General features: G+C 40.2%; 3 protein-coding genes across 14 annotated transcripts; 1 reads left to right on the top strand and 2 right to left on the bottom strand.

Moving 5' to 3' along the window:
* Positions 1 to 20,050: 20,050 nt before the first annotated feature.
* On the bottom strand, positions 20,051 to 78,392 carry cip2a (cellular inhibitor of PP2A). Of its 7 annotated transcripts, none has more exons than XM_052013907.1 (22): positions 77,583 to 77,617; positions 73,371 to 73,474; positions 71,281 to 71,428; positions 68,714 to 68,823; positions 64,858 to 64,952; positions 62,442 to 62,538; positions 59,773 to 59,895; positions 55,013 to 55,158; positions 53,206 to 53,281; positions 49,021 to 49,245; positions 47,882 to 48,041; positions 46,930 to 47,071; positions 45,195 to 45,294; positions 43,531 to 43,649; positions 41,307 to 41,487; positions 39,564 to 39,638; positions 37,190 to 37,300; positions 27,036 to 27,232; positions 26,459 to 26,572; positions 26,243 to 26,330; positions 23,674 to 23,808; positions 20,051 to 22,192 (listed from the first exon to the last, which is right to left on the bottom strand). In XM_052013907.1, the coding sequence occupies exons 1-22, from the start codon at positions 77,587 to 77,589 to the stop codon at positions 22,022 to 22,024; spliced, it is 2,724 nt and encodes a 907-aa protein (XP_051869867.1). In that variant the 5' UTR covers positions 77,590 to 77,617; the 3' UTR covers positions 20,051 to 22,021. The 7 variants fall into 7 exon arrangements, 1 of the variants encoding a protein (XP_051869867.1); XR_007956182.1 differs by lacking the exon at positions 77,583 to 77,617 and adding an exon at positions 78,311 to 78,392 and having other exon boundaries at positions 22,061 to 22,192; positions 23,674 to 23,814; positions 26,248 to 26,330; XR_007956183.1 differs by lacking the exon at positions 77,583 to 77,617 and adding an exon at positions 78,340 to 78,382 and having other exon boundaries at positions 22,061 to 22,192; positions 23,674 to 23,814; positions 26,248 to 26,330.
* Positions 78,393 to 81,435: 3,043 nt separating this feature from the next.
* On the bottom strand, positions 81,436 to 119,842 carry si:ch73-264p11.1 (uncharacterized protein LOC100000923 homolog). 3 transcript variants are annotated; one of them, XM_052013353.1, is made up of 8 exons: positions 116,007 to 116,040; positions 108,505 to 108,547; positions 101,457 to 101,601; positions 99,624 to 99,756; positions 95,328 to 95,556; positions 92,620 to 92,683; positions 83,713 to 83,872; positions 81,436 to 82,774 (listed from the first exon to the last, which is right to left on the bottom strand). In XM_052013353.1, exons 5-8 carry the CDS (start codon positions 95,471 to 95,473, stop codon positions 82,737 to 82,739), a joined length of 408 nt encoding a protein of 135 aa, XP_051869313.1. In that variant the 5' UTR covers positions 95,474 to 95,556; positions 99,624 to 99,756; positions 101,457 to 101,601; positions 108,505 to 108,547; positions 116,007 to 116,040; the 3' UTR covers positions 81,436 to 82,736. The 3 variants fall into 3 exon arrangements, with proteins under 3 accessions (XP_051869313.1, XP_051869314.1, XP_051869315.1); XM_052013354.1 differs by lacking the exon at positions 99,624 to 99,756; XM_052013355.1 differs by lacking the exons at positions 99,624 to 99,756; positions 101,457 to 101,601; positions 116,007 to 116,040 and adding an exon at positions 119,824 to 119,842.
* On the top strand, positions 119,535 to 210,702 carry LOC127569058 (E3 ubiquitin-protein ligase DZIP3-like). Of its 4 annotated transcripts, none has more exons than XM_052013346.1 (32): positions 119,535 to 120,503; positions 150,694 to 150,791; positions 154,259 to 154,399; positions 156,437 to 156,517; positions 162,910 to 163,034; positions 165,104 to 165,224; positions 166,181 to 166,303; positions 167,212 to 167,313; positions 167,560 to 167,652; positions 170,173 to 170,216; positions 171,426 to 171,532; positions 172,826 to 173,101; positions 173,717 to 174,028; positions 175,866 to 176,522; positions 177,398 to 177,442; positions 177,937 to 178,022; positions 180,618 to 180,674; positions 182,363 to 182,415; positions 183,792 to 184,065; positions 186,570 to 186,692; positions 186,891 to 187,009; positions 188,597 to 188,665; positions 190,944 to 191,040; positions 194,265 to 194,368; positions 198,276 to 198,363; positions 199,859 to 199,960; positions 200,744 to 200,881; positions 202,037 to 202,188; positions 202,355 to 202,475; positions 202,582 to 202,677; positions 204,530 to 204,619; positions 208,022 to 210,702. In XM_052013346.1, the coding sequence occupies exons 1-32, from the start codon at positions 120,491 to 120,493 to the stop codon at positions 208,130 to 208,132; spliced, it is 4,218 nt and encodes a 1,405-aa protein (XP_051869306.1). In that variant the 5' UTR covers positions 119,535 to 120,490; the 3' UTR covers positions 208,133 to 210,702. The 4 variants fall into 4 exon arrangements, with proteins under 4 accessions (XP_051869306.1, XP_051869308.1, XP_051869307.1 ...); XM_052013347.1 differs by lacking the exon at positions 119,535 to 120,503 and adding an exon at positions 151,009 to 151,046 and having other exon boundaries at positions 150,702 to 150,791; XM_052013348.1 differs by lacking the exon at positions 150,694 to 150,791.
* Positions 210,703 to 227,119: the final 16,417 nt, after the last annotated feature.

Raw genomic sequence — 227,119 nt, 5'->3', positions numbered from 1 at the left:
ATTGTTATGTCAGTACATCAGGAGGAAAGATGGAAAGAAATATCTTCTTACAAGTGGCTGGTCAGAAATATGTTATATTCCATTGTTTAATTTTTTATGAATTGTGTTTTTGAGTCAAATAGAATGTGAAGGAATTTAATCGCAAGTACTTACAAAAATGTCAAAAAATCAAGTCTACAACAGAACCTCAAAGAAAAAATATTAAAAATACATAAGAAGATAGGAACAGAAATCTGTTCAACATTCAATCAGTCCATGGCAGATCTGTTACTCAAATTCACTAAGGTGCCTTCAATTCAAGTCCCATTGACACCTTTATGTAAGCAGCAGCACAACCAGTGGAGATGTGCAATTATGGAGCTGAGCTCAGCAGTGACTGGCTTGAAAATATCTCAAGTCATTACATTTCGTTCATGCAATTTGAATACAAACACTGTCCAAGGTTTGTTGATAGATGGAGTAGTTTTCAAAATGTAAACTCTGAAAGGCAGAAGCAGAGAGAACCACAGAGGAGATTAAATTCATTATTGAATCTGAAAGGCTGCAACGTGCCCAGATGGGAGAGGAGGTGCTGTTCCCCAAGCTGATAATGGGTTTTGTTGCTGTAGGAGGCCACAAACAGGGACGGTCAGAATTGGAGTGTGATGGAGAAGTAAAGTGACAGATAGCTGGGAGCTCAGGGTTGTCCGGTGGACTGAATGCAGGTGCTGCACAAAGTGATCATTCAAACTGCAGTTTGGTTTCTCCAAAGCAGAGGAAGCCATATTACACACACCGAGTACAGTACACTAGATTTCAAGAAGTGCAAGTGAATTTCTACTTGACCTGGAAGAATTGTTTGGGTTCCTGGATGGTGGGAAGGGAAGAAGTGAAAGGACAGGTGTTGCATTACCTGCGGTTGCATGGGAAAGTGCTGTAAGATAGGGAATGGTTGGTGGGGAGGGAAGAGGAGATGAATGTATTGAAAAGGGAAACATTGTTTTGGAATGCTGAAAGGGGAGGGAAGGGAAAGATGCGTCTGGTGGTGGAATGTCATTGGGATGGAGGAACTGCAAAGAATGATCTGTTCGATGCGAAGTCAGTGTACGGAAAGGTGAGGGCTGGGGAGGGGTCTTGCTTTGGCCAGGAGGGCAGGAGACAAAGAGGAACTTGCGTGTTCTAGTTCATAATTCACAAAGGCTAGTATGTGGGTACAACAAGTAATTAGGAAAGCTAATAGAATATTATCATTTATTGCTAGGGGAAAATGATTACAAAAGTAAGGAGATTATCTTCAGTTATATAGGGCACTGGTGAAGTACATCTGGTGTATTGTGCGCAATATTGGTCTCCTTACTTATAAAAGATGATAATGGATTGGAATCCATTCAGAGAAGATTTACTAGACTGATACCTGGAATGAGCAGGTTGTCTTATGAGGAAAGGTCAGACAAGATAGGTGCTGCACATGAGGCTGCTAAACAAGGAAGGAGTCCATGATATTACAGGAAAGGTACTAGCCTGGATAGAAGATTGGCTGACTGGCAGAAAGCAAAAAGTGGGAATAAAAGGGGCCTTTTCTGGTTGGCTGCCAGTGACTAGTGGTTTTCCGCAGGGGTCAGTGTTGGAACTGCTACTTTTCACGTTATATGTTAATGATCTGGATGACGGAATTGATGGCTTTGTGGCCAAGTTTGCGGATGATACAAAGATAGGTGGAGGGCAGGTAGTGTTGAGGAAGCAGGGAGTCTGCAAAGGGACTTGGACAGGTTGGGGGAATGGGCAAAAAAGTGGCAGATGAAATAAAGCATGGGAAGTGTACGGTCATGCACTTTGGTAGAAGGAATAAAGGTGTAGACTATTCTGTAAAAGTTAACTTACAGGTTGAGTCGGTAGTAAGAAAGGCAAATGCAATGTTAGCATTTATTTAGAGAGGACTGGAATATAAAAGCAGGGATGTAGTGCTGAGGCTTTATAAGGCATCGGTCCGACCACATTTGGAGTATTGTGAGCAGTTTTGAGCCCCATATCTAAGGAAGGATGTGCTGCATTAGAGAGGGTCCAGAGGAGGTTTACAAGAATGATCCCAGGAATGAAAGGGTTAACGTAAGAGGAGCGTTTGATGGCTCTAGGCCTGTACTCACTGGAGTTTAGAAGGATGAGGGGGGATCTCATTGAAGCCTACTGAATATTGAAAGGCCTGGATAGAGTGGAGGTGGAGAGGATGTTTCCAGTAGTGGGAGAGTCTAGGACCAGAGGCATACCTCAGACTAGAGGGACGTCCCTTTAGAACAGAGATGAGGAGGAATTTCTTTAGCCAGAGGGTGATGGATCTGTGGAATTTATTGCCATAGATGGCAGAGCAGACACGATGGGCCGAATGGCCCAATTTGCTCAATGCCTTATGGTTTAAGGTAGGCTTGTATCTGCTGGTTTAGAAGAGTGAGAGGAGACTTGGACTTGTTTGAAACATATAAGATCCTGAGGGATCTTTACAGAATGGGAGGGGGGAGGATGTTTCCTCTTGTGGGAGGATTCAGAACAAGAGGTCACTGCTTAAAATAGGGAGTCATCCATTTAAGACTGAAATGAGGCAGAGATTTTTTTTATGTCAGAGGATTGTGAGCCTTTGGAATTCTCTTCCTCAAAGGGAGTGTGGAAGCAGAGTGTCTGAATATGTTTAAGACAATGGAAGCTAGATTCTTGATAAACAAGGAGGTGGAAGTTGGGTAAGTGGGGATCAATTGGCATGATCAGCCATGATATTCTGGAATGACAGAGCTGGCTCTGGGACTGAGTGGCCTACTCCTATTCCCAATTTGTATGTGCGTATTAGTTTACCACTCTCAGTTCCAACAGAATTTTTGGCCAGAGAAAAAAGTGCCATGAACCTTGCATAGCAAAATCCCGTCCCAAATATTATCTCCGCATGCTCCTAATATTCAAGTATTTTATAAAGACAGACCAAAGAACCATTTATCTGATCTTTACGAAATTATTTCCTTTGTTTTGTTTCTCAAGGTAAGTATCATTTGTATATATTTTAGGCAAACTATTGTGTTTCACTAAAAAGATTGAGTCTAATCTATTGAGTCCCACATAAAAAGTAGGCAAGCTATAAAGCTCAAATGCCATTCAAACTATTGTGTTTCACTAAAAAGATTGAGTCTAATCTATTGAGTCCCACATAAAAAGTAGGCAAGCTATAAAGCTCAAAAGCCATTCAGCTCATAAATCACATTTTAAAGAACGATTTACATATATATTAACATTTCACTAATGTTGGGTTGAAGGCTGCAATCACTTTCCTATGTCAATCATAAACTCATAAGTTATTACAAAATGGTACAGTACTTTCCAAAACTTTCCAGGAAGTAACAAGATAGTACTTATAATAATTCCATGAATTCCTAGATTAGATTACATTAATTGAATGCTAAGAACATTATTTATGCTTAGAGCATAACATATTAACTCTTTAATGAAAAATTTTACAGAAGGTGGTTCATTTTTCACCTTAGCTTTCTCCTTTAAAGCAACAGCATAGAAATTGTAAATATAAAATTAATACACAATAACATTTAAATACGCTTCACAATTTGGAACCAGAACCAAGCAGGAGTAAACAGCAATAGGAGCCTGGTAGTCTCAGAGATATGCTGGGGATTTGTTAAAGGACTGGGCTGATTGGATGTCATAATGTGGGCAGGAGAGCAGCAAAAACACCATTGGGGCTTTCCATACATTTACCTGATCTTGACAAAGAGAACCACAGTCAAAAGTCTTAGCAAGAGATTTTAAGAAGGGTTTTGAAGTTTGTCATGGATGAGGCAAAGTGGAGGGCTTTGGATCACAATAACAAAGTGGTGTAACAAAGAGGGTGAATAAAAAGACAAACAGTAGTATGGGACAGATTAGATGATCTCCTTCAGTCCAACATGGTCACTTCCATGTATTTTTCTGCAATTGCATTCATGTCTTGTAGAGCTGCAGGGTGATTGAACTGGAGGTCTGGTTGCCACAATGGTGCTAGTCCATTAGCAGTGACGTAGCCTCCTGAGGCTTCAACCTTTTTGGTATCCTGCTGATTAACACATATATTTAGAAACAGTTCAAATAGATTATTAAAAATACTTTAAAAGAATACATATAAACATTGAAAAGTAATAGAAATTACAGGAAAAGTAAAGGTAAAATGAAGAAAAATAAGCAAACTAGTTACCTGCAATAAAATAAAAAATAGAAAAGGCTGGAAACACTCAGCAGATCAGGCAGCATCTGTGGAAAGGGATACAGAGTTAATGTTTCCATTCAAAGATTCCTCCACAGATGCTCTCAGATCTGCTGAGTGTTTCCAGCACTTTCTGTTGTTACTTCAGATTTCTAACTTCAGCAGTTTTTTGGGTTTTCATTTAGAGTCATATAGTAATAGAGCACAAAAAAAGGCCCTTCAACCCAACACATCCATGCTGACCAAGATGCCCATCTAAGCTAATACCATTTGCCCACATTTGACCTATATCCCTCTAAACCTTTCCTTTCCATGTATCTGTCCAAATGTCTCTAAGTGCTGTTATTGTATCTGCCTCAACCACTTATTCTGGTAGCTCATTCCATACACGCACCACCCTCTACATGAAGACATTGCCCCTCAGGTCCCTTTTAAATCTTTCTCCTCTCACCCTAAACCTATACCGTCTAGTTTTTCATTCCCTTTCCCTGGGAAAAAGCATTCACGCCATCTATGCCCCTCATGATTACCTGCACTTATCTGTGCTATCAAGATCAGTGACCCCATTCAAGTGAATGCAATGTGCATCTGACTTGTCTGTTCAGGATGACTGTTCTCCGCTCCAGGAATCAGTGCCGTCCAGCAGCAGAGAGAGAGGCCAGGTTCAGCAGCATCCAACCTTCCAGCTTGTTTCTGACTCCCATGCTGCAACTCACAGACATAGGGGGCAGAGACAAACTGACGTGCAGAGGACTTTGCAGAACCATTGGCAAAAGGTTAATATATTTAGGGCCAAAAGAAAATACAAGCAGGAAAGGAGAGTTGGAGAAGGTTGCAGCAGTGGGATGAAGACTGTTTGAGGAAAATCTTAGTCTCATGATGGCAGTATCTTCCATCGTGAAGTTCACAATATATCAGTATTTTACTAAGCAACTCACTTTTTGAAGTTGAGAAATGTGACTAAGGTTATGAAACTGTGCTGTCTTGCAGCAGTGATATAATTAGTCACTTACAAAGCAAGGTAGAGGAGTAAACAGCAAACTGTAGGCTTTTGTGCTGAAAGCTTTAAGGGTCCGTGACAGTATAATGCCAGCTGTCAGTGGCAGTATAATGTCAATGTTATCTTGCACAGAAAATAACTTTCTGATCAACGTCAAATGAACCAGACTTTCACTTTCCATTTGGTTAATTTTCTAACAAATCTTGGACATACTGCACATATGAGTAACAATTTATCTTAACTAATTCACCCCAGCACACCATTCTTGGTAAATTAAATTGGTAAATTGGTCTATTATTGTCACGTACTGAGGTACAGTGAAAAACTTTGACTTGCACATCATCCGTACATATCATTTCATTACAACAGTGCATTGAAGTAGTATAAGGGAAAACAATAAAGTGTTACAGTTACAGAGAAAGTGCAGTTCAGGTAGACAATAAGGTGCAAGGTCATAATGAGGTAGATTGTGAGGTTAGGAGTCCATTTTATCGTACTAGGGGACCATTCAATAGTCTTAGAACAGTGGGATAGAAGCTGTCTTTGAGCCTGGTAGTATGTGTTTTCAGGCTTTCTTCTGCCTGATTGGAGGAAGGAGAGGAAAGAATGTCCGGGGTGGGTAGGTCTTTGATTATGTTGGCTGCTTTACTGAGGCAGCGAGAAGTCTGGACAGAGTCCATGGAGGGGAGGCTGGTTTTCGTGATGTGCTGAGCTGTGTCCACAACTCTCTGCAGTTTCTTGTGGTCATGGATAGAGCAGTTGTCATACCAAGCCATGATGCATCTGGATAGGACGCTTTCTATGGTGCATCAATAAAAATTGATGAAGGTCCAAGAGGACATACCAAATTTCTATAGCCTCCTGAGGAAGTAGCTTTCTTGACCATGGGATCTACGTGGTTGGACCAGGACAAGCTATTGGTCAACTCTCTCGACCTCAGCACCGTTGATGTAAACAGGAGCACATGCACTGCCCCCCTTCCTGACATCAATGATGAGCTCTCTTGTTTTGCTGACATTGAGGGAAAGGTTGTTGTCATGACACTATGTCACTAAGTTCTCTATCTCCTTCCTGTACTCCAACTCATCGATATTTGAGATTTGGCCCACTATGGTGGTGTCTTCTGCAAACATGTTGATGGAGTTAGAGTAGAATCTGGCCACACAGTCGTGAGTATATTCTTACTCATTCATCTTATCTCAATCATTACCAATTTATTCAATATGTTGCCTGAGAAAATAACATACTATTATGTTTGTGCTAATTTCTTGGTAACAGGAAATTTCCCAACAATTTTGAGAGATATATTGTTTTGAATATATGGTTACACAGGGTTTCCTGCATGGGACGAACCCACATAATGATGCAAAGGATCATCCTAAATCCTAAAGTCAGGAGGGGGAAGGGGAAGAGTCAGGTACCAGAGAGTACCCCTGTGGCTGTACCCCTTGACAATAAGTACTTCTGCTTGGGTACTGTTGGGGGAGACAGCCTACCTGGGGGAAGCAACAGTGGCAGTGTCTCTGGCACAGAGTTCGGCCCTGTAGCTCAGAAGGGTAGGGAAGGAGAGAGGAGGGCACTAGTGAAAGGGGACTCTATAGCTAGGTGGGCAGACAAGCGATTCTGTGGACGCAGGAAAGAAACTCGGAAGGTAGTTTGCCTCCCAGGTGCCAGGGTCCGCGATGTTTCAGATCACGTCCAAGATATCCTGAAGGGGGAGGGAGAACAGCCAGAGGTTATGGTACATATTGGTACCAACGACATAGGTAAGGAAAGGAACGAGGTCCTGAAAAAAGACTATAGAGAATTAGGAAGGAAGTTGAGAAGCAGGACCTCAAAGGTAGTAGTTTCCGGATTACTGCCTGTGCTAAGTGACAGTGGGTATAGGAACAAAATGAGGAGGAGGTTAAATGGTGGCTGAGGGATTGGAGTAAGGAGCAGGGATTCAGATTTCTGGATCATTGGGGCCTCTTTTGGGGCAGGTATGGCCTGTTCAAAGAGGACAGGTTGCACTTGAATCCTAGGAGGACCAATATCCTATTGGGGAGGTTTGCTAAGGCTACTGGGGAGAGTTTAAACTAGAATTGTTGGGGGGTGGGATCCGAACTGGAGAGACTGGGGAAGAGGAGTTTGGCTCTCAAATATAGAAAGCTAGCAGTAGGTACGATAGGCAGGTGATAGAGAAGGGACGTGCTCAGACAGCTTTGAGATGTGTCTATTTTAACGCAAGGAGTATTGTGAACAAGGCAGATGAGCTTAGAGCTTGGATCAATACTTGGAGCTATGATGTGGTGGCCATTACAGAGACTTGGATGGCTGAGGGACTGGAATGGTTGCTTCAAGTGCTGGGTTTTAGATGTTTCAGAAAGGACAGGGAGGGAGGGAAAAGAGGTGGGGGAGTGGCACTGTTGATCAGAGATAGTGTCACGGCTGCGGAAAAGGTGGACGTCATGGAGGGACTCTCTACGGAGTCTCTGTGGGTGGAGGTTAGGAACAGGAAGTGGTCAATAACTTTACTGGGTGTTTTTTATAGGCTGCCCAATAGTAACAGGGATATTGAGGAGCAGATAGGGAAGCAGATCCTAGAAAGGTGTGAGAATAACAGAGTTGTTGTGATGGGGGATTTTAATTTCTCAAACATCGATTGGCATCTCCAGATAGTGAGGGGTTTAGATGGGGTGGAGTTTGTTACATGTGTTCAGGAAGGATTCTTGACACAGTATGTAGATAGGCCTACAAGAGAAGAGGCTGTGCTTGATTTGATATTGGGAAATGAACCTGGTCAGGTGTCAGATCTCTCAGTGGGTGAACATTTTGGTGATAGTGATCATAATTCTATCTCCTTTACGATAGCACTGGAGAGAGATAGGAACAGGCAGACTAGAAAGGCGTTTACTTGGAGTAAAGGGAATTATGAGGCTCTCAGGCAAGAAATTGGAAGATTAAATTGGGAACAGATGTTCTCAGGGAAAGGTACGGAAGAAATGTGGCAAATATTCAGGGGATATTTGTGTGGGGTTCTGCATAGGCATGTTCCAATGAGACAGGGGAGTCACGAGAGGATACAGGAACTGTGGTGTACGAAGGCTATAATAAATCTAGTCAAAAGGAAAAGAAAAGCTTACAGAAGGTACAGAGAGCTAGGGAATGTTAGAGATCTGGAAGAGTATAAGGCTAATAGAAAGGAGCTTGAGAAGGAGATAGGAGAGCCAGAAGGGGGCATGAGAAGGCCTTGGCGGGCAGGATTAAGGAAAACCCCAAGGCATTCTACAAGAATGTGAAGAGCAAGAAGATAAGATATGAAAGGGCCTATCAAGTGCAGCAGTGGGAAAGTGCGTATGGATCCGGAAGAAATAGCGGAGGTACTTAATGAATATTTTACGTCAGTATTCACCACGGAAAAAGATCTGGGGGATTGTAGTGGGGACTTGCAGTGAGCTGAAAAGCTTGAGCATGTAGATATTAGGAAAGAGGAGGTGCTGGAACTTTTGGAAAGCATCAAGTTGGATAAGTCGCTGGGACCGGATGAGATGTACCCCAGGCTGCTGTGGGAGGCGAGGGAAGAGATTGCGGAGCCTCTGACGATGATCTTTGCATCGTTGATGGAGATGGGAAAGGTTCTGGAAGATTGGAGGGTTGCGGATGTTGTTCCCTTATTCAAGAAAGGGAGTAGGGATAGCCCAGGGAATTATAGACCAGTGAGTCTTACCTCAGTGGTTGGTAAGCTAATGGACAAGATCCTGAGAGGCAGGATTTATGAACATTTGGAGAGGTATAATATGATTAGGAATAGTCAGCCTGGCTTTGTCAAGGGCAGGTCCTGCCTTACGAGCCTGATTGAATTTTTTGAGGATGTGACTAAACACATCGATGAAGGGAGAGCAGTAGATGTAGTGTATATGGACTTCAGCAAGGCATTTGATAAGGTACCCCATGCAAGGCTTATTGAGAAAGTAAGGAGGCATGGGATCCAAGGGGACATTGGATCTGGCTGGCCCACAGAAGGCAAAGAGTGGTTGTTGAAGGGTCGTATTCTGCATGGAGGTCGATGACCAGTGGTGTACCTCAGGGATCCGTACTGGCACCCTTTCTCTTTGTGATTTTTATAAATGACCTGGATGAGGAAGTGGAGGAGTGGGTTAGTAAGTTTGCGGATGACATGAAGGTTGGGGGTGTTGTGGATAGTTTGGAGGGCTGTCAGAGGTTACAGAGGGACAGAGATAGGATGCAAAGTTGGGCTGAGAAGTGGCAGATGCAGTTCAACCCAGATAAGTGTGAAGTGGTTCATTTCGGTAGGTCAAGTATGATGGCAGAATATAGTCTTAACGGTAGGACTCTTGGCAGTGTGGAGGATCAGAGGGATCTTGGGGTCCGAGTCCATAGGACGCTCAAAGCGGCTGCGCAGGTTGACTCTGTGGTTAAGAAGGGATATGGTGTATTGTCCTTCATCAATCGGAGAACTGAATTTAGGAGCCGAGGGGTATTGTCGCAGCTATATAGGTCCCTGTTCAGATCCCGCTTGGAGTACTGTGCTCATTTCTGGTCGCCTCAGTACAGGAAGGATGTGGAAGCCATAGAAAGGGTGCAGAGGAGATTTACAAGGATGCTGCCTGGAATGCGGAGCATGCCTTATGAAAGCAATTTGAGGGAACTTGGCTTTTTCTCCTTGGAGTGACGGAGGATGAGGGGGGACCTGATAGAGGTATATAAGATGATGAGAGGTATTGATCGGGTAGGTAGTCAGAGGCTTTTCCCCAGGGCTGAATTGGTGGCCACAAGAGGACATAGGTTTAAGGTGCTGGGGAGTAGGTATAGAGGAGATGTCAGGGGTAAGTTTTTGACTCAGAGAGTGGTGAGTGCATGGAATGGGCTGCCAGCAACGGTAGTGGAAGCAGATACGATAGTGTCTTTTAAGAGACTGTTGGATAGATACATGGAGCTGAGAAAAACAGAGGGCTATGAATAAGCCTAGTAATTTCTAGGGTAGGGACATGTTCTGCACAGCTTTGGGCCTGAATTGTGCTGTAGTTTTTCTATGTTTCTATGTTTCAACATCCACTCTGCTTCTCGTTCATAGAACTTGTAGATACTTCAGACAAACACCTCACCTGCAATCGTGTCTCAAAATATGTAATTTAGTTTTTTTACTTAGTTATCATACCCCATCTTCTTTGACTATGTATATTGGCAAACTTTAAAGTAGAAATTAAGCAACATTTACTCTCTCCCCCACCCAATCTCTCTACCTCACCAACTCATGTTTTGCATTTAAAAATATCCTTGAAATGTATCATTCTGTCTAAATTTTGGGTTATCTCTCCTAATCTCTTCTCTTAACTCAGTTTACTGTATCCAATACATATACCTGTGAAGTAAGTGAGTTATTTTTTTTGACAAGTCTGGGTTAATTCTGATTTTGAGAGATAAGGTAAAGGAGGCGAAAGCAAGTCGGAAGCTTGTTCTATATCTCTCTAGATTTTTATTGCCTTCTGTATATTTAAAGATGAATAGCTTTTATTTTGCACTGCTAAATTGTCTAAGGATTCAATGTGTTATTGTATCCTTCCAGGTGACAGTAAGAATTTGACACTCTATCCTCCAAACATGTTGGATGCTGTGACCAACATTACCTGTGCTGTAAATGGTGCTTATCCAAAGCCTTTAATTAAATGGCAAGATGAGAATGGGACTGATCTAACCGGCGATGCAAGATTAAAAACTTCTGAAAGTATTGACCAAAAACGTCTTTACAATATTAAAAGCATTTTGAAGATTGATCGTAAGTCAAAAGCAACCTACAAGTGTAACATAACGAATGAACGATTGCAGAAGTCTTGGACTGCATCCTGGAAAATGCAAGGTAACGATCAAGTAATAAACTACAGAACACCTTGTGAATTTTTCTTCATAAGAACGTGAAATATTTCTGGATCATGGTTAACTTAATTGGATATCAGTTGATGATTAAACAATGCTTGGATTTACAGCAGTTTCTGTAATTCAAACTTCTGACTTGTGCTTCTAGATGGTAGAAAGGCTTTGAGGTGTCAGGAGATATGTCACTCACCATAGGATACCCAGCCTATACCCTCTTATAGCAACAGATTAGGCAAATTAGGTATGGCCTATCCCACACTGTAGGAGGTGATTTAATTGTAACTCACTTGCCAGGAAACTGACAGGGTCCAGTATACCAACTGATATATTGAAGGCACTTGATGTTGCTGGCTTTACCTTGCTCACCATGAGGGTAATAATCAATCTTTTCAGTAATTGCAGCTGGATCATCTGGCCAGTGTTACCACATTAGCATTGTTCCTTGAAAGTTCTCCAATTTAGTTTGTAGGGAAAAAGTATAGCCTTCCTTGAATTCACTTCCTGCAGCAATGGTGTCATTGTCAAAGCATGGGATGTTCATGCTATCTGCACTGTTGTCAGAAATATTGACGATTATCAAAGGAATAACGTACCTTTAAAACTCTAGTAACTTCTAAGGCTGACATCATTAAATTCACCATCCCTTCTTAGATTCCAATCTCAGCTTAAGAACAAACCTGTTGGAAAGCCACAAGTTTAAATGACATTGATTCCAAATGTAGACACTATAGACTGCAGATGCTGGAAGCTGGAGCGACAAACAAGATGCTGGAGGAACTCAGCGGACCAGACTACATCTGTGGAGGGAAATAGAGTTGACATTTCTGGTTGAGACTCTTCATCTAGACTGGCCCAGATGGAGGGTCTCGACCTGAGACGTCGACTGTCCATTCCCTTCCACAGATGCAGTCTGATCTGCTGAGTTCATCCAGCATCTTGCTTGATTCTGATTTACTGGAAAACAACATATCTCATCAAAAATCAGGCAAGCAAACCAGCTACATTTTTACCGAATAGTGTATTTTTCCCTCCTTGGGAATATAGACCTTTTCCACGTGCTTTTCACAAGCTCAATCTTTGCTGGAGTGCTGACACCCAGCACCCGAAATGGGATTAGTCCTTTCCTTGATGTAATGAAACAAAGAAATCGAAAGACGAATGGTGTTCTGTGTTTTAATGCCAAACCTTAAATACTTTTGTTCTGTTTTATTTTTAAGGCATATTGAAAGAAAATGAGACTCATACTGTTGCAATTGCCTGCGACTATTCCTCTAATAGAGATCAAAATTTGACAATTATGTGGAAATTTAGGAACTCGTCAATCTCTCCTTCAGCACTAATCTGTAAGTCAGTGTCCCAGTATGGCGACAAGAACTCGGGTTGTAAGAACATCCAAACAAAAATACAGAACGACCAGAACTCATCGTCACTTATACTACACCATGTATCAAAGGAAGATGCAGGCGAATATACCTGTGAAATCATAACAGAAGATACGCTGCAAATATTCACCTATGTACTACAAGTAGGTAAGTCACCACAAATCTGTGTGGTTACTTACTAAAATTTGATGGACTGCTTGAAATTTTGATTGAACTAAACTAGCTATATGTTATGAAATGAGAGATACAGAGGGGTAGGACCACTTCCTTGGCAATAGTGCTAAATGGATAGTAATGGATTTGTTGTCTGTTATTCATCATCCAGAATATCAACCAGGGAACATAACAGACCATTGATTTGGTCTCACTTGTGATCTGCCATGGTTCAATCAAATTTCCATCTTGTCATTTCCCATAGCTGCATTTTTCCTTTTATTCACGAGATGTGAGGATTCCAAGCAAGACCTCATTTATTGCTCATGTACAACTGACCTCGCGAGGAGGATGATGACTGGCCTTTTTTGAACCACTTCTGTGTTTTTGATGAAAGTGTTCCCACATTCGGTAGCAATTTTGCTATAACTGAATGGCTTGCTAAGCCATTAAGCCATTCAGAGAATCCTCATATTTCTTTGTGACATAGAAGGAAGCCATTTCAGCCCAACAAGTCTATAACGGTTCACAATCTTTCTCATCCTCCCCCCCCCAAGTTTTGCCATGTTCCCATCAATTCCCCCCAGATTCTGCCGTTCACCTACACACTAGGGATAATTTGCAGTGGCCAGTTAATCCACTAACCAGCATGTTCCTGGGATTTGAGAGTCAACTGGAGCACCCAGTTGAAACCCACACAGGGAAAATGTGGAAATTCCACAAAAGCAGCATTGGAGGTCTGGATCGAACCCAAATCACTGGAGCTGAGGTAGCAGCTCAACTAGTTGCTACACTGTGTCACTCAAATTAAGCTAAATTGTCTGTAGCTCTGGATTCATATATGGACCAGACCAAGAAGGTACAGCAGATTTCCTTCCTGTAAAGGAACCAGAAGGATTTTTACCAACCAGTTGTTTCATGATCACCATTAATGATTTAAGTGTGTTGTTCCAGATGAATATAATTAGCTGACTAAATTTAAATTTTCGAGACACCATTTGACTCATGCCTTCACATCATGGATTTCTTATCCAGTACATAATCATTACACATCTGTACCCCAAATCTGGCAGGATAAGGTTACCAATTTGTGCGGAGTTTGGGGCTACAAAGCCACATCAGTCAGGAACTCAATGGATATGACCTAAATTTATTTTGGGTAGGAGCAGCCAGCTTCTGAATTGAAAGTGTAGTAAACCAGTTTCCTTGCCTTCCAGATTGCCACTGTACTAATCCACAGTGTTGGAAAGTGATGTGGAGAGAGAGAAAGTAAATCGTACAATTTCTATCATCAATGTAAAATATATGTTAGACTTTGAACTGTTCTTCTTTCAATTGAATATAGGATGTCATTGTTTAAATTTATTTTGGTAATGTTTCAAACCTCATTAGCATTTGCCTCCATCAAAATAAGGTTCTGATTTTATAACATATGCATTTGAGACCTGTCACCAACCTGGATCACTAAAGTGATATCTTAGGCTAATTCTTCCCCTCCCCAAGTCTTTCATTATTCCAAAGCCATCATTCCCTCTGGAATTCTTGGTTTATTCCTCCCTCTCCACCAAACACCATGGTCTTTCTCATGGCACCTTCCCATGCAACCGCAGCAAGTGCAACATTTGTCCTTTTGCCTCCTCCTTTCCGGTTATACAAGGATCCAAACATTACTTCAAGGTGAAGCAGTAATCTACTTCTACAGCTCTTTCCTGGTTAGTGAAGATTTACTTAATGAATTTTCAATACAACTAAGTATTTATTTAATTTATCACAACAAATTATGTGCAAAAGCAATGGGGTAGTTGGTCTAGGGGAATGATTCTTGCTTAGGGTGCGAGAGGTCCCAGGTCCAAATCCTGGATGAGCCCAGTTTTTGAGTTCGAGAGTTGGAACATCATGTTACAACTGTACATGCCATTGGCGACACTGCACTTGGAGTATTGTGTGCACTTCTGGTCACCCAGCTATAGGAAGGTTGCCATTAAGCTGGAAAGGGGGCAGAAAAGATTCACAAGGATGTTGTTGGGACTGGAGTCTTGAGTTATAAGGAGAGACTGGATAGGGTGGCGTTTCTTTCCCTGGAGCACAGGAGGCTGAGCGGTGACCTCCCATTTCGAGCTTTCATTATATTTTCTCCTCTCCCCCTGGTAATTTCAGATTTCATTCTCTTATTTTTACCTCCCTTGGAAATACATGTTGTTCTGCACTAGGCTTTCCTTTCCTTTTTCAGCTACAGTACCGCCATCATTGTAGTCTTTGCCAGGATTTGCTGATAATAATTGTATCATTGTCCTTGCATGGTGTACTGTAAACAATTTGTTAATCTTTTTATACTATAGGACTGAATTTATTCAATCTTTAAGGTTGTGCCATGTCATTATTGACATGGTTTGATGAGAATTGCAGATTTGTTTATCCCTCAAAGGGGGTTGCAGAGAAATCGCACTTTTTAACCAGTGACTATATGGGTGAAATTGCACATTGTGATAACATTACAAAAGTTAATGCATCTGCTTGAACTTTTCCTGAAATGTGTTTAATAAAGATATCTGCCATTTAAAATTAAGTCTATTTATACTTATTTTAATATTAATGAATTGACTTGTTAATGTTATACAACAAAATTTCAAACTATTTGCTTTACACTTTAATTTCTTGGCTCATACATAACATCACCAAGATGAAAGATTGCAACACAACTACCAATGGACACATGTTTTAAGTACTGTTACAGTGAATGAAAGAGGTCAACCATCTCAATTAGAATGTTTGGCAACCTGAAATTCCCCATAATACAACTTTCTTCTTTTTATAAAATAGACCATTTTACCATAAACTTGTAGTAGTTGGTTCAGAAACCTCTTTGTGTTGATGATAAAGTTGAGTCTGCATGGATTACTCTCATCACAGTAGGTTGAATGCCTATTAGCCTCTCCATAATTATATAAAAGAAACATATTTAGAAATCACTTGGTCTATTTAAGTTTATCTCAGTATTTCCATGAAATGATTTCTGACATTGGTCCTACATTCCCAAGGATGTTAGCGGGACTGGAAGGCATGAATTATAAGGAGAGACTGGATAGGCTGGGGCTTTTTCCCCTAGAGTGTAGGAAGCCGAAGCATTTATTACATATTTATTTATTATTATTGTTTTTATTATTAAGTATTTATTATATACAATTTATAGATTTATCATGAGGGGCACAGATAAAGTGAATGGTCACAGTCTTTTTCCCAGGGTAGGGGAGTCGAAGATTAGAGGCCATAGGTTTAAGGTAAAAGGAGAAAGATTTAAAGGGGACACGAGAAGAAACTTTTTCGTACAGAGGGTGATGGGTATGTGGAAAAGCCGCCAGAGGAAGTGGTAGAGGCAGTTACAATTACAATGTTTAAAAGACATTTAGACAGCTACATGGACAGGAAAGGTATAGGGGGAAATGGGCCAAGTGCAGTCAAATGGGACTAGTTTAGGCAACTTGGTCGAGTTGGGCTGAAGGGGCTATTTCCATGCTGTATAACTCTACATTCATTTTATCCTTGCTTTAGTTCCACTAATTAATTTGAAGTAATTTCCTAGATTTACTATTTTAATACCATTTACGATCTTATCTCTCAACCATATGCACTCCAGACAATGATTGTCTTGACTATATTCCACCTGACCCTCTATGAACTCAGTTGTCAAACAGGAATCAGTCTCATGACTAAAACAGAAAATGCTGGAAATACTCAGCAGGTCAGGCTGCATCCAATGGTTTTTGATTTTCAGTCTCATGACTCTCCTCTGCACTGCCTCCAGTGTTTGAATTTGTTCTGCTGGCCACAACAGTAGTCTAAATATTTAATCACAGCATTATCCAGTTTGAGTAATAACTTCCTGTGATTTGGGGTCAGGACTTTTAAGATGGAATTGGATGGGGACCTCGGAGAAAACAATTTGCAGAAGAATGGGGAAAGTAAATTGACCAGATTGTTCTATCAGGAGTGGACACACATGATGGGCCAAATGGCCTTTTCCTCTGCCACATCATTCTAATGATACCAATATTGTTTTGATTATGTAGCTGAGCATTCTACTTATTTGCATAGCTATGATTTACTGTACAGTAAGTCTACTGAGAATCCAAGGTATATTTTTATGTCATTCTTGGGTATTTCAAAAGCATTTATAGAATAACTGCCTAACTATTTTCTTTAGCTTATAGAAATGAAAATGAATTTATATATATGTGACAAAATTCTAAATAGTGGGAACAAAAATAGCTTAATTGTTTTTTCTGAGGGAATGCCCAGTCACTTAAGTAGTCTTGCTGTTTCTATTCGACTTCTGGAATTTTGTTTTTGAATTTTAATTTAAATTCTCTATTCATTATAGTTATTTAAATTTGGATTTTTTTGCATTATTTCTCTAATATTTGCTAAAAACATCCTTTGTTCAAATTTCAGACTCAAGGCCTCCGGAAAAAAGCCCAAAACGCACTCATTGTGGAATAATTCCTGCCATGTTATTACCAGTGATTTTTCTGATAATTTGTGTTATGATCAATAAAATTCAGAATAAATGTCAGACTTTTCATAAATGAATCCATAACAGCGGGATAAATGCAGTTACAACTACAATGCCACCAGGGTTGGAACAAAAGTGTTTTGGACTGAATCTGCTGTATGTATTTATGTCTGAGGTAGACTCTTGCACCCAATTTGTCTCCTGAATTTGCCTCTGAACTCCATTCCCAGCAAACATGGATTAGTTCAACCCGAATAACTTCCCGATCTACTGGAAAAGTGGCCATCACTTTAAATGAGTGTAAGTTTATCGAAGCCATCTAAACAGATTTATCAGAATTTACAAATTCTGAAATTCATTTCGGGAGGATCCAATTTCAAAATAGATGAAAGGCTTCATGATTGGATAGGAGGAACACTGAAATTACTGATGTAAAAGGTGCAGGTACATAGACTTGGTCCCAATTGTTAAATAATTGCACTCACATAGAAATAATGATCACTCAGGTAAGGTGCTTGTAGAATATAACTCCAATAAAATGTCAATGTTTGCAAAAAGATATTAGAAGGGAGATTCAACATGAAATATTTATAGCTATCTGTTTCAGATGGTGGAGAGACATCATGAAAACCCTACCATAAAAGCAAATCACAATTTTTCAGCTTGTTCTGTTTACATTTGTATTTTATACCGCAATATGAGTTGTTTTACATGGTTGTCGTAAGACTGGTCATCAACAGAAATTACCTGTGCTCCTACCATAAACGTCATTGAGACACAAACAATCTACTGGAAGAACTCAGCAGATCAAACAGCATCTCTGGAAGGAAAGGAATTGTTGGTGTTTCAGGTTGAAACCCTTCATCAGGGCCCTGATGCAGGTTTTTGACCCAAAACATTGACAATTATAGAGTCATAGAGCAATACAGGAATTCCTTTCCTCCCACAGGTGCTGCTTGACCCACTGAATTCTTCCAGCAGATTCTTTGTTGCTCCAGATTCCAGCATCTGCAGTCTCTTGTGTCTCCATATTTGAGACACAATTGCTGAAGAACAACATTCCAGGTATTCTATTGTTTTCCTAACAACTTGCAGTGTTGGTGCTTAAGGCTGATGAATATAGATTTTACCAAACTCTAGAAAACATTATACTTCTGTCACACAAATGGTCATTGAGTTAATATTGAGACTGATTAAAATTAAGATATGCTGGATGCAAGAAGTCCAAATTGAAAACAAAATATGCCACAAGCACTCAGGTCAGGGGAAGTGTATTGAAAGCAGAAGTGTTCAAGGTTTGAAGAATTACCAGAATTTGAAATAGAGAGGTAACTAGCTTTAAGCATTAAGGTCTAAACAGAATTAAAATATGAATGATGTAAATAAAGTACAGATTTATGTCTCCAAAACTCACAAATTATTTTCAAAAGTGAGCTTTAATTCTTTTATTACAGATTTTATGTAAATTTTATCAAAAATTGTATAACATTAAATATTTGCTTTTTTAAAAAATTGACTATTTTTGTATTCTTTTTCCACAAGTTGTAAACAATATACAGATATGGTTTGGTTTACTAAAAACACTCGTGTGCATGGCTTGAATTATTCTGTAGGACAAAGAGTAGTTAAACATAATTCCCATTAAGGGAAAAAAATAATTTGTCCACCTATCTGGGAAAGCATTAATTCCCACAATTACAATTTGATCAATTGGTTGTGTTCAAAATCATGAACTTTGCAATGGAGTCAAGCCAACAAATGTGAGTATGCCACAGAATTGACAAAATTAATGTACCTTATGGTCATAGATTTCATTTAGTACATCTGAGGTAAACTTGTTTCATATCTGTTGGGTCCTGATGTGCAATAGATTTTATACATCATGCTCAAAAGGCAAGAGGTGGGAAAAGTACCATTTGTGCTGCTCTTTAAGCTGCCAATCAATGTATGTTAATCACACAAAAACACTCACAGTTACATGGAGTTTTATTTATTGTTGAGTCTATGTGTTACCTGAAACTTGCCTATGAAAACCAGATAAAACCAAAGGCAATTGAATAGTTTGGGGTGTAGACATTGCTAAATTAGCTCCTGGAACCATGATAATACTCTGAGCTCAAAGCTCCCCTGCACCAGGTGAGGCAGGTTGAAGTGTTGTTGCAGGGTGAGGGCAGGCAGGAGTATGCAGTACCAGTTTTGTGCACAGCTACTCAAGCCGAAGGCATTGCAAAGGATATACATAAGTGGCCTTTGCAGATTTTCCTAGAAAAATCCTTCCTGCACTAACTCTGCCTGAGTAATTCAGTCAAGTGGTAGATCATGGGAAGCAGAGAACTAGTCAGGGGTGCAGAGGTAGTATACATCTGGAAAACTACTTAAAAGCTTATCAGCAAGACAACAGGTAAATTGGACTGCTTTTTTGGATATACATTAATATGAGTATTGGATATGAGTATATGGGGCAAAATTTCAACATTTGCAGGTGATACTAAGCTTGGTAAGTAAGGTAAACATCAAGGACACTAGCAGACTGTAAAACGAGAAACAGGATAGCCAAATGGAAGATAGAACTTAACATGGAGAAGTGTGAGCTGAAATAAAATAAGAATAGACAGTATAGTTTCATGAACTCTATAGGAACAGAGGCACCCGAGACGTATATATGCACAAATCTTTGAAAGTGGTAGGACATACATGTTGAGGGTATGATTAATAAAGCATACAAAGAAACAATACAAAATCAGGGAGGTTAGTTGTATCTTTAAAAAAAGATATCTTTATTAGTCACATGTACATCAAAACACAGTGAAATGCATCTTTGCATAGAATGTTCTGGGGCCCAACCCACAAGTGTCACCATGCTTCCGGCGCCAACATAGCATGCCCACAACTTCCTAACCCCACACATCTTGGAATGCGGGAGAAAACCCACGCAGACACGGGGAGAACGTACAAACTCCTTACAGATAGTGGCAGGTATTGAACCCGGGTCACTGGTGCTGTAATAGCATTACGCTAACAGCTACACTGCCTGCCCTTAGGCCACAACTGGAATATTTTATCAAATTCTAGCCACCACACTTTAGGAAGGATATGAAGCTTCAGAGAGGATGCATACAAGAAGAGGGATGACAAGTTTCAGATACAAGGTTCAGCTAGAGATGTTGGTGTTGGTATCCTTGGAACAAAGACAATTGAGAGGGAGTTTGATAAGGATATACTTAAGGATATGGGGAGAATAGATTAATCTACAGGAAGCTGGCACAGACTCCGCAAGCTTAATGGCCTCCTGAGCTGTATTGATCTTATAATACACACAGAATTTAGATAGATGTGCATCATGACTCAAATTTTTGTGACTTGGCTAAATTAGTAAAATTGCTTCCTGCACCACATCCAGGAGTATGGCACTACGCTTCTGCTTGGCATCTCTTGGGCCATACCTGGGTAGGTAGTCTTTGTTCCTGCTACAGGCTTCCTCCATCCCACAGAAATACTTATGCAGCTCCTCACTGCACCCAGCAACACATTAGGGAGTATCAAAGAATTAAGGCATGGTCTTGAAATTTGTCAAATACATCCTCCCCTCCCTTTTTCTTTCACATAAGCTTTTTGAAGTTGTTTAAATTAGCCCTTTAAATACTAGAGTTGAAATTGCTTCAGGGAAAACTTCATTGCACTTACTTCCACCAAAAGTGAAACAAAAATTAATTGATACCCACTGATGCACCTGCCTTCGATTTCCCAACTGATGATATAATCCATCACTCATCCAAGCACATCTCCCAGTTATGATTGGATCATGGGGTCTCTGGTCAATGCTTTAAGAGAACCATCAAGAGCAGAAACTTGAACAATTCATTTGCAATTTATTCTGGATCAGTAGTAATTTTATCACAAGTTTGAAATATTGATAGTTTGTGCAAAAACAAAATGTTTCTGTATTTATATATTGTATAAATCATATTTGCACTCAGCTTAAACATATTAATATTTTAAAGTTTATTTTGTCAATAGGGAGAAGGGAAGAAAGATGTACAATTAATGTTGGTGTGCATGCTAATTGAAAATGAGAGTATGCATAAAGTAAGCACCACTGTTTCAGAAGAGTATCAAAACTCTACAAATGTGAACAAGAATTGAACAAGTGACAGGTTCCATGTATTTAGTAGAATGGTTAGCTTAAATTTAAAATCAGTAGGCTGGTTTCTTTTTTTTATTTTTTGAGCAATGCTTTTTCAAGTTGGTCAGACATCTTTATAAAAAGTTTGTAAAACAGCTTTTCAAATACTTCCATTGTGTATAAGCTGATGAACAGCATGATTAAGATAATTTTACTCAACCCAAGTTCTGCAATAAAATATAGAATTGGTTACAGAATAATTGTAACTGATTTTGAATATTGGAATTCAGGACTATAATGAAAGACAGAATTATATCTAGTATTAATATAATGGTAGAATTCTACTGCTTTATCACTAGGTCCAGAATTAAGTTTGAAATAACTATTGCCTAAATTCTAAGTCACACCCCCTCAATATACACACTGCTAAAAGTTTTGGTTATTCACAGTATTGTACTACATACTGAGACTGGTAATACAGTCAAACAAAAATATGGTTTTGAATCAGCACACCAAATCTATGAACTGCAAAGCCAATATTCTTGCATGTAATGGTACCCAAAGCAGTGTAATTTCAAGCAACATCAAATGCTTGCACCCAGAGCAATATACTTTAAATGCTGTTTATATTTAATGGTTGTGAATTCCAGTTAAAATAATTTGTAGCTTTAATCCCATGTGATGAACATCTAATCTTCCAGCTGCAGGGACTTGAAACTACCAACTGAGCCATTTCCCATTTCTCTCCATATTAAATTACAAAAGGCTACAGACTGAGATTAACAGTGTTTGATTGTAATTTACTGCTACTCAGACTATGAATCATTGCTATCATCTGAGAATGTTTGCTGAGTTCCTCCTGTTGAGCTTGAACAAGAGCTTCTTTTTGCTGTAATCGTGCCTCTAGCTGGGATTTCTGTACTTCAAAGGATGACAACTATGAAGCAACAGGTAAAATATATACATTAGGCAGAATAAAATCACAGCGTACATTTATCCAAAGCTACTATTCATTCTACTTTGGGCACAATCAGGAAACTGGACACAAATTACAAGCCTTCAGTTTTTTTTTTTGCTTGGTTCTGTTCATCATTTGCACATCAATTAACATAAATTCTGCTAGGAACAAATGAAATTATTGCCTTTTTAGAACTAACATGGCATAGTTTTATTAACACTGTTAAAAGTGTTTACTTATAAAATTGAATATTTTGAGTATCAATCCATAACCTGATTTTAAATAACTTAAATGATAATGAAAAATTATACTGAAGTCTTTATCTAATTCCATTGGTGTATACAAGTCAGTTTTTAAATTTTTTTTTTAAATTTGCTTTCTTTGGACCAAAAATTTTAAAAACATCCTTGAAATCCCACCAGAAGTAACCACTTCATTCATTAATAAATAATTATTGACAAAATCAAAGCAAGTTACTTGTATTTAATGGTTGTGAATTCTACTTAAAATAATTTGCAGCTTTAATCCCATGTGATGAACATCTAATCTTCAGCTGCAGGGACTTAAAACTAACAACTGAGCCATTACTTTTGGGTCTAACCCCAAAAAGTTCCTTACTTAGATAAGGTATCTTTTATATCTTTATAGTCACATGTATATCGAAACACCCATCTTTTGCGTAGAGTGTTCTAGGGGCAGCCCACAAGTATTGCCACACTTCCGGCGCCAACATAATATGCCCACAACTTCGTAACCTGTACATCTTTGGAATGTGGGAGGAAACCAGAGCACCCGGAGGAAACCCACACAGACATAGGGAGAGCGTACAAACTCCTTACAGACAGTGGCCGAAATTGAACCCAGGTCGCTGGCGCTGTAATAGCATTACGCTAACCGCTACACTACTGTGCCAGATCCGTACTTTCGGGTCTAACCCCAAACTTAGCAGACCATTTCTTATTGCATTAGCAATAAATTTCTCTATTTCCTCAGATCATTAAAGCATCTAAGTGTGAACGCCAATTTATGCAAAATTATGGTCAGCTTCCATCAATGTACATGCTCCAACTTAAAAAAATATTCTCCCATCTCATACAACAGAAAAAGGCTGTGCAACAACAGTGCTAGCTTCAATGTACAGGATGTTTCCTTTATCTTCTGCTAAATCCCTACCTATATGGGGTAAGCAATTTTTGAACTCTTGTTTACGAAGTCACTATTTCTCCAATTAGATGTCTATTCCAAGCATTAAGATTGCCCTAGATATTCTCTCAAGCTGATCTCTCTTGTAATTTGAACTGCAGCTCTCATAATGTTTACTTTCTACCTAATATGTAGCTATTTAACAGAATATTCTGGAGAGGGGAACAATAAATTGCATATCATAGTTTTTACAGATGCCTACCCATACTTCTACAGTATTAAGATCAAGAATATTGTTAAATAATAAGATCATTTACTTTAATGCTGAGTTCTTTCCTTGCTAACTCAGTCTTGCTAAGATCCTTTTGGAGAATACCAACAGCTTCTTCTAACTCTTCCTTCACCTTTTCCATTGTTTTTGTTTTTTCATGTTGTTGACTGGAGCCTTTGTTGTAAATCTGCAAATCATTATAAAAAATAGTTTAAAACCAGCATAGAAAGAAGGATTAGCACATTATAACCAAGCATGTTCTTTTGCATTTGATACTTTGTGTGCTCCAACCACTTTTCAAAGTTTCAGAAATATTAAATTTCACAAGGTCAGAAAATGACCACAGTCCTTACAATTTCCCAGTCCATCAGGATGGTTTGATGAAACGACAGAAATGGCTGAAATAGCAACCTCTCATTTAAACTGCAGCAATTATATCTGTAATTTTGCATTTGTTTCTTTGGTTCCTCATTTTCTGAGCACCTTGTTAACCTGCCCCTTAAATTAAAAGGCACCATTAATCCAGACCCAGGTTCTTTGATTCAGTTTTTTCTCCTCAGTCAATTTCTCCAATTATCATTCCAATTACCATCAGCTGGTAGTCAAAACATCTTAAAAACAGTGACTACATAGCTTTGATGACTATTGCTGACCATTTATAAGTAGGATGCCAATGTATTACATTGTGTGTCCAGTAATTCATCTTGTTGGGAAGAATAAAAGATGAGGAACAGATGCATAGGAATGATCTAAAGGGACCATTCCAGAACAAAAGTTGCTCCTAACAAGGAATCAAACTATTTACTGAAGCTATTAAAAAAAACTAAAAGCTGCCTTTGTCTCTCATATTTCATCAGGAAAATCTTCTCCAGAATAGGAATTTGTCCTTGATGTACCATTTTTTGTATAAAGAGATAATATTATTGAGATGCCACAAGATCTAGGGGTACATGCACTACAATTAACCTACAGATGACATTGTACCACATGTATGAGTACGACCATGTACTATACATCTAAGTTCTTTGTACAATAAATTGAACTGGGTGATTCTTGAGGATGCATATATTGTTTCAAATATTTTTATGCATGAGATGTAAGGAAAACTGTAATTTCACATTGGGCCCAAGGCTTGGTAGGACAAGCAGTAAATGTGGAACTGGGTGAGAAACAACATTTCTGGCTTACAATCTTGGTGGTTATCTTCCCACGACATGACTGACTTTGATTACTCTGCATCTGCAAATATGGAATCTTGAACTTCTATTTGTAACGGCATGATTTGTACAGTTGACAAGAACTATGTGAACATAAGAAAGAAGCGGGAAAAGGATTTACAGCACTTTGTGCCTACTCCAGTATTCAAAGAGATCAAGGTTGATTTTTTTTAATGATGGCATCACTTTCCTGCATTAACCCTATACCTCAATTTCCTAAGTATTCAAAAATCTATTGATCTGCGTCCTGAATGTGTTCGGCGACTGAGCTTTCAAAGTCTGCTAGTGGAGAATTCCTAACTTTCACTAATAACTAGGTAAAGAAGTTTCTTGTCATTTCTGTCCTGAAGAGTTGATTTTTTATCTTGAGGCTGTGGCCTCTGGTTTTAATGAAAGATCTCTGTGCAAGACCTACAGCCAAATGTGGCACGACCTATAACAATGTATATTACTCATTTTCAGTCATTTCAGCTAAGTCTAGTCAAGAAAAGTCACATAGGAACTAGCAAGCATGCCACGTGGCATCTGATGATAAAGGCTTCCACCAACAATTCTCTTTCTGTACGATAAGCTTTCTCAAAAGGCCACCCAGAAATGCCAAACAGCACATCAAAAAAGTGGATTGATTAACTAAAGCAAAAAAAAATCCTTTTTTAATATCTTAAAGTGCTATTCCATTGCTCTATGCCACCCAAAAAATAAAGCTTGTAACTGTTGCCCATGTACCCTGATGCACTTGCTATAATTTATTTCATTTAAAAAATGAAAACCCACACCAAAAAAGTTGTACAATTCCAAAAATTCAGTAAGTTTAGTTTTGATAAATTTTTCCTACAGTCCCCTGCATGTTCTTAAGAGCACTGCACAGATTTCAGTGTGAAGATCATAAAAGTAGATCAATAGCTGTAGACTTTTTGGCAAAGAATTGCCATTTAGAACCCTACCCTGCTGATAACTCTTTCAAATTCCACGTGAAGTCATCATTTGATCAATGAGAATGATGCACATCTAAAGTCTCCTTGGCATAGTACAAGGAAGAGCATTTTGTTCGAATCATAACACTTTCAAGCCGTATGGAGAATTTGAAGACATAAAACATACCTAATAATTCTACCTATATGCTATATGGCTGGAGACCTCACACCAGCCCACAATAGGAAGGATTTCTCAAAAGTAGTCAAATCAGGATGGGGATACAAGAGGTGGAAGAGGAAAGATGTAGGGCACATTTCAGCAAAATAAAACCCTAAGCATCAATGCAATGTCTGGCATTCTATGCCATATTACATTTTCAATATCTAAAATGAAAAAAAAATCATTTTAAGACCAGCTTTCATGCTAATTGTCAAAGTTCTTTTGAATAAATTTTAAACCAAAGGTAGATAATGAAATACAAATCAAACCCAATAATTTATTGTCCTTGTCTTGTAACTGAATGCACAAATCATTTTTCTGTCCTTCCAATTCTGCCAACTGAGCAAGGCACCTATGATTCAAAACAGAAGAGGCAAGATATATCACTGTTTTCTCCCCCCAATAGTCACTTGACAAACATATAACTACATTAGAATTTATGAAAAACATATCTAAACACATATGATAAGATGGGCTTACCTATCATTCTGTTGCTTAAGGGAGTCAATTTGCTTTCTGAATAATTCACATTGTTTGCTCAATGAGTTGTGTTCAATCTGAAGTTCTTTAAATTGCCTTTCAACATTATCGAGACTGGAAGAAAAAAGTTTATGGATTACGAATTTAAGTGGTTATTTGATCAAAAATATATGGACTATGAATAAAGTTATATAGATACAATTAATCTCCTCCAGAATGCTATACTTTTCTCAGATCACTTCATACGTTAAGTATATTCCAAAAGATACCTTTTGCCCTCTTGTTCTTTTCACTTCCTGAAGTCCCCTTCTGTTGCTTGGTATTCAGTGCATTTATTAATGCTATTTCGAAAAAGGATGCAAGGACACGGACAAAAGTTATCTGGGAGAAATCCCTCCCTATTCCTTTTTGTTACAGGTAACTGCTCGACTTCCACATGACAGAACAAAACTACTGTAACTATATCATACAGAAAAACCTTTAACTGTTGCATATATACTCAGGTGCCAAAAGTATGATTGTTTTAAAGGCAGTTGGAAAATATACCATAAATAAAGCAGAAATCTGCAAAACCTACTTTTGAGAAAGACTTTTTGAAGTAATTTTTAAGGATTCATGCTCTTCAGCAACAGCCTGTAGTTTACAATTGTGTTGATAAAGCTCTTCAATATCAGCCTTGGCACGGTCAGATTCCAGCAGCTGAGTCTTCAGTACTCCATCAAGTTCTTCATTTTTTCTCTCTGCATCCATCAGAAGTGAAGCCAATTGTCGTGCCTACAACTCAAAAACAAATACCTAATAATTCATAAAATGTAACAATTCAGAATAAATGTATAGACTAAGTCCTGCAGGTACATTATACACACATTTAAGTATTTATTCAAAAATCCGATATATGACACGGTTAAAAAAAAATTGCTTACTCGCCACTAGATGTCACTGGTGCACTCCATGGTCAAGTGAAAATTCACTACAACATTTTTGAGCAACAGAATTCAGGTCATACGGGAGAATATTTTAATTCATCTGCAAAACTCCCAGTTGATACCAGATTAAACTGGCTCAATAAAGACAACAGACTTAAAATTATAGGTCATGTTTTAAGTCGGGGGGATGGGGAAAGAGGAAATTTTATGCACAACCAGTGATAGATTTGGGAATGAGCAAAGTTAAAATGTGGTAAAAGAGGCAAACTGATGCCAATCCATTGATTACATGAGACCCTTATACTCTAAGCTGTGTATAGGAAACCCCTATCGAACAGGGAGGTTTGCAATTTCAACATAATTATTGCCCATCAAGAAGAATATGGTTTTAACTCGGAGCACAAAGGCCTTCCCAACTCCCCGGTAATAACAAGGCCACAGGCCACCAATGCAGTAATATTGAACAAAGCTGAAGAGACAGTTGTCTTCTTGAACAACTGGTTTTCTTCACAGTAGTTGTACTGAGAGGTTGTTAATTCATGTTCCACACTTTGAAGATGCCAGTTGTTAACACCTATCTCTGAAAACTATCAGGATATTGTATCATGTAATGAGTCTTATTTCCAATAATTTAGAAAATGACATTTTCCCTACACTTCCATGCTAGCCAAATACTTTTGCAGATAATGGTGACCAGCCTCGGTGAACAAAGCTATTCCTTTCACAAATTTATTTCACAGTTTCCATTTAACACAATTTATTCAAAAACAGCCATGTAATTAGTTTCTGTAGAATGAAAAAAAATGACTATAAAATACTCTGCTACACTGTTTTCCCTATACAGATCCTGATGATCTGCTGCATATTTTGAGTATTTTCTATTTTTATTTCAGATTTTGAACCTCTGCAGTTGTATGCTCTTAGTCTCATGTACTTGACATTTGACAATAACTAGTATACATAGAACATAGAACAGTAGATCACAGTACGGGCCCTTCGGCCCACAACATTGTGCTGACCTATATAAACCTTATTCCCCCCCTCTCTACTTCACCTCCCATAACCCTCTAGTTTTCTTTCATCCACGTGCCTATCTAATAGTCTCTTAAATGACCCTATCATATCGGTCACCTACCACCACTCCCAGCAGTGTATTCCAGGCACCCATCACTCTGTGTAAAAAACCTACTTCTGACCTCCCCACACCTCTAGTATTGGCCATTACCACCCTGAGGAAAAGGTGCTGCTGTCCACTCTGTCTATGCCTCTCATAATCTTATAACCTCTATCAAGTTGCTTTTCATCCTCTGTTGCTCCAAAAAGAAAAGCCCTAACTGGCTCAACCTCTCCTCATAAGATGTTCTCCAATCCTGGCAGTGTCGAATTCGGTTGGAGAGAAGACTCAAAAGACCACCGTTCTCATTCAATCTCTTTATTACTTGATCCGAGGAGAGAGCACCAAGCCAGGCACCTATGTCCCGGACCAGGTGGTCTCTAAGATACATCAGCTTACAAGCATTCTTATACTTTTTTTAAAGAGGTGCAAACAATTGCCATACAAGGAATGATCATGCATTAGCCAGACAACAGTTTGCTTACTCTTTGCATCATGATTGGTTACAGAAAAAGGAATTTGCTTAAAATAGTTAATACTCCGATTGAGACAATGGTTTCTTAATTTTTTCAGACCATCTGGATCCATCGGCTATCTTTGTATACACAAGGTTCCCCATTGTGACCTCAGGGTCAGTTTGGAGAAGCAAGAAACAATTCTGCAAACTTGCAGGGAGAGGAACTGTTTATCATCCCTCAAGGTTGCAGAAAACTAGCTGAAGCAAGCAGAAGGTCTGGGGCAAAGCCGTGCAAAGCAAAGTATAATCATTTTGAGCATTCTAATACAGCCATACCGATGTACCCTTTAATCCACGTCCCAGGGCTCACAATCTTTTACTCCCCTAACCTTCCCTTATACCTTATACACATTCTCGGCAGCATCCTTGTAAATCTCCTCCGCACCCTCTCCAAAGCTTCCACATCCTTCCTATAATGTGGCAACCAAGACTGAACACAATCATCCAAGTGTGGTCTAACCAGAGTCTCATAGAGCTGCAACATTACCTCTAGGCTCTTGAACTCAATCCCCCGTCTAAATAAGGCCAACACACCATATGCCTTCTTAACCACCCTGTCCACTTGTGAGGCAACTTTGAGGGATCTATGTACTTGGACCCCAAGATCCCTCTATTCCTCCACACTGCCAAGAATCCTGCCATTAACCTTGTACTCTGCCTTCAAGTTCGATCTTCCAAAGTGTATCACTTCACACTTCTCCGGATTGAACTCCATCTGCCACTTCTCCGCCCAGCTCTGCATCCTGTCTATATTCGTTGCAACCTATGGCAACCTTCTGCACTATCTACTACACCACCAACTGTCGTGTCAACTGCAAACTTATCAACCCACTTTTCCATTTCTTCATCCAAGATATTTATAAAAATCACAAAGAGCAGGGGTCCCAGAACAGATCCCTGCGGAATACCACTCAGTCACCAACCTCCAGGTTGAACACTCTGCTTCTACAACCACCCTCTGCCTTCTGTGGGCAAGCCAATTCCAAATCCACACAGCCAATTCTCCATGGATCCCATACATCATAACTTTCTGGATGAGCCTACCATGGGAAACCTTGTCGAACGCCTTGATAAAATCATATATACCACATCCAATGCACTACCTTCATCAATTTGTCTTGTCACTTCCTCAAAAAACTTTATTAGGCTCACGAGGTACAACCTGCCCTTCACAAAGCCATATTGACTATCCCTAATAAGACTATGCTTCTCCAAATGCCCATAAATCCTGTCCCTAATAATCCTCTCCAATAGTTTGCCCACCACTGACTTAAGACTCATTGGTCTATAATTCCCAGGATTATCCCATTTACCTTTCTTGAACAATGGAACAACATTTGCCATCCTCCAATACCACTCCTGTGGCCAGGGAGGGCGCAAAGATCATTCTTAATGCCCCAGCAATCTCTTCCCTTGCTTCCCATAGTAACCTTGGGGACTTATCTATCCTAATGGTTTTCAGTAGCTCCAACACTGCTTCTTCCTTAACCTCAACACACTCCAACACATTTGCCTGTTCTACACTGACATCACATTCATCTAAGTCCCTCTTCCTGGTGAGCACTGAAGTGAAGTATTCATTCAGGACCTCCCCTACCTCCAGACACATTTTCCCCCCATCCCTGAGTGGTCCTACCCTCACCTTAGTCATCCTCTTGTTCCTCACATGTAGAATGCCTTAGGGTTTCCTTAACCCTACTTGCCAAGGCCTTTTCTCATGTCCCCTTCTAGCTTGCCTAAGTCCCTTCTTATGGTCCTTCCTGGCTACCTTATAACTCTCAAGAGCCCTGTCAGATTTTTGCTTCCTGAACCTTAGATAGGTTTTCTTCCTCCTCATGACTAAACCTTCCACCTCTCTTGTTAACCATGGTTCCTTCATCCTACCATCCTTTCCTTGTCTCAGTGGGAAAAACCTATCTAGAACCCCATATAAGTGGTCCCTAAACAACTTCCACATTTCTGCAGTGCATTTAACAGAGAACATCTGTTCCCAATTTACACTCTGAAGTTCCTGCCTGATACCATCATAATTTTCCCTCCCCCATTAAATACTTACCCATAATGTCTGCTCCTATCCTTGTCCTTGTCTGTGGAGTTGTGGTCACTATCCCCAAAATACTCACCCACCAAATACTCACCTGACCTGGTTCATTGCCTAGTACTAGATCCAGCACGGTCTCTCCTTTAGTTGGCCTGTCCACATACTGTGTCAGGAATCCTTCCTGTACAGACCTAACAAGTTCTGCCCCATCTAAACCTTTTGCACTAAGGAGGTGCCAATCAATATTAGGGAATTTGAAGTCACCACGACAACAGCCCTGTTATTTTTGCACCTTTCCAAAATCTGCCTACTTATCTGCTCCTCGGTGTCCCAGTGGCTATTTGGGGGCCTATAGAATATTCCCAATAGAGTGATTGTTCCCTTCCTGTTTCTGACTTCCACCCACACAAACTCGATAGATGATCCCTCTATGATGTCCTCCCTGCCTACAGCTGTGATACTATCCCTGATTAGCAATGCCACCCCCCACCCCCCTCTACCACCCTCCCTATCCCTTTTGGAACATCTAAAGCTCGGAATCTCAAGCAACCAATCCTGCCCTTGCAACAGCCAAGTCTCTGTAATGGCCACAACATCGTAATTCCATGTACTGATCCATGCTCTAAGTTCATCACCCTTATTCTTAACACTTCTTACATTAAAGTAAACACATTTCAACCCATCTAACTGACTGCATTTATGCCCTATCTCCTGCCTATCCTTCCTCACATTCTCTCTACACATTGCACCTACTTCTAACCATCTGATCCATCATCTAGGTCAAATATGTTGGCGGAATATAGTATTAATGGTAGGACTCTTGGCAGTGTGGAGGATCAGAGGGATCTTGGGGTCCGAGTCCATAGGACGCTCAAAGCGGCTGTGCAGGTTGACTCTGTGGTTAAGAAGCTATATGGTGTATTGTCTTTCATCAATCGGGGAATTGAATTTAGGAGTCGAGAGGTATTGTTGCAGCTATATAGGTCCCTGGTTAGACCCCACTTCGAGTACTGTGCTCAGTTCTGGTCGCCTCACTACAGGAAAGATGTGGAAGCCACAGAGGGTGCAGAGGAGATTTACAAGGATGCTGCCTGGAATGCGGAGCATGCCTTATGAAAGCAGGTTGAGGGAACTCGGCCTTTTCTCCTCGGAGAGACGGAGGATGAGGGGGGACCTGATAGAGGTGTATAAGACGATGAGAGGTATTGATAGGGTAGATAGTCAGAGGCTTTTCCCCAGGGCTGAATTGGTGGCCACAAGAGGACATAGGTTTAAGGTGCTGGGGAGTAGATATAGAGGAGATGTCGGGGTAAGTTTTTTACTCAAAGAGTGGTGAGTGCATCGAATGGGCTGCCGGAAACGGTGGTGGAGGCGGATACGATAGGGTCTTTCAAGAGACTATTAGATAGGTACATGGAGCTGAGTAAAAAAGAGGGCTATGGGTAAACCTAGTAATTTCTAGGGTACGGACATGTTTGGCACAGCTTTGTGGGCCGAAGGGCCTGAATTGTGCTGTAGTTTTTCTATGTTCTATGTTCTAATCTAACACTCTGGTTCCCACCCCCTGCCAACCTAGTTTAAACCCTCCCCAACAGCTCTAGCAAACCTGCCCCAAAGACATTGATCCCCCTGAAGTTCAGGTGTAACCTGTCCCTTTTGTACAGGTCATACCTATCCCAGAAGAGATCCCAATGATCCACAAATCTGAACCGCAGCCCCCTGCACCAACTCTTCAGCTACTCATTAGTCTGCCATATCTTCCTATTCTTTCCCTCCCTGGCGTGTGTTACAGGCAGCAATCCAGAGATTACTACCCTCAAGGTCCTGCTTTTTAGCTTCCTTCCTAACTCCCAATACTTGATTTTAATGACCTCATCCCTTATCTTATCTATGTCGTTAGTGCCAATGTGTACCACGACTTCTGGCTGCTCACCCTCCCCCTTAAGAATGCTGTGCACTTGATCCGAGATGTCCCCAAGCCTGGCACCTGGGTGGCAACATACCTTGGTGCCATTTTCCTGTAAAAACTCCATGCCTCTTGAATCCCTTAGAATCCAAGAATCTCTCTCTCTCCTGCTCTTAAATAGACACAACAACTAAAACAGCTTGAAAGGAGGCTGTCCTGAAGGGAAGAGAAAACACTGGTATTGAGAAGTGAAATGCTAGGAGACGGAGTGTTTTCTCTGTAATGTTCAGAAGTTCTGCGAGTTGGAGACACACAGTGGCACGGTAGCGTAGCAGTTAGTGCGACGCTATTACAGCACCAGCAATCGAGGTTCGATTCCCGTCGCTGTCTGTAAGGAGTTTGTACGTTCTCCCGTGTCTGCATGGGTTTCCTCCGGGTGCTCCGGTTTCCTCCCACATTGCAAAGACGTACGGGTAGGTTAATTGGGTTTAAAATGGGCGGCGCGGACTCATTGGGCCGGAAGGGCCTGTTACCACGCTGTAAATGAAATATTAAAAATTTTTTTTTAAATTTAAAAATTTAAATTTACAGCTAGGTATGGCAGAGTGACTCTGATAATCCATTATCTGATTGTTCAGAAATCTCAATTATTCTGCATCTGGTTCACTGGGTGCTGATTCCTGTCCTCCCTTTAATACATGGAGCCCTGGTTCCCGCATGCCCTTTAATGTGCAGAGGTCCCAATATCTGTGCTCTCATTAACATGCCAAGGCCCTGGTTCCATGCTTCCATCAAACTTGCCAGGGAAGGTTCCCACCTTTCCTTTAAAATAACCAGACTCAGTTTGTAGAAAAGAAGTTAAAAAATATATATGTAGGAGTAGGCCATTTAGTGTGGTTGTTCTGCTATTCAATAGGTTTATGGCTGATCCTTCAGCACCACTTTCCTGCACTAACCCCACATCCCTTGATGCCTAAATACCTATCGATGTCTATCTTGAATATATTCAACAACTCAGCCTCTGCAGGCCTTTTAAGAATTCCAAAGATTTACTACCCTCAATTTCTTTTCATTGCTGACCTGAATGGCTACTACTTATTTTGAGACTATGACCCCAGGTTTTAGACACTAGCTAAGGAAACTTTATTCCTATTGTATGTTTCAATAAGATCATCATTGGCATAATCTTCAGCTATCCACACAGCAATCCTGTCATCAAATCAATCTGTTGAATCTTTGCTGCAGTCCCTTTTTCGCAAATATATCTTTCCTTGGGTAGAAGATTTGTTATAATTATATTAAGCTGCCTCTACTCTAGTACTCAAATCCTCTTGAAATAAAGCCCAACATACCTCTGGTTTTCTTCCAAGTTGCTCTCTATACCTGCATGTTAACTTCCAAGGATTTGTGCAAAATGACACCCAGGTAATTCTGAACAGTAACATCTTTTAATCTCTCATCATTTATGAAATACTCTATCTTCCTATTTTTTCTACCAAAGTGGATGACCTCACATTTTTGCACATGATATTCAACCTGCAATATCTTTGTTCATTCACTTAACCTGCCTATATCCCCCTTAAGCCTCCCTCTATTCTCTTCACACCCATTATGCCACCCAGCTTTGTACCATCAACAAATCCAGATGTACATTATTTTTAATCCTCTCATCCAAATCACTGATGTACATTGTGAATAGCTGGGGCTTCAGTACCAATCCCTATTGTACCTACAAGTTACAGCATTTCAACCCTGAGATTTGTTTCATGAACTTTTGATCATTAAACAAACCTCAATTTATGCAAATATAATACCCCAATATCACAGGCTCTCATTTTGTTCAATAATCTGTGTGCCGCTTTATCAAATATCTTCTGAAATACCAAATACGTATCAAATAGCTCACCCTTATCTATTCTGCTTGTTAAAACCCCAAAAACAGATTGTCAATCATGATTTCCCTTTCATAAATCCATCTCACTCTTCCCAGTCCTATTATTGTTATTTACTAAGTGCCTTGATACCCCTTCTCTAATGATAGATTAAAGGTGTTCCCCCCAACCCCCCCCGCCCCCCAATTCCGATGTCAGGCTTTTGGCCTATAATTTCCATTTCCTTTTTCCATCCTTTTAATGGGGTTACATTTGCCACCTTACAATCTATGGGAATTGTTCTAAAATATGGAATTTTGGATGATGGCAACATGTGCTTCTTCCATCCCCTTCAAAACACTAGGATGCAGTCACCGGGATATTTGGATTTATTACCTTTCAGTTCTATTAGCATTGCCAATTCTGTTTCTTTGAACCCAATTTCTGCAAGCTCCACATTCACTCTAGTTCCATGCTTCTCTCCTACTTCTGAGAGGTTTTGTCTTCACTATGAAGATAGATGCTAAATATTGGTTTAATTTTTCTGCCAGTTATTTATTGTCCTGTAACAGTCTGTAAGGGATCCACATTAACTTTTGCTAATCCCATCTTTTTTACATTACTTTAGAAGCTTTTACAATCTTTTCTTGTTTCTCCTATTCAAATTTCCCTTTCCTTATCAATGTCTGAGTACTTCTTTGCTGAATTCTGAAATAGCCCCAAACCTCAAGCTCATTGTTATTTTTGACAACATTACAAGCCAGTTCTTTAGGATCCACTGTTTTTAATTTCTCTTGACAGTCATGGCTAGAGCACTTTTCCTCTTGTTTATGTCTTAAAGATATATTTCTTGTAAACCATCTATTAATCCTTTAAATGTCAGCCATTACTTTATTTACTGTTGTACGCCTCAGTGTATTGGTGCTTCACAAGGATCAGTGCTGGGACTTCTGTTGTTTGCGATATTAAATATATGATTTGGAAGAAAATGTAGGTGGGGTGGTTAGTAAGTTTGCAGATGACACAAAAATTGGTGGAGTTGTGGGCAGTGAAGAAGGTTGTCAAAGGATTCAGCAGGATATAAGCCAGTTGGAAATGTGGGCGGAGAAGTGCCAGACAAGTGTGAGGTGCTATGCCTTTGGGAGGTCAAATGTAAGAGGAAAGTAGACAGTAAATGGCTAGACCCTTAGGAGCATTGTTGAACAGAGAGATCTTGGGTTGTAAGTCCACAGATCCCGGAAAGTGGCAACACAAATAGATAAAGTAGTAAAGAGGGCACATGGCATACTTGTCTTCATCAGCTGGAGTGCTGAGTATAAAAATTGGGAAGTCATGTGGCAACAGTATAAAACTTTGGTTAGGCCACATTTAGAGTATTGTATTCAGTTCTGGTTGCTGCATTACAGGAAGGATGTGGAGGCTTCAGAGAGGGTGCAGAAGAGGTTCACCAGGATGTTGCCTGGATTAGAGAGTATTAGCTATAAGGAGAGGTTTGACAAAATTGGACTTTTTATCTCTGGAGCATCATAGACTGAGGAGCATCATGATAGAAGCATGTCAAATGACTAGAGTTGTAGATGGGGTCAGAGCCTATTTCCCCCCCAGGGTGGAAATGTCAAATACTGGAGGGTTTAACTTTAAGATGAGAGGGCGAAAATTTAAAGGAGATTGACGAGGCAATTTTTTTTTACACCGAGTGTGGCAGGTGTCTGGAATGCATGGCCAGGGGAAATGGTGAAAACAGATATGAGGGCAACACTTAAAAGGCATTTAGACAGGGGTATGAACAGGCAGGGAATGTATGAATATAGACCATGTGCAGGCAGATGGGATTAGTTTGGATTGGCATCATAGTCAGTGTGGACCTTGTGGGCTGAAGGTTCTGTTCCTGTGCTGTATTGTTTTATGTTCTATTTACCTTTTGCATCTACCATAGCTAACTTGCACCTATTTGCCTTCATAGTTTTCTTTACTCAGACTTAAGGGTGTCATTTCAGAATTAAATAAATCACTTTCAATTTTATAAAGAAATGAAGGCCCCTTACTTTCTGATCATTAATTAAGCCTTTCTCGTTAATCAATACTATATCTAAATTAACCTGCTCATTCATTTGTTACTTAATATATTGATTTAGTGAACCATTTTATACAATCCATGGATTTGATCTGCACAAACCATAAAAACAGTACTTTGCTCTGCTAAGTTTTAAAAATCCATTTGTGGTTGAAACTTACAACATAGTTAGCCTATCCCTGACAGAGTCAAATTTTCTACTAAATTCATTATTTAAATTGCAATGTACATGACACAAACAATAACTGGAGGCAACTATGATGAGGCTATTTATCAACATACCTCTGCTTCTGCATGAGCTCTTTGACAACGATACTGGGCAATCAAACGATCAGCCTGTGCTAGGGCCAGTGCTTTAGCTTCTAATAAGTCCTGTAAACGATTTTCTTTGGACTAAACAAACAGGCAAGTTAAACATTAATGTCAAAATTGAAGCACGTTTTAAAACAATATAGCTTGTAGACTTGTAAATTCCAAAGTGCTAATTCTTAATATTGTGAAATAAGGGTAGGCTCCATAATGTTGCTTCAGTGAGGAAAGGTGTATAAATAAATAAACATAGAAGACAAATTTCCTATTTCATGGGAGGAATTTTACATGGAAATGCCACTCAGCTTGAGGATTTCCACACAAATGCAGAAGTTTCAAACTCACTGGCTGCTTCTCACAAGAGTAGTGCTTCCACTTATTTGAATGAAGAGGTACAATTGCAAAGGGGCAAGTGTTAGATGACTTGCATATGTTTTTGAATTAATTACATTTTAGTAAATGATTTAGTTTGTTACTTTTAAAAATAACTATTAATATCCTTAATTTTTAATAATGTAATGTCTTTGATCTTTACTTCTGAATTTCAGAGATTTTGAAACATTGAATGATTTGACAGTTTAAAATTGGTCAGAAACATTATCCCATTCATTTTAACAGACGCAAATCATGGCAAAAAAAGGGCAAGTACATTAATATTCACATTTTAAATGTTTCTATTAACTAATGATAATTTAACTTTTTCTAATAATTTAACTGTTTATTTTGCTTTTGATTTCTAAAAGCTTTTGATAATATTTAGAAGCACTCAAAAGTCTTTACAGATGTACCTGTTGACAAAGCTACTTTTCACTTGTTTCACTACAGTGCCACATTCTGGCCCATTCAATGTGACCATATCACATCACTCAAGGCCTATTATTTTGATGCCAAGCTTATCTTTCAGCAAGTTTTCTTGTGGAGATCAACAACAGGCAAATTTTTTTCTCATGTCAGCAGGATGCATATGCAGCAGAATCAGAAGTAGGCTGTTCAGGTCATTGTGCCAGCTTTGCCATTTAGTAATGCATCTGATCTTTTACCTCAGTGCTACTTTCCTACTGTAACCTCACATCTCAATATCCAAAATCCCACCATTCACCTTCAAATATACTCAGTAACTGACCCACTGCAGCCCACTTAAATAAATGATTACTGCTGGCAATAAGTTTCATCCCTGTAACATTAATTACAGGCTTTTAAAAATGTGCCCCAAAAAATTCACCCATACCACAATGATAAGGGATAATATCACACTAAAAATACAATAATCAATATTAAATTTAAACAATCAGATTATATAAAATATTTGTCTAGAAGTATCAAAAGTTGACATTCACTATCTGCACCAAAGGAGAGCACTGCTGACCTTACTATGTTGTCTGCCACCTTTATGATCTTAGCTCTCACATTATGCGTATAAAGACAAATTTGTAGTTGCAGAAATACATCTGCTTTAAGTGATAGGGACTGTAATTAAAACAAATAAGGGATTAAATTGCATTTATACTGCAAAGATATTTTCTCTTAAAGTTAAAGCTATTTGTAACTGAAAGCTAAAAGCACTGTTTTACTCAAGAACAATGGAAAGAATAGAATTATCTCCTCAAAAGATTGCAGCTGCATGATCAATTGCCATTTTCAAGATAGAGATTGATGGATTTTTGTTTGGGTGCAGGTATCAAGGGATATGGTACAAAGGTGGGTAAAGGGAAATGAGATAAAAATCAGGAAGGTTGTAATAGAAAGGTAGAACATGTTTGAGTTGACTTTCCTTGGTCCTCTTCCCTTTCTTTGAGTATGTTTTTCCTGAAGCAGTTTTATATTTTGTACATATTGCATTTGATTGCATATGTCCTTCACTACATTTTTTGACTGCAGAAACTTGTGCATACCATCTGGCCTTTGCGTTGCAATGAACCAATACCACAATGAAACTTTCTAAGGCATTTTTGAAAATGCAGTAATTTTAAATCAATGTAATGAAAAAAAGCTTTTCAATTACTTGTCTATTTTGTTCATGTTGAGAACACATGAAAACAATTAAACAAATGTATATCTATTTTCCTTTCAATTAAGAAATATGAAAATATTTTCAATATTTTTGTGCTTCTGAATTTTAAAAATCAATTTCATTAATACAACAGTATATGATAACAAATTATTAATTTCTGGTACATTAGCTTTTATTTGTATTTACTGTCACCATATATACTGTTTACTCTGTGAGCTTCACACAAACAAGGAATTTCATTGCACTCTGGTATATATGACAATAAACTAATCGGAATCTGAATTTAATCATTATCTCTAGCTTAAAGTCTATTTATCATTTTTGAGTAGCACTTACTGCAAGGGAGGAAAGCTTCTGTTCATAGACATCCATTACATCTGAAAGCCTAACGTCCTTCACTTGGTCCTTCAGCTGTGGAAAAATACAATTATGTTGTTCAATGTAATTTTAAGCAGATTTACAAAAACAGTCCAATTGATGCTAATCTGTAGAAAACAAAGGGGAAAAAATTACAGGTGTTCAGGATTTACATGACAGAGCAATACAAGGTCAAAAAATTACTATGAAATAGTAGCAGGATATTTAGAAAATTATAATATGATCAAGCAGAGTCAACATGATCCTATGAAAGGGGAATGAAATTTGACAATTGTATTAAAGTTCTTTGAAACATAACAAGCAGAATGGATATAGGAGAACTAACGGATGTATAGTTGAAATCCTAAAAATGCATTCGATAAGATGCCACATGAAAGGTTGCAAGAGGCTACAGTATAAAAGTAGCAAAGTCTTGCTACAAATGTTCACAACATCAGTGAGAACACATTTGAAATTTTGTCTTCTTATTTGCGGAAGGTGATAGTTGCTTTGGTGGAAGGTTCACCAGGTTGTTTCCTGGATTATGAAAGGGTTGAGCATGTTGGAACACTGAGAGGTAATCACATTGAAAAATACAAGACTCTGAAGAAATTTGACAGAGTAGATGCTGACAGGGTTGTGGGGTAATCTAAAATAAGGAGGCATAGTTTCAGAATAAGGGGTCATCAGAAGGCCTAGATTACACTCACCTGCTTTCATTCATATTTATCTAGCCAAAGACTCTCTCACAATTGCTAATCTTTCCTCTTTCACTATTACCTGTAGTGTTAACCAATGAATATCAACAGGCTCACTCTCTTTTCTCATGTGTATCAACATAGTGCCACTCAATAGCATTACCTTCAAACGCAGTTTCTGCATGAACTCTAGCAATTCTTTATTTCAGCACCTTTCTTTCTTGGCCTTTCCAGTATCTATAAACCATCAGATGTTCAGCAAACATCTAGTATTGGAAAAGTAGAATTTTCCTCTAATTATTGTGAATCAGATGCCACAATGATTGGTTTCCACTACAAACTTTGTTCCCTAGCCACTTACTCCGCCTTTCTCCCCAAGAACTACCAGAGGATGAACCTAACTGTGCACAACCTTGGTTTATATTTAACCCCTTTGTGCGCTTGGCGCAAGGTTAACATGCATCTCCATTTTAATATATTTTATCCTTGTTTTAAAATACCCAACAGCCTTGCCCTCCCCATTCTATACAGCCTTCTACAACTGTAAACCCTCTGGTTGCTATGCTTCCCCAAATGAAGACTTGTGAGCAATCCAGAATTTAATTGTTCTATCAGTGTTGGCTGTACCTTCAATGACAAAGAGCTAAGCTTTGAAACTAATGGGCAAAAAGGTCAGCATAGATGTGCTTAACGCATTCAGCTTTCACCTCTTTAAAACATTTCTCTTTGACCAAACTTTTGGTGATCTGCCACAATATGGAGACAAATTTTCTTTAATGATGTTCCCAAGAAGTACCTTGAGTTTTTTTAAAAAAAGATCACAATCTAAAAATGTTGCAGTTTTATCTTGATTTCAAATTATCAGTTGAACAGATTAAGGCCATGTGTCATGGGCAATTAATATCTGTTGTGAATGCAGTAAACTTATGAATATCAATCAGAAATAAGTACAATATCAAATACATGTTATCAAATGTAATCATAATTAGGTATCTTGTAAACCTAATCAACATGCAGTACAAACCTCTGTTCCCAACTGCAATTTATCAATCAGTTCATGAATATTTGATCTGGTAGCATCGGCTGTACTTGAACATTTTGATGTTACAAAGTTTGTTGAATGCTGCTGGACAGGAATTCTTTTAATTACGTGATCAGCATTCTGTTGCTTACAAGCATTATTGGCAGCAATGCTTTCTCCAAGCCTAAAAAAAAAGTAGCATTAATGTAAAACCTATTTCACTCAGCTCTTTATTGAGAGCATACAAAGCCAATCAGAATGAGAATACGTTAAAAATTGATACAACATAATTTTTGTAGATTTGTGATATTACACCAAATTTACCATGTTAAAATGTAAGAAAATATTATTGCAATATATTTAAAGCAAATTACAGCAGAAAATTAATTTAATTCAATTTGCAATTGTGCTTTTGTATTCTACTTTAATAAAAATTCTATTCATCAATATGGCCCAAGCACCTCCTCACCCCAAATCATTCTTTTCAACTAATTAAACTCCTAAGCAATAAATCAAGGATCTCCTCCTCGTATCTCTTCCCCAAACCCAATAGGTGTTACAATAAAACTGATAATCTGCTCTCTGACGATTCAGAGATCCTGTTGGTTCGACACCTGGGTACCCAAGTGATTTTTGCCAAGCTCCCTGCTCACTCACTGCGGCCCTGGTTCCTGTGCTCCCTTCTCACTTACAGGGGCCCCAGTTCCAACATTCCCTTCTCACTCACTGGGGTCCCAGTTCCTGCGCTCCCTTCCCACTAATCAGGGACCAGTTTCTGGGCTTCCTTTAAACTAAACTGGTTCACAGGAAATTTACGTTACTGTGTTGCATTGAAAAAAAAATCAATTAAAAATGTGTTGGTGTATTGATAGAAATAACATTGAATAGTCCAGAAAATCTACTAGTTTGGAACCACCAAAGTCCTGAGCCCACCAGGTTATCAGCTTTACTGTATTTTTAAATGATGATTCTTGGTAATTGTGGTGCATTTCAGTCGGGGATCAATTTCAAGACAATTTAACTACAAAACGTACACTGTTTTTAATCTTTGCTTTCAAAGAGGAACCAAAATTTTGTTGTGTACTGCAACAGCAAAAATTAAGCTTGATAGTTGCAAAACACCATCAACAGCAAAAATTGACCCGGGTTCAATTCCGGTCACTGTCTGTAAGGAGTTTGTACGTTCTCCCCGTGTCTGTGTGGGTTTCCTCTGGGTCCCCCGGTTTCCTCCCACATTCTAAATACACACAGGTTAGGAAGTTATGGGCATGCTATGTTGGCGCCGGAAGCGTGGCGACACTTGCGGGCTGCCCCCCAAAATCACTACGCAAAAGATGTATTTCACTGTGCGTGTTTCTATGTACATGTGACTAATAAAGATCTTATCTTATCAATTAAAGATTTTCAAAATAGACTCTCTCTCTCTGCTTCTGATCCTCCTCCAGTCCTCCCATTTCTGTCCCCTTTCCCACCCCCATCTTCATCCCCTCCCACATTAGTTCATCTACAGCATTCCCCCTCTCCCATCTAGTTGTGGTTCCATCTGCCATTCACCTTTCTTCTTATGGTTCCCATTATCATCTCCTTTACTTTTCAGATTCCAGCACCAGTAGCCTTTATGTTTCAGCTTTTTGCCCACCAGAACCTGTCTCCACTTTCACCACCAACTCCCACTCCCCTCCATCTGCCTCAGTCTTTTTTTCCTGCCTCCATCTATTATCCACCTGCCTGTCTCCCAACTCCACCCTTCCCTTCTCTCACCCAGCTTGACCAGCCTGTCATCCTTCTCCTCTCCTCAATCCACCAAACACCTTGGGCTCCTGTCTCACCACTCCCCCTCTCCTCTTTATACTGGCTATCTCCCCTCTTTATCCTCAGTCCTGATGCAGGGTTTCAACCCGAAACACTGACAGTCCCTTTCCCCCCACAGATGCTGCTTGACCTACTGAGTTCCTCCAACAGACTTTGTTGTTCAGAATACAGATCTGTTTTTCCACTGCAGGCAATATCAGAGAAATGTTTGATTTGTTATGTATCATTCCTTGATCTACTACCTTAAGTGAGGCACTATCTTTATAATGACCCCCAACAACTAACGTAATATATTTATTGATCCACAGGAGCTACAATATTAATGCTCTGTAGTTGTGTATAAAATTGTTGTAGTCAGTCAGTAATCATTCTAAACAACCAACAGCAAAAGCAAACGAGGCATCTCAGCACTTACATTATAGCAGGAAAATCAGGCAAAGGTGCTGCCTCAAACAGAATCTTTAACGCAAACTGTACATACTCCCTGTGCTCACACGTCAATGCAAATGACAAAGCTGAAGTAAGCCGCTGGTCCTGGGGGAAATATTTTAAGAAAAACTATAAAAAGCAATAAAGCCAATTCTTTGTATCATATTTTGTTGTACAATTCATAATTTTTTTTTATTCTTCCCAAAAGATACAGAGAAGCTGGGAGGAATTCAAGATAATAACAGTTAAACGTAACTTACAATTTAAAAGTACTTCCTTACTAAAATGATTACCATATACAACAACTACAATAGGAGCTGAGGAAAATGAAAAAAGAATACATACATGGATATTACCTTTTCTATTGAACAAAGAAACCACAGCGGAAAAAAAAAAACAGGCATTACATGAGCTGTTTGAGAGACCTTCGACTTCTGCTGCATTAAACGTGTTATTACAAGATACAGAACAGAAATCATTTTGACTATCATGTTTCTTTACAAAAAAATACAAGGAATATTCCAAATGAAATGCTTTCTCTGAAAAAGTATAATACAAAGACAAGTTTTATCCCTGAATGAATCTCTGCCGCATTAAAATTGAAGTGCCAAGTTTATTGTTTTATCAATTAACAATAGGTATAAATGTGGCCACCCTAAAACAAGGCCTGTGGCCAGCATGAATTACTCCATTGTAGGTGTGTGGACATATTCCATTCCTGGAAGCACACCGGCTCATGGCTTAACACTCTCCAGGTACGTATTTCAGCTTAAGCCTCAAAGCATGTTTCTAAGATACACCATCCATTTTATTATTAATGCAGATGCTTTGAAACATATTAGCTGCTTCTAGTCAGGCATGCAGTTAGACCTGAGCTGTGGAGCTCAAAATTGAAGTGCACTTGACGGCAACTCTATTAAGTGTTCAGTCAGCGACAAATGCTAGAAAGTCTCAAAAGATATTGAAACACTTGAGCTGAAGCATCGATCAACGGTTGATCTCAAAGGCATGCACTGCCATAAGGAAAACTAAAGATCTCTTGACCAGGGAGATTGGATATCGAGCATCCTTCACTGTTAATCCTCTACGTATCCAAAGATGTGTGGAAACATCTTAAAAGGCAACTGTGGCAAGGGCCTTTTGGAGACCAAAACAAGTCTCATTCCTTCAGCTTTTTAATTATTGTTGGAGATCAATAGAGAAAAATGTTAAATTCAAGTTTGTTTTTAAACTTTGTCTCCTTTGTCTCTGACAATCCATTTGTTGTTGTTTACTTCTCCATTTTTCTCTGCATATACTGTGAATTAAATAGTCTAACTTGCACTTTTTCATTTAGACTGATGATTCTTCACACAAACAGTCAATTTGACAGGTTGTTTTCTCCCCCCACTTAAACAGGTCACAGATCATCCAAGGCACAATTATTAGATTCCTGATGACTCTTAGCTGCCATAATAAAAGCAGCATTCATTCACAGAAGATCAGATAATCTGGGCCAATATTCTGCCCCTTGCTAGCAAATCACAACATTTTTCAAAATAGTTCATGAATTAACACATTAAACGCAATACATTATTTTTAATTTGGTTAATAAAGTAGTAAGAAAGACATCTCAAAAATACAACTTTTAAGTGCAGTATTAATTTTTACCTGCAAAATCTTATAAAAGCTTGCTTCCATGTTTGGCACCAACTCTTTGACTCTACTCATAAGGGTAAGAGTCTTTAAGACAACATCTGTACCTATTTTGCTGTTAACATGTTGGAGAATGAGAAAAGAAATAAAAGTTTATAATGATCATAAAGATGTCAAATATAAGATAATTTTGGGTTACAAGTGCTTATCTTAATTTGCCTTAAATTATGATGTGTATAAACAAATGGGCATTACATGAAGCAATTTAAAAATTTAGAAAACTGAACCAAACAAATGAAATTTCTTTACTAAGTAATCATATCCTTCAGCAAGCTCAATCTCTGCTGACATAATAAATGTATAATGAACAACATTCTTCTAACAGAAACATTGGTTGTATGATAACAAAAATTTTTATAACAGCTTCTGGCTATTTATTTTTTAAGTATACAGCTATCTAAATAGTTTCCTTTCACAGAATCATAAAATGATGCAAGGGACCTTCTGCCAAGCAGTACAAATAAAAAAAAACTTTTCTATTGCCTTTTTGTTTTAAACTTCAAATATTTATCCTTTTTTGGGAAAATTACTACCAAGACTGCTTCTCCCATCTTTTCAGGCAGTACGTTAAACTCACTGTTTTAAAAAAAAATTATGGTTCTGGTTCAGTTGTCAGCGACATGAAATTGGTATTCTCTGATAAACTCCATGCCACTGGAAACATTTTTTTTACTTTATCAGAACCAATTAGGATTTGTGAACATTTATAAAGAACTAACATATACATCCTTCCCAAAGGTGCTCACAGAATAAGCTCAAGGAAAATGTATGGTAACACAAAAGAACTTCGGGTTCAGAGAGCATACCAAAATTTTGTCTGAAGTAATTTTGAAGAGGTTCCAAGGAAGTCAGGAAGGGAGAGGCTTTGATGGGATTTCCAAACATGAAACCAAATAGGCGAGTCAAACAGAGTATGAAGGAAATACAGCACTGGAAAAGTTTGTAGTAATAGGACACACAGAAGAGGCAAGGCCACATGGATTAAGATTTTAAATTCAACGCATTTAACTAAAACATTCCATTCCAGTTAATGCTGTGATCAAAAAAATAATGTGAACCTCCTTCGACTGTACATCATATGGAGTGCCCAAAACAATTCTTTAAAGCAATGAACAAACATACCAGCATAAGGCTATTGGAGAAGGTGCAGAGGAGATTTACCAGGATGCTGCCTGGATTACAGCGTATGGAATATGAGGAGAGGCTTAAGGTGCTAGGGCTTTATTCACTGGAAAGGAGGAGGATGAGAGGAGACATGATAGAGGTATATAAAATATTGAGAGGAATAGATAGACAGTCAGCGCCTCCTTCCCAGGGCACCAATGCTCAAGACAAGAGGGCATGGCTTTAAGGTTATGGGTGGGAGGTTCAGGGGAGACGTCAGGGGGAGGTTTTTCACCCAGAGAGTGGTTGGTACATGGAATGCACTGCCTGGGGTGGTGGTGGAGGCAGATACATTGGACAGGTTCAAGAGTTTGTTGGATAGGCATATGGAGGAATGTGAGATAGAGGGATATGCGGGAGGAAAGGGTTAGATAGTGTGAGGGTGGTTTGATGGACGGCACAACATGGTGGGCCGAAGGGCCTGTTTTGTGCTGTATAGTTCTATGGTTATTGAATAAATACTTGAAAAGGTTCAAAAAGAGAGTATTTTCTTGTTTTTTTTAAGAAAAGGTAATCCGATGCTTACCATAACTCCACATCTGCTATATTGCTCCGGTAGCCAACTTCCATCCTATTGTATGTGAACTGATACTCCAGAATTGAAATACAATTTCTGGCAGTGAGAACCTTAGCAATCTGCAATTTCACTGTATCATCTCCACAAAGCAGTAAATATAGTTAAGAAAAAATACAAAGCACTTTTTGCTTCCTCCATCATTGAATATAATTCAGCATTACATTATTTAATCTAAGATTAGTCCTCATTTGATTAGATCACCTTCAGTCAGGTCGAAATGTAATGCACCAAAAGATTATCCCATTCCCTGGTATTTGCTAAATTACGCTATACTTTTATCACAACCTCCAGTGACACACAAGGTGGTTCACTAGCTCTGGCAAAATTTAATGACGTTGACATTAGGTTTGACTGCTCCACAAGGCAATGAAGTTACAATGGCACATGCTAATTGTTATATCAAAGATAAAAAAATAAATTTCCAGAAAACCCTCTTCATTTCCAAAACAGTCAAGCCTGTTTTGTGACACAACAAGTCACAAATAGAAAACTAGTAAAATATAAAAACAAACTTTTTATTTTTATCTCTGTATACACAGACACTCAATTGATTAACTAATTTTTAGAATTAACAAAATTCTTACATTTAACATTTAAAAATCAATATTTTCAGCTCTCAATTACAGGATGGAAATACTAATTTGTACACTTGGACTGAAAAGATGAGAGGGACTATCACTCATCAGGAAGTGAGTTAAGTTTTATTTGTTGACAGTTTCCAGATTGTAAATTATTTAATTCAGTTAGTGTGTTTTGTAGAAATTTCCCCACTTTCAAACACAATATTAATACAATTAACAAAGATAAACTTCAAGTACCTGAAAAAAATAAATTGATAGAAGCTGTTCAGAATTTTCAACATCCTCACTACTTGATTACCATATCTAACAAAAAAGGATATCCAAAAGGACATCAAGTGCCTTTGCAATTCGGTCATATTTCTTTTTTAACAGAGTGTCCTCTAAAGTCTGGTCTGGAATCTGCAACTGCTCCAAGATAACAGGAAAAAGCAACTCCATAAATGGCTCAACTGTGGTCCAAAGGGTACAGTCAATTATTTCCTGGTCAATGCAATGGAAAATAACATTTAGTAACAGAATAAAATTAAGGTCAAAATATTATTTTGTTACATGGCATTCACTACAGGACCATTCTGAAATCCATTTATTTAATCCCATTTATTTTCTCCACTGCCACCTGTCCTCCAAAATTCCTCACTTACGTTTCTTCAACATCAGCATCACCTATGCTTCTTCACCATGCCTCCATCAGCATGGTGAAAGAAGTCACAGATCATTTGATCACCAAGAAGACTGGAGTGAGAGTAGCCATCACCCTATTTCTTTTCACTCCTCCATCTTCCCATCACCCATGCACTCCTCCCACTGGCTCCCCTCCCCCTGTTCCCATCTGCCCACCCCACCTCCCTCACATGATTCCATGCTCCACCTTCCTCTCCTATCAGATTTCATCATCTTCAGCTTTTTGTACCTTCACCTATCACCTCCCAGCTTCTGTTGCTATTTCCACTCTTCCCTCCTCCATCTGCCTATCACCCCTCCTCACCTGGATCCACCTATCGCTCACTAGCTCTTGTTCCACCCCTTCATCTTTTTTATACTAGCTATCTCCCCACTATCTTTCAGTCCAGATGAAGGGTCTCAACCCAAAACATCGAATGTCTATTTCCCTCCATAGGTGCTGCCTGACCCGCTGAATTCTTCCAGTATCTTGTGTGATGTTGAAGTCCTGCTGTCAAAGTATAGCTGGATGTTCATTCTTGCTTTCCTCTCCACCCACACATAAACATTAAAAGAAAAAGTTTGCTGAAATAGCTTAGTCTAATTTAACTGGTTCAGTCCTGAAATGAAGCATTATAAGATGTGGTTGCTAAATTTTATTCTACAAAATTCCAGGCAGAGTTTATATATAGAGTTTATGAAGTTACAGGTGTGGTAAAATGCTAGCCATCTTAAATACAAATAGCTTTTAGCTTTTCATTCCCTATCTAATTAATTTAGGTGTATAAAGACCATGTACCTCAAATAACTCTTTTAGAAGAACGAGAGCAAGTACTGAAGACCTCTCAGGGTTCTCTAGTGGTTGACTTGACCAGTGAATAAGAGTAATGATTGGCTCTGAACGTTTAAGTTGTGATTTGAGTTTAGTTGCTGTGATTCGTTCTTCAGAAGTTCCAAATACTGCATGACATAATATTCTCCTGAGACTGCTCACTGAGCAAAATGCAACTAGTAATTCAAGGATCTGTGGGAGAGAAAAGCTGTATTAGCATTTATGTAACTTAAAATGGGCTTTAATCATACTAAATCAATGCAATGCCCATCAGATTTTACCTTCTATTCTATAGTATCCACCATGCCCTGTTAGCTATAACTCATCTAGGAACAATAGAGACAAAAAGTGCCTGGGACACCCAGCAAGATAAGCATTTTCTATGTCGTTACAAATGGATAAATCACGAAAACTTGGTAAAGCATTTCTCAAATTCTAAATAAAAGCAAAAGATGAAACAGCAAATTCTATCATTTTTCAAAACTCTTTTGCTACACACAGTATTGATGTTAAAATGGGAGAAAGCGATAAACCAAATATCTACAGTCCAGTTAGCTTTCAAGGACAGTGGGAAATTTTTTGGAAAAGATTCTAATGGATAACACAAGTCACCATTTGGAAAGACACAGTTTAAGGATTTGTTAAGAGAATATTACATCCGACTTACTTCATTTAATTTTGTTGAGCAGGTGACAAGCATCAATGAGGGTCAGTGATTTGATGCAGTTTACAGTACATGGATTTCAATAAGGCATTTTACGAAGCACACAAGCAGGTTTAACAAGGAAGTAAAACTTCATGGTATCCAAGGGAAAGTGAAAATTCAGATCATAAACCATCTCAGTGGGAGAAAGCCAATGGAAATTTGAGAGACTTGTGAGCTGTTTACAGTGGGCTCCCATGGGTATTAATAGTGGTCTCTTGCTTCTTACAATGTATTTAAATGACTTGGATTTAAATGTAGGGGCAACAATTAAAATGTTTGCCAGTGACACTAGGATTGGCAATAGGGTTCTCAACACTGGTGCCCCACAAGGCTGTGTCCTCAGCCCTCAACACTCATGACTGTGTGGCCAGATTTTGCTATAACTCTATCTACAAGTTTGCAGATGATACCACCATTGTAGGCCGTATCTCAAACAACGATGAGTCAGAGTACAGGAAGGAGACAGCGAGCTTAGTGGAATGGTGTCATGACAACAACCTTTCCCTCAATGTCAACAAAACAAAAGAGCTGGTCATTGACTTCAGGAAAGGGAGCGGTGTACATGCACCTGTCTACATCAATGGTGCTGAGGTTGAGAGGGTTGAGAGCTTCAAGTTCCTAGGAGTGAACATCACCAACAGCCTGTCCTGGTCAAATCACGTAGATGCCACGGCAAAGAAAGCTCATCAGCCCCTCTACTTCCTCAGGAGGCTAAAGAAATTTGGTTGTCCCCTTTGACTCTCACCAACTTTTACCGATGCACCATAGAGAGCATCCTATCTGGATGTATCATGTCTTGGTACGGCAACAGCTCTGCCCAGGACCACAAGAAACTGCAGAGAGTTGTGGACACAACCCAGCGCATCATAGACTCCAGCCTCCCCTCCTTGGACTGTCTTTACCTCTCGTTGTCTTGGTGAAGCAGCCAGCATAATCAAAGACCCCAGCCACCCGGGACATTCCCTCTTCTCTCCCCTTCCATCAGGTAGAAGATACAAGTGCCTGAGGGCACATACCACCAGACTTAAGGACAGCTTCTACCCCACTGTGATAAGACTATTGAACAGTTCTTTTATACAATGAGATGGACTATGACCTCACGATCTACCTTGTTGTGACCTTGCACCTTATTGCACTGCACTTTCTCTGTAGCTGTGACACTTTACTCTGTATTGTTACTGTTTTTACCTGTACTACATCAATGCACTCTGTACTAACTCAATGTAACTGCACTGTGCAATGAATTGACCTGTACAATTGGTTTGTAAGACAAGCTTTTCACTGTACCTCGGTACAAGTGACAATAATAAACCAATACCAATAACAATACCAAAGGGTTGTGAATAATAAGGAAGAACATTCAAGGCTGCAGGAAGATGCATTGAATACATGAAGACTGATCAGGTGGACACAAAAGTAGCAAATGGAATTTAATCCAGACAAGTCTGAGTAGAGAGCATACATGGCAAGGGAATATCCAATAAATAGTCTGATACCAAGAAGAATAAAGAAACAGAAGGGTCTTGGAGTACATGTCATAATGTTCCTGAGGCAGCAGGACAAGTAGAAGTTATAGATGACATATGGAATATGTGGCCTTACTGGCTAAGGGATAGGATACAAAAGAGCAGGGTGGTTGAACTTAAATTGCATAAATTGGGTCACATCTAGAGTACTATATACAGTTCTGGACACCACACTGTGAAAGAATACTGGAGGTAGAGAACTCTAGAGATAGAGAACATTAAGTTTGAGTTGATTCTGGCTAAGCTGTGTTTGTTTTCTTTGGAATAAAGGAGACTGAGGGGAGATTTGATTGGAGTGTATACAATTATAAGCCTACGGAGAGTATACAAAAATGATCTATTTCCCTTAGCCAGGATGACAAGAACTTGGAGGCACTGACTGAAAATAATCGAAGTAGAAGGGAGTTGAGAAAGAATTTTTTCAATCAACAAGTAGTGGGGTTCGGAACTTACACCACAAAGTTGCAATGGAGACAGAACCCCTCACGACATTTAAAAGTGCCTAGATGACCATTCTAACAGCCATTTCCTACAACATTTATGAACCATAATCTGGGAAAATGGATAAACTTAAAAGTACATTTTTTGGCCACATGGACACAATGAGCCAAATGGCTACTTCTTGTGCTGTAAATTTCCACATATTGGTAATTATTTTCATTTGTTAGAAGTTTAGAACATGAGGGGTAAAAGATTCATCTTAACCTTTGAAATATCAGGTCCGGGAAAATAGACCTTGTGTTCTTGTTCAATAAGTGTACAGACTCTGAACATTACATTTTGGTAGATAACCTGTGAAGAGCTTTGGGCATATCTGATATGAAGAACGCTTTGATTTTGAGCACCAAATCTCAGGAAGAACTTATTTTCTTTGGAATTTTCATTGGTATCACAGCTTGGTACGGCAACTGCTCTGCCCAGGACCACAAGAAACTGCAGAGAGTTGTGGACACAGCCCAGTGCATCACGGACACCAGCCTCCCCTCCTTGGACTCTGTCTTTACCTCTCGCTGTCTTGGTGAAGCAGCCAGCATAATCAAAGACTCCACCCACCTGGGTCATTCTCTCTTCTCTCCTCTTCTGTCGGGTAGAAGATACAGGAGCCTGAGGGCACGTACCACCAGACTTAAGGACACCTTCTACCCCACTGTGTTAAGACTATTGAACGGTTCCCTTATATGATGAGATGGACTCTGACCTCACAATCTACCTTGTTGTGACCTTGTACCTTATTGCACTGCACTTTCTCCGTAGCTGTGACTGACACTTTGTACTGTTATTGTTTTTACCTGTACTACATCAATGCACTTGTACTACCTCAATGCACTCTGTACTAACCCAATGTAACTGCACTGTGTAATGAATTGATCTGTATGATCTGTACGCAAGACAAGTTTTTCACTGTACCTCGGTACAAGTGACAATAAACCAATATCAATATATACTATGCAAATTCATCAGAAGGACTGATGAATTACAGCCCCTTCAGTCAGAGAAGGGCGTTAAAAATGATTTACCCAAAGGGTTGTGGAAACCTGGAACTGGGTCATTTAAAGCAAGCAGCACAAATGGAGTTGAGGTACAGATCAACCATGACCTAACAGAAAGACAGAACAAACTTGAAGAGCTACTTCAGTTCTTGTTCAGAGTAACAATATATTTGAAATAAAGAAACAAGGTAAAAGTGAGGTTCAAGAATAAAAGCATGTTCATGTACTAGCTTTTATGTACTGGCAGAACACTGTTTTAGAGCCACTATTCATCAGATCCAAGTCAAAAATCATTGTACTACTTTGAACCTTTTCTTTGTTCAGTGTTTTTTTTTCTTAGATGAAGAAGACAATGTATATCCAAATTAAATAAAAATGAAATATGTATGTTTATATTTGTGATACATCTAGAAAATGAAATATTACATACCTTGGCTGCTGAATCTGAATCCTTACCACGAAGAAGACCTAACACTTGACACAAGCATGATTTGAAATGTTCATACCTAAGATGAGAGAAAATAACTTGTTCTATGTGTTTATAGAATATTCTCAGGTCTTAAATTGCTGTTATAAACTCAATTTACACTTTTGCATTCGGAACGAGGCTATATCAATATCATTGTAACATCTCTTTCTTTTCAAGTTTTAAATTACAGCAATGCGATCTCTGGAACTATGCACTCTCACGGCTCAACAGATGAATAAAATAACAAAGCAGAAATTGCAGATACGTATTAATATGCAATTGGCTTCACTTCATTGTAGATTTAAATAAGAAACATGATCATTTATTTTAATCTGAATATAGGCCAGTAGCAAGAGAAAACAAATGAGGTAGGGAAGGAGCTTACCTTGTGCAAGTAATCCCCCAACTACATAATGAAAGAATGGATGTAATTTAGTGATGTAGAGTTTCCCAGGCTTTCCTTAATTGCAAGGATTAAAGAAGGTTGGAAGGAAAGAATGCAACAAATATCGATCGAATTTAAGGAAAACCCAACAGAGCCAGAATTAAGTCTTTATTCGAAGTTTCATGGGATAATGCAAGTTTCCATTGTACAGGTCCTCCCCAGGTTACAGCAAGGTTCTGATCCCGAGAACTGTTCGTAACCTTAAGATGACTGCAGCCGGCAAATCCATCCTGCCAGCATGTACATAATAGATCCCTCGAGGTTGCCGTGCAGGTTGATAGGGTTGTTAAGAAGGTGTATGGAGTGTTGGTCTTCATTAGTTGGGGCATCGAGTTCAAGAGCCGCGAGGTGATGTTGCAGCACTATAGAACTCTGGTCAGACCACACTTGGAGTATTGTGTTCAGTTCTAGTCGCCTCATTATAGGAAGGATGTGGAAGCTTTAGAGAGGGTGCAGAGGAGATTTACCAGGATGTTGTCTGGATTGGAGAGCATGTCTTATGAGGACAGGTTGAGTGAGCTTGGGCTTTTCTCTTTGGAGAGAAGGAGGATGAGAGGCGAATTGATAGAGGTGTCCAAGATGATAAGAGGCATAGATCGAGTGGACAGTCAGAGACTTTTTCCCCAAGGCAACAATGGCTAAAATGAGGACACATAAATTTAAGGTATAAGGGGGATGTCAGGGGTAAGTTTTTTGTTTTACACAGAGAGTGGTGGGTGCATGGAACGACTGTCTGCAGAGGTTGTGGGGGCAGATACATTAGGGACATTTAAGATACTCTTAGATAGACACATGAATGATAGAGAAATGAGGAGCTATGTGGGAGGGAAGGGTTAGATAGATCTTAGAGCAGGATAAAATGTCGGTACAACATTGTGGGCTGAAGGGCCTGTACTGTGCTGTAGTGTTCTATGTTCTATGTATAAGTCAAAGGTTCGTAAGCTGGGAAGGATACGCATGTTTCATACTGGAATAAATTACATCTTACTAGTGCAGAATATACATCATAATTACCATTATCAATATAGATCAACTTTGAATCATTCTAGTCACTGGACGATCAATCAGAGCCCAGTGTTAATCAGCCTTGATCATATTGAATGATGGGGCAGGTTTGAGGAACCAGTTGCCTACTCCTGTTCTTATTTTCTTTTATTCTTGTCTTTATTATACATAATTAGCTACCAATAGTATGAATAGGTGGATCTAGTGTCAATAGTTCAAAAATATTTTGGAGCTGTAGCCTAGAGAATATGACAATTTGTTTCCTATCCAAGGTTTATAGATGCAATGTTCATATAACACTGCCAAAGAATACCTTACCTTTGAAGGAAATCTGCAATCTTGGGATTCTTGAGGAGATCCACCAGAAGATCTACAGCATATTTCCTGGTCAGTGTTCCATCTCCATTGACCAGAATATTAAATATAAGCTGGAAGGTCTGGTGGATATTCTTGGCATGAAACAGCTGCATTTAAAACAAAATGAAGCTTTGAGAGACTTGACTGAGTTTTTTGAAGAGTTGACAAAGGTGCTTGATGTCCAATATTGTGGATGTTATCTACATGGACTTTAGTAAGGGCCCTCATGGTAGGTTGATTCAGAAAATAAAGATGCATGGAATCCAGGGTGAATTACAAGTTTGGATTCAGAACTGGTTTTGCTTATAGAAGACAGAGAGCAGGGGTGGAAGGCTGTTATTCTGGCTGGAGGACCGTGACCATGGTGTTCCACGAGGATCAGTGCTGGGACCTTGGTTGTTTGTAATATACATTAAATATTTGAATTAAAATGTAGATGGGTGAATTAGCAAGTTTGCGGATGACACCAAGATTGGTTGAGTGTGGACAGTGTAAAGGACTACAAAGGATACAGCATGATATAGATCAGTTACAAATATGGGCAGAGAAGTGGCAGATGGAGTTTAATCTGGGAAGTGTGAGGTGTTGCACTTCGGGAGGTCAAATGAAGGGAGAAAGTATACAGTTAATGGGAGACCCCTTAATAGCACTGACTTCTAGTTCTAGTTTCGCCCAACCTGAAGGGAAAAAGGCTGCATGCATTCACCCCATCTATACCCCTTATAATTTTGTATACAAGATCTCCCCTCATTCTCCTGTGCTCCAGGCAATAAAATCCTAACCTATTCAACCTTTCCCTGTAACTCAGGTCCTCAAGTCCCGGCAACATCCGTGTAAATTTTCTCTGCACTCTTTCAACAGCTATACTGTTCTATGCTCTCAATCTCATTAAGATTTTTCATTCTGTTCACTATGAATTCCAAGTCCATAGTTCACTGAAAGTGTCCGCACAAGTGGATAAGGCAGTAAAGGTGTAAGGCATGTTTGCCTTCATTGGTAGGGGTGTTGAGTATAAGAGTAAGAAAGTCATGCTGCAGCTATATAAAACTTCAGTCAGACCGCACTTGGAGTAGCATGTGCAGTTCTGGTAACCCCACTATTGGAATGACGTGGAGATTGTGGAAAGGGTGCAGAAGAGGTTTACCAGGATGCTGCCTGGATTAGAGTGTATGAGCTATAAGGCTATAAGGAAAGGTTGGACATACTTGGGTTGTTCTCTCTAGAGTGTCGGAGGCTAAGAGGAGACCTGATAAAGGTTTTTAAAATTATGAGAGACATAGATAGGGTAGACAATCAGAATCTTTTCCCCATGATAGAAATGTCAAACACCAGAGGACATGTTTTTAAGGTGGGGGGGGGGGGGGGGGTGGAGTTTAAAGGTAATATGAGGGGCAAGTTGTTTTTGTTTTTACACAGAGAGTGGTAGGTGCCTGGAATAGGTTATCAGGGGAAGTAGTGGAATCAGGCAGTTTGGTGGAGTTTAAAAGGCTTTTAGATAGACACATGAATATGAAGGGAACGGAGGGATATGGATGATACACAGGAGGAGGACATTTAGTGGGTTGAATGGCTTGTCCAGTGCTATCCTGTTCTATGTTCTCAATCTCATCAAGATTTTTCATTCTGTTCACAAATATCATACCAACAAAAATTTGGAATGGGCACATTGCTTGTAACTTGTAACATTTCTCTAAATGGACTCCAGAAGCTGGTGTACCATCAGGCCATTGAGTATTTTACCCTACTACATTGCTTCAATTTAACTACATAGCCTTTGGCCATCCATTCTCCACAATAAACCAGAGCTATCAATCTCCTCAGTCACCTCATCTCTCATCACCACATCTGCTGTTTTCATACCCGGTAAACATTCCTAATCCCTCTCAACCTGAGAATTCCCTAGCCACAAACTTGAAAATCTCTGACACAGTCAAGATCCGTCTGAGGCCAAGTCAGAGTACAGGAAGGAGCCTAGTGACATGGTGTCATGACAACAACCTTTCCTTCAACATCAGCAAAACAAAAGAGCTGGTCATTGACTTCAGGAAGGGGAAGTGCACGTGCTCCTGTCTACATCAACAGTGCCGAGGTCGAGAGGGTTGAGAGCTTCAAGTTCCTTGGAGTGAACATCACCAATAGCCTGTCCTGGTCCAACCACATAGACGCCATGGCCAAAAAAGCTCACCAGCGCCTCTACTGCCTCAGGAGGCTAAAGAAATTTGGCATGTCCCCTATGACCCTCACCAAGTTTAATCAATGCACCATAGGAAGCATCCTTTCCAGATGCATCGCGGCTTGGTGCAACAATTGCTCTGCCCATGACCGCAAGAAACTGCAGAGATTTGTGGACTCACCTCAGCACATCACAGAAACCAGCCTCCCCTCCATGCACTCTGTCTATACTTCTCGCTGTCTCAGTAAAGCAGCCAGCATAATCAAAGACCGGACCCAAATATTCTCTCTTCTCCCCTCTCCCATCAGGCAAAAGATACAAAAGCTTGAAAGCACATACCACCAGGCTCAAGGACAGCTTCTATCCTGCTGTTGTAAGACTATTGAATGGTTCTCTAGTACAATAAAATGGACTCTTGACCTCACAATCTACCTCGTTATGACCTTGAACCTTATTGTCTACCTGCACTGAACTTTCTCTGTGACTGTAACACTTCATTCTGCATTCTGTCATTGTTTTACCTTGTACTACCTCATTGCACTGTGTAATGAATTAATCTGTATGAATGGTATGCAAGACAAGTTTTTCACTGTTCCTCGGTACATGTGACAGTAATAAACCAATTTATTTATCCAATTTAAAACACTTTTAACATTATCGGGCCACATTTCTGCCAAAAATACATACTACTCTTGCAGTTTTATGGGCATCCTAATGAGTCCCAATGGGCATCCAGCTCATCACCACCTTTCTCAGCTCTCACTACTTAGATACCAATCAAATCGCTTATCTGATATCCAAATTATAAAATGCAAAACTCCTTCCCATTAAGCACTTGGAAAAGCAAAGCTATTGTTCCCCTCCCTCCCATGAGGCCCAGATCTCCACCATCACAAGGAATTCTTTCCTTTAGCCTATTTACACTCTCTTTTTTGATACTGTTAGATTATTTCCATTTTAGTGCCCTAAGTAATCCTCTTTCAAAAGAGCCCCCTTCCATGTCTATATTGTTTGGCTCAGCTGTTAAAAGAAAACCCAGCTCGAATATTCTAATCCTCTCTTGCCAGCATCTTCTACCTTCCATAAACCTGCACTCTGTTCGCATCTTAACTTGCACCAACTGACATTCACCTTTGTTGGGAATATATTGAACCATTGCCCCAATGCATTTTTTTTTCTATCCTTGAATCCTCATGTCCTCAGCCTTTCTGTATTATCCTCCAGCCTTTTATCCTCCCTGCAATTATTTATATAATTCTTGTATGCAACCCCATATTCTTACTTCAGTATTGGTGTTTCAGCCATCCAAGCCTTTAGTTGTGGAATTACCCTGTCAAAAATTCTCTGCCTCTCTTCCTTTATGCTGTTGATAGTGAGGGGTTACAATGGGTGGGTGCTTCGAGGAAGTGAGGAGGTGGTAGTGAACAAAGATAAGTGGAACTGAGCATACACTTGTGTATGATGTATAGACAGCTACTAACGTACATATCCATCTATGTAAGTGTTAATGTCCATGTAATAGAGGCCACCTCCAATCATCTTGGATCTCAGGCCACTCTGTCAAGCCTTTATAGTTAATAGTATGTAATAGATGGTTTAAAGACATCATACACAGGCCACTTTCCCTCCTCAGTATGAAGTTCAAAATCTGTAATGTCAGGATCCACGTGCAGAGTCCCAACGCCAACAAACCTTAACATTGATCCACTATAAAAGCCCAAGAACTGAGCTGTTTTAACACTGACATCACCACCCTGAGTGAGACACAACAGGCAGGAGACAAACAGCTCAAAAAATAAAGCTGACGGATACAGCCTTTTCTGGAAAGGTCAACCCCAACAAGGGATGGGCAATATCCATCTGACTTGTAGGAAACCCTAGTCCATGATTGTTCAAAACTGGAATACATGTGAGGATTTCAATCAATTTGTCATGTGAACAAAGCATAAATGAATACTACTTCCAAAGCATCCACTCTGTCAAGTTCCTCCTATCAGTATACAGCAGCCTCATCAGCCACCTCAGAATCCACAGGAGTGGAACTCTCAATCCCAAGGGACAAACTAAGAAGGCTATTTTTGACCAATCTTTCTCACATTTCAGTCAGTACACATTTTCTACAGATTGCATTCCTGTGCAAAGCCTTTCAAATTTTTACTGCTTTATAATGTGGTATATAAATACGTTCACATTTCCTCATGTTGTATGTGCAATTACACTTTCAATGTTTTAAAGGCACACTCATCTAAGTAGAATTGAGAAGCATCCTAGCCAATCAACAGAACAACTAAATTGCATGATGCATTATGTCTTTCAAGCCAAAAAATTTTAAGCAAAAGAGATTATGTAGGACCAAGGAAAGGAAATTGCTCAAATAAAATCACCAAAAAGAATAGGCCTACAGTTGATTACTAATCTTGATGTTTAGTATGATTATGAAATAATCCAGAAAAAGATTAAAACAAGTCAATGAAAATATATAAAAAAATAATAGTATTCATTGCTAAATAATGAGCAACAGATTATTAAAAGACATTTCAGCTCTTACCTTCTCTCCCACCTCTTCATTAAGAGTTAGACTTGATAGTATAGAAAGTGCAAAAACCACCACTGTTAAGCTGCTGTGAGCTAAGAATTTAATAAGGGATCGATAAAACCCCTTTATGTAATTCTGCAGAAATGAACAAAAACATGAGAAAGTTGAAATGGGTATTTATTCAGCTGCTGATCAAGCACTGCAAAAATCTTTTACTGTAATGGTACCTTTAAGTTGTATTTATTTGAATATTTAAAATCAAAATCTTGGAAAAAGAAATGTTATTACTTAATTCAAGATGGATCCCCTCCTCAACTGAATAATGAATATTTAACAGTGACTAAAAAAGTGCCTGAGAAACTGAGGGCACCAGGTATGGCAATGCTATTAAGCAAAATGAATCATTTTTATGAGACGGAAGTTTCAAGTGCAGATTAAGCATGTGGTAGAAAAACACTGCCATTCACAAAAAATAAAAGATGAAATTTATTAAGAACATTATAGGGAAATGAAAATTATACTACAAAATTTAACAATTTAGCTGCCAACTTAATGGGATATACCAAGAATCACTGCCAATTACCAACAGAATTTTGCACCAAAAAGAAATAAAGAATGAAGTAGTTTTGCAAAGCTAGTTCAAAGGGGCTATAAATACTAATCTCTCTAGGCTAACTATTCTGCTTTTCCTGAAAAGGTTAATAAAACTCACAGAATTTTGAACCATAGATTCAAAGGTTATGCAATTGATCAGCTGCTTTAAAAGTCACTGCTCAGCAAATTCTGGATTAAAATATGAGGAAATAATGTTGTAGAAATTATCAATACCTGCATATATCAAGGAATTTTAAGTCACGTCAATGCTTTTCTAAAATTAAGCTCAAAGCCAACAGTACATGAGCAATGAAAAAATTCAGGCAAAATACTAAGCCAAGAAGTGAATTACTGCCATAATTTACTATCACATGATTTGGAGGGTGGATGGGGGACAGAAAAAGTATTGCTGGTGATCATGAATTCCAACATCCACCACAGTTTTACGGCTCTGCTTTTCTCATGGCAGAAATAACAAAATTGCTTGAACAATTGATTCTGCTTTTGAAGAACAAGTAACAATGGAGTTAGCAATAAGTTCCCAACATCAAAATATGTTGATTTAGCCTTTCTTTTGCCAAACAGGTCAATTGTGACCTAGCCAGTGGATGCTAGTGGATTATGCAACAAATCAATACTAGAATGCTTGCTGCAAGCAGTGATTATCACGCATGAGGACAGTATGCTATTTAAATTGGTAACTACACACTGTGATTCTAAAAATGAAAATCATAAAATGTGCAGATAATGGAACTCTGAAATAGAAACAGAAAAGATTGTGGGGCATGCCCTGCAGGCCACATTATAAGAGTAGAATAAAAACTAAGCCAACATGATGTATTAAAAATATGGAAAATGCTGGAAAAACTCAGCAAATCAGGCAGCATCTGTGGAAAGAGATACAGTTAATGTTTCAGATGAGGAACCCTGCATCAGACCTGACAAAGAGAGAAGCTAGTCTAGGGGTAGTAGCAAAGGTGGAGGAGACGGAATGCTTTGAAAGAAGACATTCTTCCTCATCTCAGTCCTAAAGGGATGCTCCCTATTCTAAGACTATGCCCTCTGGTCCTGGACTCTTGAAGGGGAACACCTTCCTGATTTTATCTAACAAGGCCTCTATGAATCTTATGTTTCAATAAGGTCACCTCCTATTCTTCCTGAACTGTTCACCTTTTCCTCACAAGACAATGCCTCCATACCGAGGATCATCTTAACTGAATCTTAACTTAATCTTAACATACTCTCTGAACTGATTACAATAACATATTTTTCCTTAAATAAGGAGGACAAAACTACACTCAGTACTGTACATGTAATCTCACCAGTGACTTGTACAGTTGTAGTAAAACTTCCCTACTTTTATTATCTAATCTTTTTAAATAAAACCCTACATTCCATTAACCTTCCCAATTCTCTGCTGCATTTCTATTCCATGCTTGAGAACCCTTCCCCAAATTTATTTGTACTAAAGTTTTCTGAAAGCTTTCTCCATTCAGATACTAATTTGCTTTATGATTCTTCTTTCCGAAGTGAACAACTTCATATTTTCTCACGTTATATGCCATTTGCCAACTTTTTACACTCATTTAACCTCTCTTTGCGAACTGCTTATATCTTAAAAGTTTGCCTTCCCACCATCTTTATATCATTCGCAAATGTGGTTACATTCAATTACTTTCTCTAAATAACTAGTTCGTATTGTAAAAAGCTACTGTCCCAGTACTGATTTATATGGCAGTCGATTGGGTTACAAGTCTCTAATCTGAAAATTAACCCCTTATCCCCACTCACTGCCTCCTATCAGGCAATGTTGAACATTTTATAGGTTAAATAAAATGAACAATTCTTAGATGATGTAATCCACAATAAATAATTATGAAATGTTTCAACGCTACAATATTTGAAAAGTGTTCAATTATTGGGTTGCTGAAATGTGTTCTGGTACTGTGTCCTTAAAATTGCTCAATGCAAAGTACTAGCAAATACCATTTCTTTGAATCAAGAATATGAATAGACTTTACATTTAGATTTACCACAGTATAGATTTCAGTCCAGTATATTCAAACAGAAAAATAAAAATACCTTACCAATGATTTTATATAGGCTTGGACAGAGAGGTTGTGGCGACAAAGGTTTGCCATCAATCCTAGACATGGTAAAGTGAGGTCATCTTCTGGCGCTTGACTGTGTTAAAATAAAATTCACATTAATTAATTCACACAATATGAATTTACTGAAGGTAGTTTACATTAAAGTAACATGTGGCTGACTGTACTAAGAAGGTTACAGGAGAGATAGCAAATAAGTGTGAGCTTGCATTTGTATAGCGCCTTTCACAAAACCCAAGACATCTTCTATAGTGTTGCAATCAACTAATCATTTTGAGTTCTCTTTTGGTGTGGTCAATCATGCCGTATAAGAATCCACAACAGCCAATTTGCTCATAGTAGCAATAGGATGTCAACCAGATATTCTGCTTATACTGATGTTGACTGAAGGATACATATTGGCTAGGGATAATTTCCCTGTTCATCTTTGAAATAGTGTCATGCGATCTTTTATGCCCACCAGACAGCAGGCAGGTTCTCAATTTCATGCATCATCCAAAGACCACACTTCCAAAAGTGCAGCACTTCCACAGTACTGTACTAGATTGTCAGTCAAGATTTTTGTGTTCAAGACTCAAAAATGACACTGTAAAGTAAGAAGAAATTATGGATGGTGGTCACCAAGTCATGCATTTGGTTCCATTGGAGAAACAGGCATGATAATAAATATTAAATGAGCCATCCATGAGCTATGATTTCTAACTTGGTTACACTTTATGCAATTAACCAGCTGATGTTGCAATTAACCAGCTGATGTTCTTGTTATGGTACAGTTGTATACAGCCTGACATTGAACATATTTAAATTAGAGGCTTCCTTCACGTACATTGAATAAAGCAGAATATTATTTAGGTAGCACAAAATTAACATCTGCAATATGAAAGAAACACACAGTATGACCAGGACATGTATACAGTATGAACCAACAATACCTTTCAAGTATTGAACAGGAGTTAAGGAAGAAATCCATTAATAGTTAATATTATTAACTTTCCTTTAATGCACCATGTATTTAGGTAGCTTCACAGATGATTGAAAATAGCAAGCTGAACTTCTGTACATTTTTTATCTAGCTTGGATAATTATATCTTACAGAACTGTTAATAAAGTGTAAAGCCACACACCTTTTCTTGTCATTTTGACTATCTAGCATCCAAATTGGTAAATAACATTCTACTTTGTATGGGTTCCTCAATATATAATTTCCAAAGAATTACATAGAATATAAATCACGCAGAAAATGGTCTTTGGCCCAATAGGGTCCATGGTAGGGATTATGCTCCATTTGACTCCTGCCATCCTTCCTCACAAAGCTACCAAAAAAACATTTTGTTCCCTTGTCCCTGATGTACTTAAGTAAGCCCTTCATATTTACCTCAACTACTCACCATGGTTATGATTTTCACTCACCCCCCAACCCCCTCTAAAATGAGCATTTGACTTCTTGGTGATCTCTCATTTGCCCCATGTGGAAATAACACCCTAATAGATCACTCCTTGGTCTTTATTTTCAATCCTGATAATTCTGATATTTTCTGGAAATTCTTTTTTGCACACCTACATTCTTTATATCTTTCTGCAATATAGGGACCAGAAATGCATACAGAACAAATGTAGTTTGGCCAAGCTCTTATGCAAGTTTTTCAAAATTACTCTTCAATTCTAGAAATAAATCCAAATGCTTAATTTACTGTTATGGTCCATTAGCAGTGTACTTATACTGATTTGTATTTTTCTTTACTTTAAATAACATTGTAACAATATTTTCACATTCTATTCCAGCCATTCCAAATTTAGAGCTATTGACTTTAATAAAATGTGCCACTTAAGGTGCTCATTAATTAACCAGGAAAGGCAGCTCCATTTCTTTAGTCTGGATTGGAAAAAAGTGCACTCAAAAGGTTAATGAGGACAAGGCAACAAAAAAAACAAGAACGAATCAGACATGCAAGATACTTCCAACATCTTTGACCAGAGAAGATATAGCACTCTACATAGACCAAATATCAGATTGGATGAATTTGTAACAGTATTTATGATAGTGAACATGTAGTTGTGCAATTATATTTTCAAAAGATTTAGAAAGGCTCAATTGGAGATAAAAGAATTCATGTTTAAGGGATAATGATGATCTCATAAATATTGAAGACAATGAAGAAAAAAGGACGTTGATTTCACCAGCCAAGCATTAACCAAGGAGTAGTTGGATATTCAGCAATATTCAGCTGAAAGATGTTGGATATCAAGGAGGCATTAACATGGAATCGGAGATGGACTAATAATTAATTAAGAGATTTGAGACGGAGAGTAAGAATTTCAAAAGGATGGAAATATCAAAGCTTCATAATTTATCAGAGTTGTTCAGTTTAGGTTCATAAAGTTGTTACAAACTTACATATGTTTCACCAGAAATGCAATCAGTTCATCAACATTTGTACTACAATGAAAAACTCTGGTGTTGTAAGTTGCTTTCTGTAGAAGCTGCAGGCTCTGTTGAAAATGAAATAAAGAATAATTGATTAATGATCAGATCTGTGCAATCCACATAAACTTGAAAAGCAATGAAATATATTTTTCCTGGGCTGAAATTTGAACTTATTTTCAAGGGCAAGTTATGCTTGGCCACAAATCTTTGCTGGAAAAAGAATTATATTTATGGCATGCACTTTCAAAAAAATTCACATTTCTGAAATGCCTTTCATACAGTAGAAATGCTTTGGGAAGTCAGGAAGTGAATCACTCACTCTAGGATATTTAGCTTGTGACCTGCTTTTGCAGCCACAGTCTTTATATGTTGGTCCAGTTAAGTTTCTAATCAATGGTGATGGTAACGATAGTGAATGTTAGTTATTTTTCTTGTTAGAGGTTGTATTTACCTGGCACTCAACAAGAACAAATGTTATTCGCTATCTATGAGTTCTTGGATGTTACTTGCAAGCATGGACTGCTTCATCTAAAGATAAATAATAAAATAGAATGTCCCATGCATAACTCAGTAACAAGACAACCCATAAATCTGAAATTTTGCATGTTAGGTTTAGCATAAAGATGTGCTAAACTCTAAACCACACTCTTAGTTTTTTCTAAAACTCTCATAGGAGGCCCTCCAAAGCCCAAAGAGGGACTAATTTTAATTTTCCCCATTAAAAACTGATGAGATTCTTTTCAAGTCTATTTTTGAAGTACCAAATATTTGGGTGGACTTGACCAAAGTACTTTAAGTTGACGAGAACCATAAAGAGAAACTGAAAATTAGTGCACTGAGCTTCTGCAGGAGACCAGGTATGATTTAAACCAGTTAGACAAATATATCCAAGAGAAAGAACTGTTTAATGAGTAACAATGAAATGTTTTAGATACTATTAGAGGTTGTTTATGATGACCTAGGAGTCATTTTTTTTTGGATGCTCCTGGTGAAATGGGAAAAACTTTCCTTATTAATCTACTAATCAAAGAGAAAACATTATTGCCTCGGCCATGGCATCATCGGGCACTACTTCAACACTTTGGATAGTGGGAAAACTGCACATTCAGCTTTTAAACTCCCTTTAAATTTGACAGCTGTGGAGAGTCCAACATGTAACATTGGTCAGACAACTGTAAAGGAAAAAATTCTAAAAGATTGTAAACTTATTGGATGAACAAACAATGGCTCACAAAGCAGCCATTGAAGCACTAGATTGAAATTTGCAAGATCTTAGACACAATAATAAATTAAAGGGATGTGTTACTTTAGTGCTAGCTGGAGATTTTCGTCAATCGCTGCCAGTAATTCCGCAAAGTACTGAAGGAGACAAATTAAAAGCCTGTTTTAAAGCATCATATATTTGGGAAAATGTTAAACGATTACACTTGAAAACCAATTTGTGGATGCATTTGACAGGCGATCCATCTGCAAGAGAGTTAATTTCGAATTTATTCAAATTAAGAAATGGGGAAATCAAACATGAAGACTTTACAGGAAAGATTTTGATTAAAAAAATCCTGGGACAAATTGTTACATCACTTCATTATCAGCGGCAAGCTGTTTTCCCAAATGTCAATCAACACTATTTGAATTAACAATGGTTGCGTGAAAGAATGATTTTAGCACCAAAAAATAACACAGTGCAGGCCATGTGTAAAGAGCTTATTTCAAAGCTTTCCAGACAACCTGTACAGTATAGATCTATTAACAGTGTAACAAGACATTGAAGAAGTTGCACATTTTCTTGTTTAATTTTTAAACTCTCTGTCATCACTCGTTGTGCCATCACATAATCTTGACTAATAGGAGTTCCAATTATGCTACTCAGGAATTTTGATCCATCAATAGTATGCAACAGTGCACGGTTATCAGTTCAAAGATTACTACCACATGTAATTGAGGTTACAATGATGACAGGTGATGCTATTGGGGAAAATGGTTTCATCTCTCGGCTACCAATTATCACATCTAATCTACTCTCTCAATCCAAGCAACTTCAGTTCCCTGTTCAATTTAGTTTTGCTAGGTACCGAGATACAGTGAAAAGCTTTTGTTTGCTGGCCATCCAAACAGATCATTCCATACATTATCACATCAAGGTAATACAAAAGGAAATAAAAAAAACAATACAGAGTATAGTGATACAGTTACAGAGAAAGTGCAGTGCAGCTAGACAAATAAAGTGCAAGGGTCATCGACAAGGCAGAAGAGATCAAGTGATCATCTTTAGCATATAAGAGGTCCCTTCAAGAGTCTATAACAGTGGGACAGAAGCTGTCCTTAAGCCTATTAAAGGTTGTTATTATATTTGCTTCCACCACCTCCGCTGGCAGCATGTTCCAGGCACCCATGACCCTCTGCATAAAAAAAAATTGCCTCACAGATCTCCTTTAAGTCTTCTCTCTTTGCCCTCTAGTATTTGATATTTCTACCCTGGGAAGAAGACTCTATTTACCTCTCATAATTTTATATACTTCTATCAGGTCATCCCTTAGCCTTCAATGTTCTAGAGAGAAAACAATCCAAGTTTGTTCAACCTCCCCTATCCTGGTGATCCTCTTATGTACCCTCTCAAAAGCATCACCATCCTTCCTGTAACACAGCGACCAGAACTGCACCACACTCCAAATGTGGCCTATCTAAAGTTTTATATAGCTGCCATGACTTCCAAACATTTACATTTACTTATAAAAGCTGATCACAGTCCACTAGCAGTCTCCACCTTCACCCTTCCCAACCCCTCCTGGCTCCATCTTGCTCCTTTTTTTGTCTGCCTCCATCTATCATGTCTCCCAACTCCACCTTCCCCTTCCCTACCTGGCTTGATTTACCTGTCATCCTTCTACACCCCCTCTCCCTCATCAGTCCACCAATCATCTCTGGCCTCCATCTCACCACTCCCCCTCCCTTCTGCCCATTTCCCCTCTGCACTCTCAGTCCTGATGCTGGGTTTTGACCCGAAACGTTGACAATTTCCCTCCCCCGCCCCAAGATGCTGATTAACCCGCTGAGTTACTCCAGCAAATTGCTTGTTGCTCCACTCTCTAGCATCTGCAGTCTCGTGTCTCCAATTTTTATACTCATTGCCCTGATCAATAAAGGCGTGTATGCTGTACACCATCTTTCCCATCCTATCTACTTGTGTTGCTAATTTCAGGGAGCTATGGATTTGCACCCCAAGATTCCTCTGTACATCAATGTTCATAAGGATCCTGCCACTTACTATATACTTTCCTCTTACATTTGGCTTTCCAAGGTGTAACACCTCACACTTGTCTGGATTAAACTTCCATCTGTTATTTCTCCATCCATATTTCCAACTGATCTATATCTTGCCAAATCCTTTGACAACCTTCTTCACTATACATAACTCCACCAATTTCTGTGTCATCTGTAAACCTACGAACCAGCCCACTCATTTACCAGGAGTGCTATAAAACCTGATTGCATGGAAATAAATACAAACATCAACATTGCCAGCAACATAACCCAAGCAATGCCAGGTACAGCAGCTAGTTACTCAATAAGTTGTGAATCAAAAAGAACGCTGCACAAGCACAATCAGCAAATATTTTCACTCCTGACCTTATCATAAAGGGAATGTATTAACAGCTGAAGACCGAACAGCAATGCAGGTATACTTGCTGCCTAGATTGCAACAATTCAAGAAGGCATTCAATGACCACCTCCTTAATAGCAGTTAGGGGCAGGAAAAAAAGGTGGTCTTGCAGTAATGATCATATCCATGAATGTTTATAGAATGTCAATTATACTGGATTCTTACCTGCAATACCACTTGTTCTTTGGGAGTTGTACTGTTATGATGAACCACTGCTGCAAGTGCACTGATAAGATTGTATGTGTGCAATGTTTCTCTGGTCTCATTGCCTGACGCTAGAACAGAAAAAGGAAAATAATGAAAAATGGAAACTCACCTGAAGTATAATAGTGGGAAATAATCAAAAATGTCACTCCTACAATTATAGGTCGAAGCAATGACAATTTATACATTGAACAAATAAAATACCACATAAAAGTACAACTTCCATCATGAGGATGTGATATTAACTTTTATCATAGAGGGATTACAAAGTGCATCTAGATACTGGCACACATGGCTCATCCTCACACATCTCTCAGGGACTGCTTACAAAGTCATAGAAATTTAGAATTGTTACTTCTTTGAGGAGAATTGTTACTTCTTACTTCTTCTATAAGGCTTGGTAGAAGAAAAAAGTAATAACATTAAAATAGTAAAAAAAAATGCTATTTTCTAAAGAAACTAATATTGAAACTCCAAATCAAATATGTAAAAAGAAAAATTAATTTATAATTAAACAATTTAGAAGGGAAGTCTTATGTGATTTTTGCATTGCGATTTGTGTTATACTGAAAGTCACCTTTTTATTCAGAAAGTTTAAAACATACTCAAGAAAGTCAAAGAAGGATAAATTTTAATCTAATTCAATCCCCACCATAAACACACAAAACAGACCCTTGTATTTTTATATCTTTCTACACTTCTCTATATTATTCATCATTCCTAATTCAAATTATTCAGAGTCAGGTTACAGCACACTACAACTTCAAAAGTATCCTTATTCATCTCAATATCCAAGTAACTAAGTAATCTTTTTGGAATAAAACACACAGCTCAACCTTTTAATGCTTTACTAGCTACAAGCCTGCTCCTTGAAATTCTTCCATCTTTATTAAGGAGTAAAATACTAGATCATCAAACTTGCTTTACACACACCAAGAACAAGTAACTCCATGTTTTAATTCTCCAAGGAAAATTAATTAAACGTAATAATCAATAATGATTCCTTTATAATCAATGTACCATTCCTTTTTAGAATATTTAGTTTGTATTATACCTTAGCACTGTGGAGAAAGGAAGGAGAATTCAATGTTCAGGTCATCAGGTTGTAGACTCCCTCAGCCTCCTCCACTGCTAGGGTGAAGTCAGACACAAACTAGAGGAACAGCATCTCATATTCTGCCCGGGTAGTCTACAACCCGACAGCTTAAACAAAGAATTCTCCAATTTTAGGCAACCTGCTCCCCCTCTGTCTCGTTTCTCTTCTCTCCTGCTGATCTACCCAATTCTTCCTACACAGACCCCACCAACACCCCATTTTTTCCCCACTCCATCTGCCCATCACCCACATGCTCCTCCCACTGGGTACCCTGCCCACACTGTTCCAATCTGCTCACCCCACCTCCCTTATTTGGTTCAATGCTCGACCGTCCTTTCCTAGTAGATTCTATCATCTGCAGTCCTTTGTTGCCTCCACCTCTCATCACTGTCGCTATTACCATTCTTTCCTCCTCCATCTGCTTATCACCCTCCTCACCTGGATCCACCTATTGTTTGCCAGGTCTTGCTCCACCCCTTCCTCTCACCTCTTTATAATGGCTATCTCCTCTCTACTCTATCAGTCCAGATGAAGGGTCTCAACCTGAAACATCAACTGTTCATTTCCCACCACAGTTACTGCCTGACCCGCTGAAGTCCTTCGACAGATTGGTTTTTTTTAAATGCCAGATTCCATGCTCCTGTGTCTCCAATGCTTCTTCCTCCCTCCCTTGCTTTTATAATGCTAACATTTATCTCAAAAGCAATATTTGCCTTCAGTCTGCAAAGGATACACTGTGGTTCTCAATTTTTTTCCCCATAACTAGGCCGCAGGAAAATGAAAGTCTAATTTTGTGTTTCACAGAAGTTATTTTATATCTATTGTTTCCGTTTGATTTAATGTATTTTCTAGTTGCTCATCCCTTTCTGAACTTGCATCTGCTCCGTTTTACTACTTGCAATATTACTAAATCATTCTCCAAAATTCTCCTCCCCTCCCCTTTTAAATTTCACTAATCCCATGAATATGATTCTGATCGTGGTTTCACATCACTGCATTCAACACTAATACATATTTTGTACCCCATAGTGCATATTGCATAAATTTCGACATTAGGCACCAAGTGATTTAATCTTGTTATTTTTTTTTAAACACACTCGAGCCAGAAGTGCACACCTTTTCTCTGAAGAGATACTGTTTTTTTTTTACAGCAATTGTTTTGAAAATGATTTTTTGGAGAATGTTGAAATTATTAAGTATACTCCTTCTCTCTATATATTTACACAGGTCTGAACAAGTACATGGCTGCAATTTTACTTGCAAGCATGGAAGAGCTGTCAAAATAAGACTTAATTTGACTAACAAATCTTAATTTGGTAGTGTAAAGTCTACAATATCACCATATTACATTTCTGTGAAAATAAGTCATGAAAAGTAAATGAGTTATACTGCAAGACAATATTCAACTTAATCTAACAAAATAAAGTAATACCTAGTTGGGTGAGTAATCCTATAATTTTCAGAGTCAGTGTCGCTTTTATGTTAGGATCACCAACAAGCTCCACAAGACTATTCAGACATTCACTTGGCAAACTTTGATTTGTTGCAAATACATGTACTGCTTTCATTCCACAAATTACCTACAAAGAAAAAAAGATCAAAATTTGTTTAGCTTAACATTTCTAGACTAGAAATGTTTCATTTTGCAACAAGGACAGTGCACGTAGCAATATCCTGGAATCTTGCAATCTACTTATCCAAAAGATTCCAAGCAAAATCATAGAATAATAGAAATTTTAAGACACAGAAGGCCATTCAGAGCATCATTTCTGCACTACCCAGCCTAATCTGACATTCCACCAATAGGCCTATAAGCCTGCAAGTCATGGCTCTTCAAGATGCATTGAAATATTTTTAAGAACATAAGAAACAGGAGTCAGTCATTCAGCCCCTTTTGCCCGCTCTACATCCAAGACCATGACTGATATGCTACTTCAGCACTAGTTTCTGCACTAATCTCACTAACCTTTTGATTCCCTAATATCTAGTAACCCATCAATCTCTTTCTTGAACATATTCAGGGGCTCAGTCTCCAGAACCCTCTTAAGCAGAGTTCCAAAAGTTCACCGCCACCTGCATGATGAAATTTCTCCTCACTCATCCTGACTGGCTTTCCCATTGTTTTGTGACTGTGGATTCCTTGTCCTAGACACCCAACCATGGGAAATATCATCCTTAGATCTGTAATCAAGACTCTTCATGTAAAGATATCGAAGCACTTTTTTAAAACGTGGGATGGATTTTTGCCTCTATCATCCTTTCAGGCAGTAATTTCCCCCCACCTCCCCAATCTCGGTGAAAAACAAAACCCCTTCCTCATCTTCTCTCTAATCCTTCTATCATTCATCTTAAATTTATGCCCACTGCACCCCTGGTTTTGACAGCCTCTGCTAAGCGAAATAAATTCTTCCCATCTTTCCTCATAGCTGCAATTTTCCAGTCCAGACAATATTTTGTAAAACTCCTCTGTAGCCTCTCCAATGCTATCACATCATTCCTGTGATGTGAAATAAAGTCAAACTTCCATTTGATGTCAACTAGTACACTGAGATTTGTAATGTGCTGGTATCAAATTCCATGACTTCATTTCCTGTTTAGGAAAGATAAATCAGCTGTCTTTATATAAATTCTTCCTTTACTCTCATCTTAATTTTGTCCTTCACCAGTATTAAAAGAACACAGAACTTAAGATATTCTAGTGTTGGTTGGACAATTGAGACCCATAGTTAAAAGATTTGGAGAGGCCTGAGGTTCCATTTATACTAGGTGTGTAATCTGAGACTCAGACAAGAACTTGGATCTCCTGAGACCCTGGTCTCATTTGATGAGCAGTATAAATTCCTATTGGAACTATGGATACTGGACACAAAAGCTAATAGATCTGGAGGTTTCCAAGAAGTTTCTCCCATGAAAAGTCTTAGCAGAAATATCTGTCATGAGCTGGCATTTGCTCCTCAAATACTTGATGGCCCAAAACCTTCTCATAATTGATGGTGACCTTATTTACTTAAAATGGCTTCACTGGAAGCAAAAGAGTGGACAGAATATTTTTCTTTTCTTCCCAACCCACCTACAGCAATGGAAATTTAGCCTTAGAAGAGCAGATGGCTTGGCATAGTGCAAGAAGGTTGCTCATGAAATGCCGCCATAAACATCTGCAGTCACTGTGACTGTGTCATTGATTCCAGTCTTACACAGGGTTCTACTCTGTGATACTGGAGTGGGCACCGTGGAAATTTCAGATCCCAGTATTTAGTAGCATTGAATGTGGGAGTGGAGTTCAGCTAATAATAACTAAATTTTGTCAGATTCAAGGGTAACAGTAGGCAAATATGGAGTTTGATTCAATGAACAATTCCTGTCAGCTGTGAGAGGACTGGGAGGTTATGGGTCCAAGGGATGCAGGTTGGGAGAATAGCAGATAGGAGAAGGGTAGGACAGAGAGAGAGAAAAACAACCAGACAGAAAAGCGAAAAATCAAACTAATTAAATATTTTTTCATACAGTATGTGCTGTACTTACATCCAATTGCCTTTGGATTTGTAAAGCATTGTTTTCAGATTTGGCATTTTTATACTGTGTGATAGCCAGCAACAGGGATTTCATGGAAGAAGTTAGATCCATTTCTAGGCAAATAAAGAGAATTTAAAGCAGATTAATAGAATTCACAATTTTAACAGCATTACTATTAAAGGAGCACTAATTTTAGAAAAACTATTTTCTCACTACAATGTAAAATCTGCACATTCTTAACAAGGCTCCAGGCAATTAGCACAGAGGCCATAAATACATACAAACTGCAGTACAACCAAAAGCCAGACAAGAAGACTTCAGTCTGTTCTTTCCATATGGGATAGGTTTGATTAGACAAGTAATTAGCATTACTCAAGCACTAATTTAGTATTTGGGTACTCTAAAACAGGAAAATGAGGAGGGGGAATGGACTGAGGGCATTGCTCTGCTGGAAGCCAGCATGGACTTGATGGGCTGAACAGCCTCCTTCCTGATGATAAGTAAATTCCCATCTATGATTTCTATGCACATTGGAGAATGAAACATAGAACATAGAGTACAGCACAGGAACAGCCTATCAGCCCACCATGTCTGTGTCAACGATGAGGCCAAATTAAACTAATCCTACCTGCTGTACGTGGTCCATATCCTTCTATTCCCTGCCTATTCATTTGTCTGTCTAAATAGCTCTCATTTACTTCCACCACCCCTGGCAGCATGTTCCAGGCACCTACCACTTTCTGTGCAAAAAACTTGCCACACACATTTCCTTTAAACTCTCTCCCTCTCACCTTAAACCTATGCCCTCTAGTATTTGACTTTTCCACTCTGGGAGAAAGACTGACTATCTAAGCCTTTCATAATTTTATATACATCTATCAGGTCGCTCCTCAGCCTCCAACACTACAGAGAAAACAATCTAAGTTTGTCCAACTTCTCCATATAGCTCATACACTCCAACATCCTGGTGAACCTCTTCTGCACCCTCTCAAAAGCCTCTACATCCTTCCTATAATGTGGCGATCAAAACTGCACATAACAGTCCACATGTGGCCTTACTAAAGTTTTTATACAGCTGCAACATGATTTCCCAACTTTTATACTCAATGCCCCCACCAATGAAGGCAAATGTGCAGTGCACCTTCTTTACCACCCTATCCATTTGTGTTGCCACTTTCAGGGAGCTATGGATTTGCACCCTAAGATCCCTCTGTACATCAATGCTCCTGAGGGTCCTGCCATTTACTGTATACTTTGCTCTTGCATTTGACTTTCCAAGATGCACCCCTCCAGCTGCCATTTATCTGCCATATTTCCAACAGATCTACATCCTACTGTATCCTTTGACAATCTTCCTCACTATCCATAACTCCACAATTTTTGTGTTATCTGCAAAGATACTAATCAGACCACCTACATTTTTATCCAAATCATTTATATATATTACAAACAACAGAGGTCCCAGCACTGATCCTCACAAAACACCACTGGTCACAGACCTCCAGTCAGAAAAACAATGATCTGTCTGGATGGCATGCAAGAAAAAAGGCTTTTTACTGTATCTCAGTACATGTGACAATAATAAACCAATTCCAATTCCTCTACCAATACCATCTGTCTTCTATGGCCAAGCCAATTTTGGATTCAATTTACCAACTCACACTGGGTCCTAATCGACTTAATCTTCTCAACCAGCCTACCATGATGGACCTTGTCAAATGATCTGTTGAATTCCATGTGGACAACATCCACTGTCCTACCCTCATCAATCATCTTTGTCACTTCCTCAAAAAAACTTTATTAAATTTGAGACACAGGACCTCCCTGCACAAAGCCATGCTGACCATCCCTAATAATTCCATCCTTTCCCAAATGTAACTAAATGTGTCCACAAGAATCTTCTCCAATAATTTCCCTACCACTGATACAAGACTCACCAGCATTACAGTTTGTCCCTGTTGCCCTTCTTAAACAAAGGAGCAATGTTGCCTATTCTCCAGTCTCTTGGCACCTCACCAGTGGCTAAAGAGGATTTAAAGATCTCCGTTAAAGTCCCAGTAATTTCCTCCCTTGCTTCCCTCAGTATCCTAGGATAGATCCCATCAGGCCCCGTGGACTTATCCACCTTAATGCTTTTCAAGACACCCAGCCACTCCCAATTTACTTTCTCCAGTTCCTGTCTAATATTGTTCTAATTAGTGTTCCCTCAATTTAATATTTTCACCCAAGCACAAGTCCTATCCTTATCCATAACTATCTTAAAACTTACATAATTATTTTCACTGTTCCCAAAATGCTCCCTCATTGAAACTTCAATTACTTGGCCAGGGTCATTCCCCAATATGCAGTCTATAAAGGCCTTATGCCTAGATGGACTATCTACATATTGTTTCAAGAAACCTTCCTGGATGCACCAAACAAATTTTGCCCTATCTAAGGTTCTGGCATGAAGGGAGTCCCAGTCAATATGAGAATTTAAAATAACTCAGTTGTTTTTACATCTTTCCATGATCTACCTGCATATCTGTTCTTCCAGCTCCCACTGACAATTGGCAGGCCCCATAATAATGATTCCACCTATCTTATTCCTGAGTTCTATCCACATAGTCTCACCGAATGAGCCCTCCAAGATGTCTTTCTTAGTGCAAGCCGTGACATTCTCCCTAATCAGTAATGCAATTCCCCCACCTCTTTTACATCTGTACCATGGAACATTGAGCTGCCAGTCCTGCCTTCTCTCAACTAAGTTTCTGTAATGGCTACAATATTGTAGCTCCATATACTAATCCAGACTCTAAATCATCTGCCTTACCCACTACTCCTTGCATTAAAATAAACACACTTCAGACTATCATTCCTGCCATGTTCATTATCCTGGCCCTGTCTGTTTTTGCTATTAGAAAGTTTAAAAAAGGCTGTGAGTTCAAGTTTATTGTTGTCATAGGCACACATACACAGGGTATAAATGCCATGAAAATTAGCTTTTTGCAGCAGCATTTCCGAGGAGGAATAGGAGTAGTTTAAATAGGCAGTAAAATATAGTGTGGCAACAGTATTCTAGCTTGTGGTGTAACCAATGCTTTACAAAATATTCAGAGGTGCATCTCCTGAGATATGGAAGGGGATCCATATTTCCCATGATCTCCCAATGGATCCAGATTGCCTGGGGATGGAGTGAGGGCTGCGATGACAGGGACAGATTAGTAAAGGAACTTTATCTTCTGGATATTCAGTGCAAGACCCATCCTCTGGTATACTTCAGTGAAGGAATCAACAATGACTGAGAACTTGGGCCAGAAGTGTGTACTCCAGTGCTGTCTGTGTAATGCAATTCTACCTCTAAGGTTATGGTGATCTTGGTGCCTGAGTGGAGATGAAGAAGGCTAAACAGGTTCCTTCTCAATCAAGTGGACTAACTCCACTCTAGTTGAAAGCTTGCTGGAGGAGGGGTAAACTATTGTGGTAAAGAAGATTGAGAAATAAAGATTGGACCAAATGATAGTGGTCCTGTTTGATCCCAATCTACACCTGGATAGGATTAATGGCTGGTTAGGATTATTTTATGTCATGTCATTGTACAGCAGATATGGAATTGTAATTAATTTCTGAGGGCAGATTATTTGAGAAATAGTCTTCACAATTCCTCTAGGTTAATAGAATCTTAGACTTCTATGAAGTTGAAAAAGGTCACAGTGTTTCTGGGATTTGTCACATGATCTTGTATATTATGTCTTTATTGACAGAATCTAGATGGTAACTATATGCTTTTCGGAAATATATTTTTAAAGACTAGACAATGTGTTATTCTGAGAGTAAAAACATAAAATTGGCACTAATTGTGAATGTAGTATAATTACACTAGTATAACCTGAGGGACCTACTCTATTGTTGGCATCTGCAACCAACTCTTCACATTCACTGTGCCGAGGGTCCTCAAACATAACATCTACGTTCAGCAAAATTTTGCTGGTCAGATCCTCACCAACATGAAGTTTTATTCACCCAGCAATCAACAACCCAGTCTGAAATTTTCACCCTTGGTTTCAATCTTTCCATGGTCTCGACTCTCCCCTCAATAATCCTCTATAACCCTCAAGTGACAGTTAATATTGGCTTTGATATAATCACCAAATGTAAATGCTCCGATGCACCTACTGGAATCGCCTTTCTAAAACTTTCCACCTCTATTTCCTACTTTAAGACGCTCAATGAAACCCACACCTTTCATCAAGAGGGTAGCCGTGTATAATCTATCAGTTATCCGTTGTTTAACACGCTTCTCTTTTGTTTTGCAGCTTTAACGGCGCTGCGTGAGTGGAAGTAGTTGGTGCAGTGTAACTCACTGGTGGTCTCCGGAGGCGCGATTGCCCGGCCCGGGTGCGCGCTCCCACCTCCGCCCACGATCACCGGCCTGCAACCGTCACGCCGCCGCGCGCGCTCCCGATCACCGGTCCGCAACCGTCACGCCGCCACCGCGCGCGCTCCCGATCACCGGTCCGCAACCGTCACGCCGCCGCCGCGCGCTCCCGATCACCGATCCGCAACCGTCACGCCGCCGCGCGCTCCCGATTTAAACCGCCGTCACTTCCAACCGCGGCGAAGACGGGGGGGGGGGGGGGGAGGACGGATAGAAACAGCGTAATTAAACTCATCCAGCATCCCCACTGATCCCTGGAATACTGATCTACCACTGGCACTAACTCTTTGGGCAATACTAATCCCGTATCTTCCCTTGTTATAATCAAAATAATCGTAAACACGACAAGTGCGTACAGACCACCCCCCCTCTCCGACAAACACGATTTAAATCATCCAACGGTTTAAACTTCCCGGCACCCGGCTCGCAGCCTCATTCGTTTGCTAAGTTATTTGAAGCTCATCAGTTGGTGCTCAACCCTGAAGAGTATGGGTGAACATCCAACTCCCAAGCACACCTCGCTACCCAATACCTGTAAACTACGGCCAGAAATCTCCTCACAGATAAATCATCCGCTCCAGTTTACGCAACAACTCCAACCATCTGGAGGGACGCCGTAGAACGCATGCGCAGTAGGGAGGGCCGGTGCCGGGGTGTGTTCCCTAACGTCACAATGAGTGCCAAGGTTACTGTTCCCGGGTGTGAAGGAAGTTCTCGGACCTTTAGCCGATTCCCTCTCCACCGACGCTGCCTGACGTGCTGAGCCTTTCCAGCATTTTGTGGTCTTATTTTCGCGCTCCTGCTCTATTAGTTTTGGGAATTCTTCTCAGAGCTGCGTGTAGAGGCATGCACACAGGTCCTTCAGCACACCGAGCCGACAGCGATTATCAGACACCCATTTACGCTAATCATTTTACAATCCCGCCAACTCCCGTCCTGATTCTACCACTCAACTACACACTGGGGGCAATTTACAGTGGCTGATTAACCAATCGACCTGCGTATCTTTGGGGTGCGGGAGGATTGGGAGAAAGCCCCACGCAGTCAGAGGGAGAACATGCAAACTCCAAACAAACAACACAGAAGGTTAGGATTGAGCGCAGGTCACTAGAGTTGTGAGGCAGCAGCTTGGTAAACTGTGCAGCCCTGGGCATTTGGAGGAACAACTGGAAATGGATACATCCGCTGTCTTTTGCAGAGTCCTGGAAACAAACATTAATTTAAAGGCAAAAAGAAAGCCAGTAAATACTAAAAATGTATGACTGTTACAGCCACCAGCAGCACTTGTGAACGTGTATTTTCACTTAAGTAATAGCTAACCAGCATAGTAAGGCAAACCCCAGGCCATTGAAGAACTACTAGAGTGATTATTACTGAGTTATAGTGCAATGATCTCAAAGTTGCAATGACATTGTGTTGGTTCACTTGTGGTTTGGTTAGAAATTGATTATTGCAAACTCCACCCACTTTCACACAGGGGTGCCAGCTCAATATTCATTTGCTTTCTGCCATTCAAACCCTAAACTTCCCAACATTTCAATTCTATTACACTGGAAATAAACCTAGGTGCTTGGTTTATTTTAATATAACCTGACCAACATGCAGCACAACCTGTAATGATTGTACGTTTCTATTCAACCACCCCTTTGATCCATGCCACCTAGACTCACACCTTCCAAGTAATAAGTGACCTCCAGAAAAACAAAGGACTGCAGATGCTGGAATCCAGATGAAAAACACTATGATGCTGGAGGAACTCAGCAGGCCAGGCAGCATCCGTGGAGAAAAGCAGGCAGTCAACGTTTCAGATCGGGACCCTTCTTCAGGACTGAAGATAAGAAAAGGGGAAGCCCAATATATAGGATAGAAAAGCAGAGCAGTGATAGGTGGATAAAAGAGGGGATGTGGGGTGGGCACAAGGTGGTAATAGATAGATGCAGGTAAGAGATCGTGATAAGCAGGTGCGGGGGAGGAGGGGAGAGTCGAAATACTGGCGGATGAGTCAAAGGTAAGGAGAGAAAAAAAGCGCAAACTGGAGGAACAGCACCTCATTTTCTGTCTTGGAACCTTGCAGCCTAACAGCATGAACATTGAATTCTCCCACTTTAAGTAATCCCCACAACCCCCCACTCCTTTTCTTCCCTTTCCTAGCCTTTCTCTCATTTTCTACCCTCCCCTTTTTTCCTCCTTACCTTTGACCCATCCCCCAGTAGATCTGCTCTCCCCTCCTCCCCCGCACCTGCCTATCACTATCTCTTATCTGCATCTACCTATCACCACCTTGTGCCCACCCCACCTCCCCTCCTCCCCTCTTTTATCCACCTATCACTGCTCTGCTTTTCCCTCCTATATATTGGGCTTCCCCTTTTCCTATCTTCAGTCCTGAGGAAGGGCAGAAATGTTGACCCGATACGTTGACTGCCTGCTTTTCTCCATGGATGCTGCCTGGCCTGCTGAGTTCCTGCAGCATCATAGTGTTTTTCAATAAGTGACCTCCCTATTTTTCTTACCAAAATATACTGATCTGCATTTACCTGTGTTGAACTTCATATGCCAATTATTTGCCCATTCTGCAAATGTATTAATGTCATTCTGTAATTTATTGCAGCCCTCCTCAGTATTAACTCTCCCACTCCCACCAATTGGTATCAGATGCAGATATAGAAAATGGGTTGATGATTCTGCATTCCAAAGTATTCATGTAAGTTGTGAACAGCAGTGTGCCCAGCACTGATCCTTGTGGAACACCACTACTGATCTTGAGCTCCTGTTTGCAAGCCATTTCAACTCCCTTCCCCATTCTCACACTGACTTGTCTGTCCTCAGTCTCCTCCACTGCCACGCTGAGGCCAAATACAAACTAGAGGAACAGCACCTCGTATTCCGCCTGGGTAGTCTACAACCCAATGATATGAACATTGAATTCTCCAATTTCAGGAAATCTGGATCCCCCCTCTCTTTCCTTCTCTCTCCTTCTGATCCACCTAGGTCCTCTCACACACACACACACACACACTTTTTTTCCAACCAGCCCACCCCCCCCCCCCATTACCCAGTTTCTTTCCCCTCCTTCACCAAGTTCCATTTGCCCATCATCCACACACCCAACCCATTGGATCCCCTCCCCCAATTATTCCCATCTGCCCATCATCCCTGCCTTCTCTCGTTCCACTCACCACCTTCGCTTCTTATCAGATTCCATAATCTGCAGCCCTTTGTTGTCTCCATTTATCTGTCACTAACTCCCCCATTCCCACCCCACCTGACTCTATCTGCCCATCAACCCCTCCTCACCAGTCACTTGACAGCTCCTGTCTCAATTCTCCCCCCTCATCTTTTTATACTGGCTATTTCCCCCTACAGTCTCAGTCCTGATGCAACATTGTAGCTTAATGAATTTAATTTTTACTTCTAAATTGCAGGTTTTCATTGAGAAACAAATGGCAACAGGAGGACCACCTAATGTACAGTTTCTCTCAGTATCACCAGCAAGAACTACAGATTAATTTACATGCAGCTTGTCAACACAAAAGCCCAATACTTTGCCAGAGGTAAGATTGTTTTATTTAAGCATTTTTTATTCATTTAGACAAAATAAAACAATGATTGTTAAGAACATTAGAAGTTATTTACAACAAATGCAGATTATATGCTGGAGAAGGTGAAAAGCTAGAGGTAGTCATGTGTGTTGTGTGGCTCATTCATAGTCTATCCAAACTAAGAGCCAAAGCCCTCCAGATTCTGCATCATGTGCTTTGAAAAGTCATTGGATAAGGGGGCTTGCATCAATTTTGTTTGAAACCGCAGGATAGCATGTACTTCTGGGTATGATGACCAAAGCATTTGTATGCAATAGAAACACTCCCAAGTATGCTGAAAGTCCTTTCTTTCACTCTCCCCTACTATAGCAGAGGGTGAAAACCATAGCAGAGTGATGGGAACAGATTGTCTCCCTTCACCATCGACACAATGATGGTAAGGGAAGCTTTGGAGATGGGAAGAAAAGTGGGGAGCATGAGGATAATTTTTGCAGGAGTTGGGTGGTGTTGTTGGGATAAAAATAGTATTGGGAGATAAATTGGGTTTTGGGAGGGGATTGAAGGGGGTAGAAAGAAGTTCATGGAGGAGGTTGGGGATCAAGTAAGATAGAGGATGAGAGTGGTAGACAGGGAGAAGATTCATAAGGGTTTAGGGTGATATCTGAGGATACATGGAGGAAATCAGCACTGAGCGAAGGAAGATCAGTTTAGATGAGATAAATCATGAATATATCGAAGCAAGATTGATGTATTCTTGGAGAACCTTCACTTTCAGTTTCCCCAGCAGTGGAATGGATTTTTGCAATTGTACTTTAGATAAAATTTATTTGCATATTGTGTGAAAATGCAGAATTTCTAGGCCTTGCATGACATATTTTCTTCATCTTAAGTAGTGCCATGGGATTGAGATAAACTTGTTTCCACTCCAGTTCCGTGAGTTCTATGGAGACTGATGAGGCTGACATTGGTCCTACAGATTCTGCTACATTTGAAGCAGGAAATATTTGATGTGGCTGGGAAGTGGATCTACCTTTCACCTTTATGCAGGCCTTCTATGTGCTACAGACAAGTGGACTTCAGGCCACCCTGAATGCATCTCTCCATTTTGCACAGTCAAGGACCAGAGATTTGAGTTGGTGGGGATGTTGCCTTTTTACAAGGAGACTTCAAAATTATCCTTAAATCATTTCTTCCCTTCATCTGTGATGAAGCTCACAATAGAGTCATATTTCAGGAGTCTGATGTTGAGCATGCAGGTAACCTGGTCTGCCCATTGCAGCCAAATGAACATGAATAGAACTTAACTTTTGGGGATGTTGACTTTGGAAAGGACATCAGTGCCTTTATCCTGCAAGTGGATTTCGGGGATTTTGTGGAGACAAAGTCGGTAGTACCTCTTTTGTTATTTTGTTATTTTCATTAAGGAAGGACTTCTACATAATCTGCATCATCAACTTCTGCAAAATAAAAGAATTGAAGAGGAGTTTAGATCATCTGGCAAAATGGAGTTCTGTTCCTTTATTGTTCTGGTTTCATTTTCTTTCCTAAGTTTGTGCAATCCACGCTACACTCATTGGTTCCAACATCAGGCACACAGTATTGTCATTTATAGGGTGCTCCTTCAATACCTGAAGGAACACCCTATAATTTAAGTCTGAACTCCTTGTTTTGAAATAAAGTTACTTTGAAAATAAAACTACTGCTTCAAAAAAATTTTAATACTGTTAATTATATTTCTTTCAGAGCTCATTAAAATATATATTTCCTGAAAAAATAACAAATCTGAGACAAAACATTGAGCATAAAAACTTGAGAAGTCTGGCAGTGAATGCAGGAAAAGTTCCTAAAAATTGCTAGTGGACTGTTGTGCAGTCCTTCTCCATTTCTCCATCTGGCTTTGCAATCCCATTTCTCTCTTTTTCTGAAATTAATTCATTTAAGGAATTTATGACTACCCAGAGGTCATTATATAAACTGATAGCAAGCTTTGCATGTTAATGTTTACTATTTTTCACCTAGAACCATTGATGTTTGCTGTCTTTGAACAGCATGTACCCAGTTGAAAGTATATTGCCGTCACTAAACAGTTAACAGTCCAATTTTTTCTATGCGTTTTTCATGGAAAATAGGCAGATACTTTATGAAAGATTATTCAATCATTTTGGAATCTGCCTTTGACATAACATAAAACAGATTTTTATCATATCCAGCCCTGCAATAGATGCAGAAGTATTTGTTCATGGTGTGCAGAAATTATTAAATGTACTGCACAAGGTAATATTTGTTGCAGTTATAGATTTTTTTATTGATTTTGTTCATTTATTTTTCCCATAAGATTGATGGTATATATAGAAATTGAAATTATAAGAAGCAAAAAAGTAAAATCTTGTCATACCTTCATAAACATTGTTTGAGCATCCTTCGTCCTCTTTCTTAGCTTTATTTCTTTGCAGAGGATAACATAAATGTGTCACTAGACCTTTGCCAGGTTTTTCATAGTAATCAATTAAATCTGTCAGGCGTTTGAAGAACTTTTCTTTAGTTCCGTTTCCACTCTGTACAATGAAATTATTAATGCATCCATTTAAAAACCTGGTACAATTATTCATTTTCACCGTGTAGTCAACCTCAGATAGTTATTTGCAGACTGAAAACTACAGCCAACAGAGATTTGTATTTTATGAATATATTAGGTCCCCTTTACAAGTTATCAAATTTTTTTAATGCCTCTTTCCCAAATATCAAATTCACCGTGTGATACCTGCTACCTTTGTGAATAAAATCCTTAACTGTGTTCATTCTTCATAAAATATTTCCCTTGTACATAATATATTGCAATTTCAAGATTAATTTGCACTTATTAGTGAAAGCTTGTTCAAGTGAGGAATGTCAGTGATAGAGAACAATTTGTATTTTCTCTTTCTGCACAGCAGTGGTACCCACCTCTCCTCACTTAGTTCATTACAACACATCAATTTGCGAAAGGATTTCAGTTCATCTGCTTAATTTAATTTTTATTGTATTCTTGCAAAAATAGGAATATTGTATTCAACCAGTCTGTTACCTAGGGATTAAAGGGCAAATGTGAACTGCACTGTCCTACCTGTTCACATGTCCAACATCAGTCTCCCAAAACAAACATTCTAGTCTGAGCTCAGTCATGGGAAGAGATTATCAGGTAGACAGAGGGAATGATTCAATGATGTGCTCAAAGATCTTAAATATCCCCAGAGATGCCTAGGATTCTCTGCCTCATGACTGGAGTAGGAGGTTTTGAATGGTATTGAGAAACTGAAGACAATGCATCAGGGGTACAGAGAGGTTCTGCATAAGTGGTGGAAGGAGTGGATCTGCTCACAAATTATCTACCTGCTCACCTGTTGCCATCACCTGCACTATCTGTAGATGTGTGCAGTTTCCATACTGGCCTCATTAGCCACTTCAGAGCCTATAGAACTGCAGTAGAAGTAAGCTATCTATGATCTCAAGGATTGCCTATGAGGTACCACCCAATGTATCATCATTTAGATGCAAATATTAAATAATCTGATTGCCTGTGACTAATAGTTTACATTTTAAAAAATAGAAGTAATGTCTTTGTATTAAACCATTATTCAAACAATATAAATTGGGTAGGGTAAAGATCAAAACTATGAATGCTAGAAACCTGAAATAAACTGAAAATACTGGTAATAATGCACAGAAGATTGGTTAATTCCTGAAACAGAAAGTTAAGGTAAGACAAGGGATAAATTTGATCAGCCGTATTAATTTTGCAGACCTGCATTAGATGCATTGATGATGCAGAAAACAAATTCTAGTCCAAGCAGCAACTCTGATTATAAATAATACATGGCTGTCTTCTGAAGAACCTTTTTGCATTGACTTGCACAGAACCGCCTGCTTGCATGCAAAAGATAGCCAACCATATCAGTGTGATCAATTTAGATCTGCAACACTTCAATGGGTCTGTGGTTTTTCACAATGAAATTTAAATACACACTAGCTTGGCCATATTATCTTGCTTGAGTATTTTAAAAGGTTTCAATTTTAAGATGAAGTGTTGTCACAAAGAGACTTCCACCTCAAATGTTAACTGTTTCTCTTCCTACAGTTGTAGCCTGACCTGCTGAGTATTTCAAGAATTTTCTATTTTAATATTCACTTTTAAGATATTCCAATCATTTTAAAAGAACTATATCTAGATATAGTTCAAGATAATTATGGAGAAGGATAGGACTGGTCCTTGGGTTGAGATCTGAAATTGAAGTAAGGCCAATCTTGATGGCATTGGAAGGGATCTGGCAGGTGTGGATTGGGATAGGCTGTTTACTGGCTAAGAAATGCCTGGTAAGTGGGAGGCTTTCAAAAGTAAAATACTGAGAGTACAGGATCTCTATATTCCTGTTAGAATAAAAGGCAAGGCTAACAGGTTTAGGGAACCTTGGTTATCGAGGGATATTGAGGCCCTGGTAAAGAAAAAGAAGGAGGTGCATATCAGGTATAGGCAGTTAGGATCAAAGGAGGTACTTGAGAAGTATAAGAAATGCAAGAGAACTTTTAAGAGAGAAATCAGGCGAGCAAAAAGAGGACATGAGGTTGCTCTGGCAGACAGGGTGAAAGTGAATCCCAAGGATTTCTGTATCTATATTAAGAGCAAAAGAGTAGCAAGGGACAAAATTGGTCCTCTTGAAGATCAGTGTGATCATCTATGCATGGAGCCAAAAGAGATGGGGTAGATCTTAAATGAATTTTTTGCATCTGTTTTTACTCTGGGGACAGACACAGAAACTATAGAACTGAGGCAAAAGAGTAGTGAGGCCATGGACCATATCCGGATTACAGAAGAGGAGGTGCTGGTTGTCTTGAGGTGAATGAAGGTGGATAAATCCCCAGGGCCTGACAAGGTGTACCCTTGGACCTTGTGGGAGGCTAGTGCAGAAATTGCAGGGGCCCTGGCAAGATATTTAAAATGCCCTTAGCCAGGGGTGAGGTGGCGGCGGACTGGAGGATAGCTAATGTTGTTCCGTGGTTCAAGAAAGTCTCTAAAAATAAGACAGGAAATTGTAGGCTCGTGAGTCTGACATCAGTCTTGGGTAAATTATTGGAAGCTATTCTAAGGGACAGGATATATAAGTATTTGGATAGACAGGGCCTGATTAGGGATAGTCAACATGGCTTTGTACGTGGTAGGTCATGTTTAACCAATCTTATTGAGTTCTTTGAGGAGATTACCAAGAAGGTTGATGAGGGAAAGGTGGTGAACGTTGTCTACATGGACTTTAGCAACGCCTTTGACAAAGTCCCGCATGGGAGGCTGCTCCAGAAGGTTAAATTGTTTGGCATTCAGGATGAGGTAGCCAATTGGATTAAACATTGGCTTAGCAGGAGAAGCCAGAGAGTGGTGACTGGAGACATGTGACTAGTGGTGTGCTGCAGGGATTGGTGCTGGGTCTGTTGTTGTTTATCATCGATATTAATGATTTAGATGATAATGTGGGAAACTGGATCAGCAAATTTGCGGATGACGTCAAGTCTGGGGCATAGTGGACAGCAAGGAAGGCTATCAAAGTTTGCAGTGTGATCTTGACCAGCTAGGAAAATGGGGTGAAATATGGCAGATGGAATTTAATGCAGACAAGTGTGAGGTGCTGCACTTTAGGAGGACAAACCAGGATAAGACTTACACAGAGAATGGTCGGGCTCTGAGGTGTGCGGTAGAACAGAGAGACCTGGGAATACAGATCCATAGTTCCTTGCAAGTGGCGTCACAGGTAGATAGGGTCGTAAGGTGAGCTTTTGGCACTTTGGCCTTCATAAATCAGGGCATTGAGTACAGGGATGCTATGTTGAAGTTGTACAAGATGTTGGTGAGGCCGAATTTAGAGTATTGTGTGCAGTTCTGGTCACCTAGCTACAGGAAAAATATCAATAAGCTTGAAAGAGTGCAGAGAAAATTTACAAGGATGTTGCCAGGACTTGAGGAACTGAGTTATTGGGAAAGGTTGAAAAGGTTAGGACTTTATTCCCTGGAGCGCAGGAGAATGAGTGGAGATCTTATAGAGGTATACAGAATTATGAAGGGTATAGATAGGGTGAATGCATGCAGGCTTTTTCCCCTCAGGTTGGGTGAGATTAGAACTAGAGGACATAGGTGAAATACTATGATTACAGATAAGGAGAATCTGAGGTGAACTTCTTCACTTAGAGGGTGGTGTGAGTGTAGAATGAGCTGCCAGAGGAAGTGGTAGATGCAGGTTCATTTGTGACATTAAAGAGAGGTTTGGTTAGGTACATGGATGGTAGGGGTTTGGAGGGATATGGTCCGGGTGCAGGTAGATGGGACTAGACAGAAAATCAGGTTGGCATGGACTAGATGGGCCGAAGGGTCTGTTTCTGCGCTGTAGTACTCTGTCACTCTATGACTCTATATTTTTATCTACTGCTTAATAACATTTTGATGCAAAATTATCATTAGTACATTGTTCTTGAAACTGAAGAAGTGTGACTGATCCAATTCTTGTGAAGTGATCATGAAATTGCATCAGCTTTATACATAAAAAAAAGCAACAGGTTCAGAAACCAGATCCCATAGAATTCCATCACATTGGATAAAGAAAGCAAACTGTAGTTGTAGGTATTTCCTCTACAACCTCTTTAACACAAGAGAAAATGCTTCATTTAAGTGTCAGGACAGCTATTTGCAATATTGGTGAAATTTTCTGACCTGGGCCTTAGGAGTTATAAAATCACAAATATTTATAGCACAGATGGAGGCCATTCATCCTCATGTCCATGCCAGGCAAAACAGGACTACTTCAAATAACCTTCCAGATGTTCCTTTAAAAGTTTCACGGTTTCTGTAGATTTCCACCACACTTTGGGTGAAAAAAATCAATTACCTTAAATGTATGTTGCCTTGTTATTTGATTCTCTGCTAAGGGAATTAAATCCTTCCAGATCACCCTCTCTAGGCCTTCCCTGATTTTATGTGCATTGATTAAATCTTTCATCCTGTTTCAAAGAAAACAGCCTGTACCTTACCAGCCTTTTATGTCTAAACTCTACCATTGGTAACCTTATAAGTCTTTTCATAGAGTCATAGAGCAATACAGCACGGATACAGGCCCTACGGCTCAACCAGTCCATGCTGACCACGGTGTACACCCAGCCAGTCCCAACTTCCTGTGTTCAGCCTATATCCCCCAAACCCCGCCCTTCCATGTACCTAGCCAAGTGCTTCTTAAATGTTAAATTTGTACTTGCCTCAACCACTTCCTCTCTAGCAGCTCGTTCCATATACTCACCACCGTCTGCATGAAAAAGTTGCCCCTCAGGTCCCATTTAAATACTTCCCCTCTCACCCTAAACCTATGCCCCTTGGTTTTGGACTACCCTACCCTGGAGAAAAGACTGTTACCGTCCACCTTATCTATGCCTCTCATAATTTTAAACACTTCTATTAAGGTTGCTCCTCCTTCTCCTACATTGCATGGAATAAAGACCTAGCCTGCCCAACCTCTCCCTACAACTCAGGCCCAGTTTAACGACCAAAACTGCATACAGTACTCCAAATGCAGCCTCACCAACGACTTGTACAACTGCAACATAATGTCCCAACTCCTATACTCAATGCCCTGAAGGTGAGCATGCTAACCTCCTTTTTCACCACCCTGTCTACCTGTGACATTGCTTTCAACAAACTGTACACTTGTACTCCTAGGTCCCAGTTTGACTCCTAGGGTCAAATAGCTGAAATTCTCTTTTGAAGTATTCAGCTAACTGTGGTATAACATAGATTTCTGCTTGGATTTATTGTCATGTATTCTCAGTTTATGCCGAACTGTGTATTTAACACTTTTAATGGGCAAAATATATTTTCAGAGGATCAGGATTTTTCTGCAGAATATTGGACATGCCCACTTCTGCAGAACAGGAGGAATAGTTTACTGCTACATAAGAACATGAGAACTAGGAGCAGGAGTAGGCCATCTGACCCTTCTAAACTGCTCCATCATTAAGATCACATCTGCTCCTCGAACCCAACACCATTTTCCAGCATTACGGCAATTGAGGTTGATGGGAATAACATCCAGAAATATACTGATCTCTGTTTTGAATGAACAGAATGACTTGGCCTCCACAGACCTTTGGGGTAGAAAATTGCAAAGATTCACTTGCAAACAATACTCTGCGTGAAGATATTTGTCCTTATCTTTGTCCTAAGTGGCCTACCCTTATTCTGAAACTATGCCCCCTGGTCCTAGACTTTGAGTCAGGAAAGATCTAGCCTGTCCAGCCCATTAGGAAGGAAATCAAAATGATATACAATACTCCAGGTGCAGTCTCAGCAATCTGTGCACCATCTCTGATGATATCACTCTCTTTCTGTAGTACATCTTTAATCATCATATCCACACGTCCACTGTTTCTGAAATAAGTAGACATGCACCAAGATCTCTCTCAATTTTATTTATCATGTATTCCTTAGCCTTGCTTTCTCTTCCCGACTGCATAACCTCTGGACTGCAATCTATTTGCCACTTTTTTTTGCCCAGCAGACCAATTCACTGATAACCAGCAACCCACAACTTTCTAACTTATTATTAACCACAATGCTAATTTTTGTGTCATCTGCAAATTTCTTTATCATTTTGTGTCTCACAAATCAGAGTTTTTTGAAGCAGTAACCAAGAAGACTGATGAGAGCAGAGCAGTGGACATTGTCTATATGGACTTTAGCACGGCCTTTGACAAAGTCCCGCATGGAAGGCTAGTCTAGAAGGTGAGATTTCATGGGATACAGGGAGCCTACCATCAAGCTAATTGGATACACTGGTAGGAAGCAGAGGGTGATGGTGCATTTCACTGTGTATTTCGTTGTACATGTGACTAATAAAGATATCTTAGATTGTTCTTCGGATTGAGGCCAGTGACAAGTGGTGTACCACAAGGCCCATTGTTGTTCATTTATATAAACGATATAGATGAGAATGTACAAGGCATGGTTAGTAAGATGACACTAAAATAGATGGTATCGTAGACACTGAAGATGGTTATCAAAAATAACAGGGAGATCTTTATCAACTCACATTAGTTTGATTCAGAAGATAAAGATGCATGGAATCCAGGGTGAATTGCAAATTTGGATTTGGAACTGGCTTGCCCATAGAAGACAGAGAGGAGGGTGGAAGGCTGTTATTCTGGCTGGAGGTCCATGACCACTGGTGTTCCGCAAGGATTGGTGCCGGAACCTCTGTTGTTTGTGATATATATCGATGATTTGGATGAAAATGTAGATGGGTGGATTAGCAAGTTTGTAGATGACACTGAGATTGGAGGAATTGTGGATAGTGTAAAGGACTATCAAAGAATACAGCGGGATATAGATCAGTTCCAGAGAAGTGGCAGATGGAGTTTAATTCAGGCAAGTGTGAGGTGTTGTACTTTGGGAGGTCAAATGAAAAGAGAAAGTATACATTTAATGGTAGGCCTCTTAACAGCACTGAAGTACAGAGGGATCTTGGGGTCCAGGTCCATAATTCAGTGCAAGTGACTACACAAGTGGATAAGGTGGTAAAGAAGGCTATAGAATGCTTGCCTTCATTGGTAGGGGTGTTGAGAATAAGAGTAAGGAAGTCACACTGCAGCTATAGACACATGAATATGAAGGGATGTGGATGATACACAGGAGGAAGACATTTCGTATAAACTGGCAACAAGACTGGCACAACATTGTGGGCCCAATGGTCTGTCCAGTGCTGTCCTGTTCTATGTTAACTGGGTAAGTGGGCTAAGGAATGGCAAATGGCATTCAATTCAGATAAGTGTAAGGTGTTGCATTTTGGGTAGTCAAACCAGGGTAGGACTTTCACAGTGAACAGTAGGGCTGTGGGCAGTGTTGTAGAACAGAGGGACCTACGAGTACAAGTACATAGTTCCCTGAAAGTGGTGTCATGGCCTTCATCAGTCAGGGCATTGAGTACAGGAGTTGGAATGTTATGTTACTGCTGTACAAGATGTTGATGAGGCCGTACCTGGAGTACTGTGTACAGTTTTGGTTACCCTGTTAGAGGAAAAATGTACTTATGTTTGGAATGATCTGTCTGGATGGCATGTAAAACAAAGTTTTTCACTGTATCTCGGCTTATGTCACAATAATAAACCAATTTCAATTCCAGGAAAAGAGCCTTCGGCCTACCATGTGTCCACTGACTATGATGCCAATCTAACTAATCCCATCTACCTGTACATGGTCCATATCCCTCCATTCCCTGCCTGTTCATGTGTCTGTCTAACATTGCCATCGTATCTGCTTCTACCTCCTCCCCTGGCAACGCCTCCCAGGTACCTACCATTCTCTGTGTAAAAACTTGGCTCGCAAATCTCCTTTAAACTCTTCCCCCTTACATAAAATTTCTGTCCTTGAGTAGTTGACTTTTCCACCCTGGGAAAAAGACTCTTATTAACTACTCTATCCACACCTCTCATAATTTTATAAACTTCTATCAGGTCGCCCCACCCCACCCCACCCAGCCTCCAACACTCCAGAGGAAACGATCCTAGTTTGTCCAACCTCTCCTTATAGCTAATACACTCCAATCCAGGCAACATCCTGATGAACCTCTTCTGCACACTTTCCAAAGCCTCCACATCCTTCCTATAGTGTGGCAACCAAAACTGCACACAATACAGGTGACTCCTGCATTACAGGGTAGGAAGCGGGGTTGCGTTCCTAGAAAATGGTAAACGGTTCATATCATGATTTTCTGTAACACAAAGCATCAAGAAATGTGAGTTGGAAAAAATGTGTTATTTATTTAGGTTTTTTTTCCACATAAAGTTCATGGGAGCAAATTTTATACTGTATCTCAAATGTTTGAGTAATGAATTGTGATTTCTGTAAGGGTGAATTTCTATTGCCCTGAATAGCCATACTGCAGGGTTTGCCTGTACTCCAAATGTGGCCTAACCAAAGTCTTAAAAGGCCGCAACAATGACTTTTATACTCAATGCCCTGATCAATGAAAAATGCTGTATGTCTTCTTTACCACCTTATCCACTAGTGCTGCCATTTTCAGGGAGCTATTGACTTGCACCCCAAGATCCCTCTATACATCAAAGCTCCAAAGGGTACTGCCATTTACTGTGTACTTTTCTCTTGCATTTGTCCTCCCAAAAGGCACCACCTCTCACTTGTCTGGGTTAAGCTCCATCTGCCATTTCTCTGCCCAAATTTCCAACTGATCATTCTCAGTAATCAAATAACAGTCAGAAATGAAACAACTTTAACTTTTCTTACCTGAATCATAAAACGTCCACGACGATCTTTGAAAATTCTGTATGTATATACAGTTTTATCAAAGCTAAGAAAAGAATTTTTAAAAATTGTGATTTCAATTGTTTCATGTTGATTAGTTGTACCCAATCAAATTCTACCTCAGAATTGGTCGGGGTGAATTGTTCAGAAATACACTTTTGGACCTGAAAGCTGTAAGAAACCATTAACAACATAGGACAAAATTTATTGTCTTACACTTTGCTGGGTACAGGATCGCACTAGACCCAAACACAGATAGGAAATAGGTTGTGTAACCATTGTTCTTATTTCACACCCAACTCTTCTGTGGAGTAAATAGCTAAAAAGGCTCATTTTTCATCTCCAAATCTAGAGAAATGAGGCCCCATGTGATTGAAGAATGAATTTGAATTAAGAGTGTCAAGTCTTTGCTTTAGTATCAATGAAGATCTTGACTTCAAATTTAGCCAGCATTTGCTCTATAACTTGATTGAAACCAGTTTATCCCAACACTGCAATTACTGTTTAACTAGCCTTATACATCTACTGTAAATTCTCATCAGATACATAAAAATGTCTTAATTCATTCACAGCCTGATAAGGAGCAATGTAAATTCTTCACAGACAAACAGACTTCCCTGTCTTTTTGAGGAAGGGTCTCAGACCTGAAACATTAACATTGCCACAGATGCTCCTGACTTGCTGATTATTTCTAGCATTTTCTGTTTTTACTCCTTGTACTTAATATATTTAACAATCACCACTGATATCACACATAAATTTACATTTTCACACAGAAGAATTTCCATTAAAACATTAGTACCACAACAATAAATATTTTAAATTACATGTATTAAAAAGGAATAGTTGATCCAAGGGAGTATTATTTATTTAGTGTTTTTAAAGCAGTCCTGACCAATTGTCTTTCGATCCCCAACACTACTTAGTCACATTCCAGAGAAAACACAAAATCACAATTGTAGTCCATTTATTATTAAATAAATCTAATTTGTCAAATTATTATGCAACTAAGATACAAGTACTTGAAAAGGAACAGTAACATAATATAGATATAGAGAGTAGAACTGTCCCAGATTTAATTTCCAATACTGTACTGAATTAGCCAAGGTGTTGGAATGGGTGCCACAAATTGCCATTGTAGCCCCTGGTTAGAAAGGAAAAGTTGTTCAATATTCCCATTCCTGATTATTATCATTTATAATTTATGGCACAGATGAGTTCTTTTGATCCGTAATGTCCATGCCAGCCAAAAAAGAGCCACTGAGGCTTATCCTACTCTCAAGATCTTGGTCCATAACTTTGATCAAGGGCTCATCCAGATGCATATTAAATGTGGTGAGGGTTTCTGCTTCTATCACCCTTTATGGTGGTAGGTTCCAGGTCCCAATAACAAAACAAAAGTTTCCTCTGCTCCCTTCTAATCCTTCCCAATTATCTTAAATTTATGTTCCATATTCATTGACTCCACTGCTTAGGGAAATAATTCCTTTTTCATCCTGTTTTGGCTTCTCAGAATTTTTATACATTCAGTAAAATTTCCTCTTAGCCTCCTTTATACTAAAGAAAAGAATACAGTTTACCCAATTCTCTCCAACTAAACTTCTTCATTTCTGCCAACATCCTTATAAATTTCCTGAATGGCAAACTCCCAGAAATGGGAACTCCCAGAACTGGGCTGAGAAGTGGCAGATGGAGTTCAACCCGGATAAGTGTGAAGTGATACACTTCAGGAGATCGAATTCGAAGGCAAAATACAAGGTTAATGGCAGGACTCTTAGCAGTGTGGAGGAACAGAGGGATCTTGGTGTCCACGTCCATAGATCCCTCAAGGTTGCCATGCAGGTCGATAGGGTTGTTAAGAAGGCATATGGAGTGTTGGCCTTCATTAGTTGGGGTATCGAGTTCAAGAGCCACAAGGTGATGTTGCAGCTCTATAGAACTCTGGTCAGACCACACATGGAGTATTGTGTTCATTTCTGGTCACCTCATTATAGAAAGGATGTGGAAGCTTTAGAGAGGATGCAGAGGAGATTTACCAGGATGTTGCCTGGATTGGAGAGCATGTCTTATGAGGATAGGTTGAGTGAGCTAGGGCTTTTCTCTTTGGAGAGAAGGAGGTTGAGAGGTGACTTGATATAGGTGTACAAGATGATAAGAGGCATAGATCTAGTGGACAGTCAGAAACCTTTTCCCAGTGTGACAATGGCTAACACGAGGGGACATAATTTTAAAGTGACTGGAGGAAGGTATAAGGGGGATGTCAGGGGTAAGTTTTTTTACACAGAGAGTGGTGAGTGCGTGGAACGCACTGCCGGCAGAGGTTGTGGGGGCAGATACACTAGGGACATTTAAGAGACTCTTAGATAACCACATGAATGATAGAAAAATAGGGGGCTATGTGGGAGGGAAGGGTTAGATAGATCTTGGAGCAGGATAAAACGTCGGCACAACATTGTGGGCCGAAGGGCCTGTACTGTGCTGTAGTGTTCTATGTTCTAAATATGGCAGTCAGACATATTTGTAGTACTTCAATGCGTCTAAATGAGATTGAAAACAAGAGGTTGTCTGTCCTACTTTGAAGCCACAAAACACTTTCATGAAAGAAATCTTTTGACCATTTGTATTACTTTGATTTTCAATTAATATTCATTTTGTAAATTAAACTACATGTTTATCATACTGTTACTTACAAGATACTGAGGCATAAAGCATCAGGAATTGTTTCACTCTGCCGCACTAAGTAACTTCCATTTGTCCCATATGCTTCAAACAAAGTTTCACAATCTTTTTTGCTGATGTTTCCATGAAAATACGGAAGTGATGCTACAGCAGACATTTGGTCAGGCTTTTATCTCATGTCTTCTCTTTGATTCACACGTGAAATCTTATTTCTTTGTCTTGAGCTTTCAGTTTTAACTACTGAATAAAAAAAGACTGAGGATGTTACATTATTCAGTTATTGGTTACAAGCAAAGTGCAACATTATCAATTCAGTTGATTAAGTGCAAAACTTGAGTAATGATTAAAAAAAAGGTAAAATGTCAAAAATGAGAGTTAGGGTGGAAGAGTCAAGGAAGGGAGAAATACTGAGTTCTGAGAAATATAGCACAGAAACTGGCTCCTCAGCCCACCGAGTCCACACCAACCATCAAGCACCCATTTATGCTAGTCCTACACTAATACCATGTCCAATCCCATCAATTCCTTCCAGATTCTACCACTCATCTACACACCTGGGCAATTTACAGTGGCTAATTAATCTGTCAACCCATACATCCTTGGAGCATGGAAAGAAACAGAAGCACTTGAAGGAAACTCATGCAATCACAGGGAGAATGTTCAAACTCCAAAATCGACAGTACCTGAGGTCAGAACATAGAACAGTACAGCAATGAGCAGACCATTCAGCCCACAATGTTATGCCAATCTTGATGCCAATTTATACATAATGTCCTCTTTCTGTGTCTCATTCATATCCCCCCATTCCCTTCATATTCATGTGTCTATCTAAAAGCATCTAAAACTCCAACAAACTGCCTGCTTCCACTACTACCTCTGGTAACTCGTTCCAGGCACCTACCACTCTCTGCGCATAAAAACTTGCCCCTCACATCGTCTTTAAACTGCCCCCCCCAAACTTCCCCCTCCTAGACCAAGTTTGTCCAACCTTTCCTTATAGCTCATACCGTCTAATCCAGGCAGCATCCTGATAAACTTCTTCTGCACCCTCTCCACAGTCTCCACGTCCTTCCTATTATGGGACAACCAGACCTACATGCAATACTCTAAAGTTTTATATAGACTAAAGTTCTAAAGTTATATAGTTATAAAGTTTTATAAAGACTAAAGTTTTATATAGCTGCAGCATGACTGTCTTACTCTTATACTCAATACCCCTACCAATGAAGGCAAGCATGCCATACGCCTTCTTTACCACCTTATCCACTTGCGTAGCCACTTTAATTGAACTATGGATGTGGGCTTAAGATCCCTCTGTACGTCAGTGCTGTTAAGGGGCCTACCATTAACTATATACTTTCTCCTTTCATTTGACCTTCCAAAGTGCAACACCTCACACTTGCCCAGATTAAACTCCATCCTGCCACTTCTTTTCCCATATCTGTAACTGACCTACATCCCTTTATACTGTCCACAACTCCACTAACCTTGGTGTCATCCGCAAACTTGCTAATCCAGCCATGTATATTTTCATCCAAATCATTGAGAGATATATCACAAACAACAGAGGTTCCAGCACCGATCCTTGCGGAACACCAGTGCTTATGGACCTCCAGCCAGAATAATAGCCTTCCACCCCGACTCTATGCCTTCTATGGGCAAGCCAGTTCTGAATCCAAACTTGCAATTCATCTTGGATCCCATGCATCTTTACCTTCTGAATCACTTACTGTAAGGATTGAACTTGGGTCTCTGGTTCTGTGAAACAATGACTCTACATATGCCACCCAATTTGTGGATGATATCAATGTAGGTGCCACTATGTAATCAAAGGACACAAGTCCAGAAGATACAAACGTTTTAATGGTGACTCAAGATGCTGGAATCTGGAGCAAAAACTCAACCCAAAACATTGACTGTTCATTTCCCTCCACAGATGCTGACTGACATGCTGTATTCCTCCAGCAATTTGTGTTTTGTTACAAAATGTTTTAACCTGTGCGTAGATTAAGTAGTGGAAGATAGCAGTATTACTCAAAGAAACAAAATGAGCAGTGTAACCAATCTGTGAGAGGCTTTGAAATAGAATATTGAATAATGAAACGAAAACAATGGAATGCAAGTCAGAGGAAGGACTAACTAAATCCTTCAGATTTGTCATTTGCATCGGTAAAATTACTGGTCAGATTGTATATTGCATAATCTGTTCAATTCTTGTTACTGAGAACATTCAACCTCTGGAGATAGTGCAGAGAGAAGATATAAGGCTGATCCCTTAAGTCGGAAACTTAAGTTACAATGAAAGATTTAAGAAACAAGCTTTTCATCCTGAAATGGAGGTGCCCAGAGGGGATCTTGCTAATTTATATAGATAATATAGATAATATGAAAAAAGTTAATATGGAATACCACTTTAATTATATTGTTTAACAAAGAAGACAGTTTCAAACTAATAACAGATACTTTATGACTGATATTAGGAGTATCTTCAAAGAATGGACTTTGAAGCAGAGACAAAATCCCTGAATTACTTCAGAAAAAATTAGGACAACAATGGATTTCCAAAAATAATGGGGAAAAAGGCCTTTCTCGTCTGTGAATATCATATGATTGTGTGAAAAAAAGACATAACAATATGTCTGGATTATGACCACACCATCTGGGCAGTGTTACCCAAGCTGTCACAGATCTCAATTCCCCAGATGTCCAGAAGGAGGTATGAGGAGGTCTCAGAGAGCTGGTGTTTAGCCTTAGCACAACCTTTGTCAGCAGATTTGGTGAAAATGATGAGGTTGGTCCTCAGAGAAGAGTGCTGCGATTTCAGATGGAGATAGGTTAGAGTGAGTAAGTGGACTGGAAAAATTGAGACAGTCAATATCACACCAGGATTTTGGAAGAGAGTTTAAGGCCATTGACCTGAAATGTTAACTCTGTTTTATTCTCTCACAAATGAATATTTCCAGTATTTTCTGTTTCATAAGATAAGATATCTTTATTAGTTACATGTACATCAAAACACACAGTGAAATGCATCTTTTGCATAGTGTGTTCTGGGGGCAGCCCACAAGTGTCATCGCATTTCTGGCGCCAACATAGCATGCCCACAACTTCCTAACCCATACATTTTTGGAATGTGGGAGGAAACCAGAGCACACGGAGGAAACTCACGTAGACATGGGGAGAACATACAAATTTCTTACAGACAGTGGCCGGAATTAAACCCGGGTCGTTGGCACCATAATAGTGTTACACTAACTGCTACTCTACCATGCCTGCCCAACATAATCTAATGTTGTTTGATGTATGGATTGATGGCATTTAATTTTATCGCTAAGTATCTTGGAGTCCCCATATCTCTGCCTCTGATGTCATGGATTTTGAAAGGGAGCCATGGATCAATGTTCTTGTTGCATTCCCCATGCAAACATGGGATTTGAAATGTCAAATTCAATCTGTGGTTGCTGTAATGGGAAACAGAACAAGTCTAAGTGTTTACCAAATGGTTTAGCACATTTTGTGAGGGTGACCAGTTAGAAGAAATTTGGTAACTGAGTGTAGTGAAACTTTATATAGGAATGGGAGTAGGTGCACAGAAGGAGAATGACACATTGGCTTGCAAAATAAGTGGATGTGAAAAGTCATATGCTGGGGATCCAACAAGTCAGATGAGAGGTCGGTTTGGTGACATATACTGCATTGTACAATTGTACTCACTTTCCCTGTCCTGGAATTAGTTTGTTAAACTGCTTCCTTAACTGATTCCAGGAGCATGGCATAGTGTTCCTATTATTAATCTTTGGCCATCCAAAATGCTGAGAAAGAGCATCTTTTGCTGATTTTTCAGTGAAACTCAACAATGCATCGAGCAACTGATCATTTATATACAAGACCAGTCCTTCCTACATCCGGAAAGAAACTTCCCGCATTCATTTCTTATTCTCCAAATTGCATTGTTGGATTGCCTCTTTAAACATTTCAGTTGAGTTTCCTTGCTCAAGATCCACATCATGCGCACTGTAACATATTTCACGCCAAACTCAGAAAAAAATGCTGCAATTAATTGACTGAATTGGAAAGCCACAGACATCATGCTGAAAGTTCTTCTTGGTTTCCAAACTCGTGCAGTGCTACCACCTGACCTTCTGACCTCACCTGCCTTGCTTCCCACCCATCTTCCCTGCCCCACTCAACTGTGCCTGCTTAAAATTAAACTTGCAGTTATTGTCAGGCTTGTGAAGATTGGCAATCAGCATGCTTTGATTGGGCTTCAAGGGACAGGGTATTAACAAACCTTGGAGAAAGCCTACCTTCACCAAAGCTGCCACCTCACCCCAGACTCTTTCATTTGGAGGTGGTTCAGAGGCACATCACTGTAACCAGGGAGCCTTCTATTAAGATTGTGAAATACAATAGAACTAAATGTTCTTTCACTTGAAAGCCCTGAAAAAACACAAAACAAATTCTTTGATGCCCTTTCTGACCTTCGATTCCTGAGTGCTTCCCACATTTAAATGTCATGAAAAATTAATCCATTATGTGGGAGGCAGAAGTTGGACAGTCTTATTACTTTTGTTACCACCCTCTCTGAAGCAGAGAGAAAATTCAGGAGGAAAGGCTGAGGCATGACTTTTAAAAACAAGTTTTGTAATCATGGGGTTGCGGAACTCATACCACATGATGGGTCATTTGATCCACAGACGCTGGAGCTACATCTTCCAATAGAACTGCCTACGATAATCTACTTAAGACAATTTCTCAGCTTTTACCCCCAATTGCTTTTGAATTCATCTTTTTAAATACTTATCCATGTCTTGTTTAGAGAGATTCAGGACTCCAGGAGAGTGTCAAATGAGATTTTCATATGAAACTTAAATCATTTTTATAACTTCACCAACTAGCAGAGACAATTTTTCTATTATTTGGTGCTGTACTTGACACTGATGTGAGATTCGAAACACATCTGTTAGATCAATGAGGCCAACTATTTCCACCTCCTTAATGTTGTCTGGCTTCATTTTTGCTTCATTTCTGCTTCATTTCTTCTGTTGCTGAAGACCTTATCCATGCTTTTGTTATCTCTCCTGCAATACTAGGCTGTTTGACCTCCTCTATTCCCCCCTACATAAACTTGATCTCTACTAAAACTGTTCTAGTCTAAATTCCACCACCGCACTTACCTTTCCCTTGTGCTAATGTTTCATATCAGCTGTCAGTTCATTAAGGCCTCAGTTTTAAAATGATTATTCTTGTTTTCAAATCTATCTACAGCCTTACCCCTCCTGTCTCTGAAAGGTCTCCATCCTACAACCTCCCAAGATATTTGCATGCCTTCAATTCTAGACTCTTAATCCTTTTTAATTTTAATTACACTGCCATTGGTGGCAATGTCATATGTTGCTGAAACACAGCAACTTCCTGCCTAAACTCCAAATCCAACTGTCTCCTCCTTTTATAACATCTCTTAATAAGTCCCTGTCTTATGTTTTTGATTAACAGTCCTAATATCTCCTTATCTAACTCATTGTCAAATTTTCTTTGATAAAGCTCATGTGAAACTCTTTGTACATTTCAACATGTTTCTTTGTACATTAAGTCTCTAAATAAATGCAAGTTGCCACTGCTACTCTATTTGTACTATATTGTAATACAATCTCACGTATTGTTCAAGATTCAATATTTATTGTCGTAAGGAAAAGGAAAATTACACTGACCTTTGCAGAAGAACAAAAGAATATCTCACCAATGGTAAAAGTTGTTCTGTGACATCCTTATCTATTTTCCAATTTGTGGCCAGGACAAATGCTGATGCTCACACCACAGACAAAATACACCTGCTGAAGCACAGAACTATATATTTTGCATTCTAACTCCAAAATCAACCAGAGAAAATAAATTTCACACAGGTCTCTACTTTGAAGTCAGAATGTCACTATTTCACAAAAATATATTCTCTGCTTCTGTAGTTCTTCTTGATTCTTCTGTTTTTACATAGAAAAGTTCAGTAAATAAAACTTGGAAAATAAGATATTTACACAGGTGCATATTATAGTTGTAAATCTAGAACGCAGTAACCAGTCTAATCTGTGTGACTTGATTCTTTGATGACTACATTTTCAGGACTCTGGTGCATTTTGTCCTACCCTTCCTTGGCTCAGCCTTCTCTTGCTAGCAGCTTTCTTGATTTCTGTTCTGCTTATTAATCAGTGTCCATGATCTGTCATGGAAGAGAGATGGCTGAAGATTGGAACCTCATTTGGAATCTTGGAGGCATCAGTGGGTCAGAGCCTGGGATCAGAGAGGTCAAAGCATTGAAGCTGCAGCTCATGCAGTTGGGGCAAAGATCAGGTGTAATACTGAAATCCATAGGATAGAAAGGGTAGTAGTAACATAATTAATGGATAGAAGACCTAATTATGGTGAATGACTGTTTTCAGACCAAAGATACATATCCATTAGTTACTATGCCACCCCAACCTGCCCCTCCCCCCTTCATCATTATCTACCAACCCACCCAGACTTGGAAATATTTTCCTGTTCCTTTGTAATTGTTGGATCAGAAATCTTGCAACTCCTGGTGGTCTTTTTATTTGCCTGGTGCTCTTGTCCTACTTGTTGGTAGTGGTCACCAACCGGGGAGGTGCTGTCAGTTATTAGCCTTAGTGGATAACTGCAGCGCATTTTGTACATGGTGCATGAGGAACTGAATATTTACAATAGTGGATTGAGTGCCAGACAACTGGGCTGATTTGCCCTGGATGGTGTTGAGCTTTTTCAGTGTTGTTTGTGTTACACTGATCAAGGCACAAATTCCGTTACACTCCTGACTTGTGACTTTTAAAATGTGGGAGTCAGAAGGTGAATCATTCACCACAGGATACCCACTCTCTTGTAGCCTTGCTCTTGTAGCCACAGTATTTATGTAATGGATCCAGTTGTTTCTTTCAATGATGACTCCTGAGACATTGGTGAGTCTACTTAGTGATGATAAAGGTGCTGAATATCAAGGATAGGTGGTTAGACTCTCTCTTGTTGATGATGGTCACTGCCCGGTTTTTGCGTGGTCTGCTAATGTGCATCAGTGGTAGAGTGAGTGAGTGGTTGTGGAAGGGGTGCTGATCATGTGGGCTGCTATATCCTGCATGGTGTTGAGCTTCTTGAGTGTTGTTGAAGATGCACTTATCCAGGCAAGTGGAGAATATTCCTCACACATCTGACTTGGGCCTTGTGAATGGTGGACAGGCTTTGGGGAGTTAGGAAGTGAGTTACTCACTGCGGGATTCCTGGCCTCTGACTTGCTCACCGCCGCAACATGTGTATGGCTACTCCAGTTCAATTTCTGGTCAATGGTAACCCCCAGGATATTGATAGTTGGGGTTCAGTGATGGTAATGCCATTGAATGTCAGGTGGTAATAGCTGGAATTATTCTTGAGGGATATTGTCACTGCCTGGCACTTGTGTGGCACAAATGTTACTTGCCACCTATCAGCCCAGGCCTCAATAATGTCCAGGTCTTGCTGCATTTGCTTTGCGGACTGTTTCACAATCTGAGGAGTCACAATGCAGCAACAGAAGATAGTTGGACACTGCCCCAAGGGAATCCTGCTGCAGTGGGGTGAGATGACTGACCTCCAACAATTACAAACATGTTCCTTTGTGTGACAGCAGAGTTTCCACCTTGATTTCCAGACACCTTCAAATTCAGTTTTCATTTCCAGTTTAATCAGGATTACTTAATTAACTTGGCAAATGCTGTCTTAATGTCAAAGGCAGACACTACACTTCAGCTCTAGAATTTGGCTCTTGTGACCATGTTTGAATCGAGACTGTAATCAGCTCTGGAGGTGAGTGGTCATGACAAACCCAAATCAGTGAGCAGATTGCTGGCAGGCCGATGTCAACACCTTCTATAATTTTGTTGATATTGGAGAGGACACAGATGGGCCAATAATCCATTTGATTAGATTTGTTCTGCTTTCTGTGGACAGGACCTATCTAGGCAACGTTGCACATTGCCGGGTAGCTACTAGAATTGTAACTGAACTGAAAAAGCTTGGTAGAGTTGAAGTTAGCCCTGGAATGTAAGATTTCAACACTGCACCCAGGATGTTGTCTGATCCCACAGACTTTTCTGACCTATCTGGGATGTCACATGTTGGGAACCAAACAGTCAAAGATCGGCATGATGGTGAGAACCTCGGAAGGAAATAAGGGGAAGCAGACATGAATCACCAATTAGCATTTACGGCCAAATAATGTTGTAACTGCTTCAACTTTGTCTTTGACACTCATGCCCTGAGCCACATTGTCAGTGTTCTTGGAACTTCCTCCCATCAATTATACAATTGACTATGACATGACTGCAGAGCTTAGATATTATCACTTCCACCTTTTCTGCTACCTAACTCTAACTTATTTTCTCTCTTTCTCAGTTTTGATGGAGGGCCTCAGACCTGAAACGTTAACTGTTTCTCTTTCCGCAGATGCTGTTCTAGCAATACTCCTCTATGCACTTCATTGCATCAGGGTTAGTTTCCTGGCTGGAAAGTGACTGCAGATTAAGGGAAGTGCTGAACCATGAGATCACAGAGTGTGGTGGTATATAATTCTACTACTCCTGATGATCCACAACACCTCATGGATATCCAATTTTTGGCTGCCAGATTTGTTCTGAATCTATCCCAATTAGCTTGATGGTATGCCACAAAACACAATGACATTCCTAGCATAAAGAAGGTACATTCTCTCCACAAAGACTCTGCAGTTGCTTTTAACAGCAGTGCTGTTATAAGACTATTGAACGGTCCCCTAGTACAATAAGATGGACTTTTGACCTCACAATCTACCTCATTATGACTTTGCACCTTATTGTCTGCCTGCACTGCACTTTTTTTAATAACTGTAACACTTTATTCTGCATTCTGCTATTGTTTTCCCTTGTACTGTGTACTCAATGCACTGTGTAATGAAACGATCTGTACAGAAGGCATACAAAAGAAAGTTTTTCACTGTACCTGTGACAATAATAAACCAATTTGCCAGTACTCACTCATACAAATACTGTGATAGCAGTTGCATCTGAATAGATTGGCGATGTCAGGTAGGTTTATACTTCAAGCTGGTTTGCTCATCACCGGATGAATACTCAAGCTCTCAGCATTGAACACTTGAACACTTGAGATTTGCCGAGGAACACGATTGCATTACGCATTTGGCTGCTGGGAATTACAGGAATTCTTTGTGGATTGACCCTTCGAGCCGGAGGAGCTACTTCAGAATCTATTCCCAGTTGCAATTCCAGCTCTAATGTAAATTGTGCGGAATGTCTGACAAATGTTTCGTGTTTATGGTGCAATTCCAACAAGAAATGTTTTGACTACAGGACCCATTGGTGTTACTGAGGAGTGCTTGGTGGTGAACATTGAAGTCCCACACCCAGAGTATATATGGACCCAATATACTCACTATCAGTCCGGTATTAAATATGGCATCTACTGATCTCACAACTCCAATGAGGTACGTATGAATCAATGCACTGCTTCAAGATTGATGGATCTGATTGTATGTGCACAATAATATTAATGGTCTATAACCAAAGGCCCAACAATTGATCTGAGGAAGTGACTTCGAATCTAGCACTGCAACTGGGAAACTAAATTAAAAAATCTTGCATAAAAAGCTAGAATCAGAAAGTGGGACCATGAAATTACCAGAAAATCTATAAAATCCAATTCATTCAAATCCTCTTCCGTTCTCACCATCACACTTGGTTTTGCATCATCAGAAAATTGAAAAATATAACATTTGGTCCCCTCAGCCAAATTGTTGATATAAATTATAAATATCTGGGGCTGATCCCAATGGTACCCCTACGGTCAGACTGCCAAAATGAGAGGGATCCATTTAGTCCCATTCTTTACCTTCTCTGCAATTGTCGAGCCTCAATCCATTATGCCCAATTCAAGGTGCTCTAACATTCTATGTGGAACTTCATCAAAAGCTTTCTGCAAATCCAAATACAATACATCCACTAATTCCCCCTTATCTATTCCAGTCACATCCTCAAAGAGCTCCAGTAAATCAGACAAACCTGACTTAGCTTTCATAAATCCATGTTGATTCTGCTCAATAGTACTTTTTCATGGTGCTCTGTTATGACATCTTTCAGAGACACACTGTCTTTAAAGCAACCTCTTTCAAAATTCTGGCATGTAGATTATCAGCTCCTTGGGATTTATAAACTTTCACACTCAGTGACATCTTGTACTATGTTTTGAATAACACTTAGTTCCTTCAGTTCCGCTTTCACACTAGCACCTTGATTCTCTAATATATTCAAAAGGTTTTGTGTGTCTTCTTCTGTGCATTCAAATGCAAAGTAGCTGCATAATTGCCATGCTATTTCTTTATTCCCCATTATAAAGTGTACCATCTCTGTCCATGTGAGGCCCACATTTGCTCTTACTCTATTTTTTTTCTTTTTACATACCTCTAGAAGTTCCTGCAGAATGATTTTATGTCTACACTGATATTCTATCTTGCCTTGCTTTATCAATTTCATGGCCCTCCTCTGCTAAATTCCAAAATGCTCCCAATCCTCAGGCCTACCTTTATTTCTGTCAATTTTATAAGCCTCTTCCTTTGGTTTAATCTTATCTTTAATTTCTCGGGTCAGCTACCAATTAATCATGTTTCCTTTTCTTGGCATCTTCTGCACTATTTCTTTTATTGCTAAGCATTTCCTGTCCACCAACATGCCTTTCAAGGTTTTCTCACAATCAACGACACTAACTCTCTTCTTCATAGTATCCTTCATTTAGATTTAAGGCCTTATCTTTGCATTGAATCATTTCAAAACACAATGTAAACGAAAATCGAAAACACCGCAGGTGCTGGAAATCTAAAATAAAAACAGAAAATGACGGAAATATTCAGTAGGTCTGGCTTGCATTTGTGGGGAAAATAGAAATGTTAACTCCATTTCACTTTCCATGGATGGAGCCTGACCTGCTGAGTACTTCAACATTTTCTGTTTTTATCTATCATATTACGAACGCTCTTCTGAAATCCCCTTGACAACAAGCTCATCATTCAACGATTTCTCATTGCAAAAAAATTGAAAATTACTTTTAAAATGTTTGGTTCTTCCACATATTGAACCAGAAGAGCATCTCATACAAAGTCCATGAATTCAACTTCCTCCTTATCAGAGCAAATTTGATTCATCCAGTCTACATGTAGGTTAAAGTCTCCTGTGATTACTGGACTACCTCAGTTATATGCACCTCTATATTCCTGATCTATGCCACACTCAATATTACAACTATTTAGTGGTCTGTAAGTAATTCCTACCAATGTTTTCTGCCTCTTGCTATTTTTAAGCTCAACACAGATTGATTCTAAATCTACATGCTGATCTGTTGTGCCATGATCATTTCTCATCACTGCAATGATCTCTTTCTTTATTAATACTGCTACACCATCCCCTCTTCCTTGTCGCCTGCCCTTCCAAAATATGGCGGTGATAGGTAGATTCAGGTGATAGGCAGGTGTGGGAGAGGCACCTGTCTATCACTAACTCTTACTTGCACCTACCTATCACCACCTTGTGCCCACCCCACCTCCCCTCCTTTGTCTGCCTATCACTGCTCTGCTTTTCCCTCCTATATACTGGGCTTCCCCTTTTCCTATCTTCAGTCCTGAGGAAGGGGCCTGACCCGAAACGTTGACCGCCTGCTTTTCGCCACAGATGCTGCCTGGCCTGCTGAGTTCCTCCGGCATTATAGATTCCAGCATCTGCAGTCCTTCTCTTCAGATACAGTTGATGGGAATGTAAGAGAGAGGGGGCATCATGAGAATAAGACAAGGGACATCAAGACTGATGGGATTGGTCTGCTTGGAGCTGACATGGACCTGACAGTCCAAATGGCCTCTTTCTGCGCTGTGATATGTTCAAATCCCTTTGCAAGAACATTAGTCCTGACTCTTCTGAGGTGCAGCCTGTCTGTTTTGCAAAGATCCCACCTACCCTAGAAATTGTTCCAATACTTGAGAAATCTAAAGCCCTCCCTCCTGCACCTTCTCTCCAGCCACGCATTTATCTGCTCCATCCTCCTGTTTCTATACTTAATCACACATTGCACTGGGAGTAATCTTGAAATTACTACCTTTGAGGTCCTGCTTTTTAATCTCTTTCCTAGTTCTGCCTGCAGGACCTTATTCCTTTCTCTACGAATGTCATTGGTACATATATGAAGCTCTATCTCTTGGTTGTTTTTCCTCCCCTTCCAGGATATTTTGCAGCCATTCAGTATCAGGAAGCCAATGTACTCTCCTGGAGTCATGTCTGTGGCTAAACTTGTTTGTTCTTCTGACTACTGAATCACGCATCACTTTTGTTCTTTCCCTCTTCCCCCTCCCCTTCTGTGCACTTTGAGCCAGTTGCAGTGCCTTTCTCCCGACTCTGACTGCACTCCACCAAAGAACAATCACCACCAGCAGTATCCAAACAAGAAAATCGGTTAGAGAGTGAAACTGACTTAGAGTACTTCTGCATCACCTGCCTGCTCTCCTAGTCTGTCTGGTGGTTACCCCTGTCCTCTGTGCTTGTTCAGGCTTAAGTTGCAGTGTGACTACCTCTCTAAACGTGCTATCCATGAAGTTCTTGGATGCTCCACAGTGACTCCAGCTGCTGCTGGACTATTGATAGGACCAGAAATTATCCCGGCAATATTGCTGAACACTTGCACTCCAGGACTAGCTTTATTTCTTTACAGCTGGCATCTACCCAGCAATGTGGAAACTTGTCTCATTACATTTTGCCCTTAAAAATGCAGAACAAATCCAATTCAGCCAATTAATACCCCATCAGGACACTATCAATTATCAGCAAATCAAGGCAAGCTTTTGTCGACATTACTATCAAATGGTATTTACAAATAATCTGCTCACAAATACTAGCTTGGGTTTTGTCAAGACCACTTGGCTCCAGACCTGATCACATCATACATGTTACTTTTACAAATCTTACCAGATTTCCTTAAAATTCCTGAATTTCCTGAAAATGATTTGCAATTTGGTATTTATTATAAACGCCCTTTAAGTAAACATAGCACAGACTCTACAGCTTATTTTATAGCTTCTGTGGCTTTTCTTAACTTAACTACATATATTTAAAGAGCGAATCTTACCTTGTCTTCTGTTGGAACTGATTTTGTTATTCGATAAGTTCTACTACAAATCAGAAGAAAAATAATTAGCAAGTCCTTGAAACATAGATTAATATCTTTCAAGAAACTTTGCGGAAATGAAGCAATTGGTCAAACAGGAAGTGGAAAAATGGTTTCTAAGACCTAAATGGATTGAATCAGTAGACAATACTATAAGGGTAATTCAAAAGCTCTGAAATGGTTTCTATTTTGTCTGAATTTGAACATTAAATTACTACAATGCTGAAGCTGTAAAATTCAATATTGTATTGAAAACTGACAGGATTGCAAAATACATGTAGCCCAGGAATGAAAATATCAGTTTATCCATTTCTAATAACTGCAGGTAGCTGTAATTTTCTCTCCAAATATCAATTGCAGCCATTGAGTTAGAAGGTTGTCAGTTCACAGTTCAGTCCATAGACTTGACCACGAAATCGTGGTTTACATTTCAGTTGCTGCACCATCAGAGATAGAGGCATTTGAATAAGATGGTCATTTTTTATTGCAAGAAACGTCACTAAAACAGATGATTTGATCATTGTCATATCATTATTTCATCTCAAATCAGTTGCTGAATTTCCCACTCTACAAGAACATGAACACATTTTATTAGCACTTCAGAACATCCTGGGGTCATAAAAGGTGCTGTAGAAATGCATCTTCCTGTTTGCAAGATATAAAAAATATGAAAGTACTCTTCTCCATCAGCCACACACTCCTTTTGCTCATAGACTCATGAGCCAAAGCAATAATGCTGTTGAACATTTTTCAGGCTGTGAGCTTAAATCGGACGTGTGAACCATGTTGTCTTAGCACTTTTCTGACTTACTCTAGGAAATATCCAAGTACCACATATAGCATACTGTGTACAGTATCGATCTCCTTATTTAAGGAAGGTTTATTAGACTAATACCTGGAATGGGCAGGTTGTCTCATGAGGAGAGGTTGGACATATAAGGCTTATATCCACTGGAGTCTAGAAGAGTGAGAAGTGACTTGATTGAAACGTAAGATTCTGAAGTGTCTTGATGGAGTGGATTTGGAGATGATGTTTCCTCATGTGGGGGAACATGGGTTGGGGGGGGAGGGTAGCAGACAAGGGTGGTGATCACCAGTTGAGAGGAGATTAAGTGAATTTTTTTCTTTCAGATAATTATCAGTCTTTGGAACGCTCTCCTCAAAGGGCAGTGGAAGCTGAGTCTAAGGCAGAAATAGATAGATTCTTGATAGGCAAGGGGTGAAAAGATACTGGGGTTGGGCAAAAAAAAATTCAAAAACGTTACTCTTAAAAATATATATAGAAAAAATACAGTAAACAAAGTGCATGGGTTTCTTTACATTCACAGTGTTGTTCAGTCTAAATAGTCACAGCATTTGTTGGTTCTATACATTGGTAGTGTTAACACATTTTGTGTACAGCGCACCATTGTCACTCTTGTGCCCTCTTGGGACGAGTTGAGGCTACAGTCTGATCAGCTATGATCTTATTAAATAGTGAGAACAACGTGATGGGTCTAGTGGCCTGCTCTTTTTCCTAATTCATATATTTGACAGTCAGATATCTGGGAAACTCTACGTACTTGGCCCCTAACTTTAATAATTCTTTTTTTTTCTTTTCAATCTTTTTATTAGTTTCCAAATTAATACAGATTAATATATAACATCGATGATTGTACATGTAATACAAAGAGATCAAGAGAACAATCATGACATAGATAATCATAAAAAATAATGAAATATAAAAAAATTCTTTGGATCTCATGATCTCTTAGTAGATGAACATAATATAAAAGAAAAGAAAGAAAAAGATTTATTGTATATATAAAAGAAAAAAAAGAATCCCCAAATCAATAAAAAAAATTGTAAATAATATAACAAACTAAACTATAAAGAAAATTTCAAAAAAAGGAGACAAAAAAAAGAAAAAAAACTGGACTGAAATTTCTCAATAAAACAGAGCAATATTATGTCATCAATGTTCCTTTAAATTGAAAAGTTATTGAAAAGGGATCTATATCATATGAGAGTATTGAATAAATGGAAACCATCCTTTCACTTCTGGTCACCCCATTATAGGAGGAATGTGGAGACTATGGAGAGGTTGCAGAAGAGGTTTACCAGGATGTTGCCTGGATTAGAGGGCATGTGTTTTAAGGAGAGGTTGGACAAACTAATGGCACTGTAGTGTAGTGGTCAGCATAATGCTGTTACAGCACCAGCGACCCGGGTTCAATTCCAGCTGCTGTCTGTAAAGAGTTTGTATGTTCTCCCTGTGACTGTGTGGGTTTCCTCTGGGTGGTCCGGTTTCCTCCTACATTCCAAAAGATGTACGGGTTGGGAAGTTGTGGGCATGCTATGTTGGCGACGGAAGCATGGCGACACTTGTGGGCTGCCCCCAGAACACTCTACGCAAAAGTGCATTTCACTGTGTGTTTTGATGTACATGTGACTAATAAAGATATCTTATCTACGATTGTTTACTCTGGAGCAGCGGAAGCTGAGGGGAGACTTGATAGAAGTTTATAAAATTATGAGTGGCATAGATAGACAGCTGGTACCTTTTTCCCAGGGTCGAAATGTCTACTAGAGGGCATGCATTTAAGGTGAGGGGGGAAAGTTCAAAGGAGGTGTGCAGGGCAAAAGTTTTTTTTTACTCAGAGAGTGGTGGATGCCTGGAATATGCTGCCAGGGGTGGTGGTGGAGACAGATACGATCGAGGTGTTTAAGAGGCTCTAAGATAGGCACATGAATATGCAGAGAATGGAGGGATATGGACCATGTGCAAGCAGAAGAGATTAGTTTAATTAGGTGTCATTAGCTTAATTAGTTCGGCTCATCATCATAGGCCGAAGGGCCTGTCCCTCTGCTGTACTGTTCTATGTCCCAAGGGGGACAGCAGGGATACACCAGGTAATTACAGGCCAGTTAATCTAACATCTGTGGTAGGGAAGTTCTTGGAAAGAACTCTGAGGGACTGGATTCATCTACACTTGGAAAGGAATGGATTGATCAGAGATTATCAGCACAGGTTTGTTGGTGGAAGCTCCATCTCTGACTAATTTAAACTGAATTTTTAAAGACCTAACTAAGTATAATGATGAGGGCAGTGCAGTTGATATAGTTTACATTACTTCCAGAAGACCTTTGACAAAGTCCCACATGGAAGGCTGGTGCACATGGTGGGTCCCAAGGCAAGTTGGCAAATTGGATTCAAAGCTAGCTTGGTAATAGGAGATGGATGGTGGAAGGATGCTTTTGTGATTGGAAGACTGTGATCAGTAATGTACCACAGGGATTAGTGCTGGACTCTTGCTGTTTGTTTACAGCGCCAGCGATCGGGGTTCGATTCCCGTCGCTGTCTGTAAGGAGTTTGTACGTTCTCCCGTGTCTGCGTGGGTTTCCTCCAGGTGCTCCAGTTTCCTCCCACATTGCAAAGACATACGGGTAAGTTAATTTGGGTTCAAAATGGGCGGCGCGGACTCGTTGAGCCAGAAAGGCCTGTTTTAAATAAATTTAAATTTAAATTTTAAATAAAACTTTTTTTAAAAAATTAATTTAATTAAATTTAAAAAAATGTGAACTTAGGAGGTATGATTAGTAAGTTTGCAGTGACACAAAAATTGGTGATATTGTTGATTGTGATGAGGATAATCTTAGGGTACAGAATGATATTGATCAGCTAGTAAATTGGACAGGATAATGGAAGAATTTAATCCTGATGTCAAAGATGATGCATTTTGGAGGGGGGTGGGTGGGGTCTATTAAGGGTAGGAAGTACACAGTGAATGGTAGGTCCCTAGGGTAAATTGGTTTATTATTGTCACATGTACCAAGGTACAGTGACAAACTTGGTTTTGCATGCCATCCATGCAGATCATTTCATCACATCAGTAATCGAGGTAGTACAAGGCAAAAGCAATAACAGAGTGCAGAACATAGTGTTAGTTACAGAGAAAGTGCAGTGCAGGCAGACAATGAGATGCAAGACCATGATGAGGCATATCATGAGGTCATAAGTCCATCTTATCATACAAGAGGCCTGTTCAATAGTCTTACAAAGGCTGTCCTTGAGCCTGGTGGTATGTGCTTTTCAGGCTTTTGTATCTTCTGCCTGATGGGTGGGGGGAGAAGAGAGAAGGTCTCAGGTAGAAGGGTCCTTGATTATGTTGGCTGCTTTACCAAGGCAGTGAGAATTGTAGACAGAGTCCATAAAGGGGAGGTTGGTTTTCATGATGTACTGAGTTGTGGCCACAACTCTCTGCAGTTTCTTGCGGTCTCAGGCAGAACAGTTGCCATACCAAGCCGTGATGCATCTGATAGGATGCTTTCTATAGGGCATCTATAAAAATTGGTGAGGGTCATGCCAAATATCTTTAGCCTCCTGTGGAAGTAGAGGCACTGGTGTGCTTTCTTGGCCATGGCATCTATGTGATTGGATCAGGGCAGGCTATTGGTGATCTTTACTCCTAGGAACTTGAAAGGAGTATTGAGGAACAAAGGGATCTTGGTGTACAAGGCCAAAGATCTCTGAAGGTGGCAGCACAGATAGGTAGGATGGTGAAGAAGGCATATGGGATGCTTGCCTTCATCTGCTGAGGCATAGAATGCAAGAACAGGGGGAGGTCTTGTTAAAATTTATAAAGCATCGGATAGGCCACAGCTGGGATGTTGTGTACAGTTCTGGTGGTCACACTGTATGAAGGACATGATTTCACTGGAGAGGGTGCAGAGGAGTTTCATCAGGATATTGCCTGGAATGAAACATTTCAGTTGTAAGGAATGTCTGGATAGGCTGGGTTTGTTTTCTCTGGAGCTGAGGAGGATACCTAACAAAGGTGTACAAGATTATGAGAGGTATAGATAAGCTAGATAATAAGAAACTTTTCCCCATGGTAGATGCATCTGAGACCAGAAGGCATAGGTTTAAGGTGAGGAGTAGGAGGTTTGGAGGGGATTGGAGGAAGATTTTTTTCACCGTGAGTTTGGTTGAAATCTGGAATGCACTGCCTAAAGAATGTGGTATAGGCATATATTGTCACAGCACTTAAACCATAAGACAAAGGAGCAGAAGTCAGCCATTCGGCCTATCGAGTCTGCTCCGCCATTCTATCATGAGCTGATCCATTCTCCCATTTAGCCCCACTCTCCCGCCTTCTCACCATAACCTTTGATGCCCTGGCTACTCAGATACCTATCTATCTCTGCCTTAAATACACCCAATGACTTTGCCTCCACAGCTGCCTGTGGCAACAAATTCCACAGATTCACCACTCTCTGGCTAAAGAAATTTCTCCACATCTCTGTTCTGAATGGGTGCCCTTCAATCCTGAAGTCGTGCCCTCTTGTACTACACTCCCCTACCATGGGAAACAACTTTGCCACATCTACTCTGTCCAGGCCTTTTAACATTCAAAATGTTTCTATGAGGTCCCCCCTCATTCTTCTGAACTCCAAGGAGTACGGCCCAAGAGCCATCAAACGCTCCTCATATGTTAACCCTCTCATTCCTGGAATCATTCTAGTGAACCTTCTCTGAACCCTCTCCAATGTCAGCACATCCTTTCTTAAATAATGAGCCCAAAACTGCACACAGTCTTCTAAGTGAGGTCTTACCAATGCCTTATAGAGCCTCAACATCACACCCTGCTCTTATACTCTATTCCTCTAGAAATGAATGCCAACATTGCATTCGCCTTCCTCACCACTGATTCAACCTGGAGGTTAACTTTTAGGGTATCCTGCATGAGGACTCCCAAGTCCTTTCACATCTCTGAATTTTGAATTCTCTCCCCATTTAAATAATAGTCTGCCCGTTTATTTCTTCTACCAAAGTGCATGACCATACACTTTCCAACATTGTATTTCATTTGCCACTTCTTTGCCCATTCCCCTAGTCTATCCAAGTCTCTCTGCAGACTCTCCGTTTCCTCAACACTACCCGCTCCTCCACCTATCTTTGTATCAACGGAAAACTTGGCCACAAAGCCATTTATTTCATAATCCAAATCGTAGACATACAAGCACTTAAGAAGCATCTGGATGTGCACTTAAATTGTTAAGGCATAGTAGGCTACAGACTAAATGCTGGTAAATGGGATTAGTAAAGAGAGGTACTTGGTCAGTAAAGACAAGGTGGGCCGAAGGCCCTGTTCTTGTTTTCTATTCCAGGATGGTTTAAGGAACTCCGACTCCAATGAACTTTTCAAACAAGCTATGAACTGAGAGAAAATCCTAAAGAATCTATTTATATGAATACAAACATGTTGCTCAGAAACTCTTTGATATGGCTACCTAGAAAATATTTACAAATCAACACGTAAGTAACAAGAATGTCATGGTATGTCTGGTTCTATCCATAAAAGTCTTTGAAAGTAGTAAACATTGAAATTGTTTCTAGAGTAAAATCCATTCACCAGCTTTACAGAATGCAGAGATGTCGATGTGTTGGTGAAGTGGCTGAAAAATAAATACCTTAGGGAGGGCCTAACCAATGCTTTCCAAAGATTCAGCACACTTTGTTGCTTTTTCACTTTGTCTCTAGAAAGTAAAAGATCCTATTTGGATTCTTAACATGTATTAACTTTGTAGCATTCACTGTCAATTTGCGAAGATTTGAATGCAGACCCCATGTCTCTCCCAAGTCCTGTACCTTTTTAAAAGTACCATAGATGAAGTAAGGAGGGTCATTGTGGAAACATTGGCCTTTATCTTCCAAATCTCTGTAGATATGGAAATAGCACCCTTGGAATGGAACATTAAAAAATTGCACCCTTTTCAAAAAGTATCAACCCAACAACTGTTGGTGAGTCATTTTAACTTTGAAATTTTCTAAAATGATCATCAGAGATAGAGTTAGATAACGGATTAGTATGGATTGATGAGGGGAAGCCAGTATGGTTTTGTTAAAAGCAAGTTGATCTTAAGTTGACAGTTTTTTCTTGTGAATAACAGAGAGGATCAATGAGGTAGAAGTAGTTCATGTGATGTAAATGGACTTTTAAAAGATATTTGATAAAATGCCACAAAATAGGCTTTCCATCAAGATTGAAGCACATGAAAGGCAAGTTGTAAAACACTATGATGCTGGAGGAACTCAGCAGGTCAGGCAGTATCTGTGGAGAAAAGCAGGCAGTCAATGTTTCGGGTCAGGACTCTTCTTTGGGTCTGAAGATAGGAAAAGGGGAAGCCCAGTATATTGGAGGGAAAAGCAGAACAGTGATAGGTGGACAAAAGAGGGGAGGCGGGGTGGGCACAAGGTGGTGATAGGTGGATGCAGGTAAGAGATAGTGATAGGCAGGTGCGGGGAAGTTGGGGAGAGCAGATCCACTGGGGAATGGGTCAAAAGAGAAAGGAAAGGAGTAAGGAGAGAAAGGAAAAAAAAGGGTAGAAAAAAGAGAGAGAGGCTAGGAAAGGGAAGAAAAGAAGCATGGTTGGGGGTGGGTGTGGGGATTACTTAAAGCGGGAGAATTCAACGTTCAAACCGTTAGGCTGCAAGGTTCCAAGATGGAAAACGAGGTGCTGTTCCTCCAGCTTGTGCTTGGAATTCTCCTAGGCAAGTTGTAGTTTGAACAGAAAATTAGCAAAGTGACAGAGAACAGAAAATAGAAGTGAAAGCTGTTTTTCTGACAGCAGGGAAGTGTTATAATGGTGTAACTGGAGTTCAGTACTAGGACCAATCCTTTTCTTAATGATAGGGTGATATAACAAGAGGTCTGGAGGGTTATATGGATAAATCATTACAAGTGGTAGCACAGACTGGGAACGTGAGTAGAAAAAAAGACGCAGGATCATGAGCTTTTGAAATAGATAAACGCGCAAGAAAGTCGGGTCTGGCACCAACTGGGGTATTGTATCCAGTTCTGTGCACCCCATTTTAGAAATGATGTGATTGTCAGTATCATGGTTCTCTTGTAGTTTGTCTGTTACCTTTACCATGTTCATCCTGCTGTTGATTTAACTTGCTAACCTACATTTTGAATAATTTGAATCATTTTTGAATGTACATTTTTGGAGCAATTAACACTGAACTAGAATTCAGCAAGATACTGATTGACTTTAGCAAAATACTGATTGACTTCCTCTTTTCTAATATCATTAGTGAATATATTAGTCACATACATTTGAGTAAATGTCACATGGAAAACAGATGAGTACAGAGAGTAGTTGAGTGAGTCATGGGTTAGCCCCATGAGTTTGGGGTCAGTTCCCATGGGTTAACAGTCACTGTCTCCCTCATGCCAGGCCAACCCCCACTTTCCAGCTGCCAGCCACTCAGCCAGGGGCTTAGCCAGATCCCCAAAACTCTCCTAGAAAACCCTCAGGAGAAAATCACTGACCAGGTGAAGGAATGTGATGGTTTCCCAGCGCTCAGACTACTAATCCGCTTGACAATTTACTGTCACTGCTGCAGAGGCCCCTTGAGTTTAAAGGACAATGCTGGAGACAGAGATCTCATGAGTTTAAAGGCAGCCGTGGTGGTAAGAACACAGAAACACATGATGATTGCTAGCCCGAGCACAGACAATCAGACAAGCAAAGGAGACAGAGACCCCACGACTATATATGCAACATGGGATACAGAGGCTCGAGGGGTTTAAAGGCGTCCTTGATGGTAAATGAACCGAGGACCAGCAGATTACTAATCTGAGCACTCAGAGGCCATCACATGCTTTCAGTGGGTGAAATAGGACGTGGGGGGAGGGGGGGGTGGGGCAGGGGTGAGAAACAGACAAGTGAAGGTACAGAGGGCCAGAGGATAGAGGAGAAGGGGTGCCCAGTCCAGTGAAGGAAGGAAGGAGCCAAATGACAGGATGCAGAAGAGAGGGAAGGAAGTGTAAGGACTAGAGGGAAGGGATCTGAGGGAAGGTGGGAGGAGGGTAGGGAAGGGGTGGGCACTGATGAAGACTTTAAGGATTGGGAGGATTGAGGCTGAGAAGCATCAAGGGAAGGATGGGAGGGAAGGAGGAGGAGAAGGCAGGTAAGAAATCTTTGCGTGAGCCCTCCATCTGTGTGTGGGTGTCTATACAACGCTCCACACAATCCTCTGCAAGGATAAGTAAACCAAAATTAGTGCTCTCTCCCAGGCCAACTGTCCCAGCATTGAGGTCCTAAGTACACTCATTTGACTCCATTGGGCAGGCCATGTCATTTTCATGCCCAGACAGATACTTTATTCTGAGCTCTGTAATGGGAAGATTATTAGGTGGGCAGAGGAAAAAATTAAGGATGTTCACAAAATCTCCTGAAAAATGCACCATCCCCACTGACTGCAGGGAATCCCTGGCCCATGACTTTCAAAGTGGGGAAGGAGCATTTGGGATGGCTTTGACAACCTTGTCCAGGTGTCAGACACATAATAGCCCACCATAAGTGGAGGTTTGTTGCACACCAGCTGCATTGGCGAGGTGTGAGGTCTTGGTCCAGTGTCAAGGGCGATTGGAGATGAGGCTCAGCTGCACATAAATTTTACACACGTTTGTGGTTAAAACCCATACATACTGCTCTGACCATATAGTCATACACATGACCTTCCCCAAACCCTCCTACTCTTGGCCCCTCCCTTGCAAGCCCCCCCACTTTAAACATCTCCCCACTTCAGTCCCTATGCTCTCTTAGTCTCCCTACCTGTTACCCTCCCCCTAATTGCTTCCCTCAGTCTCTCCCACCTCCATTCCCCCATCCTCACCCTCTTCCCATTAAACCCTTTCTTTCCCATCTGATTCCTCTACTCCCCACACCTTCAACTGACAGCTGCTCGCTCTGTCTCAGTGATACAGCCTCACCCCTCTGCTGCTGCTCATGCCCTTCATGGCAGCTCCCTGATCACCCTCCTTACGGTTCCCAACAGCCATGTTGCCCAAAGCCTGCAGCTTAGCCCAGACCCTGTCCACACTCACTAGCCATCTTCCCCACCATCATTGGGGAAATGTTGAAGGGGCACTGAACTGCCAAAGGTTCAGTCTTGTGGTAGTGCAGCAGTGCCAGGTGTCCATCAGAGGGAGCATCTACAAGCTTAATTATCTCCACCTTAAAGGCCTCTCGTTCAAATAAATTTTCCAGCAAACCCTTGGTTCAGGTGTACCCAGGCTAGAGATGTTCTCATCCCATTGACTTCTCCAATTGACTGCTTTTACTTTGGAGGATTCTATCTTTGGAGATCGATCATAATACCATGATTAGAATAGCTATTTCCTGCATGTTCTTGACTGAAGCTTGCTCTATGTGGCCTTATTCATTTCCCAGAAGCAAGTCCAGTAGAGGTAAGTATATTATTGGGAGGCCGCACAAAACTCAGGAGGGGAAAGAGTGTTGGGCCAAAAATATACTGATCAAGGAAGTTCCCCCTGGACTCACGAGAAATTCCTCTCCCTTTTTGCTCTTTATGTTCTTGCTTTTGCAGTCTACATTTGAATAATTGAATTCACCCATTATCACATTCCTGGAATTTCCTTGCAAATCTCAATATTCTTCCCATAAATTGATGATTTATGGAACAAACCCAGTAGCATAATCACAGCTCTATTGTCTCTAGACTCTAAACAGATTGATTTAACCTTTGATTTTTGCAGGATATCCTCTCTCCAGCACTACAATATTCTCCTTCATCAATATTTCTGCCCTTATTCATTTCTTTTCACCCGTACTTTTCCTGAACACCTTGTATCCAGAAATATTTGGCAGCCATTCCTGCCCATATTAAAGATCTCTTATTGCTACATCGTAATCCCAGAATTAATTGTACCTGCAGATCAGTAACATTTAATACACTTCAGTGATTAAGCACACATCTATTCGGTCTTTCTTAGTCTGCGTCAGCTAAGAACTTTCTGTACAGATCTCACACTCCCAGAACTGGTTCCAGTACTCCAGGAATCAAGATCCTTGCCTCCTTCAGCCACAACTTTATGTGCTGACCCCACCCCACATCTACACTCACTGGTCTGTGAGTCAGGAAGTAATCTAGCGATTAGCCCTTTTCAAAATCCGAACTACCTCCCTAACATCCACCTGCAGGCCCTCATCTCTTCTACCTACCACACTGACACCGATGTGGAATATGACCCTTGACTGTTCACCCTCTGGAGTTTTCTCTAACTGCTCAGTGATATTCTCTGGGGAAGCAACATAGCTCCTGGAACCATTCCTGCTCCCCCTCGCTGTTGACTTTTCCCTATCTCCAGCCCTTCTTCCTGTGCTGCTGAGACATCCAATTGTGAAGCTGTACACGCAATGCCCAAAGGAAATTACTCCCCCATTAGTGCTCAGAACAGTTGGGAAGCAAAAGGCCCCCTGGACTACCTGCCCGTTTTGTTTTGTCTTATCTGTCTGGCGATCACCCACGAACCTCTGCCACGACACCCCAACCCCACCCTGCGACATCCGCCCAATTAAAAAACGTTTCCACCTATCACCCTCTGCCCACCCCTCCCTCTCACTTCGAAACATGGGCTCTCTTCCCTCAGTCCTGATGCAGGGTCTCAATCCGAACTATCGACCACCCCTTTGCTTCCACAGTTGCTGCTCGACCCAGTTTACGCCCTGCTCCAGATTCCAGTCCCCGTAGCCTCTTGTGCAGCCCTTCCCTCTCCGTTTGCCCGCGGGAGGGGCGGGTTTCACTTCGTCCTCCCTTCCTCTACCTCACTGAAACAAGCCCGAAAAGGGGCGAATCTATGCAAAATATAACGACTTTTCTTCCCGCTACCCTTCGGTTGGATTATTAAATAAAGCTTCAATCTTCCACAAAGTTTCGAGGTCTGATTAGAAGTGGGCGAACAAACAGACATTTTCCATAAATCCTGCCTTTTAGCGGCGCCTCTGCCGCAACCCATAATCATGGGAAGCCAAGGGAGTGTTTATTCTCCGTGCTTCTCTCGCATTCATTCGCTTTAACGAAAAACAGGAAGCACACGTAACCCGGAAGCGGAGTGGATTGGTGACAGTTGAATGAAGGTCTCTGAGAAGACTTATGGCTGAAAAAGGTAGGCTTTGCGTCTTGTGTCGTAGCTTAGCTGCGTATTTTGTGTCAAGCTGGGGTTTAACGTGCGTAGAAATGGTGTCTGGTTCATACGAAGTACCTCATGCTCCAACTCGGCCAATATCTATATTTAGAAACTTGGCAACTCAACTTCCTCAGGGTGTTGATGCAGCCTCAGCTTTTGTTAACTTCATGTGTTCAGGGCTGGTTGTCCCTCAGCTCTTGGAAACCGCCCAGCGTGAAATAGGTACGCGCACCATCTGCAAGGCAACGAAATATTCTTTGTTCTTATCCGACCAGGAATTAGATTGGGCCTTCTCTTTCCTATCATTGCAGCAGTATGACTCGAAACTTTTTTTTAAGCATAGTTATTGGACGTTGGTGGGCAGAATCTTTTAAGAAAAGAAATAACCACGCGTAGTTTAGAATGAAATGCCTCTGACCTGGAAATACTGGTATTTAGCTCACACCAGAATTAAGAATAAGACAACTGGAATATTTCCATATGACATTGGAGGCTATTTCGGCCCATCAAGCCTGTGCTGGTTCATAGTGTAATTCCAGCCCTCGTTTATTTTACCTGTAACCTGTTCCCCACGTTAGTGTCAAGTTCCCACCCTCACCCTCGCCCTCACCCCCACCAGATTCTACCACTTGCCTACATGCTAGGAGCAACTTAAGATAAGGTTTTTTTATTAGTCACATGTACATCGAAACACAGTGAAATGCATCTTTGCGTAGAATGTTATGGGGGCAGCCCACAAGTGTCGCCACGCTTCCAGCACCAACATAGCATGCCCACAACTTCCTAACCTGTACGTCTTTGGAATGTGGGAGGAAACCGGAGCACCTGGAGGAAATCCACGCAGTTGCGGGGGGAACGTACAAATTCCTTACATACAGTGGCCGGGATTGAACCCTGGTTGCTGGCACTGTAATAGCATTACGCTAACCGCTACACTACCATACCACCCATGTGCTACCATGCTGCCCACAGTGACGAATTAACCTACCAAGCCACATCTTTGTGATACGAGAGGAAACCTATGTGGTCACAGACCAGCGCCAGAAGTCAGAACTGAATCCAGATTGCTGGAACTGTAAGGCCATAGTTTTTCTAGCTGCGCCACTCTTTTGTGGGAGTTTATAGTAGAATATATATCATAAGGTCATACATCACAGAAACAGACCATTTCCATGCAGACCATCAAGATCCCATTTTCCAGCAGTTGGCTGGTACCCTTCCATGCCTTGACAATTGAAGTGTTTTTTCAGACACTTAAATCTAATGAGGGTTTCTTCCTCTGTCACCTCCTTCTTGTCCTTTTATTCTGGTGTTTGTGGCTATTCACCACCACCACCCCCCCCCCCCCCCCCCAATGTGGAATACTAGCTCATTGCTCTTTCATTTTATCCTAGTGAAAGTGCAGATGGATTTGTAGATGGAGTATGTTATCCCTGCCTATAAGTGTAATGCATGAACTGTTCATCAGTGGTGACACTTACCTGAGTAATAAAAGTGTCCAGGTTCACTCAGACGCTAATCATGTAACCCAGGCTGACAACGTAGTTATGAGAAAGTCATTGAAAAGCTATTAAATGTAGAACAAAGGGAGAACACCATCTACATTTGATTTGAGCTATTGGGCCAGTAAGCAGTAATATCTGATGCCGTTTATTTGAACTGTTTTTCATTTCATCATTCATTTAATAGGCCTTTTTTTTACTTCCTTTAAAATTATGAGGAAGTAGTAGGTAAAAAGCAAAACAAAACTCTCAAAAGTACTGAAAATGCTGAGCAAGTCAGACAGCATGTGTGGACAGAGAAACAGAATTAACATTTCAGGTTGATGACCTTTCATCAGAACACTGATTTTGGCTGATCTGACTTTTTACAGTATCTTGTGTTCTTGTAAATGATGATGGTAATTTAACAAACAAATAACGTAGAGGCAAGACCTAGATGAAGTATAAATAACAGCAGCAGAGTAATCTTAACAACAGTTGCAGATTGGGACAATGGAAAATATTTCTGAGATGCAGAAGGATCCTAGTGCATGTTAATGGAAATACAGCACATGATTAGGAGAGCTAACAGAATATATTGTTCTCTGCTGGTGAAATTGAATACAATAGTGCGCTTTAGCTATATGGAGTATTTTTGAGACCACACCTAAAGCAGTGTTCAGTAATGATCTTCTTAAAGGAAAGACAATATATAGGAAGTTCAGAGGTTTACTACACTGGATTGGTCAGGTTGCCTCTAAGGAAAGACTGGACAGACTAGGTTTGTATCCATTGGAGTTTAGAAGACTGAGAAGAGACTTGATTGAAATATACAAGAACCTGAAGGGTCTTTAAAAGGTGGATGTGGAGAGGATGTTTCTTGTGGGAGAATTAAGAACTAGGGGTCACTGCTTAAAAGTAAGGGATTGCCCATTTAAGATACAATAGATGAAACGTTTGTTTTCTGCAACAGTGACTCTTTAGAACTCTTCCGCAAAGGCAGTACAGGCATTATCTTTGAGTTTTTTTCAGGTACAGTTAGAGACTTGATAAGCAAGGGGATAAAAGTTTACTGTGGGTAGAGAGGAATGTGAAGTTGAGTTTACAAGCAGATCAGCCATGATCTTACTAAATGGTGGAGTGGGCTTGAGGGAGTGAGTGGTAGACTCGTGCTATTAATTTGTTTGTTTGTATGATTTCAATCTGAAATCATTGAAGTAAGTGTTAAATCTGGATGTCAGTAAAGTGCTGAATTGGTGTTTCTTGTTCTTCATTGGCACCGTGTAGGAGATTATGAACACAAGTTACAGTGGGGCATAAGGTTAAAACAACAGGCAATTGGAAACTGGAAGGTCGCAGTTACAATCGAAGTGGAAATGTTCCCCCTAGGAATCATCCAGTCTGTGTTTGGTCTCTAATGTAGACCGTATTTTGAACAGTGAACACAGTACACGGTATGAAAAGTACAAGTGAATAATTGATTCACCTGGAGGAGTTTTTGGTGGCCAGGTGGTGTAAAGGTCTTGCACCTCTTCCATTTGCTAGAGGAAGACGGTGGATTCATGCAGATTACTTTAAGTTTGAACTGTAGTTTAGGGAGGATGTAATCCCCTTTGGAGAGGAAGAATAACTTTTTGGGTTTTTGGAGGGAAGACAAGGGGTGAAAATAAAATGCATGAAATTAAAAGATACAGGATTATTGTAAATGGGTGCTTGATGGTGAAATGGAGTTGATGGGTTAAAAGGCCTGTTACTGTGCTGTGTGACTCTGAGGACCTGTCAACAATTGTAGAAGAAAACATTTGGTTAAAGTAAAAGGAAGCATTACTTGGAAGGTAGTGTCACCACAAAAAACCCCAAAAAGAATGAAATGGGTAGGCCGGTGGAAATAACCACAGCACTGAGAATATTAAATGGGAATAGTGGGCCTGCTGTAGAAACTGCTCAATGCCCTATACCTAGAAATAAAGAAATCAAGTGGAAGAGATGGTTTGTGTAAAGGATAGAAAGTGATTGCACAGTTTCTGAAATTTTCCAATTAGAGGAAAGTGCAGGAAATGGCACAGACATCCCATCATCTACTGGAAACAGAGGTGACTCATGAACTTGTCTCATTTTGTTTCCTATTCATTTATAAAACTTGTATTTTGTAAACGTTCTGAGTAGAATTTCCCCTTGGGCACAGAATAACTGTTTATTTCCCAAGTGATTTGCTGCAACAGCTGTAATTTGGACAGGTGCACGGATAGTTTCCAGGCAAAAAAAAACTTGATCCTCCTTGTACATGGGTTTTGGGGACCAGCCTTTCTTCAATTGAAGTTCTGATGAACGATCCTTGACCAGAAACATTAATTCCGTTTCCCTCTATGACAATGACTCTGACTCTCTGTGGACGCTATATGACCTTGTTAAGTACCCCCAGCAATTTCTGTTTTCATATTTCTGGGATCTGCACTTTTTTTGCTTTTCAGTAGCGATGTTGTCTCTGAGTTGGGTTTGGGTGCTGCACCAGAGACTAATGACTTGTTAATGCCCAATTGCTTGTTAGTTACCATAAGATATGTCAGTCAACATTAGACTGTTCTGTTCCAATGATAGTAGATTTTTAATGTTGTAATAAGTGAGAATTTTTCCCAACAACCTCTGGGCACCAAAATTAATATTTTGGTAAGTGTTATCTACTTCCTCAAATATTTGTTGGAGATAATTTTAAAAAATTTAACATTTGTTTCTATTATTTCTCAATCCTACCTTTCTTTCTCTCTCTTTGATTTTTCTGTACATGATTTTATATTGGATTAAATATTGATTCTTTAATCTGATAGACATGATATTCCTTATCCTTCCCACAAATCCCTAAAGAACCCTTGTAGAAGGTGCCATGTTAAAACGGATTTCTAATGCTAGTTGTTGCACAAAGGCCCACTGGAAGGTTATGGGTAGCAATGCAATGAACTGTAATCATGATTCATTATTCTTTATCATTTCTGTTTGTGGAGCTTTGCTGTGTGCATATTTGTTGTCTCATATGCCACACTGTAGCAACAACCTCATATGCCACATTGTAGCAACAACACCATTTCATTGGCTACAAGCTTCTTTTGGGATAAGGTAGAAGGAAGGCATAATTTTAAAAAACATTTTGCTCAGCCATGATTATGCATTGTTTGGCAAGGAGGTGCCAAACCTCTGCTTAGTGCCTCCTTGTTTCAAGTAAAGTGATTTTGAAATTTGCGTGTTGAAAAAGTGTGCCAATGGGTTTTTGGGGTCATAAGGCTTGGTGGAGAATGAGTTGCAAGTGGTGCAGTTAGAATTTGTACAGAATACAGCTTAGGATGGGACAGGTGAATATTTGGAGTAATGGGATAGAAGGGTAGTATTGTTGAATCTGATCTTGTAATTAATGCAATATGGTGTCTCAAATGCAGTTAGATTGCACAGATAGTGTACTGTTAAGTTTGGGTTAAGAAAATGCCCTGTAGCCAATACATTAGGACTCTTCTAATGAAAATCTGGCTAACTTCTCAAGTATTATTGTGCAAATATGTAATTTAGTTGATTCTACATGGAAAAAGAATTCCAGAATGAAGTCATTTATAAGAAGCAGTTCTTTATTTCTGAAAAAATGAAGTATACACTGCATGATGGTCAGAAATCAGAATTATAATGGCCCCAATCTGAAATCTGACTAGGACCATTAGAAATGAGCAAAAATGCAACTGTGAGAATTTAAAAAGGGCCCGTTTCTGTGCTGTACAATTCTGTGATTCTATCATTCTAAGTAAATCAATTGTTTTATAGATTGACATCTATCTTTCTATACTTGCTAAAAAAAATAATTTAAAAAATATAGTTGATGTGATTATAACCAGCTCTTTGTACTGGTATCAGTTTTCATTACCTTTAGAAAATTGAGAAAATTGCATCATTTGCTTACAGCTGAAGTGCATGTGGAAACTTAGTATTTACCAATCCCACTGGCATGTCACTTTCAATTTAAGAAAAACACTGACAGTTATCTTGATGCTTCAGAAAACTCTGAATTAAAGTGGATAGTGAGGGAGGTTGTCAAAGGATATGGCAGGATTTAGATCAGATACAAATATGGGCAGAGAAATGGGAGATGGAGTGTAATCCAATCCAGTGTGATGTGCTGCACCTTGGGAGGTCAAATGTAAGAGGAAAGTATACAGTAAATGGCAGGAGCCTTAGGATCATTGATGCACAGAAGGATCTTGGGGTGCAAGTCCATGAAAGTGGCAACACCACTTAGTGTGTTAAAGAAGGCTTGCGGGATGCTTGCCTTCATCGGTCGGGGCACTGAGGATAAAAGTTGGCAAGTCATGTAGCAACTGTTATAAAACTTTGGTTAGTCACATTTGGAGCAGTTCTGGTTGCAGCATTACAGGAAAGATGTTGTGGCTTTGGAGAGGGTGCAGAGGAGGTTCACCAGGATGTTACCTGGATTTAAGAGTATTAGCTATAAGGAGAGGTTAGACAGATTTGGATTTCTTTTCCCTTGGGGCGTTGGAGGCTAAAGTGTATAAAATTTATGGGAGGCATTGAAAGGGTAATAATCAGAGTCTTTTTCCCTGGGTGGAAATGTCAAATGCTAGCAGGCATAACTTTAAGGTGAGAAGGAGGAAGTTTAAAGGAGATTAACAAGGCAAGGTTTTTACTCAAAGTAGTAGGTGCCTGGAACACACTGCCAGAAATGATAGTGATGTTTAAGAGGCATTTAGACAGACACATGAACAGAATGGAGGGATATAGACCACATGCAGGCAGATGGGATTAGTTTAATTTGGCACCTTGGTCAGCACAAACATCATAGGCCAAGCGACCTGTTCCTGTGCTGTGCTGTACTGTTCTTTGTTCTATTCCTGCATGTGTGTGTGGGCAAAATTCTGAAATTCCACATAGAGATCAATTTGGAAGTTGGATGCTCAAGAATGCCATACAAATTTAGTTTGAAATTTGCTAACAAAGGGATTAATATTTATTTTGATGTGGCGACACTTGCGGGCTGCCCCCAGAACACTCTACGCAAAAGATGCATTTCACTGTGTGTTTCGATGTACTTATGACTAATAAAGAACTTGTCTTTGGTTTTGTTATTTACATGAGATGAAAATGTAGTTATCAAACTTGGGCGAGGCTATTTCTGCTGACTAAGCATGCCAATTTAGGAAAGGCAGGGTCTGCCATATGCCACCACTGAAAATGTAATTGACAAATGATATTGGGTGATCTATAATTCTCTGATCGTGTTTACACTGCCGGTATCTATTGCAGAGATGTTGAAATAACTGATTGTCATGGTGGTGCATCCTGGCTCTCAGCCAGTGACGCAAGTTGCTTTTGCAATCTCTAGTTTCCTACTTGTCACAATCAATGTTGAACGTTTTCATATTCATTTTACTAACATCATTAAAAGCTGAGCTTTGGGTACTGTACAGGTCTCTTGGTTTGAGCCATCTCCCTATATAAGTTAATGACAGAAATGGTGGTCATTGAAGCAAAGAACACAACTTGTCACACAATTCTAAAAAAAAAACCAAGATATTTAACTAACCAAGGCAGTCATGCAAAATACAGTAATATACTGTGCAAGCCAGGACTGGATCAACTCTTGCCGGGAAATTGATAGCAACAATGGAAATCTAACTTTGTGATGATATTAAGAGAACATTTGGCCATCCTATCCCCAAAGCTGAATCTATATGTGGAGAAATAATTGAGACACATAAGATTCTGCAGATGCTGGAATCTGGAGCAATACACGTAAAATGCTGGATGAACTCAGCAGGTCAGGCAGTACCTACAGAGGGAAATAATCATTCGACGTTTTGTGTCGAGACCCTTCATCAGGACTGGGAGAGGGCAGAAGCCAGCAATAAGAAGGTCGGGGGAGGGGGAGAGCACAGGCTGGCAGGTGATAGGTGATTCCAGGTGAGAGGGGGAAGGTAGGTGGATGGGGGAATGAAAGGGAGTGATATTGGAGGAAGAAGACTTCAGGCGGGAGCAGGGGTCATCATTGGGGGGGGGGGGGGGGAATCCTTGGCAAAGAAGTAGGCTTGGAGACAGAGGCGATGGAAGAAGAGCTCGGTGTCATGGCGGGCGTGGAACCTGTTGAGGTGTGGGCGCAGGGGACAAAGGTAAGGCCCTAGAGGGGCTTTCTTGCATCACTCCCTTTCATCCCCTCTTTCCCCCACCCACCTACCTTCCCCCTCTCACCTGGACTCACCAATCACCTGCCAGCCTGTGCTCCTCCCCTCCCCCGACCTTCTTATTCTGGCTTCTGCCCTCTTCCTTTCCAGTCTTGATGAAGGGTTTCGACCTGAAACATCAACTGTTTATTTCCCTCCATGGATGCTGCCTGACCTGCTGAGTTCCTCCAGCATTTTGTGTGTATTGGTGGAGAAATGATTACTGACTGGAACAAGGACATGGTTCGCTGGGTAGAGCACAATTCTGAGCTATAATCACATGAGACAGATACCTCTCACCCATGGTTAATGTTCTTCTGCAGCTACCTGGCATAGATGAGCTTGACGTGGAATCTTCAGTACATGAGCTTGTAAAGGCTATTGATTTCCCTGCAGGTAGGAAGGCACGTGGTAGGGATGGAATTTCACTCAAACTTCCCAAATATGGAATAAGTATATTTATTGTCATATCTCCATAATCACCTCCTCTTCTTCCTTTGTTGGAGGTGTTAATGTCAGCCATAGCAAAGGCTGTTAATGTCAACCATACCTGTAACTGCATATTATGTTATAAAATGGAGAACTGTAGACCTAATGTAAAGTATTGTGGGGCTTGACCACATTCGTGTGGATACTGCAGTCATAATCTGCTGAGTAGGGCCCCTCTTATCAGCACAAAGGATTTACAGTAAATACACAAGGATGGTGGATAAGGTTGTTTGATAAACATCATGAGACAGCTCAGAACTGACCACGTTGATCACGCAGCCAGGTGATGTCTAATTATTGACTTGATTGGAGATGTATGTCATTTGTGTAATCAATTAATATTATGATTGGTCTTAGCCAGCCAGAATGGGCTGAAGAAAATGTATAAAAAATGTATGCTTTCCTTCGTTTGGTGAAGAAGTTCCCTGGGACATCCAGCAGCTTACTCCCGTCGGTATAAAGCAATAGACCTTTGATGATTGGAGCAGCCGTGGGTGTTAAGTGATTCTTGGATCATTTAATATCCCCTTTTAGAGGGGTTTTTTGCAAACAACATCATATTATGCAAAAACTAGGCCAAGCATCTCACTGCTGTTGGATCTGGTTATTTTTGAATCCACAGGTTCTTTCAGGAGTCCAGGAATGAGTTGAAAACAACTTGGTGCTTCAATAAAACAACAAAGTTTTATTGGAAAAGTTTAAAACAGAGTCAGAGAGCACATGGCACTAGCTTTGGTGAGCCTAGACAAAGGGAACAAAAGATACGCCCGGGCCAGGGGGGAGGAAGAGCAAGAGAGAGATTAACAAAAAGCAACACCTTTTATACCTGAGATAAGAGATGCTCTTTAGCTAACAATAGTCCAATCAGGAAACCTATTAGATACTGTGGCCAAACCAACCAATGAGAAAAAACACATATTCACCTGATGGACAAACCAATAAGCTAGCAAGCGGCCATTCCTTGTGCAGCCACTTGAGGTGTATTCAACACCATACATGTTAAAAAGCTAATTAAAACAGTCGAATCCAACAATCCCCCCTTTGATTCTAAATCACCCATTTAGAATTATTATATAATATGTACAAGAATATACACATGTCCTTCAAAGCATTTGTAGCCTTGTGTCATGGTTAGGTAAATCAGTGGATGCACTTGCACGAGTTTGAATAATTCTACTAATGATCGCCTTTAAACAATAAAGATGTAGATTATTATAAGACATGTAGTATGAGCATTATGACTAAATGTATAACAACTACAACTAATATTAGAATAGACTTCATGATGTCTAGTAGTTGTCAACTTGCTTGAAGTCTTCTGGCTGGTTAGTGATTTGCTCACTGTAGCCCAGCAGTGTAGGCACTGTGACCAAGAGGTTACTAGCACATTAACCACAGCACTTGTTGCCTTTGTCTGGCACCACTTTAGTCCGCTTGCAGTGGCTGGTGTGTATCCACTTGCTTTTACCTTCTACCTTGACTGCCAAATTGGTTATCAGCAGTACTTAGTAAGGGCCTTCCCACCAAGCTCCCAGTGGTTCCTTGTGCGGTTTCTTGACCAGGACCCACTCACCAGGAATCAGGGTGTGTTCTCCTCCTGATGGACCACTCCAAGCAGCAGAAACCTGTTGGGAAGCAGACTGAACCGCTTGGGTTAATGTCACACAATAATCAACCAAACTATCTGCCATAATGTGTATATTAGCCTCTCTGAGATCAGGGGCTCCCGGTAGTGACATAGGTCGCCCTGTTACCACTTCAAATGGACTCAGTTTTGTTTTCTTGTTTGGGGTTGCTCTGATACTACATAAAACCACAGGAAGAGCAGTAGGCCATGGTACGCCTTCCTCGTGGTACTTAGTCAGCCGTTGTTTGATGATGCCATTCATTCTTTCAACTTGTCCTGATGACTCTGGATGATGTGGACAATGAAAAGACCACTCAATGTTCATCAGTCGACATAATTCTTGGCAAACATTTCCAGTGAAATGTTTTCCTTGGTCTGAGTCAATGTGGCATGGCATTCCCCATCAAGGAATATAGTCCTTAATCAGAGTTTTGGCTGTGTGTGTGGCAGTAGCTTTTCTTGCCGGGATGGCTTCCACCCATCTTGAAAATTTGTCCACTATTACTAGGACATCTGAATATCCTTGGCACTTTGGTAGAGTGATCTAGTCCACTTGTAGATGTAGAAATGGACCAGGTGGAGCAGGAGCACTTAGTTGAGGTAGTTTTTCTGCTGATCCAGGGTTAGTTTTCTGGCACGTCATGCATCTCTCGACTGTTTGTCGAGCTTGCATCCTGAACCTTGGATTCCACCACCATTGGGAGAACCTGTCAATCATCTTTTGCACTCCAATGTGTCCTAGGGAGTGTATCTGCTGTGCCAGATAGGGAAGCAGTTCATTTGGGGCCACTAATCTATGACTAGTGCCATACCTCTATACTCCATCGTTGTTTAACAACCCACCATTTTCCATCCAGTACCACTTCTCTTGGTGTGAGCATTGATTTTGCATCTCTTGAATATCTTGTATTTTTGTCTGTGATACAGAGTTCAACTTTGTTTTCGTAGTTTCCATTATCAGGTTTTCTTCTATTTTCTTTGTTCCTTCCCTTGCTGCCCTTTTTGCAGTTTCATCTGCGTATGCGTTTCCACGGCTTTCCACTGGTTATTTTGGAGTGACCTTTGCATTTCAATACAGCAACTTCTGATGGTAGTTTTATGACTTCCATAAGTTCTCATGCTAGCTGGCCATTCCTGATTGGAGTTCCCACGGCTGTAAGAAATCCTCTTTGTCTCCATAAGTTCCCAAAGTCATGAACGACTCCAAAATCATATCAGGAATCGGTATATATGTTAGCCGACCTTCCTTCTGCTAGCTTACAGGCTTCAATCAAAGCTTTCAGTTCTGCCTGTTGTGCAGAGGTACCAGGGGCCATACTTCCTGAGGCCATCACTTCATTTTCTGTGACAACAGCCCAACCAGCCATGCGAATTCCTCCCTCAATGGTTGAGGAGCCATCAGTGTACAGAATTAGATCTGGCTTCAATAAAGGCACTTCCTTATGGTAATTTGCATCTTCTTGGCATGTTATTGTTCTGGCACAGTCATGATCATCTTGGTCTTCCATGTCCACTGGCAGCAGTGTAGCTGGGTTCACTGGACTTGCTCATTGAATGATGATGTTAGGTATCTCAAGGACAGTGGACCACTTGGACCATCAAGCAGCTGTCACTTGAGAGGCCCTGTTCATGGTCAGTAGAGTATGCACTGAATACGGACATCGAACATTTAAAGTCTGATCCAGCACGATGTTGGAGACAGTCATAACTGCCAAGTAGGCTGCCTGCACTGCTTGTAGACATGAGCCCCATCCTAATGCCACATTGTCCAATTTGGCAGAGTAATAACCAACAGGACGCTGTTGGTCTCCATGTTCTTGATTTAAAACTGCTGTCGTGTAGCCACGCTTCTCGTTGACATGCAGGGTAAATGGTCTTTCCGTGTCAGGGATTCCTAGTGCAGGTGCAGTACTTAATACCGCCTTTAAAGTTTGGAAAGCTCCTGTTTGTTCTTCATTAAGAGCCACAAGGTCGTTGGAACGCTTGCTGCCTTTCAGCAACCTAGTGAGGGGTTGAGCAATTTCCGCATATGAATCGACCAATGCTCTGTTGTAGTTGCACAAACCCAGAAATGATCGAAGTTGCTGGACCGTTGTAGGTGGTCTTGCTGATATAATAGCCTTTGCACGATCTTCAGTGATTTCTCGTTTACCTTGGGAAATTTTCTGTCCCAGGTAAATCATTTCCTCTTGTTGTAGTTGTGCCTTGTCCAAGTTTGCTTTATGTCCTTTGGAGGCTAGGTAATCGAGCAGATAAAGTACATCACATTCATGCTGGCCTGCAGATTCAGAGGCAATCAAGATATCATCCACATATTGTATGATAGTTGAGTCAGTGCCTGGAAAACCTCTTAGGTGTTGTCTCAAGGCCATGTGGTAGACAGTAGGACTATTGTGAAGTCCTTGCGGTAGCTTCGTCCACTGATATTGTTGACCATCAACTGTAAAAGCCAACCATGGTTGGCATTCAGGCGCCAGTGGTACCGACCTGAAACCATTGGCCATATCAATAACTGTGAACCACTTATGTGACAGGTTCAGGGTGTTGAAGATAGTTGATGGAGCTGTCATCAGAGGGGTTAACTTGTCAATACATTGATTGGCAATCCTGTAGTCCACCGTCAGTCTCTAAGTGCCATTTGCCTTCTTAACGGGCCAGACTGGACTGTTTGATGGACTGTGTGTCTTGACACGAATCCCTCGCTCCTCCAGCTGATTGACAATAGGTATGATGCCTTCTATGGATGTTCTGCTTAGGGGATATTGCTTGGTACTCGGCAGCATCTTCCCAGTAAACTTAACAGGGCCCATTTCCAGCAGGCCATAGTCATTTTTGTCTAGTGACCATATGGGATGACTGGTTAATTTGGATTTTTCCAACTGCATGAGATTCCAAATAATTTTACCCTCCATGAATTCCAATGTGGAGTTTAAAGTCAATAGGACATCCATTCCAAGAAGAGGCTGTGAGATGTCTCCCACCCAGAATTGTATTTCTCGTAGGTGAGGACCAAATTGTACTTCAACTGGTCTGCTTTTGGTTAGCTCTATTCTCTGTCCTCCAGTACCATATGCATATTTACAGATGCCAGTCAATGGCATTTTGCATTTTTGGGCAATAGCCTTGGTTACGCATGTTAGTTCCGCTCCTGTATCCAGCAAGAATTCAACACGTTCATTTCCAGTTGGTAGGTTAACATACAAGCCGTCTGTTCTTTGCTCTATCAATGCAAACAAGGACTGCAGGGAAGGGCCTAGTCACTCTTGTGACCTTGCCCACATGTCCACTGCGTCCAAAGTTGTACTTCAAAGCTGCCCGTTCTTTGTGAGGTAGGGGGTTGAAATTGTTGTTGCTGAGGCTGTTTATGCCAACACTTTTTTTGCACTATGTCCCTTCTTACCACAGAACTGACATCTCATTTTATTACGTTATGGTCATGGCCCAGACCAATATTGCTGTGCATTTCAGTCCCACTTGTCCTGTTGGTTAGCAGGTGTGGACAGTTGGTTCGTCTGTACTGATCTTATTTGGAGTTCGATATCTCGCTCCACTTGTTTGGCAGTTTGCACCAGATCACTGTAGGAAACAGCAGCTTCACTCCAATTTGCTTTTGTTAGCCTGACCATTTTGGCAACATCTGGTTTCAAGCCATCCATGAATGCTGACTTCAGGGGTCCATATTTGGATTCTTCTATAGTCAGTTATTCCTTGAACTCCTGAATAATTGACCCAAACTGTCCTATACCAGTCTTCGTATTCAGAAACATCCTCTGAAGCCTCTTGTTTGCAATCGACCACTTTCCTCCAATCGATCTGCATTGGGGCCTGTTCTCTCAACCATCTCTTAATTGCATTCCAACCACCTCTTAGGTCCTGTCTGTCATCTCCCAGGCTGTCATTAATTCTCTCACTCAACTGTTTGGTTTGCTGAGAAGACAACATAGTGGCCAAAATTTGGAGTCCATCATATGGATGCAGTTGGTACATATTCTTGATTCAACGAAGTTCAGTCCAAGTCCTTAAGTCTCCTTTTTTTAGGATGTGGAATTTCTCTGGACCATTTATCAATTTTTTCTGGATCCAGTGGTTGATGGTAAACCTCCTGTCTCCTTTCATAATCTCCATTCTCATTCATTCTTGCGTGCTTTGATTGCCTTCGTTTTTATTGGGGCAAGTCGTGACATGGCTGCCAGACCAACTCTCTCATTGTTGTCATCATCATTTGAGTCACCAGAGGTTTCTGTTGAGTCAGTGTTACATCCATCCCGCAGTATCATAGAGTTCCAAAGGTGGCGCTGTTCCTGGGGGTCTGTTCAATGCTGTGCCCCTGGAGGGACCGCCCACTGAAAGTCCTGACTCTGTATTGGTGCTGATTCAGTCTGCCCTCGAGTTCTGCACATTTTGCATTAAACTGGTTACATTTATTGCTTTGTTTTCTCACTCATTCAGTTAATGCAGAAAGTTGTTATTTGGACTTTGTACTGTCTCTATCATACTGTTCCTTCAGCATGTTACACATTTCTTCCTTCTTCCCCAATTGTTCGGTTAATTTATTTGCTTGCTCAGTCAATTCACCATGTGCTTGCTTTAGTTCACAGGTTTGGCTTTTTAAGCTCAGGACACTCACTCTCATATTTAGTGATTTGGCTTTTTAGCTCAGCACACTCACTCTCAGATTCAGTGATTTGACTTTTTAGCTCAGCATGCTCACTCTCATATTTAGTGATTTGGCTTTTTAGCTTGGCATGCTCACGCTTTCTTAGCTCTGTTAATACTGCAATAGTCCAGCCAGTTTTTGCCTTTCCCGACCACATTTTCTGAATCTTATTCCATACCTTTCCAACATCACTCATAAGTCAATTTTCACTAGACTCGGCATCAATAGCACATTTCTTTTGGATTGTTTTGTTAGTCACATCAAGTTGATATACTTTATCCAAGTAAGCACTTAAACCCCCAGTTATCTGTTCTCTTTCAGTTGGAGATGCTGTGGTTTGTTTCTTAACTCCAGCCATTGTTTCAGTTCAATCTCAATGAACACTCTTCACTTAGGTGTTAATCACAGTTACCAATAGAGTTTCAACCCGAAATATTTCAAATGGCAAGGTTAAACAGAGTTTTCTTCTCACTCTTAAACTTCCTTCAGATGGTGTACTGAAGCAGAATCCAATGATTTCCCCAACAATTCAGAAATGGAAGATGCTCTTACCTTCTGTCTGTCTGAGGAATTTTCAAACTCTGTTTTTCATAACCATCCTGCCGACTATGCCAAAATTGTTGGATCCAGTTATTTTCGAATCCACAGGTTCTTTCAGGAGTCCAGGAATGAGTTGAAAACAACTTGGTGCTTCACAAAGTTTTATTGGAAAGTTTAAAACAAAGAAAGAGTCACAGAGCACATGGCACTAGCTGTGATGAGCCAAGACAAAGGGAACAAAAGAAAGCTCAGGCCAGGGGGGAGGAAGAGCAAGAGAGAGATTAACAAAAAGCGACACCTTTTATACCTGAGATAAGAGATGCTCTTTAGCTAACAATAGTCCAATCAGGAAACCTATACTGTGGCCAAACCAACCAATGAAAAAAAACACATATTCACCTGATGGACAAACCAATAAGCTAGCAAGCGGCCATTCCTTGTGCAGCCACTTGAGGTGTATTAAACATTATACATGTTTAAAAGCTAATAGTCGAAACAAACAGTCTAAAAAACAGTCGAATCCAACACTGCTTAGACTTGAGAAAATAAAAATTGCTATGTTGTTCTGTCTTATGTTACCAGCTGCTGCTGTTTAGAACCATAGAAAACTACAGCACAGAAAACAGGACATTCGGCCCTTGTAGTCTGTGCCGAAACATTATTCTGCTAGTTCCATTTACCTGCCCCCAGCCCATACCCCTCCAGACCTCTCTCATCAATGTATCTATCCAATTTACTCTTAAAAGTTAAGAGCGAGCCCGCATTTACCACATCAGACGGCAGCCCATTCCACACTCCCACCACTCTTTGAGTGAAGAAGTTCCCTCTAATGTTCCCCCCAAACCTTTCCCCTTTCACCCTAAAGCCATGTCCTCTCGTACCTATCTCTCCTAATCTAGGTGGAAAGAGCCTACTTGCATTAACTTTGTCTATGCCCCTCATCATTTTGAAAACCTCTATCATATCTCCCCTCATCCTTCTCCGCTCCAAGGAATAAAGACCTAACATGCTCAATCTTTCCCTGTAACTTAACTCCTGAAGACCCGGCAACATTCTAGTAAATCTCCTCTGCACTCTTTCAATCTTACTAACATCCTTCCTGTAGTTCGGCGACCAGAACTGCACACAATATTCCAAATTTGGTCTCACCAATGATTTATACAACCTCACCAAAACATTCCAACTCCTATACTCAATACTTTGATTTATAAATGCCAGGATGCCAAGAGCCTTTTTTACAACCCTGTCTACCTGTGACTCTACTTTCAGGGAATTATGTATCTGAACTCCCAGATCCCTTTGTTCCTCCGCATTCAGTGCCCTACCATTTACTGTGTATGTCCTCCCTTGACTTGTCCTTCCAAAATGCAACACCTCACACTTGTCTGCATTAAATTCCATCTGCCATTTTCTGGACCATTTTTCCATTTGGTCCAGATCCCTCTGCAAGCTTTGAAAGCCTTCCTCGCTGTCCACTACACCTCCAATTTTAGTGTCATCCGCAAACTTACTAATCCAATTTACCACATTATCGTCTAGATTATTGATATATACAACAAACAACAATGGCCCCAATGTTTGTGGGATAAAACATTATTTTATCAATATACTATTAATAATATACTATATCTTTACATGATATACTATTACATAAAGATATTGATACTTGTCAGCTTTGATAGTTACTTTTTTAGTCTTCCAAATATGTAGACTTTTGAAAATGAGTGCATTCTAAAATGTGAAAATGTACCAAAATAGACTAATTGCTGCAGTCTGTCCTGAATAAAACACTCCTCCACAGAACAAAATGAATTTTTTGTGTTATGTAGTTTTAACTGCAGTTTACAAGACATCTCTGCTTCATTGCATTCATATCAAAACTGCAAGTAAAATTTATCACTGGTGTGAGTAGGGAATTTCCACCCAGGATTTCTGCTGAACTCATTGCAAAACCATGCTTGTATTTTTATTGGTATTGGTTTATTATTGTCACTTGTACCGAGGTACAGTGAAAAACTTGTTTTACAAACCGATCTTACAGGTGAATTTTGAATTCAGCTCACTAATTGACTGCACTGGGGATTACACTTAGGGATATCTTGGGTCCTGATAAAATCAATCAAAGTGCCCTTGACATTTTTATATCACCGCATTCTTTTAAACAAACTTTCAGTTAGAATTATTGGATTAATATGATACAGAAGGAAGTTATTTGGTCCATTGAGTCTACACCAGCAGAGCAATGTTGGCAGCCCTATGTCTTTGCTCATTGTCCACAAGTACTGATTCAGTTCCCCAATTTTGTTTCCTCCATCTCTATAGGCAGTGACTTGCCATCTCTATAGGCACAAAGTTATCCTTGTGTTCCCATTGTATCTTTCAATGAAAATTTTAAATGTGTGTCTCCAGCCATGCACTTACGGAACAGCTTGCCACTTTTTACCCCATCTAAACCAGTCAGTATCTTGTACACTTTACCAAATCACCTTTCAACTCTCTTTGGTCTACAGAGAACAATCTCAGCTTTGCCAGTCTAACCTGAAAGCTTAATTTCCTCTACCTATCTGCACCCTCTTGGACCCTTGCATCCTGAAGTAGGGTGAGAAGCCCTGAACACGGTACTTCACATGTGGCTACCCTGAGTTTTGTATAAGTTTAACTGCAACTTCCCAGCTTTTGTATACTCTGCCTCTAATTGTAGCATTCCATGTGCTATATTGAAAATTGTTTCAATATGTGCTGGTACTTTCAAGGTTTTATGCACATAGACACCTAGGTCTTGGGTTCCTGCACTCTCCTTAAATTATGTGCCCTTCAGTTGATGTAGTTTCTCATCATTGTTTATACCAGAGTGTCTCTTCACAATTCTCTGTATTAAATTTAATTTGCAACATGTCTGACTCCATAGTCAGCCTACCTATGTCTTCTTGCAGTCTTTTGCTATGTTCCTCACTACTTACCACACTTTCGACCTTCGCTCAGTTGCAAATTTTGGAAATTTTTCCTTGCACATCCATCTAAATTATTAATGAATATCAAAATACCCAATATTTCAAGCACTGACTCCTGGGGAACACCCACATTTTTCACGGTTTGAGCAAACAACCATTTACCACTACTCTCTGGTTTTTGACTTTAATCAGTATTCTGTTTATACAATCAAAAATAGAACATGCTGGAAATACTTGGCAGGTGAGGCATCATCAATGGAGAGTGAAGCAGGTTGACGTTCCAGGTCAATATCCTTTCATCAAAGCCAGGAAAAGTAAAAATGAAACAAGTTTTAAGATGCAGAAAATGAGGTAGAAGGAATAAAAAGTGAAGGTCTGTCACAGGGTGGGGACCAGGCAAGATTAAATAAGCAAGTGGTGGTGATGCTAGCTGAGAGAGGGTGGTAAAAGCTACCGAATAACAAGAGCTCTGTCTGGAGGAGATGTAAATATGAGACAACAAACAAAGCCTTAAATACTAGAAAAAGAGAAGGGCAAAAGAAAAATTCCATCATTTTCAACCCTTTGTCACTTCCACCTATCACCTTCCAGCTTCTGATATCATTCCCACTCTTTTTCCCTCCCCCCCCCCCCCCCCAACCATGCTTTATCTGTCTATCACCCCCTCTCACTTGGATCCACCTATTACCTGCCAGCTCTAGCTCCACCCCTTCCCTCCATCTTTTTATACTGGTTATCTCCCCTCTTCCAGTCCAGATGAAGGGTCTTGACCCGAAATGTTGACTATCTCCCACCATAGGTGCTGCTTGACCCGCTGAGTTTTCCCAGGGTATGTGTGTTGCTCCAGATTTCAGCACCTGCAGTCTTGTTTCTCCAAAGGAAAACAAATACTTGAAATATGAGGGTAGTTGGTTTATTATTGTCATATGCACCAAGGTACAGTGAAAAGCTTCACTTTGCATGCTACCCAGACAGATAATTTGAAATATAAGTACATCGAGGTCGTACAAAAGGAAAAGCAATTTCAGAATGTAGCATAGAATTGAGATCTAAAAGAGTAGAATGATTATAATAGATGTAGTGAATAGTCTGCTGAGAGCAGGTTGCAAAGAGTCACCACGTAGAATGGCAGAAATTTTGAGACTCTTGAATTCTGTGTGGAGGCTGTAATGTGTCAAGTTTGAAGATGAAGTGCTATTCCACAAGCTTATGTTGAGCTTTGGCAGAATTGTGTTAGAAGGTGGAGTGGGATGAGGAATTAGTGACATAATGGGAAACTAAAGGTCACCTTTGCAGACTAGATGAAGATGTTCTGTAAAGCAGTTGCCCGATCCACATTTAGGTTCCCCAAAATTGAGGAGGCCATGTCATAAACACAAAAGACAGCATACTAAATTGGAAGAAGTGAAAGTAAATTGCTGCTCCAGAAAGGAGTGTTGAGATCCCTGGATGCTGTGAAGGGAGCAAATAAAAGAAGAGGTATTGCATCTCTGACAACACACACAAAATGCTGGAGGAACTCGGCAGGTCAGGCAGCATCTGTGGAGAGAAATAAACAATTGACATTTCAGGTTGAGACCCTTCATCAGGACTGGAAAGGAAGAGGGCAGAAGCCAGAATAAGGAGGTTGGGGAGGGGGAGGAGCACAGGCTGGCAGGTGATAGGTGAGTCCAGGTGGGTTGGGGCGAGATGAAAGGGAGTGATGTGAGAAGATGAGAGATGATAAGTAGAAGAGGCAAAGAGCTGAAGGAGGAATCTGATAGGAGAGGATAGTAGACCATGGAATAAAGGGAAGTAGGTGGGGAATAGATGGCCAGGTCATGAGGGCAGGGGAGGGGAAAGAGAAGGGGTGAGGGGGCCACAGAAATGAGGGAAAACCAAGGGGGGGGGGAGAGGGGAGGGGTTACTGGAAGTTAGAGAAATCTATGTTGAGGCCATCAAGTTGGAGACTACCAAGGCAAAATATGAGGTGTTGCTCCTCCAACCTGCTTCTGGCCTCAACATGCCCGTAGAGGAGGCCAACCCGAAACGTCGACTGTTTATTTCCCTTCACAGATGCTGCCTGACCTGCTGAGTTCCTCCAGCATTTTGTGTGTGTTGCTTCAGATTCCAGCATCTGCAGAATCTCTTGTGTCTCTGTTTTGCATCTCCAACAGTTGCATGGGATGGTGCCACGACAGAGGGATTGAGTATTGGTGGAGATGGATGGTTCTTTTAGAATGCTGGAAGGGGAGGGAAAGGGAAAGTGGTGTGGAATCATCTTGGAAATTTCACAAATTAAAGGATGGCCTCTTGAATGTGGAGAACCAGGCCAAACACCATCTTGGATTAAAAAGAAGAAATGGAATGGATGCATTTAAGAACCTTGAAAAATATGGTGGAGGGAAACTATGGTTAAAGAAAAAAGAACAATCAGAAGCACTGGTTGGACAGAGAATAGGAAATGGGGAAAATGGAATGAATGGTATCTCTAGGAGTCCCTGAGCCCATAGTAGGTCCTAGTGTTAACCCAGCCACTGAAAGGGAGATAAGGTGGGGAAAAGAACTATCAGAGCTGGACCAGTGAAAGTGAAAGGAGGGTAGAAATTGATTGAAAAGTGAACGAAACTTTAGAAAGTCAAGTTTATCAATTATATGCACAATGTGCGCACAGGTGCACTGAAAAACTTGCTTGCAGCAGCATCACAGGCACATAGCATCAGATACACAACATTCACAAGAAAAGCAAACATAAATTATACAAAATTTTTACAAGAAAGAACAAAGTCCATTGTTGTGCAAAGTGATCATAGTGTTGCGATACTGAGGTAGTGATTAGGGTAGTGCAGGTTGGTTCAAGAACTGAATAGTTGAAGGGAAGTAGCTGTTCTTGAAGCTGGTGGTGTGGGACTTAAGGCTTCTGTACCTCCTGCCCGACGGTAGCTGTGAGAAGATGGCACAGCCTGGATGGTGGGGACCTTTGATGATAGGTGTTGCCTTCTCGCAGCAGTACCTTGTGTAAATACTACCAATGTGCCCATGATGTATTTGGTAGAGTCCAGTACCCTCTGCAGCTTCTTACATTCATGCACATTCGAATTGCTGTACCAGACCATGATGCAACTAGTCAGGATACTTTCAACAGTATATCTGTAGAAGTTTGGTTAGAGTGTTAGGTGACATGCAGGACCTCCTTAACCTTCTAAGAAAAGATGCTGGCATGCCTTCCTTGCGATTGCATCTATGTGCTGTGCCCAGGACAGGTCATTCGATATGGTAAAACCCAAGAATTTGAAGCTGCTGACACTCTCCACCACTGATTTCCACCCCCCCCCCCCCCCCCCCCCCCCAATGTAGACTGGCACATGTTCGCCCTCCTTCCCCTTCCTGAAGTCAACAATCAGTTCTTTACTTTTACTGACGTTAAGTCAGAGGTTGTTGTTGCTGCACCACTCAACCAGGTGTCCTATCTCACTCCTCTAAACGGACGAATCACAGCGATGAGTCAAACAGTGATGAGTTGCGTAAAAGTGTAGGAAGCAGTGTCGCAATGTTCATTGATGTACTGAGAAGAGATGAGAAAGAGGGCCTGAGTAGGAGTGAAACAAGGAACATTCCATAAAGATACAGATTTTGCCCTTAGACCACTCTCAATTCCCATAGCAGCACATTGGATTTGGAGGAGGCGAGTGGAGTTAAAGGGAAAGTTGTTTAACATGAGAACAAGTTCAGCCAGGTAAAGGTGGTGATGGAGGGAACTAGTTAAGCTTGTTCAAGGAAGGGCCCTCAAGCCAAACTGGCCATCTATGGCCAAAGTAAGCCAATTGAGGCTGGGCAACTGAAAATGATTAAAGTTATGAGAGTATCAGAAATATAACAGAGAAGTGGTTCAGAGGAAGATTATGACCCTGGATAATGGGAAGTGATGTCACTGAACAATTTAATTGAAGTCAAGAGATTGGATCCATGGTTTGTTTTAAATGTTATAAAGACCACTCTTCCCCCCCCCACCACCCCCAACTATCTACCAATGACTTTAAATTTGTCGCCTGAGTATTGACCTCTCTATTAGAAGAATTAGATAATCTTTATTAATTCTATCTGAGCCTATTTATCCTTCTTGTCAACTGTTTAAACATTTCATAAGTTTATATGTGGGAACTAAATCTTTCCTCCACCTCCTCTGTTCCAAAGAAAATCCCCCAGGCTAACCAGTCTCTCCTCATACCTAAAATTCTTCAGTCCTGGCATCACAAGCTTTATATAATGTGGTGGGATCAGATCTGTATGTAATATCCCAGTACTGGCCAAATTAGTGTTTTATACATTTATATGTTTGGCCAATAAATCTTTTTCCTTTTGTAACCACCTTATCAGAGTGGTGTTACGGACTCAGTGAATGTCCCTTTAAGATAGAGAGTGTGTGTGTATTTGTGTGTGTGGCGTGCTTACGTCAATAGAAGATAAAGGACGTAATGACGTTGAAGAAGTCAGAAGAAGAAGAGAGAGAGAAGGGAGAGAGACACCAGCCTGCTAGTTTTCTCTATCGATGGATGAGAAACTATAACTGTGTCTGCCACTGAAATCCATGTATGGAAATTGGAAGTAATCCAGTGGAGTTCACTTTGTTGCTGACCTGTAGAAGGAAACAGGTATTTGTGTGTGGACGACCACGATTCGGATGCTTTTCGGGGTGAGGAAGTCACTACTGAGTAAACACTGGAGTGTCGTTTGGGTTCCATCATGGAACATTTGGATTTCGTATTTACTCTCTCTCTGTTTTTCTACATCTACGTCTTATCTTCTGACAACGGTGGTTGTTGAAGAAGCCCTTGCTCATGTTTCACCTTATGGTTTGCGGAACTGAACTTTAAGAACCATTCCTGAACTGGGAGCTTTGGACTTTGCCACACACACACACGAAGAGTTTAGTTTTGGGGTTAACGTTCAAGGTTTAACATTTTTGAATTCTAACATACTAACATTTTTACTTTTATTTTACGTATTATCATGAGTAGTGATTAATAAAATAGGTTTTAACACTGAATCATGCTCGGTGTGTTTCTTTTGTTGCTGGTTCGTGACAAAATTGGGGGCTCGTCCGGGATCCAATCCAAAGATTAACGAGTGTCGTCTGGGATCGTTCCCCAGATTGACGAGATTCGTTCGGCATTCAATCCAAAGATTTTTGAGGGAGGTCTGATAAATTCTTTTTAATTGGCTTGTGTGTGTGGAAACCAGCAGCAATGGATATTAAGGCATTTTTGGAGTCACCAACCCTACAGGGATTGGAGGTGGCGAAAAAGGATGATCTGATAAAGATTGCTACAAAGCTAAACCTTACAGAAGTAAAGCAGTCTATGAGAAAAGCAGTTATTCATAGAATGATAGTTGACTATTATTTGGAAAAGGAAGTGTTTGAGTTGAGTGAGGTAGTTGAGTTTCCTGAGAGTAAACCAGTGATTTCTGATGTGACTTTTCAACCAGTGGAGTTGGAGGATCTGGAGGAGGAAGAATTAGAACAGTTAGAAGAGTTTTCTGGGAGTGAGTCAGAGAGACCTGTTAGACAGGTGCAGACAGCAAAGATGGAGTTAGAACAAACACGACTGAAGGTCGAGTTGGGACAAAAAAAGATAGAGGCTGAACGAGAACAAAAGAGATTAGAGACTGAACAAGAGATAACTCGGATGAAGATAGAGGCTGATCTAGCAATGAAGCAGATGGAATTGAGGAGGATGGAGCTGAATAGTGAGGAGAAGGAGAAACAAAGGCAACATGAGTTACAAATGAAGCAAAAGAGTTTGGAATCTGATTCTGATGATGGTTTTTCAGCCAGCAGGGTGGTTCGATTAGTCCCTCCTTTTGAGGAAGATCAGGTTGATCAGTATTTCCAACATTTTGAAAAGGTTGCTGTGAGTTCAAACTGGCCAAAGGAAGGATGGGCTCTTATGGTACAGAATGTGATTAAAGGTAAAGCTCAAAAAGCTTATTCTGCTTTGTCTGTTGAGGATGCAGCTGATTATACCAAGGTAAAACAAGCTATATTGAAGGCCTATGAATTGGTACCTGCTTATAGACAAAAATTTAGAGACTTGAGGAAATCTGCAGATCAGACTTATATGGAATTTGCCAATGGAAAGAGAATATGTTTTGAACAATGGTACATGGCTAAAAATGTAGATGGGGATTTTGATAAATTGAAAAAATTGATATTAGTGGAAGACTTTAAAAGATGTGTTCCAGCTGAATTAACAACATATTTAAATGAAAAGGCAGTGGAAACTTTACAAGAAACTGCTAGGTTGGCAGATGATTATGCTTTAACCCATAAATCCAAATGGGGACAACCTAAAACCTTTCAAAAGAGTTACAAGGACAATCCAGGTAAACCGGAGATTAAATTGGGAGGTAATCAAAAAGGAAAGGATGAAAAGAAGCCAGGGCTGGAGAAACCTGTTAAGCGTACTTGTTATTACTGTAAGAAACCTGGCCATGTGATATCTAATTGTGCCCTTTTGAAGAAAAGGAAGGAAGCTGTGCCTAATGCTTGCTTTCAGGCAATTAAAAATCAAAAAGGTTTAGGAGATGTTGTTAAAGATCAGTCCTTGCAAGAGGTAAAGGCGGAAAGGTTGGAGGAGGTGAGAAAGGAATTCCGTTCTTATGTATCAGAGGGTTTTGTTTCACTGAATGATGGGTCACCCCAGGTGCCAGTGAAAATTCTTAGAGATACTGGGGCTTGTCAATCTCTCTTGCTGGACAGTGTTTTAAATTTTGGTGAAGAAAGTGACACTGGTGGGGTAAATCTAGTGCGAGGCGTTACAGATGACACCATATCTGTCCCTTTACACAGGGTGATTTTAAAGTCAAAGTTCGTAGAAGGACCAGTCGAGATAGGGATAAGACCTAGGTTACCAGTGGAAGGAGTTTCTTTGTTATTGGGAAATGACCTTGCAGATGGAGAAATTGTTCCTGTGGTACGGTTAACGACCAAACCAAGGATTGATGAGTCTGAGAATGATCCAGATGTTTACCCATCATGTGCGGTGACTCGAACTAGAGCTAAAGAATTAGCCAAGACCGACAGTATGGTGCAGTCTGATGTGGTTCCCTGTGACAGTCCTAAACAGGAAGAAAATTATGATGCCTTATCTGAGACTTTTCTGTCTTCACTGGAGGATCAACATCCTTATAGTGAGCCTGAATTTAAAGATTTGTCTTTGTCGAGGAAGGAGTTTATGGTGGAACAGACAAAGGACCCTGAGTTGACAGAATTGAAAGAAAAAGCACTCTCATGTGAGGAGATTGAAAAAGTGCCAATTGGATATTATGTCAAAAATGGAGTGTTAATGAGGAAATGGAGACCTCCTCATGTTCCTGTTAATGAGGAATGGGAAGTTATTCATCAGGTTGATGTTCCAAAAGTTTATAGGGATGAGATTTTAAACCTGGCCCATAGTATGCCTTTGGGTGGTCATTTTGGTGTGAATAAAACTGTAGGGAAGATCTTGAAACAATTCTATTGGCCTGGTTTGAGAAAAGATGTGGTGATATTTTGTGAAACTTGTCACACATGTCAGATGGTAGGTAAACCAAATCAAAAACCCCCTGTGGCTCCGTTGAAACCAATTCCTGCTTTTGGTGAACGTTTTTCGAAGGTGATTGTGGACTGTGTTGGCCCATTACCAAAATGTAAGACTGGAAATCAGTATTTGTTAACCATCATGTGTGCCACTTCTAGATTTCCAGAGGCAATACCCCTTAGAAATATTAAGGCCAAGACGGTGTCAAAGGCTCTTTTAAAATTTTTTACCTTGTTTGGTTTGCCAAAAGAAATCCAATCTGATAAAGGTAGTAATTTTATGTCAAATTTTTTTCAACAACTAGTCTGAGCTGGGAGCAAAGCAGATTGTATCATCTGCATATCACCCAGAATCTCGAGGAGCTCTGGAGAGATTTCATTCTACTCTCAAAAATATGCTGAAGACTTATTGCTTTGAAACCACAAAGGATTGGAACGAAGGCATTCATTTACTTTTGTTTGCCGTTAGAGATTCAATCCAAGAGTCAATAGGATTTAGTCCGTTTGAGCTTGTATTTGGACATAGGGTGAGAGGACCTTTGGAGTTGTTGAGAGAGCAATGGGTTAATGAAGAAGTGCACTTGAGTCTGTTGGACTATGTCCAAAAATTTAAACCTCGGTTGGAGAGAGTCTGCCAGCTAGCGAGAGAGAATTTGAAAACTAGCCAGATAAGAATGAAGACATATTTTGATAGACGTGCTCGGCCTAGGACATTTGCAGTGGGGCAAAAGGTGTTGGTATTTTTCCCTAGCCAAAATAATCCCTTGCAATCTCGTTTTTCTGGACCCTATGTTATTGAATCTCGAGTGACTGATCTAACATATATAATCAAAACACCAGATAGACGCAAGAAAACACAACTCTGTCATGTAAACATGCTAAAACCTTATTATGAGAGGGATTCAGTTGTGGCCTTGGTGGATGATGTAAAGGTTGTTTCTAGAATGCCTGATGTTGATGTTGAGGAAGGCCAATTTAGACCAAATATTGTTCCATCGAAACTAAAAAACCAAAATATCCTGGAGAACCTTGAAACAAAGTTGGACCATTTACAAGTTTCACAAAAACAACAGATGAGAGAATTAATTTTAAAATTTAAAAATCTGTTCCCAGATGTTCCAAACAGAACATCAATAATTACCCATGATGTTGATGTTGGGGATGCAAAACCAATCAAACAACACCCATATCGAATGAATGTGGAAAAAAGTAAACTTGTTGATCAAGAGATCAAATACATGTTGGAAAATGATATTATTAGACATTCTACTTCAAATTGGAGTTCGCCCTGTGTTATTGTACCTAAACCTGATGGAACTGTTAGATTTTGCACAGATTACAGGAAAGTGAATGCTGTAACAAAGTCAGATGCTTACCCTATTCCTAGGGTGGATGATTATTGCATAGATAGAGTGGGAAAGGCAAAATTTCTTACAAAGATTGACCTATTAAAAGGGTACAGGTGTGTTCCATTAACAGATAGAGGAAGGGAGATTTCAGCCTTTGTAACCCCTTCTGGATTGTATGAATACAATGTTTTGCCATTTGGAATGAAAAATGCTCCGGCAACATTTCAAAGAATGATTAATTCAGTGATTCATGGGTTAAAACATACAGATGCCTACATTGACGACTTAGTGACTGGGAATGATACTTGGGAAGATCACATATCTGCGTTAGGAAGGTTGTTTGAAAGACTTTCTAAGGCTAACCTTACAGTTAACTTGGCTAAAAGTGAATTTGGCCATGCCACTGTGACGTATCTTGGGTATGTTGTAGGTCAAGGCAAGCAAGCTCCTGTTCAGGCAAAAGTTCAAGCAATATCTGAGTTCCCTATTCCCACAGGTACGAGGACTGTTAGAAGATTTTTGGGAATGGTTGGATATTATCGAAAATTTTGTAAAAATTTTGCTGATATTGCTCTTCCCCTAACTAATCTTCTGAAGAAGGGAGTAAAGTTTGTTTGGACAGATTCTTGTCAAGAAGCATTTGAGAAGCTGAAAGCCATTTTATGCTACCATCCTGTGCTCAAAACACCTGACTTTGAAAAGCCATCTTCATCAGCAGTAGATGCCAGTGATGAAGCTGCAGGAGCTGTGTTGTTGCAGAAGGGTGACCTTGATGATATTGACCATCTGGTAGCTTACTTTTCAAAGAAATTTAATGAGCATCAAAAGAATTATTCCACCACAGAGAAAGAATTACTGTCGCTTGTTTTAGCCTTGCAACATTTCAGTGTATATGTTTGCACTGCTCAGAAACCATTGACTGTATATACAGATCATAACCCATTGGTGTTTCTGAGCCGAGTCAAAAACAAGAACAGAAGGCTGTTAAACTGGATTTTAATTTTGCAAGAGTTTGATCTCATGATAACTCACATTAAAGGCAAAGGTAATGTGATTGCTGATTGTCTTTCCCGATGTTAAATGGGAAACATGTATCTGTACTAATCTGATAGTCGGTAGTTGTGTAGCATGATAATTATTAACATTACTAACTGTATGCGCGGTTAAATTTTTCTTGGGAAAAATTTTTTTTAGGTGGGAGGTGTTACGGACTCAGTGAATGTCCCTTTAAGATAGAGAGTGTGTGTGTATTTGTGTGTGTGGCGTGCTTACGTCAATAGAAGATAAAGGACGTAATGACGTTGAAGAAGTCAGAAGAAGAAGAGAGAGAGAAGGGAGAGAGACACCAGCCTGCTAGTTTTCTCTATCGATGGATGAGAAACTATAACTGTGTCTGCCACTGAAATCCATGTATGGAAATTGGAAGTAATCCAGTGGAGTTCACTTTGTTGCTGACCTGTAGAAGGAAACAGGTATTTGTGTGTGGACAACCACGATTCGGATGCTTTCCAGGGTGAGGAAGTCACTACCGAGTAAACACTGGAGTGTCGTTTGGGTTCCATCGTGGAACATTTGGATTTCGTATTTACTCTCTCTCTGTTTTTCTACATCTACGTCTTATCTTCAGACAACGGTGGTTGTTGAAGAAGCCCTTGCTCACGTTTCACCTTATGGCTTGCGGAACTGAACTTTAAGAACCATTCCGGAACTTGGAGTTTGGGACTTTGTCACACACACACGAAGAGTTTAGTTTTGGGGTTAACGTTCGAGGTTTAACATTTTTGAATTCTAACATACTAACATTTTTACTTTTATTTTACGTATTATCATAAGTAGTGATTAATAAAATAGTTTTTAACATGAATCATGCTCAGTGTGTTTCTTTTGTTGCTGGTTCATGACAAAATTGGGGGCTCGTCTGGGAGAGGTCCTGGGTTCAAATCCCGGATGAGCCCCCAATTTTGTCACGAACCAGCAACAAAAGAAACACACCGAGCATGATTCAGTGTTAAAACCTATTTTATTAATCACTACTCATGATAATACGTAAAATAAAAGTAAAAATGTTAGTATGTTAGAATTCAAAAATGTTAAACCTCGAACGTTAACCCCAAAACTAAACTCTTCGTGTGTGTGTGTGGCAAAGTCCAAAGCTCCCAGTTCAGGAATGGTTCTTAAAGTTCAGTTCCGCAAACCATAAGGTGAAACATGAGCAAGGGCTTCTTCAACAACCACCGTTGTCAGAAGATAAGACGTAGATGTAGAAAAACAGAGAGAGAGTAAATACGAAATCCAAATGTTCCATGATGGAACCCAAACGACACTCCAGTGTTTACTCAGTAGTGACTTCCTCACCCCGAAAAGCATCCGAATCATGGTCATCCACACACAAATACCTGTTTCCTTCTACAGGTCAGCAACAAAGTGAACTCCACCGGATTACTTCCAATTTCCATACATGGATTTCAGTGCAGACACAGTTATAGTTTCTCATCCATCGATAGAGAAAACTAGCAGGCTGGTGTCTCTCTCCCTTCTCTCTCTCTTCTTCTTCTGACTTCTTCAACGTCATTACGTCCTTTATCTTCTATTGACGTAAGCACGCCACACACACAAGTACACACACTCTCTCTATCTTAAAGGGACATTCACTGAGTCCGTAACAGTGGTCCTTCCCGATTTAGTTGGGAGATCCTGACCTATGAAAATCTAATCCTGATCTCACACTTAATAAACTCAGGACAGCATTTAGCCTGGATTCCCCTTTGACCAAGAGTTTGATGTCAGCTGTGGGCTGTGCATGCTTGTTACTGACTTCAAATAAAGTTAGTGGTTTGCTGGTGCAATCTGTGTGGAGCTTGCACATTCTTCCATTCTGGTTTCTCTCAGGTGCTGCAGCTGCTTCCCAAATCCCAAAGATTTACTGACCGGTTAATTGGCTGCTGTAAATTGCTTCAACTATTGGTTGAAGTACAGGTCATGTACAGGCAGAAGAAATTTAGTTTAATTTGGCATTGTGTTGGGTGCAAACATCGTGGACCGAAGGGCCTGTTCCTGTGCTGTACTGTTCTATGAAAAGGAATGTTTTCTAGGTGACCAGGAGTGAAAAACACATTGGAGGAATTACCTTTATTTATAAAGTAAAAGTCTTGTGTGCCAAGACAATCCAATGGAAAAGTGGGAGCGAGTAGGCTTGAGGAAAATGGTGTTCTGCTGTACAATGACCCTCTGCCTATAGAAATGTAATTCTCATGGTCAAAGCAGTAAAATTGAAGTGGATTTTTACCAGACCCATTATTATCTTACAGACTGCATAAACTTTCTGAATGATGATAGTGCCATGTTTAGCCATGAACAACAAAGTTCAAAAATGAGACCTGAAGATGCAGAATCAATTTGTTTTGAAGTAGGTCAATTTTTTTTTGCATTTTAAGAGTGTTATAGTTAAATTACAAAATATAAGATAGAAGGCACACAGCAAGACAGTGTGAACTCTAGAAAGAAGGAAATGCTCAAGTGACTGTTGTTTATCAGGAGCTAATGATCATACATGTATGGTTTCCTTTACTGATGCCAACTGATTCGCTGTTTATTTTAGCACATTCTGTGGTTTTGTATTTCAGATTTACAATTATTCAGTTCTTACTTCGCAAATTCAAAGGTAATCTGTTTGAAATTATGTAACAGACCATATAAAGAGAGAGATGAACTTAAGTTATTGACTAATGATATTGTGAATTTGTGTTCTTCTGAGATCTACAAACTAAATGCTGTGTGCCTTTAGTTTCAGAGTTGCTTTTTATGGGTTATTTTTGATGTCAGCTTTGATTATGCTTTGCAGAATTTCCACTTACCAATGCTGTACAGTCCTATTGGGAGTTTTCACAAGAAGGCATTTAATATCCCTGCTGCTGATCTGGCCATATATTTTCCTAACTGCGAATATCACAATAACTCAGATCGGTCCTGCAGCTTATTATGGATTCTGCCCCTTGACTGCTGTTCAGTTGTTTCCGATGGTTCCCTCGCCATTTAAAATTCCTCAATCAGTCCCTTCTGAGTTGGACCAGCCACTACTGCTGCTGCCACTACTTGTCTGCATCTAGTCTCCCTGCAACTATTTCTTGGCTTAGCATACTCATCCGCAATGATCCTGTGGAGTTAGCTTTGTGTTCACTATTCTTGTTTCTTGGATTTCACTCCCATTGATTTTCACTTCTCTGCTGTCACTACTGGATTGGCTACTAACACTGATAGTTTTGGGGATTCTTAACATAAACTAGCACATCCAACTGTGGATCAATTCTGCATACCTTCTTGTCTCTCTTTTCTACCTGAGCTGCATTTACACAATGTCTCTAAATGCTCTTTCCATTTTGTACTTCCACTCCCCAGTTATCTACAATATACATAGGTTAATTTTGTGAAACCTGAACTGATCTTCCACTATCTACAGGTCATCCCTGCCCCACCACAGGATTTCAGACTTAAATCTGAACTCTCTCCTAGTTTCTTCCCTAATTGCATAGTCCTCAGTACAGAAATGGAATGGCCTACCTAATCCATGCTGCAGTTGTGCTCCAGACAAACCCTTCATGCTATCCCATCAGTATATCCTTTCTTTCTCCTTCATGTTTGTTTAGTTTTCCCTTAAATTCTTCAACGCGGTTTGCCTCAATTATTCCCTGTGGCAGTGAATTCTGTTTTTTTTATTATTCTATAGGTAAAGGAACTTCTTCCAAGTTCCCCATTGAATGTATTGGTAATCCTTTTGTATTTATGGTTCCTTCATGTTTTCAGGCAAATCATAATAAAAGGTTAGATTTTTCTGGAGCCTATTGTTTTCTGGAGATAAGAGAACCAGCTTGCTCAGCTGTTTGAGCAGTTTATTCTCTTAGTTATGGTATAATCCTGGTGAATTTTATTTTAAACCTTCCCAAGTGTTTCTGACATTTTTATTATGGGCACCAGAAATTTTCGTCATACTGCAAGTGTGAGTTAACCAATGTAAGTTTAACGTAAGCTCTCTGCTCTTAAATTCTATTCCTCAAGAATTGAATCCTCTGCTTGACTTGCAATTTTTTTTGTATATAATTTAATAGGCGATATGACTTCTACTGATATACTGTATGTATGAATCTGTGTCCCCAGATCCCTAAGTCCTCAGTCCCAGCACTGTGGCCTCCTTTTTCTCCCTACCAAATTCTAATTTGAAATGTCTCTGGATCTATCCTGAACAGCAAACAATAACTTTTTGCTTTTCTCCTTCCGCACCATCTGTCTTCACTACATGTAACCCCTGCCTCCCTCCCAACTTCCTTTTCTTCCAAAACTATTTGCTGCTACTACTGAGACAATTAGCCCAGCTGCCTCTACTGCAATCTGTCTTACTCACCTAGCTTTGAATGTGCTTTATTGATTGTTTCTGTGCTTACTCTCCCACATAATCTCGGATATGTTCTTGTCTCTGAGGTCCATCACCTGTTCTCCTGTTCTGAATTAACCACCAACTTCTATTCTTGATCACAGTGCTAGATGAAATCGTAAATAATCTTCACATCTTGGGAACAGTTTAATAATCCTTTCAAAAATTCAGTAGAAAACCCTGTCCCTTTATAAAGCCTAATCCTCAGTCGTCATTCTGTGTTCAGTGCCCAGCATCCACTATTTGTCCCCAACATCTTCACTTAAAAATTATCATTGTATTCAAAGCTCTTCGTGGCACCATCCCTCTCTCTGCATCTCTAACCCTCTGCTTTCTGACCATTCCAGAAACTGAATTTCTCAAACTGTTGACCTCTTATTTATTCCACCCCTGTCTACCATTGCTGGTCACACCTTCAGCAATTAGGCCCTGAACTTTGCAATTTTCTCTCCGGATATCTCTGCCACTCCACTCTCTGTTCTCCTTCTAAGGTCTTCCAAAAATTCTATCCCACCAACCAAGCTACTAGTTCTCCATCCTAGTAATTCCTAATTGGGCTTGTTCGATTTTAAAAAAAGGAGCTAGATAATTGCAAGTCTTTGCTGTATTAAAGTCCATAAGAATGCCAGCACTAGGTGGTTTATGGAGACACAAAAAAATTCTGCAGATGCTGGAATCTGGAGCAATACACAAAAAGTGCCAGAGGAACTCAGCAGGTCAGGCAGCATCCATTGGAGGGAAACAAACAGTCGATGTTTTGGCCCGAGATCCTTCATCAGGAGGGGGGCAGAAGCTAGAAAGCCATGTGGTTTATGTTTGCTGCACTGCAATAACATAAGCTGTTTAAAATTGAAAGGAGTTTTTGAATGAATGTAGTGTTATTGCATCTAATTCTAGTCACCAACTTTAAGCAGGACATGAAGTCCTAGAGAGGGGGCAGGAAAGATTTATAGAATGGCTCAAGAAGTGAGGCAGTTTAGTTAGTTTAGATTGGAGAAGCGAAAGTTGTTCTTCTCGTGGGAAAGAAGGTTAAGAAGAGACTTAATAAAGTTGCACAAGATCAGATGGGTTTAAATAGGATAAATAGAGGGGAACTGTTCCCGTTAGCGAATGGCTCATAGGATACAGATTTAAAATTCTGGGCAAAAGAAGTATGAGGAAACTTTATTTTACTCAGTAGTTATGAGCTGGAACACTGTTTCCTTTACCCAATACAAGCAATCACTTGGGGCTTTTAAAAAGGAATTGAACAGTTAGTTGTGACAGAATTTGTTGGACATTGGGGAAAGAACTGTGGAAAGTGTTTGACAGGATTGCCATCCCAGGAGCCAACATAATGGGCTAGATTGCTGCCTCCTGTGCCATTCTTTTCTAATTAAACCCTACTGAGTCTCAACTACATAACCACTGCAACTTATTTATCCATTTGCTTGATCTTTTTTTCTCAGCTGGAAGGTGAGAATGTTGAAGAGACCATGAATAGTTCATTGGACATAAACAAGGCACTTGGTGTCTTCCCATCAATGAGTACAGATGCAAAAATTAAACAGTTCAAAGTATTTCTCACAGCTATAATGAAAAATGATTTGGTAAGTATTAGACTAATTTAAAGGGAGTTTTTTTTTTGCATAGTGCTCCCTGAATGCAGTGAATAATTTATCATTGTAATGGGAATCTACTTCTGGGTGTTCAGTGCTTTTTCATATTAATGCTTTCTTGAACTATCTCACAGAGGAAATCCTGGGGAAATAAGTATCAAGCAAAAGTACTTGTTAGAAAAGGGACAGCTAACTCATAGGCAACAAATATTCTTCTAGTCCCAATTTTTCCTTATCTCTGGAGCCATATCTTGTGCACAGTGATCTATGTTTTCAATTGTCTCACTGTGAACCTTTATTGTTGGGGCAGTGTTGTGCAGGAGGAGCTGGTTGGTAGAGGACTTTTGTAGATGTGTAGCATGGATCTCTTGTATGCTTCACAGAGCAAGTTTATGACAACTTAGAGCTTGATTTCTGAATGTGCACCCACACAAGCATCATCTGCATAATGCAACTTGATGACAGAGGTTGAATTGATTTTGGTTTTGATCATCAAGTATCTGTCTATACTAATCACATTTACCGAAACTCGGTTTTGGTGTTTTCAATGCTCGTCAAGGTACTTTTTAAATGTTGTGAGAATACTACCTCCACCACCCACTCAGGCAATGTGTTTCAGATCCCAACTACCCTCTGGGCAAAAAAATTCTACCTTGGATCCCCTCTAAATCTCTTGCCACTTAGCTTTTACCCTAAACCTAGGTCCTCTAGTTTTAGACACCTCTGCTATGAGGTAAAGTTTCCTATTATCTACCCTAAATATGCCCCTCCTACCAACTGATTAACAACATCCTGTAGCCTGTGACTATCCTTCTCACCATCAATAACACTACCAATTTTTGTGTCATCTGCAAATTTACTAATCATATCCTCTGCATTCATATTCAAATCATTAATGTATCTAACAGTGAGGGTCCCACCTGTGACGCCTCCTGTGACGCCTCTAGTATACCACTGGTCACAGGCTTCCAATCACAAAAGCAACCCTCCTCCATCATTTCTGCTTCCTAATACCAAGACAATTTTGGATTCATTTTGCCAACTGGATCCTGTGGGTTCTAACTTTTGTCCAGTTTTCCATGTGTGCCCTTGTCCACATAGACATTAATTGCACTGCCCTCATAAATACATTTGTTATCTTTTGAAAAATTCAGTCAGATTGGTCAGACAGGAACTCCCCTAACAAAGCCATGTTGACTATGTTTAATTAATCACAGTCTTTCCAGGTGTACATTAATCCTGTTCCTCAGAATTTTTTCCAATATCATCTTCACCACTGACATTAGACTCACAGGCCCATAATTACCTGGCTTATCTTTGCTGCCCCTCTTGAATAAAGGTACCACATTTGCTGTCCTCCAGTCATCTTGCACTTTGCCTGTGGCCAGTGAAGATTTAAAATTTTGTCGTGGTCCCAGCAATCATATCACTTGCCTCCTTTAGCATCTTAGGATGCATCTCGTCAGACTCTGGGGATTTATTCACCTTTAAGCCTACTCGGACATCTATACCTCTTTAATAATTACATGTTCTAAAATTCAGGTCTTCAACCTGAAACACTGTTTATTACCTTTGACTTGCAAAGCTATACCTATTGGCAAAAATGTCATTGTATTATTTTATTAAAATTGGAAGGTTGTGGTCTAGAAACTTGAGCACATCGACTATGTCTTATCTTTCGGATAAAATGTTAAACAGAGGCCCTACTGCACTTGCAGATGGATGTGAAATCCCCATAGCATTATTCAGAGTGAAATAAAGCAACTTCCCATTTATACTGGCCAATTATTCATCACAAAAGCAAATTATTAGTTATTTGTCTTGCTGTCTTTCTGTGATTTGTCGGCACATGCAGACTTTCATTTTTACAAAAACAAGTAAACTTTAGTGATGTAAATGCACTTTATTGGCTTTAATTCATTCTGGGATATTCTTTGCTACCGAAATATAAATAATTTCTTTCAGTGGAAGCATGTAGAAAGGCAATATGTATAAATATGATTAAATGTTTTCACATTTCTTGCTCAGGTATGTCGTATAAGTCAAGTGCAGTATCTCTTGCTGTTACACTACTTTGTTATGGCACTCTGCTCTAGAAGCAAGACACAGGTACCATTTTCTTGGTCATTCCATTTGTAATCTTAAAATGTTGCATGAAACTATTGTTGCTTTTATTAAACAGATCAGTGTGCTTTTGCTTCTAAATCCAAATGATTTGTTTAATCAATTTTATGAAAGCTTTATGAATGGTTTGATAAAGACCTGTTGTTTAATATGTTAATGTGGTATTATCTGTTTGAATCAGAAAGTGTTGTGTACTAAACTGCATTAGTGGTAATAACAAGCATGCAATCTTCTCTATTTGTGTGAAAAATTATCCCATGTAGACACCACAGCCAAGAAAGCTCACCAGCGCCTCTACTTCCTCAGGAGGCTAAAGAAATTTGGCATATCCCCCTTGACACTCACCAACTTTTATCGATGCACCATAGAAAGCATCCTCTCTAGATGCATCACAGCTTGGTATGGCAACTGCTCTGTTCGCAACCACAAGAAAGTGCAGAGAGTTGTGGACACAGCTCAACAGATCACGGAAACCAGCCTCCCCTCCATGGACTCCGTCTATACCTCTTGCTGCCTTGGTAGAGCAGCCAGCATAATCAAAGACCCCGCCCACCCAAACATTCTTTCTTCTCCCCTCTCCCATCAGGCAGAAGATACAAAAGCCTGAAAGCGCAGACCACCAGGCTCAATTACAGCTTCCATCCTGCTGTTATAAGACTATTGAACGATTCCCTAGTAGGATAAGATGGATTCTTGACCTCACAATCTACCTTATTATGACCTTACACCTTGTTGTCTACCTGCACTGCACTGTCTCTGTAGCTGGTGACACTTTATTCTGCATTCTGTATTGTTTTACCTTGTACTACCTCAATGCACTGTGTAATGAATTGATCTGTATGAACAGTATGCAAGACAAGCTTTTCACTGTATCTCAGTACAAGTGACAATAATAGACCAATTCCAATTCACAATGAATAAAAGTCAGTGAGGAAAGCCTATTGGATTAAATTGCATTTATTTGCAAGAGGTCTGACAGGTAAGGCAGATGAACTTGGGGCTTGGATAGCCTCATGAGACTGGAACATTATAGTGACTATGGAAACATTGCTAAGGGAGGGACAGGACTGGCAGGTTAACGTTTTGGGGTACAGGTGCTTTAGGCAGGATAGAGGCAAAGGAAAGAGAGGAAGGGGAGTTGCATTTTTGATTAAGGGGAATGTCATAGCAGTAGTCAGAGATGAAATTACTGAAGGATCATCTAGTGAGGCTTTATGGGTGGTGCTGAGAAATAAGAAGGGGATAATCAAATTGTTGGGATTGTATTATAGGGCCCCAAATAGTCAATGGGAATTAGAAGAACAAATATACAGGGAGATCGTGCAGAGTTGTAAGAGTAATGGGGTTGTCATAGTAGCGGATTTTAACTTCCCTAACATAGACTGGGACTGCCGTACTGTCACGACATAGGTGGGGTGGAATTTGTTAAGTGTGTTCAGGAAACTTTCTTTGGCAATATATAGAGGGCCCTACTAGGGAGAGAGCAATGTTCAACCTACTCTTGGGTAATAGGGTGGGGCAGGTGACTGAGGTGACAGTGGGGGAGCACTTTGGGACCAGTGACCATAGTTGTATTAGTTTTAAAATAGTTATGGAAAGGATAGAACTGGTCCACAGGTTCAAGTTCTAAAGTGGGATAAGGTGAATCTTGACAGTATGAGACAGGAGTTTGCAAAGGTTGATTGGAGTAGGTTGTTTGCAGGCAAAGGAACCACAAGCAAGTGGGAGGCTTTTAAAGGTGAGATAGTGTGAGCTCAAGGTCTGCATGTCCCTGTTAGAGGGAAGGGCAAGGCTGGTTGCAGCAGGAAACCCTGGATGATGAGGGATATTGAGGCCCTGGCCAGGAAAAAGGAGGCATGGGTCAGGTACAGGCAGCTGGGACCAAGTGAATCCCTGGAGGAGTATAGGGGATGCAGGAGTGTACTCAAGAAGGAAATCAGGAGGGCAAAAAGATGGCATGAGATAACTTTGGCAGAGAAGATTAAGGAAACTCCAGAGAGATTTTATAAGTATATTAAGGGAAAGAGAGTAACTGGTCTTTGAGGGGCCCTAATCTCTCTCCAAAGGGGACATCTTTGTTTGGAGCCGCAGGAGATGGACAAGGTCCGTGATGAATATTTGTTTTTACCACTGAGAAAGACATGAAGACTTCAGAACTAGGAAAAGTAAATGAGGAGGTCTTGGGGATACATTACAGTAGGAGAGGTACTCGATATCTTAAAAGGTATGAAGGTAGACAAATCTCCAGAGCATAAACAGGTATATCCAAGAATGCTGTGGGAGGCTAGAGGAGAAATGACAGGAGCCCTGGCTGAGATATTTGCATCATCGTTAGCCACGGGTGAAGTGCCGGTAGACTGGAGGGTAGCAAATATTGTGCCTTTATTTAAGAAGGGCAGCAGCTTGGCAACTATAGACTAGTAAGTCTAACATCTCCAGTAGCTAAGTTACTGGAGTGGATTCTGAAGGACAAGATATCCATATATCTGGGAAGACAGGGATTGATTAGGGGTAGTCAGCATGGCTTTGTGTATGGGAGATCATATCTTATGACCTTGATTGAGTTTTTTGATGATGTGACAAAGAAAGGCAGGGCGGTAGACGTGGTTTATGTGGACTTCAGTAAGGCCTTTAAGGTTCCACATGTTAGGCTGCTCTGGAAGGTTAGATCACATTGGAATCCAAAGAGAGCTGGCTAATTGGATACACAATTGGCTTGATGGTAGAAAGCAGAGGGTGATGGTAGAAGGTTGTTTCTTGGACTGGAGGTCCACGACTACTGGTGTGCCTCAGGGGTCGGTGCTGGGCCCATTGTTGTTTGTCATCTATATCAACGATTTGGATAGGAATGTACAGGTATGTTTGCAGATAACCCTAAAATATGTGGTATAATGGACAATGAAGAAGGTTATCAAAAATTACCGGAGGATCTTGATCAGCTGAGTAAGTGGGCCGAGAAATGGCAAATGGAGTTTAATTTGGATAAGTGCGAGGTGTTGTGTTGCATTTGAAAAGTCAAATCCAGCTAGGACTTTCACAGTGAACAGCAAGGCCCTGGGGAGTTTTGTAGCACAGAGGGACCTTGGAATACAAGTACATAGTTCACTGACAGTGGAACCACAGGTAGACAGGATGGTGAAGAAGGCTTTTCACAAGCTGGCTTTTATAAGTCGGCATTGAGTATAAACATTGGGAGGTCACGGTGCAGTTGTACAGGACGCTGGTGAGGCTGCACTTGGAGTATTGTGTTCAGTTTTGGTCACCCTGCTATAGGAAAGATGTTATTAAACTGGATAGAGTGCAGAAAAGGTTTACAAGGATGTTGCCAGGGCTTGAGGGACTGAGTTATAGGGAGAGGTTGAACAGGCTAGGACTTTATTCCTTGGAGTGTAGGAAACTGAGAGGTGATTGTTTAGAGGCATAGAAAATCATGTGGGGTATAGATAGGGTGAATGCACACAGTCTTTTTCCCAGGGTTGGGGAATTGAGATCTAGAGAGCATTGGTTTAGGGTGAGGGGGGAAAGATTTAATAGGAACTTGAGGGGCAACTTTTTTTTACACACGAAGGGTGGTTTCTGTGTGGAATGAGCTGCTGGAGGAAGTGGTTGAGGCAGGTACAATAACAACTTTTAAAAGATGGCTGGACAGGTATGTAGATTGGAAAGGTTTAGAAGGTTATGGGCCGAATGCTGGCAAATAGGACTAGCTTGGATGGGACATCTTGGTCGGCATTGAGCAGTTGGGTTGAAGGGCCTGTTTCCATGCTGTATGACTCTATGACTCTGTGCTTCTTAGTACATGCTGCTTTGAAATGTGGAATAGTGCTTGTTTCAAACCTACTCAGCCCCCTTCGTCAATTCTTTTCCAGGAACATTGACAAATGTATAGATGGTGGTTCCTGCACAGAACTTGAAAATTTCATTACTTAAGCTGCCATTTTTCAGCCTGCTCTCACTTTGACACAGTCCATCTCTGACTTTCCTTCCCTCTCTTAAATTCTTTATCACCATTTCGGATAATAGATGAGGGGCTAATATCCATTACAGGCCCAGGGGCTCTCACAGCTAATTCAATTATACATAATCTCACTCTGCTTTCTGTAGGGACTTCATTCCATTCTCCCAGTTCCTCTGTATCTGCTCCAACAACACTTTCCACACGGGTGCCACTGAGATGTCTTCTTTCTTTTCTTACTCGCATTTCGGCCATTTCCCACCCCTTTGTTTTCTCACTCCTCTCATCCTGGCCAGAGGAAGGATAGAATTCGCCTCAACTCGCCTTCCACCCCATCAGCTCCTGCATGCAAAGCAATTTCTGCTATCTCCAATGTGATTGCACCACTGGACATGCCTTCCCCTGCCCTCCCTTATCAACATTCAGAAGGCATCCTTCCTTCTGCGACTCCCTGTTCCGTTCTTGCATCTCCACCACCTTCTTGTGGCATTTGCCTAAGTAGCTGCAGGAGATGCAACACCTCCCACCATTTAGAGACCCAAACTGGAAGCACTTCTTCCAGTCTGGTTCAATAGTCTCTACATTGGAGAAACCAAATGCAAATTAGGTGACCGTTTTGCAGAGCAACTCTGTGCAGTCCAGCAAGGCGACCTGAACTTCCCATTGCTTGTACTTTAATTCTCCATTCTTCTCAAAATCTTACCTTTCTTTCTGTGGCCTCCTAAATTGCTCCAACAAAGCTCAACTAGATGGAGGTGTTGCAGCCTACCGGAATTGATATTGAATTTGATGATTTCAGACAGCTCACATTTCCTGTTTGCATCAGAATTTACCAGTTCTGCTATAAGGCAATCCAAATGTAATATTAGCACAGTTTTTCTCTCTCCACAGACACTGCCTGATCTGGGAATCTCCAACATTTTCCTTTTTGGTTTCAGGTTTCCACGACAGCTCTAACCTGCATTTCACAGCTCTAACGTGTCCCTTTGCTTGTATCTTTCTCTGTAGCTATCATCCTTAACCTGTTAAACACATAGCTTCATAAGCATTGGGATCACCTTGGTAACCTTGGCCTCATCATCTTATCTGAGATATTTCCTCTGTCCTATTCATCTCTTTCCTCACCCTTTCTGCAGATTAAAACTAACTCGTTTTCTCATTTTCCAGTTCTCATGAAAAATCTTTGGCTTAAATCATTAACTCTATTTCTCTTTCCACAGATGCTGCGTGACTTGCTGAGTGTTTCCAGCCTTTTCGGTTTTTATTTCTGCCTTGAACAAATGTTTGGACATCTGCCCTAATATCTAATTGTGTAGCTCCATGGAAAGTTTTCAGTGATAAGTGCTCCTGTAAAGCGTCTTGAGATCTTTTCTGTCTATTCTGTGTTAAAGTGCTACATGAATTAGTTGTTATTGATTGAGATTCTCTGTTGCAGCAGTTGAGCTGAGGTAGGGACTGATGTGGTAATTTTATGCTTTGCAATATTGGTCAACATTAGGTATTTTGAACTTTTTTATTAATTGTGTTGGTACCCAGGAATTGTTTTAAATCAGTTTCATTTTAGTAGTTAAGGAATTTGTTATATTTAATTGATGTGTGTAGGATGTAACAGCTGGTCATGGAGCTTACTATTCCTGTGCATTTAGATTTAATACCCACATTTGGGATATCGGGATTGACTAGCAGCTTAACTGGACCAATCAGGCTAACAGAGCTTCAGGAGAAGTGTGTAGCTCACTTCCTCTTTAAAAGCCTGGATGCCCTGTTTAAGGAAGCACAAAGCAAGAGAGTATTGAAAGAATGCAATGTAGAATGCAATTACAACATTAAAACTCTCCTCTGCTTGATCACTTTTCCTGCAGCTGGAGCTATTATCCATCCTATACATCGCTGGAGCATTGTGGCAACAAGTAGTAGACTCAATTAGTCTGTGTGCTGTACTTGTCCTTCTTGCCAGCAGAGGTTGGAACTGAAATAAGAATACTTAAATGAGAACTTGCCCTATTTGTTTTTACTCCTTCATCAATGCTGAGTTAAAATTCTCGAATTTCTCACCTAACATTAATTTAAACGCATCATTATGGCAGGTCAGACTGAATCAAGGAAGTCATTTTTTAGGATAGCTAAGAATGGGCAACAAAGAAGTTCTTGCAATACATCCCATATGGTTGGAGCAAATAAAAAGTGCACAACCAGGCACATGGGGTAGAATTAATATGTTGCAGGTAAAAGAGAAAAGTAACTGGAGGGAAAAGTGATGGTAAGTTTGACTGTACTCGGTATTTTACCTTGTGTGCTTTCTGACCACTTGTTTTGAAATCAGGTACATTTTACATGTTCCCAGGTCCAGTCAAAGGCATGGTTTCTAAAGACTTGGTGTTGTTTGTCATTCAGCTATTTTACACTCTTTATATCTCTGTAGGATCTGGCTGAAGCCAAAAAGCAAATTAGAACAATTGAGAAAATGACTAAGGAGAAACCTGAATGTCAGAATTTTTTGTATGTGGCCTATCACACTTTAGGCTGTTTATACTACAAGCAAAATAGGTAAGGAACCTGGGTTTGAAGGTGAATATGAAAAATTAAATAGCATTTAGAACAATTTAAATTGCATTAGAAATAAGTGTTCAGTTAGTATGGGCTGACTTGAATGTATCTATACAGTATTTACATTCAGTTTTGCTCTCTCTTAGTTATTGTTGTAGACAGCCATCCTCTGTTGTATCTGTGAACTGTGTAGACTCTTTCAAAAAAAAGACTTCATAAAAACTTTATTTCTACAGGCCCTTCCGGCCCAACAAGCCTGCGCCACCCATGTTAACCTACTAACCCGTACGTCTTTGGAATGTGGGAGGAAACCCACACAGTCACGGGGAGAACGTACAAACTCCTTACAGACAGCAACGGGAATTGAACCCCGATCGTTGGTGCTGTAATAGCGTTACACTAACCACTACGCTACCGTGCTCCTGATTGTTAGTAAACCAAATGGGTCTTAACAACTGATGAGTTGTTTTATGATCATCATTACAGATATTAGTTTTTATTCCAATAATTTATTTAATCAATTAAATCAGTGTGGAATTTTAATTTGTGTCTGGAATCTTAGTCTAGGCCCATAGATTGCTAGCCTAATGTTTCATTGTATTACCTTACCAAAAGTAGTGTGCACCATAATAAAAAAGATGTCTAACACTTCTAGCTATTAAAAATTACCCCAAAAAATCTTTCCATTCATTTAATCATAGTTCTAAATTATATGAATGGATATTTTGTTCAAATCCTTATTTCAAATATTAGTTTAAGTTAACAGGGGCAAAAGCAGAATAGTGATAGATGTTGTTACAAGCCAACTTGGGCATTGATTGATCAATTGCAGGTTAGATTTTTTTTTTGTAAATTACCTTTTTAAGATGGATATAGTAATTTGTAACATTAAAAAGATAAGTATGACAGGAATGTGACGTCAGAAAACCTCATTTTTGTGGAAGAAGTTCATGCTTTCAAGATAGTGTAGGACATTTAATGTAAAATACAGCTAAATATTGTTACGAGAAGCTATGGCACCAGAGGCATTGAAGTTAACTGGAGTTGTCAAGACCACCCTGCTTTGAAACTTGGAAACCCAGGAGGGTGAAATTATCCCATTGTCCAAGTAACTTAAGGTGGCATTATCACCATTTTTAAAATTATGTTTTTTTGATTAATGTAGATGGTTCCAGCAACTAAATGCTCTTAATTTTGCAGTCTATCTCTCATTTCCTTTTGTCTTTCACTTGCTTTCTCTCTATGTTAGATCATAAGAAAAAAAGAAATTGAAGCAGAACTAGGCCATACATCCCCTCGAGCCTGCTCCACCATTCCTCATGATCATGGCTGATTCCCTGTCCTGATATCCCGTGCTTCCCTTGGTGATCTAAAATCAATCTCAGCCATCATTGTTTGAGCTTCTACTGCCTTCATGGTCAGAGAAGTCCAAAGATTCAGGGCTTGAGAAACTTCTGTATGCTGTGGCTAAAACCTTATCCTGAGACTATGCTTCCTAGTTCTATATTTTTAAGCCAGTGGAAATGGCCTTTCTGCAATAACCCTATCGTTTGCATTTAAATTCTAGTGAATTATAGGCTCATTGTACTCGAACTTATTAGAGAACACCTTGCATCAAAAAAATAAACCTACTGCTGCTTCCAGGGTAACCAAACTCCTCCTTGGGTAAGGAGACTAAAACAGCACACATTACTCCCAAGTGTGGCCTCACAAAGTAATATTTCTTTCCTGTTGTACAGCAGTCCCATTGCAGAAACACCAAATTACTTGCTGTGCTTCCATTTTAACTTGGTATTCTCTGTACACCAACATTTGAGAGTTTATCATTTTTTTTCAAAAAAAGAGGCAAGATTTCCAAAGAATGATCAGGAAAATTTGGCTGATCCAAATTCAACTCAAAATTTGCGATTTATGTCAGTCCATGACTTGAACTGTTCTTTTGAATTACCTGAAGGATACATTTTGCAGGCTTGATTTATCCTTTTAATTATGTTATAGGTTTTCTGCCTCCAGTCCAGCCAAGTATGATTAAAAACAACTCCTAAGGGGATTTTCAAATCTCTTTGTAGGTTTGAAGATGCCATGCAGTGGTTTCAAAAATCTAAGCAAGAGTTTGAAGAAAACCCTCCGACCATAGAATGGACCAATGTTATACTAAAAGCAGAAGAGATTACACCAGAAAATTTTGAAGTAAGAGCTTTATCTCAAACTATTAAAAATAAGCAACTCAAAATAGTTAAACAACTGCTATCTTAGAAGCATGGTAGAATAGGGACACAAATGTGCTTAACATATCTCTTGGGGGGGAGGGGGGAATATGTGCAAGATTTTGTTTTGAATCTTTTGATTTTGATTCTTCCAATTGTATTATATGTGCTTTAAGGCAATTCTTTTGCTGAAATTACAGTGGTGTAGATGGTCTTCGTAGTAAGAATGAGTAAATTTTTCACAGATTTTTTTGCTCTTGGCAAATGCGGCTACAATGGCACATCAAATCTCTGCTGTTTACCTTTCCTTGGACTACCTCTGATCAGAGATGAGATGGATTAGAAGTTGTGACCTGTTGGGAAACACTTGCAAATATTAAAATTTGGCTTAGGTTTCATTCATCCATGTGGCAGTTTTCTTGATTTTATATTTATTCATTTATGCTCCAAAATAAGTGTAACGAAAATGAATTTATGATCTGTAAATGCAAAACACTTACTCAGGCAAAAGTCATCTTGCTGTTGGGATTTTTCAGAAAATTAATTTGTACAGTATCAGATTCTTGGTATGCAAATTATTGACTGTCTTTCTTAAATTTAGTATTTGGTAGTTAAATTTGGAGACACCAGAAAGACAGAACATTGCCACATGCATAATCTGAATTTGGGATCTACTGATGTTGCTGTAAGTAACTGATTAACTATGTCAGAGTAGGTTTAATTGGCTAAACTTGAAGATTATTATAGAACTGCAGAATCCAGATGATACAGGAGGCTATTCAGCCCACCAAGTCTTTGCTTTTTATTGCTTTTGTTCCCTTTCTCTTTCCCTTGGGCCTGCAGATTATTTTTCTTCAAATATGTACAAAGTAGACAAAATTATGTTTTCCGTTTCAGAAATGAGGTGGATGTTATTATTCTGCTTCTGTCGTCCATTAGGTCAAAATAAATGAATATGTTGAAAAGTGTACTGATCCTCCTGATCCTATAGCAACCTGTCAACATTTAAATTGTCAAGGATACTACAAGAAGGAAATCTATCTATCTGACCCCGATTACAAGGTAGGGCTTCGTGGAATATTACAAAACAAATCAGTGCTTGTACTTGAGAGGAAAAGATAGAATGCTTACATGCAATAAGCCAAACTAAAACTGGCACTTTTCTACCAGTTAATTCTTGGTTTGTGACTTGCTGATAAGGATTGTTGCCAGATAATTGCATTGACCATTTGGAAGTGCCATGGGATGCTGTTTCTGAATATTAGGAAGCAACTTCCATGCAAGAATTAATCTGGAAATTAAGATTTGTTAGGCTAGATTATAATAAAAATGGTATTTTTATTTGGGTGTTAATTCTTGTTAACAGTTGGAAAACCAGATAGAATCTGAGCATTCTAATTTTATGGTCATTTTGCACCTGTTTTGATCTTCTAGTGAGGATTTAATTGTCTCAGAAAGCGTATCAGTTTAAGTGTAGGTTTATGTAAATAGAGGAATAATAATTTAATTCACACTGTTTTCTGTTTAATTTATTTTCCACCCAATTAACCTAGGTGTTGATTGTTGCGAGGGTCAGAATGTAACTCTGTGTAAAGTGAGCAGATGGCCTTGAAGTAATTATGGAAGCTTTTCTTTCTCAACCGCCTGTCCTCCCCACCCCTGGCCAGATTTGTCTTGTTACCATTTGTTCTCCTCTCAACCAACAATGTCCTTTTCTTAGAATGAGGAGAAACAAATGGAGGTGTTGAGGCTACACTAGATGTAGGTGAACCTACACTGAGTGGTGTGCACAGCCAGGCATACCAAGAAATGGTGCCTGACAAAGCTACTTTGAATTAGTTATACTGCATGCTGCAGGGGTGCTTCAAGGCCACTTTTTCTGTATTCAATTACAAATAAAATAAGAAACTGTATTTTATTTATTCTTTGAAATTTTGGTGATATACACATGCAATTTTGTTACATTTCAGGGTTATGTTGAACTTTTCTGTGACGATAATTGTGCAATACAGTATCATACCACCTGTTGGAAAAAGTTAAAGGATTCTAACTATCATGGGCAATCTAATCAGGTGAGAAATATTCTGATTGCTGACTCCTCTCACTTTCTCTTTCCCCATCCCATCTCCCTTATTTTGATGATTTTTCCATACTATTGTTTTCTTACTTATTAAACAGATGAAGGGAGGAAGCTCACTCTCCTCCTTCCAGATTCTTGTAAACCATATCCAGTAACTGGTGAAAAAGAAGATCGAATTTTGTTCCATATTAGTTTGATAAACTTTATATTCAAATAAATGTGTTCTTTTTTTTTACAGAATTTCTGTTCAATGAGTTGTATAAATAGTGATTGTAAAGGCATAATCGTAAAACTTGTGATTCACAGTGCTGCAGGAAGCACACAGACAGAGGTAATTACCAGCAATATTGTGCAGTATATAAGACTGTTAATGGCCAGAGTGGTGTGAATGAGTTTGGAGCACCAGCCTTTCTCTTCAGAAGCCTATCTCTACATTTTGTTACTATACACAAAGAATGTTGGTTCCTTTTCTTGATGGTGGTGAATTTTGCTTTCAATTTAGACTGAATGTTGTATCTGGACTTTATATCTAGTTACTCCCAAATTTTCTGTTTAATCTCTTAGAATCAAATTCTGATTTGAGTTCAGTCTTTGGCATTTTTTTTGAACCAAGATGATCCGCATTATTTAGGTATCATCTTAGCTAGTACAAGAGAGTTTTATGAAATTGCCGAACCTGCTTTGGTCATATCCTTCCCAACATCGCTGCATTAAATCTTGAGATATGAAAAGTTGAAGGAGCAGTGACGAGCTCTGGTTCTTAACCACAACCTCCTTCCTATTCAGGCAGCTACAGACTGGACCATGGCTCATCTTGCCTTTCCATCACTCTTGATTCTCTACTGCCTTCAATATTGCCTGTTTTCTCTGATCCAGCCTCTTACCCCAGGTTTCATTCCTGTGTGTGATTACATTTTCTCCATTAATGCTTCTGTAGGATTGCATTTGTATGTAATTAGGTCCTAATCTGTGGTTTCCTTCTGGTCATGATTTATCTATGTCTATATGTACACGCTGACGACACACAATGTTACCCTTCTGCAGAGACCGATTCTGAGGCTGATCTCAACAACAATGATAATTTTATTGCGGGTGTGTTAAAACTTGTAGTTCAAAACTCATGTCATTTTTTGGAAGCTATGTATCTCTATGACTGTCTTCATTACAATGTTCTTTGCTGAATCCTATAGGCTAGATTGTACTTGAGCATGCACAAGCCTTGCATTTACCAATCGCCCCCACTCTACCTTCCCAGCCAATGCAGTTTCCGTAGCCACACAGGTCCAGCAGAACTTTGAGGCCTTTCTGCCACACAAGTCCACAAGCAACAGCCTGGCCCTAGGGGGCAGATCCAGGGCTTTACTCACGGACTGCCCTGACTGCCTCTTGGCCTTGTTCACTGTCTCTAAATATCTGCGATGATCTGAAATATTTTGAAATTATTAAAATCTATTTCAATTATCATTTAAAACCTGAAGAAAGCTCAACATTTCCACTCAGGTCAGTGACCTCATTCTGATGAACAGTGCCGATGGCTGGCATAGAAGCAGGGAGGTCAGTTGGGAGTATCTGGCCCTCAATTCAGGATGATTTTGATCACCTGTAGACTCGATAGGGAATCCAGAATGGAACAAGAGGTCAGGTGTGCTGGCATCTGATCTCCAGCACATTCTGCATTGCAGTCCAGAGGGCACAGAAATCATGAATGCAGTTGCCTTCAGATGCACGTCAGTGGTGGTTTTCTTCTTCTGAACCACTGGTAAACTGGAAGTACATTTTGAAACAATGGAATTAAGGTTTGCATTTTCTAGGCCATGTTTTTATATCCTATATCAAGTCTACTCCGAAACATTGGGCAATATCGTGCTGACAACTAGCTAGTGAGTCCATAGGAAATTGGAAGCTAGCTGCAACGTACCCATCAACAGGTTCTGGACCCTTGTGCCTGTACTCTGCGTCAGAAATACAGAATGTTCTGAAGGTCAGATGCAGGGTTCTGAAATCTATGGGTCCTGGAACCAATTTAATGGAGCCAGCACAACTTAATGAGCCAGGGAGCTGGATGTACTTTATATCTGACCCCCCCCTTGAATGGTACCATTGATTTTTATTGAAGGTGCAAGAATTTTTGTTTTATTTTATTTTAATTTAAATGTTACTCTTTTAATTTATGTAATTACTTGTGCTTTAAAGTAAAATTATTGTTTTTGGATTTTCATTAGCTTTGTTTTTTTTTCTCAGCTGTTTCTAAATGTCTTTGATTATTTGGAAACAGTGAATAGGCTTATTTCTTTTAATTCCTGCCCCACCAGCCAAAGTTGTTCCCAATGTTCACTTCCATTTCTTAATATTTGATTATTTAAATCTCATCCTTCCTTTTATTGTCCTTCAAAGCCTTCTGCCGTAGCTAAACTCATTTATCTAACTCCTGTCCCAATCACTTATTACTCACCATTTATCACTATGTGAATCGAATTCATGATCCTCATTGTCACAACCATTTGCTGTCCATCTCCATGCTTTAGCATTCTTCAGAGAACCTTCTGTTATTAGACAAGATTACAGTTGATTTCTCTTCATCCTTTGATCTACTATAGATCCTTTAGTTATGGTGAACTTTGTTTCCTGAAAATCTTTCCCAGTGAAATAGGAAGAGAAATGTCATCACAAGTTATCATCTTAGCAGTTTTTGATCCTGTAATAGCTATTGGTTCCTTTTATTGTCTGAGTTTGCCTTTCACATGCAAAGACCTTTTTGACAGATTCATTTAAGTATATTCCTATATAATGTCAAATTATTGTGGTCATTGATATGAAGGTCTTATTTTATTTTCTCAATGTTTTCTTGCAGTTTCAAGTGAAGGTTCCAGATCTGTCACCACAACTTTCAACTATGTAAGTATTTTAAAATATTTAAAAGCATTTTTACGATGTTTAGTAAAATAGATTGCCCTGGGGTACTTCATATATTAAGAACAGTTTGAAAATTAGGAAAATTTGAATAATTGGCTTGAAATGCAGTTGATAGATTAGATTTTATAGAGGTGTAATAAAGATGCAAGGCTGAGAGAGGAAGTGCAGTGGTGCATTAGCAGAATGTTTAAGTTACTGGAATAATATAGAGAGGTCTGGACTACTGATCTTGTGACATTAATTCCAAGCTTGGCATATCACCTGGGAAAATTACATTAAAGCTACTAAATAAAGGTGGAACAAAAAACTCTTCCCTCTAATATCATCCAAGAAGCTACCAGGTTATTGTGAAAGCCATTCTAGTCACTAATGTTTATTGAATGAGGAAATGAATCCTTGACGTGTCTGGTTCATATGTGACTTTAAATTCACCAATGTTGTTGTCTCTGCCTTCTGAAATGATCTAACATGCCACTCATTTTAGGGAAGGATAACGAGTCACAAGAGTCGTACAGAAAGAGGCCCTTTTATCCACTATGTCTACGCTGTCCATTGTACCTATCTACACTAATCCCATGTACCCACAATAGGTCCATTCCCCTCTGCCTTGGTGATTCCAATCTAGATGTCTTAAATGTAATGAGACTGTCTGCCTTCACCACCTCATCAGGTGGCACATTCCAGACTCCAACCAGCCTTTGTACAGACTGTTGATGAGACAACATCAGAAGTCCTGCATGGAGCTTTCTACTCCTTATTTAAGAAGAATGTATGAGTTGGAAGCATTTCATAGAAGGGTCACTAGGGTAATTCCGGGGATGAAAAGATTCTCTTAGAAGGAAAAGTTGAACAGTTTGGGTCAATGCTGGTTGTAGTTTAGAAGAATAAGAGGTGATCTTATCGAAGCACATATGATTGAGGAGATGTGACGGGATAAATGCTGAGAGGACATTTTCTCTGGAGAAATCTAAGACAAGTTTCAGAATAACGAGTCACCCATTTAACATAATAGGGAGGAATCTCATCTCATAGAGTCATGAATTTTCACCACAGACAGCAATTGCGGCTGAGGTGAAGCAAAATCTGTGTGTCAGGCAAGATCAGATCTTTTAGGACCTTTTTTTGAATAGCAGATCAGGCTCAAGGGGCCACGTGGCTTACTCCTGCTCCCAATTCTTGCTCATTTTGCAGGAAGAATGAACCAAAGGATACAGATGTCCCAGAGGAATACAGCAAATGCCATGAGCAGAAGAACACTGAGATGGCAAAGGAAGGATTACATTCATTTTGCTCAACAGGTTTGTTTGGATTGTTGGTTGTGTCCCATTCTTGGCTGGTATTTATGTCCCTCCATATCCCTCTCTGTGATCTCCTCCACTCCTAGAACCCACTGAGTTTTCAGATTCTCAATCTTTAGCGTTGTGGAGAGAAAGTACATTAATGTTTTAGTGGAACCATTATGAAAACCCATCAGTCATGCCTGAAACAGATGCTCTGTTTCTACTTCCACAGATGCTGCCTCTTGAGTATTTACAGTATTCTCAGCTTTTGTTTATTACGATTTAAGTTTTTCTTTGGTGGGATAATGGTGGGGAAATTAATTTATAGTCCTTTTACTCTATGGCCATGGTGCTCTTATTGAAAAAGGGATTTGTAAAGATTACCAGGAAATTCTAAATTAAAGTTGAACAGTGCCACTTGCTATTTTATGTATACTTATTTACACCGTGTACATGCACATTTTTGTAACATTGAAAGCCTCTGAGATATGCCACTACAAGATAAACATTACCACCCTATGGATTTATTATTTTCTAAAAAGACCCTAAAGTTGTGCCTATCCTAACCAAGTTGGAGCACAATACTCATTAGAGCATGACACTCATTCTAGATCTGCCTGGGTATAAAACTAAAACCAACCCAATCAGATATAGATATTTATTTATTAGTCACATGTACATCGAAACACACAGTGAAATAATGTCTTTTTGCATTGCTAAGAATGTGCTGGGGGCAGCCCGCAAGTGTCGCCACTCTTCCAGCGCCAACATAGCATGCCCACAGCTCCTAACCTGTACGTCTTTTGGAATGTGGGAGGAAACTGGAGCACCCGGAGGAAATCCACACAGACACAGGGAGAACGTACAAACTCCTTTACAGGCAGCAGTGGGAATTGAACCCAGGTTGCTGGCACTGTAATAGCGTTACGCTAACCACTATGTTACCGTTACTGCCAATTTGAGCCTGAGGACTTGTAGCTGAACCTGATGAGCACATGTTTTGGCTCCAGTCAGGATCGGATGGCCAGGTTCTGTAGCAGATCCTTACACTACAAAGTAGGGAGCACTTCCTATGCTATCTACAGTCCCCGGCTTTTGTGGCTAGTCCCACAGTACTGAGACTCTGTGCATTTATTTCTAAGGCAACTGCAAAGCCCAACCTGATCCAAGCTGAGTCCAGGGAATTACCATTATAATTTTGTTGGGATTCTGTTTGTTAGCCAAACTCTGTTTGATGGAAAGGAATGTTAAATTACAGCCTGCTATTGTTTTTAACCACCTAAGTTTATGAAATCCTATTCTTTCTGACAGTCAAATGTCGCCTATTTCAAGAGATTACCCAGAACAGAAAGCTGATTGAAAATGCAATTAGTGAAATTGGAAACGTGTCTGAACTGTTAATTGAGTGTAACTTGAAAGAAGTGCTTGCCGAGAAGAGCAATAAGATTACTGCTGAAATAATTGTCGACCATGTTTTGGAATGGAACTGCAATTTTAAGATGCGCCGCTTCCTAAGTCTGCTTATAAATCAGGATATCTCTAAGCACCCAGAACTTTTGGAATGGTTGACACTCATCTTGGAATTGAGTAAGATTTGGAATTTAATTTACACTGAATTATGACAAACAGATTATACCACAGATAGTTGGAGATATGAATGGCAATTATCATTTTAACTTGTAAATGAATTCTTGAAACCTTTTCCAAACTAGATCTGAAATCGACTGAAGTATTCAGGACTTTGCAAAAGTTGTGCAGTAGGAGACAAATTGTAATTCCACATAATCTTGGGGACATTTACATTTTGCTCACATGTCACAAAACTAGATTTATTTAAAATCTCATTTGTTTAACAATCTTTAGTTCTGTAACACTTTTTAAATCGTGTTCTCTTCATTATCACAATGTTGTTTATTATATATTAAGTATATTTAAGATTTTTAGTTTCTCTTCTTTTACAATTTGTGTGCTCTTCATCACTGATTTAAGTTCCTTCTATTGTCCTTCTATGATTTTTATGGTAGTAACACAGCCATTAGTTCACATTTCAAACACCATCAGAGGTTATTCATATTTTAAAATAATCACAAAGTTAGTGACTTGTAGTTTAACCAGCAAAGTCTAAAAAGCAGTTCACCTTTTTATGTGTGAACAAGATTTTCTTCTCACTTATATACAAACATTGTGTGTTTTTCTTTTCAGGTGACCAGTGTAGTTTGTACTTCTTATTTAGTTATAAAAAAATCTTAATTCAGATCCTTAATGAAGCAGGAAATCTCATTGTCAACATTGCTAAAAAGCTGCTGTCTAGGAAAGCTATAAACCAAGCAGAAATCAAGATATTAACTGCAACTACGCCGGACCAAAGACCAGATACTTTGATGGAGCAAATGACCACCAATAAGGTGCTTTGGCAAATTGGAGAGCTGGTGTTTCTTTTGGCTGAAGAGCAAGATGCAATTCCAAAACTGAAGCCTTTATTTGAAGAGTTTAACCAGGAGTTTGATAAGTTCAGTAAGTTGGAACTATCTCAGTTTAGTACATTTTTTCAGACTGATGCAGAGTTTTAATTTTCAAAATGTCAAAAGCAGCATGTGAGGAGAACACCTTTGACTCTGTGGCAGAACCAGGTGATGCCAGCTATTAATGGAAAACTAACAGTTCTACTTTCATTCGAGCGAATTGGTTCTTGTCTCCAAACCTCTTCCCTGTAAATGACTTGCCTTTTTGGGGAACAAAATTTTATGGATGATTTGAATAGTGAATCGGATATCAAAATGCTCCCTTTACGCTTGGGCGCATCAAGAATGGTATTGGAATTAGCCTGTTGAGTGACTTTATCTTTGAATTGTAGAGAATGGTTCCCCAATTGAAAAAAATTTTGTAATTATATCCTACTTTGTTAAGTTTAGAGGGCTGCTTGTGTGTAAAAATAAATAAATAAAGGGGGACTAACCTGTGCCCAGCCCCTCCTGCTCTCACCCTATTATGTAGATGTTCTGTTGCTCCCGTCGTGTGATAGGTGGTATCTCAGTTGGCTGACCTTGCAACTGCTCCTAAAATGCCCTGATCCTGGCCGTATTTTCTCACTCAGCATAATTTTGCAAATGGGGGACATTTGGCAAATTTCTCTTCTCCAGTTGATAAGATGTGCCTTCTACACCCTGATAGTGTAAGACCAACTGACTCTTCTCTATCTGCTCAGAATCCCCCTCTTCCATTCTTGCAATTCTGGATGGCAATGTGTAACCAATCTCCCGAGTCCAGTAGCTGAGGCTTTCAAATGGAATATTACAATGAGGTTAGCCTAAGATAATGGAAGGACAAATGAAGCAAAATCCCGAGTAGCATTCTGGCTGTACCAGTCTAAATCAAATCTGGTGTTGGAGTGGGTGAGGGGAAAGAAGAGACTGGCAGAGGCCCAGGATGCTGTTTTCAGAATTGTTAAGATAGACATATCATGAAGATACACATATCATGAATTATGGTCACCATTCCAATGAATCCAGGGAAATGATCTGGGCAATCAAAGTGCTATAGGTTTGATATATATAGAACAACTAACAGATTTTACGGGGATGAATGTAATAGTAGTAATTTGTTTAATTACCTAAATAATGAGTTGGAATTTATAACAAAAATAACAGCAAGTTTATCAGCATTCATCTTTATAACAGAGAAGTGTGACAGCATCATCTGGGGAACATATTGTATCTGTACAAAGTCGTGGAATTTATATCTTTTGGATGGTAAATGCCACACATAAATATTGTAAAATTACATTGTATTTTTGAAATTGATGGTATTTCAGTTTTTACCTTAATCTCAGGTGCACATTCCAGTTTTTATTTCATATTCTAAAAAATTAAAATCAAATCATTGAAATTTTCAATACAGGAAGGGATGTTTGATCCATTGTGCCCTTAGATCTATCTAGGTTTCTAGGTGACTTGTGACCTGGCTGTGATTCATTCCAGAAATCTTCACAAAAGTCACTTAAATTATTTTTTGTTTAGTTGCATCATCCTGAAGAAAACTTGTCCTATAGGATTTGATTTCTAAGCAAATGAATGACCTGGAGTGTTAATTTTTCTCTCTCTCTGGACACTGCCTGACCTGACTGTTTCCAGCACTTCTTACTTCAGATTGACATCTTTGGCAGTATTTTGTTATTGTAGATAAAGGTAAATTAACAACAAAAAATGATACAATTTTAGAGCAAAATTATGGTTTTGTTAATGATTCTCGCAGGGTTGCTGATTTGTACTTGTGGTTTGTATGCCCATGATATTTTACAATTAACCACAAATTTTATATGCAGTTGCATTAATGATTATGTGTTGACTTTTAGACAAAGGCAGTGTCCCTAATTTTGGAAATGCTTTACCCGTGGATTCGTTTTCCAAGGACATGGATTATTCATTATTTTACCGTCTTCTTCACCTGCTCATAATTAAGGGTACCGAAGTCGTTTTGCAGATATTTGATCGGGCAGTACCACCCCAGATATTAAAGAGGGAATTACTTAAAAATAAACGCATTCTGGAGCCTTACCATAAAGGTACCTCGAAGGCCATGGTTAACTCAGGTGAATGGAGTTTACTTTATCCACCTAACAACGAGCAACCCAACTCGCAGAGGTTTGATATCACATTGCTAGCCTCACTTATGAGACACTTGAAGATCCTTCCTGCACCCCGCCGAGGTTGGGATGCTGAGCCAGCGACAAATGATCATAGCAAAAGTGCAGCTATACTGCGCCTCTGTAACCTCCGAAACAAGCTTCTTTTTGAAACTCTGAACACTGGAATTAAAGAATCCGAATTTGCTGTTATGTGGGACAGAATCACAGAAATCCTTGTGAACCTTGGGGCAGATAAGCAAGAGTTAGAGGAGCTGAAGAGTTTTCCTGTCGAAAAACTGTGGGAGGATCACCATCGACTGGCTGGTTATCTGGGCAAACCAGTGGCAGATGTCATGCAGCTGCTCTTGTCATTTGTTCAACAAGGTACACGTCAACAGTAGCAGAATGCTCTATTTTTGTAATTGAAAGTATAATAGCATATTTTGCACCTGTCAAATACTAAGCATTGCTAAACAGTCCCAATGATTACAGTGGAGGCGACCACTAAATCTTTTGTTCCTTTGATTTCTACTCAAACCTTTCTCCCATTCTCTCTGCTCCAATAAATATTTAACTCCTTTTAAATTGTGTTGGTCTTTTCACGATAAACCTCTGCATATTCTATCAAACTTGATAGAGGAAACATTCTTCTAACATCCCCTTGTTTTTCTATTGACACTCTTGAGTATGTGGATGCAAATTTTCCAACTAGTGTGCTCATCGTATATAGTTATTAATATTTATAAATTCATGATGCTGCCTAACCAGATGCAGATTCCAAACATCAGTCACATAAACTGTGCAGTCTTAGCTAAGATTCTTTTAAGTGCCTCTTGCACGCACATTAATATTTAATTAACATTTTATTTACTTTGTTTCAGTAAACAGAATAAAGCATCAGGAAAGTAATGCTTACTTGTATTTTAAATAAAGCTACAAGAACATAAAGGAATAAAATAGATCTATTCCTTGTGCCAACAGACATGGCATATAGTAGGATAAGTCTCCTATCTAAACTGAATGGACTTCGTTGTTTTGTTGGTGTTTAGTTGGTGATCAGCAAGCCAATCTCTTTGGATAATTCAGTGATATCAAGCAGTTTTTGCAAATGGCTAAACTAAGTGCTAAAAAGTAACTTGTGGGGTTTGATGTTAACAATCAATTCAAAAACATTGATGTAACTTGTAGGCTGTCATTTCTCTGGATATCATTACATGACTCATCAACCTTAAAACTCTCTCATCACTTTGCTTCAATAGGAATGACCATACAGTCAAAAGAGGCAACAGCATCATCAACAAACAGTAAGTGATTGGTAACACTGATGGATTTTGGAATAACATGAATCTGCCTATTGTAAAATATTCAGTATAAGTAGTATGACAAAGTATTTGAGATTCCATAGGACTGCCAAAAACTGCTATAGATTTCAGACTGTGTTCACAATCATTTTTAATTTCACTTTGCACCAATGTCGTGCAAGATGGTATATTTTAAAATTAGTGCAACCTTAATGTCAACTAATTCTCTCTTAATAACTACCCTACTGAAGAAACTCCAAGAGGGCAAGTTTATTAATGGAAGTCCTGCACACTTTCACAGGACTGGAGTGCAGCTGTCAAATGTGCATATTAGGGCCTACAACCCACTGCTTTCATCCAGAAATGGACAGCATGGTGCAAGTTGTCCCACTTTTGCTGGTCCAATGGTGGGGAACTGGCAATCTGCAGGGTAGTAGGAGGTCTCTCTCATCATGAATAAAGAAGTTAGGTTAACCAATTGCTGTTTCTTTTACCAGCTGTTTTATCTGCACTTCCTCCTCCACAAGAGATGAAAGAAAAAATAATGGAGCCAGAAAATCTAATAGTTGATGATCACTCAGTGGTAAGATCTCTCTCTTGTAAATTATCACTGATTCAGTTTGGAAACTGTATAGATATGACTTTAACAATGAATGGTAATATGATTATTTCACCTTCTGGAATCCAGGAAAAGAGAGAGAAAGTTTCTAACTGTTGTCACAGCCCCTTTTCAATTTGGTTTCCTTGGTCAGGAGCTTCCTGCTGGTTTAATACCAATTGATACATTTTTTTTACATTGCTAGTGGAGTTGATAAAGTGAACAACTACTTCAGACACACATATCAAAATCAGATTTATTATCGCTGACATATGATGTAAAATTTGTTGTTTTGCAGCAGCAGTACAGTGCAAAGACATAAAAATCTATAAATTACAAAAATAAATAGTGCAAGATAAAGGAATAATGAGGTTATATTCTGTTATGATACTGCAGTGCACTGGGACAAAAGACTGGAGTTCCTCATTGCATTCATGCAATACCAGCATGGCAAATTTCTCTATTTAAGTTCTTTATTCAGTTATTTAATCAGCTGCATTGATCAAAACATTTTTTTCCACATCTTTGTATTGTTCACACCTTCCTTTAATCCTGGTAATGCCCAATGTGTAGCTCAGTGTTGTATGGGCAAAATCACCTTGCTTGATTGTTGTTAATAAGTTGTTTGTAAAGGAAAGTATTTCAAAGTTTCATTTGGAAGACAATATTACTGGATAAGTAAGAGTTTATGAAATTGCATGAGCCATAGAATCATAGAGTTGTACAGGATGGAAGCAGGCACTTCGGACCAACTCTCCTGTGCTGACCGAGATGCTTGTCCACACTAATCCCATTTGGCCCATATCCCTTTATTCATTTCCCATCCATGTATCTGTCCAAATGCTTTTTAAATGTGGTGATTGTACCTGCCTCTATCACCTCCTCTGGCAGCTTGTTCCATATACCCACCACCCTCTGTGTGGACAAACTTGCCTCACAGATCTCTCTCAAATATTTCCCCTCTCCTGTTAAACTTAGCCCCTCTAGTTCCAGACCCCCCTATACTTGGGGGTGAAAAAAGACTGTGACCATCTACCCTATCTATGCCCCTCATAATTTTAGAAACCTCTAAGGCCACACCTCAGATTCTTGCACTCCAATCAGAACATCCTAGCCCATTCAATCTCTCCTTGTAACTAAAGTCCTCTATGTGAGGCAACATCCTGGTGAATCTCTTCTGCGCTCTTCATAGCGCTACTACATTCTTTCTATAGAAGGATGAGGGGGGGGATCTCATTGAAACCTACCAGATACTGAAAGGCCTTGATACAGTGGAAGTGGAAAGGATGTTTTCAATAGTAGGAGAGTCTAGGATCTGAGGGCACAAGTGTCAGAATAAAGGAATGTCCCTTTAAAACTGAAATGAGAAGGAATTTCTTCAGCCACAGGCTGGTGAATCTGTGGAATTGGACTTCAGACCAAGTCATTGGGTGTATTCAAGGCAGAGTTTGATAGGTTCTTGATTAGTAAAGGGGTTAAGGGTTCCAGGGAGAAGGCAGGAGAATGGGGTTGAGAAAAAAATCAGCTATGATTGAATGGCAGAGCAGACTCAATGGCTGAATGGCCTAATTCTGCTCATATATCTTATGGTCTATAGTGTGGTGACCAGAACTGCACACAATTGTACAACTGCAACTTGATGTCTTTTCTTAACTTTCCTATCCACCTGTGTCACCATTTTAAGGTAGCTATGAGCTTGCACTCCAAGGTCCCTCTGTACATCAATGCTTCTAATGTCCTTGCCACTTACTGTATACGTCCAGCCAATATTAGTTGACCCAAAATGCATTACCTCTTGTCTGGATAAATTCCATCTGCCACTGCTCCACCCAATTTTTCAGCTGATCTATGTCCCTCTGTATCCTTGGACAAACAACCTCATTATCTACAACTCCGCCATGTCACCAGCAAACTTACACATCAGACCACAGTCATTCTCTACAGGTGTCCCCTGTGTTATGGCTATTTGGGAAATTCACCTTACAGAATTCACAAATCACTACCCAAAAATTTGAGATACGGAATAAAATTTGCTCTCAGAATTTATGTGGAGAACAAAGGAAATAAATTTTGTTTATTTTTATCAACTTGTGTTTCTTGACACGAGTGCAGATGATACTGCTTCGCCTTACAGAAAGTTGTGATGTGAACCATTTTCTAGGAACCAGTGGTGTGTCTGTGGAACAACACTGGTTACAGACTTCCAGTCAGAAGAAAAACCCTCCACAGCTTCCCTCTGCCTGTGTTCACCAACCCAATTTTGGATCCAGGTTTCAAAACACCTTGGACCCCATGTGCCCTAACTTTCTGGACCTTGCCCAAGGTTTTGCTAAAGTCCACTGCCTTGCCTTCATCAATTTTCTTAGTGATTTGTGAAGCAGGATTTCCCCTGCACGAAACCATGCTGACTCCACTTAATCAGTCTCTGCCTTTCCAACTGATCATAACTCTAAGTTCTTTATATTACATTTAATTTTGTATTAATGATTAATAATTCTGGTTAATATTAGAATTGTACTCAGTTCTAATTAATATTAGAATTACATTTAACAGATGTATTTTGTTTTTCTTTCATTGCAGGTGTTGATTGCCAAAACAAAGTCTAAGAAGAAGAAGAAAAAGTCTAAAAGTAAAAAGGTAAGCTATGTTACCAGTATGCTGATTTGTGGGCAAAAAGAAACTCTTTCTTCTATCTAAAAATTAAAATCCCAGTCAGGAATAAATATTGTTAAAATAGTTGCTAATATAAGGGGCCCGCAGTTATTTGTGCTGGAAATGCTTGGGTCAAGCACTATCTGTGTAGGGAGAAGCTCTCTGCATTTGTGACCTGACCTGTTGAGTATTTCCAGCATTTTCTCAGTCCAAATTGATTTTAATGAGAAATTCCATTGTGGTGAGTAGTAGAACACAGGAAACCATAGTGAGGCAGGGTCATGTGATCAACATCTGGTTAGCATCAATGTGAGAAAGTGGAGTTGTGCTGATACCGCTCTGTGAGCTGACCCTGAGCACAGAACAAGCTGATACGGATGTTCTGACACAAACAAATCCTGGGACACACTGTAACAAACAGTCTGGTAAATTGTAAAAGTGCCAGTGGATACTGATAGTTGCAAAACGGGTGGTTAAGGTGATTAAGGTACATGCCAGCAGCAATTTTAAAAAGTTAAAGAAACCAGTACATATATGGAAAAGGAGTTGATATATAGCCATGCACTTGGTGGTATGAAACCAGAGTACATCTGGGAGATATACAGAGAAATGTTATAAAAAGGTGCTTTCACAGGATAATCAACAGTAGTAACTCAAGGCTAACCATTGCCCAAGCAGACCCCGATTCAGGGACCCAGAGAAAAATTCACCACGTTGAACCATGGCCAGGTTCATCTAGAGTCTGTATTATTCAAATCCATGTATTAGGTTTTAGGAATTATTTGAAACTGAATTGTTTGAAACTAACTGCATTTAATGAAGTAATATAGTTGTTAGGCAAAGTCATTGTCGGATGTGCTTATTGTGTGCTGCATTGAATTCTCAACACCATGCTTCAAGGGTTTGCTTCTGATGACATCTGAAAGCTATTACATGCTGTTTCTAATGTTTATATTTAATTTTAGTATGGTAAAATTCAAAGTCAGAAATTGCCTCATGGAAGGGGAAAAATTGTCATCTTCTGTTAAATCTATTTTTGAAGCCAGATTAGAAGATGTGCAGGACAGTCGAATATCTTTAAATGGTCAGGATGTCCTGGAGGGAATAAGATGCAAGTAAAAGGAACTTGTAGGGTCTTCATCAATAAGAAATTGAAGATAAATTGTGTTAACTAATTGTACAATTACTATAAATTTGCACAATATTTCTAGAACCACATATCAGATGTTTACTATTTTTGTTGTAGATAAATGTGAACATGGCAGCAGATTTGAGTATAAGCACCTCCCGAGTAATAATTAAATTGTCAGTGCTTTGTGATCAGAAACATAGAGCAATAGAAAAAGATAAACCAATAATGGACAGAATACAAGGACTACGAAGCAATTCTGGGGAGTCACTAATAACTAAATGGTACAAAGCACATGGGAGTTTACAATAATGGCAGTGCAAAATGGGAACATCAGAAAATAATTAAACACACTTGCTTAAATCCAGTGTAAGTCTATACTTATTGTTACTGGTCAGATAGAAAGAAGCCCAAGGGTGCAATGTAATCAACCTAGGTCACTAAATTTCATTAAAGATGTGATGTTATTTTGATGAAAAATAAGATAAGTTTTACCAGGCATCTGGTGCAGAACAAATTTCCCATAATAATTTTCTCTTTCCAGGATGTGATAAACGAAGATAATCACCAAACACAAGCTGCAGATCCTAAAAAACAGTAAGTTCTTTTTCAATAAACAGAACTTCTTTGCAGGCCCCTTGACCCACAGAGTCTGCGCTGACCATCAAGCACACATTGAGACCAATCCCATTTTATTCTTCCCACATGCCTTCAATTCCCCCCAAATTCTACCACACTCGGGGAAATTGACTTACTAATCCACATAGCTTTGGGATGTGGGAGGAAGCCGGAACACCAAAAAGAAACGCACGTGGTCACAGGGAGAAAGTGCAAACTCCACACAGCACAGGAGTCAAGATCAAACCTGGAATTGTGAGGCAGCACCTCTATTAGCTGCACTAGTTGTTGTATCACTTAATTGGCAGTACAACTCATTTTCAGTTTCTATGCCTCTTTAGTATAAGCTGCTAAGGGACTAACATTTGCTAATGTATCATAAGGCTATTTGCATAGAAATGAAAGAAAATATAATTCTGAACTTGCAGCCTGAATGTCAATTAAAATACAGGGTATTTTAGACATAGATTTGTGGCTTATTTTTGAAGACTTCAAGTATCCTGTGCAGGGTGCAGAGACCTCTAGGTATTGAGCCACTGACCTCATTAGCACAGGAATGGATGTGCGAAGACAGTAAAAAGGTGTGCGGTAAAAGCAGCAGCCTCTGAATTGCAGGAGATTGAGAGTCTGCAGACTCCAGACTGGAGCTAGTAAAGGTGGAATTTGGGAGAGTGGTTTAATATGGGTACATGAAGAGTTCTTCAGCTCTTCATGGGTCCACAATCTGAATAAATTTATCATTATTTGTTGCATAATGACTTAAAACTGGGCTATTTTCGCACATCTCAAGGTGTTAATAGTCCGGTCCCCAGTATTTGGAAAAGATTCATGGTGATAACAGAACATCTGCATTATTAAACTTGTGCTGGGAAAAGGGCTATAGAATTTCTATACTCCTGTATCATGGATGTATGCGGATAATTGGGTGGGTGTTCTGAAGTTTGGTTTGATTGGCCCATAAGAAAAATCATTGCAGAATCTTTTCTAAAAAATGTAATGGATTCAACATTGCAAGAGAGATTCCAATTTGGTATTTCTCATTCATTGACACTCTTGGCACCAATGCTTACAATTTCTCTGCAAAGACTGGAAGTAAAAATAGGCAAAATGTCCATAGCTACCAAATATATTAGGACATTGAGATAACCCTTCTGAAATTTCAGCGGCCACAGTACAACATGCATTAAAATGAGCCTTTGACTCTTTAGCCAATCATTCTTGCCAGTTCAAATAATCTTAAAGATTCTGTAACATTCGGTCCTTGGCAAATTCAAGAAAACTTCACAATTTAACTAACTCTGTGCCATGCATTACTTTTAATTACATATTTCATTGAGCTTTTTTTTTTGTAACAGTGAAGCCCTGTCGATTCCTGTGCAAGAAAACCAATCAAATAATGAGAGCAGTGAGCAAATGGCAAATACCATCTGTAATGATTCTACATTTGGAGTCATTCCCCCAGACTCTTCGTTTTCGGTTTTATGCACTGCAACTGATGCCAGTCGTACTGCTCCCTCTTTGATTAGTTGTGAAGTTAACAAACCAGCTGATTTGCCTGATCAGACCTACCAGAGCGATGGAGAACTGGATGACATTGATAGTGCTTTCATTGTCAAAAAGACCAATGTAGTAAGTTTAAATTTCCTTTTTTTTAAAAAGAGGTTAAATAAAAGGCTTGATCTTTATCTAGGGTCAACTCAGATTGGGGATAGCTATTGTATCGTTAAAATCAATTGAAATCTACTTTGATTCTGGGTAAATGTTTCCTTCAATTGGAACTTTTATAAAACACTTGTTTAGCTTTAACTGGAGTATTGTGTTCAATTCTGGTTATTTCAACTTAGGACAGATCTGACCATTTATGGGAATGGTTCATTCCAGGAACGGTTCATTCCAGGAACCAATTCTGTAACCATTCTATGGTTCTATGAAAACACCAGTCACTGCATTCTCCCTTGATGACAGCAATGCTAACTTCATCCTGAACATGACCTTTTGTGGTAGCACTATGACAGGACCCCATTCTGGTCTTTCTCAAACTGAAACAGAGTTGCAATCTAACCATCCACAATGACTTGAAAAATATCAGCCTGGGCCAGAAACTGGCAAATGGGAACTGGGAATCATTATATCAGCTCTCAGACATCAGTGAATACTCAGATATTATATACTGGCATGGATCAGAAGTAGCCATGGTGGACTTGTCGATGTCCACTTCTTCTTGGAACACGAGTCAACCTCACACTCTTACTACTGCTGCAGACTGCTGCCCAATGCAGTTTCCAATAACGTTGTAAGACATTGGAAAGTCCATCAAGTAACAAAGTCAACTGTTCTTTACCCGTATCTCTTCAACATATCTTAAGGTCATTGCAAAGCCTTTAGAACCCTTGCCTTTAACTTTTGACAGTGCAGCAAATTATGAAAGACCCATTGTAGAAGATCCCCTAGTTTGTTCTTCTGTGGAGCTAACTGGTAAAACCCTAAACCTCATTTATATAAACCTTGAAAGATATTTGATGCACAATTGGAAAGTTTGAAAACTCTCAAGTCTGCAGCAATGGTCACCCAAAGCTATGCACATAATACTGTTGATTCTACCTTTTTATAAAAATGGTTACAGAACCCAAGTGCAGCAATAGATTACTCTTATTTGACTGTTTTCAAAAATAATACTAATTAAGTTCTCTTCCAGAAACTGAATCAATTGGGCCAGATACAGTTAGGTGGAGACTTTGGAGCATAACAAAGTGCACAAAGGGTATAAATCGGCACAAGCCCTCTACATGCTTAAGAGGAAGAATGAGATTGATGGAGAGCACCGAAAGGTTTTGTGGAGGTGGAGGCAGAGGGCACAACTGTTGAATGAAATGTGGACTTTACATCTGCCTAAGTGAAGGAGTAGAGGGGTGAGATTGGATGGAATAAACATGGCTAAATCACAGGTGCTCAGAAAAGATAGGGAACTGAGAGAAGTAAAGAAAGACTCTGAAATCAATGTCCGTAATCATCTTATCCTTGGGCATGGGCCTGGTGCCAGAGGTTGGGCAATTGCAAATGTTACATTCCTGTTTGAAAACAGGGAAAAGATAACACAGCAACTACAAAATCATTTGGAAAGGTATGGACTGATAAATGAATGTCAGTATGAATTCATTAAAAATAAACTTAATAACTCCTTTGTTGAAGTAATGGAGAAACTTGTGTATGTTGACTTTCAAAAGGCAGTTGAAAAAGTTCCACATAAAAGGTGATAGCAAAATTAAAACCCATAAGATTAAAGGGAGAATAACAGTGTGAATATGATATTGACCAAGGGGCAGAACAATGATGAACCACTGCTTTCAGACTGCAAGGCTCCATACAATATTTCGCTGGGACCAGTAATAGAACTGTTGCTCTTTTTGACGTATATGAATGACCCAAACTTGGAAAATACAGGCCGTAGTGTAAATGTTTGCAAATGATAGAAACGTAATACATAATGAGGATGATAATTGACTTCAGCAGGTTATAAGCTAATGAAATGACAGATACAGAGCAAATTAAATTCAATTCCAAGAAGTGTGAAGTGATTACATTTTGCTAAGGAGAAAAAGGACAGCCAATATGAACTAGGCGGCACATTTGAAAGGGTTACCGGGCAGGTGGCAGAGCAAGTAGAGGTGTCTCTAAAATAAAACAAAAGTACATGGAATCGCTGATTTTATTAAAAGAGTACATTGGGGAAGGAACCTATCATAAACATAGGCCTTAGCTAAAATATTGTTTGATTCTGTACACTTTTAGAAGGATGTCAAAGCCTTGGAGCAGGTGCAAAAGAAATGTTCTACACTGGATCAGTTTTAACTTTTTGAAGTAAGGATCATCACTGCATTTGGGCACATTCAGGAATGCCTTTAGGTAATGAGGGCAAGCAAATTAAATACAAGGCTGAATCACTGTCAGCTATGCATTCTAACCCTTTTGGTGAGAGTACCTGTTCTGAACGGACACTGGTGCTTGGTCTGGTATAATTACCAAAGGACTCCATAGTAGATATTGATAGTTTAAAAAATAGATACAGTATTGGAGTCAAATATTCCAGTTCAGGAAAAATCCTCGGTGACTTGATGTTTGATTTTCTTCCACAGGATTTATATTCATCCCCAGTGGAAGCTGATGGAGCCACCAATACACAGGAGCACATTTGGCAAAATAGCAAAGTATATTCTGAGATCAGACAAAAATCGATTGATCTAGAAACTGAAAACAAAGTAAGTGATTAAATATTATATTTGAATCAAAGTAAACCCTAGTGTTATGTGGTGATAATTTTTGAGCGTACACGGGTATTTTTGTTGGAAATGGTAAACAGTAGGCACTAGTTGCTGTTGACCAAGGTAAATTTCTGGCTTTACCACACAAAATAATTATTTTGATATGAGTTTTAAATGTCTGAATATTTTTTTCAGGTTCTTAAGAAAAACTTAGAACATTTGATGATTCAATTCAAGAAAGAGCAACAACAAAGAATTTACACAGAAAGCCTGATTTCAAAACTCCAAGAACATTATCATCAGGAAATGTCTCGGTATGCCTGTATTTAGAAGTGCAATATCCAATAAGGTTCAAGTCTCTAATAATCAAAATGTAAAGTATAAAATACTTACATAGAACAGTACAGCACAGGAACAGGCCCTTTAGCACACAATGTCTGCACTGAACATGATGCCAAATTAAATTCTCTTCTGCCTATACGTGATCCATATCCCTCCATTTCCTGCATATTTATGTGTCCATCTAACAGCCTCTTAAATGCCACTATTATATCTGCTGCCACCACTCCCCCCCCCCCCCCCCACCCCCACCCCGGCAGCCCATTCCAGGCACCTACCACTCTCTTTGTTTTTAAAATAAAAGTGGCTCCCGCATCTCCTTTAAACTTTCCCCCCTTCACCTTAAATGTATATCTTCTAGTACTTGACATTTCCACACTGGGAAGAAGATTCAGACTGTCTATCCTATCTATCCTCTCAATTTTATCAGGCCTCCCTTCAGCCTCCGATGCTTCAGAGAAAACAACCCAAGTTTGTCCAACCTGTCCTTATAGCTCATATCCTCTAATCCAGGCAGCATCCTGATAAACTACTACTGCACCCTCTCTAAAGCTGCCTCATCTTCCTGTAATGGGGTGATCAGAATCGCACACAATACTCCAAGTGCGGCCTAACCAAAGTTTTATACCGCTGCAACATGACTCTTGTACTCGATGCCTGGACCAACAAAGGCAAGCGTGCCATATGCTTTCTTTACCACCCTATCTACTTGCGTGGCCACTTTCAGTGAGCTATGGACTTGGACCCCAAGATTCCTCTGTACATCAATCCTGTAAGGGTCCTTTCATTAACTAAATACTTTCCCCTTGCATGAGACCTCCCAAGGTCCAACACCTCACACTTGCTCGGATTAAACTCCATCTGCCATTTCTCTGTCCGTATCTGTAACTGATCTATATTCTGCCGTATCATTTGACAACCCTCTACACTGTCCACAATTCCACCAATCTTTACTAACCCACCCATGTACATTTTAATCCAAGTCATATATCTCACAAACAACAAACGGCCCAACATCAATCCCTATGAAACACCACTGGTCACAGATCTCCAGTCAGAATAACACACTTCCATATTATATTGCTTATTAATCTTCTGGAACATAGATACTCTTGGGAAGACCGCAATATAATGCACAGAAAGTGGTGGTGAGCCAGCATCTTGACCCCCCACAGTGCATTTGTTGACGGTACTCCTACAATGCTTTCAGGTGCTGGGTTCCAAGATTTATACTCAATGATGCATTTCCAGTTCACAATAGTATATGAAGAGGGGGAGTTTGCAATTGGTTACATTCTCATGTGTATGCTGTCTTCATGGTCTAGGTAGTAAAGGCAGCAGATTTGGGATTTTTGTTTTTGTTAACAAAATTGCAGAGCAAAATGTGTCATTTTTATTAATTTAATAAAATCAAAATGCTTTATTTCAAAGTAAAAATATTGCAGTTAAAGATGGGAAATTTTGATTTGTAGATAATTTGACATCTGATTTTGTTTATATATCACAAGTCTAAGAAATTAGATTGTGGGTTGCTTTAACAACAACTTTATTTTTGCCCTTAGATTAAAGCAACAACTTGAAAGGAAAGAAGAAGACTTAAAGAAAGTTACTGTGCAGTTTGCAAATGAAAGGTATATTCTCTACCAAATCACAGGTACAAAAAGGTGTTTGATAAACAGTTGCTCAGATCTGATAGGCTATGAAAGTGAAGGATTCATCTGGAGACCATCCGTCTCAAATAAGCGTAAAGGATACAGTAAATGTCTCAAGTGTTCTCAGTAAGACTAGGTAAAAGGCTTGGAATTTGCAGTCAATGATGAGATGACTGTGCTCACTACTGACCTATGAATAAAGTGTTAACTAACTTTGTGCAGCTGTCCAGATAGGAAACTGCTGAGAGAAGTTGGCTCCAACAGTCTCATCAAGGTCTTCTACAACAACAGGGCTATCCACACTATCACCAATTTGGCTTCACCAACTGTCAAAACTGTCAAAATATTTGAATGTTTCAGCTTTTCCTTGAATTATTTGGGCTGGGATTTGCTTTGTTATTAGGGAGCAAAATGCTTTACGTATGTAGAGCTAAAGTACTTTTTAAGAACACTAGGTAATTAAAAAAATATTTTAAATAAAGTATGTAGTTGTTGTTTATGGACAGTGGAAATGTTCAGGTTTTCAAATGTGTGAGCACCCAATCTGTCAGAATTCATTATTGATGCTTCAATGTAGTGGCAAAAAGCTACGTTTCAGTATTCAACAGAGCCCAGAATTAGATAAGTATGATGTTGACCATTTGATGAAGATCTTGCGATGAGTCCTACAGAAGCACAGATGTTAATTAATGTTGAACAGGAGTAACTGAACAATGAAAGTTTACCAGAAGTGGACAGACATAAGTAATCTAAAAGCTACAGAATAAAATGCCACCTATTATATAATGTGTTACTTAATATTCATTGAAGTATAACAGTATTTTATCTCCTATTGGCAACGCAGAGCAAATCCATCAACATTGAGATCTTATTTCTGGTTTTAGGTGCCTGTCATAGACTGCTTAAGCTTAACTTTTGTGATAATGACTTCAAGTCAACTTATTGATTGAAAGGCTGTCTCCTCCTAGTGTAAGAATATGTGTGGAAGGTAAAATCTTGTAACCGTGAAATGGAATACTGGGGGGAAAGCAGCTGAGCCAAAGACGCTGAAACAGCTATAGGTACGGAATGTATAGGTATAGCTATAGGTACAGACTGTACTGATGTTCAGCACTCAGCAGATAAGGAAGTGTTCTAATAGATAGGCAACTTCTCCCCTCCACTGAGAATGAAATCACTGATATTGTGTTGAGGACAGGTTGATAGTTTGAAAAGGAAACATATTTTCTGCAGGATTTAACAATAATTTCTTGGTAATTGAGAACCAACCAGCAAACTGAAGGCTTGAGTGGGGCTTGGGCCAAACTTCTCTTTAAAGTCTCATTAGGAAAGTGGTGAGGCCTGGTCAGACTCAGCTGATATATATTGAGCCCTGATGCTAATAATCATCACTAATGTACATACTCACTGCCCAGCATTGGAGTGGGTGAAAAGACCTAATAACTGTTTCAGTGTTGATAACTAACGCTTCCGTGCCAGTGTTCGTTAACTTTTCATGTGAACTCTGCAAATCAGGCTTGGCAGAATTCGATTTCTTTTTTGTTAAATTCAACAGAAAAACATAAATGTTTAGTTTTAGACATTTAAATTTTTTTATTTGAATATTTAGGATTATCCAGCATTACAGGTTTAGGAGAATGCAGTTTATCAATGGAAGTTGAAAGCTTTATTGTGTTTATTTTAAAGCTAAATACTCCCTCAAGATGGCTTCCTGCTTCAGTCATTGATACACTGTAACGTCGGGTTTGAGGAAGGCTTGGAAGGTGTGGTGGACACTCTTGCTGCTGCTGGGCCTTGATGATTCTTGTCCTCGGTACTGGGGGAGATAGGAAGCCTTGTCTGCGTCAGCTGGGCTGCCTCTACACCATCAGCTACAGCCATTGGGTTTTCCAGGAAATATTCTGGGTGTCTCTCTTTGGACACACCAGCATTGTGAAACAAGCCAAGCAGTTTATCAAGGCCCAGCTCTCCGAGTGCAGCGAGGCTCTGCTGCTGCACTGGCCTGCATTTTGTGGGGACACTGATAACATCAGTCTCTTTCTGAATGGGCACTTTATCTCTCTTCCTACTCCTTATCAGTCTGAAAGGTTGAAATGAAATCTACACTTAGCAAAATTTGTTGCTAAAAAATCGTTTTCCACCAAGCCTAAATAAAACTAACTGCATTTGATTGAATCCTCATACCATAAAAATGTGAAAGCTTACACAGCACATCGGTTCAGTTTGTGATATGATTCTGTTACTCATCCTACGGCAGGTCACTGTGGAATAAGGATAAAGCTAAACTCGAGGACGTAACTGCAAAAAACATTGCAAAGTTGGTAGAGGCAACAAAGCGAGCAGTTGCTGCTGAGGTAATTTAAGAGTGAACAAAAGTTTATCATTTTTAGATGCACTCAAACTTTGATATTTGCAGTTGATTACAATAATTAGGGTAAATCCTGTGGTTGAGTTAGCATATTGTAGAAATGTTGGCTGAGTGGGGAGGGAGGTTTTACCCAATCTCATGGAATTTACGTGGTAAAGATGCATCTATTTTGAGTACTAATGTTTATCAGAAACAACATTTTTTAATTTGCAGTAAACTGTTAAGCCCATTTTTAATTGAAAAAAAGTGACCAGCCACAATTGAAAAGACAATTTATTGATTTAAGGATCAGCATCACAGCATTAGTTAGCTGTTTTTAAAACCGTTCAAAATGAGAATAACCGAATTGAAATATTCAATGGTTTAACTGATTAAGGACCTTTCGTACCATTCATATTTGAAAGTTGTGCTAAAGTAAATACAAAATCAATATTCTGGAGCTCAACATATTGTATCACCCAATATTAATCCAGATCTACTTGTACAGATATAGTTACTGCAGTAGTCTGATAAACTCTCAGGCTGAATTGAAAATGCATTTTGTGGCAAATCCAGCTTCCATTTTCAGATGGCAAAATATGACAGAAGTTGGAAAGCTGAAACAAAAATAGAAACTGCTGGAAATGCTCAGTAGGTCAGGCAGCATCTGTGGAGAGAAGAACAGATTTAACAATTTCAGTTGTTGACTTCTCATTAGAACTCTTAAGTTTGCCCCCTTACGATTTGTGTACCTCAAGAAAATGAGGGGAGGAGAGAACTAAAGGGAAGGTCTGTGGCAGGGTGAATTGCAACAGAGGTTATATAACTAATGCTACAATAGTTTTTAAAAGAAGCACAAGAAAAGAGGGAATGTGTAAATGGGTAAAGTAGAATTATTATCTGAAATTGATGAATTCAGTGTTGAGTCCAGAAGGTTGCAATATGTCCAGTCAAAATATGAGGTGGTAACTTTGAATGTCATTGGAACACGTACAGAGAGGTCAGAGTGGGAATGAAATAGCCAATTAAAGTCAGTTAGATAACTAAATACTGGGCCACACTTACAGACTGTGTAGAGGTGGTGCACAAAGTAAGTTACCAAGTCATTGCTTCATCTGGAAAGTGTGTTTGGAGTCCTGAAAAGTTGAAATGATGGTTCTAAGAGGGCAGGTATTGCAATTCTTGCAGTTGTAATGGAAGGAGAAGAGCCAGTGATAGATGATGACACTTGTTTGGCAGCAAGGCTGCCAATTTATTAAATCTAATAAACACTGCAAATCTCACCCAGTATCAGCAGTGCATTTGACAGAATAATTCAGAGTTCTTCCAAATGCACAGGGTCAAGAATATTTCAGAATTACAAATTTGTGTAACACAGATTTCCTAATGCCCGTTAGTTGTATGAATATCCTAACCATTAATATTCACTCCTAGGGAGGATAGTAAACCCAAAACAATCACTCTATTTCCCACAATTACCATCAAAAGAGATCAACTGCATAAGCTATTATTTGGCCATAGTTGTAGGAAACCTCTTCAGAATATAGATGCAGGAAGGAGAATTATTATGCCCATGGTTTTTATACTAAACAGTCTGAGCAGTGCAGTTCAGGACTCTGGTTTGGATTGCTGTCTTCTTGCATTAATTTGTTGCTCATGCTGACTGGATGAGAATAAAATAAACTTTTAGCTTATGCTCAAAGTTGCCATACACTCAGTATATTCTACTCACTGGCATAAATACACATGCTTGGGAAAGAATTATGTAATTTTGCAGAATTTTGTTGCACAAAACTTACAAAGACCTCCTCAAAGGTATTTAATGATATGCTGGGAAGAGTTTACGTTTGTACTACAGGGCCAATGAGCCTAACATCAGGGGTGGGAAAAGTTTACTGGAGGGGAGTCTGAAGGACAGGATCTAACAGCATTTGGAAAGGCAAGGACTGAAGAGTAAGCATGGCTTTGTGTGGGGGAAATTGCATCTCATGCATTTTTTTTTGAGGTTTTGAAGAGGGGACAATGAGGAATGACCAGGTCAGTGCAGTAGTTGTTGTCTACGTGGACTTTAGCAAAACCTTTGTCGAGATTCCACTTGGTAAGCTAGTCTGCAAGGTTAGATCACATGGGATCCAGGGTGAGCTAGTGGAGGGAGTCATTGGGTGGTAATGGAGGGTTGTTGTTCAGACCGGAGGACTGTGACTAGTGGTGTGCCCCAGCGATTGGTGCTGGGTCTACTGTTGTTTATTATATTAATGATGGATGACAATGTTGTTAATATGGTTGGTAAGCTTGCAGATGACACAAAAATTGGTGGTGCAGTGGACAGTGAAGAAGGTTATCCAGGATTACAACAGGATCTAGATGAACTGGGGTAGTGGGCAAAGGAATGATAGATGGAATTTAACTCTGTCAAGTGCAAGATGCTGCATTTTGGACAGTTAAACCTGGGCAGTACTTGCACAGTAAATGGCGGGCCCTAGGAGAATGTTGTAGAACAGAGAGACCTAGGGGTATAGGCACATAGTTCCTTGAAAGTGGCAACACAGGTAGACAGGGTGGTGAAAAAGGTTTTTGGCATGATTACCTTCATCAGTCAGGGCATAGGGCACAGGAGTTGGGATGACATGTTTCAACTGTACAGGCCGTTGGTGAGACCACACTTGGAGTATTGTGCACAGTTCTGGTCACCCAGCTGTAGGAAGGATGTCATTAAGCTTGAAATGGTGCAAAAAAGATTCACAAGGATGATACAAGGACTGGAGAGCTTGAGTTATAAATAGTGAGTTGATAAGCTTGGATCTTTTCTCTTGGAGCATAGGAGGTTGAGAGGTGACCTTAGAGGTTTAGAAAATAAAATCATGAAGGGCATATATAAGGTGAATAGCCCCAGTCTTTTTCCCAGGATAAAGGAGACTAAAACTAGCGGGCATAGATTAAGGTGAGAGGGGAAAGATTTAAAAGGTACCTGAGGGGACGACATTTTCCACACAGAGGGTGGTGGGTATACAGAACGAGCTGCCAGAGGAAGCTGAACAGGCAGGTATGTTAACAATATTTAAAAGACATTTGCACAGGTGCATGGATAGAAAAGGCCTAGGGATATGGGACAAATGCAGGCAAATGGGACGAGCTCAGATAAACATCTTGGTCAGCATGGACAAGTTGGGCTGAAGGACCGGTTTCTATGCAACGTTGTAACTCTATATTTTCATGGGTTATATTTCTCAGGTTTTGTTTCTGGAGTGTCGGAGGGATAACGGTCTCTTCCAACTCCAGCAGGCTGAGCAGGATTGTACAGTGCACCTTAAGGCAGCAGAAGAGAACATGGGGAGGTGAGTGGATTATTATGTCACGAACCAGCAACAAAAGAAACACTGAGCATGATTCAGTGTTAAAAACTATTTTATTAATGACTACTTATGATAATACGTAAAATAAAAGTAAAAATGTTAGTATGTTAGAATTCAAAAATGTTAAACCTCGAACGTTAACCCCAAAACTAAACTCGTGTGTGTGTGTGTGTGTGACAAAGTCCAAAGCTCCCAGTTCAGGAATGGTTCTTAAAGTTCAGTTCCGCAAGCCATAAGGTGAAACATGAGCAAGGGCTTCTTCAACAACCACCGTTGTCTGAAGATAAGACGTAGACGTAGAGGAACATAGAGAGAGTAAATACAAAATCCAAATGTTCCATGATGGAACCCAAGCGACACTTCAGTGTTTACTCGGTAGTGACTTCCTCACCCCGAAAAGCATCCGAATCGTGGTCGTCCACACACAAATACCTGTTTCCTTCTACAGGTCAGCAACAAAGTGAACTCCACCAGATTACTTCCAACTTCCATACATGGATTTCTGTGGCAAACACAGTTATTGTTTCTCATCCAACGATAGAGAAAACAAGCAGGCTGGTGTCTCTCTCCCTTCTCTCTCTCTCTCTCCTCCTTCTTCAACAATGTCATTACGTCCTTTATCTTCTATTGACGTAAGCACGCCCCACACACATATACACACACTCTCTATCTTAAAGGGACTTTCACTGAGTCCGTAACAATTACAACAGATTTGACATAAAGAATGTCAGATTGGTAAGTTGTTTAGGTTGGTACAGTATTATCACTATTTTCATAATTACGCCTAAGCGCTATGTTATACTGCATTATGAAGGGGTGGACTCCATGGCCTCTGAAGTTGGTTACACGTGTGGCTCAGACAGGATCTGTTGAGGATGGATGTCAGTCCTGTGCAGCAGCACTGACACACGATGAAATTGAAAATCAAAAGAACTAAAGGTGTTAGCAATCTGAACCAATCCAGTGCCTGCAATCCAGAATTCAATTCAAAGTTGAATCCGGAAAAGTGTGAAGTGATACACTTTGGAAGATCAAACTCAAAGGCGAAGTACAAGGTTAATGGCAGGATTCTTAGCAGTGTGGAGGAATAGAGGGATCTTGGGGTCCAAGTCCATAGATCACTCAAAGTTGCCTTGCAAGTTGATATGGTTGTTAAGAAGGCATGGTGTGTTGACCTTCATTAGTTGGCAGATTAAGTTCAAGAGCTGTGAGGTCATGTTGCAGCTCTATAAAACTCCGGTTAAACCACACTTAGAGTATCGTGTTCAGTTCTGGCAACCTCGATATAGGAAGGATGTGGAAGCTTTAGAGAGGGTACAGAGGAGATTTACCAGGATGCTGCCTGGATTAGAGAACATGTCTTATAAGGAAAGGTTGAGCAAGCTAGGGCTTTTCTCTTTGGAGTAATGGAGAATGAGAGGTGACTGGATAGACGTGCATAAAATTATGAGAGGCATAGATAGAGTGGACAGCCAGCACCTTTTTCCCTGGGCGGCAATGGCCAATACCAGAGGACATCCGTTTAAGGTGAGTGAAGCAAAGTTCAGGGGAGATGTCAGAGGTAGTTTTTTTTTTACACACAGTGGTGGGTGCCTGGAACATACTGTTGGGGATGGTTGTAGAGGCTGATACAATAGGAGGGAAGGCTTAGATTGATCATGGTGTAAGTTTATATTGGTCGGCACAACATCGTGGGCCGATATAAGCTTCCTTATTATGCCTCATCTTATCCTCTATGCACCTGTGTCAATTTACATTTGGTGGCCTGAGCTGTTTCAGTGAAAATTTATTTCCTGGGAGTCAGTACAGGTCCCATTTATTTTTTTGGGATTCTTTTGTTTTGCTGAAATCTGAACATTTTGTGTATCGGTCTTGTTTTTAGCTCTACTAAAAATCTGTTTCACCTGCAACTCTTGTGCTTGGGTTTAATATTGCTGCCCTAGAGATCATATGCCCATCTTTTCGGGTGGATTTCCCCTCTTCGCCATATTGTGTTGTTTACTCAGTATATCTGATTATCTCTTCAGCTTTCTACATATTGGCTCTTTTATTAAACCTTAGGATCTTGTAAACTCATTTCACAGCTTTGTCTGTCTGCAAATTTGGAAACTGTTGTACACCAAAATGAAACTTTTTCTACAGCAGCTCTTTTTAATTTGATTCGTCCTTTCCTTTACTCTTCTTTCCAAAATATATAATTTCATTTGAACTTAGCCGGACATCTATATCACACCTATCAGTACTCTTGTATTTGCCCAAACTTGTTTGCTATTCTTGATACAGTAAAACACATTTTCTATTTGAGTCATGGGAAACTTTTGACATTTTTTTCCCTTGCACAAATTGAGAAAGATGGTAAATAACATTAACGTTCCAATAATATGCGTCAAATGGCACTTTTATATTGTCCTTTAACCAGCTTCTCTCTATACTGCCCATTTATTTTACTCTACTAGCTGTAATTTATGAAATTTACACTAAATAAACTACCTTACTCCTTCATCAGCATAAGAATCAGGATTTATTATCACTGACATTTGGCATGAAATTTGTTGTCTAGTGGCAGCAGTACAGTGCAAAGACATAAAAATCTATAAATTACAAATTAAATAGTGCAATGAGGTAGCGTTCATGGACCGTTCAGAAATCTGATGGGGGAGGGGAAGAAGTTGTTCCTGAAACATTGAGTGTGGATCTTTAGGCTTCTGTACCTCCTCCCTGGTGATAATAATGAGAAGAGGCATGTCCCGGGTCCTTAATGATGGCCGCTGCTGCCGTGAGGCACTGCTTCTTGAAGATGTCCTCGATGGTGTAGAGTGTTGTACCTGTGATGGAGCTGGCTGATTCTACAACCCTCTGCAGCCTCTTGTAATCCTGTGCATTGGAGGTGCCACACCAGGTGTGATGCAACCAGTCAAAATGTTCTCCACCGTACATCTATAGAAATTTGCAAGTCTTTGGTGACATACCAAATCTCCTCAAACTCCTAATGAAGTAGAGCCACTGATGTGCCTTCTTCATGATTGTTTCAATGTGTTGGGCCCAGGATAGATCCTCTGAGGTGCTGACGCCCAAGAATTTGAAGCCGCTGACCCCTCAATGAGGACTGGTGTGTGTTTTTGCAACTTCCCTTTCCTGAAGTCCATAATCAGTTCCTTGGACTTGCTGGCATTGAGTGCAAGGTTGTTGTTGTGACATTGCTCAACCAGCCAATCTATCTCACTCCTGTAAGCCTCCTCATTGCCATCTGAGATTCTACCAACAGCAGTAGTGTCATCGGCTTCCTTGAGGTGCGCCTGTGTTGATAGTCGGTGAGGACGAGATATTATTACAGATCTGCACTGTCTGTGGTTTCCCAATAAGGAAGTCAAGGATCCAGTTGCAGAGGGAAGTACAGAGGCCCAGGTTTTGAAGCTTGGTTATTAGTACTGAGGTAATGATGGTGTTGAATGTCAAGCTGTAATCGTTAAACAGCAGCCTGACGCATGTCTTGTGGTTGTCTACGTGCTCCAAAGCAGAGTGGAGAGACGGTGAGATTGTTTCTGCTGTAGAGCTGTTGTGGTGGTAGGAGAATTGCAGCGGGTCCTGGTCCTTACTCAGGCAGGAGTTAGTTCTAGCCATGACTAACTCCTCGAAGCACCACTTGCACTTTCATATTGGCTAGTTTTCTTTGTGAATTTTATCTTGTATTATTGCCTCCTGAAACTTAACTACAAACAAAAAATGTGGTAGTTATCTGGTAGCACTTTCTCCCTTTTTTCCAACTCCATGTATGAAATGTGCCAAAATGGACAAGTTTTCTCTCCAGCTCGAGCTATTTTGCCCTTCAAATTACTTTAATGGACATTGTTTATGTCTAATTAAATCTATTGTATCTTTTGGTAACTAGGAATCCTGCATCAGCTTCTGCATGTGCAACAGTTGATGGCTGGCAAGCAATTGTGGCTGATATAAGAAATAAGATTGATTTTACAAAGGTGAGATTAATTTTGTTTGTGAAGTTAATTATAAAGACCTAAGTTTGGCTTGGGATCAATATTTGTTTGAATTGTAGTTTTGTGATGTGGAATGGGATTTATCTGATTTTTTGATTACTGTGTGCTTTCGATAACTCTTTTCTCAACAACTGCAGATTTAAACAAAAAACTGGAACAATGAAATATAAGCATCAAATGCTATTAGCACCATGTAGGGCTGGCACAGTCTGCAAATAGAAGTTATATGAAAACATTTTGGCTGTAGGACCCATTCTTGGAACTGAAATCTGAAAGTTGATTGAGGTCATTTCCAGTCTAGGAGGAAAAGGGGATTAGGAGATCTTGAAATGAAAAAAGTTATGTCTTATAGATTTGGAAAATCATGTAGAACAAACAGAAAATTGTCACTCTGACTAGACCAGGACATTATATACACAATGCATAGATAAAAGTTCTCCTCAGTGAGAAAATGGAAAGAATGAGGAGTGCTGAAACAGTCAAATAGTAGAAACCAGGGATTGTTTGGGGTAGGTGGGCAGTGAGCTGAAATGGAAAATGCTGAAAAAATCCTACCAGTCTGCCCTTTCTAAACAAAAAAGATGCTAAAAGCAGGCCAAACTCATGTACATAATTCATCACAGACAAGTCTTCTGACTTGAGTTTTCACCTGAAGAATAAATCTACCTCCCTTCCCTTTGGATCAAATCTCTCACAGTCTTGAAAAAATGAAATGTGTGTCAGGGATATCTGTGTAATCTAGAATTGTGCTGGCAGAGCTGCTGTAGAAAATCTAGCCTTTGCTCTCCAAGCCATATTCCCTGGGAGCACAACTTTTAGCTTGGCAATTTCTTCATCCTTTCTAACAGTAAGGCACATGGTCCACAGAGAGGTTTGATTCTTGGCTTGTGCTGAGTTCCCCAGTCTCCATTTGGTGTTGCAATTGCCCACTGTGTTCAGGGCAGTGGAGGGGATGTTTGGTTACTGCTGTCTGAATCTTCCCTCATTTCATACTGGCCACTGGGTCAACAGTCATCCAGCCTCATGTCTTGAAATCCCTCTTATCTCTTCTTTGGCTAATCTTTTAATCACTCCCTCTGATGACACAGCCCTGCAGACATTGTCTAATTAACCCTCATGAAACAGAATTTGCACATAATTCTATTTTTAAAAGTGCTGTATAAGTACAAGAATTTTGTACATTTGAATTGCATATGTTCATAAGTTCATGTCAAGGAGGGTGATGTTGTGGAGGGTGACTTGTGGAATCATAGTTGTGTCCATCAGGTGCTTGAATCTTCCGGTGACTTGAAGGAAGGGATGGAAGTGCATCATTCAGATCAAGTACAACACTTGTGATTTAACATTTCCTTTTTAAACAATTTCTTTTTATCAAAAAGTAAAAGCCTTTGTGGGAGAAGAAACTCATGCAAGAAACTTGCATGATAAACATATATTGTTTATTAATAAATAATCATTTGGACTCTCTTCTTCTTAGAATCAGTTTGATGAACAGATAGCTTTGTTGAAGAGTGGAACTAAGCTGAGCTTGCTTCCACAAATAAAGATCCCACCACCACCTCCACATCCTGATGCAGTGGTATGTTCTTTCTTTATATAATTGCTTTTCACCACAGCATATTGACTGCTGGATTCATTTTGCTCTGAAATCATTTTCTATACGCATGTGACCATAGAAAGCATCCTATCCGAATGCATCATGGCTTGCTACGGCAAGGACTCTGCCCAAGACTGCAAGGAATTGCAGAAAGTTGTGGACAGAGCCCAAGTCCATCACGCGAACCAGCCTCCCCTCCATTGATGCCATCTACACTTCTCACTGCCTCGGGAAAGCAGCCAACATAATCAAGGACCCCTCCCACCCCAGTCATTCTTCTCCTGTCCCGTCAAGCAGAAGGTACAAAAGCTTGAGAGCACGTACCACCAGGCTCAAGGATAGCTGCAATCCCTCTTATCACACTCTTGAAATGGACCTCTCGTATGCTGAAAGATGAACTCTTGATCTCCCAATTTACCTTGTCAAGGCCCGTGCACTTTCTCTGTAACTGTAACACTACATTCTGCATTCTCATACATCACAGAAACAGACCTTCAGCCCAACTGGTCCGTGCTGTCCAAGATTCCCATCTAAGCTAGTCCCCTTCGGCCCATATTCCTTTAAACCTTTCCTATCCATGTACCTTTTAAATGTTGTTAATATATCTACCATTCTGTTTTCCTTTTAACTACCTCGATGTACTTGTGATGGAATAAGCTCTCTCAATGGCACATAAACAAGCTTTTCACTGTATCTTGGAATGTGTGACAATAATATACCAAAGTTTTAGTGAAACCTCAAGTGGTGTTTCCTTCTCATTTTTAGATGAAGCATTTTCTGGAACAACATTTACAAACAAAAGCAAATTATTGGCAGGCTGGATCTGGACAACCCAACTCTGCTAATGGAAGGTCCACAGTTGTCACGGGACAGCCAGAAGCTTCTGTATCTGGACAGGAACGGGTATGCACTAAGTACTCATGACTGGAAAAATTCAGCAAATATTCTTAAGGTGTTTGAAGCAAGTGGAGGCGTATGATCCACTGACATTTTCCTCAAAATTGTATCCTGTGATCGTTGACAATCTTCTAAATTGAGAAGTGTCTCCAAACAGTTATTTTCTTAGATATCAGCTGAATGCTTCTAATCTTGACTGATGTACATGTCATGAATACTTTGTGTGATGAAGGTCTGAGATTTACTGCAGCAAATTATCTCTAGTGTTAGTAGCACTGTCTGGAATGACAATACTATGTTTAAAGTATTTCTGAAGTAACAGGTTTTAAAAGATGGAGGGGAAACCTCACGTTCAATAATAGTCTAGTTAATTTTTATTGAGAGTTAAGATGCACATGGATTACTCTTGTTAATTTTGAGAACAACCTATGTTTGGTGCTGAGGGTGGAGATGGTTGAGAGCTTCAAGTTCATAGGTGTAAACATCACTAATAGCTTGAGCTGGTCCAACCACGTAGACACTATGACCAAGAAAGCACACCAGTGCCTCTACTTCCTCAGAAGGCTAAGGAAATTCAGCACATCCCTGTTCATCCTCACCAATTTTTATAGATGCACCATAGAAAGCATTGTAGCTGGATGCATCACAGTTTGGTGTGGCATCTGCTTTGCCCAAGACTGCAAGAAACTGCAGAGAGCTGTGGACACACTCAGTCCATCATGAAAACCAGCCTTCCCTCCATAGACTCTGTCTACACTTCCCACTATGTCAGGAAAGCAGCTGACATAATCAAAGTCTCCTCCCACCTTAGACATTCTCTCTTCTCCACCTCCACCCCAACCAGGCAGAAGACAATAAAAGCTTGAAAACATGCACCACTGTTATAAGATTATTGAATGGAGCACTTGTACAATAAAGATGAACTCGATGTCACCATCTACCTCATCAATGGCCCTTACACTTTATTGTCAACCTGCAATGCACTTTCCCTATAACGGTTACACTATATTCTACATCTTGCTATTGTTTTTCCCTTTGTACTACCTCGACGTACTTGTGTTTTGAAATGATCGGTATGGATGGCATGCAAAACAAAGTTTTTCACTATATCTCTGTACAGGTGGCAATACTAAATTAATTACCAATTACATCAATCCTTAGATTCAAGGGTCTACCCCAGCATCCAAGCAAGTTGCAGCCTGGCACACTGGAGAAGTAGTAAGGGGAATGGCAACAGCAGGAGGAATCCGGGGGAAGAACAGCTTTGAAAGAATTATGGAGAAGCTCTCAACATCCTACCCACAATTTACCCGGTAAATATCAGAAGCTGAACTAAACATCCAGAGAATTGCATCAGTGATAATTTCATCTAGTAAAACATTTTTCTCTGTTGCATATTTGGTTCTAGCTATTGGTATATTTCTTGTCTTGTATCTCAGAAACTTGCAAAATTAAATAATTTTGTTGTTTGTGTTTTAGAAGTTCATTAACAGATTACCTGAAAGAAGTGAGGATGTCCAATGGTGGATCCCTCTCTGGATTATCCTATGATGAAATTATAAATAAAGTAGCACGATTAGTGGAATCGAAACTGTCTGAGGTAACTCTGTGTAATTGCTGTTGTGGATGTTACAAGGGAGTAATATACAGTTTTAGTTTTGGAGGAGTTAACATTTCTCTTTATCCTTTGTCTTTCTGCATTTCAGAGGAGTAACATAGGCCAGAATAACCCCCCTCAGACATCTGTTTGGCGCTCATCTAGACAGCAGGGATTTAAGCCCTGGGAAGGAGCTACAGTCTTGGTAATCTGCTAAATACTGTGTTTATACAAGTTAGATTTTTTTCATATAAGCCTTTCTTAAAATAAGGTTTCACTTCTCGTCTTTCTACATGAAAAGAGATCAGCCGCTGAAAGTGACTCCAATCCTGTGATTTTTTTTTAGAAAGTAATGGATCAAGGTTGCAAGTATAGATTCTGACCTGTACTCATGGAGAGCGAGGTTAATCACCTCCATGAATTGTAGTATTAACATTTTTAAATTACAAAGCTTCAACAGTTCATTTGATGCCATCACTGACAGTGTATAGACTTGAGTTCTCATTCAGAGTGGCTTATCTCCCACTCTGAAATGACATGGGAGTTTGGTTTCATAGTTGGACACTCAGCATAGTTAATGTACAGATTTACCTCACCTTCCATCTGGGCAGATGAAGTATTTCTTTATATAGTAAATAATTAGAAAGGGAAATGGAAGTTTGGCCTTTATTGCAAAGGGAACAGAATGTAAGAATTGCTACAAGTGTACAGGGAACTGTTAAGACCATGCCTGGAACATTATGTACATCTATTTATGGAGGAATATCCCTGTACTGGTGAGAGTTTGGAGAAGATTAATTTGTTTGGTTTCTGGGTGATGGGATTGTCTGAGGAAAAGTTAAACTAGTCATTGAAGTTTAGAAGAAAAAAAAATAATCTCACTGAAATGTAAGATTTTGAGGAAGATTGACAGGGTAGATACTGAAAGGGTGTGTCCTGTCATGGGAGAATCATACACCCATTTAAATCAAATTGAGGAAGAATTTTTTGGCCTACAGAGGAGTCGAGGCTTATAAGGAGCTGGCAGGAAACTGGCGCTATGCCCAAGGGCAAGGTTTGATCAGCCATTGAAAAACAGATGCTGGAAATATGAAGTGAAAACTGCTAGAAACATTCAGCAAGTCAGGCAGCACCTGTGAAGAGAGAGAGTTAATGTTTCAGATTGATCACCGTTTATCAGAACAGAAATGATAACTTTGTTTCTCTCTCCACAGATATTGCCTGACTTGCTGAACTTTTCCAACATTTTTCTGTTTTTATTTCAGATGAGTCATGAGCTTTTTGAATTGGCTTGTTGAGCCTGCTCCTACTTCCGTAGAATTTAGGTGGCAGAAGACAGGAAAGGAAGAGGATAAATCAGCAATTATAACCAAGTAGAGTCAGCTGATGATGCAGTTATTGAGAACTGGAAGAAATCGGTCATTTAGATATTATGCACTACCTAACTAAAGGGAGATCACTAATAAAGCTGTCATTCTGTTAAGAATATCATACAAGTAAAAATATTTTGGTTTGTAATCCTTGCCAAGTCTCAAGAAGAAAGCTGACTGCACAAGGCTCCAGCTTGGGAAATAGCTTTTCACTATTATTCTTTTCAATCCGAACTTGAAAGAGCAATGTTTAGAACAGGACTAATACGTAACCAAAATTCATTTATTGCATCTGACCATAGGGCATAATGATTTAAGTATGTTATCAATTTCCCAAAAGCTTGAGCAAATTACAAACTGCTGGAGGAACTCAGTGGGTTAGGTAGCATCTGTGGAGGGAAATGGACAGTCAACATTACTGTCTCTTCACAGACGCTGCTGAGTTCCTCCAGCGTCTGCAGTCTCCCAAAAGCTTGAGTCATTCATATCTACCAAATGCAATCTTCTGCATTTCTACATTAACATAGCAATTCATTGAATAAACAAATGTATACAACAGTGTTATCAAACAACCACTTGAGCTTATAATTTTTAATACTGAACTGCTAGGCTGCTACAATATAATTAACAAGTCCTATTTATTGGGAATAAAGAGCTTGTTGTAATTCAATAATCCTTGTTTTCTAGCGTGAAGAAGATCCTTGTGTGATCTGTCATGAAGAACTTTCTGCAGAATCCATGCTTATTTTACCATGTGCTCACAAGTTCCACTCCCAGGTATTTGTTAATAAAAGTAAATTTCTTTACATAGTTTTCATTTGCTGCAGTAGGACAAAAACTGAGGCAATACATTCAAAGCAAGTATCTTTTAACAAGAATGTATCCCTGGCAGAAGAAATCCATACAGCAGTAAACTGTGCATTCCCAACAGTGTTGCTGAATATACAATAAGAAAATAAAAATCTAGTTTACTGATTTGTCTGAAATGTTGACTCCCACAGATGTGGCCTTAACTTCTGAGTATTTCCAGTGCTTTCCGTGTTCAGTAAATTGTGCCAAGCTGAAACTAATTAATTTCACCTGAAATGACAATTTCTGGAAATTATTATCTGTAAGACCATGGGAAGTATGACCAGCTGTAAGGGGCCATGTCTTGTCTTCACCATTCATAAAATAATTTTTGCCTCATCCACACATTATTTATCTTCTATTAATCTGTTGATCTCAGTCTTGAATATTTGTTGCTTTGCTTTTTTTGTTTACAAACTTCAAATGCATCATCCTGAATCAACTTTCATCCATTTCTAGTAAAGCAACTCAACCCAAACTACTGGGTTCTGGCCAGGCAAGTCCTGAACATATAGGTGCTCAATCTTACTGAATACATGGAGAATGGCAGTGAGAAATGCCCAACAAGTGTTGTTGTTTTTATCCACCTCAGTAACATATCCTAATCAATGACTGTTGGTATCATATGGAGTAAGAATGTAATAAATAGCAGGAATGGGCAATTTAACCTTGATGAATGGCAGATTAGTCAGTTTGGCCCTTCAAGATCTGCTACCCTGGCACCACTTCAATATCCTTTGATTCTCTTACAATCTAGAAATCTATCAATCCCTGGTTTGAATGAATTCAATGACTAAGCTTCCACATCCTTCCAGGGTAGACAATTTCAAAGATTGGCCACTCGCCCTGTGGGGAAAAGATGTCTCATCAGTTCTAAATGGCCTTCTCCTTATTCTGAGACTTGTGACCTTCGTCCTTGGCTCTTCAGACTGAGAAAACCACTTCCCCGGATCCAGCTTGCTGAGCTCTATAAGAATTTTAAGTTACCATACAATCTCCTCTCATTCTTCTAAAGACAAGAGAATACAGGCTTAATCTACTCAGTTTCTCCTCGTGGCAAACCTGCCATCCCTGGGGCCAATCTGGTGAGTTCCCTTGAAGGCTCTTTGCAACTCCCTGTGTATTCACAATCCCACCTAGTTTTGTATCATCTTTTATACACCTCTAAAATATAACATTTCCTTCTCCCTAGCCAATCATTGATATGACCAGATGCCATTAGTTGGTCCGAACATTTATTTTCAAAAAAATGCTGTTTCTATCATTATACTTAGAGAAGATCATAGAGACACAGAAGCAGGCCTCGGCCCACCGTCCATGCCAACCATCAATCACCTATTTATACATTAACCCCAGTTATTATTCTCCACACACCCCCAGATTCTCTGTGACTGTACATTTTCACCAGGTGGTGTGGTTTCCTCCCACAGACCAAAGATGTACTCACTATAAATTGCCCATATTGGCCACATCTTTGGGATGTGGGAGGAAACTGGAGCACCTGGTGGAAACCCATGCAGTTGAGGGAGAACGTGCAAACTCTGCACAGACAGGATCAGAGGTCAGCATTGAACCTGGGTCTCTTGCACCGCAAGGTAATGGCAACACTAACTGCACCAGTGTGCTAGCCCACTAGCCCAAATGTTGTTGGCATTTGCAAGGAAATGTATTAGCGTCTCTTCTCATTTACACAGGGCCAACCAACCCACTTATAGTTTTATCAATACTAATGATCTGGCAATGGCAAAGAAAAGGGACTTTGAGCACATTATAACAGCTCCAGCAGCCAGGCTGATTTATATGCTGCCAATCAACTTAAACCAAAACCAAACAGATTACAAGTCAGTCTTTTCCATCTGCATAATTGTGATGCAAATTAAATCAAAAAACTAAACAGCAACTAAATGGCACTCACTTCACTGGCTGCACAAAGCCAGTTTTCCCCAGAGTAATCCTGGACTGCACGCACTCTTAAAGAGGCACATTGAGAAGATTAACAAAAAAAAGTCAGTGCTTGAAACAACAATGCTGGGAAGTTTACAAATTCAAAGCTATAGGCAGAGCCATCTAACATCAGAACCTCTGTGCTCGCTCTGGGTATCCTGTGAGATGAGAATGCTCTGCCCAGACTGAAAAGACAATCAGGTGCTGAAACACTTGTACACCCTTGCTGGAATAGCACCAGAGAGTGGCTGCCCACCAAGGAGAAAGAAACAGCATAGTCAGCACTCTCTTCATAGTCACATCATTCAAAAATACTTGAGGTTGCACAAGAGCTTTCTCATGACGATTAACAGCACTCTCACTGTGGCCATCCAGCAGGAGTTAGAGCAGACTAGTCTTGAAGAAGACAGTGGGGTCAAAATAAGCATTAGGTCAACTGAGCAGCCTCCTTACAGTCTGCCCACTGCGAGAATGATCCAAGGTTTGGGATCTTAAGGATCTTGATAAGGCCAATTCACAAGTTTTTCCTTGCCTGTCCATGGAAATATTGCAGACTTTAGTAATAGTCTTGAATATATCAGAGCATCCACAGCTTCCAGGGCTAGAATATAGTAAGGATTCCCAGTCCCCCCCGAGTGAAAATAATCCCCTTCATCTCTGTCCTATTGAGAGATTACATCTCCTAATCTTAAACTCCAGCCAAGGGAAATGGCTTCATAACGTCTGTGAGATGATCTCTCCTTCTAAGCTCCAGAGAACATCAGCCTATTCTACACAGCATCTTCCTTTAGGAAAATCGCTAGGGGATTGGTGTTGGTTTCCCTCTTAAACAACTTCCTTAGACAAGGAGAACAAGTGCGTGCACAGTGCTTCAAGTGTGACCTCAGCAAACCTACGTAACATAAGAGTATTATCAGCAACAAAGTCTTTTCTAATTCCTGTGCATGAAAGCTGGACTTTTATCCTGATAGCTTGCGTCACTCCACACTGACCTTCTATGATTCTTACAGAAATTACATGCATTTCTGGAAATCCTTTCTACAAGCAGTTCACAAACGCCTTGCAGTCTCTCTGGTCTTGCACCCCCTTTGATTGATTCAATGATCACTATTCTCAGAATGTTCCTTGCATTGTGATATTGAAGCATTTCCCTTTTCATGACCCAGGATTATACCCAGCAATATCTCTATCCTTGTAGACAAGAAACATACTAATCAAGTAAGTTCTCCCGTACACAATAAAGAATTCATAATGGCAGACATGGTTAACAGAACCCTTTTCATTCCTAATCCATGTTCATACACCTCTCAAAGTAATTTTAGTCACAGACTTAAAGCAATGATTAAAGCAAATTGATTGATAATCTATTTTTTCCCCTCCATATAGTGCATTGAACCATGGCTGAATGAACAGAGAACCTGTCCTACTTGCAGACTTCATGTTGTGCTACCACAAGAATTCCCAGACCTTCCCAGTCGGAAAATTCCTCCATTGTGAGGGTGTTGACACACACATTGTGAACCCCCAGATGTGTTGAGAAGAAATCGAAAAGATAAAATGCAAAACTGAGCTTTTAATCACAAGGGAGCAAGAATATCGGGGGGGGGGGGGGGGGGTAGAAGAAATAGTGTTATGGTGTTATGCCTTAATTGCATGGAACCTTGTTCAGTTCTGATAAATGAGGAAAATTCTATTGACCTTGTAGGTCAATTGCTGCAGCTAAGGATCTCCCAAATGATACTTCAATTAAAAGTATTAAACATAAGGCCAGGTTGAAAATTGAGGTGTGATCTTATTGGACTATGATTTAAATGACAAGAAAATAGGAAAACTGACAAAGATTAGAAAGTGTACATTAAAAGGATATCTTTTTTCTCAAATGAGGAATTAAGAACAAAGGATGACAACCTTAAAGTTAGAGCTAAGGAATTAAAGAAAAATAACAAGAAACATTTTCAGACGAGGTATTAGAAATCTGAAACTCCTCCCCCACCCCCCCAGAAAAAGGCTGCAGAGTAGCTGCTGGAACATTTGAAAAACTTTCAAGACTAAAATCAATGGCTTTTAGTTGGGTAAACTTACAAAACCTAAGTAGCAATGGTGAGCAACTGAGATTGTGAAGGAATGGAGCATGGTGTACAGATCAACAATGATCATTTTGAACGGGCATGTGGAACTGAATAGACCACTTGTATTGAAAACAACAGCTTTAAGAAACACAAATACAACTTCTTAAGTACCCTTTTAACATAGCACCAGTCTACCATTCTATAAACTGATGTCCCATTTCCACCCCCCCCCCCCAATTTTCTGAAGAAAATCAGTTTGTTATTGTTATTATCCATTATTAATGTTTTAAAGGATTGCTTCAACTCTTCCAAACCCAAACACTCAACTCAGGCCCTGCTTTCCTTCTCTGACAACCCTAATTGCAGTGCACGGCAAGTAATGGGTTTGCCTTCAACAGGGACCAGTACTGCAATAAAATGCATTTTAATTGACCTTGCACATCATTTGCCTTGGGGTGGAAATATTTATCATTATAGCATGTTAAAATATCTGAAATACGAGGTAGAGTGGACAGAATGATTTTTATTTAACAAGCGGGAAAGGATAAGAGGAAAAGTATCTTTGTTGACTTAAAATAATTGTTAATCAATAACATACCTAACTGCAGTATTGCCTCATTTCTAATAATAGGTCTAATTACATAGACAAATTGGTATCTAAAATGGAATATGAGAAAAATAACTGCTTATGTTAATAAAAATGTTCATAGAATCATGTAACACATTTGGGGTGTGTTACAAGTCCAGGTTGCTACTTGATGAGTGTCCCTTTAAGAAGCCTGAATGGTGTGTGTGTGTGGCTTTATCTGACTGACTACTGCGAGTGAAAATAAAACGACTATAACTGGAATGTGCTGGCAATTGCACAGACAGACAGACAAAGGGGGAGAGGGGAGAGAGAGAGAGACGGTAACACTGACTGCTAGTCTCTGTATCTACGAGTGAAGCACAATAGTTGTGACTGTCACTATACAATCCATGTATGGATTTTTGGAGCAATCTGTAGGGTCCACTATGTCGTTAACCTGTACTGGAAAGCAGGTATATCTGTGGGCGGCCACATCTCAAGTGCCCTCGGTGTGGCAGATCTTCAGAACAAAGCAGTGGAGCTCTTCGGTGATTGAGGCATCGCATTGTTCTATTGTGGAACTTGTGGATTTCGTAAATTCCTTCTCTCTACATTCTACTATGGTTTTCAGAAGCCTTTGCTCATCATTCTACTTTGACTTGCTGAACTGAACTTTGAGAACTATTCCTAGACGGGGTTTGGGAACTTGCCACACACACACACACACACACACACACACACACACTCACTCTTCGGGTTTATTTTGGGGTCAATGGGGATATCTAACATTTTTATTTCTCTTATAATTACAAGTAGTTATTAATAAATAGATTCTAACATTTAAACATGGCTCGTTGTGTTTCTGGTACGCAACAGGTGAAATTTAGTTTTTGGTTTCTCTGCATTACATGTTGCCGTGAATCTTTACCAGCTGCTTACTATGGGCTGCAAATGAGGATGAGATTTCTTTGTTATCCAAATCAAATTTGCAGAATGTTGGACAACAGTCTTAGGCCCATTATAACTGTGAGAAACACACTGCACTTCAGTGCATAACATCTACAACTGGCAACTTCTATGTGAAATCAGCTATGACATGGCTCAGTATACAATTAGACACGCGCTTGAAACTCAAAACAGTTGGAACATATTCTATGGCCTGTACAATCAGTTTTCTGTAAATTGACCACATTTTCAGAATGCTTTGTGAGACCAAGGTTTTAAACTGAATTATGAAGGTAATCACTGTTTTACTACAGCAATTTTGTCATGGATAAGAAATGAGACGTGGCGAGCTATTACAAAGGACAGAGCAACCTCACAGCTCTTTGCTGTGAGGTTGCTCCAGTGAACAAAAGGAGTTGCAAACCACTGAGGACGAATTGTCCATAAGCAGAACTTTAAAGGTAATGCTTCCTCACCAACAAACCCATTAATAGGAAACTGCTCAGCAACGTCTTTTTACCATGCACAACACATAAAAGCCCAAAGGACATAAAATTGCCAATCTGCTGGCACACTTACTGGAACACCAACTACATTAAATGTTCCTACACATTGGTCAGTCATGTTTAATAAAATTCTGATCAATTGGATGAGCTGGTCTTTTTCTTCTGAGATTACCACCCTCCTGCTGTCCTTGGAGCCTCCAAGAATTATGCATTCCTGCACAAATAACAAGGGCTTTTAAAATGGTGTGTTTTGAATATTTATTAGCAAGGAAAAGATTAGAGATAAGAGGAAACACCATTTGACATCAAGAATTAGCCAGTTAGGTAATGAAGTATATTCCATTTCCGATTGGGTGGGGAAAGTGAGGCACCACGACTGTGGACAGTGTACATTGCTGGGGAGGACTCAATTCACCACCTCCCCTTCTTCAACTATTCAATGTAAGACAGAGTAGTGCCTTCCGTTTACACACTCCTACCTTCGGTGTTCCCATAATGATTAATTATTGGCCATTCCTATTTCACATCCACATACCGTTCCTTAGTGAGTTCATCTTAAATAAAAACATCAGTTTTCACAAGATCGTTGCCAAGGCCCAGTTCTACCTCATCACCACTTTCTTAACCCCTCCACAGGTATCAGATATCAAACAAGCATTTTCCTGTGACTAAACATGGGATGGCCAATGTGCTGCTTTTAGTCCTTGTCACAAAATCTGTTCCTAGCCACCAAGCCTGTTACTGTGCCCAGCAGCCAGCCACTCAAGGTATAAACATGAAGTGTGCAGCATGTGTATTTGACCCCGAAATGAGGTACTGATCCCACATCAACTGCCGATTTCGACCTCTGCTCAACTGCCTCAGCTCATCTGCTGCTGGGACACTGACCAATACCTCTGCCTTTGTGACTTTGCTATACCAAAGCCATCATGGTCACCTTCCTTTCTCGTATCATTCATAATTGTGAGGTCATCCAGAATTTCACACCACATCTGACGCAATCATTGTCCCTGCTCGTTGCTTAAGCTGGTGCTAACCTAGGTCAATTTCAGGATTTTAAAGTGCTCATCCTTGTTTTCAAATCCCCCATGGCCCAGCTCCCTAACCTCAGAGTTTAAAACTCTCCACTTTTTCTCATTTCTTGATCATTCCCAAATTTAACTGAAAGCAATATCTTTGAGCTGCCTAGGTCTTAAGTTCTGGAATTCTCCCCCTAAACCTCTGTTTCTCGCTTTTTGAGATATTCCTTAATCTTTGGCCAGGCTAATGTGACCAGGTGTCAAATTTTGTTCACTAATGCCCTCGTGAAGTTTGATTAGGAAATAGGAAATAGGACCAGGAGCAGCCTATTCGGCTTTTTGAACACGCTCTACCATTCAATACAATCATGGCTAATCCTCTCAATACCATATTCCCACTCTCTCACCATACCTCTTGAAGCCTTTTGTGCCAAGAAGTCTACCACCTCCTTAAATATATTCAGTAACTTATCTTTGACCACTTTCTCTGCTAGAGAATTCTACAGGTTCACAAGAGTGAAGGAGTTTAACCTCTCTGTCCTAAATGTCTCACCATAACTGAGACTGTGATCCCTGTTTCTAGATCCATCCCCAGCTAGGGGAAGCATCCTCCCTGTATCCAGTCTGTCTGTGACAGAATTTTGTACATTTTGATAAGAATCCCTCTCTTCTTAACTCTTGTGAATACAGATCTGACCAATCCAATATCTCCTCAGTCCCACCATCCCAACAATCAAGTCGAGTGAACTTTCACTGCCCTCCCTCTATAGCAAATGTATCCTTTATGGGGTAAAGAGACCAAAACTGCACACACTGCTCGATGTGTGGTCACACCAAGGTACTGTATAATTGTAGCAAGACATCTCTGTTCCAGTACTCCAACACCTGCAATGAAGGCCAACACATCACTTGCCATCTTAACTGATTGCCTCCCACGCATGTTTGCTCCCAGTGGCGGGTGAACCAGACACCCAGGTCCCTTTGCATATCAGCATTTCTCAGTCTCTCATCATTTGAATAATACTCTGCCATTTTCCCCTGCCAAAGTGGATAACTTCATATCCATCCATGTTCTCTCATACTGCACCTGGCATGTATTTGCCTACTCAACTTGTCTAAATAGCCTTTAAATGTCTTTGCAACCTCCTCTCAACTTGCAATCTCACCCACTTTTGTGTTACTGGCAAACTCAGAAATACTATATTTGGTGCCTCAACCAAATCACCGATGTATGTCATGAATAGCAGGGGCCCAAACATTGATACATGCAGTACCCCACTACTCACTGCTCATCACCCCTAAGAAAATCCTATATATTCCAACTCTGCTTCTTGCTTGTTAATCAATTTTCAATCCATACTTTATCCCCAGTCCCATCTGCTTTAATTTGTACACTTATCTCTTTTGAGGGACTTTGATAATTGCCTGCAAATTCAAATGCACCACATTTACTTGTTCTCCCTTATCATTTCTACCAGCTGCATCCTCACAAATACTCCAGTAAGCTTGCAAAAACTCTTTTCCATTCATAAATCTGCATTGATTTTATCTAATCCTGTTGATATATTCCAAGTGTGGTGTTATCACACCCTTTATAGAAGAATCTAGCATTTATCTTAGTACTGTTATCGAACTAACTGGTCTGCAGTTCCCCATTTTCTCACTCACTCCTTCGTAAACAGTGGGGTTTACATGTGTCACTCTCCAATCTGCAGATGCTGTTCCATAATCTATAGAATTTTGGAAGATGACAGCCATTACATCCACTTTTCTCACAGCCATCTCTTTCATTGCTGGGGTGCAGATCATCAAATCCAGGGGATTTATAACCTTTCAGTCCTATTAATTTCTCTAGCACTATCTTTTTTTATGAATACCGATTTCCTTTCATTCGACTCTTGATTCCCTACATTTCTGGAAAGTTATGTGTGTCCTTTTCCCTAAGACAGAGACAAAGTATTTGTTTAAAAATTATCTGGGTTTCTGACCAAGGGACCCCCATTAGACTCCTTTTTTTTTTAAACTTAGTTTTGAAACTTTTACATTCCATATTTCCCATGACATAACAGAATGCCATTCGTTTCATCAAGTTTGTGGCATTTGACTACATCTGTGGTCTCCTTATTTAAGGAACAATGTTACTACAATGGATGATGTTCAGAGAAGGTTTACTGGACTGATACCAGGAATGAGCAAGTTGCAAAAAGGTTGGACAGGCTAGGCTTGGACTGTCAGGAATTTAAGAGGACCAGCGGGCACTTCATTGAAACATTTAAGATTCTGATATGTCTTAACAGAGTGGAAATAGAGATAAAAGTTGATAATATGGATATACATTTCCCTTGCGGGAGAATCTAGAATTAGGGGTTACCCATTTAAAGTGGAGTTGAGGAGATTTTTGTTTCTCAGGATTGAGTCAAAGCTTGCTCAAAGGGCAGTGGAAGCAGAGTTTTTGAATATTTTTAAACTGGAGGAAGATGTATTCTTTATATGCAAGCAGGTGAAAAGTTATGATCAGATCAGTCATGACTTATTAAATAGTGGAACAATCTGATGGCCGATCAAGTATAACATACTGATTACAGTCAAACTCTGATAATCCGCTATCTCACTATTCAGAGGTCATAATGTTTGGCATCTGCCTCACCAGGCAGATGTTTCCTGTGCTCTGTTGAAACTTGCTGGGTTCACCGGAAAATTTATTATAATACTGAGTAACATCAAAAAAGTGAATTAAAATTGTGCTGGGCTATCATTAGGAACAACATACAATTGCCTGGAAAATTTGCCAGTCTGGCACCCCCTAAATCCAGAGTGTGCCAGATTATCAGAGTATAAGGAATTGCTGCCATCTAGTGGTCATTAACATATACCTGACATTTATTTTCATCTTTCTTCAGCATTGCTGCCGAAGTCCCAACAGGAATTTTTTTCTACGGCAACTGTAAAGCAACAGTGATCCCATATGCCCAGCTCCAATAACTCATCTACAGTAATTCATTCTGCAGTCCTTCAAATAAACACTGTATCTTCCCTTAAGGTTTGTCGGATCCGGTTATTTTCGAATCCGCAGGTTCTTTCAGGAGTCCAAGAATGAGTTGAAAACAACTTGGTGCTTCACAAAGTTTTACTGGAAAAGTTTAAAACAAAGAAACAGTCACAGAGTGCATGGCACTAGCCTCACTACTCAGAGATGAGCCAAGACAAAAGAACTAAAAATGAGCTGGCAAGGGAGAGGGAGAGGGCCGAGGAGCGAGAGGGCCGAGGGGGGCGAGAAAGGGGATGAGACGAGAGAGAGGGGATGAGGAGAGAGAGAGGGAGAGGGAGGCGAGTGAGAGAGGGGATGAGGCGAGAGGGGGGGGAGGCGCGAGAGAGGGAGAGAGAGGGGATGAGGCGAGAGGGGGGGGAGGCGTGAGAGAGGGAGAGAGAGAGAGAGAGGGGGGCAGGCGCAAGAGAGGGGGGGAGGCGGGAGGGGGGGGGGAGGCGCGGGAGAGGGGGGGAGGCGCGGGAGAGGGGGGAGGCGCGGCAGAGGGGGGAGGCGCGGGAGAGGGGGGAGGCGCGGGGGAGGGGGGAGGCGCGGGAGTGGGGGGGAGGGGGGGGGGGGGGGGAGGGGGGGGGGGGGGGGGGGGCGCGGGAGGGGGGGGAGGCGCGGGAGAGGGGGGGAGGCGCGGGAGAGGGGGGAGGCGCGGGAGAGGGGGGAGGCGCGGGAGAGGGGGGAGGCGCGGGAGAGGGGGGAGGCGCGGGAGAGGGGGGAGGCGAGAGAGAGAGAGGGAGGCGAGAGAGAGGGGGGAGGCGAGAGAGAGGGGGGAGGCGAGAGAGAGGGGGGAGGCGAGAGAGAGAGAGAGGGAGGCGAGAGAGAGAGAGAGGGAGGCGAGAGAGAGAGAGAGAGGGAGGCGAGAGAGAGAGAGAGAGGGAGGCGAGAGAGAGAGAGAGAGGGAGGCGAGAGAGAGAGAGAGAGGGAGGCGAGAGAGAGAGAGAGGGAGGCGAGAGAGAGAGAGAGGGAGGCGAGAGAGAGAGAGAGGGAGGCGAGAGAGAGAGAGAGGGAGGCGAGAGAGAGAGAGAGGGAGGCGAGAGAGAGAGAGAGAGGGAGGCGAGAGAGAGAGAGAGAGGGAGGCGAGAGAGAGAGGGAGGGAGGCGAGAGAGAGAGGGAGGGAGGCGAGAGAGAGGGGGAGGGAGGCGAGAGAGAGAGAGGGGGAGGGAGGCGAGAGAGAGAGAGGGGGAGGGAGGCGAGAGAGAGAGAGGGGGAGGGAGGCGAGAGAGAGAGAGGGGGAGGGAGGCGAGAGAGAGAGAGAGGGAGGGAGGCGAGAGAGAGAGGGAGGGAGGCGAGAGAGAGAGAGAGGGAGGGAGGCGAGAGAGAGAGAGAGGGAGGGAGGCGAGAGAGAGAGAGAGGGAGGGAGGCGAGAGAGAGAGAGGGAGGGAGGCGAGAGAGAGAGAGGGAGGGAGGCGAGAGAGAGAGAGGGAGGGAGGCGAGAGAGAGAGAGGGAGGGAGGCGAGAGAGTGATTAACAAGAAACAACACCTTTTATACCCGAGATAAGAGGTAACTCCTTAGCTAACAATAGTCCAATCAGAAAACCTATTAGAGACCTGTGGCAAAACCAACCAATGAGAAAACACGTATTCACCTGATGGACGAACCAATAAGAAGCAGTTATACCGTGTGCAGCCACTTGAGGTATATTAAACACTATACATGTTAAAAAAAAACTACTTAACACAGTTGAATCCAACAATCCCCCATTTGATTCTAAATCACATATTTAGAATTAGTACATCTGAAAATTCAGAGGCAGGAAATACTTGAAATATGTACAAGAATATACACGTCCTTCAAAGCATTTGTAGCCTTATGTCATGGTTAGGTGGGTCAGTGGATATGTGTTTTCTCATTGGTTGGTTTTGCCACAGGTACCTAAAAGGTTTTCTGATTGGACTATTGTTAGCTAATAAGTACCTCTTATCTCGGGTATAAAAGGTGTCGTTTTTTGTCAATCACTCTCTCTCTCTCTCTCTTCCCCTCTCACCAGTTCATTTTTAGTTCTTTTGTCTTGGCTCATCTAGTAGTAAAGCTAGTGCCATGTTTCTTTGTTTTAAACTTTGTTTTAAACATGACTAACAGTCAGCTAGTGACTGTTTCTGTTTTAAACTTTTCCAATAAAACTTTGTGAAGCACCAAGTTGTTTGGAACTCATTCTTGGACTCCTGAAAGAACCTGCGGATTTGAAAATAACTGGACCCGACAGGTTCTTTCTCTCCACCTCCACCCCCCCCCCCCCCCCCCACCCAAACTCATAGTTCCCCTTCTGACAAAACAAGCCTGGACACCTTTTACAGAATTCCATGTCAGGAGTGGTGTTGCTTAGACTGTTATATCTGGGTGTCATGTTATTCAAGGGTAAGTGACGAGGAAGCAAAGAGACAGATTAATAAAAATAAATCTGATTATTTATTGAATTACAAATAAGTATGGGTTGATCGATGCCTTCCAGTTTCCAAAGGGAGGTCATGATTTAGAAGATTACTCCTCTAGCACAAGGGTAGGAGTAAAAGCAGAGTTGAGAATTAATCCATAATTGTCAACTCAACCTAACACTGGTTGATTATGGAGCAGTAATAAAAAAAAGTGACCTTAGCAAATTGTGGCTGTCTGATTTGAATATCTATTTTCCATGTATAATTGTTAAGGCACAGAATGAGGCTATTCAGCCTATCAAGTCTATGCCAGCTTCTTGTAGTGCAGCCCCATCAGTGCTGCTCCCTTGTTCTTCCCTCCTAGCCCTCTACTTTAACTCAAGTGCTGATCCAATTCCTTTTTGAAGGTCAGGAAGAGAAAACCAGTTAATGTTTTCAGTCACTGACCTTTCTTCACAGATTCACATGAAAGATGAAAGTCGCAGATCTTAGATGTTAACTGCTTCTCTCAGCCTATCTGACCTGCTGAGCATTTCAAGCGGACTCTGTCCTATTTCAACTTTCTAGTATCTGCAGTATTTTGCCCTTGAAGACACTGATTGATTCTGTTTCCACCACCCCCAGAGTGAGATCTCACCAACTTTTACCAATGCACCATAGAAAGCATCCTATCTGGATGTATCACAGCTTGGTATGGCAAGTGCTCTGCCCAAGACCACAAGAAGCTGCAGAGAGTTGTGGACACAGCCCAGCACATTACAGACACCAGCCTCCCCTCCTTGGACTCTGTCTTTACCTCTCATTGTCTTGGTGAAGCAGCCAGCATAATCAAAGACCCCACCCACCTGGGACATTCTCTCTTCTCTCCTCTTCCATCAGGTAGAAGATACAGGAGCCTTAGAGCATGTACCACCAGACTTAAGGACACCTTCTACCCCACTGTGATAAGACTATTGAACGGTTCCCCTATACAACAAGATGGACTATGACCACACGATCTATCTTGTTGTGACCTTGCACCTTATTGCACTGCACTTTCTCTGTAGCTGTGACATTTTACTCTATACAGTTATTGTTTTTACCTGTACTACATCAATGCACTCTGTACTAACTCAATGTAACTGCACTGTGTAATGAATTGACCTGTACGATCAGTTTGTAAGACAAGCTTTTCACTGTACCTCGGTACAAGTGACAATAATAAACCAATACCAATACCATAATAAGACTGCCAAGTGACATTTTGCTGACATTGTGTTAAATCAACAATTGTTTCCTACGTGCCAACTTGAACTCCTGTCTTCCAGCAGCTGGCAGAAGCAGAGGACTGCACAGTGGTGCAGTAGACCATGCTGCAGCCGCACAACTCCAGTGATCTGCCTTCAGTTCTGATTCCGGGTGCAGTCTGTGTACAGTTTGCAGGTTTTCCCTCTGGACACGTGGGTTTCCCACTGGCATTCTGGTTTCCTCACACATCCCAGAAGCATACTGGTTGGTTAAACGGCAACTGTATAGGTGGGTGGCAGGAAAATCAGGGCTTGTCAATGGACGTGTGAGAGGGAAATAAGTATGGGAATGGGATTGTTGGGAAAGCAGACAAAATTGAGAGGTGAATGGACTCTTATGTCAGGAAATATGATAAATCTTCCTCCACAATCTGCTACATTGTTCTAAAACATTCTGCCAAAATTAAATGCAATCCCCAGTGTTCGAAAGAGTTTGAATTGTTTGCACGAGGAGACTGCTACAAAAGATAGTTTGGGACAAGAACCCACCTGGGGCAAATTTCAGCTGCTGTCCGTGGCTTCAACATTGCTGTAGCTGAATTTCCATTGCAGGCCAGCACTTACCCTACCGATGGAAACGTAACCCAGTAATCGTTACCATGGTGAGTAATTTTTTTTTTAAGTTCAGAAGTAAGTAATGGATTCCTCAAGAATAAGCTTTGATGAAAACCCTGCAAGTTCTACACCAGATATCATGGGACCGTATATTTTAGCAGCATAAAAAAGGAACTGTGGTTAACCTCTCTGACTATATCAAATTTCCACCTGGTTATATTCAATAAGTGGAACATTTTATACAAAAACCAACCCGTTCTTGGCACTTTCACAGGAAATGGCCTACAGGTGGTACCACTCTAACGCCCACGGGAACAAGGAGATACTTCACTTTTCTTTGACCAGCTGCTAAGCCAAGCCAAGCCATACTCAGCAATACAAATGAAGAGAGGTATACTGTTTAAATGGAAAGCGACTACAGAATACTGCCATAGAGAGAGATCTGGCGGTCTTGCTCTTGAAACAAAGTTAGCCTGCAGAAACAGCAAGTAGTCTGGAAGGCAAATGAAATGTTGGTCTCTATTGAAAGTGAAACAGAGCGTAAAAGTAAGTTGAGTCTCCAACTTTACAGTGCAATGGCGAGACCACACCTGGAACTCTGAGTGAAGTTTTGGTCTCCTCATTTAGGGAAGGAGCTTCTGCATTGGAGGTAGTTCAAATAAGGTTCACTCAGTTGACTCCTGGGATGAAGAAGTTGATTTTACAAGGAATGATTGAACAGGTAGGGCCTATACTCACTAGAGTATAGACAAGGCTTGACAGGGCAGATGCTGAAAGGATGTTTCCTCTTGTGGGAGAACCTAGAACTGGAAGGCACAGCGTAGGGTAAAGAGTTACCCCTTTATTATAGACTGAGGCAGAATCAATCTCTCTCGGTCTCTCTGAACGCTGAGTCATTGAATACATTCAAAACTGAAATAGATTCTTGGACAATTGTTTAATCAACGGTTATGGGGAGTAGTAGAAATATGGATGATAACAAGATCAAATCAGCCCTGATTTACTGAATAGAAAACCAACCTACTGGAAGTGACTGAGATTGCTTTTGTGCAAATAGGTACCACTAACCATACAATACTACACTATACTATAACAATAAAGTAACCATACTTCAATCACTTTTTTTTATTTAAAAGAAGAGAAATTATTTTTTTACTGTAGTTTGGTTCCTCTGCTCTTTAAATAGTGTGTCTTCTCAGTATATTAGCTTTGCTGTACAATGGATTGTTTAATACAATAATGTGTCCCATGCCCGACCTCCCCTTTCCAACTCCAATCCATTAGATGACATGGTTTTTGCAATAATTACTGTCCTTTATGTGAGACTTAATTGTATTTTGGTGACAAGACAGTATATGAGGTGTTGCATATTCTGCGTTGGTGGTCTCCAACCTGACAGTATCAGCATCGATTTCTCTAACTTCCGCTAACCCCTCCCTTCTGTTTCTCTGTTTTCCCCTTTTCCCACCCTTCCCCCTCCTTTGTTTACCCTCATTTGTGGCCCCCTCCCCCCTTCTCTCTCCCCTCTCCCCTCCCCTGCCCTCATGACCTGCCCATCTATTCCCCACCTCCTTCCCTTTATTCCAAGGTCTCCTGCCCTCTCCTACCAGATTCCTTCTTCTTCAGCCTTTTGCCTCTTCCACCTATCACGTCTCAGCTTCTCACATCACCCCCCTTTCATCCACCCTCCCCCTCTCACCTGGACTCACCTATCACCTGCCAGCCTGTGCTCCTCCCCCTCCCCAACCTTCTTAATCTGGCTTCTGCCCTCTTCCTTTCTGGTCCTGATGAAGGGTCTCAACCCAAAACGTCAACTGTTTATTTCCCTCCATAGATGCTGCCTGACCTGCTGAGTTCCTCCAGCATTTTGTGTGTGTTGCTTCAGATTCCAGCATCTGCTGAATCCCTTGTGTCTTTGATTGAGTTGGCAGCCCAGTAGTTCATTGTAGACCAGTATCACTGCAGTGACATCTCAAACAACCACATATGTCATGAGTGTATCTGTCTCAAGGAACCTTGGCACCGAGTTGCAGAGCTGGATTTCGTGAAGCGGTGGGGTGGGGGGGGGCGGGGGGGGGTGGTGGGAAGAGGGAGGGAATAAATTATCTGGACAGTTTGATCCAGGAGGCAGTCGGATCCCCTAAAGTTAGATAATGAATTTGATTTGGTTGATAGGCACAGGTAGACATGACTGTGGATCAAGCAGATATGGGGAGTAATGAGAGTCCCTGTGTATCCCTTGATTGTCCTTCACAGTACGAGGCATTCATGCAGGAGCCTCCATTTTTGACCTTGCCTAACGGATACAAGTTGTTAGCTACCTTGCTGTAGGGAGATTAGACAACATGACTGTGGCTCTGTGGTTCAGAAGGCATTCAACATTACTGGCAGAGGACAGTGTACAGAAGCATTAATACTGTTCTCTGCAGCCAAGAGTAAAGTCCTGAAGGCCATGTTGCCTGCCTGGTGCAAGGGATGAGGACATCATTTTACAGCTGGAGATAGATGGGGAAAGGTAGATCATTTCTCACCACTGCCATTCCCCTTAGTATTTTATGTCATTTTTCAAGTCTTGCTTATTCTTCTATCTTTCTGAGGTGTTATCCAGGAGTTGTCTCTATAATTGAATGTCATGAGACTGAGGTGATCCTCCTCCCCTGACAGCTATGTGCTGATGGACAACTGTAGACCTACTGCTGATACAGAGATACCTTGGCCCTGCTGCCTTTTCCTCCCATGCGCAGATATCTGAGAAAGCTGGTGGATGCTTGTTCAAATGTTGTTCTCCACAGAACTGTAGCATCAAATTAGCAACATCCTGTTGACAGTTATACTGGGCCCTGACTACTAATACTCACCTGGCAGTGGGAGCAGAGTTCAAATACACTAATGAGTTCATTGAAGCCTTGTGAGAGATTTTTTCCTTTGGCACAACTCCTGTAGTTTGGATGTTGCAAGATAAAGTCAGAGGATTCAAGGATAAAGAAATAAAGGTGTATATTTAAATAGCGTCTTTCATGATTTCAGGAAGTCCCAAAGTCCTTTTCAGTCCATGCTCTCCTTTTGAAGGGAAGTCACTGCAATGAAGTGAACATAACAACTAATTTGTTCACTGAACTCCCACAGACAGGAATGTGTCAATGTGATAATGCCAGAATCTGTTTTAGTTCTGATGACTGAGGGAACAGTATTGGCTGGGAACCAGGGTCAATATCCACTCTTTATTGAAATGGTGCCATGGGATCTTTCGTGTTCACCGGATAGAGCAGCTTAGATCATGGTCACCATTTCATTCAAAGACAGCACTCCCACTAAGAATTCCTGTGCACTGGAGCATCAGCCTAGACTTTTGTTCTGAAGTGGGGCTTGAAGAGTTAATAGTAAGGTTGGAATGGATTGCTGTGGATACAAAAGCCGCTCTTTTCATTTGACTCAGTTTAGCAGAAACTAGGGATATGTGGTGTTTGCTCTCCCATTACTCTATCATCAACCATCTCTGCTGTGAACCTCGGAGTTCAGATCAGATACCTTTATTAGTCACGTGTACATCGAAACACACAGAGAAATACATCTTTTTGCGTAAATCATTTGGGGGACAGCCCGCAAGTGTCGCCACGCTTCCAGCGCCAACATAGCATGCCCATAACTTCCTAACCTGTACGTCTTTGGAATATGGGAGGAAACCGGAGCACCCAGAGGAAACCCATGCAGACACGGGGAGAACGTACAAACTCCTTACAGACAGTGGCCGGATTTGAACCCGGGGTCGCTGGTGCTGTAAAGCGTTATGCTAACCACTGCACTACTGTGCCTGCCCACTTTAGAGGACCACTTCAGGAAGTATGAAAGGCTGAAAGGGCTAAACTGTGGTTGCTCTCCTTAACATTGTGCTCTGGCTTTTCCTCTGATAGTTACAATGAACTTGGAATGAGATTACCACCACACATTCTTTTTAGGTGTTGGAGCAACTGCTGGGCCAGATTACACCAGGCCCTGCTTGCACCAGACGGTTACCCCATGGCCACCTCAACCTTTTACAGCCATGTAGCTCTTAAGCTCCTGCTGTCATTGCTGCCTCAGTGGTTTTGTGAGATGGAAAATACAGCACGTAGCAACTGGGCTGCAACCGACAGAATACAAAGCCCAGCCCACAGACCGTTCTGATCATCAGAGATGCTTAAAAATGCAAACATTATTAAAATGGATAAAATATTAAAAAATTAAATGCAGTAAACTGCTGTTAAAATCATAAATACTCAGAAAATTAAAAAGAAAAATAAACAAAAATAATTATCTTTTGAATAAAGGTTAGCGACCCCATTCAAGTGAACGTGGATTTGTTAGATCCATGAACAATATGAAATGTATCAGGTCCCTGGGCTCAGCATCTTATGGAACACTCCTGCCAAACTATGACAGCTAGAGAATTCAAATTCTGATAAATAAACTAAGATAATCAATTTATTCAGTTCAAGGCTCCCAACACTAATCTCTTGCTGCTTTTAACTAGAGTCTGAGTAGCAGAAGTACACAAGACATTAATTTCTGCTTCCTGGGATTGCAGTCTCCTTTCCATAGAACACTACAGCACAGAAAACAGGCCATTCGGCCCTTCTAGTCTGTGCCGAAACTTTATTCTGCTAGTCCCGTTGACCTGCACCCAGTCTCCTTTCCATTGAGAATTCAAATGGAGATTGGGTGAGCACTTTGCAGAACACCTCCGTTCAGTCTGCAAGGGTAATCTTGAACTTCTAGTTCGCCATCGCACTCATACTCTGACTTCTCCGTCTTTGGCCTCCTACATTGTTCCAACAAAGCCCAACATAAGCTCATCAAACTGCGTCTCACCTTCCAACCTGGCACATTGTGGGTCTTGGAACTCATTATTGAATTCAACAATTTCAGATAACCTGTCTTTCCAACTTGTATCAAAACTGGCTAGTTCTGATGAAGGTTTATCAACCTGTAACATTAACAGCTTTTTTTATCTCCACCAATGCGACCTGATCAGGGTTTTGTTTCAGATTTCCAGCAACTACTGTTTTCTTTTCCCCTCATAATTTCAACATTGTTTTTCTCACTGTTCTCATTCTTCTTCCAATTACAGCATATCCAGAGAGATCAGTGGCAAATAGAACATAGTTCAGTACTGTCCAATGTCTGTGCCACTCATGATGCCAGTATTAACTAATCCCCTCTGCTTGCACATGGTCTATCTCCCTCCATTCCCTGCCTGTTCATATAGAGTCATAGAGTACTACAGCACAGAAACAGGCCCTTCAGCCTATCTAGTCCATGCCGACCTGATCTTCTGCCCAGTTCCATCGACCTGCACCCGGACCATATCCCTCCCATCCATGTACAGTACCTATCCAAACTTCTCTTAAATGTTACAATTGAACCCACATCTACCACTTACAATGGCAGCTCATTCCACGTTCGCACCACACTCTGAATGAAGAATTTTCCCCTCAGATTCACCTTTCACCCTAAACCTATGTCCTCCAGTTCTAGTCTCACCCAACTTTCAGGGAAAAAGCCTGCATGCATTCACCCTATGCCCATCTAAATGCCTCTTAAATGTTGCTATTGTATAGATATTATGTCGATACAATAGATTGGTGGAGTTGTGGACATTGAAGAAGGTTGTAAAAGGATATAGATCAGTGACAGATATGGGCAGAAAAATGGCAGATGGAGTTTAATCTGGGCAAGTATGAGTTAGAACATAGAAAAACTACAGCACAATTCAGGCCCTTCGGCCCACAAAGCTGTGCCGAACATGTCCCTACCCTAGAAATTACTAGACTTACCCATAGCCCTCTTTTTTACTCAGCTCCATGTACCTATCTAACAGTCTCTTGAAAGACCCTATCGTATCAGCCTCCACCACCGTTTCCGGCAGCCCATTCCACGCACTCACCACTCTCTGAGTAAAAAACTTACCCCTGACATCTCCTCTATACCTACTCCCCAGCACCTTAAACCTATGTCCTCTTGTGGCCACCAATTCAGCCCTGGGGAAAAGCCTCTGACTATCTACCCGATCAATACCTCTCATCATCTTATACACCTCTATCAGGTCCCCCCTCATCCTCCGTCCCTCCGAGGAGAAAAGGCCGAGTTCCCTCAACCTGCTTTCATAAGGCATGCTCCGCATTCCAGGCAGCATCCTTGTAAATCTCCTCTGCACCCTCTCTATGGCTTCCACATCCTTCCTGTAGTGGGGCGACCAGAACTGAGCACAATACTCCAAGTGGGGTCTGACCAGGGACCTATATAGCTGCAACAATACCTCATGGCTCCTGAATTCAATTCCCTGATTGATGAAGGACAATACACCGTATGCCTTCTTAACCACAGAGTCAACTTGCGCAGCCGCTTTGAACATCCTATGGACTCGGACCCCAAGATCCCTCTGATCTTCCACATTGCCAAGCGTCCTACCGTTAGTACTATATTCCGCCAACATATTTGACCTACCAAAATGAACTTCACACTTATCTGGGTTGAACTGCATCTGCCACTTCTCAGCCCAACTCTGCATCCTATCTATGTCCCTCTGTAACCTCTGACAGCCCTCCAAACTATCCACAACACCCTCAACCTTCAAGTCATCCGCAAACTTACTAACCCACCCCTCCACTTCCTCATCCAGGTTGTTTATAAAAATCACAAAGAGTAAGGGTCCCAGTACAGATCCCTGAGGTACACCACTGGTCACCGACCTCCACTCAGAATACAACCCTTCGACAACCACTCTTTGCCTTCTGTGGGCCAGCCAGTTCTGGATCCACACTGCAATGTCCCCTTGGAGCCCATGTCTCCTCACCTTCTCCATAAGCCTCGCATGGGGTACCTTATCAAACGCCTTGCTGAAATGAGTTGTTGCACTTTGGGAGGTCAAATGCAAGGGGAAAGTATACAGTTAATGGCAGGACCCTTAACAGCATCGATGTGCAGAGAGGGTTCTTGGGGTGAAAGTCCACAACTCCCTGAAAATGGCCACGCAAGTAGATAAGGTGGTAAAGAAGGCATATGACATGTTTGCCTTCACTGGTTGGGGCACTGAGTACAAGAGTAAGGAAGTCATGCTGCAGCTATACAAAACTTTGGTTAGGCCACATTAGAGTATTGTGTGCAATTCTGGTTATGCCATTACAGGTAGTATGTGGAAGATTTGGAAAGGGTACAGAAGCAGTTTGCCTGGATTAAAGTGCATGAGCTACAAGGAGAGGTTGGACAAAGTTAGGTTGTTTTTTCTTTAATAGAGGGCCTGAGAGAAGTTTATAGGATTATGAGAGGAATTGAAAGGGTAGACAGTCGGAATCTTTTTCCCAGGGTAGAAATGTCAAATATTAGGGAAAATGCATTTAAGTTTAAGGGAGATGTGCGGGGCAAGTGTATTTTTTTTTAACCAGAGAGTGGTAGGTGGTAGAATGGGCTGCCAAGGACGGTGGTGGAAGCAGATACAATAGTGGTGTTTAAGAGGCTTTTGGATAGGCACATGGAGGGAGATGGATTGTGTACAGCCAGAAGAGATTTGGTTGAATTTTGTATCATGTTCAGCACAGACACTGTGGGCCGAAGGGCGTGTTCCTGTACTGAACTGTTCTATGTCCTCTGTTCTCTGTTCTAACTCTACCGTGTTTGAATAAGATAACAAGTGATCTATTTGGCTTTTTTTGTGCTTTTTTTTAAAACTAGTTTTTTTTAGTACAACTGAATGGCTTGCTCGTACTCTTGAGATGTCAATTAAGAGTCTACCATATAGTTGTGAATCCTTGGTCACACATAGGTCTCTGAGCAGATTAAGGTGGCAGATTCATCAATCAGATAGGTTTTTACAATGCAGTAGTTTAAATGAGTAGCATTTTTTTAATTCCAGGTTCTTTTTTTCAGTAAAATGTAAATTTCCAGGTGTTGTGGGATTTGACCATCTTGTTTGATTATTTGTCAAAACCTCTGGATTACCAGCACAGTGATGTAACCAGAACACCACCTCGTTCCACATTGTTAAAAATGAAACATTCTTCAGTTTGCCAATCCAGTGTCGTGATTTTTGAGATTAAGTAGTAACTTCATACATAAATGAGTTGACAATTAACATTTCCTGTTTACTTTC

This window comes from Pristis pectinata, chromosome 4 (assembly GCF_009764475.1).
Source record: "Pristis pectinata isolate sPriPec2 chromosome 4, sPriPec2.1.pri, whole genome shotgun sequence".
NCBI lineage: Eukaryota > Metazoa > Chordata > Chondrichthyes > Rhinopristiformes > Pristidae > Pristis > Pristis pectinata.
Note: the sequence above shows the minus strand (reverse complement) of the source record. Positions and strands in the feature narration are given on the sequence as shown.

What these genes read in the sequence shown, in the direction of transcription:
- cip2a (XM_052013907.1), bottom strand. An exon ending in TTCTAAAAGAGTTATTTGAG is followed by an intron (nt 48,042 to 49,020) that starts GTACATGGTCTT and finishes TGCATTGACCAG; the next exon opens with GAAATAATTGACTGTACCCT. An exon ending in AATTGCAGTTGGGAACAGAG is followed by an intron (nt 39,639 to 41,306) that starts GTTTGTACTGCA and finishes ATTTTTCCACAG; the next exon opens with CTGAAGGACCAAGTGAAGGA.
- si:ch73-264p11.1 (XM_052013355.1), bottom strand. Translation starts at nt 95,473, where the DNA reads ATGTCTGCTGTAGCATCACTTCCGTATTTTCATGGAAACATCAGCAAA. An exon ending in GCTTTATGCCTCAGTATCTT is followed by an intron (nt 92,684 to 95,327) that starts GTAAGTAACAGT and finishes TTCTTTTCTTAG; the next exon opens with CTTTGATAAAACTGTATATA. An exon ending in CTCAAACAATGTTTATGAAG is followed by an intron (nt 82,775 to 83,712) that starts GTATGACAAGAT and finishes TTTATTTTGCAG; the next exon opens with AAGTTGATGATGCAGATTAT.
- LOC127569058 (XM_052013346.1), top strand. An exon ending in TATCTGACCCCGATTACAAG is followed by an intron (nt 166,304 to 167,211) that starts GTAGGGCTTCGT and finishes GTTACATTTCAG; the next exon opens with GGTTATGTTGAACTTTTCTG. An exon ending in TAGTTGATGATCACTCAGTG is followed by an intron (nt 178,023 to 180,617) that starts GTAAGATCTCTC and finishes CTTTCATTGCAG; the next exon opens with GTGTTGATTGCCAAAACAAA.